This window comes from Mesocricetus auratus, unplaced genomic scaffold (assembly GCF_017639785.1).
Source record: "Mesocricetus auratus isolate SY011 unplaced genomic scaffold, BCM_Maur_2.0 Super-Scaffold_6730, whole genome shotgun sequence".
Taxonomy (NCBI): domain Eukaryota; kingdom Metazoa; phylum Chordata; class Mammalia; order Rodentia; family Cricetidae; genus Mesocricetus; species Mesocricetus auratus.
In genome coordinates, this window is record NW_024429184.1 from 102,662,895 (window position 1) to 102,951,252 (window position 288,358).

Sequence of the window (288,358 nt, forward strand, 5' to 3'; positions counted from 1 at the left end):
AGAGCAAAGCATTTTGGTCTCAGGCAGTAATCATGAAATGTTTTGAAGATGGGTCAGATTTTATTTGTGGTCATTAAGGAATTCAGGAGTAAAGATAAAAGGGTCTTCACTTCTCCAAGAGTGAGGATATAGCTTAAGCCACACCTCTGAATTCTTATCTCTCTCCTGTACTCATCTATCAAGGCCATCTATGTGCTTATCAGACCTGTTCCAGGAAAAACATCAAAAAGCAGGAGCAATCATGAGTCCTTGCAGGGACCAGAGACATGGGCATGACCTTTCAAAGCAGCACGGAGCAGCAGTAGCTGTGTCTATGCTCACGTTGCTGGAGAGTAAGGGCTAAAGATTAAAGACTTCGTGTTGCCAGGAAAACACGACCAGTTACCGTTTAAGAAGAGATAAATGTCTTTCCCCACCCCCGGGTCTTTATCCTGATGTCCTTGGCAACCAAGTGGACGCAGAATTGCTTGGTAGTCATTTTGTGATGTGAAGGGGCTGAAGGGGAAACCATGTTGCTGAGAATTTAAAGGGTTATTTATTTGCATTATCAGCCAGGTTCTCACAGGCTATCTGTCTGCCTTATTGGAATTCTAACTTTCAAAAACCCTGGAGTACTGAGGAGCAGGAGAATGGGCTGGCAGCAGAGGTGCTGACATGGGGTATGGACAGAGGGATGACTGGACACATCATTATCAGCTTTTGAAGCTTCATGTCAGTCTCAAGTCATTTTACAGAAACAAGGGATATTTCTCTCACTTTTTATGGATAATGTTGCTTTTCTGTAGTGGAGACTGTTGGGTTCCATGCATGCCAAGAAAACGAGCTGCCACTGATCCAATTCCTGCTCTCTTCATACTTTTATGTTAGTGACTGGGTCTGCTAAGTTGCCCAGGGTTGCCTTGAACTTGCAATTCTTCTGCCTCGCCTGTCAAGTAGCTGGAATTAGGACCTGTACCACAAAGCCTGGACATGGACTAGAGTAATTCAGCAGCCACCTTGCCCTCTTGATATGGAAAGAACTGTGTAGCGGTGTGCATAGGTTTGTTTCAGCTCCTGTTTTGGGTGGAGATGGATCCCTGGAGTCTCAGAGTCCTTCCTCTTTACCCTGGCCTGTGGAGGAACCTTCTTACAGAGAAAGATGTGTGATACATCCCTGGGCATTGGTGACAACTCAGCTTGCCCCTACTCAAGTATGCTCTGCAACCCTTCTTGGAAGAGCTGAGGCCAAGTCTTGCCCCTCTGGCACGGGAAATGTGAGGAATAGAAAGTGCTAGGAAGACCACGTGTTGGAGGACTCACAGGAAGACGCAGACTGTCCAGCATCTGTGTAGTCACATCAGGTGAAGGTTAATCTGGAGGTTCGCTGGCTGCTGTGGAACATTGTGAGGTAATCAATACATCTGTTTAAAGAAACAAAGTGCATAGAGCATACTAGCTATTGGGAGTGTAAAGTTTAATATGGAGCATCACAGGTTCCATGCCAAATGCAGATTCAAACTACATGAGTTCTTTAAGTTGTATTGTCTTTGGGTCTAGATCATTTTGGTGTGTGATGCTTTTTGCTTGTTTTCAAGTTTAATTTTTATAATAAGGTTAAAAAATGAACTAAAACAACATGAAGTGGATGAAGTGATTCAGCCCGTAAAAATGCTAGCCACCAAGAGAAGATGCTAGCCACCAAGGGAAGATGCTAGCTAGCCACCACGCCTGCCTGAGTTCTGTCTTTGGTGCCCACATGGTAAGAGGACAGAGCTGACTCTAATACATGGTGTCCTCTTACTTTCATACACACACCATGGCACATGCATATGTGCATAACACACACACACACACACACACACACACTCTCTCACACACACCTTTTAATGCAATTGAAAAAGCTAAAAATATACTCGGTGTTTTCAGTTTGATAAATGCAGTATAGCCAGTTCTAGCTGTTTGACAAGCAAAGCTAACAGATGATCTGGAAAGCAATGTTTTAAAATTGATCTTGGTTTCAGGTTTTCCCACATTTCTATTGTTCCATTCAGATCCTCCTAGTGGCCTCTGAGGAAGGCTCATTTTTATCTCACGTTCATACCTGTTTGATACTGTTGCCTTCTCAGCAATCTCAGGTTAGCAGAAGGCATTTTGTTGGTGCTCATTTAGCAGCAAAATTATTTGGAATGTATATTTCTTATTAGTCTAAAATTCAGGGTTTTTTCTTCCCACTTGGTGTTATTGGTTGTATTTGTTTTATTTTTCTTCTTAAACTACATTTTATTAGATTGTTAATAGTTTTCACACTTTACTGCTTTTGTTTCTTGATTTGAAAACAACAAACCGCATCTACTTTTGTTTAGTAACCCCTATTTTTTGGGGGGGGATTCAAGACAGGATTTCTCTGTGGCTTTGGAAGCTGTCCTGGAACTCACTCTGTAGACCAGGCTGACCTCGAGCTTACAGAGATCCACCTGCCTCTGCCTCCTGAGTGCTGGGATTAAAGGCATGTGTTACCAACACCTGGCCAGTAATCCCTATTTTAAAAATATTCATGTTTATATTTTCATGTCACCATATATAGTTATTCAACTTCTTCCTAAAGATACCATGAGATTTATCAAGTAAAATACCAACAACAACTAGGTGTAGAGACATGGGCCTGTAGTTCCAGCTGCTTGGAAGGCTGAGGCAGTATGATCACTTGCTAGTGCCAAGTAATGAGACTTTCATTTTGGAAAACAACAACTGCTCCCCACAACCCCATCAAACAACCTCAGACAAGATGTTCTTTTCAGAGGCTATTGGTGTCTCTCCACAAACTGATGATAAGGCCTTATTGCTGAAGAAGACAAGACTTACATATCACATTAGACATGGAGAAGTTGAGTTGGAGCCTACCTAGGGTTTTCATCTACTGACTAGTGTTCATGATACTGAGAGGTAAACAGGAGAGAAAGGTAAACACAAACCTAGCTACAAACCCTTTGATCTACAGTGGTGACCCATCTTCGTGAAATGCTCATACAACAGCGGCACAAACGTTGTGGAAGTAACCAACCACCGTATATTTGGATTTAAGGCCCGCTCCTTAGAGGATGGAACCCATGTCTGACATAGCTCAGGTGATCAAGAACCTGAGATTAAATAGGCCTTGGTCCTAGAGGAAAACCAAATACTACTTGTTCTGGTTAAGGAACATGCCAATGAAATGAGTCCTATCGGCAGCCAGCTATACCTACAGGTCAATGTCTTGCTCAGTCATCATCATCAGAGGAGCTTCCTCCTGCAGTAGGTGGAACCTAACACAGAGAGCCACATCTGGACAATGTGTAGAGTGAAGGACTTCAAAACAACCTCAGTCCTAAATAAGATGCCTTTATCCAACCCTACCCCTCCAGGCTCAGGAAACTGCAAAAGTGGAGACAGAAAGATTTTAAGCCAGAGAGGATGGAAAACACTAAGAAAACTGTGTCTTCCAGACACAACAGGACTGATGCACATAGGAATTCACAGAGACTGTGGCAGCTTGCACAGGGCCTGTACAGGTTCAAGCTAGTTCAGGTCGGTCCCAGGACTAAGGGGACCTGGATGTGAGCTCTCCATCTTTACTCCAGAAGCCATATTCAATTGACAGCTGCTCACAAAGGGAGAATTAGTCTCCTCCGATTGAGTTTCACTGGATACACAAACCACACTCAAGGGAGGTTCTATCCTTAGCAGTAGATAGATGGTCAACACAAAATGAACTCAGTGGCATTTCTGGAGATGTTTTGTTTCATAATGCTTTGTTTGGGTACTTTTTAGTCTTAATAGTCTTTTGTTTATTTGTGTGGTTTCCAGCTGTGTGCTTCTATGCGTGGGCATGTGTGTATGGCTGTGTGTGTTTGTTTCTCGTACTTTTTCTCTCCGCCCCCACCCCATTTGCTTCACTTTATTTTGGTTTGTTTGATTATTATCTTGTTTTCTTTTCTGTCCATTTGTTTTGCTTTGTTTGGAGACAGGGTTTCTTTGTGTAGCCTTGGCTGTCCTGTAGACCAGGCTGGCCTTGAATTCACAGATCTCCTTCTGCCTCTACCTCCTGAGTACTGGGATTAAAGGTGTGGGCTACCACTGCCCAACTAGCTTGTATTCTAAAGAGAGAGAGGTTGGTAGGTTTCGAGGACCTGGGAGGAGTCTGGGGAGGGGAAACCATGATCAGAATATACTTTTTTATTTTCAATTAAAAAAAGAAAAAATATGCTAGTCTAAAGTTTAGTTTTACTTTTTATATATATCCCCAAATCAGTTTTGACTTAGCAGTTAGTCATTTTCTCCACTCCTGTAGAGAGCCATGCAGCCATCTTGACTTGAAAGTAGCTTAATTTTTTCTTATAGACTTTTCAACATCTGACCTGAATAGGACTAAATAAGGTTCTTAAGTGGTGTTATCAGCAGGTGAATGGGAAAATACTCTAAATTATACACACACACACACACACACACACACACACAATGGCAGAGAACCTAGTATTTTAAGCTTAATTTATTTGTTTACAGGGAACATCCTTGCCTTTTCACCAATTTCTAGAAGCACAAAATCAGGAAAACATGGCATCAGAAAGCAAAGAGTTAATTTTGTAATGTTATGTAGGCATGCAGATGAAGGTATCAGGAACAAAACAGTACTTAGTCTACAAGAAGTTCCTTTTCCTTAAACTTTTTCAAAGAGACAGAAAGTTGTTCCTTAATTAAGAGTCAAATTTCTAAACCACTACTAATTAAGCAGATGCTATTGAGAAAGATGGTAGCTCCCCATGCATTGATTCACACAAGGCAATGGCCATTATCACGCCAATTCAAACCTTCTGGGAGGGCAGAGCACAGACCCTGAACTTAAATAAGATTCAGAGTTATTCTAAAAATGGTGTGAGTCAATATTTAATCAATCAGAACAAATCTGTTTTTGTATAAAAATTTAAACACACACAATGAACACCTTGAGACACTTCTGGAATATATAAGGCAGAGAATTAGGAAACAAACACTGTCTTGGCTGGTGAGTAAAGCCCTCCGTTGTTGTGGGCTGCGGCATAGCAGCACAGTGTAGACACAGTGTGATAGGGCCATAGATCACGGTAATAACATTTGCAATAAACAATAACAGAACAAAGCCAACATCTATAAGAATCCCGGGAGGAATTTACGTTATCCATAATTTTTCTTTACATTTGAGAAGCTATGGCAGGAAAGGCCATTACATTCAATGGCACCAATTAATTTCTGAAACTTTTAATGACATCTTTCTGAGTAAAAACCTCACATAATGCCCTGAGCACATGATGGATAGCAGCTTACGTTTGATTTGTACTGGATTCCTGATTTTTTTTCTTTTAGTATTTTTAAAGAGTCCCTCTGCAGCCAATCAAGCAATCAACATGAAATACTCAGGTTCTCTCTTGAAAATACAAGAAAACAGGAAAGACAACGTGGTCTCCTTTACTAGCTAACAGACGATTGGTGATGTTATTTAAGGAGTTTTCGGGATGATGGATTACAGAGATTTTTATTCCAAGAGAAAATGACAGCCAGAGAAAACCATTTAATGCTTGTTCTAGTCGGGTGTCAGAGTCTCGCCCTTCCTTTAAATATAGGTTTGTGCTTCATAATTTTCCTTCATTGACTTTTCTAGACTTTACCAAAGAAAATGATTTCTCTCTATCATAGAAAATACCTCCAGTTGGTGATGTCAATGGAAAGATTTAAATTGAACAAGCAGGACCACACAACAGCTCACATGTCTCGGCAGGAGAGTGGGAAATGAAGCCTTGATCAGCAGGGGGTTTGGTCACAGCACCCTTTCTTTAACCATGTAAGTTCTAGTCAAAATGTGCTTGAGTAGTTTGCAAAACAGACTGCTGTAACCTAAAGCCCGCAACACAGAGACTTATTCTTACTTCTGAATGCCTGACCTTTGTGTGGCTTTCTTTTAGCAGCCTTTCTAACTTAAATTATCCCGTTTCTCTTCTACGTTTTGTCTCTGGGCTTTTTGCCTTTCTTTATTCTGTATCTCTTTCTTCCCTTCTTACTCCATGACTTCCTCCTTTCCTTCTCCTTTTCTCTCACCTCTTTTTTCCCCTTTAGATTTCTCCTTTTATTTATTCTCTTTGCCCACCAGCCCTACCCGTTTCTCTCTCCTGCCTAGCTATAGGCCGTTCAGTTCTTCATAAGCCCAATCAGGTGTTTTAGACAGGCAAAGTAACACAGCTTCACAGAGTTAAACAAATGCAACATTAAAAAAATGTAACACACTCATGTATCATTAAGCAAATATTCCACAGCATAAATGAATGTAACACATCTTAAACTAAGATTCCACAACAGTAAACCATACCTAAGACTCCACAACAGTAAACCAACATCTTGGTTCCCTGAAAGGAACACAAAGGGAAGGGAGGGTGAACTCTTTGCCTTAAGAACTAGAATAGAATTAACGGAGCTCAGCAGCAGAGAGCATGCCCAAGGTGTGTGCAATGCCATGGGCATCTTAAAATACCAAAGATGTGTTCTTCCTTGCAATGTATGTTTTCATTTACAAAATAGTACTGGAAAAAATTATGAAATAAAAATTAAAAATACCCTTCATATTTTAACATTTAACTAATACTCTTTCTTAAGAAATATTTATTATTCTTTTTGGCAAAGGTGATTATTTTATTTTCAAGAAAAGCCGCTGTTGTTTGCAGAGGTTGAATTGGAGATAACTGCTTTTCTGCCCCATGGCAGTACTTACCAGCAGATAAATTAATGTACTCTTTCTAGCCCAGCAAAGGAATGTATCAGAGATTTCATAATTAGACACTCCACGGAGCCAGAATCTTTTCCTCTTGTGAGGTGCAATGTCTGCTTTGGTTATTTTTATTTGAAAATAAATAGCTAAGTCTTTATTTTTGTAATACTCTCTCTGATCGATCCAAAGGCAGCAGGAATGAAATATTTGTTCTTTCTGCTCCTTTACAGTTAGTTTTTCTTTAATTACAGGAAACTCTCATTATAAATATGTTCTGTAGTATCAGGCAGCAATGGCTATTGGATGCTGAGCCTACATGCCAAATTAATTTTCATCTTTACAGCTCCTACCTTGTAAAATGTTCCAACTTTTCCCATATCCATTTAGAGATCCATCAATGGGCAAACTGCATAAGCCTAGATAATACCAAGCAACGAATTTAAGATATTGAAGTCTGTCAGTGCTCATTTCATGCATACACACACAGCATCTTGAGATGAACACTTGATTAGTCACTACTGTAAGTCTCATATAGCTATTCCACAAAGATGCATCAGGAAGCTGTGACCTGGATCCAGGTGACATATTATGCTGCTCTGAGGCAAAGGGCCAGATGATATGGTCCTTGCCCCAAAGGGTTTTACCATTGAATACGGGCACTATATGGATAGAATTTAGTATGCTAGCTTTGCAGAATTTTGTGATTGGAATGGTTCTGTAGCAATTTTGCCCCAGTATTGCCAAGAAATGTGTCTTCTTATGAATCCCTGTCTCCTGTGGTGTCTCATAGTTAGTGTCAGCACCCAACTTGACAGGGTGCAGAGTTATCTGAGTAGGTCTCAGCAGGAGGATTGCCTTGATTAGAATTGGACTGTGCCATTCCTAAGCAGATGAGCCCAAGAACAAGTCAGTAGGTAGGGTTCCTCATGGTTTCTACTTCAAGTTTCTGCCCCAACTTTCCTCAGTGATAGGATGACTGGAGGCTGGAATATGACTACTTTCACCCAACTTTCCTCAGTGATAGGATGACTGGAGGCTGGAATATGACTACTTTCACCCAACTTTCCTCAGTGATAGGATGACTGGAGGCTGGAATATGACTACTTTCCTCAGTGACAGACTGTGGGCTGGAAGATGAAACAAATCCTCTTCTCCCCAAGTTGCTTTGCTCAGTGGCATTTATTATTATGGCATCAGAAAGTAAACTGGGACATGATGTAAGAACAAAGACCATCAACCCCCAAGAGCTTTCTGCCTGCACTAACATGGTGTTACTACTCCACCGTCTCCAACAGCATAACTATCATTTCAAGGGTCATTAGTCCAGATCAATAACTGGAATTTCCAAAAGACCCTCCCATCCTGATGAAAACTAGCGGTAGGAATTGGTCTCTGAGACTCTGAGCCCTTGTCTCAATGTGCTTGTGTTTCCACATACCCGAAACTGCCCTGTTGTCATCCTCACTTGGTCCTGCGCATGTCTCTGCTTGGAAAGATCAACCTTAAATCGTATCTTTCCTCTCTCTCAAGTCTAGAATTTACAATAGTCAAGAGGGGAAAACAAAACACCCAATTCCCAAGCCCAGCTGTCCATTAATGGAAGAATGAATAAATAAAATATGGTACACCCATCTGAGAAATACTATCCATTCACAAAAAGGAATGAAATACCAATGCATGTTATAACATGTATGAATCCAAAACATGTTACACTAAGTGGAAAAAATCATATAAAGGATTGTGTACTATGTACTTCCATTTATAATAAATGTCCAGAATAGTTAATTCCATAGGTACAGGAAACAGTAGTTACCAGGGGCTTAAGTCAGGAATGGTAGGAAAATGAAGAGTGAATGTGTAATACTTACGGTGTTTCACTTGAGAACAGTGCAAATGCTTTGGAATTAAGATTGATGACATGGTTGGTAGTTAAGGGTGCTTGTGGCCAGGCCTGTTGACCTGAGTTCCACATGTTGGAAGAAGAGAGTCAAAGCCCACAACATGTCCTCTGACCTCTACATACATGTCACACATGACACACGCATCGGTACATTCAATAAATTAATACAGTACAAAATAAAATGTTTGGGGATTAAGTGGAATTAATGACTACACAACCTTGCAAATATACCAAATGCTACTGAATTATATACTATGCATATTTTTAAAATCTTTTTTTTAAAGACAGGGTTTCCCTGCGTAGATTTGGAGCCTGTCCTGGCACTCGCTCTGTAGACCAGACTGGCCTGGAACTTACAGAGATCTGCCTGTCTTTGCCTTCCGAGTGCTGGGATTAAAGGTATTTGCTTCCATGCCCAGTCTAAATTTTTTCTTTATTGGACATGAGTTCCCTCTCAACTTAGAAGAAATGGTTAGGAAATCTGTAGACCTGATACACATTTTTACCTTAATATGTGATGAGATGCTGTTCTAACAGTTCTGGGCAGCTAATGTTCAACATGTGTGACTTAAATCAGAGACCATCAATAAATCTGGGACTTTGAAAATAGTCACCATCTGTAGAGAGCTGCGAAGTGCCACACCCTTAAGATGGTGCTGGCTTCTGCCTTCTGCTAACCCGACAGCAGGTGCTCTCTATGATAAACAACACCTGTATTTGGTTAAGGCTGGATATCAGGCTTGCTTCCGCGTGCGTGGACCTATCTGCATGTTCCACGTGGCATACTGGGGTTGGATGCCCAAGGGCTTTTAAGCTTGGGTTGGGGGTTCCCTGGCGCTCCCCGGGAGAAGATTGTTCAAGGTTCCTGAATAAACTGCTTAAAGAAGAGTCTGGGCATTGTGTCTTCCTTTCTGGTCGAGGCAGGCGCGACAACCATCTCCTTGGTTGTCAGCCTCAGTGACTTTGGAAACTGGATCTCAATGCGTTGTCTTCTCCTGTGAGTAGAGGTTTCCTTTTGCTAGCGTGTGTCACCCTTGGGTTTCCACATCCATGTCCCAGCAGTCTCTTCCCTGTTGCTGATCTAATGCTCCCTTACTGTTGTACCACAACCTCTGTGTAGCTTGCCCTGCATTCCTCTCCTATAATCTTCTCTTTCTTTCTGACCTACAACCTTAAAAAAATGCAGTATTTATTTGTATGCAGTCTCTGCTTATCTGTATAATACGTTTCTTGAAAGGTAAGTTTATACATCGAAAGCACAAAGACTGCCTCAAGTCACCTCAGATAAGGAGGTTTCTGCAGGTGAGCAACACCAGGGAGAATGAGGGGAGGGCTAGTGCAAATAAGTCCCTTCCTGCCTCAGTTGTGAACATCATTTGGCTTCTGCTTGTCTGCCTTCTCCTCACGGACACCCATTCCAACATTTCCCCCATGCCTTTTTCCATTTGATCAAAGCATGACAGGCCCTGCAAGGGATTCCTGGAGCAAAAGTAGTGGGAAGATGCCTAGCCCTCTGCATTACTGCTGCCGGCTCCTCTCTACATCGCAAAGTAACTCAGATCTATCTACACAGGTACTAAGTCTCCGGGCGATTTGCACTAAGTGTGCATCTGCTTTGTTCAAAGACAACTGTTTTATCCTCGAGTCCGGCTCTGTAGATTTATCTTCCACAATTACAGGGCTTTGATCAGCTCGGAATAGGTGATGTCATGCGGTATGTAGCCGCCCTTTTCTGTGCACTTCCCTTATCAGGATACATGTCTGTTGATTTGTGGGAAGCTGGCTGTTTTTCGTTCCTGACAAACTCCAGTGATTAAAATGTAGTGGCTTGCTCTTGTTCCCCTGATAAAGGTGACAGCTGCAGAGTTTGCAGTGATGGTGGATATCGTCCATGCAGATTGCTTTTTAATGAAAGCAATATATTATCTACCTAGAGACCCCAAAGCCTTACCTTGTTAATGTATTTTAGCCTGGCACCGCATTTATCTATAAATTAGTTGCATTAAACACACTCCTTACTATTTCTCCAGCCTTTAAAGAGTTTTTCTAGGGAGAGGATTTTGCTTTCTTCCTTCCTTTTAATAGTTGCACTCAATAACAGTCACACCAGTATTTTAAAGTATAGCTTTGCATAAAACACAGCCAGGAGGAAATATATTAGAGATCCTCTGGAGCTAAGATCTTGATAGTCCTTTGCCGCACTGAGCCATTAAAGGAATAGCAAAAGGCAGACATGGTCAGGGGGCCAGCTTCTCTGCACTGTTTTGTGAGGTTGGCAGTAATATTAAAAAGCAAAACCCATTGAAGGCTATGGCTAACTACATCAAAAGACAAAACTGACTTACACATGTGTTTGTGTCAGAGGCTGTGAAAACTTAAAGTATATTTAAAGTTTAGGCTGTAAAGCTTTTAACTGTGAGGAACAGAAAATTGCTCTATGCATATGCTAAAAAGGACCTGCTGTCACTTGAAGCCCCCTAGCAATGTGTTGATAACTTTGCATCTCACACAGGACATATACAATGGTGTCATAACTATGTTAGGCGCTCACTATTCTTCTGGGAGTGACTGGCATCTCTTGTCCTCCAGGAGGACTCCACAGTGAGGCACCAACTCCACACTGTGGTTTTGCAAATAACTACAGCACTGAAACCTCGTAATGACCCACAAACCAAAACTGGAAACAAATAACTATTTGGTGAATGTGTTTTCTCTGACCTAAGCCCAATATTAAACTTCTTACAGAACAATAAATCAAATCCATTAAAGACAAAAAAAGCCCAGTGAACCAGTCTGAACTAAACCCAAAGCTACATATTTTCTCAAACAACTGAACTGTAACAAAACCAAAACATCAAAATATTTTCCAGACTGAATCGATATGTCATTTGTTTCCAGGCTCTCAAGCCCTGTTTTCTATTTCAGGATTATTGTTGAGTGTTAACCATCACATTAAAGAGGAAGCAGGGAAAGGAAGCAAAAGCCATGTTTAGTACCTTGGATAAGTGTTAAAAAAAAGGCAACCCCCCCCAAAATGCAGTAAATTATTTGAAAAATACCCTTTAGAATGCACACAGTTATTTAAAGAGATGGCATAATATAATCTATTAGAAAGAAGGAAATCTCAGTATATCATGCTTTAATTCACATAAAAGATGCAACTACTGGGAATGACTGAGAAGACATGGAGTCCAGGTCCCAGCGCTACCAAACATGTGAGTTATATTAAACATGAATGCAACTTATAATGTGGATTCCAGAGAATCACTCAGTCTCAGAATTCTTGTTTGATAGTTGTTTTTTCTTGAGTATGAATGATAGTGAATAGTGAATAGAAAGATTGGGGATGACCTTTAAATAAGACAAAACAAAATTCAGAACCTTGATGTTTCAGGCACCCCAGACAGATTAAGGTTTTTGATGGTTCTAAAAAAGTAATTAGCCGGGCGTTGGCGCACGCCTTTAATCCCAGCACTCGGGAGGCAGAGGTAGGCGGATCTCTGAGTTCGAGGCCAGGCTGGACCGACAGTCTCAAAAACAATACAGAGAAACCCTGTCTCGTAAAAAAAAACAAAACAAAACAAAAAAGTAATTCGACCAAACTAGATTCCCTCAATATAGGTGACAATGATGCAGCTGAGACAATATATGAGGACACTGGCAGTGGGTCCAAGACCTAACACTAATGCACAAACTGACTTAGTGGAGCCCATTCTCTATGGAGAGATACCATGTTCAGCCTAGACACAGGGTTGTGGGGGTGGAGAGGTGCCTTGGTCCAGCCTCAACGAGAGGATGGAACAGACTTAGTGGACTTCTTAGAGGAGGCCTTACCCTCTCTGAGGAGCAAATGGAGATGGGAGGAGTGGGGAGGTGGGGGGGGAGAACTAGGATTGGAATGTAAAAAGTAAATGAATAAAAAAGTAATTCATACTCCCAATACATACATTTTCATAAATCTTTTGTGGTGTAGATATAGGAATATACCTTTGAAATATATTAGCACTTTAATCTGTTATCATATATATATATACATATATATGTGTATGTGTGTGTATGTATGTATGTATGTCCATACATGAGCACATTTATCTAAGGGAATCAAGTTTGTCATTGATGGCATTATCTTTAGGGAAAAGATAAAAAGTCACAAGGGCTTCAGTCCACGAATTTTTTTTTTTTTTTTTTGGTTTTTACGAGACAGGGTTTCTCTGTATTGTTTCGGAGGCTATCAGTCCAGCCCGGCCTCGAACTCACAGAGATCCGCCTGCCTCTGCCTCCCGAGTGCTGGGATTAAAGGCGTGTGCCACCACTGCCCGGCCCAGTCCACGAAATTTTTAAAAGAATCATAAAACAAAAACCACCATATTATTTCTTAGCAGAAGGTGAGAAAGTAGATGTTGATATGTATTTGACACTTGTAAAATAATAAAATTTCCCCAGATTCTGGACATGGCAAGCAGTAGTCCTGAATGGGTGATCTACCCACAACGAGTATGTAAATCCAAGGCTGCAGATGGTAGCAGCTAATCACCACCATTCTTCTTCTTAGGACTCGGCCTGCAGTAGCCATGAGATTAGGTTCTACCAACGGAGGAATGTGAGCAGGAGTGATGCATGCCTCTCTCACTGACACCTGTCTAACCCACTTTGGTTCCTGGTTGTCCTGGAAGCTGGGTTTCATGATGGCGAAAACATAATAAAGGGTGGACCTTTGAGTCCCCAAATCATCATTTGAAGGAAAGCCCCCTGAGAGTTTCTGTGAGCATGGCCATGCTCTGTTCTGCCAACTATAATGCCATCTACTGAGTGTTACCTTAACATGCAATCCATGTATGTCTGAGACAGGGTCTCACTACAGAATCAAGGATGGGCTTGAACTCATTGTGTAGACCAGGCTGTCTTCAAACTTGCAATCTTTCTGCCTCAGTCTCTCAAGTTATGGGTATACAGGTTTTGTTACCATCCCTGGTCACTTTCTTTTTAATAATAGGAAAATTGGTTCACAGTTTAAATACCCCAAAAAGCCACAGTGACTATTTCTGCCATGGTAGAGGCCATGGATGGTTTGAATTTCCGTGTACTGCCAGAGGCACTCTTCATTTTCTGCCACATGTGCATGTAACATCTGCAACTAATGTATAGAAATTAATAATTTTGATGTTATGGAAATTAGATCAAAGGCATGTAATTTGATGATGTGCAGTGCTGTGTTGATGATACCCAGAAACAGTGAAAACTGTGGGAAGAATACTTCATACTCATAAAATCTGAAAGGTAGTAGGGAAAAAATGATCTTTTCTCTTTCTCCTCTGAGCTTAACTTGGTTTTATCTGATATAAAAGGGGTGATTTTGTGTGATTTAAGGAATATAGAAGGTCAACTCCTGTGTGTAGCCTCCTAAAAGGGCTTTGTGTGTGTACTCATTAGGGCTCACATCTAGATATAGCTAAGAAGATGACTGCAGCGTGAACGAATCTCCAACCTGCCTAAAAGTCCTGCTGCATCATTGCCCAATTTGCCTGAAAATATAAAGAACCAACTATCACCCAAGAGCTAATCCAAGCACAGACAAATGTTAGCTTTCTTTTATGTTTGCTAAATTTTATTTTAGGCTTAACTATATAGTTGATATCACTTTTTAGGGTGGCCTTTATATATATCATGCAATCAGCTTTAAGTTGTTTACTTTATTAAAGCTAGGTGAATATTGCCCTGTGTTCAAACTGTGCCTGTGATCTTAGTTTACTTGTATGTCTCCAACTTAATGGGAAGGTGTCCTCTTTCCCTGTGTTCTGTCTGAAGTTCATGGGATGCTGAACACACATAGTTAATAGGTTGTGTCCCAACACAGTTACGTCTTTTCAGAGATATGGGTTGCACTGTCTGATGACTGGGGCTCTTGGATCTGAGATTAGCTCACATAAACTAAAAAAATCAGCTTAGTATTTCATGGATCCTGGAAAAAGTCGAAAGATTACTGACTCAGGAACAAAGAACTTTGTTCCTTACAGCATCAGGAGCATGTTTGCGTCAGTTGTCCTCTCTTTCATGCTTCATGAGGACCATGTGATAGGCCCAGATAGATGGGAGGATGTGTCTTGTGTCTGGAGAACATAGACTTAGGAAATCTCTTTCATAGCAAACAGGAAGCAAGCCTACATTCCCTGGTAACAGACATTGTCACATCTCTCAATGCTGCCACATCTAAGATCCTGAGAAACATTTGTGTAGGACAACATTTAGGGTCTTGCAGCCTTGGTGCACTACATTGTTAAGAACAATGCCTTGGTCAGGAGGGGGTGGTGCATGCCTTTAATCCCAGCCCTCACTCTGGAGTCAGAAGCCTGTGGGTTTCTGGTTCGAGGCCAGCCTGGTTTATAAAAGCAAGTTCCAGGCTAGCCAGGGCCATGCAGAGAAACTATGTCTTGAAAGACCAAAAATAAAACTCAATAGTGACCATGATAATAAAGGACAGTGTTTCTTGAGAATACTGCAGGCAAAGTAACTAAGAAAAATAAGGAAACAGTTACAGAAACAAGCTCTCGCCACTCTGCACGGAAAGGGAAGAGTTACCGGAGGCTCAGAGGATGCCCTCAATCCCTGGGGTGTGAAGTGAAGCTCGGAGGAGCCATCGGTATACGTACATTTAACGGAAGTGAGTGGAATTAGTGAAGAAGTTGACAAACGAATACGCGTAGTCTATAAGCCCGGGACTAAGAAAGAAAAAAAAAAGGACAGAGGTGTGAACAGCCTGATGTGAAGAGTTTCAGGCCACAGCCATCAGTGGAATTGCATTTCTGAGCACCCTGTGGCAGAGGGGACTTAGATTTTACAAGCCCGGAGTGTCTTGTAACATGTGGGCAGTAAGGCCCATAAACACTGTGACACTTTCACACCAACAGGTTCTAACATTTAAAGACTTAGTTAATGGACCCCGTGAAAGCTTGGCTCTTAATTCTTACTGAGAATAAATTGTGTCGAAAATGCTCTGACCCGGTTTTTATTTGGTAAATTAGTAGCTGGGCATGTGTTAATATGCTAAGAAATATTAACAGTGAAAAGGGTCTTTGCGGAGAAAGCAGAAACAAAAACTAAAACTTGCTCGATTTTTTTTCTAGTGATTACATGTGCCAAAACTAGGGGAGCCTTGACCGCTCTCCCTGAGCAAGCATGACACCCCTGCTTTGCACACCTCCAACCTACTGGGTTTCTCTCCTCTTCCTACTTTTACCATCCCAGTTTCGGGGGTATCCAGATAGCTGATTGACCAAAATGACCTTCCGAGGCAAGAGAAGAGATTGCCTCCAACTGTAGATTACCAGAAAACAAAGATTATCAGAGATCTAAATAAAAGCGAGCAACAGCAAAGATTCCTAGTAAATCATAGAGCGCAGTGGAATGAGATAGCACTGTCCATATACAATTACGCTGTTTGGCTCCCACGACAGCCTTTAAATGTGACATGTTATTTGACATGTTTGCAATTAGGGCTTAGGAAAAAAAATCAATTTTTTTCTATTCCACTTAAAGTAAAAAATGTACTGTTTTCCAATGTAATGCACCTTTTTAAAAATTCAAGACAGAGAAAAAAAGTACCAGCAGAACAAACATATCACAGCGGTGTTATGAAGATAGACATTTTAAGTCCAATTTTATTAGATTTTGTGAAAGGGCGGAATTCAGGAGTAATTACCAGCATGCTGTATTTACTTTCACATCATTATCCTGAGTCATGCTGCCCCAGACTGTGAATGGGCAACATGTTGGCAGAAGTAGGCAACCTGAGAAATCCTTTGGGAATCGTCCCAGGAAGGATAGGCTCCTTTCTTCCTAATCTGGAGAAGCAGGGAAGACCAGAGGAGGGAGTGCTCCGCCCCTAACCTCCTGCCCTCCTTCAGTGCCTTTCACAAACTGCCCCCGATTAGTATATACTGGATAAAGACAAATGCCCAAAGGTCAGATTCTCAACTGAATAAATGCTTTTCGTTTTTGTCATCTTTCCCTTTCCATACCTTCTTATTGCTTCTTAGATCCATTAAAAACCTGTAGTAAACTGGCCTGTGGTGGTGGCGCATGCCTTTAATCCCAGCACTTGAGAGGCGGAGGCAAGCAGATCTCTGAGTTCCAGGCCAACCAGGTCCACAGAGCTAGTTCCAGGATAGGCTCCAAAGCTACATAGAGAAAACCTGCCTCGAAAAACAAAACAAAACAAAAATACCCATAGTAGATATTTGACTACTTTTTCTCTGCTAAGAAGACATTCTGACCTTACTATATTTGCCCCAACCACACTTATAAGCGGTACGTTATAGAATAGTAACAGCAAAAGACTTGGCATCAATGGAGAAGTCTCTGGACTTCAGGCACTATTCCCAGTGACTTCTGAATTGTCTCAGCTGACCTCACGGTGACCCAGTAGTAGCCAATTTTCAAGACTAAGGGATTCCCGACAAGTCCCAAGTAAACCATTATAGTTCTTCTGTCTTTCAGATTATAACTTAGTTGTTACAAGGGGCTTGCTATTCATCTCAGGCTGGCCTGCCATTCCAGATCTTCCAGCCCTGGCCTCCTCGGGGTCTTGTTACCACAGTACTGAAACCCACGAACTAAACTTTGCAATAATTCCAAAGCCTGCTGGCCTTGATCTTCCGAACTGTGAATATGTTGCCAATAGGGCAAAAACGACTTTGCAAATGTTACCGGGATGGGAACATCATTCTGTATTGTTTAGCGGGTGCAGGTGCAAAGGTCTCTGAGAGCTTGACAAGCATGTCAGAGTAAGAGAGATTGGGGGACAGAAGGAGCGGGGCTCTTGGTAGGCATTCAGGTGACGACGGAGAAGCAATAAATGCATACATGTTCCTTAGCGTCTGGAAGAAGTATAGCCTCTTTGATCTGAGGCCAGTGAAATTCATTTTGAATTCTTGACCACCAGAACGACAATGGATGTGTGTTGCTTTAAGCCAGTACTTGTTGGTAATTTATTTCAGCAGCTTCGGTAGTAAATTTGAGACCAAATCTTGCTATCTTAAGTGTTATCATTGGCCTGAAGAACTACCAAGTTTGCGATGGTCAATTTTAATTGACAACTTGACCCGGACTAGAATACCTGGGGAAGGAATTACTCAACCAAGGCTGGCCTGAGGGTGTGTGGGGGGGGATGGTCTTGATTATGTTAATTGATACGGGAAAACCCAGCCAAGAAGTAGGTGGCATCTGACCCTGGATCTGGGTCCATGGTTGGATGAAAGATGATCTGAATGGTACTCATTCTCTCTGCTCTTGACTATAGATGTGGGCCCATGCTGCTTTAACTCCCTGCCCCTTGGTTCCCCACATAGATGCACTGGGTCCTGGGGGTGAAAGCTAATGTGAACCTCTCCTCCTCTAACTTGCTTTTGTCAGAGCATTTTTGTCACAGCATCAGGGAAAGAAACTAAGGCAGGCTCCCAAGGAGGAGGCCTGAGGAATCAGGAGGGCTTCTTGGGAGGAAGTCAATCTGACAGACGTCAGGGTCAGGTGAGGAAGTCATCCTGACAGACGTCAGGGTCAGGTGGAGGGAGAGACGCCCAGAAGGCTGCACTCACTGCTGACTGACGGCAGCTTCACACTCGCATTCAGTAGGTTTGAACCACCCTTGCGTTGATGATTGATTCGGGACACAGAAGTCAGAAAGCTGCCACACTCACAGCTGCAGTTACCACACACCAGACCAGGATGGAGATGAGTCAGCCATGGAGGCTCCTATGGAATCCTGTACAGCCTCACATCCCCGGCACCCGCATGTGACAGAGTTGGTATGTGGCACAATGGGATGGCCAGCCAAGGAGTGTCAACGGAGACTTGATTGTGGCTCGGTCACAGCTAAAGGTTGATTACCTGTATGCTTGATCTCAGAATTTGTAAGTCTATTAACACTGTGTGACTCAGAAACTCCATCCTATTTTGGGCTGTGACTCCTTTGGGGTCAGTCACAAATCTATATACTGTCTGGTGTGTGTGTGTGTGTGTGTGTGTGTGTGTGTGTGTGTGTGTGTGTAGTGTATGTATTTTCTGAAGAGAGGAGCCATTGTAGGATTTGATTCCTGGGGAGAGAGAATAAAAAACATTCGCCTTTTGTGTGGTTTTTGAGTATATCATCTGTCTAATTTTAACCTGTAAAATAGGAATAAGTGTTTTTTTTTAAAGGAGAGCATACTTCATTGTTTTGTGAGGACCAAGAAATACTAGGATAGCCATAAACAATTTTTTTACACCCATGGATCTTCATCGTCATGGTACAGAAAGTTGCCTTCATTTCTGGTGAGGCCTGTGGACTAGAACCATTTTAGATACTCCATTTAATAGTATCACTCCCAGCTCATGCCTATAATCCCAGCACTTGGAAGGCTGAAGCAGGACGATTGCCATGACTTCAAGGCTAGACTGGACTATATGGTTCCATGCCAGCCTGGGGTACAGAGTGAGACTCCCTGTATTCCCCCGCCCAACACAAGACATGGTTTCTCTGTGTAGTTCTGGCTGTCCTGGGGAACTCACTCTGCAGACAAGGCTAGCCTGGATCTCAGATCTACCTGCCTCTGCCTCTGAGTGCTGGAATTAAAGGTGTTCATCACCACGGCCTGCTGAGACCTTGTCTTAAGGAACTTAAAAAAATAAGTAGCAGAAACTTAGGAAAGAAATCATTGTTCCCTATAGTGAAGCCTCTGGAGAAACAGAATAAAAATCACCAGGGGTGGGAGATGGGGGTGAGTAGGTGGTGAACAGGGGTGGGTGGGGGTGGGTTAGGTGGGTATAGTTCTTATTAAGCTTCCTTAGACAATTTCCATGAACACAAAGATTCAGCAGGTTGACAGAACGGAATTCTCTATAAAAATCCGAATTTCAGATAAATTCTGAAAAAGGTTCTCTCTATATCCGATATGTATGTGTAATTACTATGTGCCAATCAAAAGTTATGTTTGAGTATGTAGGTGTATATGATATTGGGGGCTTGAACCCAAGGCTTGTGTGTTAGGTAAGCATTATATCAACGGACAATATCCTCAGCCTTTCCATAAACATGTTAGAAAAATTCAATTAAAACTCAGTTTATGAAACAGTGCATAGAGTGTGATCTCATCTAATTAATACTTGTATTTGAGTCCATGTTTATATACACGTACTCACCATGGGGGAGGAGGGAGGCAGGAGAGAAAAAATGATGGGCACATGTAGTATCTCCACATGGTTGGCATATGAAGACTTCCTCCCTCCCTCCCTCCCTCCCTCCCTCCCTCCCTCCCTCCCTCCCTCCCTCCCTCCCTCTTCCTTCTTTCCTTTCTCTTTCTTTCTTCCTTTCTCTCTCTCCTTCCTTCATTTCCTCCTACTCCTTCTCTCTCTCTGTCTCTCTCTCTCTCATGCTCTCTCTCTCTCATTTTTTTTAAAGAATGAGGCTCATGTAGCCTAGGCTGGCCTTTAACTTGCTATGCTGCAGAGAAAGACCTTGAATTTCTGCTCCTTCTGCCTCCACCTTCCAAGTGCTAAGATTACTGGCATGCTCTGCCCTGCTCAGTTGATGTGGTTCTAGGGATCAAACCCAAGGCTCCTTGCACAGTGGGCTAACACTCTACCAACCGAACTTCATCTTCAGTACAACTAAGATGTTTATTCTATTTTAATTCTCATGATTGTCATTTTCATTATACATTTTAATTACTATAATACAAAATATTTGAGACCTCTTGTCTTTCCATTTCTTCTAACAATAGTTAAATATTTTTCTATGCATCACATATAAAGTGTAGTTGAAGCTCATTGGAGAAAAACATAGTGTATCCTCCCTTTGTTCTACTGAACAATGACCTAACAGTTTCCTGGGGTTTCCTCCGTAAAGTGTCCTATATCTCTCTAGTAACAGCAAGCCTGGTAAATGTTGGTGGCCCGCATTGATCTTGGAGGTTTTCTTTGCTGCGGGAGTGGAGGAGAATTGAAATGTGCCTTCCCCATGACTACCTTCCCCTTGCTATTTTTAGCAATCTTTTGTTCATCCTGGGGAACCAAGACATGACTTTCCTATTTCACCACCATGCCTTTGTCAAGGAGCTTTCAAGTTAAAGAGGCAGGAGTGAAGTTTAAGAGCTTACAAAAGCTTTTCCTTTTTTTCCTGCAGGTCCCCAGATGGTTAATTCATAAAAGATGAAAATTCGTACACTCGCCCTGAAGATGTGCTCTGCTTTTCTGGTCCATGAAAAGCACTGTGGTCAGCACCACAAGAAGAAATTAAATACTCTTGAGAAGAGAGAGAGAACGTAAGATTTTATTTAGTTTGGATTCTTTTTGAATGATTTCCTTGTTTCCACGAATCCTGTGGATTTTTTCTCATTGTAGAAAGATGAGATAAAATAAAACGAAGTTGGGGAAGAGAAACACTTGAGTCACCATGGATGGTCTTGGGAGAAATCAGCGAGGGAAACGGGAAGCCTTTTAAAAAGGAAGGCTTGTGGTCTCTTGGGCCCTTGGCAGAAAAGTGCCATTCTCGGGGCACACAAAAAATTTCCTCCAGCTGCCTTCTCAAGTCAGGCTGCCAGCCACACCATAGCATGCAAAGACACAGTATGCAGATTTTACTACAGAACTGTGGGCGTTTATTCAGTTGATAGCATATTGTATGACTTAGGCATGGCGGGCACTAAGGAATCAATGATATAGATCTCACAAAGGTCCCTCTGGCGGAGAAGAAGGGGTTGACAGAATCAGCTCACGTGATAGTCGAGCTTCCTGCCCAGTTCCACGTTGTGTGTAATTTAATTCCCACAAATCAACCATAATCTGAAAACAACACAAGATGAGCAATAACCGAGTATAAGAGAAAGTAAGGGAAATGGGGGGAAGCCCACTTGCTTATCTGGGTGGTGGGAGGGATGGACCAAGTGTCTCAGGACAGAGAACTTTGATGAGCTGGAGGGGGTAGTGGGTGGAGGGGAGTGGAAGGGTCCTATAGCAGCTGTAGGGCCCAGGCTACAGGAGAGAGTCAGGAGCCTAACTTTTTTACTAGAGCTGAGGTTCTGGGGATAAAAGGATAGGGCAGGGGCCAAATGTGCTACAGGACCAAGTAGGCAACATTAGGTAAGACATGAAGTGTCCTTGGTGATGGCCGTGTGCAGCAGTGCAGGGCAGGGTTCTATGTTGCCTCTCAAACAGCTGAAGATAATCAGATCCCTGATGATGATGGTGATGTCCATACAGTAATGACATTGTTCACTAAGGTACAGTTAAGGAAAGGGGGGATTTAGGGACAGGAATAATGATGGTTTGGGTTTGAGTATCCAGAGTTTCAGATTTCTCGTGGATCCATACTTTCCAGAGATGGTTCCAGCTATTATCTTGGATCCCAAATGCTCCTTTTCACCATGTGACCTTGATACATTTTGTAATGGAGAGATAAGGGGGTTCTGTGTTCTTCTGACTTGAGCCTGGTAGACCTTTATCACTGCCATGACCAATAGATTATAAGGGAATTTCTTTTCTGTCTTCCAAGTGGAATAGAGTTCTATATACTATGCCCTAGTATCCTGGGATGCTGGCTTTCAGACAGCCTTGCTGTGAGGGACAAAAAACAGACTCATGGAGAGAAATATGGAGAGGTCCAATGGAAGTCTAGCTCATAGACTAGTTGAGATCCCAGGCAAAAGGAATGTCAGCCATCATATATACAAACAAATATACAGATGACTTCATGTCACCATGTCACATGACTGTAGTATCCTCCTGGAGTTCTAAACCCTTCTCTTGGTTGTGGGCTCGCCGAAGTGCAGACCTGTGATCTGCAAGCCTGTGCTGCTGAGCTGTGGAGTCATTTGCCAAGTAGCAGCAGGACCTGAAACAGAAAGAGGCAAATGAGAGCCTCCCTGAACACTACAAAGCAGATCGGGTGAGCATTTGGGTTGGGGTTGTGGAGTAGATGCTAATTGATCCCGCAGAGAGATGCTTTTGTGGTCAGGGATGGACTTTTACCCAAGGAGCTTCTAGAAGAAAAGAACGGTGCAGAAGTAATAAAAAACAAGGCAGAAGTAGCTTAAGGTAGATGAGGTTGAGTTGGCAGGCTTGAGTCATGGGAAGGAACACTGGGCCAGCTGCTGCTGGCCTTCAGCTCACGGACCTGTCGGTGTAGTCATAAGAGCCGCTACTGCGGGATGCCCAGGGATGTGTGGAACTCCTTTCCCACTTCCTAGATTCCCATCGTGGAGATGGCGGAGGCAGGTGTACAGAGAGAAGTGGAGACTGCTGCAAATCTATGCAGGGCCTGTCACAGCATCCCGAACATAGATTTCATTAAGAACTCAGGAGCAAAGGGGAAACAGAGAATGAGGGAGTGGGAATGAACGACAAATACAAAAGTTAAAAACGAAACACAGCCCAGGACTCTCCAATGAAAGAAGAGGGGCGGAACAGAAGTCAAGGCAGGCAAAGAAACTCGGGCGGCTTTGAAGTCCAACAATCTGGAGTCCAAATTCCCAACTCAGTCTTGTGTTTCCACTGGGCACCACTGTTCCAGGATTCCATTTACTAGACTGCCAGTCAAGGATAACAGGCTAGGCAAGAGGGTAGGAAGAGTTGAGAGGAAGGTATTGGGGGATGGGTGGCACCAAGAATGGAGGGCCGAGTGGGAAGCCAGGCATGCTGTGGTGAGGCTGTCTGTGCTCTGAGAGACACTGTGCACATCACGGAGAAAGAGCTAGAGTACACAGAAGTACTGGGAGGGCAGATATTTCTAGAAAACCATCTGCCAGACTTCATTCACAAGTCCTTGAGGTAACTGAAGTAACGTTGTTCTTTTCCCATCCTAGAAGGAGACATCTTTGCAGAAAGCTGGTTGTAACAGGATTCTGAAAGAAGCAGGGCCTCTCTTCCCAGAAGGGGGGAAGCTGCAAAGAGAGGTTCACAGCAGCTCGTCTGACCTGGGGGCTTCCAAGCCAGTTGGTGCCTCCTTCTGGCGTCTTCTTACCCTGAGGGAGCCCCAGGCTTCAAACATAGGGAAGGCCAGTCTATCTCCCTGTCTTATTGGACTATTTCCATGGACAAGTTATAGTCCAAAAGACAGAACCATTAAAACCCAGTGTGCTTCATCTTTCTAAAATCCAGATTTGTTTTATCCAATTTTTTAGGTCCCTGTGTATGTGTTTGAGTACAAGTACCCTTGGAGGCTAAGAGGCGCCAGAGCTGGAGATTTCAGAAACAGCAGGCTCTTGGATATGAGTGCTGGGAGCCAAGCCCGGGTTCTCTAGAGGAGCAGCCAGCACCCTTGACCTCGGAGCCATCTCTCCAGCCCCATGTGCTAGACCTTTAAGAAAGTTCAGTGAGGCAGAGGGAGGTGATCCGAGCTGGATGTAAACCCCAGTCGTATGTCTTTTCAGCAGAGCGAATTCTGAACCTAAGCCTGAATTTCCAACACGAATAGAGTGGTAAAAAAGTGTACTAACCACCCTGCAGATTTTTTAGGAAGGCTGTATGAGATCAACAAAAGACAGCGTATGGCTGAATTTACTGGCCCGGAGGCTGTGCAAACGGCTGTACAAATGTGACTACCCACGAGAGTTTATTGTCTCTAAGGCACAGATAAGACAACTGACTTCTAAAGAGATTACAGAATTTCCCCTGAGCCGACACAGGTCTTAGATGTGCTGCAGAAGCAGGACTTGAACTCAAGACGTGCTAGTAGCTCGAAACTTATTTTTAAAAAAGTAGCACATCCCTTAATATGATAGACTCTAACCTTATTGGTAAGGGTCAGAGCTGGGCTTAAATGAAGTCTCCTCTTTCTGAGTGGAGCTTGTGTTAGGGTCTTGGCCTTCTAGAATCAAATCTTTCTCCAGGAAGCCCAGATCGCCAGGCTGTGAATGAGCACATGTGCGTGTCACTAGCGCCCTCTACTGGCCCTTTTGAGAAGTGACAGGGCCGCCTGATAATTCACTCTATCCCATTTACATAACCCTCGCCTTTGTTTTTTTGTGAAACAGACACTTTTGTCAGTTTTATTCATATTTTTAGTCTTTTATTTACATTTTATTAGAAAGTCATTCTAAGTATTTGGAAACCCGTGACTCTGTCTAGTGGGGTTAAACCCACGTCTTACCGTTTTGTTTGTTGTTTTTTCTGATTCTCCCTAGGGTTCTAGCACATTCTTCCGGTCCCCAGGTCCACCCCTACCCTGCCCCAAGGTCATTCAAAATCATTGAATAGGGAACTGCCTTCTCTGGCCAGGAAGAGAGCAGGGTCTCACATGCCGGTCCTTTCCCGTGGGAGCCACTTGCCTTGATGTCGTTGCGAGGATGGAGGAGAACCAACCCGAGCATCCAATGCTGCATCTGACTCCAACCCAGGCTGTGCTCCTATGTGCACCAAGCTGCTTGGCAAAGCTTCTGACCCACAGTGTCCAAAACTACCTGACGGCAAAAGCCCCCGTTAAAATCCTCCCGCTTGAAGCACAGCTGTCGAATTAAATGCTACACCGTGAGTGTTAATTGGCTCCATGGGTAAAAGCGCTTTCTGGGCGAGCTTGGGCACGTGGCTGCAAGTCTGAACACCTACGTGAGAAGAAAAAGACTGACTTTCACCCAAAGGTTATCCTTTGACCTCCTCTCACATGCCTTGTTACCTCTGTTCGCACACATGCATCATACATGCAGTAATAAAAATAATTGGATACTACGTTGATTGCAGTTTTCACAATAACTCTTCCCCTCTTCTCTGTTCTCCTCCTAGTGTAGAGAGACTGCAAATTCACAATAGATAACATCACAATGGTTTGCTTACTGGTTTAAATGTATCCGGGAGTCAAAAAATAGTTTCTAGAAAAAATGTTTAGAAATAACTTTGAAAGAGAAACAAATCCAGAAATCAAACAAGTTGGTGTGACCTGCATATATGCTGAGTCTCTCTCTCTCTCTCTCTCTCTCTCTCTCTCTCTCTCTCTCTCTCTCTCACACACACACACACACGTCTGTTTGAGAAAGTCTGGTCTTGAGCTCTAGCCCTTCCTGCCTTGGCCTCATTAAGTGCAGGGTTGACAGGGATGAGCTGTCATGCCCATCCCATCACTAAGATTCGAAGTGAATACTGATATATCTGAAGAGGAAACACGCTGGTGGCCACATGGCTGTCCCCATGGAGGTTTAGACAGACAGTACCTATAGGTGAATTGCACGGGGCCACTGTTCCCAGCTCCACCACAAGCTCTACAAATGTCTAGAGAGTTGGAATTGGCAGGCATTTGGAGAGGGGCATTTTCACTGGGCATTTCATACTCTGTGTCAGTGGCTGACCCTCGATGATGCTGAGGTGTAAGTACTGAACCCTGATGATGCTGTGGTGTGTCTACCCCTGTATCAGTGATGGGCCTTGATGATGCTGTGGTGTGTCTACCCCTGTATCAGTGATGGGCCTTGATGATGCTGTGGTGTGTCTACCCCTGTATCAGTGATGGGCCCTGATGATGCTGTGGTGTGTCTACCCCTGTATCAGTGATGGGCCCTGATGATGCTGTGGTGTGTCTACCCAGTAAGAGTGATGGGCCTTGATGATGCTGTGGTGTGTCTACCCCTGTATCAGTGATGGGCCTTGATGATGCTGTGGTGTGTCTACCCCTGTATCAGTGATGGGCCCTGATGATGCTCAGGTGTGTCTACCCCTGTATCAGTGATGGGCCCTGATGATGCTCAGGTGTGTCTACCCCTGTATCAGTGATGGGCCTTGATGATGCTGTGGTGTGTCTACCCCTGTATCAGTGATGGGCCCTGATGATGCTGTGGTGTGTCTACCCCTGTATCAGTGATGGGCCCTGATGATGCTGTGGTGTGTCTACCCCTGTATCAGTGATGGGCCTTGATGATGCTGTGGTGTGTCTACCCCTGTATCAGTGATGGGCCCTGATGATGCTGTGGTGTGTCTACCCCTGTATCAGTGATGGGCCCTGATGATGCTGTGGTGTGTCTACCCCTGTATCAGTGATGGGCCTTGATGATGCTGTGGTGTGTCTACCCCTGTATCAGTGATGGGCCCTGATGATGCTGTGGTGTGTCTACCCAGTAAGAGTGATGGGCCTTGATGATGCTGTGGTGTGTCTACCCCTGTATCAGTGATGGGCCTTGATGATGCTGTGGTGTGTCTACCCCTGTATCAGTGATGGGCCCTGATGATGCTCAGGTGTGTCTACCCCTGTATCAGTGATGGGCCCTGATGATGCTGAGGTATTTTAGCTTCTCCTGGTGTGAGGGCAAACATGTTATTTTTACCATCTGCCCCACAGTCCTCCAGCAGTTAGCAAACAGTCCTTCATTTTTCAAATGTGAGAAAATCCCCCCAAGCTCTTCCCTGGTAGCCTACTTCCTGTAAAGGAGAGAGGATTGTGGGACAGGGAGGCAAGGGACTCAATCACAGCGCTGACAGGATCTGTCAATAGCAGCCTGGAGGTGCTTTTCTGTCTCATTTGGGTGGCATTTTCACAGTAGGGACTGGATGGCAAAGTCTTAGTGATGTGTGCAATTGGACAGGAGTCCCAGCTACTCCCTCCCTTCAGACCGACTGTTTTGTATAATCATTCCATTTGAAGAGGTCAGTCAATTAAGTGCACGGAATAAGACTGCCCTGGGCTGCAATTACCCACCAGCCACCTGCCTTTGAAGCGATCTGAGGCCATGCTTCCTTCTTTGCATTCTTCAAGTCTGAGATAGGAATAAGAGCTCTACCCCCAGCACTCTTCGAGTCACAGAGTTTGTGTGTGGAGGAAGAGCGGCCAGCAACTCACTCCTGCATCTGAGAGTAGCTGAACGGCTCTAAGTTGCCAGGGCCTGACCCACATTCCAGAACCTCATCAGAAACTAAACACACAGCCCCCAGCTCCCAGTGAGTTTGATTGCAGTTGAGGAAGGCTATGGATAAACTACGGAGCCGCGAAGGAAACTGAGGCAGAGTGAAGCTGGGCATTGATAGTGGTGCTGCCTTTAACAGAGAAAGAGCAGTCTCTATCTCTCCCTCTTTCTGTCTCTCAATGTGTCTCTGTCTCTTTCCCCACCCCTTGCCATTTCTGTGAGAATGTCGTTTGGGAAGACACTAGAATGAACCGGGAAAGTAGAGTAAGTGCCAGGCATGGAGACAGGCGCTGGCTTGGGGCTTGGGACAGGGCAGCGTGGCCGCTGTGGTGGTGTTAGAAGGACAACAGGAAGCAGATTGCTGCCTGCGTGTGGGAAGCCAGGGAAGAGCAGCGGGGCTCATTGGCTCCTTTCCATCGTCCCGCATTGGCACACTCATCGAAGGTAAGAGTGTTCAGTACGGTCTTCAGGACCGTTTGTTTTCCTTTGTGAACACCCTTTGACCCATCATCAGCTCCAAGGGATTTCCCAGCCTGCTGAGAGCTGGTACTTGGGATGCCTGGCTTGGAGAAGAAAATTGAACTTGACCCCAGCTCCCACTCAGTCTGCCGTTTCTATCAGTGATAGTGAGTGTTGTTAACATTTGGGTTTTGTTATTTAAAATTTTTAAATTTAATTTTTATTTTATCTATGTGGTTGTTTTGTCTGTGTGCATGCCTGTGTAACATGTATGTGCTTGGTGTCCTCAGAGGCCAGAAGAGGGTGTCAGGTCTCCTGGAACTGGAGTCCCAGACAGTTGTGAGCTACCATGCGGGTGCTGGAAATCGAACCCGGGTCCTTGTAAGAGCAGTCTTAACCACCAAGCCATCTTTTCAGGCTCTAGTTTTTGCTGTTATTTTAAAAGAACTTCTTAACAATAGACATTACTGTCCAGAAGGTTTTATCTCTGTACCTTAGGGGGAAAATCCCCAATTAGCCTTGGTGGAAAATAGCCTAGATTGTTTGCATGTGGGCCCAGTATGAAAGCTGTGTTGGACTTTTCCAGGAAAAGAACCGCAGCTGGTGATAGCGCCTCCCTCCGGGACACAGAGGCCGGTGCTTTAGTTTCAAACTTGAGAAACAGCACCAGGCAGAATGTCTTCCTGCAAGCGCAAGTCTTGTATATCAAGAGCACATCTGCTTTAACAGAGGAATGAAGCCATAGGACCATCATGTACTAGAGGCAGAATCCTGACCAGAAGGATGCTAAGCTGTGCCTGAACTTTTAATTTGTCCAACCCATAATAATATTTGTTTTTTTCTTTTTACATGTTATCGATTGTTTGTGGGGTGTGGCCCATGCCACCACACACATGTGGGGGTCAGATCAACTAGCAGGAGTTAGCTCTCTCCTTCTACCACATGGGAAGAACTCAGGTTGTCGGGCTTAGCGGCAGACCCTACTGTCAGCTGAGCCATCTCGCCAGCCCCAAACTTGTGTCTCAAAGTTGCTTTTGGGATAGTTTATGACCTAGTAATCGAGAACTAATAGGTAGACATAGATGATGTGTTTTTATTTTAGTTCTTCTTCAATAGTTGGACCAAACCCCAAAAGATCCAGGTTGTTGTAGCATAGAAACTGGGAAACAAGTAAACATTCAAAGCCATTTTGTTAAATAAGTGCATTTATTATTGTTACTTTTAATAGAAATGGGGCCTAATGTAGCCCAGGTTGGCCTTACAGTTTCTCTAAAGATGAGGGTGACTTGAATTCCTAATGCCCGAGCATTCATTACGCTGTACTGGGATTCATCTGTGCACCCCTGTGGTTTTGAGGGCTCCGTTGTGCTAAACAACCACTCTGCCCACTGAGTCACAGCCCCACCCCTCAAAGTGTTTGGAGCCGACACAATAGAACAATGCCTTCAGAGTTGTTTCCACCTTTCTACACTGCTCTGACATGCACTAGCAGCACATCTGAAGCCGGTTCTCCACTCTGTTCACGCTGCTGTGCGTGGGTGCTGGCTGCGGTGCGGAGGGTGGGAGGTGCTGGGACTCAGTCCAGCCTCCAGGAGCTAGCAGTCCACTCACAGGTGGCACCACCTGCTGTGTCACTGCCAGCTTGTGCTGTGACACTGCTTCACAGGTCTGACAAAACAGGAAGCTCCCCTCCCCCCCCCAAGGAACGTTCCTACAGGTTAGGTGAAATGTATAATGTGGGAGTATTGGTATTTGTTCTCCTAAAAGAGCCATTTAAGCAGCATGATAAGTCATGAATCAGGCCTGGAAAATGGATCCGAGGCCAAACCAGGCCTGAGAAGTTATCTTTCTTATTTATCTGAAAGATTCCACCAGGTACAGAGGAGTATAGATGTCGTTTAAGATTGTAGACCTAAGCAATTATGCAGGACTACAGAGATGGGATGGCTTTTTCCCATGGAGGCACTTGCCCACTGGCAAACCAGAAAATATCCTCTGGAACAGAGCCAGCCGCAAAGCAAATCGCTGTGTTTATGGAGGCAAGAGGGTCTTGGATAAACACATAAATAAAGTAAGAATAAGGAGCACTCGCGTAATCATGAGTGCTTTCCACCGGAGGAGAACCAGAGAAATGCAAATTCTACTTACTTGACTCTCAGTGAGCTCTGTATCGCTAATGCTTGCTGAACAAAGAGTCGGGAAGTAAATAAGACTAGAATTAAACTAGATGTGCTGGTGAGGACGTCTCTAAAACTTCCTTTCGGAGTCATAAAGTTAGTCTGGAAAACCAGCGTATGCAATAAATATGCTTGTTGTTAGTTGGGGGCTTAGACTGTATGCGTCACACACTGTGTAACCCAGACTGAGAATTCCTTCTCTCAGAAGGTCCCGTGGCCTCCACAGTGCACTTTCCATGACTCGTGCGTGGGCGCCTGCTCTCCTGGATTGTCTTAATGGGCAGACTGAGGGCCATGGCTGCAGCACATCAAGTTCCCAACGGGCTCGTGTGGCTGAATGCTTTGTCTCATCATTTGGGAGGTTTGGCCTGACTGGATGACATAAATTGGAGATCTTTGGTAGTATATTATGCCAACTCCTTTCTCTCACACTGTTTTCCTTGCTGGTAAGCTGGCCGTGGGGCGACCGACTGCCTCACTCTCTTGGTGATGTGAACAGAGCCATCGAGCTGTCACTCTTTTGGGAATCCCTTTTGAAAAGCGAGCCCCCAAAGCTTCTTCCTCCCTCAAGTTGCATCTGTCAGGGATTTTGCCACAATGAAAAGCAAGCAAGTTAATACACTGAGTTCGATTGTGCATAGGCAGCCAATTCACCTCAACAGGAATTAGCTAGAGACCAGTAAGTGTTTCAGGCTTAATAAAAGCTACATCTATTTACAACAGGGCATGTTCAGGCTAACCAACACCTTACTGTTTTAGGAAACTGATGTCCAGAATGTCATATTAAAAGTGTGTATTAACCACAAAAAAGAACCTTGTAGAGTTAGGGGAGCCAGCTGAAGTTCTAACTGTTTCTTCTTGCAATTCCTATACTCCATCATTTAACATGAAAGACGTCATCCCAGGTCCTGTTTACATAGGGGTGCCAGGGGTCAACTTCATGGGGGTGTTGAGAACCAAATAGAGCAACAGCGAAGGATCTTAGAATTTGCAATGTAATATTAAAGAGGACTGTCTAGTTAGGAGAAAATTTAAAAATATTGATACCATATCCTAATTCCATTTTTTTATTAAACCATTCACCGACTCGTAACCTTGGTCATGTAACTTAAGCTTTTGCTTCCTTATCTGCTCAGTGGGATAATACTATAACGTGGGTAACGGTGCTGTTGTGATGACCAAGTTAGGGTTATGAAAATGTTTAGAAATAGAAACATTTGTTCAATAAAGCTTGAGTAGTAAAGTGTCTCTAAAGATCCAGATAATTGTGAGATAAAACAACGGAAGAGCAGCGAGATGGCTCAGTAGGTAAAGGTGTTGGGCACGCAAGCCCAGCAACCTGAGTTCAATCCCCAGAAGCCACATCAAGGTGGAAGGAACGGATGGAGGCCTCTGGCACCCACAAGTGCATGGTGGCATGTGTACACCCACAGGCACATTAAACAAACAATTTAAACAGCAATGCCACGAGACTCTGTGGAAACCACAGCTCCCCATCTTTGAGGATGGTGAGCTTCCTTTCTGCAGGTGTTTTAACCTTGTGTACCCTGTGCTTGAATTTGATAGCGAAGGGCCAGCAAAGGACTCTCTTCAAATGTTGTCCACTGTGGCCACAGACAATGTGCCACTGGTCAAAGTTCAAGTCCTGAGCGACAGAACAAAAATATGGCTCTCATTCTCTCTTGAAATTTTACCTGTGCCATATTTTCAGTGAGCATTGGGTTTGCAAATATTTATTCCATCAAATTGGGTGACAATTGTTTAGGACTCCTATGTATTCTTCCAGGGTCCTTGTAACTCTGGTAGCGCCACACAGAAGAGGTGAAGTCACAGACACCTTTAGTGTTAACCGCACTGCCAACTTGGATTTGCGCGGTTCACTGATGCCTACAGAAGGCCCATCTTTCTGGTTCCAGCCACACCTCTATCTTTATCTTCAGATATCTTCCAACCACCAAATGTGTACAAAAGATAACTTGATCGCCAAAGGTTTTGGAACATGCTTCAAGGCTGCCAACTATGCTTATATGCAACTCTATGTCCCACTATGGAGTCAACACCAGCCAATCATCTGTTCAGAGAAAAGAGATCTGGAGCCACCCTTGCAACTGTAAATACAGGTCCTTCTGTTAGACACAATTCAAGTTTCTCAAAGGCTTAAAGCCATTTTATCAAGACTGAGCATATTAAGATGACTTGAGTACCCTGTAGCCTGTCAACTCATCTCCACAGGTGGCCTGTCTCTTAAGATGGGGCCTGGCACTGGTTAAGGGTAGTAAGAGGATGTGATCTTTCTCTTCTGGACACAGTTGAGATTAGACGTTGTACTTGGGCTAGGCTGGGCTAGGCTTAGCTAGAGAAGACTGGACACGGAACACAATGACAACCTTGAGTTCAAAGGGCATGCAGGTGTGCTGGAGAAGGTGCTTTCTTTCCGTTTAAGACTAAGTGAGGCAGATGGGACAGTGGGTTGGGAGTGGGGCTGGGGGAGCACATGTGCAGAGCGGCAGGAGAGCATGAGAACTTACCAAGTGAGTAGAAGTGCAAGCATCGAGGGTGCTGTGAGTTGTCAGCGTCTCGTTCTTACACCACACCTTCTAGAACCTGATGATGCTCCTGTCCTCCGCCACGTGAAAGATCACTGAGCCTGTCCCACGTAGTGTCTTCTTCCTTCACAGCACATGTGGAGTAGGCTTCTGCTGGTTTTAACCGGCTGGCCTCTGACTAGGATGAGGGGGGGCAAAAAGGTGTGAGTGTGTGAGTTCAGTCTGCAGTGACTCTGTACTCTTTATTGTGAGGTTGGACTAGGGTCTTCTTGGGAGGGCTAGTCATGTCAGGTGGGCTAGGCAGCCACTGGCCTTTCTTCCCCAGGGTAGGTCCTGTGGGAGCACAAATCTATCACCTGTTAATGAATTCCTTAGGCACCACAGGAGATGTCTGCATGAACGAAATCAAGTTCTTCCTCTCTAGGAGCTTGGTGCCTAACCCTTTAATCTTATCTATGGCTCAAGAGCAGGCTATGATTTCATGATTTAAAAATACTTTTCCTTTCCACTGTGCAGCAAGTGTTATAATAAGAAACCTTAAGAAGGTTTAACACCCAGATATTAATCAGTTCTTTAAAAAGCAAATGTGATGTTTTGAGTATAGCTTTGTGCATTTATTATACACAATATTTCAATGTTTAAAATTTCAATGTAAAATTCTAGGGCGAAATTCATATGAATTGATCATATATGACTCAGAAGTTTTATATATATATGTGTGTGTGTGTAATATATATGTGTGTGTGTAACATATATATATATATATATATATATATGTGTGTGTGTGTGTGTGTGTGTGTGTACACACCCACACATATGGCATTACTTTCGTGTTTCCGAGAAGGATTGAAGGCTCTGACATGGAAGATATGTGTATTCTCTCTGTCACTCCTTTTGTCTGCCATTGCTCCCCAGACTTCAGGTGTGGGGCTGTGCACAGAGGGGACAATCACCTCATAATTCTCTTTGTTTTCCTTTTCTCTCACACTGCTGAAATTGGACACGGGGCCTTCCACGTGTGAAATAAGTGCTCCGCCGCTGAGCTCCAGCCTATAATTTGTTTGGAAGGGTTTCTCTTTGAACTACATGCTCCGGCAAGGCAGCTCCTTCCACAAGCCTCAGCAAGAAGCATGGGGGTAAGAAGGGGAGGGGCATGAGGAGAGGGAGGACCAAGGACAAGGAGCAGCAGAGGATGTCACACTGAAGCAAAGGGTCCTGCAGAACAGAACCGTGACAGCCTGCGATGTCTCAAGCTCTGTCTCCCTCTGGTGACCATTCTTGCCGTCTCTGGTCTCCCGGAGGTCCAGCCCTGCTTCTCTGAGAAGCTGATGCCTCCACTGATCCCTGTCCCCACTTCCCACTTGAGGACTCTAATGCAAGCCATAGCAGAATACTATTACTGGCACATGGTTCTAGAGTGTGGCCGCCTGACTTGGAATGCAAAAAAGCAAAATAAGAATAGAATATGCGTGTAATCAGAGCTGCTAACTGTTTTTTTTGAGCATTATAAATAATGGGTAGGGATTTATGAAAACACCCCTACAATGTTCTTCTAGGCTGTCAACCTGCCCCAATGCCCTATGAAATACTCTTCCATCCCTTGCCCATCCAAAACCAGAGTCACAACACAAGCACACACACAAACCTAATTAGCAGGTAACATTGAGAGAGCGTTTCAGGGAAACAGACCCCAGGAGCACATATGAAGGAACTCTTGGGGGAAGGTAGGGAGGGTCACAGGAAGAGGCTGCCTCTAGATCTGTGGTAAGGCCAGTTAGAGGAAAGACACTGGGTTTCATCTGCTCCAGACCAAGAGACCTATTGGGAATGATGTATCATATATCTGCTATCCAGCCTTCTCAAGGGTGCACTTCCTGGGAAAGCAGGGGAGTTGTGGGTAGTATTAGAGAGATTAAGCAAACAATGGACTGGTCCTTTTGTTAGCTGGAGAAAAGGGGACATGGGAGAGGAGAGCTTCCTGGAGAGGTAGGGTGTCTCCAGGGATCCAATGGGACAACAATTAGCAACCAAACAGGGGCATTGCCAGGGAACACTGCAGGATTGGGTGCCACTTTCCACCTTGATTGCCTGGCGTGCCACTTAAGTTCCCAAGGACCTGGATGGAACCCCATCATACCGGAAAATGTTGATGATGGTGCGGAGCTGTCAAGAGCGTAATTGCCAGCCAATGTACTTAAAAAGCAATGGAAAATACAGCCCACACCAGGAGCTCGAGAAGTGTGTGTGGGGAGACCCTGGACCGTACTCAGTAGTAACAGTACTGTTTTGTCATCTAAGGCTGAAGGAGCACATCCAGGTTTCAAAAAACTGACACTTATTAAAATAAAAACGCTGTCCTCTAATGGAGGGAGAGATTTTTGCTTCAGGAGGATTGACCTACTGCTGTAATGAAGACCCTCCCTTAAATTCAGCCATGGAAGGATGCAGCAGCTGAGGTGGAGCTATGTCAAGAATGCAAGGCAGCAGCATCCTCCTCAGAGTCTGCAGGGGATGTTGCAGGAGAAAAACACAGACAGCGGCCTGCAACTGAGAGCTTAGTCACACAAGGAGTGCTGGGCTACCATGCATTCCAGAACAGGGGTTAGTCTATGACGTTCTTGTTATATGGATGTCTAAAATTAGATATGGTTAGGTCTTGAGACACTCTCTCCCACTCAGGTGGACCCCACTTGCTGAAGGGAGAGGCCCACCCATTCCAGAGGCAGGATGCTCCCACTATTTCCTATGTTGGGGGCAATTCTGTTCATTTAGGTATATGCATGGGTTTTCACGAGCATCCACAGGGAGCTTCTGAATGTGAGCAAAAGGAACCCAGGCCCTCATGACAGCCTGTGACAAATCCAGGGGCTTTGCTTTGTCCCATGCTCCGTGCAGAATGGGAAGGGATGCTGCTAACTCCTGACTCAGAAGGGACAGCCACATGCTTGCTCAAGCGTGTTAGCTGTCTTTTTTTAGTTCCACCTCATGAAATATAAGGGTTCTCCAGTTATCTCTAGCCCAGGGAAAAATCCAAAGTGTTCAAAGAGGAAAACGAAGCAAAACAAACAAACAAACAAACAAAAAAAACAAAACCAAAAAGCTTCAAATGGAATAAAAGAAAAATCCATTTCAGGGGCTCTGCTGATAAAGACATCACCTACAATTTCCCCAGAAGAGGTTTTGCAAAGGCTTCAAATTTTTAAAATCACTTAACATTTTATAGTTAGACTCCCACAAATTTCACATCTGCTATGGATTTTCTTACTAATTGGAAATGCTGTTGCTGGAGGAATTGTTAGATATTTGCAGGGTACCAATGAGGGCATAATTAGAAGGCAGGATGTATACTAACAAGACTGATAAAACAGTGATTACAGCAGCAGAAGACTCCCTCATGGTTGTTGGAGCTGATTCTATTAGAGTCTTGTGTGGGTGGTGTTGGCACTCCACAGTCTTCAGAGTGAAGACGTGTCCCCAAACCCATCACAGAACATTATAACCACTTAATTCACCTGATTTGGGATACAATCAGGTGAGACCCCATGGCACCTCTGCCACCATACAGCTGTATGTTACAATATTGATAGATGGCAGGTTTTAACAGGCCTGTCCTTTGTGACACCTCCGTCTTGGCAGATCTCATGGGGAGGAAGACAGGGGCCAAGCTTTCAGTTGCCTGGCCCAGCTGTAGTTTTCAAAATCATTGCTCAGATTTGCCCATATTATCATACTTACAGTCTGCTATCCCAGTCTGGGACAGGGGATTCTCTACATGGCTGAGACATATCAATTTGCCATAGAATGTGAGGTCTAAGGTATTTCAACTGCCCGTGAGATAGTAGCTCATTTATTGATGAAACAAAGCTTTTACTGAAAGCCAGGCCTTTTAGAGGATGTGTGTAGTTATTAACATTAAGTTCCCGGGAAGGCTGTGAAGCCAGAGCCCCAGCCCTTGCCATCAGAAGATGCTGTAGCTACTGAAGTCCTGTACTCACACCTATGGAATCCATAGATCACGTGGTTACAATCCATTTATAGAAGGAAACTCTCATGTATACCCAGTCAGAAGCCATCACTGGCATATGACACCAGCCTCTTGTGAATACAATAGCCATCATTTCTCTTGAAGAGCATCTGCCCACTCTCACCCGGACCACAATATGGCCATATGAACCTTTACAGAGACATGGTTAGAGACCCTGAACCTTCCTCCTGCCTTTTGGCATTGGTTAACTTAGGATAGATAGATGTATTTGTACAGCGCTGGCCAGTGAGTTCTCAACAATTCACTAGGGTCTGCTTAGTCACAACAGAAGAGCTGGGCCAGTAAGTATCCCCTACATCAAGCCACTCCTTGCAAGTCAATGTCCACAAAGGTGACAGTTGTAGTGGCATCTCATCTTGCCAGTGAATTTGTGTTAGTGGCCACACCCCTTTGGGTGTGGCTTCGGGTGCAGACCTGACCTGAAGGTGGAGAAGCTGAGGGTGGGCTCTCTCTCTCTCTCTCTCTCTCTCTCTCTCTCTCTCTCTCTCTCTCTCTCTCTCTCTCTCTCTCTCTCTGTTTGTCTCTGTCTCTGTCTCTGTCTCTCTCTCTCTGGTCGCAGATTGAATCGGAAGGGCAGAGACTGCATCTTCTGGAGCAGGAAGGCTGTGGTGGTTCTTTACTATTATTGTGTAATTGTTCCCCAATAAAACACCCATCTTGGATCTAGTGAACTCATTAATACCCGTCTTCAGACAGTGGCAACACAGATACATGCAGACATTGGCCAGTTAGATGGCAAAAGCTGCTATACAAAGCAGCCATCATTGTTTTAGACACACAGTAACATGGACCAGGCAATGCCAGGCCTTTATGATCTGTTCAAGAGGACCCAAAAACATGCTGTTGTGCAGGAAATTGCTCATTTTGAAAACCTCAAAGAGCTTTACCTCAAACAAAACAACACACAATACACATACACACATACACACCACAACACACATATATACACACAACACATACACACCCACACATACATACACAATACAACACATACCACACACACACTACATTCTTACTACATGTATTTTACAAGCAGCTTAGACTGACTCTGGCATAGGCTGGTCATTCTATTCTCAAGAGACATAAACAGAAAATGCTAAGAAAATGTAGAAACGAATGATTGGCCTGACCTGAGTGACAGAAGACCACAAGGGGGCTCAGGGCACTGCAATCCTGCATCACACTAAGGGTGTGATCTCTGGACTCTTTATTACTTTAAAAAAATCTTTCAAAAGCTGATGCCTTTTTAGAAATGTTTTAAATTGTAGATATAGTCTGATAATACTTGGCCATATTAGGTCCATATGTCCCTTGAAAACTGTTCCTGGCTCCTCATGCATGTTATCTTATGATGCAATGTGTTATGAGAGGGGTAAACAAATACCTCAGGCAAATCATCTTTGAAGACTCAGGAATTCTAACACACAGGACCATTTTAAAAACCTAGCAGTGATACTCTGCTCGAAGAACATTTAATCTCCGAAGAGATATCTACAGCTGAAGGCCCCGAGGACCTGGGAGGGCCGCAGTTACCGTGAACTCCTGTAGGAAATAAGATTTAATGACACTGCAAAGATAAAGTCCTTAAAAAAGCCATTTACACTTTTAAAAGATTCATTTACTTGAGAAAAAGAGATATATGTATGTGTGTATAGCAAACTGATACACACACACACATATATATATACATGCACATAAACATATATGCACATAGAACATCTGACAATGAAAGAGGCACGAGTAAGATGTAATAATGACAGTTGCATGTATATGTATATGCAATAAGCAGAGCTATTAATAATAAAATACATCAAGAATCTCAATTTATAAATCCCTATCTTTATGACTCATAATTGTTTACTTTTTAAATTTTCACTTTTTATTGCTTTGAGTGTGTGTGTGTGTGTGTGTGTGTGTGTGTGTGTGTGTGTGTGTGTGTGAGTGCAGAAGTCCCTGGAGGTCCTCAGGGTCTGGAATTACAACCGCTTGTGAGCCAACCAACTGGACACCTGCTTTTTCCTTTAAAGCTATATTCATCTATAATACTGCTATAGAGATTCTAACTTTGACCAGATAAAGTTAAAACTAAGGTGGATTCACTACTGAGTGTGCAGTTGTCTTAGAGCTGAGCTCTTGGAACCTCAGCTCAGCCCAAATCTAAAGGCCAACGCTCCATGTCCGAAGGTCTAGGAAAACTGCAGGTGTAAACCAGTCTGGGGCTCAAAGCCAGAGAACCCAGGAGCCTTAGGCTGAGTCCTGTTCTGATGTCCATGGAAGCTGAGTCCTGTTCTGATGTCCATGGAAACAGAACTGGGCCCCAGCTCTTAGAGCCGACCTGGTTTCCATGTCTATTTGTTCTTTCCAGGTTTCTGCTGAATGGATGGTGTTTTCTACCTCAAGAATGGCTCGTTCTCGCTTAGTCCACCAGAAGCCGGTATTGACCAACTCTAAAAATACTGTCACAGACCACAAAACAATGTTCTCCTGGATTCTGGGTATCCATTGCACTTAATGTGGTGTAACAAACCAGTTCACCTAATTAACCTAACGAACTGCTTCCCAGACTCAGCTCTCTGCTGTCTTACATACCCTGTCATACCTCCAATGGAAGTTCCAGGTTTTCAGATTTGGGCTTTCACAATTTCAAAATTAGGGATTTTAAGATTTCAGGAATTCAGACTTTTGTCTTTCTGGATTGCAACATTGGGGATTGTGGCATCCAGGATGGGGTTCTGAGGAATATGGTAGACACTGGATTTATACACATCAAAATTCACCCTGTTTATTTTACAGTTCTGTGACTTGATGAGTGCATAGCCTTGTGTAATAACCTCTGAGGCTTTGTTTTGACAGTAGTCATAAAATACAACATGAGCCTCAAACCTGGGCTGATGGATTGTTTCAGATTAGTCTATATGCGCAGCCATATCAACTCCTGTGATGTACTAGGCTCTGGGAATGTGACGGGGCAGACACGGCCCCGGCCTGAAAGGAGCTCGCTGTTTAATAGAGAGGTCAGAGACCCAAAAGTGCGGGTGCTGTATAGTAAGTGTGGCAAAGGACATCTGGACATGCAGCATAGTCATTTATTTGTTTCACTAATACAACCGGATCCCCATCCACCTGTCAGTGTAGCCTACTGCTGGGTGTCAGACAGGAAGGGTGAGTTTGTGCAAGAGAAGGACAGAGATCCAGGAGGCCATAAAGGAGCACCCACTGTGTGTGTGTGTGAGTGTGCACATGTGTGTATGTGTGTGCGTGTGTGTGTGCGTGCGTGTGTGCGCACACACGTGTGTTTGTGTATGTGTGTGCACAGTGTTCGTGTGTATGCGCACATGTGCACATGTGTGTTATATGTGCATATACATGCAGCAGCAAAAGACAGGCTTAGAAAGGGACCAGAGTTCTTAAATCCCTTCTGTGACTCTTCCAGCCTGGCCCAGGTCTGCAAGGGGTTGCCAGAGGAGGAGTTAAGAGATTGCTTCGTGGATTGATTTATGACTGCTTAATGATGGAGAAAATGTGTGAGAGTGCATCTCACAAAACCCCACCAACCCCCCTGAAAAGCTTCTGTTTTTCATGCTCCAATCAGGCAAAGAAAAATGTCTGTCTAGCCGACAAGGAGTCTATGCTGACACCCATCCATGTGGCAGCCGCGCCAGGAAGGCCATTTATTAGTAAAGGGAGGACAGAGAGCAGGCCTGGGTGTCTGGTACCAGCTTCCCCACCCAAGCCCTGCTGGCCCAGCTCCAGGTGCCGACAGCCAGAGGTTGGGCAGTGATGAAGTAGACACTGGCGGGCATTCCCAGCCAGCAGCAGTGCTATTGAGATAAGCAGGCTGGGTGGCTGCCCGTGTCCCCCTCTCTGTTTCCAGGCAGGCAGACTATGGCAGCCAGAGAAAGAGACTCCTGGACCAGAATGCCTGCTTTTGTTCAGAATCGTTGGCCAGACTCTCTGTATCCTTGGTTGTGCTTGGTTTTTTTTTCAGGGCTAGCAAAGAAGAGGACGTTGATAGAAACAATCGGATATCTGGTGGCTCACCCTCCCCACTACAAATTGTGGAGCTCTCCCTCTCTAGCCAGGTAGTTGTATTTGGTTCTTTTACCTCCACGGTCTCTTCTGTTTCTCTATGCATTTTAAATGAAGGAGGGATGCGCAGAGTCAGCTTAGCATTGGAAAGCCTATTTGGGCCCCAGCACTAAGGGCCTTTGTGGCCTCTAGCACTGCAAGGTCTTCAAGGGCGTCCCTAATTTACCCACTAGGTACCAGCAGTGCTCCCACAGATGTAACCATCAGGGACCGTGTGAACTTGGCCAAATGCCCCCTAGAGAGCAAAGCTGCCAATGGTGGATGGACAGCTATTATTAATTAAGTAATTAATTCATCCACTCAGTGGTGCTGGGCTTAAACCCCAGGGCTTTGTAAGTGCTAGACAGTCACTCTGCCACAGAGCTATGAATATCCGAAATCCTCAGACCTGGGTTCTCATCTCACTTTGAAACGTATTTTATTTCTCATTTGTTTGTTTTTCGAGACAGGGGTTCTCTGTGATTTTGGATGCTGTCTTGGAACTAGCTCTTGTAGACCAGGCTGGCCTCGAACTCACAGAGATCCACCTGCCTCTGCCTCCCAAGTGCTGGGACTAAAGGCATGTGGCACTGCCCGGCTTTTTAATTACTCTTCCTCTGACCTAATTTCTTTACCCATAACACATTTTCTAAGGGGCAGGAATTTCTGATACATAAGCATAAAGCCCCAGTACAGGCACTGAGGTGTTCATATGTTCCCCTAGTCACTGCAGAGGTGGAGACAAGCTGATCCCTGGACTTACTTAGCAAATGCATGCTCTCCAAGTTCAGTGAGAGACTGCCTCAAAGAATAAGGTGGAGAACGGCAGAGAGAGACACTTGACATTGATGTTTGGCCTCCACACACAAGCACACATATGGGCAGATGCTGACACAAACATGTGTGTACACTACACACATACACACACGCACACACACAGAGATGTAAATGTTTTCTATGGTTGTACACAAGCACGCGCACACATACACACACACACTTGGGGAAAGTGATGGTTCATTCCTGCTTGTGGCATTCTGCCCAAATGGAACTGTTAGTACTGCTGCAGTACTGGATAAGCTTTACTTCTGTAATTTCCAGGTTCTGGGGACAGAGTGGCTTGAGAATGGTGGTGGGGCTGGCAGAAGTTCCTTGGCTCTGTAGCCTGCCACGTAAGGGAGCTTAGCTTGGTTACATCACTTAAGGGCATAGTGTTGGGCCTCTGTCCCTGAAAGCTACTGTTCTCCCCATTCCTGAAGAATGGATCAGATGCCCCAGGAGGAGCAGGGGGAGGCCCTGAGGTTTGAACTTTAGTCTTTTCTCTTATGAGTAAGTGGATCACTCATGATCTTAATTCTTCAGACTTCCCAGCCAGGACTTAGAGTGACTCCGTACTGATTTAACAGAAAGGTTTTTTTTTAATGGTTTGAAAGGGGGGGTGTCATTTTTTAAAGAGATGCAATTTTGTTTGATGATTTTAAATTATTTATTTTACATCCCTCCCTTCTCTCCTCTCCCCCCTCCCCCACCTCTCCTCTTCCCTCTCAATCCAGGAGATGTAATTTTGGAAAGACAACATTTTTAAGGTCATTTAGAGTTGTCAGTCGGGGTTTAAAGGATGTCTGGTCTTTGTGTCCATCTGCCACATCCACGCCCCAGGTTCACTTCCTGAGAATGTCACACTGAAATGTGTTCGTCGAGTAGTTAGCCTTCTGTTTATGCCTTACAGGAGTGGAAAACAGGAGGCACGGGAAGAAGAGGCACACTTTGAAGTGTGAAGCTGTGCTGGGGACACAGCTCGATGGTTAAGAGCTCTCACTGTCCTTGAACAGGACCAGGGTTCCCTGACCCAGCATTCACATAGTGGCTCATCACCACGTGTGTCACTCTCGTGCCAGGGGCTCTGACGCCTTCTTCCAAGGACAAAATACATGCACACTGTACACCTACATATGTTCAGGTAAAACACTCCCAATCATTGAATGAATCTTTTAAGAAAGGAGTCTAGAGTGACATGCCACTCCTTCCTCCTATGCTCCTCCCCATCCTGCCACACCCTCCTCACCTGTCCTTTCTTCTCCTAGTCCTCCTTTTCTTAGGATCTGCTATTCATGGTATTTCAGAGGGAAGATGAAGAAGCAGAGGAAGGGTGAGAGAGTCAACTTTTCCATTTCTTGGGGATGAGCCACCTGTGAGATTGAAGTGCACACTTCGGTTTTGTAAAAAGCTGGGTGAATGTTTCGATTTTGGGGTAGGATAAATGTTCAGGGCCTAGGAGCCAAACCATAAAGATGGACCTACATCCAGACAGGAGGGAATGTAGAAGAGAGCTGCGAGGATCCAGTTAAGAAATTAACTGACGTTAGATTAAATTAGAAATTAAATTGGGGGGGGGCTGAAGAGATAGCTCAGAGGTTAAGAGCACTAACTATTCTTGCATAGGTCCTGAGTTCAAGTCCCAGCAACCACATGGTGGCTCACAACCACGTATAATGGAATCTCGTGTTCTCTTCTGGCATGTAGGCACACATGCAAACAGAACACTGTATGCATAATAAATAATTATTTAATAAATAAATAAAATTAAAAAGGAAATTATATCAGTGCTCACGTAGACTAGGTTGTCAATACTTTTCAGGAGAAAGAGGAGTGGAAGGAAGGATTCTACAGGGGAGTAAATGCTGCAATAAGAACATAAGAGGCAAAGATGACTCCTCAGGAATTTAGAGGATCTCCCAGGCATGGCTGAGTCAGAGGAAACTCCTGGGGTAAATATGGAGAGACATGTGCAGTGTCGAGTTGAGTAGAAACAGAGACCTCAATCCAGCCAATATTTAAGGACTTCTAAGAGACAGGCACTCAGGGGACAGCATTCCATTGAACACAACCTCTTGAATTGCTAGAATTTTTCTCAGCTCCTTAAGCTCTCGAGATAGTGCAGGAAACAAAACTCAGTGCTTAGTGTCTTAACCAACGTATTTTTAGAATGTGGGAGCATAAAGCGTGCCTGTGTGATGGGTGTTCTAAGTCTGTAAGACTCACAGAGGAAGAAACACAGCTGCCTTCTACATGGAAACAGGAAAGAAGCTTGCCCTATTCACGCCCCTAAGCCTGGCCACGACTCTCAAATATTCTTTGATCTCTCCAGGCAGGCATGTAGTAAGTCCATGTTTGGTTCCTAATGGTACCCACTTTGGACTCAATATTCAATTTCAAATCCCTAAACAAGACTTTCCCATATGAGAGTGAGCATATCCAGCTCTATGTCTATCATTTATCAGTCAGCGGTGCCATTGATTCTTGCCCAAATACGGTCTTGAGGTCACCTGATCCGTTCATTTATACCTAAGGCTGGAAAGTCTAGCTTAGGACCATCTGGGGAAAGGGCATCATAGAAGGCCTAGACCTAGACTATGAGGCTTGAAAAAGGTAAATAATTGCTCTTCCTTCAGACTGAACCTCCTTTGGTTTTGTTAACCCATGTTTTTAAAACATGTCTGTTGCTTTCTTAATGCTAAAAAATAAGATAAAGTACATGTAAAGTATGAAGTCACATTTTTCTTTTTTATGTCTTTGTGATTGTCTATGAATTTTCCTTTCCTGGACTAATTTATTGGGAAGCATGGTGAAGTATCTGTAGATAGTAAAATAATTGATTAGCCAAATGTTCTCAGTAAATAATCCTTTCTTTGGAATCAGGAAACTATAACTGTCACTGACTGTCCGCTGGTTTCAACATTTGTACACGTGTTTGGGGTGCCATGATTTATATAATTCTCCTTGAGCTGTCTACTTTGTCAAAAGAGGGGTCCATTTATACTTTAGCAGTGTGATCTGTGTACTGTGTTCTGGATAGTAGAGAAGGGAGCAGGCGTCACCCTTCAAACTTATTACATACAGCTGGCAGCCACTGGACCACCGGGATGGCAAGTCTGACCACTGGCTCTGAAGGAGCCAGGGGCATCCATCTGGGGCTCTTCTTTCATCATTATGTAATGACTCACTGTACAGAGCTTGACCTTGAGGGACTAAATGTCTTAAAAACTTTCCTGTGGAGGGGAAAAGCACCCTGACAAAGGCAACTTAGGGAAGGGTGGGTTCATGTTGGCTCATAGTTCAAGGGCACCATTGTCATAGCAGCGTAGTCAAGGCAGTAGGAGCACTGGTCATATTGTATCCACAGACAGGAAGCAAATGAGGAATACTTTATATTTTTCATTTTATATTTAAATTAGAAACAAACTTGTTTCACATGTCAGTCCCAGCTCCCTCTCCCTCCCCTCCTCTCCTGCCCCCTGCAACAGCCCCCCCAATCCCTACTCCATTCCCCAGGGAGGGTGAGGCTCTCCATGGGGGATGTCCAGAGTCCACCATTTTGTTCAGAGCAGGACCTAGGCCATCCCCCAAGTGTCCAGGTTGAGAGAGCATCCCAAAGTCCTTTTGTGTGCCAGGGATAAATACTGATCTACTACTCCAAGCCGCATAGACTGACTAGGACTCTTCACTGACACCCACATTCAGGGGGTCTGGATCAGTCCCATGCTGGCCTCTCAGCCATCAATCTGGGGTCCAAGATCTCCCCACAAGTGAGGAATTTTTGTTCTCAGCTAGCTTCCTTCCTTCCTCTCTCTCTCTCTCTCTCTCTCTCTCTCTCTCTCTCTCTCTCCTGAAGTTCTGAACTTAAGCCTAAGAAAGGGTGCAGCCTGTTTAGTGTGGGTCTTCTCACCTCATCCAGTTAGCACAATTCTTCCCATGTACACCCAGAGGCTAAACTAATCCAAAGAATCCCTCATAGGGGTTGTGACGCATATCTCCCAGGTAATTACAGATTCTGTCAGGCTGACAATGGACACTAACCGTCAACTGAACATCTAGAAGCTTCTCTGTGCAGATATAAAATATAACCTTGAATATACAATTAGTAGAAGTAGTTAGGAGCAGGATAGAGATAATGCATCCCATTTGGATGCTATGATGTCATTCATGGTTTAAATATTCCAGTTAAATCTTCCAGTGTGCCATTTTGCTTTCATAGCTTCATTAGTAACCACATCCCTTCTGGGATTCCTTGTTCCTCTCTCATGAATCCTGCTGCTACGATGTGGCCTTTGACTATGCATGATAAGTGGGTCTCTGTGGGTGTGGATCCACTATGACTTCAGAAATAAGGACATATTCAGTTATCTTCAGCAGTCTCCTGTGTGATGGGCTGGGGGGAGGGCACATTACCTCTTAGTTTTGGAGATTCAGTTGTCCCTCCACTCCCTTCAAGGTCATGCTTCTCTATGTTCTCTGTCCTGGACATCTTGATCATGATGTCCCTGTCTGTGCCTCTGCTTCCCTCTCTCTCCCACTCTGTGTCAACTTCAGAGGGTTCCATGATTTTCCTTAAAGACCTCGTATTTTTTTTTGGAATACAACTTCCAGAATTTCACCTTCTTCTTTCTCTCCTTTTATGAACATGCATGCTTGGCAACCTACCTCTAGAAGTCTTTCGTAGTTACTACTTTAAGTCTTTCTGACCTCCCTGAATCTTTTTGTTTCCGTCCTTTAGCACTCTTGGATGTTGTAGTCCTTCTTTGTGTATTTGGGTCAATTACTCTATTTACTTAGTGTGTAAACTCACCTAGGGTGGGATTTTCATGTTTTAACATTGTCATAGTTGTATTATTTTATCTCTAGAGTTCAAAAAAGGAAATTCAGAGACCACCTGAAGAACTACAGCTTAAGTAACAATTGGAGCCCAGAGACCTTTCAAATCCACATTGAGAGAAATCCATGGCGACCTACTCAGAGTGGGACAAGAAGGGAGATTGGCTTTCATGGGTCAGTCTCTTGTTCCTTCTAATTCCTAGCATGTAGTCCAGGTTTGATCATATGTATTTTGCATACATAGTTTAATATGTGAAATTAAGAGTTTGGACTATTCTCTCCCCAACACCATCCTAGTTCTAAACCTCGAAACATAAAAAATCCTTAAAAAAATGTCACTCATGTGGTAAAACAGAAAAGTGCCCTTTTAGAATTCCTCTGAGCTCTTAGGCTAGGAAGAATGCCGCTGTCATCTTGCTGAAAGGGGAGGCTTAGGGTAGTAACAGGCCTGACACTGCTTTCTCCTTTTGCTACAGAGAATTGGGAAGACATAAAGAACCAGAGTGCATCACTCGCAGCAACTGCACTGAATCCTGGCAGACATGTGCTCTGCTTTCCCGAGTGACCCCGGAGAATTAGCAGCCATCGCCAGGGCCCCAGCAAGGCTTGTGAGAAGGTCAGCCTTGCGCCCTGCATTCCAAACCACCCTGTTCTTTCTGAGTCCGCTTTTTACCCCATTTATTGTTCTCTAGATATTGAGTTTTCTCCAGCTGCCGTTTGCCTTCTAACCCCCCTCCCTTCCCTGCCTGCTCTACTGCACACAGAGATTTGCCTCACTTCTTCACTGAATTAACGCTGCAGTTCTATGAGTTCCCACATGCCGTGACTGATGAAACGCATCTTAAGCAATGAATAAGGCCCGAGGAATATTTGCAGTTTGGAAAAGTGGCCTAATGTCTGACCTGATCTTCGAGGACCTGCACTATGTAGACAGGATTGCAACCTCCTGTGTGTACGAAGTCCCCTTGGTAAGCTAGGGATTGCTAAACAAAGCCTTGCTTCAGTGGAGGTCACATGTAAGAAGTCGTGGCCCTCTCTACGTGACAAGAGCCTCGTGTACATCCTGAAGTCATGGTTTTGGAGGTATAATTGTTGACAATTTTCTAATCTGACCAAGTAGCAAATGATGGCTTTCAGACAAAGGGATTTCCTAACCACTGTGATTTTTGTGGTCTTACAGCACAGACTGCAGAAAATGCACGTTGTGACTTAACACAATAGTTAAGCAGTAAGAATTCCTTCGTCATCCTGACCAAGAATCAGAGAAGAGTCCCTCCTTAATTTGCCCTTAGAGAATTTTATCCATAATCCCAGGTTTCTGGGGCGAGTCAGAGCGTCCACTCCTCTGAGGAGCACTGAGAGTGAGTGGAACGGATTCCAGTGCGCATGTCACCTTTCCTGGAGCGGCCTGGGATTAGCAAAGGAGTGGCCCTAGACAGAGGTTGGACATTCTGTCTGTTTGTCTCAGAGCCATCACAATTAGAGAATAATGATAGGAGTGACATCATTTGTCTCTTGAGCTGCTGAACTTTGACAAATGGTTGTTATTAAAGAAGCGAAGCCAGGGTCCAATGACAGTCTCAGACACAAGGGGGCGTTGGGCTTCAGTACACAGCCTCTCTTGCAGCAGCAACTACAGATCTGGTGCCCAGGATTTGCCTTTCAGTTTCCTAGTGAAGTCTCCTGAAGAATATGGTTTTAAAATGTTGCTTAAATTTGCAAATTTAATCTTTTATTGTTACGGCATTGTGGGTCCTATCTACAACAAATCTCTGCTTATATCCAAAGTCACAATTCCCTTTTTTCACAAACACAGGGGTCTATTTCTGGACTCTATTACTTGGTCACAGCTCTGTATCATACTGATTTGCGTTACTAATGTTTTCCTCAACTTTTCCCAGCAATGTTTTGTTGTTTTTCAGTGTATAAATATTATACATATTTTTGTTAAATGTGCTTCTGAATTTTTTGTTTTGAGATACAACTGGAAAATGTATTAGAATTTCATTTCTAGTTATTTATTGCTAGTATATAGAGAGACAATTCATTTTTGAAATTAATCTTCCTGAGGACCTGAAAAGGTTCTAGTGTACTGTAGTTTTTTAAAAGTATTTGCTTTATGTAAGCAGTCTGTGAGTGAAGACTATATATATTTTCCCATCTCCATGTCTTTTGTTGCCTTTTCCTGCTTTACTGTGTTGGCTGGAATATTCATTGTAATCTTAGAGTTATGAGCATTCTTGCTACAAATGATAACCTCAGGAAAGGTAAGGAGTCCTTTGTCTTCACACAGGACAGTAACTTCAGGCTCCTCTAGATGTCTCTTTTATGTTAAGAACATTCTCCTAGCTTTCAGGAAAGGCCAGGACAAATTTAAAAAAAGAATGGAACATGGGAAAGCCCTGGGACACCATGAAATTCTAAATCTTTGAATTACTAGCTTTTTTAAGAAAGAGAAGAATATCACACCTAAGGCACAGAAAATATACTCAATAAAATCTTAGAAGAAAATCCCCAAATCTAGAGGAAAGGCTCTCCAGCTTGTTGCAAGAATCCTATAGATCATGGAATAGAATGAGAAAATAACATTCCTTGACACATTATGTTTAAACACTAAAAACACAGAGGAAAGAAAGTCTATTGGAAGCTGCAAGAGAGAAGGGTCAGGTCATTCATAGAGGTAAATGTACTAGAATAGCATCTACTTACTCAACAAAAATTTTTAGAGCTAAAGATTTATCTCAAGTTCTGAAAGTCCACAGCTGCCATTCCAACCTATTATATAAAGCAAAGCTATGTATTAAAACTTGAGAGAAGAAATAAAGTATTTTCATGATAAAAATAAACTAAATGAATTTATGACCACTAACCCAGCTCTGAAGAGGATAATACGTCTGAAGAGAAGAATAAACACCAAGATGTCACAAGAGTAAATAAGCAATACTAGGATGATTAGTCCAAAGAGGTCAAAGAAAACACTACAAAATCAATAAAATGATAGGAGCTGGGGATTGGTGGCACATGTCATTAATCCCAGCACTCGGGAGGCAGAGGCAGGTGGATCTCTGTGAGTTTGACCATAGTCTGGTCTACAGAGTGAGTGCCAGGACAATCTCCAAAACCCTGTCTCGAAAAACCAAAATAAAATGATAGGAGTCAACACATCTTTCAATAACAACATAAACATTTATGATTTCAACTCCACAATACAAAGACAGATTGGTGGACTGGATTTGGAAATAGGTTCCATCTTTGCATTCCCTCCAAGAAGCATACCTCAACCAACAAAGAGATACCATTTTAGGGCAAATGGATCAATGACTTTAGCCTAAAACTTTATACCCTAGAGTTTGTAGAGGAAAAAGTTGAGAGAATGCTATCACTTATGGGTAGAGGTAGGGACTTTTTGAATGAGATTCTGATAGTACAGGAAACAAGTCCAACAGTCAATGGGTAAGAGCTTATGTAACTTCAAAGCTTATGCAATGCAAAAGCAACTGCTTTGCAAATGAGGGACGGCACACTGAATGGGAAAAAGTCTTTGCCAGCTATTCATCAGACAGAAGATCAGTGTCTAGGACTCATGAGCTACACATTAAAAAAAATAAACAAGCCATTTAAAAACTGCTGTGGAAGGGAAGAAAAAATTCAAAAGAAGAAATACAGAAAACATTTTAAAAAGTGCTGGACAACTTTAGCCACCAGGGAAATGCAAATAAAAACTGCTTTAAGATTCCGTCTCACCCTAGTGAGAATGGCTATCACCAGGAATAAAAATGCGGTGAATGAGGTGAAAGGGGAACTCACTAGACACTGTTGGTGGGCGTGGAAACCAGTTTGGACGGTTTCTCAAAAAGGACAACAAAAACCCAAAGCAAACCAAACAATCAAAAATAAACAAAAACAACCCTCAACAAACAAACAAACAAATAACCCCTCAAAAACCTAGAAAAGAACTGACATATGATCCAGCTGTGCCCCTCCTGGGCATGTACCCAAAATTCTTTATGTCTTACTACAGAGATATGTACATTCTTGTTCATTGTTGCTCCATCTGTAACACCTTGGACATAGAATCAACACAGATGTCCATCAACTAATGAACTGATAAAACAATGCAGTACATATACACAATGGGACATTAGTCAGCTATAAAGACAAAGGAAATCATGAAACTTTTAGGTAAATGGATGGAACTGGAAAAAATTATACTGATCCTTATACTGAATCAGGCAAATAATGCCCAGAAATACAAATGCTATATTTTTTTCTCCCATATGTGGATCCTAGTATAAATCTTTCATTTTGCGTATTAAGCATAAGTGGAAGCCAGGAAGCTAGAAAGGGGTTGTGATAATTTGAATGTAATAAGTTATGAACTTCCATAAGTTCAGTGTGGGTGGCACTACTAGGAGGTATGGCTTTGTTGGAGTGGGTGTGACTTTTTGGAGGAAGTTTGTCATTGTGGAGGTTTCAAGTTATATATATTGTGCTATATATATTATGCTCAAGTCGGGCCCAGTATCTCAGTTCACTTCCTTTTGTCTTCAGATCAAGATGCAAGGACTCTCAGCTCCTGCTCCAGCAGCACGTTTGCCTACACACACCCGTGTCACACCATGATGATAATAGACTGAACCTTTAAAAACGTAAGCCACCCGAGTTAAATGTTTTTCCTTTATACATGGTCATGGTGTCTCTTTACGGCAAGACGGGGTCTTTTTCAGGGACACCTTAAAGTAGTAGGGATTGCAGATAGATAAAAACAAAAGTAGAGAAGCAGAACACTGGGATGAGAAAGGTTTAAGAAGGGATGGTTTCAGAAAACCAACACTGTAACACGGATGATAAAGGACCCAGAGACATACTGGGGTTCAAGCCTCTAGCCGAAGATCAGACTGGCAAAGCAGCCAAGCCAGTAGATCTTACCTCTACCTCAGGCTAAAAGGACTGATCCTGTCTCCAGGAGCTCTCCTCAAGCCTCAGACTGCTGCCTGTCATCGGTGTGACTGGAGAATGAATGCTAGCTCTGAGACCCTGTTCCTGTCTTAACTACCTCTCGTGAGTCCTAGGATTAAAGGTGTGAGCTCTGTTTCTCTTTTAGTCTGATTCACTCTCATATAGTCCTGGGTGGCCTTGAACTCAGAGAGATTCATCATCTGCCTTTGTCTCCTGAGTCCTGGGATTAAAGGTGTGTGCCACCACTGCCTGGCTTCTATGGCTAGCTAGTGTGATTGCTTTGCTATTTTGATCTCCAGTGACTTTAATAAATCATAAACAATATCACCACACAAGGCGTGGATCAGAGGGTTAACCCAAAGGAAGAGAGTACAAAAAGCCCACGGCAGGGTGGGCCTGCTTACATCAGTTAGCAATCAAACTCAGTGCCTCCGTACAGAGGCCCACAGACTAATCTGACCCAGATAAGTTTTCAGATGAGACTTCTCTTCCCAGGTGACTCTAGGTTATGTTGACAGTGAACATTAGCTAGGACATGTGGATACCATTTGCGTTGCTCATACCAGCCATTATCCCCCTCTTGCTCTCCTTCCCTCCCTCTAGTCCATCTCCCCACCTAAAAGTCCCCTTCCTGGTCTTCTCCACCACATACATTTAAATCTAGATCTTGTAAATGACAGAAAAAATGGCATTTTTTTCTGAGTCTGATTTATTTTGCTTAGTATGGATAATCTCCATTTTCCCCACTTTTCTGCAAAGGACACAACTCAATGTCACAACTTCGTTCTTCAGGGTTGACTAAAACACCACTGTGTGTGCATACACATGTGTGCATTTGTATACTATAACTTCTTTGTACATCCCTCTGTTGATGGACATAGGCTAGTTCTAGCTCTTGGCTACTGTGAGCTGTACATCAGTAAACATGGAAGCAGAGGCATTGCTGTTGGATGCTGACTTAGACGCCATTGGGAGATCAAGCAGCAACAGTCTAGCCAGCAGCATACCAATGCTCTTTGGTTAACGTGCCCTGTTCTGGTCAACATCTAAAGAGATGTTACAGCCATTCTGACTTTGGGTGAAATGTTGCTGCTTTTTTTTTCTCAGCAGCAAGAGTATGGAATCAGCATAGACATCCATCAACAGATAAATGAATAATGATACGTGGCAAATACCCACAATGCATGAATAATGACACATGGCAAATACCCACTATGCAATTTTTTAAGATGCAAAGAAAAATGAAATTACTTGTAGGAAAATGCATAGGACTAGAAAAATGTTATTGTAAGCGAGATAAACCAGGATAGTAAAGATGGATGCTGTGAATGCTTGCTCAAATGCAGATCCCAGCCTCTAACTGTTAAATGTGCATATCTAGGTGGGAGAAATATGGGCCAAGGCCAGGAAACCAGAAAGGGGCCTGTGTAACTGGTGTTGAATGTTTTAGTTCTTTGTTTGGATTCTAGATATAATCCCCTGAAAGATGTATAGCTGGCAAATGTTTTCTCTCATTCCATAGGCTGTCACTTCACTCGTTTCCTTTGTGGGGCAGAAACTTTTTATTTCCATGCAATCCCATTTGTCAGTTCTTGCTATTATTTGCCATTTCCAGTTTTCAAAGGATTTGTGCCTTTCTTTTTAGGTGTTGTCTTCGTAGAATTGGTCATTTATATTTTCATTATCCTTTCCAGTGGCTGCAGAGCACATAGATGAAATGATTACTTTGTCTTTTTTAACTCTTTCCTGCTTTTGTTTTTGGTTTTTAATGCTGGGGGCTGAACTCAGAGCCACTTGTATGCAAGGCCTGCACTCTGTCAACTGAGCTAATCCCTGGCTCTCTGCTTTCTTTCTTTCTGTTTTTTTTAATCTTTCAGTCTAGGGTTTATCACTTGTCTAAATCTCAAGTAGGTGACTTTTCTTTCTATTGTCCTTTCTCTACTGTTTGCTTTATTTTTTGTTGACTTCATCTCTTATCGTTACTATGTTACTGGGGTCAGGGACTGGGCCATGTTTCCATGTTCTTCGCCTCTTCCTTAGTCAAGGAACTGAAACAAAGGCTCATACAGATTTGCAAAAATGTGGGGTGATTTTATTCAATTCAAAGTAATAGAGTAGATCAGGTACACTGTGAAGGGTGACAGGTGACAGCAGGTCACAGGAGTGTGGGTACTCATGGGGCTTCAATAATTAGAGTGAGGTTTTATCCTTCTTTCTTTCTTTAAAACTGAAAATAGTTTTTTTTCATACACTATACTATTATCATGGTTTCTTCTCCCTCATCTCCCCTCAGATTCCCCCCCACACCTCTCTACCCACCCAACTCTAAGCCTTCTTTCTCTCTTTCCTTAGAAAAGAAACAGGAAAACAGAGAAAAAGAAAAAATAGGTTAAATACCGCCCTCATAACAACCACAAAAAGCACAAGGAACACACACATGACAGAATGAAAACCTGCAACAACACAAAATCAGAAACCACAATATATATGCAAAAGGCCAGTAAAGTTTAAAAAACAAAAGAACCCAAATAAAGCATTATGAGACCAAACCAACCTAAACTAAACCAACCAACCAACCAGCGAAACAAACAAAAAACCTCCCCGAAACCTGCCGAGTTTGTTTTGTGTTGACCATCTACTGCTGGGAATAGGGCCTACCCTTGAGTGAGGTTTATATTTCCAGTGAAACTCCATTGGAGAGAACTAATTTTCCTTTTGTGAGGTTTTCTGTTGTGGATATCTTCGGAGTTAGGGGTGGCAGATTATGTCTACATACCCACCTTAGTGTGTAGCATTTTTTATGGGGATCAAGAAAAGTTTGGTTGCTAAGGGATGTAGCATGGGTGGTTCTCTATTTTGACTGACAGGCTTTTAAGTTATGTGACTTTCCCTTCCCATAATGTGTTTTGATTTTAATCATATGTATTTCCAGTCATCCGTAAGCAGGAGATGATGTCTTGGTTCATTTTTTTTCTACCTGGCAAAAGGTAGAGTTGCCTGGGAAGAGGAACCTTAATTGAAAATGCGTCCATCGTATTACCTATATAGGCAAGTGTATAGGGCATATTCTTGATTAATGATTGATGTGGGAGAGTCCAGGCACTGTGGGGGATGCCCCCCCTGGGCAGGTGGTCCTGGGCTGTATGAGAAAGCAGGCTGAAAAGCCACGGGGAACAAAGCAGTAAGTAGTGTTTCTCCACTGTCTCTGCTTCTGTTCCTACCTCCAGGTTCTGTCATGACCTGCTTTCATGACGAACTGGAAACTGTAAGTTGAATAAGCATTCTGTTTCTCAAGTTCACTTTGGTCACGGTTGTTTATCATAGCGTACAAAGCAAACTAAGACAGATGGTAAATAGGGGTTTTTTACTCCTAGCTTTCTTTGGTCTTTTAGGGGCCCACCACCCAACTTCCTTCCTTCCTTCCTTCCTTCCTTCCTTCCTTCCTTCCTTCCTTCCTCCTTTCTTCCTTTCTTTCTGAGACAGGTTTTCTCTGTGAAGCCCTAATTGTCCTGAAACTAGCTCTGTAGACCAGGCTGGTCTCAAATTCACAAAGATCAGCTTGCTTCTGCCTTCCAAGTGTTGGGATTAAAGGTGTGAGCCATCACTTCTGGGCAGCTTATTCTTTCTTATGATTTCCTGTCCTCAGCATGGCTTGTTTCCTGCCAGGTTTTCTTAAATCATTCCATCTATCCTTTGCCTCTGGGCTTTCACCTTTCCATATACCCTTCTTTACTTCTTACTCCATGGCTTCTGTGTAGCTGGGTGACTGACCCCTGGAGTCTTCCTCTCCTCTCTTCTTTCCCTCCTCCCTCTTCACTTTTTCACCTTCAATTTATTCTCTCTGCCTGCCAGCCCCACCTATCCCTTTCCTACCTAGCTATTGGCCATTCTGCTCTCTATTAGACCAATCAGGTGTTTTAGACAGGCAAAGTAACACAGCTTCACAGAGTTAAACAGATGCAACATAAAAGAATGCAACACATCTTTGCATCATTAAACAAATATTTCACAGCATAAACAAATGTAACATAACTTTAGCAAATATTCCACAGCAGGGGTTTCTCCTTAAACCTTTGCATAGAGGGACCTAAAAACCAGTGTAGGTGGCCTATATCCTTCCTAATTATATTGGGAACATGTTTGAATGGCAGCTGTCCAAGTTTGATTGTCATCACATGTAGAGAAACTCATTCCATTGTTGGAATAGTGCGGTATGCCTCTCAGTGCAGGTAGGGGTCCTAAGTTACTTGACATATTGTTCAGAGTCAGGTAAGTATGTACAGTGAGTGCAGGTAAGTCTCAGGCTGCCAAGTGCATTATTTAACAAGGAGTGTGCACATAGCCCAAGGCAATTCCAGGTTGCTAAACTAGTCCCCCGACCAGCCTCAATCACACCCTTGATCCTATTTATTTAGGGTTCATTCCCCTCTGGAAAATACCATTCTCTCAAGAAAGCTTGTAAAGTGTTAGCATTTCCTCTTTTCTAGTGGAAAAAAGAAAGCATCTTCAACAAATGGTGCTGGCATAACTGGGTACTGGTATGCAGAAGACTGCAGATAGATCCATGTTTATCGCCTTGCACAAAACTTAAGTCCAAATGGATCAAAGATCTCAACATACATCCAGCCACACTGAAACTTTTAGAAGAGAAAGTGGGAGATACTCTTCAACGAGTTGGTACAGGACACCACTTCCTAAACATAACACCAGTGGCACAGGCACTGAGATCGACAATTAACAAATGGGACCTTCTGAAACTAAAAAGCTTCTGTAAGGCAAAGGACACAGTCAAAAATACAAAAAGGCAGGCCACAGAATGGGAAAAGATATTCACTAACCCTACATCTGACAGAGGGCTAATCTCCAAAATTTATAAAGAACTCAAGAAACAAGTCTCCAAAACACCAAAGGATTCACTAGAAAGGTGGGGTACAGAGCTAAATAGAGAATTCTCAGTAGAGGAGGCTAAAATGGCCAAGAGACACTTAAGAAAATGCTCAACATCCTTAGCCATCAGGGAAATGCAAATCAAAACAACTCTGAGATACCATCTTACTCCTATCAGAATGGCTAGAATCAATAACACCGAAGACAATTTATGCTGGAGAGGATGTGGAGAGAGAGGAACACTCCTCCACTGCTGGTGGGAATGCCGACTCATACAGCCTCTTTGGAAATCAGTATGGAGATTCCTCAGGAAAATGGGAATTAATCTACCACTAGACCCAGCAATTCCACTCTTAGGCATTTATCCAAATGAGGCAGGTTCATACAACAAGGGCATCTGCTCCACTATGTTCATAGCAGCATTGTTTGTAATAGCCAGAACCTGGAAGCAACCTAGATGCCCCTCAACTGAAGAGTGGATAGAGAAAATGTGGTACATTTACACAATGGAGTATTACTCAGCAGAAAAAAACAATGGAATCTTGAAATTCGCAGGGAAATGGATAGCACTGGAAGAAACCATCCTGAGTGAGGTAACCCAGTCGCAAAAAGACAAACATGGTGTTTATTGATCCAGCATTATTTGTAATAGCCAGTGACAGAGAGAGAGGAGTGATGAGCAAATTGGCAAAGAATGGGCTGGCAAAACCAGCAGAGACAGCTGATCTGAACAGGGGAGTGCTCTTGGACCCCAGACCGACAGTGGGGAGGCCAGCATGGGACTGATCTGGACCCCCCAAATGTGAGTGTCAGTGAGAAGGCCTGGGCAACCTATGGGGCCCTGAGCTGTGGATCAGTGTCTATCCCTGGTATACAGTCTTCGTGTGCCTATAGCACAAAGAGAGATGCTCTCTCAGCCTGGACTCTTAGGGGAGTGCCTGGACCCTACCCAGAGTAAAATGACAGACTCTAGATATCCCCTATGTGGAAGGATTTGGCAATAGGGTGGGAGGGGGGGGGGAAGGGGAGTGCGGGAGGATGGGAGGGAGAGGGAACTGGGATTGACATGTAAAACAAGCTATGTAAAATTAAAATAAAAAATGATAAAAAAAAAGAAAATGGAAAGATAATCGACTTGCCCTTGGATGGAGCCTTCTTGTTTGCTATGGAATAATTTTCCGCAGTATCATTTTTAGTGTGTGTAGAGACCATACAAAATGGACCCAAAACAAGTTCTAATTGCTGCATAACTTAGTTATTTCCAATGTTTTGTGTGAAGATTGGTTTCAGTATATTAATCTGCTATAATCAAAGACATTGTGTGTGTGTGTGTGTGTGTGTGTGTGTATGAGGAGTGAATTGGTAAATGTATTTTTCCATTTCACCCTGACTTTTTTTTTCTTGGCCTGAGCGTATATATTTCCCATAGTTAACTACATTTATTTACTTGAAAAAAATTGCCATTTTATTTCCTTGAAATATTTTTATTTGTTGGTGGATGGTTTTTGCAGTATATTGTATTGAATATTCATACAGAATCAGATACAAGTCCAAATATTTGTTTGAATATTTTTAGCACTCTTACCCCCATCAAACTGCCTGGCCTGTGAACCATGTAAATGGATAGGCATGGGTATCTGACTTTCATATTAACAAATATTAAACAATTTGGGAGGGGATTGCCCATGGCACTCTGCTGTTATGTCAGAGTCGGGCAACCTTGGGCTGGTATTACAACAATGACAGAGATGGGGTGGTTTCTTGAGTTCCGAGAAGTCATTTGCCATTCTGCTGTGGTTCTAATTCACCCAGTGTCTTTGTGTGAAAATACAGCCTGCTTTTCCAGACGTTCAAGTCACAATACTTGGAGGATAGAACCTATTGATGAACGGTTCCAGTTAATACTTGAAGCCCCTAGCTTGTTTTCCCAAACCCTGGGGCAATGGTTTCTACATACAGGCACTATAACATCCCAGGGCTGTGAATGATCTTTTATGACTCTTTTCCTTTCCCTCTCTTGTAAACCGTAGATTCCACTAGGATTCCTTTTTCTGAGAGGGAAGTTGACTGTTTTGAGAACTCATGATCTGTTTTTACAAACATTAGTTTCTCTAGTCAAACCTTTATTATCCTAAGACTATGGTAATAGCATCATCCACACATCCCAGGTATTATTCTGGTCTTAGTTTTGATGGTAAACTTGGTGTGTACTGGGAAAGCACTCTAACATTGTTCTACCTCCCAGCCTAAACTTCACTAGTTAAAAAATGTTTTTAGATTTAATTCTTTTATGTGCATGTGTATTTTGCGTGTATGTAGGTGCACCATACCCAGTGTCCACAGAGATCATAATAGAGCATTGCATTTCTCAGAACTAGAGTTACAAATTGTTGTGAGTCATCCTGTGTGTGCTGGGAACTGAGTCTGGGTCCTCTCCAAGAGCAACAAATGCTCTTAACCTCTGAGCCATCTCTCCAACCCCACTTCTGCTAGTTGTTTGTCTTGGATCATTAAACATACATGTTGGAATCAAACTGTTAATACAGGATGCTTACCATCTCTTCTTCCTTCTCCCCACCTAAAGAAGAATCCCCTAATTAACCAGATCAAATTCCTGATTCTGTACTGTAAATGGAAGAGATGCTTTTATACTAGGAAGGACATGCGGTCCATCAGCATCCTGAAGTGATACAGGTTGAGAAAAGAACCATGAGCTGAGAGAAGTCATGGGAAGTGAGAATTGAAATGCTTACTCCTATTGGCAGTGAATGGGGCCAGAGGTGGAAGACGAAATGCTTTAGATAAATATTGCTATGGGGTTTTACTTTGAATCTCTTCTATTATTCCTAAGAAACTCATGTAAAGGATCTGAGTTGCTTGAGAATCTTGGTTGTCTAAGAGAAGGGACTACAAACTTGATATGCAACTGAACATTGTCTGTCCTAGATTTACACAGGTTCCAGAGGCCTGTGGACAGGGAAACTTGACCACGTCCATCTTGGTTGTGTACTTACTGGACACCTGTTTAAACAGATTTTAAGTTGTTTCTCCTATCCTAGGGTTTTGGTGTGCACCCTCATCACAAAAATCCAAGATGTGGGCAACTGAGACACACATTTCTTCCCCATTTTCATTTCATTTCTCATCCTGTGGTTTTTCTAAGGTGCGGAGCCTGTCCATGTAAAGCATCCTACTGCTTCTGGCTCGGGGATTTGATTTCTTAAACACATCCCAGGTCAACCAGAGTGTTAGAGTTTATTACTTTTCAAAAACCAAACTCCTGCCAAGTGAAAGGAGAGAAGGGCATGTTTAGACGAAAGTGTGTGATCTTCAGATCCTGTAGTTTGTTGACGTTTTATTGCTTGATGCAATTTCTCCTACCCTTCAGGGCATTTTGCTTAATGGTTTCCCAAGAACAGGATGAGGAGGCTTCAAAGCAAGCCCAGGTTTCAGCAACAATGCTCTTATTACAGTTTATATGAGTCACATGTCCCAACCCTTGTATAAATCTAAAATTTTTCCCATAAACACTTTTGCCCAGAAAATATAGTGAGCTCTGTTAACAAGCCATATTAGATATCAAGCACTAACATGGAAATAAACCAGGTAAATCCCACAGGATAGATCTTTGTGGGGGACAGAGGGAGGAGATGGAAGCCTAAACTAGATTTTAGCGGTGCAGTGTAAAAGTCATTCAACAGTGTCTGTCTATAGTGGTGGACAACACTAATGTTGAATGTGAACTCATTAACAGCAGACTGCCTCAAAGAGATGCCTTTAAACATTGAATTATTATAAATACACCAAAAGAGAGATGTATAATCCTAAGGAGTTTGTCCTTCATGATTACCTACCTCATGGGTCAAAGCGAATATGAGCCATTTATTAGCTTTAAAGTGGTTTTCACATCGCTGAGCCACATATATATCAATAAAACATGACTTTATGAGTGAAATATATTTTAGTTCTTTTTATGGTTAAAAGACAAAGTGCCAACTCTTACACTTACAGAGTTATTCAATCCCTTCTTTTACTATTTTCAGCTTCTAGAATGGACTCCTCCTGAATCCTTCTACATTTGTGCGGGATTGAAGACTTGCCACGGCCCAGTGAGTCAGTCTACACAGAAAAATTTCTTGGAGTGCAGGCCCACGGAAATGATGAGGCCTGGAGAAAGATCTGCCTGGCATTCATGGTTGCAATAATTGAAAAGTGTTAGTGAGAAGAAAAAGAAGAAAAGAAGGAGGAGGAGGAAGAGGAGGAGGAGAGAGGTGGGGGAGAAAATGGAGGGAGGAGAGGGGAGAGGGGAGAAGAGAGAGAGGCAGGAGAGAGAAGAGAGAAGAGGAGAGAAATCTCATTGTCTGGAGGTTTAACAAGCAAAGACCATGAGTTCTGCCTGGAACAGTGTTCAAGTCCTAACTGCAGAAGAGTGTTGGGAGGCTGCTGATCTCCAAGCCCCTGCACAAGCCCCTGCCCTGCCCACTCTTTCCCATGTGTTTATTACTGAAAAGCAGAAGAGAGGGCGGGCTTGGCCTTGCAACAAGGTCTGAGAGCAAGCACTGCTCACTGCTAATGGTTTTGGTTTTGAACAGGGCTGGCTTCAAAGTCTGTCGTCAACCCAGCCTGGAACATGTAGGGATTGTGGGGTCTGCACATGAGTTTGGGAAAGTGCTAATTATGTTTTTGAACCTCCATCTGACAGCCATTCTGCAATTCTCATTGCACAACAGAATTTTCAGCCCTGGTGTTTGTAAGTTTCTTTTCTTTTGTGGGCTTGGAGACAGACCTCAATGTTATTGTAACTTAGTTTCCTCCAGGCCAGCTTTACTTAATTGGGTAGCCAATCAAGGAACCTCGTTACTGAACATTTTTGTATAGTGCAGGCCATGTGCTCCTCAGAGCTGTGGAATGTCTGGAAAACAAAAGAAGTTTGGGGGAGGAAGCTTGGCCTTTTAAATGGCTCTGGAAGGAGGCTAAAAGATATCAAATAAAGTAACTATTTTTAAATGTCCATTGGGTCAAAATAGATTGCAGCAAATAGTCTGATAGTTAGAGGCACTGTCTTTCCTGCTGGTGGCGGGCTTTAAGTCTGGGGAAGAGCGGTGGCCAGGTCTTCACTGGGAAGGCTGCCCTCACACACAGAGCAGAAGGGTGAACTTCCTGTCCTCTTCTGGTCCCGGCAGCCAGGGATGATTGCTTTCAGCTGGGACACTTTCCATACTCCGGTGCTTGTTTGGAACCCAGCACCATCTCATGCTTGCTCCGAGATGACTGCAGACCCAGACAAGCACAGCACTTGGCACCCGAGATTCCGGGACGCTTGTCATACAAGACTCAGATACATGGTTCCTTTTACAGGTATTAGGAATTGCTATGACAGAAAAAAAAAATCCTGTACACGGGTTGGCAAAGGCAGCTGCCATCAACAGCATAAGAGCTGGAACCTTCTGAGACTTTTAGCATTAATCTTCTATGCCTGGCATTTTAAGAAAGGTTTTTAATTTTGGGTACGCATGCTTGTGAATGTGGTTGTCTCTAGAGGCCAGGTGATAGCTTTGGATTTCTTGGAGCTGGACTTACAAGCGACTGTGAAGGCTCTGATGTGGTGCTGGGACCCGAACTTAGTCCTCTACAAGAGCAGTGACTGCCCTTACCTGAGGGGCCATCTTTCCGATCCTGCTTGTAACAGATTTTTTAACAACTGAAGTGTGATTATTTTCCTAAAGGACATTTCTTTCAACAAAGATAAATGTTAATAGTAGATGTTAGAAGCAACAGGGATGAAAAGTGATTTGCTCTGTGTTCTTTATATTAAATTAGCATAGACACGGTGAATGGTGACGGGAAGGCGAAATCCGAGGGGCATGAAAGGAAGAATTGTGCGTCTTTCACAGAATAGCGAGGGTGTTTGCATAAAGCTGTCAGTTGGAGGCATGTCTCCTCTGCTTCTTACTGAGAGTTGACCCTTCGAACTCGGGTCATGTACATGCTGCCCGTGTCATAAGGTGACTTTCCGCAATCATATGCCACCTCTCCCACCTCAACTGAGTCTCTTACTCTCCTGCTAAGTTAAGATCTGGCCCTTAATCTTGGAATTTATGGGGCATTAAGGAATAGAACATAACTCAAGTTGGGGAAGGAAATAAAGTCTTTCTGTATGTTATAGGGGTCATATGTAGTTGTACTGAATTAACTTTCACTATGAGGCCTGTGCCCCAACCAACCCCCTCCATCTACAGAACCGTAGTCACCAGCACTAAGGGCCTCCTACCCGCCTAGCAGGGGAGGAGAGAAAGAAGAGAGAAGGGCAAAGCCCAAGCCTAGTGCTTAGGGGCCTGGTCCCGAGGATAAGGTGTGAGGGAGCAAGAAGGCTACAGAAGCCAGGTCATCAGCTCAGGGCGTCTGAGAAGCCATAAGGCGGGGAGATGTGGAGGAGATTTCCCGGGAGACATAGGGAGGTGAAGGGAGGCAGAGAACTCCCAGCAGTGTGAGAGAGGAACAGGGCCACTGTGGAGGAAGAGCCTCTGTGTATGCAGCACAGCTGGGGAAAGTTTCCCCGGGGTGGGCCGAATCCCAGGTCTCCCTTTAGAAGAGACCCCAGGTGGGAAGGCATTGACTAGCTTCTGTGCTCAGCCACTGAAGAGTGGTCTTGGGAGGAAAGACAGAAGTGAAAGTTTCGCTCACAGTAGGGTCTTTCCTAAAGCATACTGCGTGAGAAAATCAAAGCCATGGAAGGAGGAATGCCCTATGCCCAGGTCACAGTGAAAACGCTCAGGATTTAAGACTCTGTCCCTGTATTTGAGTCACAGCTAGGAGACAAAGTGAATAGCACAAGAAACTCTGTTCTGAGGTTTTGCTACCTGTCTGTGGGTGGGAGAACATGGATTGATCAAGAGAGGGCTGATTGAAAGTTCTGACGTTTATGTGAGTTTTGACAATCTCCTGGTAATGGGGTCTTGCTGTGCACAGGTAACACCGTGTGCGTATCTGTATTCCACCTTGATCGTAGCAAGCGCAAGAGGCCTTGGGATCTCACAGATCTCAATGTACTTGTCTGCCTCTATTAAATTCGAACCTTAAAGTTGCGTGACTGTATCCAGGTGTGGAGGCACACAGCTTTCATCCCAGCACTAGGAGGCAGAGGCAGGTAGATCTCTGAGTTTGAGTCCAGTTTGGGCTATAGAGTGAGTTTCAGGACTGCCAGGACTATAGAGAAACCCTGTCTCAGAAAAAACAAACAAACAAACATAAAACACAAACAAAGAAGCAAACATGTGTCTGTTTCAACCAAATCCAAGTTTCTCCCTCTTTTAAACACCAACCCTCCCATCCCCACATCTTCTATTATTTCCCGATTCATACTTATACATATTTGTATGTGAGTTCTCTCATCCTTGATGGACAATAAGCAAATCAATGGCAACAATTATCTTACATTTTGAATGAATATTGATTTGAACAAAATATGGGTTTTATCATCAGAAATAAAAAAAGCAGGCTTAGCTAGGTAAGGTACTGTTGGGACATTTATATTTATGCCACTCCGCATGTTTTAGAAGGTTTGGAGACACAGAATTCACAGATGCATTTTATTCATCAAGAAAGGGTGAGAAGTTAAGAACAAAGGAGGGTGATGGGATTGGGGAAATGGGTATTCTAGAAAAATCTAGGCTAAAGATTGCTACTTAGATTGAGTGCAAACTTCACCTTTGACCTTTTCCTGGCAGGCAAGAGGAAAAGGAAAGCAAGCCATATAAGGCTCTTACTAGCTAATAAAAAGCACCAGGCTAGTTTTTCTATGGAGACAGACTTCCCCCCTAGTACTAACTCTAAGAGGAATTTATTTTATGACCCCTTATGGAGATATTGGCTTTTAAAAACATATGATGTTTTCAATAAGTCTTATAAAAATATATGGAAACATTTTTCTATATGGTAACTTCTTATATTGATTTTTGATAAATGCTATAGTGTAGAGGTGATATGTTTTTGGAGACCCAGGATGTAATTCAACCATCAGCAATGAAATGAGGTTGATGGGTTACATCTGGGATCATAGCCTAGGGATAGATGCTAGGGATGGTGTGTTTCAATAATCATGACCACAGGCTACTATATTAAGTGTCAATTTGGCCTCATTACCAGGCAAATGAAATTGTAGTCAAATAGAATGTAACTTGGTTTGAATTTCTTTAAAAATTTGTCTGAACAGTTATGTTCTAGCATACATATTTTGGCCCTGAGTCTACATGATGGTAGAATTGTCTAAATTCCATATATTAGAACTGATTATAATATGTATTAAGGGAAATAAACTACTCTGGGGGAAGTAAAATTGTTCTTAAAGCCATTTAACATACCATTTGGGCTGAACATCAACTAGAATCAAACACATTTTTTTGTATAAGTCTAGGACATGTTGACATGCTATCACAGATTGTATATCACGGTAAGAAGACATGATCTCAAGATTAGTTGCAAGGAGTTTGTTTCAGATGACTCTTAAGATCATTACCCACAGAGGGATAGGAAGAAGGAATTGGCTGGGAAGACGGGCCAAACACATGATTTCCTTTGGAACTGAGATGGCCTTTGGGAGTTGTCTAGAGCTGGGTGAAGGACTGGGCCTGTGTACTTTCCACTGAGCTGTCATGGGATTTCTAAGGAGATAAATGTGTCCAAAGAGAGCCTCCTCATCCAAGAGTGACCCCTGAAGAAGCATAACACCTAAGAGCTCTGGGCCAGCAGTACTGCCTGCTGGCATCTGGGGAATATGCCCTTATATCAGAGTATTATAGTATGGGATTTTACTTGTATTATTTTCCACATGAGCTAGCAAAACTGACTTTAATTCTGGAACACAAACAACATTTCCATGACCTGGGAGTAAACAGAAAGAAAAAAATATTATTGCTTTGGTCTAGTGGTCTGATGAATATTCCATTCTGTTCACGGAAAACATCAACTAGAGCTTGGGTAGATATTCCCTCCCTCTCTCCCTCCCTCCCTTCCTCCCTCCCTCCCTCCCTCTATCCTTCTCTCCCTCCCTCCCTCCCTCCTTCCCTCCCTTCCTCCCTCCCTCCCTTTCTTCTTTCCTCCTTCCTTCCTCTCTCTTCCTTTTCTTTAAAAAAGATTTATACTATCCTGTCATTGGCCATACTGAGCTGCCACTTGTTCTACGAGTATCTGGAAGTCTAAAATAATTTTCATGACCTTAGACTCTGATGTTAATTTCTGGAACTTTTTTGTTTGAGTGTCTACGTCATAGTGTTGGTTAAATCACTGTGTTGAATTGATAATCATGTAGTGCTTACTTACCTAATATTCTTGACAAGAAGGGAACATCTTATTTTTCACTACAAACCTGCACATTTCTGCTTCCTAGAATTCCTTTGCTGAAAGTAGCAGGATACAAGATTGACTAAAAAAAAATTAGTAGCCCTACTATATACAGGCGATAAGTGGGCTGACAAAGAAATTAGAGAAACATCATCCTTTTTACAATTGCCACAAATAACATGAAATATCTTGGGGTAACGCTAACCAAACAAGTGAAAGACCTGTATGTAATGTGCATTCTTCCTGCCAGCATCAGTCCCAAATGAACATGAAGGATGCTATATTAATTATGAAGCTGTTGGCTGTTTGCTATGATTTCTTAATGGCTAGCTCTGACTTAATTATTAACCCATAATTTCTAATATATATTTTGTATGATATTATCTTACCGAGAATGCCAGACTTCGCCCTCTCATCCTGGGATCACATGGCTACCCTCTACCCTTGACTACATTTCCCAGAATCCTCCTCAACTCATATTCCGACCTATCTTGCTTCCCTATTGGCCAACAGTGCTTTATTTGTCAACCAATCAGACAAACATATACACAGAAGGACTTCCCCCATCATCTCCTCTTTTCTGTCTAAATAAAAAGAAATGTTTTAACTTTAACATAGTAAAATATATAACAAGAACTATAAGCAAGTTATAAAAATATTAAGCAAGAACTATAAATACAATATTTGGTCCATTAACATTTAGCAAGATTTAAAGAAAATATCTATCCTATCTTTGTGAGTCTAAAGTCTTATATGTAGTTTATCTTTAATCATAACTAAGGAAAACTATAGCTATCTGTCTTCAACTCCATCAAAGACCACAGAAGGATAATATATAAATACTAGAACTGACAGAGACATCTCGCTGCCTGGACAGTCACCTGAAGTTCCTCTGTAACGTTGGGGCATCCATCTTCAGCCCATAGGCCACAGTGTGTCTGGAACACTTCTCAGCAAAGCAGGAAATTTCAAACTGTCCACCTGCATTGGCAGTTTGTCAGTCATTTTTCTGTGTCCTGCAGAATGTCTTACAGACTCTTCCATGAATCATGTACCCTTTAGTACTGTTCATCTTGTTTTGTAAGTTTAGCAGTCACTTTCCTGTGGATCCTGTATGTCCAGCTTATACAGCAACAGTCAAACAGTCCAAACAAGAGAAGTTTCTTGCCCAAATGGCTAATCTTGCCATGTTGAAAGCAAACTCCATAATGAGTTTCTTAGATGCCCATCTTCCTCTCTGATGTAGATTGGTGCTACCGGGAGTAGTTGTGTCTCACTATCATGAAAAAAACCTAAGCCATTTAAATGCCATATATTCTGTAGGTCTTTGAAAGGTTTGAAGAATATCTGTCTATCTCAAATACATCTCTGTATATCTAGAAAACCTAACCTAACTATAAGTTCTATTACAGGTGATTATATACAATCTGTATTTAATTATGTATTACATTTTAAAAGATCAGTATAAACACAATACTTAAGCAAGAGAAGAAATATGCACATCACAAAATTGACCTTAAATTTGTATCAATAAATGAAAATCAATACCAGTACAAAGTATTCATTTCTATATCATATTCCCCTTTTTCTCTTTAGAATGAGATTGACTGTGATCATTACCATTTACAAGCAACCCTATTTAAATGAAAGAAAAATTTTATAAACAATATTTGGGAATTTGGGTGTTGTTCATTCCAAACTGCTTCATGCTGGTTGGGGGCACTATTCATACTATGGAGATCATGACAAAACACAGAAAGCTGGCTAAGTCCTTGTTTTTTGCAGTTTGCATGGCTGCATCATCTCAGCTTTTTTAGATGCTGAATTGCCTGGGTCACTGCTTCAGGGGGTCTTGCTTCATCAAACCCCACTAGTATGGAAGGAATCCATAGCTTCACCTTTTCTGTGGAAACACAGAAAACTCTTTTCCTAAGTAACCTGTCCTTATATTTAAATTTAGAAGTCAAAGCATTTTTAAAATATATAAGTTGCATTAATTCAGCAGCATTTATAATCAAGTGTCTTTTAACAGTTTTTGTTCCTTCTTTAGCAATTGAACAATGAAAAGACAACATAAAAGCATCCAGCATCCAGACTCTCTGTGTATTTTCCACCTTTACGTGGCTTTTTAAATTTACCTATTTATTATTATTACTCTATTTCTTTTACTCTTATTTAGTTTTTCTCTGAGACAGGGTTTCTCTGTGGAAATTCACCTGCCTCTGCCTCTGCCTCTGGAGTGCTGGGATTAAAGGCTTGTGCCACCACACCCAGCCTTTATCGTGTTTTCCAAGCCTATGTATATTTTTAAAAAATACTATAAGCCTTTTAGAGGTTTTACTTCATCTGAATCTGACTTTACTGTAAATCTTTATGTTTTTCTGGCCCCCTGTCTGTTATGTACTAAACAACATTGCTAAAATCAAAGCGGCAGCTGTTTTAACTGCTGTCTTTCTAGGATGGCAGGCATAGGGTTACCCCATCACTGGCCACGCAAGTCTCTGCTTGTCTCAAGAAAAACAGAGCCCACCTGAGAAAATGCTGCTACCAAGAAGCCTTGCTTCTCTCTGTTCTTCTGTTTCTAAAATCCCTTTTAAGCTTTTGCCATTCTACGTGGAAATTCATGCTACTTGTTGTGGGTGCCATATGTAAGTGTATTCGTTTCCATCAGCTGCCTGGGTCCCGCCACTGTCTCAAGGATGCAGCCTCATATGTCCTCTGTTCCTGGGATTTCATGGCATCTCCCTACTCTTGACTACATTTCCCAGAATCCTCCTCGACTCCTAGTCCCACCTATCTTGCTTCCCTATTGGCCAGCAGTGCTTTATCAGCCAGTCAGACAAACATACACAGAAGGACATCCCCCATCACCTGTATAGCAAGAACTTTGAGTCTTTAAAGAAAGAAATTAAAGAAGATACAGAAAATGGATAGATCTCCCATGCTCTTGGATAGGTAGGGCTGACATAGTAAAAATGGCAAAAATCTTTCCAAAAACAATCAATAGAGTCAATGCAATCCCCATTAAAATACCAGCACAATTCTTCACAGACCTTGAAAGAACAATACTCAAGTAACTATATATGGGAAAACAAAAGACCCAGGATAGCTAAAACAATCCTGTACAATAAAGGAACTTCTGGAGGCATAACCATCCCTGACTTCAACCTCTATTGTAGAGCTATAGTCCTGAAACAGCTTGGTATTGGAACAAAAATAGACAGGTAGATCAATCAATGGAATCGAATTGAAACTGTGATATTAACCCACACACCTACGAACACCTGATTTTTGACAAAGAACCTAAAATTATACAATGACAAAAAGAAAGCATCTTCAACAAATGGTGCTGGCATAACTGGATGCTGGCATGTAGAAGAATGCGGATAGATCCATGTCTATCACCATGCACAAACTTAAGTGCAAATGAATCAATGACATCAACATAAATCCTGTCACACTGAACCTCTTAGAAGAGAAAGTGGTTGGACCTTTGGTGTTTTGGAGACTTGCTTCTTGAGTTTTGTAAATTTTGGAGATCAGGCCTCTGTCAGATGTGGGGTTAGTGACTATCTTTTCCCAATCTGTGGGTTGCCTTTTTGTCTTGCTGTGTCCTTTGCCTTACAGAAGCTTCTCAGTTTCAGGAGGTTCCATTTATTAATTGTCGATCTTAGTGTCTGTGCTACTGGAGTTACGTTCAGGAAGCTGTCTCCTGTACCAATTCGTTCAAGGGTACCTCCCAGGAAATGTAAATCAAAACAAACCTGAGATACCACCTTACTCCTCCTGTCAGAATGGCTAAAATCAAAAATTCCTAAGACAGTTTATGCTGGAGAGGATATGGAGAAAGGGGAACACTCCTCCACTGCTGGTGGGAGTACAAACTTGTACAGCTACTTTGGAAATCAATATGGAGATTCCTTAGGAAAATGGGAATCAGTCTACCATGAGACCCAGCAATTCCACTCTTAGGCATATACCCAAAAGATGCACATTCATACAACAAGGATGTCTGTTCCACTATGTTCATAGTAGCATTATTTGTGATAGCCAGGACCTATATGCCCTTCAACTGAAGAGTGGATAGAGAAAATGTGGTACATTTATGCAATGGAATACTATTCACTAGAAAAAAACAATGGAATCTTGAAATTTAGAGGCAAATGGATGGCACCAGAAGAAACCAACCTGAGTGAGGTAACCCAGTCACAAAAGGAGAAACATGGTATGTACTCACTCATATATGGATTTTAGACATGAATCAGGGGAGTGCCAGCATATAATCCCACTGCCAGAGAGTCTGGGAAACAGAACCATTATCCATTGACTGATGGAAGCAGAGGCAGACACCCACAGCTAAACACTGAACTGAACTCCTGGAATCCAGTGACAGGGAAAACTGATGAGCAAAGGGGTTAAGACTGGGCTGGTTTAACCCACAGAAACAGTTGACCTGAACAAGGGGGAGCTCTTGGACCTCAGATTGATGGCTGTGTGGAAAGCATGGGACTGATTCAGACCCCCTGAATGTGGGTACCAGTGAGGAGGCCTAGATAATCTATAGGGCCTTGGATAGTATTTATCTCTGGCATACAAGTGGACTTTGGTTGCCCATCCCACAATGAGGGATGCTCTCTCAGTATGGAATCTTGGGAGAAGGCCTAGGCCCTGCCCTGGATGAAATGACAGACTCCATAGAGGGCCACTGTCCCTGAGGATCAGAGTGGAGATTGGGTGGAGGACTGAGGGACATGGTGGGGGATTTGGAGGAGGAGGGGAGGGAGAAGAAACTGGGATTGACATGTGAAGCAAGCTTTTTTCTAACATAAAAAAGGAAGAAAAAAAGACAAATACTCAGGAGCAGAATTATAGTCAAGAAAATAAAAAGAGAGAAAGTGGGAATTACCCTTGAACAAATTGATACAGGAGACTGCTTCCTGAACACAACACCAGTACAACAGACACTGAGATTGACAATTAATAAATGGGACCTCCTGAAACTAAGATGCTTCTTAAAGGCAAAGGACACAGTCAACAAGACAAAACATCAGCCCACAGAATGCAAAAAAATATTCACTAAACCCACATCTGACACAATGGAGTACTACTTAGAAGAAAAAAAGCAAAAAAGAAACAGCTGACCTGAGCAAGTGGGAGTTCACAGACTCCAGACTGACAGCTGGGGTCCTGCAGAAGAACGAGCCGAGCCCTCTGAACATGGGTATCAGTTGGGAGGTTTGGGCAGTCTAAGGGGCCACTGATAGTGGAACCAGTATTTATCCCTAGTATAGGAATGGACTTTGGGAGCCCATTCCACATAGAGGGATACTCTCTCAGCCTAGACACATGGGGGAGGGCCTAGGCCCTGCTCCAAATGATATGACGGACTTTCAAGATCCCCCATGGAAGACCTCAACCTCCCTGGGGAGCAGAAAAGGAATGAGATAGGGGTCTGGTGATGGGCAGGGTAGGAGGGGAGGGAGAGGGAACTGGAATTGACTTGTAAAACAAGTTTGCTTCTAAATTAAATAATAAAAAAGTAATAAAATCTTGCTACAAGATAACTGGCTTTTTGGAGCCCATTCCCTGTGAGTCATATTCTTTCAGCCTAGATACAGGAGGAGGGCCTAGGCCCTGCCCCAAATAATGTGGGAGACTTTGATGATTCACCATGGGAGTCCTCATCCTCTCTGAGGAGTTGATGGGGAGATGGTAGAGGGGAATGGGAGTACAGGAGGGAGAGGGAACTGGGATTGGTATGTAAAATGATTTTTATTTTAAACAAAAATTAATAAAAAATAAAGTAATGTATTTGAGTGTCAAGTTAGCAAGTGTTAGGTTATTGTGATTAACCACATTTTGTTGACTTGATGGAATATAAAATCACCTGGGATACTACCTTCTGGGATCACCTATGAGGGATTATCTCAATTTGGTTAATTACTATGGGGCTATTTGTCTACTGTGGATGACATATTTCCCTGGGTTGTGATACTGGACTGAATACACAAAGTTAGCACACTAACATTTACTACTATTTGCTTCCTGGTTGTATATAGTACAACCAACTCCTTCAAGCTCCAACTGTCTTGATTTCCCTGACCTGCCTGGGTCTCACTTCACTGTGTGAGCCAAGTTCTTCCTCAAGTTCTCTTTGTCAGGGGGTTTTACCTCGGCAATAAGACTAAGATAAAGGGTTTCAAGGTCTTGTGAACAGAGGGCAGGGAAGAATCAAACAAAAAAGTTTGGGAGATGACCTTAAAGAGAGTTGAGAGGGAGTAAAGAAGGGAAAAGAAGTTGGAGAATGAGAGACAGGAGGGCGAGGAAGAGCCAGAAGAACTCAACGAGGAAAGGAGATGCAGCGTCTATAAAGTGATGCTGAAATGCTGTTAAGATGAATAGATTTACTGGTTCAGTAGAAGACAGGAATCAGCTCCATAAGGAGTCATAGAAAACTATGCAGTGGTTAATGGCAGAAGTCATAAAAGCAGCCCAGCCCATCTGCTGCTGAGAGTCACAAGCAGTAGACAGGATGACCTTCATTTTATGGGGAAACAGGACTGCCTGCTGCGATGAATTCCTTATGCTCACTTAGCCTTATCAGTGTAACATAAACTCGTAGAAAGGCATGAAAGAATAAGCATTTAGCCCACTTGTATCAAAGAGGTTCTGAGGGGTTTAAGCACATTTTCATAATTATCTTTTTCTGTTATGCATCACCCCTTGTTATAGTTACTTTTTTGTGTTTGCTTTTTGAAATGGCATCTCACTGTGTGTGGCCTTGAACTTGTGATTGTCCAGCTTCTGTCTTTGGAATGCTAGGATTACAGGCCATGAATGTGTCTTCATGCCTAGCTTGTCTTTTTACTTTGAGGGGGAAAATTCCTAAACTATTAGGGTGGGGGTGGAGCTCAGTGGTAGAGAGCACTAGAGTAGCACAGGCAGTGTCTCTGAGTTCCGTCATAGACATCCCCCTGCCCCCCCCACCTCAAAATTTCATTTGAAGATAGCCTTGAGAGTTTTATACCCACTACCAAACCCCTGATAAACACCTGGAACGTTCTCATTAGGAGTGAGGTCTTGACACAGTTTAACACGAGTAAGCAACAGGAATTCAATCTGTTGAGTGTGGTGAGAGTTTAGTGCCCTATTATTGTTTCAGAGAAACATTCTTAATTTGATGTGTTGAACTTTGGCAATACAGGTCCCTTTGGAGACATAAAAGAAGCCAATCTTTACAAGATGCTGACAGATGCTGTGACTGTATTTTTTCCCCCCTGTGGAGCCAAGTTTCTTACTCTGCTGCATGCCATTAGGCATGTTGATAGAGCTTTGCTCATTTTACTAGCCCAGTGGGAAGGGGGAAGTTGGGGCAGGAGCCCCAAAGCTTTGCTAACTAAAAGGAACCACACTTTCTCCCGCTCTCTTTCTTTAAGATGCACACGTGTCTCAATTCCTAGAGAAAAATTTTCATTTTGTATATGTTGCATGAAACTTTGTGATGAAGAAAAGTATTTGCTAATTTCAAGCCTCTCTAATTTATATGTTTCCTAAGGAATTGGGGCAGTAAAGACAAGTCCATGTATGACAAGGGCCAGCATTTTTAGTGATCAGATGCCATTAACTAGGGAATGTGTGGGTTTCGGCCAGCTCATGAGAATCTGCTCAACCCTCCTGATTTACTCCTCCTGTTGCTGCTCTGCCATACTCATTATCCTGGGATCTAAATGTTACCTTTACAAAGTTGGATCACAGAGGTTTCTCGGTCGAAGTTCATTCACTCAAACTCTTGACATTTTCTTAATGTTTTGCCTGCATGTATATCTGTGCACCATGTGCATGCCTGGTGCGGGCAGAGGTCAGAAGAGGGCATCAGATCCCTTGGACTGGAGTTATACATGATTATGAGTCTGTTGAGAACTGAACCCTTGTTTTCTGTAAGAGCAGTAAGTATTCTTAACTGCTGGGGCATCTCTACAGCCCCTCTTTGCTATGTTTAATTATTCTCTGTATTGCAACCCTTCACCTCCTATATTTAAAAACAGTTTCAGAAGCAAATTGGAACTTCTTGGGGACAAAGAGAACACTTTTTGGCTCTCCATTCTTGCAGGCCATATTATGGGCCAAGAGCCACATGTTACTTTATTATGTGGCTCCCGTGGTCTCATCTGCATCAGACAGGACACAGGAAGGCACATTTCATATGCACTTATCTAGTGTTCTCTGTTAGAATATCTAGCAATAGTACAAAGCAGGAAAATAGGGCCTAAGTGGTGAAGTCCTCAAACCAGGCATAGGCAATCTTGTTTGAATACAAGGCACCATGAGAAATGACACCAGGCTATGCAGTAGCAGCCACTTGCGGGACCCAAGTGAGGATACATCAAACTCACTGAAACTTATAGATGTGTTGCAATGTAGACTGCTGGGAGGAACCTTCCTTCCTTCCTTCCTTCCTTCCTTCCTTCCTTCCTTCCTTCCTTCCTCCCTCCCTCCCTCCCTCCCTCCCTCCCTCCCTCCCTCCCTTCCTTCCTCCCTTCCTTCCTTCCTTCCTTCCTTCCTTCTTCCTCCTCCTCTTCTCCTTCTCCTTCATTTTTTGGAGACAGAGTTTCTCTATGTAGCCTTAGCTGTACTGGAATTCACTCTGTAGACCAGGCTGGCCTCTAATTCACAGATGTCTGCCTTCCTGTTTACCAAGTGCTGGGATTAAAGGCATGTACCACAATTGCCCAGCCAGCAACCTTCTTTTGAACTGTGTATATAGGTTGTTCTTACCATTTTCCAATTCCCAAGAGGGCAACGTTGCTTGTCCAAGACCAAAGTGCCATCCATGGCTTTGCCCCAGGAAGATAACATAGCATAAGATTGAAGGATAGTACAGCAAGGATAAGGAACAAGTTTTTTTCCAGTGCCTCATCTGCTATTAACTAGTGGTATAAACTTTGGACACAGAACTTAACTGTCTTCAAAGTTGCATTTCTAATCTATAAAACAGGAATTGTGATATCACCACATAGTGACTGATACATAAAAGACACTCAAATATTAACTCCTATGTGTCCTTGTATTTCATTAAATCAAGTTGGCTCACATTTGCAAGCCTAATTTTCAAATTCAGACATTTGACCTGCTTTGTGTACATGGCACGCAGTGACCCACATTAGATGGCAGGGACATTGAAAAGAAGTCATGATAGCAGTATTTGTGCTACTCCTTCCTGCTGGTAAGAAGACAGTCTGTTCTTAAGCAACAACCTGACAGTGTCTCATAGGCCACGGCAACACTTTGAGAATAAAACTCTTGTAGTTTCAACAGAAATGTACTTTTCCACCATAAGGTGGACCTTCCTGTAAGTCATTGCTTATGGGGAGTAAAAGGGTTATGTCAACAATAAAGCTGTTATGAACTTAGGCTCCACATTGTCTCCCACAGGGATTAGACAAGCCTCATGATGTGTTGGAGGCAGAAAACAGTGACTCAAGAAAGGACTAAATCTTTAGTTGTTATTAGTGTTTTCCCATGTCAACACTGTGTTTAAGAAGGCAGAAAGACGGCTTGCTCTGCATATACTTGTCTGATCTTTCTGTGCTTAATGAAGTATAGAATGTTTTATTTGACCCCCACTCCAGGAAATGAGATAAACAGGCCAGTTTGTTCTTGATATCAAGTGTCAGCAATTAAAATACTTCCAGAGCCTTTTAAAAATCAGGACATCACAGATTTAATAGGAAGTTGAGGCCCCATGCTCAGACGTGGCTATTAACAATGTTTAAGTTTCTTTATTAAAAAAAGTAGAAATGACAGAAGAACACTCTTGACAGACAATTATAGCAGTGACCTAGCCTTGCTGAGCTGAGCCAAAGCTGCCCTTGCTACGGAGGAAGGAAATGTCAATCAACACTAGCAAATCCTCATGCAATTGACAAAACACCAACGGTGTCAGAGCCTGGTGGATGTGCTTTGAGAAGGTTGAAGCAACCAAACATCAAATGCTTCAATGCGCACATTGCCAAATCATGTTTTCAAATAGCATCTTAAGAAACAAATCAATTCTATATACAGATAGGGTCCGAAGTGCATCTTATAGCAAGTCTCGGGTTATAAATTTAAGGCATCCAGATATCCTGCTCTGCTGGTGAGGTGCTGCTTACGTGGTCTTATTGCCACAGTGGATCATCTCCAGGAACTCCCGATGGTGGCCGGAGGGCATGCATAGGACTAATCAAAAGATATATCTATAAGAAGAGTTCCTTTGACTCTGGCTCAGCAATGTGCTTTCTGCTGTAGGTTTTCTTCGTGTTTCGATTGATGTCATTATGCCTAAGTAGAAGAGAAACCACAGGCCAAAATTAGATAAAACTATGGTCAAGTTACAAGACGATGCTGCTAAAAATCTCACCAAAAATGGAAATTATCCATCCCCAAACCATCCCGAAGAGCACTTCATTCCAGAAGGCACATTATTTGCTTTTCACATAAGCTGCTGTTTAAATGTAATGAAAGCAGTCGTCATGTTAAAAAATGCACACTTACTGAACACATTTGAATTTGACTCCAGGAGTAATCTCTTAGCCACACTGGTTGGAGCCCAGACACTCTATAGTCAAGGGGATTTTATGGGAGACAAACATGATAGCATGTATAGTGTTACTGGTTGAATGGAAGCAAGAGTGGTTTTTGTTTGTTTGTTTGTTTATAGTTTCCTTACAGGGAATCATTGGTGACAATTTGAATTCCACAGAAAGCTAGAGTCTTTAAGGGATGATTTCTGAGTGGCATGTTGAATAGGTGAATATGCGGGAAATAGAAAACTCAGGAGAGTGAGTTCTGTTTCCTGCTCTCTACTAGGTCTGTGGAAGACAATACAAAGGGACAGACATACTTTTATAAGTGAGTTTTTCCTCTGGATAAGATACATCCATCTTTATGTGGTATTAGATGAATCCGGTTTAAAAGCTTCCAGAGAGGAGCTAGCCTTTGTCCCTGGGAAAGCCTGTGCCCTACTTAGTTCTTACTGTTGCTCCACAAGATACAGTCACATGCTTCTGGTGGTGGTTCCAACACTTGGATGTAGGACAAGCCCAACAGTGTGGCTTTATGACCTCAAAACCATGCTTGCTGCTTGGCTACTGGTATGGCTTGGACATGGTTGGAGTGTGTCTTCCAAGGACTCATGTGTGTAAACTTGAAAGCAACTATGGAACTTATAGGAGGAAATCTTGGGGGTCCCCCTGATTGAGTCCTTGTGGATTTGTAAGAAGAGACAGTCAGGGGACATAGTTCAATGGTAGAGTGTTTGGCTAGAATGCATATAGCCCTGGGTTCAATATCCAACCCTCAGAGGAAAAAAAAGGAGAGAGAGAGAGAGAGAGAGAGAGAGAGAGAGAGAGAGAGAGAGAGAGAGAGAGAGAGAGAGAGAGAGAGAGAGATAGGGGAGGGGAAGTAGGGAGAGGCTAAAATAAGACTTACTGTTAGTATGAACTCTCGAGCCAGACTGTTCAAATTCAAATCTTGGCTCCACAATTTATAACCATCATTACTGTGTAATCTTGGGCAAGATGCATAATCATCTATGTCTTTTTCCAGTGTGTAAAATGTGGATAATAATAGTATCTGTCATATATATCATTGTGAAGATTAAAAGAGCAGAGATGTGTAAAGCGTCTGGAATATCTGCTGGCTATTTTAAGTGCACTCATAATTTTATCATGTATAACGGGGTGCCAGTAGACAATAGGGAAACTGACCATTTCTATGAACATTGTGTTTAGAAATACAGAATGCTGAAGAAAATTTGAGAGAGACAGACACAGTGGGTTCAGAAGAATCTGGATAGTGGATGGAGTGGGGAGAGCAAGAGACAGGCTATTTGATTGATTAATTTTGTTCTTGGACAACTTCATACATGTATATAGCACATTGGCATCACCCTCTCCCCCAATTCTCTCTTCTCTACCTCCTTGCATCATGTCCGCCCCCCCCCATCTCTACCAGTTCCTCTCTGAGATTCACGGCCCTTGCTTTTGTTTTGTGAGCCATTTAATTTGAAGAGGACCATTGTGGTGCTAGCATTAGATTGGAGGAAGTGACTGAAGAGGTTACAACAGGAACTACCAGTAGGTACACATCTGAAGACAGAGATTCCTTCTTAAATCTATCAGCAAATGGTTCCATAGAAAGGTGTGGGGTCCCCTCAGCCCTTCCTCCATATATGCCTGGCCATTAAACAGCCATTTTTTGTTATTATTACCCATATGTATTTATATAATTTTGGTGAAAATTCAATTAAATAAGTTAAAAGTTTAGCTCTAGGTTGACGACACTATAGTTCACACTTTGAAAGGGCATCTTTGCTTTGAGATAGGGGCTGTTGTTTTGAACACCCTCAAGAGGATCCTCTTTCCACAGGGAAAACCTAGTTTGATTCCAGAAAGCCAAGTCCAAACCAAATAAAGTGCTGATTTGAGACATTTAATATGATAATAACCAAGTCTTCCCTGAATCCTTCAATTATTCAATCTTCAATTGCCAGAATTAAAAAGAACAAACGTGGGCCATTCTGGCACAAATCATTCAGATAATTGGTGTGCCTTGATTTCACTCTTGGATATGAAATCACATTCTGAGTGACCACAATGAAAACGGAGGACGGCCTTCTATTTAAATGACTGGTTTTCAAGTGCTCCAGGGGGCTGAATCATCTAGGCACACACTGTATTTCCACAGCACGTGGCGATCCCACAGAAACTTATGGGATCAATGTGGCATGGCCTACAGCCTGCCACACATTCTCCCTGCTAACCAAAAGAAGAGCTTACTAAGTGTGCCTTCTCTTACAGTCTTAATTGTAGTCTATCTACACCGTTTATCTACTGGAAGGTGGAACTGTGGTTCAAAGTTAAATGTATACTTTAATACTCATATTGAAGCTTACTGCAAAAGGGGTATATAGGATCCAAATGTATCCTTAGAGCACAATGACACCTCTTCCCCCATAGGATAATAGAGTCAAGATTTTGTTCTGCTTTCTTTTCCTCTTTCTTCCTACTTTTCTTCTGTTAGGTTCCTTTTCTTTTCAAATATTTATGAAGCCTCTTCCATGTGCCAGACACTGGGAATACAAGGGTTCTCTCTAGGGTCACTGCTTTTATGAGCTCTGGTATTAGTTTCTATTCTGATCCTGTCTGAGTTCAGAGACCATGCCTTACTTTGGAGGAAATGTATCTTTTGTGTATGGGAGTGCACATGTGGTTACATGTTTACATAAGTACAACCATGAATGCAGGTATGCATGCTTACACGTGTACACATGTGTGTGGAGGCCAGAGAATACCCTCAAGTGTTGTTCCTCAAGAGACATCTAACTACTTTCCTGAACTTGAGGTCTCTCATTGGTTTGGGATCCACTGATTTTGATTGTCTGGTCAGCTATGGAACAGGGTTGAGTCTGCCTGTCTGTTAACTCAGCACTGGGAGTATAAGCCCACCACTATGACTGCCATTTTATGTGTGTTCTAGTCTCAAGTCTTCATGTCTACCCAGGAGGTACTTAACTGATTGAGCTATTTTCCTGGTTTCCCAAATATGTGCCTTTTTGACAAAGATGTTGAAAATAGAGGCATGACTTTATCAGCTAGGAATGATGGCACATGCCTTTAATCCCAGCACTTAGGAGTCAGAGGCAGGTGGATCTCTGCATCCTAGGCCAGCCTTCTCTACAAAGAGAGTTCCAGGCCAATCAGACCTACACAGAGACGCCTGTCTTGGAAAAAAAGTTCTTTTTATTGGACTGCTTTATCCAGCCTTGACATGAGGGTTTGTGCCTCGTCTTGTAACTTCTTATGCCACATTTGGTGGGTATCCCTGGGAGGCCTGCTCTATTTGAATGGAAACAGAGAAGTGGATCTGGGAGGAGGAGAGGTCATGGGAGGGGCTAGGAGGAGTGGATGGAGGGAAAACTTTTGTCAGTTGTTTGGGATGTAATGTATTTGAGGAGATGTAGCCCAGACAAGGTTTATCTATGCTGATTTCAGTCAACCTATCTATGTCTAAAATTCAGCCTTTCAGAGAGGCTATGGGTAGGTCTGTTCTCATAATATCCAAAGATGTCCTTAGTAATAGCAGACTTATGGTATAGATATGATACTGGAAGACACATGTCTTCTTTAGTCTTAATTAACAACTGGAACCTTCAGGAGTGGGAAAAAGAGAGAAGAGGGAGAAAGGGCTTTTGTCTTGGGATTTCTAACTGTCATTAAGTTGGGTCAGCATGCTAAAGAATGCATCCTGGTGGGGTAGTTTTGGTTTCCAAGGAAGATTTCTCCTTTCTCCCCTATGAGCAACAGCAGGTGAGTGACATCACCCCAGCTCTGGGCCAAAAAGATGATTCTCTTTGAAGCACGATTGGGAACCTTGAAATCTTTGCAAAATGTGTGACCTTAGCTTTTGGCTCTGGATACATAATTCTTAATGTGGCTAATTCATGGGTATATATAGCATTCTAAGAAATTTGACTTCTCCATGTATTTTTTAAAGGAGTTCCTTTGATGCTAGTGCTAGGATTAGGGTATTAACCCTGCAGGAGACAGTGCCATGTGGTCAGAGAGGTACTACCTGGAGGTAGCCAACGTCTGTAACAAGCTACCTCAGGCAGACCTGAACTGGCAAATAAGTCATTGACATTTTAAGATCAGTGCTTGCAAATATTCCCCTGGAGTTGTAAAAACTCCAAGTCAAATTATCCTCTGTAAGAAAATAGGAAAGAAGAATCTGTTCCCTGTAAACCAAGTTGTCTTCTGGAGTTGACAAGCTAGAAGGCTGTTCAGAGTGAAAAGGCTGAGGCTGATTTCAAAGACCATTGAAATCCAGACTCTTTGCTATTCTCCCTGTGATCAATTTAGAAAACTAAGAAGCCATCAGAAGCCTTGTATAGAGCTGAAAAACAGTCTTTTAAATGCTGTATTTATTATTCCTACTTTTCTTTTTTCTTTCTCTTTCCTTCCTTCCTTTCTCTTTCCTTCTTTTTTATTTCTTCTCTCTCTCTCACTGCTTCTTTCCTTCCTTCCTTCCTTCCTTCCTTCCTTCCTTCCTTCCTTCCTTCCTTCCTTCCTTCCTTCCTTCCTTCCTTCCTTTTTCTATTTTGAAACATGGTTTCTCTGTGTAGCCCTGGCTATCTTGGAACTTTCTCTGTAGACCAGGCTGGCTTAAACTCAAGGAATCCACCTGTCTCTGCCTCCCAAGTGCTGTGATTAAAGGTATGTGCCACCACTAACCAACTCCCTACTTTTACCAAGAAAAGTAGAAACTAAAATGCTTAGAAACTAGGTTGTGATTCCAGAGGCTTGGAGCTGAGAAACTGTCTCATATCTGATAACAAGAGGCTTAGTAGCAGGGAGCTGTCAACATCGTCACCCTCCACTATTTCAAGAAGCTATTTGATCTTATACCAAGTTCTTTGGTCAGGATTTGAAGTCACCATTGATCAGTGATTGCACTCAGGTAAATGCTGCAGGCACCAGGTAGAGTTAATTATGTATTGTCCATTTGAACATTTCATTTTAGCCTCAATTCCTCTGAGGGATCTTTATTTCAAGTAGAGCGACATTCTTGGTTCGTCCGTGGAGAGGGCCAGGCTTGTGCTACCTGTGTGCATGTGATGCAGAGAGACTAGAAAGAGTTATTCTCTCCAGTATGAAAAACAAACAAACTAGACTTCTTTTTAATGGAAACCCACACTAAACTAAAACCACAGTAAAGTAAATATGAGGATATAGGGCAGTGAGAGAAAGAGATTTGGGTGCTTATTTAATGCACTGACTATATATTGTTTGGGTTTCCTAAATATTTGGTATTGAATTCAAACCTTGTCTGTGCGTAAGGCCAGCGAATCTGCTAGCTTAATAACTGAGTATTTGGAAGGACAGCTCCTTAAGTGCAGCAGGCAAGTGCTCTGCTCTCTCATACATCCAAGTGGTCCTGTAACCTCATTCTGTGCTCTGAAGTTTTGTAATCCTATTACACTAAAATGCCCAGCTTTATTCCTTTCCTTGTAAGAAGACAGGGTGAACTATCTCTGGCAGGAAAAGTCTGTTGCGACGCTAATTATCTTGTTTCTAGTTGCTGTAGGAGCCTGGAAGAAATGAGAGGCATTTCCCTTTCTGCTCCCAGGGAGTTTGCCAAGTCTTTGTGCTTCCTTGTCTCAGGGACAAAAGCAGAGTTTTTCAGGTACCAAGAAGACATATCTAACCACAGACAGACACAGGAGAAGGCGTAATAGGAAACTGGGAACAGAAGTGGGATAGTGCCGATGTTCGCAAGGACAAAGAGCTTTCCCCTGTCACTTTCCCATCTCTAACATTGGCAATGAGCAGGGGCCTCTGTCACAGGATGACCGGAAGAAGTCCTGACTCTGCATTTAGACTACCTGCCTGTAGTTGGCTGGTCACTAGTGACCATTAAGAGTCTAAGGTTGCTTCTTCCATGCACTGAATTCATGAGACCATTGATGATATCCCCTAACATGACTAATATTTGTTTTCCATCCAGACAGGATACAGACATAAGCAGACTAAATCAGATCTAGAGAGAGCAAAAAAAATCTTCTGGAAAATTTGAACTGTAATCTGTATGTATAGTAAACACATTCTTTTGGGGGATTTTGGAGGAATGCTGAAATGTTTGAAAACCAAGAGTTTGCTTTTAAAATGGGTTTTGAGGTTAAACACTTCTCAAAAGGCACTGGCCACATTAACTTAGGCTATTTCCCCGTGACTCCGCCCACTTCCTGCCAGGTCTGCAAACACATGCTGCACCTCAGAAGGATTTTGCCAAGAAGGAATCCCAGTCACTGGCTATAGGCTCCTCTTTCTTACATAGTCCATGCATTTGGACTTGAACATGTTGCTACAGGAAAGACCCTTATTTTATCGGTGGCCCTTCATCGGAATGGCTTCTGGACTGGAAGTGGTTCTATGCTAAGCGAGAGAGCTTCTGCAGAGGCAGAGACATGCTTCTCCTGAGATTAAGACAGTGAGATGAAAGGCTGAAGCCTCAGATCATACTTCAACTTTTCTTATTTCTAGTGGGCAGCCGACCCCTTCTACCCACGACTGAACCTAATTTCTGTACGTACTTGGCACCAAGCTCCCTTAAAATGCAAACTGAAGGTCCAAAGTAAAATGGGAAACGCAGTGAGTTTTTGCATAGAGTAGATGCTCCTGACTGACGCTAGGATAAAGCTCCTCCAATAACTACCAGCTACCTTTCCAGGACCTACTTGCCACCTGACCCATATCTCTTTGGTGGGGGGAGATTTGCAAGTTTCTTGCTTCTTGGTGTTTATCCCTTGCTTGAAAGTGTTGCAGATGCATCATTTCAAAGCTCATGCAACTCCAAGCAAAGGCATGGCAGTGCCTCACGGTGCACCGCATGCCACATACCGTGCAGAGTCACGCAGATGCTCTTCAACCAGTGTGTTAGAGGGAAGATGGATACAGCTGCTGTACATCTCCTAGAGAAGTGCAATTAAGAGTTATCTGAAAACATGCAACAAGCTCATCCCATGCACAGGTCCCAGTTAATGCAAGGCATGCAGGACATATTAGAGGGCAGGTTCTTGGGAAACCGTGGAAATGATTTTAGTGTTATTGTTGATCCTGAGACTCTATTAAGTTATTTAGAAAAAATTAAGCTTTAAGTTTTCAATGCAAAAAGTCTGGTGGCTTAGCTGGGGTGTGCCCTTTCTAGATGAAACAAATACATGGTAAAGTCTTTCATAGTAATGGAGTTGGTAGATGATTTAAAAGTCAGTGATGAGGTCTTTGAAGAGATATTAACTAAAAGTGGATTTGGTATCACAGTAAGAAATATAGACCATTCTTAAGACTGTGTTGTAATAGGAATTTAACAACCCAATGAAGAAAAATGTTACGTTTCGGACACTACTAGGAGGTTTAGTAAATGCAATAGTGAGTGATCCGAGGCATTCCTTCCACAGGGAGGTTTTTACATGTTGGCTGCTATACTGTTTTTGGTGGCTTGACAAGCACAGAGCATGCAGAAATCATTGCCTAAAAAGTTGTTCCTATCTCTTCTTCACGGGACGTGAATTACAGATGGGTTTCCAAGAAATGCTGTTATAAATGACTTCACAGTGCATCCTACCATCTCCTATACTGGCAGGCACTTCAGTCTCTCCAGTATCTAATCAGCATTTAGGGGTCTGTATAGCATCATGCCATGTGGCAGTCCCTGGGCGGGGGTGGGGTGGAGGGGTGATTCATTTCAAAGGTCATTTGAACTGAGTAGTTTAGAAACGTGGTTCCTGTTTATGTGCCATTAAGCTGGGCTTGGGAGTACCCGGCCCACAAGAACAAACTCTTCCCAAGGCAGAATCAGTGCCAACAAAGGACTGATTTTATGCTGACTGGTGGTTTCATCTTGTACAGGCGCCTCCTAGCTTACAACTCCTAAAGTCCAGAGCACAAGAAAAAGGGATCAGATCTAACCTGTGATTTTTTTTTTACCCACTTCTCTCTGCATTCTTTAAAGGAAGTGCAAGGGTATGTATTTTAGCTGAGCACATTTCGTTACAAAATGTATGGATTTCTGAATTCTGGGGTGACCCTCTCAACATGGCACAAGGGTTTAACCCAGGCTTTAACAATAACACAATCAATGAAAAGTAATACAAACACAGTCTCCAAATAACACTCACTGCCTTATTCTTTCCTTTGCTGGCAGAACCTGCAGGGGTTCCCTTGGTATCTGGTGTCTTCCTTCCAAGCGATGTCAAGGGCAATGTGCAGGTCTTCAGCTGGTTGGCTGGCTGGTAGTTATTATTATTGTTTTGATTGCCACTTAGAGTCTCCATGATGGATCGGAAGGTTCCAAAAGGCCTTTTCATTTGTTCCCCTGGTTCACTAGTCCTCTGGGGAGCCCTGCCCCTGTCTTTGTCTTTTTCTCCATTTAGTTCAAGGCTAGTTTGCTCCACTTGCACAACAGGCTCCTCAAAGGTAACTCTGAGTTTTGAGTTTTGGGATGTCCGGCGCTTGGATGATGGAGACTTGAGGGCACTCTTGGGGCTTGTGGCAACTTTCTGGGCAGTGGAGCTGTCAGGACTGGACTGACTGGGGTCTGCTGGAGGCTGGGTTGGAGAAGTCTTCCCTAAGCTTGGACAATGGGAGTCCAAGTCTGGTTCACTGCTCTCCGAAGTAGGAGATGGGCTGTGCCCATCCAGGGATTTGGAGGCCTTCGTACTGAAAGGAAATCTGCGTCCTGTTGCCAGGGAGTGTTTCTTTATCATTAGGTGTAAGCTTTCTGCGCTGTCCATATTCTCCACACTTTCCACAATGGGCTGTGGCCTGGGCCTGTCTGCTTTTCTCACTGGAGTATTTTTGGGGTCTTCCGAGTTGTTTGAATCTGTATCAGACTCGCTCAATGATCGCTGCATCAGCTGCCTCAGCCTGGCTAGCTTCAGCTCCCTCTTCTCTAGAGGTATCTTTTTTGAATTCCTAGAGGATGCCTGAGCATCCTGGAATTCCAATGACAGCTTTTCCTGGGTACAGACATTCTCTGAGATTTCTTTCCCCAGTAACTGGCGTAGAATTTTATCTGAGTCTTCGTCTTTTCCTTTGGTTCTAGCCCTGCTGGATGCTGATAAGCTTCCAAGAACTTGAATTCCCTCCTGGACTCCTGGTTTGCTCTTGCCTGTAGCCTCATCATCTGCATCTAGAATTTTCCACTGGGACTTTCTAGAAGCTGGTGAGGAGGGTGAACTGGAAGGAAGATGAAGGGAATGTGAGACGATTTTTCTCCTGCACTAAATGCAGCCATAAGTCCTTGCACAACTTTTAGTATGACTAACAATTTATGGAAAACACGATTGGAGTTACTCAATGGTTTTTTTAGAACAATTAGCAAAGACTCCATTCTATCAGCTGTAGCCAGAGCATAACACACCCACACCTTCATGGCCACAAAATTTATTTGTCTGTTTTATTGTTTACCCACCGCTTGGTATGAATTTCCTCACTTCTACTTTCAACAGTATATCGAAGCTATGTGTCCTTATTCTCATTTCACAGGTCAGGCAACAAGAGAGGACATGACTTGTTCCCAGTTGTGTCATAAAGAAATAGAAAATCTGGGGACTACTTCAAGTCCTGTGACCTAGACACAGACTTTTCATTGTGATACATTTGTAAGAGTGAAATGTTCTTTGTTGCCATTTTCTTGCAGAACACTAAGTGGGATACTAGAGGAAGGATTTAAAGATTTCAAATACCTAACAATTCAAATACCAGCATGACTACTATTTACCTGGGTGAGGAAGGGAGTGATTTGCCCTCTGATTTTTGGGCTTCTAGAAGTTGTTGGAGTTGGCTCTGCAATGTGACACGCTCCACTGTTTGCCTGCAGGAAACAACCAAAGAACACAATGTTTGATGCATGGTCACTGTCAAAACTAGAGGGAGAAGAATCTTCATGAAAAGGTAGTAAACAGAAATCCATTCAAAAGCCTTAAAAAGTGTCTGGTCTTCATTCCTATGGTTCAGAAAGTTTTCCAAGGAGGCCATCAAAGGCATTAAAACAGACATTTATTGTTCATGGTGATGGCAAATTGTGAGGAAACCAACAGCTTACCAGGGAGAGTGAAGGAATTCCAATGGCAACTATTAAAGCAATATTACTTGAGTACTGAATACTTATGGATATATGAAAAACTTGTTTAATATTTGTATGTGTGCATTATATTCTACTGGTGTCAAGTGAAAAAGAATATTAAAAAACACTATGTGTGACACGGTCTCCTTTGTGTGTGTTTGTGTATATGTGTGTGCACGTGGAGACCAGAAGTTGATGTTAAATGTCTTCCTAAGTTGCTCTCCACCTTAGGATTTGAGATAGGGTATCTCAATTGAACTTGGAGCTCATGGTCCAGCTACCATGGCTGGACCGCAAGATTCAGGGACCATCCTGTCTAAGCCTCACAACACTGGGATTATGCGTGTGAGCTGCTAAGCCAGTGTGGGGCCTGTGCCACAAGCAAGTCTAATGTATTGGGCAAAAGCCTGGAGATTAAAATGAAAGACAAGACGTCCGGCTGTTTGTGCTAAGAGAATGTGTGTGTGTGTGTGTGTGTGTGTGTGTGAGTGTGTGTGTGTGTGTGTGTGTTTTCTTTTTATGAGACTGGGTCTCACCCTGTAGCCTTGGGTGGCCTGGGGCTCACCATTTAGACTGGGCTGGTCTTGAACTCATAGAGCTCCTTCTACTTCAGCCTTCCAACTGCTGGGATTAAAGCAAATTGACTCTTACTCTACACAGGTATGAGAAGCATTTATTGAACACACTAAGCAGTATTAATATAGTCCCCCGAGAATGTCTATCCTTGTCCAAATTCCCAGAAGGCATAAATATGTCACATTATATTGCAAAAGGGAAGTGACATTGTTTACAGCTGATGTTAAAACAGGAAGGTTCACATGAGTTTCTGGGATGGCCTATCCTACTCATTCAAGCCGTTCACAGTGGGGAAGAGGTCAGAAGTATGGGAAGGACTTGACCTTGCTGCTGATTTCATATACACAGAAAGGAGATTATGGGTTATAGGATGCAGCTGAGGGTGACCCCACCTACCAGTCAAAGGCTAGCAGGAACCTACTCATCCAAATGTAAGAAGCTGGTTCTATACCAACAGGAAGGAGCAGAACACTCACCCTACAGCTTGTGTTCTAGGAAACTGGACTGTCAACACCTAGATCTTAGCATGACAAGATCCCTGCTGGCATCCTAGCTTATAAAAATATAAGGCAATCTTGTCCTATGTTGTCACTAATTTTGTGATAGTTTGTTATAAACAACAGGAAATTTATATGGTTAGCATCAAAATGGTAGCATCTCTCATGAGCCAGGGCATAGAACTAATTGGAGGGTTGTAAGTATTCTTACAATGGCTACCTTATCTTAGGTGTGGACTAGAAGAAGCCTGGCATTCTTGCAGGGCTCTGCTGCATATACTCAACAACTATGCTTGTCTAAAAGTACCTCTGTGAAGTCAGAGCCTGATAACATCTTCTGCAAGTTACAAGTATTTTTTTCTCAGACGCCATCAGCATTATTTCTAGTCATTCACCTCTAAAAACAAGCTAAGTCTGCAGCCTTATTTCATCTCACCTATTCTGCCAAACTTACTGATTCAAATTTAGTCATGGGGCTGGACAGATGGCTTAGAGGGGTTTGATCCCAGCACCCACCCTGGGAACTTGTAGCTTCAGTTAGGGGACCCAGGTCCTCTTCTGGTCTCCATGATGACCTGCACACACCTGTATGCACCTGTGTGCTGTGTGCTGTGCACCCTCAGAGGTCACAAGAGTGTATCAGATCCCTTGAACCACATGATGTAGATGCTGGGAATGTTCCTCTGTAAGAGCATCATGTGCTTTTAACTACTGAACCATCTCTCCAGCCTCAGACAACAGTAATTTATCAACTCACAGTTTGGAAGGCCTAAGTTGCCTGAGATAATGTTATCAGCCATGTTGGTTCCTTCTGAGGGCCATGATGGTGTCTACCCCATGCCTGTCTCCCAGGGCCAGTTTTTACTGGTAAACTCTGGTTTCACGGCTTGTGGATATTTCCCCATGAACCCTGCCTTCATGTTTGCATGACATAGCCTCTGTGTATACCCCGCTCCATTATTTATACGGATTCGACTCACCCTTATGACCCCACTGGGACTCGATATCTTGTGTGAATATCTGTTTTCCAACTTAGGCTACACTGAAATATTAGCGTTTTTGTACCTTCCTGGTGAGACAGAATTCTATTCAAATACTTAGGCTTACTAACGGGGACATCAGCAGAGCTGAGGTTTGCCATTTTTAGACATTAGCACTGACTATAAAGGAGCTGGGAACAATATTCCAAGAAGAAGAAGCACTCAAGGCTCTCAGTCCCCAGAGCTCACAGTGGGCAAAGCTCAGGTGTTTTCAAGCTTTGGAAATGATGTCCCTCCCTTCCCCTGTTATTAGGTCCCACACATAAAGGACATAGAGCTCTGTGGCTGCTTCATGGGACTTCTCCATACACTTCTCCGTTTGCTCACTTCACGGAAGCACATAATCCACAAGAGATCAGTGCCCACAAGAGCACCTCACATATTTTATCTTGTCACTGGATGCATTTGTTTTCCTTACTAAACTCCGGTAGAGGACGGGAGAGATGACTCAGTGGTTAAAAGCACGGGCTGCTCTTCCAAAGGACCCTGGTTTGGTTTCCAGAACCCACAAGGTGGCTCACAACTGTCTGCAACTCTAGTTCCAGGAGATCTGATGACGACATATTCTAGCCTCTATGGGCAACAGGCACACACATAGTGCACAGAAAAACATTCAAGCACACAACATTAAAATATTTTTTAAAAAGTAGAGTAGATTCATCACCCACTATATTATATTGTACTGTACTATAGTATAAATGTTTATATTATAAATACCGCTATTAAATGTATATGAATATACATATATATTTTAAAAATAAGATTTTAGATTTGTCTTCTAAAATTCAGTTTAATGCTCAATGGTTTTTGTCCCTCTAATCTGTCGAATGTTTCGGAATCCTGATTCTAATTACCATGAAAACACCCCCAATAAGGCAGCCGTTGTGTGATCTGTAAGATTTCTAAGGACTGAGGTTGGTTCCTTAACAGTAACTCCTTAATTATTTCTAGACTGCCTCCCACCCCATCTTCTTCAAGTACTTATGTTGTGGTCACCTTCCAGAAAAGCTTCTCTGACACCCGATAGGCAATGTGTCCCAGCTTAGTAATCCACCAAGTTTGCTTTAAGAACTGGCTTTAAGAAGTGACATTTATATTCTGAAAGCTAATTATAACCCAGCTTCATTTCTTCCCAACAAATTTCTGCTGGTGGGTATTAAGACACTTACACCTGTAATTCCCAAAGACATACTTTTCCTTGTCGAGAAAACCGAAAGTGGAGCCCTTTCTAGCCTTCAGTCTCTCACACTCTCCATGATTTCCTGCATGAAGGACGACAGGACAGAAAGGATGCTGCCCAAGCCCTGCTATGACACATGTCTGTGGTGACAGGAACACAGACAAATGCTCCCTCTCAACAATGACTGGGATCCCAGGTGGTGAGCTTGCTCTGCACTCCATTGCTTAATACCGTTTGCCTCTTTAAAGCTGTTAAGTTAAGCATGAACACAGCTTGAGAGCATCTTAGGATGGAGGAAGAAAAGATGAGAATGCCCAGACTCCCTTCATAACTAGGGAGCTCTCCAAAGCCCTTGACTGAATTCTAAGCACAACAAATACAGGCAGACTTTGTTCCCTAAGAATCAAGTGGCTACTTACTCCTTGAGCTGCTTGGTCAGTTTTACCACTTGTGAGGCCAGTGACATGCAGGTCTCCACTACCACTAGGTACCTCGAGCACAGGGTATGCCCATGCCGTTCAGCACTCTGGGAGGGCTTTTCCCCAGCGTGGTTCTGCATAGTGACATTTGCTCCATACTCCACCAGGGTCTGCCAGAAAATACAAAAACATGTCATTGTATCAGGACTTTCTTTTTATTAAACAGATTGTGTGTGTGTGTGTGTATGTGTGCACACGCACACATGTGCGTGTGTCTACAGAGGTCAGAAGAGGACATCAAATTCCCTAGAGCTGGAGTTATAGATGGTTCTGAGTTGGTTGGTATGGATACTGGGAACCAAGAACAGCAAGTACTCTTAATGGCTGAACGATCTCTTTAGTCCCAGGACTTCCTTCTAAACATTGCTTTTAAAAGGTAGAATTTTCCCAAAATCAATTATCAAAGTCCATGGCGTTGGGTGGGAAATATCAGTTCAGAGAAAAGTGTTGCTAGTGATCTTCCTAGTTGATGGTAGAGGCTCCCCTGTGGAGTCAACAATGACAGGACCAAACTGATATTACTACATTCTTCCCCACATGTAGTCTACAGTGGGAGGTCCACCAATGCCCCCATTCTCTTCATGAGATGGGCAGTGCAGAGTTTGTGGGTTTTGTCATTTTGATGGTTGGGGTTCAAAAGAAAGCATTCTTAAAGATAGAGGTGCTGTGGGATGTGGAGATTGGAATTGTCTGCTTGTTCTTATTCTCTTGGGAAGCTGGCTTTGGGATAGATACCACTTGCTAAATTCTTGCCAGGTCTTCTTGGTCCAGAATAAAATAACTGTAAAGGTATAGTATAGTGGCCTGGAGACACTCTTAGGCAACTCATTTGGACCATGGCAAAGATGCCAATTGAGTAGACTTAGTAGCGGAGAACTCGGTGTGAACTTGTCCCTTTCCCGAGGGAGGCTGTTCTCTAAGTAGTGAGTGGCAGGTACACCATATATGGAAGGACGGGCAGGGTAAAGGAGGCAAAGCTGGAGCCAGATCTCTCATGTCAAGTACCAATGTAGATACTCCAGAGGAGTATACTCCTCTATACTTGGAGGTTACCATAGCAACAACACTGAATAAAGCCAGATGAAGAGGTGATGAAGCAATGACTTCCAAGGAGACCATGGCATTTCCCAGCTCAGTAAGAGAACATGTGAATTTCTTTATACCTTCTCTTTGTTTTTGACAGTGCAGCTGGAATGAGGGTGGGTAGGAACCCACAAGGTGTGTTGAATGCCAATCATGCCTCATTGTGAGTCCCTCATCTATTCTTGGAGTGTGGAGAAGAACGGCAATGCTTGAATCAGACCTAATTTTGAGGTTTAAAACTGTTAATAGGCAAATAGTTAATAGGCAAAGCAAATTGAGAAATTATGGCATTTGGCCAATGTATCATGAATAGAGGAGAGGAAGACTTGACAGAGCATGGCTGAAATCAGTGACCTAAAAACATGAAAATGGTTTCATAGTAATACTGTGATGTTGTTAGAGTCTGAAAGGAAGCTGTCAGATGAATATTAATAACCTGATGTTCCATGACATATTCTTTGATGACATGATGATACTGAACACTTCAGCCAAAATAGGTAGTAATGACTTGGCCCCCACCCCACACACAAATAGTGCGTGTGTTTAATGTCATGACCTGCTAGACTTACAGGTCATTAACGAGCTTCATTTTCCTCTTAGTTTATGATTTCTCACTATGAAAGGTCAGCTTTCCATGAGGCCACTTCCTCCCCTCTCTCTGGGTATCACAGAGACCCTTGTCAGCAAGAATCTCTGAGAAACTTAGTAGAAACACACACTTGACTCAGATCCCTGCAGTTTGCCCTCGGTCCTCCTCCCCCAACCCCCTTCTCAACCTATAAGGCCCCTACTTGCTCCCATCCTTCATTGTTACATTTTTTTAAAAAATCTTGCACACAGTGGATAGTTTTCCAAGTTTCCATGGTGCCTTGTGCCAAAAACATCGTTTGTGTGAAGCAGAGTGACGAATTCCCTGGGAGGACAGACTACTCTCCACATAGCAAAAAGAAAGTATCTAAATGTAAGTAGAAATAGTAATGCCTGGGTTTCTTCAGGCGTTAGTCACAATTAGCTTATGGAATGTTTGCCTCAGGACTATTAAGCATTGTTTCTTCTAATGAAAAGATCCATCTTGTTAAAAATTTTTATCCAGTTGTCTTTCTTACATATAAAAACAACACCATTCTTTTAATAATTTTGCATATGTTGTTAAGAAATTTGGCTTTCTCTCCATGATACAATTTCTTACACATCGCTCCTTTCTGGGTTGGTATCCTAAATTAGGAGACAAACAATTGCCAACCTCAATGAGCCGCATCCAGCTACACTGACTATTTCTTCTTAAGTTAGCTCTCCAAAGAGCAGATGTGTGAGCACAGGTCCTCTAGAGAGTTTCCTGGTATTCTCTGCATTTTTGCTTTTATTATACGCTTAACTTTTATATTCATGGTTTTGGCATACATTCTTATGTGATTTTTAGAGCAGCAGCAGACTCTCACTGCCCAGTGTTCTCTGTCTCAGACGTAGTCTTCCCTTCCCATAGAGACCTTTTACCCACCAAGTGCTCACCTTGTGACTTGGACCAGTGACCACAATTCTCTCTCTTCTCCTGTGGCTCTGCTTAATAATCTTTAACTATCATGTGCACAAAGAACGTAGGTTGATCTCAAGACATGCTGGGTGACAAGTAGTGTGAGGCTACTTGAAGCTGTTGGGTGAAACCTTGGCCAGTCAAAACTGAGCCTGGTCTGCTGAAGGCCCAAGGGGATCTGTGTCTTTTGAATGCATTTGTGAAGTTAAAATCCTACCACAAAGAAAGGAAACCACAGGGCTCCTACTATCCAGCTTGCTGCTCCTACTGTAGAGTATGAAAGATGATTTTATGATTTTATGTTCATTTTCCTAATGAACATCCTTCCTTCCTTCCATTGTTCCTTCCTGTCTTCCTTCCTTCCCTCCATTACCCTTGTTTTGTTTCTCAAGATATCCCTCCCAACTGTGAAGCAGCAAGCTGTGTACCTGTATGCATCCAAGGTAGCCATGCTGTGAAGCCACATGAACGGCGCTGTTGCCCTCCTGGTCCACTTCATCCAGGGAAATGCCTTGTTCTTGCATGAACTGAAGAAGCCACAGGAGAATCTTCTCCTACACACACACAAGAGCACTTGGAATTAGCGGACTATCGTACAGAGAAGTCGAATACAAAGAAACAGCATTGCAACTCACTAGCAGTATGTAAGATCAAATATTGTTTATCCTATCAAAAGAATATTATCATTCAGTATACACTGTGGGTCTGACTGTAACACTAAAGAGTATCACATAGAGGATTTGAAGGTGGGAAGTTTCCTTGGAAGTGTTCTTGCTACTTATGCTACAGAAGGGGGGGAAAGAGTTTACAGAGAGTCTCTGTCCTCATGGTCACACAGCTACACAGATCTGAAGTTGGAACCCGGAGGCATGTCTTTTGATTTTAAGTCTCTTAAGGTTACATTTTCAATTCTGTTAAACTGCTTGTAGGCTTCAAGCCAATTATCCCAAAGCCTTTGGCTACCGACACAACTCAACTTACATTCATATTCTTAAACCATGGCCTCCTAATCCTGAACATCCTGCAGTCCATAGATAACCTTGCTGAGACAAAGCAGGAACTTCTTGTCTTTGTCTCTGACCAAATGCTTTAAATGCAGTATTTAAAAAGTACTATTCTTATTGTTTTCATGTTAAAGGAAAGGGACCAAATGCAAAAAGAGACCAAATCTTTCCAAAGCAAAGTCAGAGAGCAGTCAAGATGTTTCACTGTGATCTGTTTGCAGTTTACCCAGTGAATGTTTTGTGGTATTTTCATGCCATGGCTTTTGGAGAAAGCAAGGAGATGGGATTTCACTGTTTTAAAATAGAAGAATTAAATATAAAGTTAAAAAAACGAGAGTGGTAAAAACAACAGCGTGGAGCTTAGTGGGTGGAATGTGACATTTAAGAAGATGATCGTGTGTTTGAAATAGCCTGAACTTCTTCCTTCCTAACCTTTTAAAGGGTTTTTCCCCCTCTGGTTATTTGTTCAGGATGGCCATGAACTGTTTTTGGATTAAATTTGCCTTCATCTTCATAACATGCCAGCCAATCTGCTAAGGGAATGTTGGATCCAAACAGCTAACTCTTTTAATGTTTTTCTCTTTGCTGGTGAATAGGGCACTGTTTACAAAGGTATCTGACACATGGGGACAGGCAGAATATTTGTGCCACACTCTCTCCAAACGAGCAAACTGAAGTAAGATTCCCTCAAAAGCAAAATGAGGAAAATGGAACAGATTCCTATAACCGAGCCAGAATGTACCTGGGAGAGCAGGATGAATGCTAGCTGCAGATGTATATGGACCTTGTAGAGAGTCAAAGGAGGTCTTCATGGGTCCCCAGAAAACTAGGTGAGGCTGAGCCTGGAGACTCGGGTTGAGAATTAGAAATTGGAGAAGGAAGTCTAGATAGGCTTAACTCTCTTCTTCAAAGACCAGTTTACAGAAAAATAGAGCTGATGTTGGGACCAGAATGGGTAATGTTTTCATGTGCTCTAGACAATAAAATTGGGTACTTTGCCTTTCCTAGTTAAGTAGGGGTATTGGATTTCTTTTGCTTGAAAACAGGTTATTGTGTTGTACAGCTTAGTTCTTTTAAAATTTTAGAGGAGACTAGAGAGATGGCTCATGGTGACTACTGCTTTTGCAGATCCAAGTTAGGTTCCCAGTGCCCATACTGAATGGTTCACAATGACCTGTATCTCAACCTCCAGGAAACAACCTCTTCTTGTTTCCCTGGGCATTTGAGTTCTCATGTGCATATCCCCTCATACGCATACACAGAATAAATCTTTAAAACTTCTCAATGGACTGGGCCTTGGATGGCAGGGGCAGGTGTATATGAATTTAAGGCCAATCTGATCTACATAGCAAGTTCCATAATAGCCAGGGATACCTAGAGAGATCCTATCTCCAAAATCAAAATGGAAATAAAAACCCAAAAGCAACAGCAAAAACAAAAGCAAAGTTTCAATGAATAATGTCAGGATTAAACATATTATCAACTGCCATGCAGTCACTGGCTAAGACTTAAGGGAACTCTACGAGAGATGGCTGCAGTGTCTCTCCAGATGAGAAAGATGGCCCACCAAACACAGAACAGAACCTCTTCAATAGGTCACTTTCAAGCTTAGGACAACGTGATTTGTTCCATGATAATAAGCCATGGATTTTTAAAACTATATATTGGAAGAGATTTGGGGGGGAAATCATCCAACTCAACCTTGTTTTATAAATCATAAAACTGTAACTGCCTTAGTTAGAGTTACTGTTGCTGAGATGAAGCTGCATGACCAAAAGCAAGTTGGGGAAGAAAGGGTTTATTTGCCTTACACTTCATAACATCATTGAGGAAGTCAGGGCAGGAACCCAGGACAGAAGCTGATACAGAAGCCATGGAAGAGTGCTGCTTACTGACTTGCTTTTCATGGCTTGCTCAGCCTGCTTTCTTATAGAACTCAGACCACCAGTCCAGGGATGGCCCCATCCACAATAGGCTGAGCCTTCCCCCATAAACCACTAATTAAGAAAATGCCCTATTGCTGGATCTTTTGTAGACATTTTCTCAATTGAGGTTCCCTCCTCTCATATGACATGAGCTTATGTCAAGTTGACATAAAACCAGCCTAGGACAGTGAGGAATGCTGCCTTGTTTCTACCAGCTTCCTTTAGCAAGTAAAGTTCAAGAGAGCTCAAGATATTCATAATGTCCTATTTGCAAAATATATTATCATGGAAATTTTCATATTTTTTCAGACCCAACTGAATGTTCTAGTGGCTGTATTTATTCCATCTGTACAGAAACACACTTTACTAAAATCATAGTGTTTTGACTTTTAGTAATGGGGTTGTCGGCAGTAGGACATCACATTTCTTTTTTAGTCTAAGAGTTATCCTAGAAATGTGGAAATGTGGAGAAAACTTGGCAAGGGGCCAGGTAATCTGGGGGAACAAAACACATGAGGGCTCTGTGAGAAAAGAAAGTTGCCCTGGCTCCTGAGTATTCTGAGCCAATATCACATGAACTGTTCTGATAACTACCCATCTTTTCTTGTAGTGACTGTTGCAGACCTTACCTAAGATTCACACAGGGCAGAAACACTTTTACTGACTCAGAACTGTGTTTTGCCTGTTTTACACTTTTTCAGTACATTTCTTTCATATGAAACTGTATAAAAGACCATGAGAATGGAACGAGAAGTGTTGAGGAAAGAGAAGGAAGTCAGAGCGTCAACGTGTCACCTGTGACACAGAGTGGAAAAGAGGGTACTGGGGCAAATTCACTTAAGGGTAGGATGAAGTGTGGGAGAGAAGAGGTGGGAAAAGAAGTAACAAAAATAAAATTTGTTTGAAAAAGGCACCTTAATAAAACCTAATTGATAAAGATCAATAGAAATTAAAAATACACATATAACGCTAAGAAGAAAAGGCAATTGGCCTACTTACTCATATTTCGTAAAGAAATAAAATCTTTCTCAATGGACTGCATAAGTGATCTTCTGATTACATGCATTTAGGATTTCAAGATAGATGGCTAGTTTCCCTTATTTTCACGTGAGATCGTTAACACTCATTATCAGAGAAATTAAGCTCTCATTCTGGGGTGCATAGAGATGCAGAGTCCTAGAATGAAATGGTAACTTATTTGACAAGTTAATTAAAACATAAGCAGAAGAGAATGACCACTTATCCAACTAAGAAGACCCTCATGGATAAAAATATGCATTAGATACATATTTAATGATGTCTTCCTTCCCTCCTAGTCGTTTAAGGCATTTAGATTCTCTCTCTGTCCCATCTGTGCACGCGTGCGTGCGTGCACACGTGTGTGTGTGTGTGTGTGTGTGTGTGTGTGTGTGCTGTTGTTCTTCCTTTCATTGCAGGAGGAAATGTTGAAGGAGAGATGCAATGGCTGATTTTCATTTTTGGCAAATATTGCTTTCAGAGAACATTCTAAGCAGTTGCGTGGGTAGAGAAACTTGTCTCTACTGTTTCTATTTTGAAGAATAACTCTCCAATATAAAGCCTGTCCATCCATTCATCAATCCACTCACACATCCATGTATCTATCCGGCTTATATCTATGGACCCAGAGCTTCTCTCATATACTGATTTACTCTTCTGAAGATTTTTGTGGCCTTTGGATAACCTGCTTCAGCATTGTAACTTAAGTGTTCCCAAAGGCAACACAAGCTCCTGAACGAGGCAATTAATACATGCAATTTATAAGATTTGCTGAACAAAGTCTAACAAAAGTTTAATTGAAATATATGTCATAGTTTTATTGCTGGTATTAATAAAATATACAGTTTGTGGTACAACCAGAAAGAGTCAGCTTTGTCTGAAACAATAGATAATCAAACCTAATACAACATCAATTTAGAGATTCATCCCATTTACCAAGATGTTAAAAATGTAAAAAAAAAACTGGTCACCAATACTTTTACATCACTTATTGTAAGATAAATGTAGGATACAGAGATGTCAAAATGCTGGGGGGAAAGATGCATGAAACAATTAAGTATATCAATGACAAAATAATTTCTTGGTAAGTTTGTCTTATGCTTTACTTAAAGTAAGGCAAGTAGATAAAATACACTGATAGCAATAAAATCAACCAATTGGAAGATTTGCCATAGCAACCAACGTTTGTCTAGTTCATGCATTGGGCTGAGCAATGTACTTGTCCTCATTCAGTATTCAGAAAAACCAAGAGGAACGTTCTCTTCTCATGTCTAACAGATAAGGACACAGAGGCACAGGACACTCTCTCTTTTCTCTTCTCTTTTCTTGTTTTGAATTCTATTTTTTCTTCTTTCTACAGGCACACATTTGTGCAAAGCCATCGAGCTGGGACTTGGTAGGATCAAATCCCAGACACCTGGCACTAGGGTTCAGTTATCTTTGTGACTGTTTTCTATCTTCTGGGCTCAAATCTTCTGACAGGCATGCACCTATAGAGCCTTTAGGTTTAGTGTAAATGCTGGTTAGCTGTCAGTCTGTAGGCTGTGGAGCTAGTTACCTTTTCAGGATCACTACTTGGAGTGTAGATTGATGTTTGTGCTAATCAGGTTTTTCTGCCAGCAGTGGTAGTAGAAAACCCATCTGTAACCGCAGGTTTGGGAAGGCTAAAATGTGAGGATCCCAAGTTCTCTGTTAGCCTATGCTACATAGCAAGTCTCTATCAGCGAACAAAAGCAAAACATAACATAAACAAAACACAAATAGATTTCTCTACTTTTCTTTCATCTCTAACAATAACACTTTCAGACTGTTTACTTCTTTCTGCCCCATGACTATGAAACAATAGTCAATGAAACAAAGTCCAGGAAAGAATCCTCCTCTGGTTAAAGTGAGTCACAGAACAACAGAGCATGTAAAAACATTCCCCTCATCATCATGCCCTTTGCTGCCAATGACCATTCACAGGAAACTATGAGCCTGTTCTAGCTTCAAACAGAATCTTTTAAAAATGTCAAACCTTTGCAGGACCAGAATTTAAAATTAAGGCTAGACACAAGTGTCCAGAGTTATGAAGGTAAGTTGTTTCTGTAGAATGTTCTGACTAAATGTCCCATGAAAGACTAAAAAAAAACCCAGAGGAATTACAAATTCAATGTCTTACATCACACAGCCCCCTAGCCAAGCATCAAGGCAAGATAGGGTGGCAACTCCCACAGCAGTTGCAGGCAGAATAGCTTCTGGGAGAGCCAGGATATTGCCTGAATCTTCATATTTGAATAAGATGCCCAAGCCACACAGACAATGGCTTTGAGTCAGCACAGTTCTGTTACAATTGTTTGGCCAGCAGCTTTCCTATTGGGGAGGCAGAGCAGGCCTGTGCAAGGACACCCCAGGCCCGCTCCTCAGCTCCCCACAAGGCTCTCACCTTCATGCTCCCTGTAGCTAGTTCTGCGAGGTATAGCCGGGCAGTAAAATAATTGTACCCTCTGAGACTTCAAGTGTCAGCATGAAGAAAATCAATTCCTATCATCCAAAGATCTCTCACTCCAGGAGTCCACTGAAACTGCTGGCTACCCTATGGTACTGGAGTCTTGAAGGTAATTTTTACAAGAAGAAGAACACAAATTGGGAGTCAGCTGGAGCCTGTTCTTTACGGATCTACAGGAGGGTAGAGAGCAAGGAGAGGAAGCAGGGAGCAATTGTCTTTGGTCGGTGTGATCCTTTCCAGGGGTATTTACTGAGGACAAAACTCAGAATGCACTCTAGTGCCTGCCTGGGAGAGAGTCTTGCATGTGCTGAGTCCATAAGAAAACTGCTCAGTAACAGTCTTTCTTGTGGAAATATTAGCCTTGTAACGGTTCCAAGTTTAGTGGCTCTGCAGGTTAGCTGTTACATAAAGTGGCTGTGGCGAATGGAGGATGACACCGCACAGAATTGGTGGATCAAATGTGCTTCTATATTTTCCATGGGGAGGGGGGGACAGACTGTTCTCTGGAGGGTGCTATTGGATCCTCCTTCAAATCTGCCTTTTATGTCATGGAAATGCATCTCATCCCAGAACAGCCTCAGGATGAATGCCCAGTGTGAAGCTAATGTTTGACAAGTCTCTTCAGGTAGGTCACCAGATTCCACGTTTTCCTAGATTTCAGCTCAGTAAGCCACAGCTCACACAGCTGTCCCAAAGGGGGCACTTCCTTTGTTCTATTCCAACAGCTTAAGACTCCGGAGAAACACGCTGTGAGACATGAATAAAGAAACTGGCATCTAACTGATATTTCCTTCAAGAACGCTGATGCCCAGAGCCTCAGAACAGGCCTGCTAGGCCTGCTCCCTTTCTTTCCTGGAGTCAACAGATACCACAAAGACCCAATGAGGCTTTGAATGAACTAGTGAAATTAGAAATGCAAAGCCATCGATCATGTAGTTTAATAAATTTGCTCAATACCCAAAATGACTTTATGGAGATTAGCAGTGGTCAAATACTTGAGAAAAATTTAAAACCATCTATTCTCCTTTCCAGTAAAAGTACAATAATAACACATTCTTAACAAATGTGTAACAATTGCCATTGGTTATTTTTATGACAGAGGGTTGGACTGGGAAGCAAAGTGCAAAACAAAGGTGTAATTCTAATATTTTAAACATAGGGACGTATTCAAACTTTTAATGTTCTTCCTACCCCCCTTTTTAAATTCCATGCATTTATACCATTTTTCATTTCAATGGCCTGTGAGAGATACTCCAACTATCACAAAGTATTGTTAAGTGAAATAAAAGAAAGTCACCTTCTATCAATGACATAATAACCTGTATAAACCATCTGTACAGATAGGGACAAAGCAACTCAGCCCCCTTAGACACAGGACCTGAGTGGAAATCCAGTCTTTGCTCTTAATAGCCACAAGACAACGTATAAGCCATTTACTTAACTTTCCTTCTTCAGTTTCTTTGTTTATAGGATAAACAAGATCTTACAGATAATTTACATAAAATCCAGTGGCATGGAACTTGCCACACAAAGGAAACGTGTGCAAATGTGTGTGTCAGCACATGTGCTTTATCTTTTTTATTTATCTTAGTTTATGCATGTATTATATAAGTTGAAGTTGCTTTGGTAAAGAATAAACTTTCAGCTAGTATGATTTACTACTAAAGAAAAGCCAACCCAGGCATGATTGCATACACTTATAATCCCAACACTTAGGAGGCAGAGGCAGGAAGATCATTGAATCCTGCCTGCAGTGAGTTTCAGGACAGTCTAGATGGCATAGAGACCTTATCTCAAAAGCCAACAAGAGCACAAGAATGGTAGAAAGACTATGGGAATGTTCCCTAGCCTTTTGAGCAATGTGATTGGCACGCTGAAGAAATAAGCACAGTCTCTTATTGGCAGTACCACAATTTACTGCCCCTGGAAAAATCTACAAAGCCAAGGTGGGGGGGGGGTGCTGAGTAGATACACGAGAAGCAATTTTCTCTGCAACAAAGTCAATTAAATCTATTTTGATGCTATACTGACTTCCTTATTCTTTTTAAGCTTGAGATTGGCGTTTTGTGGTTTCAGCACCTTTAAAAGATAATTTATAACCATCACCCTCAATGGGTGGTATACATGAGATCTGTGTGCATCAGCTAAGAAAGTTGAGATTTTTCTAAGGTAGAAATTAAGTTTTTGAGTTTATTATCAGTATGTGTGTGCATGCACTTGTGGGCCAGAAGACAGCTTTGTGGATCCAGCCCTCTCCTTCCACTATACATTATATTATCAACACTTTCCCATGTAATTCTACTATATAAATATAACTTCACTATTCATTTAAAATCTTGCCTTGAGATATCTATGTTTCTTAAATCATTTCTTCATTAAACTGTTACAATAAATATCATTGTTCATAAAATCTTTCGATTTGTTTATGATGTCGTGTTTAGATTTTGATGATCTAAGAAGAAAAAATATGTAGACATGTAGGAGAAGGTACTCAAGACTCCATACCTGCCCATAGCAACCTGCATAATGAATGAGGCTTGGGAAATCCTTGGAACAACTCAATTCTGCGATGGCTTCCGTCTCACTCACCATCCAGCGTACACACTCCAGCTGACCATTCTAGATTTTAAGACGACAAAGAGAAAGAAATTCAAGATTACTAGGTCTAGCAAATATCACAAAGATTCTAATTTTACCATGGGAAGATAGATGAATGTGGGCTTTTGTATCAGGCTTGTATTTACTTGGAATATAAACGTAAGACCTGTCACAATCACGCTTTGTGGTTCAACTCTAAGTCAGCGGCAGACTTTCTACTTGCATATGACTTTGTGATTCTAATCAGTTATTTTAAAGTTATTCTGTTGGGCTTTGTGGTAGAGTTCCCACCTAGTGTGTGCAAGTTTTAACCCTAGCACTGTAAACAAATGAATGGATAGATGAAATTACTCTATTAGGTTTTAATTTACATACTGTAAAATATATAAAGTATTATTATTTTTGAATATATATGAATTGAAGTTAGAAAATACATATATTGCTCTCTCTCTCTCTCTCTATATATATATATATACATAAAATTCTAACTACAATGAAAATATCTATCTATCTATCTACCTACCTACCTATCTATCTATCACTCTAACTCCAATCAAATTCAACACTCCTGAAAGTTTCTAGCATCCCATGGCTTTTATCCTTTTTGTTTTGCCTCTGAGTAAAATAAACTCAGACAAGCTGAGCATGTTGCTTTTTTCACTTAGTACAATACTCAGAGTTATCCAAGCTACTGCAAATATTCTTTAATATTTTTATTTTTAAAATTAAAAATATGATTACAACTTTTTGGAAATACGCTTTTATTTCTTTTAGATGGATACCTAGAATTAAACTTTTTTTCCTTTTTCCTTCCTCCCTTCCTCCTTCTCTTTCTCTCGTTTCTCTTCTTTTTTTCTCTCTTTCTTTCTTTTCCTTCTTTCTTTCCTTCCTTCTTCAAGGTCTCTCTATTTGTAGTCCTGGATCTCATTATGTAAATCAGGATGGTCTCAAACTCAGAGATATTCCTACCTCCCAAGTGCTGAGATTAAAAGCAGCACCACCATGCCCAGTTCTAGAATTTGGAAGATTATGTTAGGTGTATGTTTGACCTCATGAAAAGTTGTCAAACTGTTTTCTAATGTGATAAATTACTTCATGTTACCACGAACAACAGAAGAACATTCTAGTTGCTTTGCACCCAGGGTGAACACATAATACTGCCAGAAATCAGTACCTATCACCTAAAAATGTACTTTGTTTAGAGATTTATTTGTTTTTATGTATATGGATGTTTTGTCTGCATGTATGTCTGTGAACTATGTGCATGCCTGGTGTTCCTGGAAGTCAGAAGAAGGCATCAGATCTTCTGGAACTGGAGTTACAGTTACAGACAGCTGTGAGCTGCCATGTGGGTGCTGGAAATCAAACCCAGGTCCTCTGGAAGAGCAGCCAGTGCTCTTAATCTCTGAGCCATCTCTCCAGGCCTCTTCACTTATAGTTTACCAGATAGAGCAACTATTTTTCAAATAAAACACTATTATATTTTCATGAAAAATTAACAAATTTATATTTGAAATAACAACTCTCATTAAGTAACCAGGTTAAACATTTTAATTAGCAGAGCAGTCATAGCGCAAAAGGTGACAATGCTATTATCAAAGAATTATTTGCTATTTGTAAGTGATAAAACGATGCTATGAAAGTCTGAAACAGCTATAGTTTGCACATTTTTAGGAAACTAAAAATGATCCCCAGCTATGATGAAGGAGGGCAGTGAAGTGAGAGGTGACAAAAATGTCACCTGGGGTTGTATAAAAACTTGTTTTACAAAGTCAAATATGGCTCTCGTGCCTTTGAATTTAAAATTCTTTCTCATCTGTAGTCATCACTGGGCTTTTACTCTCAGCACTGTGAGGGTTTCAGAACATAAACAAGACATGGAAATAGTTAAAATGGGAAGGTCTCTTTACTTTTCACAGAAAGTTGAAGTGGCAAATCCTGTGATTAACTTCCAGACAGACTCTGAGATGGATGGAAGTCCTCCACCCACAGTTACTGTGCTCCAGGGTATGCAGCCATCTTGCCTGTACAGCATCACAGCAGGGATGAAGGGAGACTTAGCACAGGCTTGGTGACCAAAGCACTCACTACATCCTACTCTCCCAGATTTTCTTAGAGACTCCCTCGAGACAAGGGGCCCTTAATTGCCTTTCTAGTTTGTATACTGTGGGGTGGGTTGTGAGCACAGAAAGGGTCTCAAGGAGCCAGGGAGGGGCAAATGGGCAGCATCTAATAGGATTATTTTCTCTTTAGAATCTTAACCTGTCAAGAAGAAAATGTCTGTTCCCAGAGGAAGACAGGATAGGGAAGCTCTTCTTCTTTCATTTCTATTTGAATAGCAGAATTCCAAGTCAAGAACACACACACACACACACACACACACACACACACACCTTGTCTCTTACACACATGCACTCACAAATACATGCACACTCTTCCACACACACATGTACACACACACCACACACATACACATTCTCATACTCACAAACAGACATGCTATTCCATCCTTAGAGGTACAGGGATATACTGTATGACTGTGCATAGTATAAAGGTCCCCTAAAAATCATTATTACACTCAGGAACAAACAACTATGCTACTGGTTTATCTGTTTATAATACTAGGCCGATTTTCATTCTTTTAGCCTGTATTCTGTCTTAAGACAAAGAGTTAACTGCAAAACAGGATGCTGTGTTATGCTGGTGGTACCCACATGCATTTCACGTTTACCATCTCCTAACTGCATTAAGGCCACAGCACAGACACATACCATGTTTATGTAAATATTCTCTGTGGTATTTGTACAAGGACAAAGTCTTGGAAAAACACATCTCAGACTGTGTTTTCATCATTGCGCCTTGGCATGAACAGGTAATGTGGTCTGGCTGCATGGGGCTGTTGTCTTTGGGGGGTCTGTCTGGCATCCTGGCTTCTGCCTAGGTTTGGGTAATGCACATTAGCAGCAGGAGACCAGGAGAAGAGAGATAGTCTGAGGTCCCTTCTGTTCTTGGCTCTTGATCTGTGGTACTGCCATTGGTCAGGCCCCTCTCTCCACTAGTCACAGGTCAAAGTCAGCCATGCCTCTCAGCTAGGCACAGTCTCTCAGGCTCTCCTGACCACTCTTTCTCCAGGCTCCAGGCTTCAGTGACTGATCTCTGGCTGCTGCCCCATTTTAATGTTTACATTCTCTCTCAATGAAGAAGAAAACGGGACCATCTTGATCACACAAGGAGCAAGACAGTTTGTATAAGTTACTATTTACAAAGAACACAGAAATATGACGCCATGTCTGTAGCTTCCATAGGAGAGACACCTCCTCTCCTCTTTCTCTCTTTCTGGCTAGTCTAACCACATTGAAGGGTGATTTTCTTTTTACCTTTTCATAAAACCAAATTTAGCTTTATAGATTTGTTCTACTGTTGTTATATTCTCTGATGCATTTATCTCCGATTTAAGTCCTGCTGTTTCCTTTCTGTTGTTTGCTTTGAATTGGGCTCGTCTTACTTCTGCAGTTCCTGAGGTGTCTCTCTGAAACTTTCCTCCCTGCCCACCTCCTTCACATGCCTCCCTCTGAGTGCAGCTATAGATCCTTCCTGTGAAGACAGTGGTTTGTGCATTTTTCCTTCTCTGTCATCTGCAATCACTTTCGATTTCCTTCCATTTCTGTCCTACAACCTGTTTTAGGGTGGACTGTTTCTCATACTTGTAAATATCCCACGTTTCCTTCTGTTGTTGGTTTCTAATTGCATTTTATAATGGATGAAGTATGTAAGAGTATGTTTCAATCCTTCACAATTTATTGGGTTTGTTAATATAACCCCATATAGGCTGTATCCTAGGAAATGTTTTTCTGTGCCCTTAGCAAATAGGTATATTTGAGGGTTGTGGGCGGCAGTTCTTGTAGATATATTTTAGGTCTGGTGAATCAAAGGGCGTGGCATTTAAACAATAAAACGTATCAAAGAACAGAAGGAAATATTACTTCACTTTCCTGAGTTTTGAAACCAAAATAACTTGCTTTGAATGCAAGTAACAGGGACACAAATCAATAAAAGAAATTATAAAGTTCCAGCAGGATACTTTTGCCTCTCCATGTCTCTGGGCTTAGAGTTAGTTGAGTGGTTTTTTTGTTTGTTTGTCTTTTTTTTTTTTAAAAACTGTCTATAAGGGAATGTGTGACATCATGTTATCAAAAAAAGAATGTCTGAAAGGGTATGTGTGATGTCATGTTATCACCAGATCAACACTATGCCTTTGGGCCTAATCAGAATGACCAAAGGAGAAGTTAACAAAACAAAAAAGGAATTTGGTTTACTTCATTCTGAGTTAGTTTGGGTCCTAAAATAATTCCTTCTGCCAATTCTATTTTAGAAAACAGGCTGTGTTAGAAATCAGACCTTCTAGAATTCTTTCTTTGCAGTGACTTTGTTTAGCTATCTCCAAAGGGCACAAACTCCCTAGCAGTCATTCTTGAGTCTCCTGGAAAACCCTCAATAAAGGCTCTCATGTAATGTAATGAGAACAATTATTTATTATTCTCTGTTTAAGGAGTCTGAGAATAAGGAAATAATGTTCTCCATTTTGTCTCTGAATGCTTTCTGTCAGCTGAGGCACACTCCGCAAGAAACTTGGATCACTTGTCCCAAGTATGTTTGTCTTTAGTGACAGGCAGCAGGGCTCTCAGCGATGATTTATTTTTTTAAGTTTTACTTATTCACGTGTATGTCATATATGCGCCATGCATGCTGATGCCCTTGGAGGACAGCAGAGGGCATTAGATTCACTGGAACAGAAGTTATAGTGAGCTATGAGCCACCAAGTGGGTGATTAAAAGCCCACATTAGTTTTAGAAACTCCTTTGATAGCACACCTTGATATAATTCTCCTTGCTTTTTATTCCCACATTACGAAAAATTGACACAGTTTCTGAGAGTTCCAGGTGTGGGTAAGAACCCAAATTGCAATCACCATGAATAACAGAACTCTCAGCCCTGCAGGGGGTCATCTTCTTTCTTTGTGGGTTGATTTGGAAATTATCCTTAATGGATAATAAGCTGGAGTGCCATTAAAATCTCAGGGTGGTAGTGTCTGAAGTGATTAACTTCTACATACAACACACCCATTTGCTGTTTTGCTTCATACATCACTTTCTCCTCTCCCCCTTCTAATAGAAATGTTAAGAAATGGAGATCACAAGAAATCTTAAGAAATGGAGATCAAATCCAAAGACAAAGCCTGGGACGGCTCAGCCCTCAAGAGGTCACCTTGATGGCCAGGCCGGCTGGAGTCAGCTGCTCTGCGTTCCTTTCATTGAGGCAGTCTTCCCCCATCAGAGACGTGAGGTGCTGTAGACACTCTGCATGCCCCTTGGAGGCAGCCACATGTAACAGATTGTTTCCGTTCTCATCGTGAATTTTGTCCAGATTGTCTGCTGCTAGGTGTGGCTGTACAGAGAGAAGAAGGCTTCAGTCAGTAAGTCAAAACAGAACGCTATGGAGGGTCTTGTTTGGAACGGAAGAAGGAACAGCTCACGAGGGCCCTGGTGGCATTGCAAGGCTCTGGTTAGTTAGAGTCCCTTGCTATTTGTCTTACTTGCTTTAAAACAGTGGTTTTAGACCAGTGGTTCTCAACCTGTGGGTCATGGCCCCTTTGGGGATTGAATGACCCTTTTACAAAGCATGGTCTAAGACCACCAGAAAACAAAGATATTTACATTACAATTTATAACAGTAGCAAAATCACAGTTATGAATAACAATGAAAATCACTTTATGGTTGGGGGTCACCACAACATGAGGAACTGAATCAAGGGGGCCCAGCATTAGGAAGGTTGAGAACCTCTGCTTTAGAACACGTGCTCTCAAGGGACAGATGGTTTCATGAAAAAGGGTCATGGGGCTAGGACCAATGAGCTGCGAAGATTTCCAGTTGGATTTTTAGGCCCCCAAGGTGACACTGATGGCAAGCAACAGCTTCTCTGTCTCCAACACCACAACGCTAAGTCCTCGAGGGCTATGCTTTATTGACTGTTGTAGGTTTGTTGAATGAATGAAGTACTTGTTTTAGGGGTCTGACTTGTCAGGTTCGCTCCCTCTGTATTTTACCTCAAGGCTGTGGCTACTAGAGCTTTCACAGGAGCCTCCAGGCATGCCAGAGACTCCCAGAGGTATCTGGGCTATCTGGAGGAAACTTGATTCTTTGGCTGGCTTTTTGTTGTTGTTGTTTTTCTGTTTCTAGTGAAATTCAGTCCTCACAGAGTGAAGTTTTGATAGAATACTTTGGGTAAACTGAGTGGTGTTAGCATTTGCACCTTCTGATTATGTGGGACAAAGGAAAAGAATGAACCAAAGGGAATAAGCAGGAAAAATGGAAAAGACATTTTCAAGAGAAAAAAAGTTGGCGGCTTCATTTGGTAACATCGTTCAATCATATTGTCCTGTTTGCGATAACAGTCCCAATATGTTACAGTTTATCTGTTCATGCTTAACGTTTTGGGGAATCATGATGCTGCGACCAACGCAGTGAGTTTCCTGGATGAGACTTTAACTATCCTCGGAGTATGAGCCCAGGGTTGCTACTGTTTGACCAGTGTCTGGAAACTAGAAAAGAACAGTGCAGCAGATGGAATGCTGTTTCAGCTGAGCTTTCTCAATAGATATTCCTTATAGCAAGTAACTCTGTGTCTTTGGTGACATGCTGGAGCGAAGCAAAAGCCTGTATGTGTCAGAGAACAATCAAACTCGAGGGGAAGCTGTATCTGCAAATGTTTTCCAACCCCCGGGCCCAACTCTTCTGAATAATGATCAGGGTGAAACAGAGAACTCTCTGTTCACAGATCTGGCAGGTCCGCCATCAGCAAAAAACTGACATCCCCACAGAAATAGAGGGAGAGCATGGGGAACCATTTGAACAGCAAAGAAAAAAAAGGCATTACAACTAACTCATCTGGAAAACAGTGCAGGGCTCTTTGTTTTGTTTTCCTTTTAGATTAAGCCTCGTTCCTCCAAGCTGAGGTCAGACCATGTTAAACTGCACTAACAGTCTTCTGGAGCCATTGGTGTCCCCTGAATTAACCCCCTAACCTTAGCATTTAAAACTCTCGCCTCAACTTAAAGCAACAAGAATTTGGGAAGAAACAAAACAAAGGGAGTGAATATGAAGAAAACATATTGTAGTTCTCAAAGAACTAATAATAATAATAAAAAACTTCACAGAAAGACGTGAAACAAACAGTCATCCTGTTGTAAGATGGAGTCTGAAGACAGACAGACAGACACAATACTCACCAAGAGTGATATCTGGCCTTCTTTCACAATGTTCACTATGCTTCTTACTTTCTTCAGGTACTCGCTCCTTTCTTCCGTGCCTTGGGCGCTGCTCCAGTTCACTCCGTTGACCTGGTCCTCTGCTTTGGCCCGTGCTGCTGAGGACGGCAGGTGGAAGGTCCTGAGCTTGCAGTCCGGCCCGGTCTTCTCGAGTTTTCGACTATGGGGGTCACTAAAGGCCTTGTTTAGGAAGTCTTTACCGTGGTTTTCTGACTCGTATCCAGGGACACATTTACCCAGGGCAGGGCGGTTCTCAGAGTCTTCTGTGGAGAGCTTGTGCTGGTCCCGGAGGGCTGTCGATGCTTTCCTTAAGTGAGGGCTTTTCACAGGAGAAAGAACACAAAACGGAGTCATGTTGGCTGTGGAGTTCTCAGTGCTTCCTGGAGGGCAGGCTTTACCAGAAAGGCCGTTGATGGTTGTACATAAGCCCAAAATCCTTTTTTCAGAAGTCACCTTGGTGAGCGGGGCCAGCTGTTGGCTGGATTTAATGTAAGGCACATCCAGAATTTCGTCCATGTCAAGGTCATAATGCTCCAGCTCGCCCAGTGCCTGGCCGGGCTCAGAGCCCTTACCTGGCAGCCCCCTGACTCCATCTTCAGGGCTGAGTTCCTCGGGCTGGGGACCCTGGTCAGTCTCCTCCCCTTTCTGGTATTCTACCGTACTGTTCTTTTGGTCATCATTTTCATTGTTTTCCAGAGTCTCTGGCTGATGTTTCAGCGGAGAAACACGCTTCACTGGGCGGAACTTACTGTATACATCAGCGATTCCAGTGGGCTTTTGTGGGTTTGTAATGAGAGTTGAGACACCACAATTCCAGCTAGAGCTAGAAACTGTTAAAAAATAGTAGAGGAGACTATTAAATTAGAATCTGAATACAATTTGACCACGTAGGTAGACATGGCTCACTTCCGTTATGTTCACAGTAGGCCCTGGTGTAAGGGGATAAAGCACGAGGGGACATATATTCATAAAACTAATGCTTCGTACTTACCACTGCAAGGAAGAGAAAGATGAGATAGTCGTGATGTAATGACCCAGAACTAACTGAAGTAGCAAAAGTGAAAAAAGCAAAAAGTTAAATAAACCCTGACAGATAGTTTATGGCTTGGTGTCTCTGGTACTATTTACATGATTGTCACCACCCTAAAACAAGAACAAAACAGGGATGGGTTTCCAAACTAAGCAGTGAACAATGGTATATGTACACACATACACATGCATAATTATGTGCTAGCCTGTACACATCTCTAATGTTTAAGAAATTCGTGCGAATCATCTACAAACTCAAATTGTGACCTACTATGTGATGTGATAGTTTTCCATTTTATGGTTAGGGACAGCAACGAAAAGCATAAAGTGGTCAGGCACTTGTCTGTCCACGGGAGGCAGGCCATGGTTGAGTCAACCCATTCTATACTAAGCATCTTAGACAACCATCATTCAGGGCCATCTACTGGTGCTTCTCAAACTATGACACAATGTAACACATTTCCATTTGACAACAGAACATGCTCTTTAGAGTAACGCTGCCCTCCGTGTTGGGAAAGGCAGAAACAAGGGCAAGGGAAGGCAGGAAAACCTGATAGGGAAGGCAGAGTACTACTCAAACTTGTTTTTTTCCAATTTATCTCATTTTTGTGCAGTTAAAATAAAGACTGCATGGTAGCCTATAGTCAGCAGGTTGAGATGGACAGTGAGGCAGTCAGACACATTTGGAGATACAAGATAACAACCACAATCTCTTCTAATAAGCCTGAATACAATCAAGATGCTGGTAGCATGTCTCAGAGTGGGCTGATGAAGCTACAGCCCTTTCCCTACTTTGAGACACTCCTCTGCTACAAAAGGCAGATGACCCAGCACTCTTGCAGACTAGCAGGCTACCTTACGGCTTTCTAGTCTTCCTTAGTTTCTACCATCCTTCATAAGGCAGACAAAGCTTCCTTCCAACTATCCTCTATCCTATGAAACAAGTGCACTTGGGAAGGGTTTCATCCCAGAGTAAGCAAATCTACCTGTCTTTGCTATTGGGCGCAGCCAAAGGGTGAGAGACCCTGTGACAGCAGGAGAGCTCAGGTTTGTAACTTTTATAATAGCCTTGGCAGTTCTTACAGTTAAAGAGTTCCCCACATTTGGGTTACTAGTCATTGTTTATTCTCAGATGTGTCCTAAAAGCTTCTGAAATCTATGGGGAGAGGATTGGTTTCTTCTCAGTGAGCAACATAAAGCAAGGGGTACCCAGGAGAAGGAAGGCATCTAGATGGCCTCCTGCCTCTCTTGCCTACACCGTTTCGTCTAGAGCTCTGAGTCATACTCAAAGCTTGGCCCGGAGCAGACAATTAACAGACACGAGTATGTGAACTTGAATCTCACTTTGCACAACTCATTCGATCTTTTAACATGCATAAAGTGAATCCTTCTGAGGGATTTGCAGCTTCATTTCACAGGGGGACTTAAGTTCCTGTACTAAACCCAAAGGAGTGATAATTGCCAGGAAAAGCTAGATTCTTTAAAGTCATTTATGAAATGTCAATGTGTAAAGGCAAAGGCCAATTATTCCAATCAGTTCCCTGTAAGTGTAAAAATTTTCTTTTATATGTTCTTTTCTTTCTAAAAATGCAAAACTATAAAAAGTTGTCATTTGCCAGAAATTTCTGCCAAGCCATTTTCTCTGCCTTAAGAACACACAGTACCCGTTTCACATAAAATAGGGAGATAGAACATGGAACTTATAAGGGGGTAAATAGGCATTTGATTTTACTAACTTTCCCCAAATCTATAAATAGTTTTGAGAAAACCTATTCATAGACATTCTGAGACACATGCTATGGTATCTGGTGATATTTTGTCAGTTTACCTTAATTTCTTCGGAGATCTGAAAAACTGTGAATCTTAGAATGTATTAAAAATATTTAAAGCCACATGACTTAGTGGGTCAAAGCAACAAGTGTCCTTTACTGATATATTTATGTATTATATAAGGTCACAGGTTCAAAGGGTCATTCTTTTATGGTGGCTTTATTTACATGTGAACTTTTTTTCAAAGTGATACAGGGAAATGGGTACCATATGTTTCCCAGCTGTTTTGTTCTGACAGGAGCCATTAGGAGTGCTCTATGTAAATGAATTCTGTCTGTGTTTTATGAAAACACTTCTTTCCACAGAAAGGTCTAGAAACTGAAGAAGGAGCGTCAACATTTGGAAATGTTGTCTTTTTCCTCATTCAAACCTATGGCTGTTTTGTGGGCTTAGGATGAAATCTGTACCTTCTAGACTGTCTTGATTGCCAAGGGGGAAAAATCTGCTTTTTTTTGTTGCTCAAATTTGTTGCCATGTCACATTTTTGGATGGGGAGAAATGCAACAAACAAAAAGACAAACATTCATTTATTTCTCCTAAGCTGGGAAAATGCACAGCATAAGAAAAAGATTATTAATGTCAGGCAGACTTTCCATTTCAATTCTTTAAGAGTACCACCAAATTCTCTTTATTGCTGCTTTGCTTCGGCATCATCATAACATTCTAGTCATCCTTGGAAAGAAATTTCACACTGACTACAGCTACCGGGAGATTTCTGAGGCTAGATTTCTTCTCTAGAGATTATGCACAAATTCTTGACACATGAACATAATTTAAGTCCTTGAAAATTTTTTCCTTGGTCTTTATGAGTCCTATGAAAACAATATCTGTGCCTAATTTAGCTCTCTATCCTTCAAACTCCCAGCAGATTGCTTACCTAAGGAGGTTCTTAATGATGTTTTGCTTTTCGGTGCATTCACCTTTAACACCTTAGGATAGTAAATATGTTTAGTGTGCCTTCAATTTGTCTACCTGATGAAGTCACAACATTTAAAAACCATCAGTACTGAGGTGGACGTTTACGATGCTGGTTTATAGGTAAAACAGTCTCCTATCATCTAGCTGGCATTTGGGATGTTTTGAGCGCTAGCAAGGAAATTTCAGTTACCACACAACCGTCAAAAGCCAGCCATGTTCCCGACAAGCAGTTATGCGGATCTAGAGTATGCAAAGTTCTCTGAATGGCAATGCATCTGGATCCAGGGACCTGACTGTCTGTTTCCACTCTTCCTCACTACCTCTTGATCCTGTCTTGAACCACAGTGTCATTTATATAGTCTCTTAAGTCATTCACTTCAGGCGTTGTCTGTCCCTCTATTCTCTTGGTCCCTGCACTGGTCAGACACAAGTTTGTGGCTTTATCCCAAATACCTCTTGAATCTGGACCCTTTTCTGTACCCTCACTGTACTAACTTGTTATACTGGAATCCTTTCCCATAACCATCACACATTGGTTTTCTGTCTCCCACTGGGCTGTCTCTCTTTCTAGTCCAATTAATCCCTCTTTGGGTAAGATTGACTTTGCCACCCATTAGCTCCCAAACCTTAGTTGTCCCACGCTTCCTAAAATGACATTGCTTCAGGTATGGGATGCATATGCCCACTGTGTCAGACACATCCAAGGACCCATGGTAAACACACCTCATTTACAGTGTGAGAAAACGATTCAGTGTTCAGTCTTCTTCTTTCTCCTCATTTGTTTAGGGAGTCTTAGCTTGGGGCTAGGATTTAATCCCTCCCCAAATTTTAGAATATCCTTTAATAAATTGTGGGTTTCAGGGTCAGTGGCTTTCATAAGCAATGAATTAACTGTAGTGTTTTATGTTGCATCACATTTCAACGATGACCTAGAATTCATTTCAAGTATACCGGTTTTCTATTCACAGCATGACAGTTTCTTTTAAAAAAACAAGTATACTTAAAAGTAAAGTGTTGTAGAAATATGTTATAGAAATAATAGCATACATTATATATATCTAAAATAAAAACAAAGGAATTTTTGGGTATAACACATGATGTATAATACCACTTAAGTTATAAAGGTGTGTGAACACTTGTTTTGTTTGTTTGTCTCTAACAAACTTCTGCAGTGTTTCTTTTGTTCACTTTATGATTTACCTTCTTTTTTCAGCATTCATGATTCCCAAACCCCTGCTGTTCTCTTCTCTGTTGCTCAGTCCGATCTTTCTGGATATGCTATGGCCATCTATCATGGTTCTTATCTTTGGACCTGTTCTGCCTTTCCTACAAACCCCTTATTGTCTCTGCCTGAGACTCACACTCAGCACACACGAATCATCCAGTGTTGCCCTGTTGAGCTGCTTCTTCTGACTCTCCCAGGAAACAGCTGCTCTGTGCTTCTCAGTCCCCTGGAGATACATGAACATGCCTGCAGCAGGCCTGAAAGTAACACACCAACCCCGCTTTTCCCGAGGGTGCCTCGAGAAGACACTTCTGCCTGTAACCAGCTTATTGTCTAACAAAGATCCTCAAAGACAATGGGTTTCTGTGACCCAGTCTTTCCATGAGTGAGTAAAGGGAATACATTAAACCAAATATACAAAATATAATAAATATTTAAGTTTTGCTACAATGTGTCCATTTTGGGGGGCTAAACTGAGGCAAGAATTTAAAAGATACTATGTTGTTCAAGTGGCTTGGGCAGTTAGAAGGCTAGCTGCATAGAGGAGTATAAGTATCCTCTTAAGGAGTTCTTGCTAGGTGGTGGCGGCACATGCCTTTAATCCCAACACTTGGGAGATAGAGACAGGTGGATCTCTGAGTTCGAGGTCAAGTGCGGCGGCACATGCCCTTAATCCCAACACTTGGGAGATAGAGACAGGTGGATCTCTGAGTTCGAGGTCAGTCTAGTCTACACAGTGAGTTTCAGGACAGCAAGGGCAACACAGAGAAACCCTGTCTCAAAAAACCCAAAAAGAAAAAAGAGTTCTTTTTAAATTTCCTCATCTGGAAAATAACAAGGTCAGACAATATCATTGCTAAGATCTGACCCTCTGTAAATACCTCTGATGATGTAGAATGTCTACAAATAACAGGGTTCTTGATTCTGACTCACAATGAAACACTATAATTCCTTTGGATTCATGCATTTTACCAGATCCTCACAAATTTATAATTACGAGGCTGAGACTATTGCTGACACATAATTCTCTGGCTTTTAGGCTTGATAAATTGTTTTCTTTAAGAAGATAATGGACCGTTTGCTGTTGCCATGGTAGACCCAACTTTTAAGACTAAACATCAATATTGGCTCCTAAAATGCCCATTTATTTTACTTCTAAATATGGAGATCTGTGTGCATATTAGAAATTAGGATGAGACAGTGAGAAGAGAAAGAAAGGATTATGTCAAGTTAAATGGTTTCTACTTTCTGTGAGAAACAAACTGGTCAGTTTAATTTCTTTAAGCATACATAACACACTACACATCCATAGCAGCCTACATCGAGAAATACACCCTACATGTCCTCCAGCAATCTATCTCCTTTATTTTAACTATTTTTTAAAATGTGGGGTATCATGTAGTCCAGACTGTCCTTGAACTTGCTATGTAACCAAGGATAACTGTATGCTTCTGATCCTCCTGCTTTTACTTCTTGAATGTTGAAATGATAAGTCACCAAAAGTGTTTAGTTTATGCAGTGCTGTAGACCAAACTTAAGTCTGGGCACACACTAGACAACATATTTCTAGCCCCCTCAATGCTAGAGTCCTGAGTTTTGTTACTATTGGTCAAATGAAATCTGTAGTGAACCTATGGAGCACCAACACCTTGGGGTCTCTAAGAAGTGATGGCAAGTGGCTTCTGTCCCCTCGTGGTAACGGGAAGAAGGGTACGCATCTGAGTCTGAATAGAAACTATAATGAGGGTGACCATTTGCACTGTCCCACAGGTTAGTCTGCAACCTGATCTAAGGAGTGGCTGAGTGAATTCTGGCTTTGGAGAACTGTGTCAGAACATTGTGCTGGGAAGAGTGATGTGTGTAAATGGAACACAAGCTTCTGGAATGTTCCTATGGGCTTGCTGGCTCATCTCTTTCACTGATACCACAGGCCCTTTATTGAGGGTATCCTGAGGTTGAAGGGGAAACACGCATGACTTCATTCTTACAGACATCCCACTCATTGATCTACCCACATGCTGTGAGGAAAATGTCATCGATTTGGGTCTTAAGCCTCTTGTCTTTAAAAGGCCACCGGTACCAAGCAGCTGTTATTGAACATGTCAGGTTCACATTTTATTGCTCCCAGCTCTGCCCGTAGCTATGCAGGCTCGCTCAGATAACTCAGCAGCCGATCTCTGCCTGTTTCTTTGTTCAGTGAAAACTCACTGAAATATTCAAGCCCTATAAACCTGGAGAGAAAAGATAGATCTTCACCGAAGAGGTGTAGCCTGTCATGAAGTCAGACTCAGTGTTTGGACAAGTTTAAATCCTTAGGTTTCAAAAGTACAGTTTACACAGAATGGCAATTGGTAGGTCTGAAGAAAAAAACATGCTTTCAGAGCTATTCTGTCATGCAAAAAGTATTCTGGCCTTCACTGTGACATTAGCAAAACCTTGCGAGTGGATTAAGTTTGTGTTCATTCCAGGACCATTTACTAGGTTCCTTCTCTCCCCTCCTCCCTTCTCTTTCCCCCTGTGGAATTGTACAGAGGAACACAGGGAAAGGCCAATGAAAAGACTCTTCAAGCTGAGACACTTGGAAAAAGACAGCTTGGGAGTAGTAGCCCAAACGTGCTTTCTGATGTGGAAGGCACACACTAACCTCTTCTGGCTGAAGGTGGCGATGTTCTACAGCACCAATCTACTGCCAAGGACAAAGCACCTTTGTAACAGAGTAGAACAAGAGGCAAGGGCAGGCAGAAAGAGAATGGGGTAAGGTGTATTGTTTGTGTGTTTGTGTGTGTGGTGTGTTCGGAAAATATATACTTCCTACTTACTGTCTCCTCAAATGCCAGATTACTTTTAAGTGTGGCGTGTATATCCTCATTTAGGAATTAGCTATGTCAGTACATATGTCATAGACATTAGTATAACAAGTGAAAGGAGATGAAAATGTGTTTCCTGGACTTCACAAAACAGTATCTTCACTGGGATTTCTCTCTGCTTAACACTTGGAAATTGCCAATACATCCACATCAGTTTCTGCATTTATGAGCATAGAAGAATACATGGTTTCATCAGAGATTTTTCATAACAGGCCTCGAAGATGGATGGGCAACTTTTATGAATTCTCACTTGAAAACAAATGAGAACCCAGGGAAGTTTAAGTATTTTGTGGGAAATCATGTAGCATTCTGATTTCTCAATCAGGAAGAAGGTTGCCTGACTCCAACTTTCCATAGCATCAGAGGACCACTCTGTCAAAGCTAAAGCTACTCCCGAAACAGGAAATTCGCCATCTCTCTATTTGGGTCAAATGTTGGTCATGGAATCCCAGCAACCAGTGGAAAGGCATGGAGGGAACCACTTCGACCTCTCTGTAACTAGAATCCCAACATGAGCTCTTCCTCAATCTGGCCACCCCTAGAGTATCAAACTACAGTTTGGGGACAAAGTTAGGGAAATAGCTCTTAATAATATCTTTTCTAAATGACAGTTGGACAGATTTTCTCCACCTTGTGTATAATTGGCAGTGTCAAACATAAATTTGGATTTATGTGATCACTGAGAATCCTGGCTAAAGCTGTTAATCTCTTTTGAATATAATCAAGAGATGCAAGAACATGACAAAGGATATTCAGTCCTGTTAAAGTAGTTGGTGACAGGCAGATCGTTAAGGCCTTCTTACCAGACCTATCTATTCAGTAAGCATCTGCTAAATGCCTTCTATCCATACAATTCTCTTTTCCCCACAGGGGAGAATGAAATACATACAAACTTGTCTAGACAATAATGCAAGAGCACACATGAAAGAAAATGCAATGAAAGTCAAAGTGCTTTTTATGGAAATAAGCCAGCATGAGGGTATAGGACAGCTGAGAAACCCCATCTGGGAGATACTAGTTAAATCCAAGGAGGAGAAAATGGCAAGTATATGTGAGTTAGGGGAAGTAAGAGATGAGGGGTATTTTGTGACAATCAGCAGAGATGCTGACAGATTCTCTACCTCTCATTGCTGAAGCAGAGAGAGCCAAGGTGAAGGGTTGGAGATGAAGGCAAGGATGGCTATTTGGGGCCAATACACTTGTCCATTTCATAAGGGCACTAATTCCATTCATGAGGGCTCCACCCTCATGACCTAATGGCCTCCCTGAGATTCCACCTATAGGTAATATCATCTTGGGAATTTCTAGTATGCAAATTTTATAGGAGAACAAATATTCATTCTAACTTACTGGCATGTCTAACTCTTTGACACACAATAACTGTTCACTTTTAAAAGCATCACACAATCTCCCTCACCAGGCTTTAAGTAAGTCGATGATTTTCCGTTGATTTGCATTTGTAGCTATCATCCATTGTATGCAGCCCAGCTGGACACTCCTGGGATCCCAGAGACATGGAATGAAGTAGGGCATGAGTGAGCAAGAAAATATAATTCCACCTGCAGCAACACAGTGGATTGTCTGGTGAGCCAAGAGCTATTTGATGAGGTGCATGTTCAGTGTGTGTGTGTGTGTGTGTGTGTGTGTGTGTGTGTGTGTGAGAGAGAGAGAGAGAGAGAGACAGAGAGACAGAGACAGAGACAGAGAGAGAGAGAGAGATTGAAACACGTTGTAGAGGAGCCAAGAATTCCTCTTGAAATTCAATGATTCAGCTAATGCAGATACTGAGTGGACTGTTCAAAAGGACATGGTAGGGTTAGGGTTGCAGTTAGATAGATCTGAAACCATCTGAGCAATTAAGGAGACCTAGAGGGAGAAAGGAGATAGGGTGGTCCTATTGAGTATTTAACTCCACTTGACTGTGAGTGGTCACACAAAGAAAGAACTTGTAAAGGACAAATAAGGGGCTATTAATGAGTTAGGAAGGAAATCAGGAGGGAGTTAGTAGTGGCCAATAAGCTCAAACACTTCCACAAGTCTACGAAAGATGGGAAGAACATAAAAGTATCAATGGATTGTATGATATAAACGTGGTGGTGTTCTCTAGTGAGGCAACTCATACTGTAGATGCTTAGGGCAATGGAAGTAGAGACCTAGAGCGGTGTTTTTCATAACTATTTAAAGCAGGCTGATGTCAAGGACCATTGGGACTGTGGAATGTGTTCAAGGCCATCTTATACAACTTAGACTTGGTCTCAAAATATAAAGGAATAGGAGGGATGGCAATAAAACTCAGCGGTAGATTAAGCACCTGCCATTGCAAGGCTGTACACTCAGTCCTCAGCACTACTACCTACTATCCCCACAATTACATATACAAGAAGAAAAGGAGAAGAAAGAAAGAATCCTTAGACATTTCAAGAGGAGAAAAAGTATAGGGAGCTAGGACATAATACAGTTTGTTGTGGGAGGTGATGGTACAATCCAGACCTTCATTGTCTCTTCTAGAAGCCCTGGTTGTAAAACACTTAACAACAGGTAGTTGACGGCACATGTCTAAATGATAATAGTTTTAAGATATTGAGATAAACAAAGCATCATGAGATTAACCCATCTGTCTATTCTCTGAGGATACTAGAAAAAGTAAGGTTATATATGTGGCTCATTATATATTTCTACTAGATATTACTGTTCTAGGGGGCCTTTGGAGGAGAAAGGAAGGGCAGTACCTATGAAGGATCCTGACACACTGAATGACTGATGTGGCTGGAAAATCAAAGGCAGAGGGAGTGGCACTAGTGAAGATTGCTGGGCCAGTAGCAAGTTCCTCTTGGTTTCTCATGGCTATAGAAAAATTTCCCATTGAATAGCTTCATGATCATCTTTAGAAACCATTACCTGAATTTTAAGCTTGGAGAGACACGACAGATCATGAATTTTTGAGGAGGCTGTTGTGCTTCGTTAAGGACAATAGGTTGGATTCCAAGTGACTTAGGTCCAAGTTTCTTAAATTTGAATGTGCATAAATAAATAGCCTGGGAGAAAGCTTGTAAACTGTAGGCTGGGGTGAGGCTTGAGACTGCACAGACTCAGGATGAGTGATCCTGTACCACACTGATGGAGTGAGGCTTGAGAGCCTGCACAGACTCAGGACCAGTGATGCTGCAAGCACTTGTGTTGGTCTTGTATTTCACAGATGAGAGGGGTCTAGCTGAGCAGATGCCACAGAGGGGTGGCTATCAACAATGACACCTTGGCAGACGATCCTTCAACTATGGGATTCTAGGATTCTATTACTTGACTACGTCTTAGATGACTGGATCTTTCTCCCCTCCCCCTTGCTTTCTCAGGAAGGGAAGCTTCAGAATTTTGTGTACCTATGTACTAACATCAGGAATGGTTCCTCCTTAGAAGGAAGTCTCTGCAGGGCCATACTCCTTTAAGAGGCTTTGCTCACCTGCGTGGTTTGTCTGTTTGTGCTTCAGTCTGTGTCCATGCCCACCCCCCTCCCCCACGCCTGTCTGGAGATTTCCTCTGCCCTTTGGATTTCTTGTCCTTCCTTGCTGTTTATTTCCCTGCCCTCATTTTTACCAAGAGCTTTCTCTAATGAGTAGTAGATAGGTGTTTCTTAGACTCCAATAAAAATAAACTAAGCAATGTGGTCAGTGGCGGCAGCTCCACTTTTACAGGAGCATCCTATGGCATACTCACAACGTTGGCAGGCATGGAAACTCTGCAGCAATGAAAGACTGTCTTTATATTACAACTGCAGACACAAGAAGAGTCTCAGGAAAAAAAACTTGAAAAAATACAATTGTTTCAGAGGCAAGCATGATGATAGTTTTATTTAATTTTCTGTTTTAAAATAACAGATTATATCACATTTAGAATTATACTATTGATAAAGATAAAAATAAGTTTTTTTATATTTTGTTGTTGTTGTTTTTAATAAGAGTCTCACTGTGAAGCCAAGGGTGACTGAACTCATGATCCTCCTACCTCAGACTGGGATTATAAACATGCAACATCATATCAGGCTAAAACAATTGTCTGAGACAAAGAACATTCTCATCTGGGTATGAAGTTTCACTGTTGTTAAATAAACTGAGATTTTAAAAAATTATATTTTTAGCTGTGTCATATTGAAGTGTCCATTTTCCATTTTTTTTGGTTTTTGAGGCAGGGTTTCTCTGTATTGCTTTGGGGACTGTCCTGGAACTCTCTTTGAAGACCAGGCTGGCCTTGAACTCACAGAGATCCGTCTGCCTCTGCCTCCCAAGTGCTGGGACTAAAAGCGTGCGCACCGCCCGGCTCATTTTCCATATTTTTGAGATTTATTTTTATTATTAAAATTATGTGTATGCCTGTGTGTCTGTGGTAGCGTGTATGCATAAGAGCAATGTTGCCCACAGAAGCCAGAAGAAGCTGGTGTCACAGGCCATTTTGAGCAGCCTAAGGTGTATGGGTGCTGGACGTGTGAGCTCAGGTCCTTTGCAAGAGCAATCCTTGCTCTTAACCATGGAGCCATTGCTCCAGTCCTCAAAGTGATAATTTTTTTTCTTTGACTGAGAGTTTGGAAAATTTGTTTCCTTATTCTTTGGAGTTCATTTTATGTTACATCATGGGAAATGGATTAACCTACATGCTTTTTTTAAAACTTTACTGAAACTGCCAAGCTAACTTTCACTTTCATGTTTGTAGCATAAACCTTAATACAAATTGAAACCAGGAGGTTTATATATTTAGCAACATTAATTATGTCACAGCAATGTCTACAGGACCCATTTGATGCCAATTTATTATTTTCGGTGATGGCTAAAAATCCTTGTAAATCTTCAAACAGCATGTAAGTGTTTGTTTTCATAGCTTCAGGATTTGTCACAAAGTTTGCAGGAACAGGGCCTAAAAATACAGCAAATTTACAATACTTTTAAATATATACAAATGTGATTTTATAAGAAACCAGGTCTTGGAAAGAATGGTCTCTTTTATTCAATGTCATACAAGCAATGATTCGTATTATTTAAGTATTGAGAGTATTTCAGAATCTATTTTCAGAGCTATTAGAGGGCATGTTTATGGCTGCTGCACAACTGAGATTTCTAACCTGAGTGAATTTCAGTTCCCAGATGCAAAGCAGAATTATTGCTTATTTGCCTTCCTGCACAAGAGAAGTGTACAGTGAGACGAGCAGATACATATTTTGAAAGAATCATAGGACTTTTATAGCATCATGAATTTGAAACAAATGTGCATTTGAATATCTAATTAGCTTTTAAAAGAAAAACCTCCAAGCCAATGAAATCGGATATTTTACTTGAATACCATATGTTGTATAATGCATTCTACCCTTATGTGAAGATAGCCAATAGAGTGAACATTCACTGTCTTGGATTCACAGATATTGGGCAGGGCATGCCTGCAAACGTTTCACAGATTACTTTCTTTGTTAGATGTGAACATTTCACACACAACTTCCCCTGCAGCTAATCCTCACCCTACACTACTTGATACACATGTTCCTTGAACTGAATCATCCCTCAGTTGACTCTTATTCATGGGGGTCCTTGAGACGAAGGATCTGGTTTCCAATCCACTCGTTGACTCAAGAATTTTGGGAAAATTATTATCTGCAGGCTTGCTTCCTCATCAAGACAACGGGTGTAACAATGGTACTCCCTCAGAATTGTTTTGTGGAGAAGAGAAGTGTTTACATAAGATTTGCTGCACTGCCTGGAATGAAGAATTCCTCAGGAGTAACTCAAGGGTCAGGAGTGCCTTGGCATGACTCAAGTACACCATGAGCAGAACCTGGTCTCAGGCTTCCCACTCTTTGTTAATTTGTCTCCTTCTTACCTCAGGCATATCTCCAAAATTCCTTCACACAGCCTTCTTTTTAAAATCTTTCTAGTCATTGTATAGTGTAATTGATGAGTGATAGCTAAAAATATTATTCTTGTTAGGAAAAAATAGAGGTCAGTAAGAATCAAGCCCTTTAGCTAAGGGAAGGGCACTCCTCAGGGTTGACTCCCAGGCTGTGATGAGCTGGTAGAAGGTGCTAGAACACAGATCAGGGCCTCTGACAACACTGTGGCAATTGCCACTCAAGCAGCCCACAATGGAAGCTGGCACAGGTGTAGGGCTGAAGGGAGGTGAGCCTTGGGCTACATGTCTGCCCAGTGCCTTAAGGGTTATATCCAAGGCTACCTTTATACCTGTCACCACAGAACACCTAGAAAACAGGCAGAAAGGGCAGACCCTCTATGAAGGAAACAAAGGCACATGTTAAGTCACAGGAGCCATTGCATGGGACTGACAGCCTCAGGGTAGACTATGGAGAGATTTCAGATTTAGCTACAGATGTTGCATTTCAAGAAGGCTGCTTAGAAGGTGTTGTCATCCTGAGTAGAACAATATGGGTGTCCAGGAGGCACTTGGAACCCTGGAGGGAAATATGAACCCTGGGTGGCCACATAGTAGCCCATTCCACATACTGAGTAGTTCTCTTTCCCAGAAGGTATGTGCCCTACTTCTCTAAGGCTCCAAGAAAGGAGCAGGTGAGAATTCAAGGGATACTGAGTTGGACAGAATAACAAAATTCATGTCATCAGAATGTGTGCTCTGTTACTGAAGTGATCAACAGGATGGCTGACACTTTGGTTGGGACAAAAAAATATTCTTGAAAATCTGATTGACTTTAGACTGTCTGAATTATTTTTAAACTTCTGAACATTTTTGTACCTGTAAATAATTAATGTTTTTTCATTACAAATAAATTTATATTACACTTGTGAAACTAAAACAATACCTAACTAATTTAGTCGCTATCACAGATGTTGATAATTTAACCTATTCATTTTTGTTTGTGCTTCCCGTTTGTTTTATCCTGGATGGTTTTTAAGGACCCCAGTCTCTCCAAGAGTTGTGATTGTATGGACTGTGGATTTTCAGATACAGGGTCAACATTCCTGACCTAGAAATCTAAGAACAAGGCCATTGAAAAATCCCAAATGCTTAGGGCACTGACATGATGTCTAACAAGTTTTAGATTTTAAAGCATTTCAAGTTTGGGACTTTTAGCATGGAGGGCACATAGCCAGTTAACCTTTATAAGATGGGCAGTCTCAAGAGGTTACATATTTCCCATCACTAGAGTCACGAGCTACAGGCTGGCTGAAAAACAAATAAACAAAATCCTGAAATATCGAGAACTCCAAACTGAAACCCATCTGGTCTCAGGTGATTAGAGTGATGGCCAGTCTGTGATAGAATTTTACAAAAGCTGAACCATGCTGGCAGTGATTTCTACTGCACGAAGGAAACCAAGTTTGCAGGAACATCTGGCCATGCCATCTCCCAACCTCCTTTACTGCTATTCTTTAGTTTGATAACTATTAAGAAGTCACAATGTTTTTCTTTACTTCATTATAATTGCTAAGTTTGTTCCTAGATCAAGGAAACAGGCGCTGCTCATTCTTTTGTTTTCAGTTCCCTTTGCTGGCTTTCACATGGCCGGGCCACTCTGAGAGTCCGTGAGGCTTCACCTCAGTTGTCAAGTTGATGAGATTTAGAATAATCTGGAAACATCTCTGGCTATGTCTGTGAGGGAGTTTCCACGTTGGGTTAATTGAGGTGGGGAGACTCATTGTAAATGCAGTGGCATCACTCCATGGGCTGAGGTCTTGGAATGAATGGAAATGGGAATGAAAGCTTCCCACCCACAGTCATCCCCCTCTACTTCCTGATGACAAACACCACGTGACCAGCGGCCTCACGTTCCTGCTGTCATGGCTTCCCTGTCATCTGGAGACCCAAAGTACTCCACGCCCCCCCAAGGTTGCTTTTGTTACAGAAATAGGAAAAATAATGAACACGATCCCTGTGGTCCTAAACATTTCCTCCTTAAGCCCCACAAATAGTTCTATCACAGCAGTTCTCAACCTTCCTAATGCTGTGACCCTTTAATAAGTTCCTCCTGTTGTGCTGACCCTAACCTTGAAATTATTTTGTTGCTATTTCCTCACTGTAATTTTGCTACTGTTATATATCGTAATGTAAATATTTGTGGAGATAGAGATTTGCCAAAGCGGTTTTGACCTACAGGTTGAGAGACTATCACGTGGGCTCATGTTGCCTTATTGTTCTGGAATGTTCTTTCCTTCTTGTATGTTTGCATGTCCTCTGACTGTCACCCCATCCAGATGCGAGCTCAGTGAGCACAGGAACTTTTGTTTCCCGTGTTCTCCATGCTTGGATCAGAGAACTCTCCACACACAGTTGTTGACTGAATAAATGCAAGAGCAAATGGGAATATCTGTTGAAGGACTTCACCACAGGAAGACATATGTGAGCATTTGACAGTCTCCCCAAGTCTCTGGACTCTTACTTGAACCCCAGTCTTTGGATGCTGGGGCTTTGTCTGTTCATTCTTGCAGTGTGCCCTCTGTGTATAGTTTCCTTAAAGAGATAAATTCTTCAAAGGCCTAGAGCCAAAGATGCCCTGCCTATCTCAGCAGAAACTCAGGTCTTTTTAAAAATAACATCTGTACGCATTCTATGAAAATTTTACATATTTATACAATTTATTTCAATTATTCCCTCTACTACTCCCCCGATGCAGTTTACCCCATCTCCCTCCCAAGCAAATGAAAACTTTTATTTAAAGCTAACTTCTGGGATGTTTCTGATCCACACTCACATATTACCAACACACACCCATATACAGAAGAGAGAGAGAGAGAGAGAGAGAGAGAGAGAGAGAGAGAGAGAGAGATTAATTTTCTTATTCTTCTGAGTAAAAAGTCAAAGCCAAACAAATAATCCATGGGGGAAAGTTAGTAACTTTTCTAAGCCCTTTCAGTTAGAAATTCAGAATTCTATCTAGTAGCTGTATAGAAAGATATCTCTTTTTCTTTTTAAAGATCATGTGCATAATTTAAGGATTATCTTAAGTCTCCTGCCAAGCATGTTTCTCAAGCCTGGTGTTAGTATGTGGAGAGGTTCAGTTTGCCTAGGTTAACGTTGATGCCTTTGAGTAATTATCTAGAACAAAGTAATGCATGAACTCCATTTCATAGTTTAGTATCATTCCCATCGATACACTTCTTATTTTCCTTTTTGCCCATCGAAGAGAGAAAAGCAGAGGGATTTAATTTGATTTACAGGGGGAAAAACAACCCTAAATGTACTTTTTTCAGTCGGGGGATGGGGCAAGGAGACAAGGCCAGGCAGCTGGTTTCCATCTATCCGCCATAATTCTCTGTTTAGTTTACACTATTAAACTCCAGCGCTGTGCTTTCATCTTAACTGTTATAGTATGCCTTATTGCAGATTCTAGCATGTCGCATCCTGATAGGGTTTCAGACTTTGGCAAAGCACCATCCCTCACGTTGGTCGTTGCCATATGGGTAGTAAATGCATCCAGCATTTTTTCCCTGGCGCCTTCATCATTATCTTTTGCCACCACTGCTTTCTTGGGTTTTCAGAAAATCTCTGTGGATTAGATGGTTTGAAGGTATCAACAGGATCTATGTTGACCTGTACACAGCCAGGTCCCAGTTAAGACCTCCTAGTCCTGTAGATGACCTTACATCTATTTGTTGGAGGTGGCAGGGAGGTAGTGTAGGAGAGACCACAAAGAGAAAAGAGCCGAATACAAGAGCAACTGAGGCCAGGGAAACTGGAGCACTAACCCTGATGAATGAGGAGGGGTGAGGAGTCTGACCTACCTGATCTGTCTTCGTTTTGTGAATCACATCTTCTGCACAGTTCTGGGATGGTCTTGAGAGATGTGACTGAATACTGAATGGGAAGACAGAGGGAGAAGTGTTAAACAGATATTTAAAATACATTCACTCAACTCATTCAGAAAAAAAAGACAAATACAAGGAATAAAGCTGGAGTACAACAGGCACATTCAGGAAGTGGACCCCATTGTGATCTGACAGCATCCTAAGCTCTACCAGTGAGCATCTCAGCCTGGTGGCTCTTGTTAAGATGTATCCAACAACTATTCTGTCTATCATCTTTTCAAACTGAAATATAGTCAGAATTATTGAACCTTGAATAGTTCCAGGAGCTAACTACAAGTGTGAAAAGTCTAGTGGATGAGCACTAGGCTACCTCAACATCCAGGGTAAAAGAGTCATGTCTGTCCTGGTGTGGACCACACTACATAAAATCCTAAAGCTGGGGAGATGGCTCAGTGGTCAATAGCACTTACTGCTCCTGCAGAGAAGACTGGTTTGGTTCCTAGAATCCTCATGGTGGGTCACTGCTATCTGTAGCTTCAATTCCAGGGATCCAACACCCTTTTTGTCTCTGCAGATACCAGGCACTCCTGTGCAGTGCACACACATATCTACCACTCATACACATAAAATATAATAAATATATTTTTGTATTAGGTCCCACCAGTTACTGCGTGCTACAGATTTTACTGTGCCTCCATGGCAAATACTGAGATCATGTCATTAAGCAAGAGGAACATCGGTGTGTTTGAAAGCTCTTCTCTTCTTTAGATTAGTTTGGAAGGAAAGCCAGCCTCTTTCCGTCTCCGTCATAGCATCAAGTTCAGGGATGGCTATCAAGATAACAAATTATGACACTGGAGGCACAAAAACACATGTAAAATCAATAGCTATGATTTATGGGGTCTACATTTGATACTCATCAATTTGTCTTGAGAGAAGGATGTGTTCAAACAAAACAAATAGAATAAATAGAATAGAATGAAGCCTTTAATCAAAGGTAAGTCAAAGACTATCTTCAGTCATTCTCACACTGTAATCCATAAAACCCAATTTTCTCAAAATGTTTCACTCTGTATCTCTAAGAACAACAGGCACATCTCATGAATTACCTCTCCACTGCAAAATCTGAGGCAACTGAGAAAAAAAATAGTGTAATCTAAAAGAAAAACGACCAGGGGAAACCCATTAGTATTATTCTAGCGTCACAAGTGAGGATTGTATAATTAGAATGCATTTTTCAATGCAAAGGTACTTTAGTTGGCATGATGTTGATAGATAGACCTCCAGGGCTCCCACAGCATTTCAGCAAAGCAAGACAGAAGGAGTAGGCACTTGCCGCTATTGTCAGTTTGCACATCACAAACAAATTAAGTTTGCAGTATTTCCAAATGAAAAATGAAGTCTCAGAAGACTAATTAGAGAAATTATTCTTACCTGTCTGATGCAATAGCATCCTGTTTATATTGGCCATTCATCAGAGACTACAGGTGTTCCAGCAAACACGTGACACACAGGTGGAGGGAGAGGAGGCCTCTTCAACCAGAATTGAGCCTCAAGATTACGTTTCCTTCTATAGTGTGTGTGTGTGTGTGTGTGTGTGTGTGTGTGTGTGTGTGTGTGTGTGTGTGTGTGTTTGTCCAGGTTGTGGGGGAGCCAGGAGTAATTTAGATGGAGAAGCTTCATCTCGGAAGTAACTAGGTACCTCATGTTCCTGATCAAGTACGAGTTCTCTAAGGAATCTGGTAGCTTTCTGGGACCAGCTGGTACAGGTTATATAATTACACAGTCTATAATTCAATTAAAATTAGGCCTTTGTTTTGGTTGCTGTACTCCATGACACCCCCTTTGGCCAAGTCTCACCATTTCTCCTGCTCCCCTCCCTACCGTCTCTCTCTCACTCTCTTTTTTCCTCCCCTCCCCTCCCCTCTGTTCCCTTTCTTCCTCTTTGGCTTTTCCCCCAAGACAGCATTTTAGAAAAGAGAAAATTGATTATTTATAACTATGGGCAATGATACAGCAGGGATTTCTCATTGGGCTTACATGATACATATGTAATTAAAACAGGTGAACCCCACTGTCTTCATCCCAGACCTATTCACATGAACCCTCACCTGAAAGCCAGACTCACTACTTACTGGGATCTGAGTTTTATTAGCTGCCGGTCCAACTCTTCCTGTTTGACTACAAAGGTCCACAGTAGGCAGAGTGGTTAAGTTTGCTGAGGTTCAAACTCTAACAGCACAGGTTGCTTGGCTGGTGTCTAGGCAGAGTATCACAGAAGAATCTGGACATGGGGGCACACACCCATAATCTTAGCACTTGGGTGCGCAGGGGAAGGCTATCTCTGAGTTCAAGGCCAGCCTAGTCTATATATCAAGTTCCAAGCCAGTCAGGGTGACAGACTGACCGAGACCCTGCCTCAAAACAAAACAAAACAAACACAAACACAAAACAAAACAAACACAAAACACAACAAAACAACAAAACCCCAAAGAAACCAAGCAAGCAACTGACCAACAATCAAGACCAAGACAAAACAAAACAGGGTGACATACAGACTGTGGCTTTGTCCATGGTGAAAAACGATGTTTCTTTTGTGAAGGCATATAATTTGAATTCTTCGCATCACAACTACTAAGAAATAATGACCCTAAAGAAAAAGTCATATGCTACTTCTGAGAATAGAAATAAAAAGCACAGCAAGCTAAGAAAAGAAGTATCAGCTAGAAAATTGCATTTTGTGGGAATTTTTAGGGTGCATGTAAGGTCACATTTAGTTGTGACACTGTCTATGCATTTTACAAGTCCAGATTTAACACAATAGAGTGATCTAAAGATGGTTACATTGTGATTGGAAGAAATGCATAGGAAACGTGTTTCATAAAAGCAACATACATATGTATTTTCATACTTGCAAATTTGAGAAAGAGCTCATGACCCAGGATGTCTCTTACAAGAATACAGTGTGCTGCCATCTGGGAGTTGGAATGGAAGGCTTCCCAGACCATTGTCACAATTCATAGGACAGATGGCCCTTTATAAGGAACTGTCAGATGGCTAACCTACTTCATTCAAAGGACGATTACTAGTCGTAACTCCTGCTGCTTTGGACTGACCAAACCAAGATCAATGCATCCTCCACCTGCTTACCCTCCACCCAAACTGTGTAGCCTGTTCTCCTGATTCTGTTACCCTTGATACAACAGAGTGCTTTCAGTTACTCGAGAGGCATTGCTTTTCCTGATACTATTTTGTCCTAACATCTTCCTCGTCTTGAATCCTTCTAATGGTCATTGGCTGTAAAAACAACCTCTTGGATAAAAACTTTACTACTACTCTGTTTTAAGAGCTCCTGGTAAGGCTGACCATTTCCCCCAACTGTTTCAATGTTTCTATAGAAACGAAGTTTATTTTCTCTATTCCTTTTAATCTGTGAGTGCTCCTTGTCTGCAATGATTTCCTCCAACCATGCAGTGCCATTGTCCCAAAACCTAAGCTTGTACTCTGCCTTCTCCACGAAGCCCCAGGGCAGTTCTTAGCAATGTTTCTCTTTTATGCCCTTAGTAAATGTCTGCAGTGTTGTGGGCTTGACTTTTTCCTCTGTTTAACTATCAACTCCCATATGCAGAGAAGGGAAAGGACATTATCTTTGACTTGTATGCACATAGGGGCCAATTAACTCCCTGAAACACCAACATATACACACACTGCACTAAATCCTGGGCACAATACTGTAGATTTTCAAAAGTTTAAAAGCCTTAAAGTTTAGGCAATTAGTAGGAATTTCCTCTGAGCCTTCACACTGGCATTATAACTCATCAGTTTTTTATAGTTCAAATTTGGCTTGAGTATGTCTCTGTTTCAAGCCCTTCAGCGCTCTTCAGGGTGTATAGGACAGACCGTGTGCCTTAGTGTGGCCTATGATCAGTCTCGTCACTTGCTCTCCTTCAGTTCTCTTTGCGGTAACGAGAAATTTCTTATAGTTCCTTTATCTACTGTTTTGCCTGTGTCTTTATGTTATGAATGTTGCTCTGTCTACTCAGAATGCCATTGCCCCCGTTTCAACAGGAAAATTTCCTTTAATCCTTTCAGCCCTGCCTGGGTATCACCTCTGTAATGCCTTCGGTGACTCTCCCAGATAGAAGGAATGTCAGCATTCAAAGTGTGCCATCTGGACCAGTGGCATCAATGCCTTCCATGAATTCCTTGGACTTGGGATTCTTGGGAGCCACCTTAGAGCTACTGAGACACTGAGACAATTCTGGCACATAGCAGGACTTATGAAGTCTCATTTTAATCATTCACATGGCATCCTGACTCCACACTAATGCGAATGTTTTCATTGATTCTTTAGGTAGTAGAAAACATTTTACTTACCTAAAATATTAGACACTTATTGAACTGTATTAAATGAACTCATTTAAGTAGCCCATGACTTTAGCAGCCATGGTAACAGTTTATATTTATACAAAAGCAATCTCAGAAAAATCTACAATTATAAATCTCACATTACAATCACAGAACATTCAAAAGAATAAAATCCCCACTCCATCAACTGCTGGCAGTTGCCCTTTTGTACAAAGGACACAGGCTTGGAATCAGAAGGTCTGGACTTACACCATGGCTCTCATGTTTATTATCTCTATGGTTCTGAACAAATCAATTGTTTCCTCCCTCTGGGGCTTGGTTTCTTTATCTGCAAACCACGGGTACCTATATGAGGTAATGAAGGTGGAGTTGTCTTGCAAACTGATCAGTGCTTGTCTCTAGTCTCTAACCTGTCTTCTGTGAGTGTGCCACAGACTTTCCTTCCTCATCTTCATTCCTGCCAGGACTAGAGAGGACCAAGAATGAGCTGGGACTGGAAATGAAAAGGAAGATGCCTTAGTCTACCTCTGTACCTTATGTGAGTCCTCATAACTATTTCCTCACTCAAGAGAGTTTGCAGATGAGGATGGACACGGAACATTTGCTTCCAAACTACAGACTGAATTTTTATGCCAGAGAACTATAACATATACATATATATGCATATATGTGTGTTTATGTATACATACATATACATATACATACATACATACATACATACATACATACATACATACATATGGTCATAGCAGTTTTATCCCCTTGCCATGTAAGACAGTCTGAACATGCATGAGACTCAGACTGACAGAACATGACTCCTACATTGGACTATTGGAATCTCTGACCATCCAGGACTGACAAATGTTCAGGGCTGGCAGACATTGGCATTTAGTCCTGCAAACTAGCTGGGGCCCGTTGGGTGAACAAGCAGACATTGTTCAAGTGGGAATGAGGCACAGAAAATGAAGAACATCATCCCAAGCACCTTTGCAAGCAAGAGAGTCTTAAATGACTGAGGTTCTATTATGTTCCCAAAGGAAAAAGAAAATGAGCCATCCATTCAAATAACGATCACAATATTTATGGATTCTGCAAGCTTCCCAGAATTCAGGCAGGTACTTCATGATAGAACCACAACCTTCTACACAAGCAAAACTGCCTGTAAAAGCAGACACATAGCTAAAGAGATTTTCTGAGCTTAAGACATTTTCCTAAAATCTTGATCTCTACAAAGGCCTGTTTTCCCATGGGAAGCACATGACTCGACACAATCTTGAGGATGAGGCACAGATGGTCCATTCCCGTGTTACCAGCCCACTGCGGCTGTTTCTCAGGGCCCTTGACCACCAGGATCGTCTTCCTTCTTCTCAGTCATTCTCTCCACACAGGCTCTCTCCGCAAATCTTACAGCATGAACAAGCGTCCCCATCACCTCAGGATGCTCTCCTTCCCTCAATGGGCACCAGCCTTCTTGCTCTTATGCTCATCTGTCACCCCCGTAGCAAGACTTGCCTTTGCTCTTGCCTCTGTTTGCCTCTAACCTCTTCACTTCCTCTTCTAGCTGCAGGGTGTGATGCTCAGTATGGCCACCGAAGAGTTGTAAGTGAAAAATTCTACGGATACTGAACTTTACAATGACCTGTTTCTTGGGTTTGTTATTTTGTTTTAATTCCTAAACTCATGACCTCTCTTCAGTCTTTCTTGTTTTTGTTTTCGTTTTGTTTCTTTATGTCTAAAAACTTCTTTCCAGTTTCTTTTGCAGAAGCCTTACTTTTCCTCCTGCCACATAGGGCACACTTCTGTACAGTCCTTTCTAGGGACATTCTGCTTTTTCAACACTGCATGTCATCAGGAGACTTAACAGATACCTCAGTTGCTGCTACTACCCCTCCACAGAATCATAAAGGTGGCCCACATCTTACTGTATCTGTCCCACTCTCTCTAATTACAACTCATTCTACTAACTAGGATCCATTAATAAGAATTACTGCAGTCAATTCTATTCTCACATGCACATGGCTTTTATCATGGTTTCTTGTTTTTATTATATTTGTCAAGACTTGAAAAAAGAAACAGAATTGTTTCATGCCTTTATTGCTAGTTACTGTTTGTGGCTGATATGAGAAAGCTCAGCAGCTCTTTTTGATCATTTTTAAAAGTACAGCAGAAATTGTTGTATTATAATACTAATGTAATTGATGCAATGTGTGGTTGGGCAGCATGTGATGGTCTGCGCTGGCAAAGGGAATGTGATAACAATGCTGAAAGACCTCCTGTTGCTGGTGGTTTTTCTTGTCCCCCAAAGTCTCACTGCTGCTTCCAGCCCCAAATGAACACACAAAGACTTATATTAATTATAAAACTGTTGGTCGATGGCTAGGGCTTCTTATTGGCTAGCTCTGTCTTAATTATTAACCCATTTCTATTAATCTAAGTTTTTCCACGTGGTCTTATCTTACCGCAGGAGGGTCCGGACCTCTTGCTCCTTTGTGGTCTACATGACGACTGTTCTGGAGGGTTCCCTCTGCCTACCTTTCCCAGAATTTTCCTCATCTCCTAGTCTCACCTATCTTCCTGCCTTATTGGCCAGTGTTTTATTCATTAACCAATAAGAGAAACATATATACAGAAGGACACCCCCCACCAACCTCTTTCTATGGTGAGGACTGGAAATGGAGGGTAATGACCTAAGAGAACTGGAATTAAGTCCAAGGATGACCACAAGGTCCAGAAGAAGTCATCTTCAATGCAGATGTAGGTTCTGGAGCCAGACTGCTCACATCATATCCTGACTTCAATGTTTTGTTGGTAATCTTAGCTCTCTAATCTCATTGGTAAAGACAGGGTGATTACAGTACAGAGTACTGTGTGAAGACTCTGAGAGTTTACTGTAGAGCATGGGAGTCCTGTCTAATGTACAGTAAGCATTCAAGAAATGCTGAGTACCATTATTATTTATATCTAGAGCATCAAAAAACACTAAAAAGTTAAGCCTGAATAATAATAACTACTGAAAAATTATAAATGATGAAATGATTAAAAGAAACATTTATCCTGCAGCTGGGTAGCTGGCCAGCTGTGGACCTTGTCCAACATCAGTGCTTGTCTAGCTTCAACGATGAGCCAAGAGTCAATCAACACCAAGATACACAGACTGCCAGGAACAGTGATTGGTACTGAAACATGACTTCACATGAAGTTAACCTGACATTTCACAGTTATAATAAATATGCTACATTCTATGAAATGTAGTAACTTACTTGCTGTTGTACACTCCCCGAGAGCACAGATTAAGTTTACACTATTTTCCCAGACCTGTAACTGTGTCTGGAACACTGCTGATGTTTAATAAACACTTGCTGACTAGTTGGCAAAATAGTTAGCTATGAGCAAGTAGTTTGTATAAATAAGTTATGTAGTCAGTCTAATAAATACTATGGCTATTCAGCAAGAAAAGGACTCCACAGGCTAAGTTCAGAATCTGAGAAGGCAAATTGGAAGTCAGTCTGGTGGTTGCTCTTTCTTCTTGGAAATCACTCTCTGCCTAAGGTTCCTCTCTTCTGGGAGGATTTGGTCCAAGATGGAGAAAGGGAGCTTAGTTCCAGTTTTGAGGTCCGAAACATAGAACACATCATTTCTGGATTAGATTCCTAGTCTATTTCTTGAGAGGTACTTAGAAAACAATGAAATACAGGGCATTTGGTTTTGAAATAAGGAATATGTTTTTAATTCCATGCATGGGACTAAAGATGAGGAATACGAGGCAATTTGGACTCAAATGTAGGACTCAGCAAATAAAACACTGCAAAAAAATGTAGTAGTATTTTGATTGCTGCTGCTGAAGCTACATCACACTGACTGGCACCAAGGGAGGTTTAAATATAGACAAGAACAGGGTGACTTCTAGGAAGGACACAGCTATTGGGAACAATGAAGCAGGAGCGGGGCAACCATTGTCCACATGAAGGTCCTGGTTACCTTCTAGGGAAACTTTAGATGTAGCAAGAGTAAGGGTTTTGCTTGGTTCCCTTTTAGCTGGTTTTATTTATTTATAAAGGAAACCAAGTCCCTCACTGCCAAGAAGCAATTTGTGACCACTCCAGTGCCAAATGGGTATGGTGGCACATAAGGTGACTGATTTAGAGGTATAAAGAGGGGCTTCCGTTCAACTAAGTTTCTCAGAAGGTCACAGTCCCCTTCTGAGCCAAACAGCTCCATAACCCTGATCCTGCCACATTCTGGCTGTAACCCTGCAAAAGTCACAGTACCTCTGCAGGTCTCAATTTTGTCATCTGTAAAACAGGATGAAAGCAGAACTTGCCCTTTCCAGCTTTGTGAGGTCTGAGCAAGATAACTGACATAAAAGATTTCAGCTGTGTGTGTGACATGGCCTCTGTCTGACAGCCAGTGGCTGTGTGTGACATGCTTCACGTATCTGCTGTTCAACCTCAGCTTTATTTATTCAGTCCTGGATAAGAGACCATTTTTGTGAAAAAAAAATTGGCTTTGCTTAATAAAATAAATATAGCATGGTTCCTAAGAGCCCCCGAGGGTTTTGTGTTTGCTTTGATGATAGGGGAGCCTGGTTCTCACACGAGGACTCTGTAGACCCATTTGCCATGAGAGGAAGGTTTGTGTGTGCCCTCTCTCACAGGCATCCAGCTCGTGCCTAACACTCTGCCCTCAGACAGCAAGGTTACAGGGGCAAAAAGTCTAAACTTTGCATTTGACAGAGGAAGCCCATTATTTTCAAGTCTGGAGAACTTCAAAATAAGTTGGTTGCCTTCTGTGTTTTGTCTCATTAGATAAAGACAGAAAGTTCTTGTTGTTTTTCTATACAAATATACAGCTTGTGTTTTAATTAAAACAAGAATCAGTTCCCTGACCAGAGGGAAAAACCATGAAATACAAAGCCCCAACTACGTAATTGGGCTATAGTCAGAGGGTAAGGAGGGGAGTTTTAAACCCCAGCATGAGTCTTGTAAACATCTTTCCCAAATGCTGCCTGGACTCCCCACCACCTTCCCCTGCCACTTCATCAGGAAAGAGGCAAAAAGGGAGGGCAGAGATAGAGGTCTGTCTGGGCAATCCAAAAAAATAAAACTATGTTCATGGGAAACTTCATTTCTCTTTATGCTAGTGAGTTGGCACTTGGGAAACATGTTCCTTTCTGAGTCTCAACATTGGAATCATTCTCATTTAGCAACCTCGACGGCCAATGTTCCTAGTTTACCCAAACAGGCTGAGAACACTTAATTTCACTATTTATGAGTATGTCTTCACTTTTTTCGCTATGCAATCATTAAATACCAACAGTCAAACTCTGTCATGTTTAGGGCATTAAACTTCTATCACACTGAGTTATGATAAAATAATCTAGTGCTGGAGAGGTTTAAATAGAGCTTCTTCAGTTTCAAGGGGGGGTTACAATAGACTTGGACTCCTCACCCTCCATACTGCCAATATTTTGGGATGGATTTCTGGTCTCTACCCAACAGAGCCAGTAGCACCTTCCCAGTATGACAATGAAAACTCTGATATTGCCAAATCATCATGGATGGGAAACATGGTCAGACCCACAGAAATGGCTCTGCTTCATCTTGACTTAAGGTCAGAGAGTTCAAAACTATCCTTATTCTTAGCAAGAGTAAAGTCATAATACCTAAAGGTCTAAGGTGTGGCTACTGTAGGATGTTTGGTCTTTGTCTTATCTAAATAACAAGGGACTTGGTCTGAGATATAGTTACTCTTAACCCTTAAGGCCATATGATGAGAAATTTAGTCTAAGGTGTGGTTACCAAATGTTTGAGAATTAAAGAAGAAGGTCTGCTTCTTCCTTGTATCTTGATAAAGAAGTCTTTTGCCATATTCCCCTTTTTGGCTGGAGTATTTAAGAATGTTGAAGAATAAACTTGGGGCATCTAGTATTCACTGGCTTGCCCTCCCGATGCTATTCTGTGTCTCTGTCTTTTCCCACCGTGTTTCAATCCACTTGCCCCCTCTCAGGTTCAAACAGGGGATAATACAGACTGGCTCCAAAAAGTGGGGTTACCAAAGACGGGCTACTACAAAACAGGGACAGAAAAATTGTCATTGGTGTGAAGTATTACAATAAACTATATCCATCTGGGAGAAGCAGGAACGAGCTACAGCAAAACTGAGTATTCTGGAAGCAGTGTGCTCCAGGCTAACAGGGAAATCCCTGGTAAGATATAAGATCTCAATGCTTTAGTGTCCTCATCTGTCAAAAGGAAGATGGTTACAGTAACTTCTCTGTAGGATCAGTGTAAGGATGAAACATGCTGCCTGGCCCATAGGAAATAATTAGTGTTAGCCATGATTGTTTCATCAATGCTATACAATTCAAACCTGGCTTAAGTTTTAATGCAGGCTGAAGATCCACATTAGAGTCCACATAAAGGGGAACTTTTAGGGAAGGTACATTCTTACTGATGGAAATCTGAATTTATGGTTCAGAGTGGTCAAGTTAAAGAGGCTCAACCATTGCATAATCCTGTAACTCAGTTTGCTAAACAGCTTCAGTTATTGCTTAATACATTTTATCTTTCAAGCAGAGCTTCCTAATTCATCAAAATTATGGGCTGCTGCCAGCTGATTCTTCTGTAAATACAACTGCTCTGTTGTACTTAAAAGAAAATCTTGACACCATGCCTGGTCTTTTCCCTCGAGTTCTTTCTCCACTATTGGTCAGATAAATATTATTGTATTATTCGTTGAAACAATAACAAAAGCTACTATTTTAAAGAATAACTTACTGTGTGCCAAGCTAAGTGTTTCACATATATTATCATTTCACCCAAACTTTACAACAATTTTTAAAGTAAGATGAGTATTTCAGGGAAGTGAAATTAATGTGCTCCAAATCATCCAGTCAATGAAGGGCAGAAGAAGCTAGGAGCCGGGGCTGGCTGTCTTCAGAGCCTGTTCTTGTAAAACACAACCTGACCGGTTGTGTAATGCCTGCCTCAGAGTTTGAGGCAGGAGATCATAAACTCAAGGCCAGCCCGGGCTACGTAGTGACACCCTTGTCTAACAAAACCAAGAGTTGGGGATACAATTCAGTGGTAGAACACATGCCTAGAATGTGTGATTCAGTAGGTTTTGTCCCCGGCATTTCAAATAGAAAAATGAATAAACAACTGTTTGAAACAAAACAAAAAAATCAACTCTCAAACTACAACTTTTCGGTCAAGCCTCAATAGCGACCACCACCAAACTCTTAATTATCAGTCTTTCTTTCTACATCTTGCAACTTCCCAGCAGATCTTCATACTATCTTTCACTTTCCTGGCTTTCATTCAAATCCAAATGTCTTGACAGGCAGAGACACAAATCAACCACATTCTGAACAGGTCCTCCAAGTCAAGCACGGTGACTGATCGACAGACACGCATAGTGGAAAAGAGGACTCTCACTTCACTTTTGTCCCAATAAAGACCAGTAAAAATTAACCAGAAGCTGAAGCGGGCTGAATAACAAAGGGATATTATTTTTCTAGCTCAAGAACAGAATGATCCAGAGTTGTATGAAGGAGGTGATTTATCCTATCTACACGTATAATCCAACTGTCATGTACAGTCTGCCTGTTACTGTATGTACAGTAAGGGGTATGGCACAGGAATACACTTCCAGCCAAATGCACGTCTAAGTCATCCCCCTGTCTGGGGGCAACATCCAGTGGTGACCCAAAACTCCAGGCCCTGAGAAGTCAAAGAAAATGGGGTTGGAAGCTCTGAGCTTCTGGGGCGATAGTGCTAACATGCTGGGTATCAGAACTGACTGTGTGGAATGGAATACATCACATGCAACTCTAGGCAAGCCGCATGTAGACAATTTCCCCAGAAGCTTTAGTGAATGGAGAAGAAGCAGGACGTGAGTGTTAGGGGGAACTGAAGGACTCATCAGTCCACATTGCTCTGGAATGACAGAACCACCACGTACGTCAGGTGATGTGGTATTCGTCAGCACATGACTGGTCAATATTCCCAAGTGTCCAATCTGTTTTGATGCTTCCAATGATTGGAAAAGTTCTCTTTATGTTATTTATTTTTGTTTGGTGTGTGTGTGTATGTGTGTGTGTGTGTATGTGTGTGTGTGTGTGCGCGCGCGCGCACGTGTGCATGTGCTCACAAGTGTCATGTCCATGGAGGCTAAAAGAGGGTGTTGGATGCTCTGGAGCTGGAGTGAAAAGTGGTTGGTTAACGGCCTGACATGGATGCTGGCTGCTGAGCTCAGATCCTCTGGAAGCACAGAGCTTGTGCTTAATTGCTTAGCCATCTCTAGCCCCCTCCCTTTATTTTTCATCACCTAAATGTCAAGTTGGCTTCAGTCTATGTTCCTGTGACCTTGAGAGAATGCCGGTTGTGATACAGACATAGAAGGAAACTGGGAATGAACATGTAAAATTATGGACTTGTGCTGGGGGCTTTACACACAGACTCATCTGCAATTTTAAAAGAGCCTTGGAACACATTAGGGATGGAATGCTAAGCAAGGCTGAATGCCTTGCACCCTCACTCCCAGCTCGTACACAATTTGGCATCATTCCTTCTCAAGCCCAGAGAGCCCCAGCCCCAAACCACACTGTGTTTCTTACACAGTTTGTTTTCAGTTCAGAAATGTAGTTGGGAGAGTCGTGGAAATAGAGATTTTACAAATACAGACAATACAAAGAAAGCAGCTCATAAGCTTGAAGGCTGAACACTGTGTAAACATGGCTTGTAGGTAGCAATACTTACAGAAATGTCATCACTAAAGTCAATTTCATCCAAATCAAGGTATTCAGGGGCTTCCATTATTCTTCTTTGTACATTTTGAGCAAGGTCAAATACTTATAATTTCCTGGATAAGGCATAAACAGAGAAGAAAGGCCAAAGGTTAGTTATTTATAACTAAAACTATTATCCCTATTTGAATAAATAAAACCAGAAAAGGTAATTGGATAATAGCGTTGCCCTGGGGCACATTTCCTGCTCACAAGCCAGGTTTTCCAAAGGCCAGGAGCACAGCTCTTCAGTCCTCAGCTCCACTCCCCAGGGAGCACCCATAATCCTTTGCTTTACTTGATTTGCACTTATCTTCTCCTGGGTCAGAGTTTTCCCCTATGATAAATGTTAGCTTTCAAGGAAGCCCATACTCTGCCCTCACCATACCTGGGTGAACGTTTGAGCTTTGTGGGAAGACAATCTCCTGGAACTGTTAGGGAAACTGTGTTCAGGTATTTTCTGTGGGCATATCCTTGGCTGCTGTGTGTGGAGCAATGAATACTTCATCTCCACAGTAATCACACAGGTACAAGACAGATACCAACTAATCAAAAGTAAGGGCTAGTTTAGAATCTGTGGCGTGAATCTCAAATCTAACAAGAGAGGCGAGGGAGACACGGAAGGAGGTGGGGCTTGTCTCGATTTGAATTGAGTTATTGCAATGCCCTCTGCCTTAAGCAGCGCTGGCTGACAGCATCAGAGTGACCCGACGCAGGCAACCAGAATGTCCTCCGTCAGCACTTGCCTCAGGGATGCCTGTGGCAATCCTTTAAATCTGTCAGGGTAAGAGACATCACTTCCCACTTCATTTTTCCATCACTTATCTTCATCACCACTGGCAGTGACAGTGGTACCCACATATGTCAAGAACAGAAACAGAGATCTCCCGGTGGCGCCTTGGAGTGCAATTATCCTCTGTCAGCTCTCAGATACTGAAAAGAGATTCTGTTCCTGCAGTGTGTCCTTCTTATTACACAAATTGTCTTAGGTATCCACATGTGAGTATCGTAAACAGTTCCTGTCTTGCTCTTTGGATCATGTCATGAAGATGTGTCTTACTGAATACAAAGATTACTGGACAGTGAAAGTGCATCCAGGCAGATGAAAATGAGCTTCTTCACGCAGACCAAGAGTCTAAGCAGGCTTTTAAATTTATGTTACCGAGACAGGGTCACGCTATGTAGCCCTGGCTAGCCTGGAACTACGTAAACCAAATTGGTCTCTAACATTAAGTGATTCTCCTGCCTCTGCCTCCAAAGATTTCAAGCATGTGCCATCATTTCTGGATAGCTGGATTGTTTTCTTGAAAGGACATTGTAATTCTAAGCACATCCTTTTTAAGGATTTTGATCCATTCTCCTTTTTAAGTCATGAAAATGGTGTAACTCTGTTACAGAAAAAGAAATCATACCTCAAACCTATGGCCTAATTTAATTTTCTATGTTTCCTCTTCCCTTCCCTCATACATGTATCATGTAAGACTTAATTATAATACAGAGCCATCCAAGAACAGATGAGGGTGTTGTTTCAAACTCAAATGAAATGATCTATTTAAACATATGGATAAAGTGCTTCTGAAATCACAATTTCAAAGAAAAAGTGCGTTTGCAAAAAATAAAACTTAAAACCAGACATTTTACTACTGATTAAAAAATATCTAAAGAGTTCGGAAGCCACGTGCTTAGACATGAAAGCTCATTACTTTCCCTGCGATCCTCACAGAGCTTTTCAGAGGAAAACACACATCCTTGTATTTGCAAATGACTCACATTGACTTTTTCTTGCACACATTCACAGGTTCAGAGACTGTGGGTTTCAACTCATCATCCAATAGCCTTTCTTCTAGCTCCCATTTTTCCCAAGTCTGCACCTCTAGGATGAACTATAGATCCACAGGCCAGTTCCATGGCTTCAGTGCTGACACTATGTGTTGTGACCAGTTACAACCAGCAGCAACTAGCGCCCTAATTCCTTTTTTGGATGGACTATATCTATTGTGATTTAAATGACATAAAATGATCCATGTCTGTGGCCAGGGAAGGAGAATGAAATTAGGTAAGAGGGTGGTTTTTATGTTTATCATAATTGTACCACTTTATAATATAAACAGACACTTCAGGATAGGACAGTAATAGACCAGGATTGCAGAGAATGCAGAAATGATGAAAGGAACACACTAGAACTGGGAAGGAAGTGGATCTTTAAATGCACAGAAATACAAGACTAAATACAAATTGCTGATGAATATGCCTCAGGCAACCTGATTAACAAGTGGCCATTGAATCCATTTTTTTTTTTGGTGTTCTGACAGTAGAAAGGGCAATGCTCCTTTAAAAGTAGCCATGCTAGCAGAACATATCTAGAAGATAATATGGACCACCACATCAAAGCGGATATAAACACCTTTTATTTGCTCTTGGAGGGTAGGGATGGGATTTTCTTTTCCTTTCTTTTTAACTTCTTATTAATTCTTTGTGATTTCACACCATACATCCCGATCCCGTTCATCTCCTTGTCCCTTCACTCTGCCCTGTATCCCTGCAACAACCTCACCCCCCCCCAAGAAAACACAATACAATGAAATTTAAAGGAAAAAACCCTTCTCATTGTGGAAGCTGTAGTGTGACACAGGGAGTCACACAGTGTGCCCCTCAGCTCATAAATCCTTGTATATGACTGGTCATTGCAACAAGCCATGGGTCGGAGGTCTTTGGTTTCTGCTGGGCCCTCACCGGTAGTTGAGCATACTGTTGTTGCCTTATATCATGGAGATCCTGCAGCTTTGGATCTGCAGGATGGGGCCCTTTATGTGCTCCAGCAGACCATATATGGGGTGAATTTAGGGCTGGCCAACGCATAGCCCTGGTTCTAGGGTTGGGTGGTAGCTGGGTTGGTCAGCCTGCCAGCTCTCCCTCTGGATGACATTTTCTTGACTCTACCGGCCAAAAGACAAGAAGACCCTGCACCTGGAACATTCCTTTGCTTCTTACAAAGCCATCTCTTTAAGAATGCTTATTCTATCTGTGACCTGGTTCCCTTTGTGCGGTTTCAATGTTTTTCTCTTTCTAGGGGTCACTTTGGGTGTATTTATATTGTCACTTGTAATGTGTGGAAATCCCCACAGTCTATCAGTCCTGGTCACATTGCCAGGTGTTTCATTTCAGTTGTCCCTGTGGTCATTATTGGATCTCTCGCCTTCTAATGCGCATTTCCACTGGGCACCAGCATCACCTTTCGAGACATGGGGTTGGGGGTGGTGAGATCTGTCTAGGCGGCTGCTTCAAATGATGATACAAGATAAGCAAGTGAGCTGGACTCTAGTTGATTTTTCTTTCCTACTCTTTAGCCCCACCCACCCACCCAGAGACCCCTTTCCCAACTGATGACATATTTATTCTCTTACAGAAAGTCCAGAACAACATGGAGCTCATCTGGGAAACCCATGAGCCAAGGCCAAGTCTATCCCACAGGTGGGACTTGTTTGATCCTAGTATTGTTTTTAAAAGGTGGGGGAACCCAAAACAAAACCCAGCAACACACGAGTTGCCAATTTCTAGACTATGGGTGATTTCACATGAAATTTTTGTTTTGGACTTTGCTTAAAAACAAACCCTAAAGTCTTGGCTTGGCTATCATGACTGGTTGCAGCCGAGCGGCAAATGCTCACAGTCTCATCCACCTAGGCTGCTGTGCTCAGTTCGGGTGGGCCTGAAAGGCATTCACTTTTGGAGTCTAGAAGACACACCGCAGAAAGGAGTGCAGTTTTGAACGGTAAGTGACACCACTACTCTCCTACCCTTTAGTGGCTGTCTCCTGCCGAGACTGTTGAGTTCATTTGTATTCTAAGATGGAATTTGTTGTATTAAGATCATTTGAAAGTCATACCACAACAGTAATAATTTCTTTTTAATTTAACAAATAAACTACTGGCGTGTCACAATTTTTGTTTCACTGTCTCCAGGATTAGGGAAAGAGAAACCCTCACAAACATAATAAAATGTTACAAGGTCCGGATTATGTTTCCTTTCCTTTACAACCGGAGGATAGAAGGGGTCTCGCTTTCTTATGACTGGTCTGGGTTTACATGGTGTGAGTAATGGCAAGGCAGGAAGCCATGCCAAGTACTAGCCCAGAAAGAGACCAGAGCCTTCCTCCCTCTGGCCCAGAGGAGCAGCTTTGCTGCAATCTGACTGCCCCCTACTCAGTCTGACAAGATTGTGCTTCTCCCTAAGTGAAATATATGTTTCAGGTATTCAGAAAGAGCAGTTAAGCTTCAATTCTTTACATGAGATTTCAGTTACTGTAATTCATATTTAGACCCTTGGGGTCACGGTGGTTCTCAACCCGTGGGTCATGACCCCCTTGACAAAACTCTATCTCCCAAAATATTTACATTACAATTCATAACAGTAGCAAACTTACAGTTAGGAAGTAGCAACACAATAATCGTGTGGCTAGAGTTTGGGCGGGGGGTGGGGTCACCACAACATGAGGAACTGTATTAAAGGGTTGCAGCATTAGGAAGATTGAGAACCACAACTTTAGGATCTCAGGGCTTCACGACTTATAAGTCTATATAATGCCAGGCATTATCATCCCCAACACTGCAAGCTACTGTCAAGGTCCTAGGGGCTTTTGTTTGTATTGAAGCCCGCTTTTCATCCACAACGCATGCACATCTCTGAAGATATGGCCCCTTTAGTGGAGCTTATCTTTTTAGTGAACCAAAGATAGTCCAGTTCAGACTGCACGGATCTCTTTTTTTTTTTTTTTTACGAGACAGGTTTGGAGGCTGTCCTGGAACTCGCTCTGTAGACCAGGCTGGCCTGGAACTCACAGAGAACCACCTGCCTCTGCCTCCCGAGTGCTCGGATTAAAGGCGTGCGCCTCCAACGCCTGGCTGCATGGATCTTTGTATCTCTCTCCACTGTATTGTTATTTGTGTAAGCAGGTCTGTGGCACATTTGAAAAGAAATCTTTCTGAAGTTTAGGAGAGCAGATGCAAGTTGGGACTGAGAGGGGAGACAGGAAATAACTTGAATGGCTTAACTTTCCCAGTTGGGTATAAAAATTGATAGAAGAAGGGAAATATTCAGATATGGGAGATACAGCCAGGTAGTCAAGGCTTGAGTGCTTTCCAAAAGCTGTGGGGATGTCTAGGACACCCATCTTCTTTGGGTGAGTTCAAGGAACTGGAAGAAACTTTACGTAAACTCCAAACTGAGGCTTGGCATTTGAAGTACGCAATGGAGTTCTGTTGGACTCTGCTGCCTCTCAGAGAGTACCGTTAGCTGAAAAAACTCCATGGGTGCTACAGGGTCTGTCAATGCTTTGTCACTTTCTCATGAGGTCACTTCAGTTATGGCTCCACTACTTCCATAAGCTGAGAAGGAACTCAAGATTATCAAAGAGCTGATGTGATGATAAAAAGCAGGCAAGCCATTAGAAACAGTACCCCCCTCCTTGTTTCATGATTTGGGGAGGTACTTTCATTGGTGTATGTGTGTGACTTGCAGTCAGACTCTGAAAAAGTCATTCCAAATGAGGACTTGCAAAAATCTGGCGGGTAATGGCAACATCAGTGGAAAAAAAACTTGGAGTGGCCAACAGAATCTCTTTGAGTAACTGCACTCGTGGTAATACACACATTCTGGTGTGCTTGGCTCATAAAAGGTACATTGATTTCTGACTACACTCACACATCACATAAATTGCTCTACCAAAATTCTTTTGAAAATGTATTGCCTCACTTCATTTAGAAGGAGTTAGTATGGAGTCACTCTGAAGGGTGGAATTACACACATTTCTTCTTTCCTGTCAAGGGCTCTATTCCTACTTTCACTCATGTATATTATGAGGCCGGGTAATTAAAAATAAGCTGGGCCTGTCAACATGCCGGAGCAGAGTCTGCTCAGCGGTGAGGTAAGTACAGTTGATTTGCACGGAGGCTCACTTCTTCACCCTGTAATCCACTAACACTCGGAAAAGATCACCACTCCCCATACCCCGCCAAATTTACACTCAGATACATTTTCAAATTGCAAGCCTTCATACAGACACTGGGTTTACTTTGTTCACTATACGAGCTGAAAAAATATTGCAAGCGAAGACCTGGAAGGCTTGGGTAGAAATGTCCCCCGTTGGCTTTGTGGCTTGGCTGGCAAGGAGGCAACTGACTCCAAATGTTGGATTCAGTTTCTTTTTCACTCTTTGATTCAGCAGTGGCCAGAAGCATGGCAGTTACTGAATGCCTACTCTTGAAGCAGATAAATGATAGAGGCAAGACATTTCTACGAGAGAGAGACAGTGCAAGGAGTGCCAAGAATCACATATGAGGAACAGAGGGAACACACAAGCCTGTGGACTCTCCAGTCTGAATATACGTGCTAGATAAGACCACATGCTCATCGTCTACGTGGAACATGCTGTTCAAGAGGAAGTAAGCAAGAAAACAAACCATTTCCGTCTAATGTGATACTTGCTATGATGAATGAATACACACACACTAGAGTCTAGACCCAGACCCTGGAGATAGAAAGTCTGCCTGGTACAAATGAGGATTAGTCAAGGATAAGAGAGCCCTGCTGGAGGACGAAGTGCTCGAGTCATAATTGTGTGGGCAAAGGCTTGCAAATGAGAGCTCAGACAGGGAATTTCCAAGAGAGGGTGAATTTCTCACTTCCCATTGTAGTTTTTCTTTTAGAAAGAGGTTTGAAGGGTGAGGACCAGCCCTGAGTGATAGACAGGAGTGGCCATGGGAGTATTTCCAAAGCCAGTGTGTTTCCAGAATATCAAGTTTTCTCGCATGTTTGGAAAACTACAGCTGAGTATTTTGATAGCAAACAAAAGACATCCATGTAATAGATTAAGGGTGCTTGCAGGGGAGAGGATACTGTACACTACTCAGAAAAATATGGGAAGAAAACTGTCCTACTGGGATCTTATACCAGGTTAGATTTTGTGTTAGTGTGTGTGTGTGTGTGTGTGTGTGTGTGCGTGCGCTCATGTGTGCATGCTCTGTGCTTGTGCATGTATACAGAGGCTAGAGGAAGACATCAGGTGTCCTGCTCAATCACTCCCCACTTTATTCCCTTGAGACAGGGTCTCTCACAGAGCTGGTAGCTAAGCTGGCAGCCAGAAAATCTCAGGGATCCTTCTATCTCCATGCTCCATAGCACTGTATTACATCACAACACCCCTCATTTTACATGGGGACTGAGGTTTACACTTCTGAAATAAGATTTCTTATCTGCTAAGCCATCTCCTGAGCCTTCAGGGTGATGTGTTTTTACATATATTCTCTGTTCACTTTGTCTTCTAAAGAACCCTACAGACAAACATCTTCATAATTTCCATTATGGAAATAAAGAAGCAAGGGTTTGGAAAGGTTATGTAATGCCTCACAGACACACAGTCAAAAATATGGATTTTAAGCCAAGTACAGCCCCCTGTTAAGTTCTTGCCAAAACAGCAACAGTAAAGCAACCCCACATCTGTTTCAAACACTTTCTTGTTTTCAAATCACCTTCAATATGTTTAATGTGACTTTATTTTCGATAGTTCTGTGAGGAAAGGAGACATTGTAAATTATAATTTACATTCATGCACTTGCAATTTTATAGATGACAAAACTCAGGAACATAATGGCTAAAGTTATGCATCATGAAGGAGAGAGAAGGGCAGCTGACACCAGTCACGTTCTGTCAGGTTCTTAACTGTCTCGGGCTGCCCTGAAAATGGGGTATGCTTTGATCAGAGCCCCACAGCATAGTTACACCCCTGGATTGTATTTCTCTGAGTGTCCTGGAACCTAACACCAATCGAGTTGCTTGTCTTTCCTATAGAACCTAAATAGAAAGCCAACATGATCATCATTGTCATAGAGAAGTACAGAAATCTCTGTTGGACACACCTTACCAACTAGTATGTAAGACAGCATATACTATCATCAGTTTGCTTGTTCAATAATCTAGTTTCATCTTTAAGAAAAAGTGAGATTTATGATAATTATTCCTTTTACAATCGGTGTAATTAGAAAATTCATGGCTCACAAAAATAAAAGTTTTGTTAATGACACTGAGAATATTAGGATGAATTTACTTAGCCTACAGAACAAAACTCAAACTTAAGTCTAACATTAAGTGCTATAATCATTCACACCAGAGCCACGGATACATTTGCTAATGAGGCCGCCTGGAAATCATTGTTTCCCATTACCAATGAATTGTTATTTTATCACATAACTAAGATCTATTGGTTTTACGATGCATGACTATTCTATATTATGTCTTGCTGAAAAGGCAATTAAGACTACTGTACTAGTGATTTCTGAAACCAAATATTAAGAATCAGCTAACTTACACTAAAGCATTAGGGATGGGAAAGACCTTAGTTTTAATCTTGGGGGAGATACATATATTTACATGACACATCTTCCACATCTGTATTATATGTGTGTAGGTGATTTAAGATGATTATGAGACGCAAAATACCTTTTGAAAGATGGAAAGTATCCATGTTCACAGCAGCTGCCCCACGGAAGGTAAAAATAAATACAGACCCACAGCAAAAGAAAAGTATGCTGTGGTCAGTTCCTGGTGTCATTTCTAATGGGATACCATATAGGTTGGGATGAACCAAGACAGAATAAGGAAGGTAAGATAGTTTGTGGTTGAACAACTCCTCTATTCAGCAGAAGTAAGGGAATGTTTGCCTCAGACAAGAAAAACAACCATACAGAATGCTTTTCCCTCTTTCAAAAATTTAAAGTCCAGTAGGTTAGGAACATTTGATTTGACTTGCTGAACATGACTTAGAGGGAGCTTCTGAGATGCTAGGTTCAGAAAGGACTTGGTGTTTAATGAAATGACATGCTGAATGGGCTAGAGTTGGATAGAGTGCTTTGTCTGATCAAGTCAGGCAAGGAACTGACTAGCTGGAAGTATGATGGGTCCCCTGAGAGAAGAGTTTAGAATCCTGTGTTGGCCACAGTAAAAGATCCTGTGTAGTTGGAGACAACGTCGGGAAACATTTCCAAGGCTATACAAAATCCTCCCAACAGTCCTGATCCAGTTTTACCCACCAATACATGCAATATTAACAGTGTATGTCAACTTTCCCTTATCCTCATTCATGCTGTTTGAATTCCAACAAGAATTTGATGGGGCTATATAACTTTTCAGAAGAGAAAAGCATTAAGATGAAAATAATTTGAAGAGAGAACTATGGTATATTCAGTAAGCACAAGATTCTTCTTCATAGATGAAACTAACCAACTACACAAGGACAACACTATAATCTAATGAGGCCAAATCCAGATGAAAATGTCTGGGAAGAAAAAAGAGGCATTGCTAGCACTGGGAAGTTGAGCTGGGCCTAAGCCAGTCATGTTTTACACTGGTTTCCGGACACAAGTGCAGAATGATCTGGAAACTGGATCTTTAGATACTACAGGAAATGATCCAAATCCAAGTTTCAAATTGTTTGCACACCTGAAGGTTCATGCTTTATCCCTAATTTTGCAAAAATGACAATTTCTACAGTGGATTTATTCGCTTGGCAATTATTGTTGACAATGTATGGAACACAGATGGCAAGCCTGATTGCTGTTTTAGAGGGAAGCAAGACATGGAAGCAACACACACAAGGAGCACTGAAGACGACATCTTGAGTCAGTTATTTTGGCTTTATTCTGATCTTTTGTGGGGATTAAACTCTGGAGCAACCCTGGGCTAGTGGTTCTCAAGCTGCGCCATGCATGAAAATCACCCAGAAGGTTCATTAAAACATCACTGCCTCCAACCCGGACTTTCTGATTCCACAGGTCTGAAGTCAGGCCCCAGAATCTGCATTGCTAACAAGCTCCTGTATCATACTGTTTCTTCTGGTCCCAGAACCATATTTGAGAACCACTACTTAAGATCAATGGCTATTCCTAGCTTTGGCTACATCTGCTTTGAATTAAAAGATGGCGACCTCTTCCCCACATCCTCCATCTCTCCAGATGTTAACTTCATTATACAGGATCCATGCCTGGTGCCCTCTGATTAAGCTGCCTCGGTGGACTCAACTAAGCATTTCCCATGAAGACCACCCGGAAGTCTCAGAAGGGCTGAAGTCAGAATTTTTTTTAATTCTTTGTGTCAAGTAAAGGACACACAATGGTGCAAAACATAACAGAACTGTGGCTTTGCTTTCCTTGAAATTTACTTTCTCTGCAAAACTCCCTAGCAACTGAGATATTGTAAGTCTCTTATGTAAATGATATCCAGATTTATAATTTCGACAGTCTTTTAAGAGCAAAAATCTCAATTTCATGAGATCCATTCACTACAGCAGAATAATCTCTAGGTATATTTCTACTTCAAGAAAGTGGAAAAAAAAGAATTATTTGTACTGCTTTGTACACAAATTTATGCATGGATATTTAAAATAATTATTTACTGTAACCTAAGAGCTTAAGCAGCTACAAATGACTAGCTACAAAAAATAAAAATAAAAACCTGGTCATATAATTTTAATTAGAATTATAACATGCTTTCAAAATTGAATTCAAGTCTAGGAAGCAAATAATTATAAGGATTTTAATAATTTCTTGTCATTTGTGAATATACCAACTTAATGACCAAAGGCAGAAAGAAAAAAAATTGTCTGTAAACTCAATGCTCTTTCTTTTCTGAAGAAAAAAGTAGTTGTATATGTTTATGTAATTAAGCAAGGAGAATGAGCTATATGTCAAGAGCAACCAAATATCCATACATTATACACACTCGGGGAATATGACAAAGCAGATATTAATACTTCAATTCAATACTTTTTATCTATATGTATTTTACTAAAGACCTAGGGCAGGGGCAATGAATAAAATCTGCTCCCACCTTACATGAGATACTATGATGAAAATTGAAAACACTGAGCATCACACACCTACCTGATGCATTGCCAGTATTTGGGAGGCCTGGGGGAAAGACAGGAAAAAACATAGCATCTTGAAGAATTTGCTTAGGAAGTGTTGGCCTCAGTTTCAGTAACATTGCTCTTTTAAATACGACACATTGCACAGACTAAACACTTAACAGGATGCCCACACTGAGATCATTTACAGAGTGATGCTCATTGGCTTTCTCTTTTAATGTAGAAATTCTACATTTAAAAAACAAAACAGTGGTATCCTAAGTCAGCAGTTCTCAACCTATGGGTCGAGACCCCCACAGGGGTCGCATAGCAGATATCCTGCATATAAGATATGTACATTATGATTCATAACAGTAGCAAAATTACAGTTGTGAAGTAGCAACCAAATAACTTTATGGTAGGGGGTCACCACAACATGAGGAACTGTATTAAAGGATCACAGCATCAGTAGGTTGAGGACCACTGTCCCAAATAATAAATGTCATGATGGCTGTTTTTCTTCAGTTTACAAACAACTTAGTATTCTTGTTTCTCCTTGCAAAGTTTCTCTCAGAAATTAATTTCTAGAGCTGTCAATTTTCTAGCCATCTTTTCAGAAACTGTTCTTTGAAACACCCCCCACCCAGTGACAGGAGCTTTGTAGAGCTTCACTTGAGTTCATTTGCTCAGTCGTTAAGCATATGGAGACAGAATGACATCTGCAGGCTGTGGTATGGACTTTTCCTGTTTGACTCCACAGAAGGACACCAACTTCATTTTGTAATTAACCAACATAAGCAAGAAAGGACTAAGAGCAGAGAAGCCAGTGGAGAGAGCTGTGAGAACAGCTGGAATAAAGACACAGGCTGCCAAGTCCTTCAAGAAACAGACTAAGACAAAGTGAGAAACCCAAAGTGGAGTGATCAGCAACATCAACAAGATACTGAACTTGGCCCCTCGAAGGACCTCAGTTTCTGAATCATCATCTCCAATCCAGATGTCACCATATGTCATCTTTTTCTTCTCTAGGAGGAGGAGAGCCATCCAGAAACAGACAAATACCAAGACAGCTAAAGGAAGAATATCAATCAAAACTAAAAATATTTTCCCGTAGTAGAGCTCTACCTGTTCATTTCCAAAGTCAGTCAAGCAATCCATGTAAATTCTGTTAGTAGACATGGAGACTGTATCATTTCCAGAATTCGGGTGTTCTAGTTTTCTAGTATATACCAACACTGGGATATACACTGCCACACCCACCACCCAAAGTGCAGAAATCCCCTTCAAGGAGTACTTCTGTTGGTTCAGGTTTGCAGGCCCGCTCAAGGGGTAGACAATTTTGTAAAGCTTCCGGAGGTAGAACAAAGCAAAGAGTAACATGAACCAGATGGCCAGGGTCGTTGTCAGGGCTGCAGTGAAGTGCAGAACTTTGCAGCCAACTGAATCCAACAAGATACCAGAAGAGTAAACGATCTTGAGGACGTTCACCACCAGGTTTTTAATAAGGTGGACAAACACCAGGCTGATAATGAGAAGAAAGGATGTCTGCAGGCCCCCAGTGATGCACTTGCTTGTAGAATAAAATAAACATGTGTTTCCTACTAAGCTCACAAGGATGAGAACAGCACAGGCGATGATCTCGAACAGGTCTGCAGAGGGCCTCATGGTAGATGCTGAACTGCGACTGCAAATTGCTTCTCTGCAACTCTGTTCATTAGGCTTACAGACTGTTTAAGAGGTCTTTACTGACACCAGATGAGACTTTCCCTACCCCTACTAGGTTGACAAAATCCTGCCCTGGTACACTGTCACTGTTCCAACATTGTCTGTGACAGAATTCTGCTTGCTTCAGTGACCAGCTGTTGAAAACAGAGCGGCTTCCCAGGAGAATTGTGTTTTATCCTCCCCAGGGACTTTTAACAGTGACAAGAGAGGCACAGGTATCACCATGTAATTAAAAGTTCTCAGAAATGTATTTATAGTGTTGTCATACCTAAGTGTGTCATTCCTTTATAGGTATGATCAGTGTCCAATAATCATAGAGAGGAGAATGAATTGATGCCAGTGAAGGAAGGAAAGATAGCAGGAGGTTGAATTCATCACACTTCATGCACGAAAATGAAAAAGAACAAACAACAAGGCAGATTACAAAATAACAAAGTGACAAACTAAGGATGGGAGGAATAGCATGAGAGTGATCACACAAGAACACACAGTGTTGTAACCTCTCTACCATTTGTTCATCTTTTGAAAGCGGGAACACAACACTTGTTGTGATGACCTCACGGGACACAAGAAGAGATGGTGAAAAAAAACATGCTGGTGAAGAGAGCAGGGAAGGGAAATGGAAAGAAACCAGAGAGAAGCAATTGAAGCGCAAGGAGGGAGACAAATAAACATGGGATTTGTCCTCACAGCCAAGTCTCCCAAATAGTTAACCATTGGGCAGCAATCAGTGGGACTTTCTCTCCCAGAGCACAAGGGATGGGATGACTTCTCTCCTAGAGATTATAGGAGAGCATGAAGCAAGGGCAAGAGCATGACACGTAAACGTCTACCTGCCATTAATATACATTTTAGATGAATTATTGTTTTGCACCTGTGTCACAATGATGCATTCTGGTGTTTGACTACAGTCATGTGTCATTTACCAGAGGAAGCATGTTCTGAGAAATGCTGTTAGGTGGTTTTGTCACTGTGAACGCACGATAGAGTAATTGCACAGACTGAGACAGATGTGATGGGATCCCTCCTTGAGCAAAACTGTCATGCTGGGTTGTACAGCTGTACTTTACCTGTTCTGAAATTGTCTGTGGGTCCTGTCATCAATCATCCTACCCTGTACCTTCAAAACACGTGCTACTGCCTGATCAAGTGTGGTACATTGGACCTGGCTGGTACAGCCTTGAGCACTTGTGCTCATGTCTTCTTAAAATGAAGCTCAGTGACTTCTTGATGAGAGATCACAGTCAGCTAATATATATATATATATATTATAATTTTAATAATAAATATGATATAAAGCTAGATGATATCACAAATTGAGGTTTTTTTAAAATAGTCTCTTTTCAGCTTTTTTTTTTAAGTATAACTTTGGCCAAACTAGAAATTACAGATTACAGAGGTAGGAAATTAGCTGATACCTTATCTATCTAGTGGTAAAGCCAGTATTTGACCTCTCCCAGTCTTTTCCTCAAGGGTATGAGAAACTCCTAGTGTTCATGTGATAAGAAGTTATTGACAGTACAGGCAGGTGGGAAGTCTGGGCCCCACAATCCATGGGAATGGAAGGGAGGCTGGAAGTTGACACTTTCCTATTAACTCCATTTTCTTTAATAGGTTGCTAAAATAACAGAGAACATATGGTTTACAGTCAATTTTATTTCCTTAGAAACCTTAGTCAGTGTAAAGTACAAGCATCTACCTTATTTCTGATGATCATAGCAATATAAGTAATAATACCTATAATGTTTATGCATTATTATAAACTATAAATTAACTTCCCACCAACTTAAACAAGATATACTGTCTTGCATTGCAAACATAATATGATTTAACCAGTAACATCAATCTCATTTCAGGAATGAGGAAATAGAAGAACAGAGAGCAAGTTCAGAGCTATCAACTGAAATGATGGAAATCTAGTGTGATGGTTTGAAGTCTTTCATCCTCCACAGTGGCTTATGTGTTGAAGACTTTGTCCCTAGATGCTGGTGCTAAGAAGAGGTAACTGGGAGAGACTGGGAAGAAGGCTCAGTTGGTAAAGTGCTTCCCACACAAGCATGAGGACCTCAGTTTGATCTCCAATACCCACAGAAAAAGCCTGGCATGGTGGTACAAGCTCAGAGTCCCAGCACTGGGTCCCTAGGGCTCATTGTCCAGTCAGTCCAGCCTGCTCAGCAAGCTCCTGGCCATAGTAAGAGACTCTATTTAACATCAGGGTTGATGGATCCTCAAGAATGACTCTTGAAGTTGGCCTTTGGCGTCTACATGTATACACACACATTTGTCTGTGCACCTGAACCTTCACGAACGCAGGAACATACACCCACCTTCACAGACATCATCAAGGGATGATCCATTGATGAGTTCATGGCAGAATGGGGAGATTATGCGGGTAGAGCCTTTGACATTTTACTTAAGTAAAAATGTCCTCCATTTAAGTTGTGTTCTCAGTTGGTCTAGCAGTGAAAAGCTGACTAACACAGCCTGGTATGATTGTTTCTCAATGCTTCTCCACACACACTGACAAACTGGAGATCTTCTGTTGACTACTCTCTGCATCTCCTAATTGATTTACAATTGTTCCATCCAACAGATGAAGCCTATAAATGTACTTATTTGGGGGAGAGTTTGATTTACACAAGTCACACAGATACTGAATGGCAATTCATATTTTCCTTTCTCTTTCACTATTACTAGGTATGAATGTTTACACGTCTGAACCTCATGAAGAACTTCGTGCATTCTGTACATCAGTCTAGGATCCCTTACTTGAATTAAGAATAAAAAGGCTATATCCAACAATCATGAGTCCCCACAGTGGCAATGTCTAAGCATAGGCATAATGATAAGTCAACCATGCTCCCGTGGAAGGCCTCATATCTAAGAATATTTTGGATAGCAAAAGTTATCATAAGTGGGGAAAATGGGACACAGAGTTTGATAGGAAAGGAAGGGAGTGGATGAGGGAACAGTTGGAGGAATAAAATCAAGACATGTATAAGAACAAAATATTTGGAGAGAGCAGGCAGGATGGTTCAGTGGGTAAAGTCACTTGCTGCTAAGCCTGATGACCTGAGTTCAGTCCCTAGGACCCACACAATGGAACCAGCAAGCTGCCCTTTTGACTTCAGCATGCTCACCACAAAAGTCTTTTACTGCTTCAAAGGACCTTGGGGCTCCTCTTTAGAAGACTGATGTTTGTTTACGTGGCATGGGGGGGCTAAAATGAAGCACACACACACACACACACACTATATGCATATGTATATATATTTATATGTATAATTTGTCAAATTAAAAAGTATTTAGATAGAGATCCATGTGGGAGGTATTAGTTTTAATCCCCAGCCAGAGACTAGAAATCTGAAGCTTAGAAAAGCTATGCCAACTTGCCCTAACTAGCAGAGGCATCATTAAACTCTGAGCCACTTTGGCTGGTTTTGGTAGGGGAAAAGAAGAGGGCAACAGAGTTGACTGAGTTGGGATATAGTTACTGGGGAACCTGGGTGACAACCAGCGATCTCCAAGGACCACACCCATGGGTTTCTTTAGCAGAAAGCCCTTTCTCAAGAGCATGCATATGTCCTGGAGCAACACCGCATCCTCTACCAAGGAAGGCAATTGTGGTTCCTATAAGGGGGAAATGAAAAAAACTAATTTGAAAACCAAATACTGGTTCTGCCAATCTAACTTCACTGAGGTCACTTGAGAACCAAGGAGTTCAAAGGTACTCTATGGCTTCCATTTATGTTGGCATCGGATTTAACAGAAAGGGAACTAAGCGGGAATTTATATGGCCCAGGCTGTGTTCCAAATCTCAAACTGCTAAAAGTTATTTAGATTTTTGCTTCAGTTCACAATCACATGGAGAGCGGTTCTGACACAAACGCTTTCCGTGTGGCTTAAGGCAGTCTCCGTTTCCTCAGAGGCACATGTGGACTTCTAAAGACTTTTGCCTGAAAATTAAAAAAAAATATATATATATCCCGGCTCTTAACTAGAGACTGCTGTTCACTTCTGTGTCACTGGGGTGGGAGGAGCTAAAACACAGCATGCTGCCTTCATTTGAGCATTATATCCTCACAGCAGTGCTAAGACAAACTTCCCAGGCTGAGGGAAGGGCTTCTACTCCTTTAAACTGAGTATATTATGTAAATAAACGTCTTCTAAGGTGACACCCGAGAAACCGGATTCCTGATCTGGGTCTGTATGGCGACACTGATCTCTATTGATGAGACCACGGATGGAGTTAGACAGAGTAAGAAGCCTCTGAGCAGAGACAGGCTACTTTTGCAGGGTCCTTCATTAAAGAAAGATGCCACTCCAAAATGACTCAGAATCTTTGACCACGTAGCCAGTGGCTGCCCACAGTTATTTTTAATTCTCTGGAAGAGTGTGATTGTGTGACTAGCCAGGGTAGGACTAAACTGCCTAGCCCCCAAATTAGAAGTGAATGGAGAAGGACTTCAGTTTAGATGGGGCCAGAACAATTAAATGGTAATTGCCTTTTAGATACACTAATGTTGCTAATTATATTACTGTGCTAAGTGCTGGGAAAATGTGGATAAGAGCTCCAGGCTACTCTGGTGGGAGAAGGGAGTAAGATTTATTAAGCCCAGCAAGGATACTGATCCTTCAGATACATCATTATCTTCTGAAATCCTTACAATAACCCTACAAGGTATTAGCTTCACCTAGGCTAAGTGACCCTGATCAGTTTCACTTGGTTTGGGACTGAGTCAGATCTGCGTGGCTCTAAGAGCAGTGGGCTGGCAAGACCTTGAGTAGAAAGAGAAATTGCTGACTTCTGGATATACTAGATTCAGTAACCAGGGATGGAAACATGGTAGCAGGGAAAGATGAGAGAATCTGAGAAACAGACCATGATGAAAACATCTCTAAGCAAGAGGACCCCAGAAGTGGAAAGTTAGAGTCCCAGACAGCAGAGCTTTGTAGGCACAATCTGGGTCAGACCCATCAGAACACAAGAGGACCAGAGGGGAGGAGTTCCCCACAGAAGCAGTTGATCTCATGAGCTCATCTCCTCCCATGAACACTTTGTAGTGGGGTTGGGGCTTAGGGGGTTGGGGAGTGGGGATGGGGTCTCCAGACCCCTGAGATTGCAAGCCATGGTGAGCTAGTAAGTAAAGTGGACGGAGTCGTTTTATATACCTGGATCTTTCTAAGCCAATCTATTAGACTGGGAGTCTGTCAAAGGACTGCCCTCACAATCTAAACACGGAAGACCCGGGGTAAACTGTATAGACTAAAACACTGGCTCATTCCTGCTTGCTTTGTTTCTTAGTTTCCTTATGGGACTTTCTCAGTGACACTACAGCATAAACAGACACAAGTGTGTGCACTTGTTTATATACCCAACTCATATTTACGTGTGAATGTATTTTTGTAGTGCATGTTCACACACACACACGGAGAAAGGTGTGACATGATCCTGGAAGTCAAACCGCACTCAGAAACTAACAGGAATGTGGAAGTCTTCTAAGGGACTGCTCCTTCTTGATAGTGCTGCCTCCCAAAAACCACGTTCAGAGCCACAGAAGGACTTTGCATTTACAATGGGAAGGTTCTTCTTGGGCTCTTTATGAGAGACCAGAGTTCCAAATACTGTCTTTGAGCATAAACTCAGTGTCTGAATGCTTCCAGGGGCTGTGATGATTAGTTTTCAATGCCAGTTTGACATTTCACCAGGGGACACACCTCTGAGCATGTCTGAGGGATTTTCTAGATAGAGCTCATTGAGGTAGAACTATTTGTCTTAATGTGGACAGCACCATTCCATGGACTGGTGCCCTAAACTTAATGAGGAGGAAGAATCATGCAGAACATGTGTCTGCATTTTTTTCTGCTTCCTGACTCTGGAAGCAATGTGATCCGCTGCCCCATACCCCTGTCACATCCCTTCCTTACCATGACAGACTATATCCTGTAGAGCTATAAGGCTTGAACTATGAACATTTCAAAATGGCAAACAAACTGAATGAAACTAACCCAAAGCCAGAGGAAGGCAACAGAAATTTTATTAATTTAAATTTAATTTCAGTGTGTGTGTGTGTGTGTGTGTGTGTGTAACAGAGAGAGAGAGAGAGAGAGAGAGAGAGAGAGAGAGAGAGAGAGAGAGAGAGAGAGAGAGAGAGAGAGAGAGGATGGCTCTCAGTATCCATTCTCCTATGCTACCTTGTGGGAGGCAAGGATTGAACTCAGGTTGTCAGTTCTGTACATAAGTGCCTCTAACTCACTGACCTATTTCACTAGCCTGGCAACAGGAACACTGCATTTTTCCTTTCTCCTTGATACTTAAATCTTATTGGATTCTCAAATTAAACATGTTTGTTTGATTTGAGTTCAACACCCATTTTCCCTTCAAGATGTAACTCCCCCAAGACAAGTTTGGAACAGATAACCAAGCTCAACCAGATCCCTTGTTAGTTGTATTCATTCATACCAGGCCTTAGGAAAAGAATCTCTGCCATTTCCAAACCGAGTTGTGTTCCATGGAGAAATGGCAGCTGGTGGGAGTGGCAAGAGGACATGCAGGTGACACTACCTGCATTGACATTGAGTCAGAGAGAGAAATAAGGGCAGCCATGGTACTTAGCATCTCAGTTTAATGCTTAAAGCATAGAATCTTTCCTTCTTGGCTGCATTTGTTGTCTAAGGCTCACACCCTTACCAGTCTTTTCAGAGACAGGACTAGGTATGTTTAGAGTGGAATAATTATAGACACCTTCCAGAACTTCCAAGGTGAAGCAAGCCAGAACACATGCTGTTTCCCCATTTAACCAGTCTGTGCGTCATTGTTATCACTGTATCACTTTGAAGGGGGCATTGCCAAGGCCACTGGGTGTGGTTCATGTGCAGTTCAGGCTCACTGGATGCTCTGGTTCATTCCATCAAGCCCCAACTGAGTTCTTGGCTCATTCCATCCTTGTTATCTGGTGAAATGTAGATATTTTTCCAGCTCTCTCTTCCCCGAGTTAATCTGATTCTGAACTTGGTAACTATTGTACATTCCTTTGAGTTCCCTGACTGGAAGCATTCCCTTTCAACTGATAAGCCTTAAATTTCCCTTTCTAATCCGCAGCAATGCTACTCAAGTCAGTGCTGTAGTTCCTGTAAAAGGCTCCGAGTTTAACAGAGTGGAAACACAGCTTGTCATCATTATTCTTCCCACTTAATGGCTGTCATCAAAGCCTCAAGACTGGTAGGTTTCCAGGTTACCCTGTGCTGAGCCATGCCGAAAACCTTTGTAGTGCTAGTCTCTTTGTACCTCAGTGGGCGACAGCATCTACATTTATCTCCTATTCTTGTCAGATTTCTACTCCATCACCCATCCTTCCCAAGCATTTAAGAGACAGAGACTCAGTGTCCTCACCTAAGAAACAGGAACTCGGAGTACTATGAGGATTCTCGGAGGGTACAATGAGATAACACAGGGAAAGTCTTTACAATACTGGCTGGGGCAAGGGCCCAGGGGATGTTATTACTATTGTTACTGTTCTCGTTGGATTATATGGTCCATCTCAATTAGATACATAAAAGGACTCAATCATTCAGATCAGTGATGATTAGGGAATGACGATTTTCAGTGGGAATTCAGACTACTCACATACAACCCCCTCCTTTTTATTCTTAAATAAGTCCAGTCCCCAAGAGTAGAATGTTAACAAGATCACGTTAATGGCCATTATTACTAGCTGAGGTTTCCAAATTAATTTTTTTCTTAAATTACATTTATTTAGCCAGTTTCTACATGGTTAACTTTGATTTTGCTAATGCATGCATAAATGATCTCTCTCCCCACCTCTTTCTGCTGTCACTAGAAACTAATGAGGTAGAGGTAGCAGATCAAATGATGCTGATGAAGGAAGTACTCTGAAAAGCCAAGGGGACAGGAAGAGCAAACATTCTGAAAAAGAATCACACTGGGGACCTCTAGGACACAATGATGTTGGAATTTTAGTTACCAAACTTCCCACAGTTTCAAGGTCACAATAGGACACAAAAGGCACCAGAACATGAAAATATCCATCCCTACTTACAGTAGCATCTCTCTGTATCCACTATTTTTATTTGGGTTCTTGTTTGATTTTAATCTCCACCTTGGTTAGACAAGCAAATAGTATCCAGGTCAGCAGTGACAAGGAAATGAGACATTTTCAGCTGGAGTAAATCAACATCTTTGGAGCCTCACTGATAGGGGAGAATTCAAACCATTCTTTAGTGCAAAACAAATAAAGTTTGGGTAGGGTGGAAGGGAAAACTCAAAGCTTGCCAAAGAGTCAGGATTCATGAAGCCGGAGAATGTGATTCTGAGTAACTGAAACACACCGCAGGGCATTCAAAAATATCTAAAGATTCAGTACAGAAATCTGTACATGAAGAGAGAGGGGAAGCTTCATGGACAAATGATCTGACTCCCAAAGAGCAAAGATTGGTCAAGCTGATGAAATCCAAGGATGTAAGCTTTATTTAAGCCAAACTGACTCTGCCGTTAATCTACGTAAAGTAAAACCAAGTAAGGATGTTCCATAATATGATGTATAATTCTGTATAGAGAACTGTCATCTAGTTTATTCCAAAGATTTGATGCAAATTTTATTAAATTATTTTTATAATTACAAGGCGCTCTCTTTCAAGACAGTTCCAGTTAGTTGTTTGCCTTATTTATTTGCACATTAATTTTTACTCTTATTTCTAAAAGAACAGTTCCATGTTATATATTAGCTTCATTTCCCCCCCCCCTCTGGTCTTCTGTATTTATCTCTTGATTATCTGTGGTCCATATAGCCATAGTTTGGCTTGAGTATATTTACAGACACTACAAAAATAAAACTTAAGTGCCAAACGAATATAGCACACCCCCTCCGAAAGCATCCCTTTCATATCCAACTACTGTTCTCAGCTAGAGAATGTCCAGAAGCTAAAGAGATATTAGAACACTACCACATGGCAAGTGGTTTGCCTGCCTGGCTTCTAAACCACACTGTCCTGCTTTTCTATTTTGGTACAATCATGCCCCTTTTAAACATAATAACGGAGGCATACTGTAACATTCATTAATTATCAGGACAATAACTGGCAGTTAAAGAGTTACAGTCCACATGAGAAATGAGCCCAATAGGATAATACATGTAGTCCTGGATGCTGGAGTTAGTGAGAACCAGTCATCCTCAGCTCACTAACACAACTCTATCCACTTGCTGTTCTGGAACCAGGAGGTGTAGCCCTCAGGCGGGAGAGCCCCAGCCCCACCTGCCTGTAGGGATTCTGCTCAGCTGGGACTGCTGTGGGCATCCAAAGCATATGCAAGCATTCTTACAAACGCACTTGTTTGAGGATGCTTTCAGAAGAAACGTCACTAAGCATTCTGTTTCAATGAGCCAAATGCAATTCTCACACCAGAATGAAAAACAGAGTAGTGGAGAATGGTTTCAGGTACTCTGTGGAACATTTTTTTCCTCCTTGTGTATGGAAAATACCCTGTATCAAACCAAACATGGATATCACACCTGACTGCTGAAAGGTTTTGAAAATCCAACAGATTCTTAGGGCTCCCCTTTGTTCGGGACAAAAGGAACCCTTGTTTTGTGAGGCTTTCTCTCTTGCGAAGATGAAGGTGTTACTATTTGTGAATAGCTATACATGTCCAGGAATAAAATATTCCTTTCAAATCCTGCAGATACTTAGGCTGATTATCACTGAGCTTTGTGTGTGTGTGTGTGTGTGTGTGTGTGTGTGTGTGTGTGTGTATCTAGTGTGCACATGCATGTGTACATGTATGTACAGGCTTCAGATATCTTTCTCAATAGGTCTCTATCTATTGTGTTGTGACAGCGTCTCTCACTGAGCTAAGAGTGCAACCATTCATCTAGGCTAATGAGCCATTGAGCGTCAAAGTTCCATCTGTGTCCACCTTCCCAAGGCGTAATCAACATACTGCACAGCCACACTCATCTTGTATAGGTGCTGAGCACTGAACTCAGGTCCTCATGATTGCACAGTGAGCACTTCGCTGAATGAGCTATTACCCCTGCCCCCATCAGGGAGCTTTTACAGGCCAATTAGACTTTGCCCTTTCCAATTAAAAAGAAAATTAATACAAGTTACTGATAACTATTATATTTCTCTCATAATTTCTGATTAAGTGAAAACAACTCATCAAGGTTTCCAGAGAAAGGCATAATGGACCTTCAAATTACAGTTATGTTATTTAAGGTCTAAAATTTCATGTTTCTCATGAAAATATAATATTGGATAAGAAACCTGCTCAATAATTTAAGTGCCTTAACATTATTTTGATAGTTCAGATCCAATAAATTTCTAGCACTTAGATTTCACAGCATGATTGAATGCATTATTTGGGGCTTAAATAATGTTCTTTTCCTTAAAACCAAATTGCAAATTAGTATCCTTGAAACTATTATTTGAAAATAATTTTCACATCTATCTTCATTAATTTTTTATCTAAACAATTTTACATGAAGAGTTGTTCTTTTTAAAATCTCACATGAAGTTGCAATTGCTTCAGATAAATTTTCAAACATTAAGTTACAAGAAACTATTAAAAAATCAAACTTATTTTTTGAGATCTACTTGATCTGTTTCCAGAAAGGCACAAATTCTTGACTTTGGATTACTTATTTCTTCTAATGTATATCCAGAAGTTTCTCTGAGTTCAAAAGTTCAAGGGTATTAGTTCTGAAGCATGCCAGAGGGCAAGCGCTGTTTTCAATCAACACTCAGCAACAAGCCCCACGCAGCAGCAGATCCCACCAGCTCACCATGGTACAAGATGCTGCAAGCTCATGAACTGTAAAAGGCACTTTTAAAATGTATGATTAAGAAATTGAGAGAACCTGGAGAGCTGGAAGGAAACCTGGGAGGAATCCAGGGATATGATCAAAATGCATTGTGTGAAATTCTCAAAGAATTAATAAACCATTTTAAAGTATGATTTTTTTCTCAAGGCAAATGCAGAAAAATGGTATTAATAATGCACAGGAAAAGCATTCCATATTCCTTGGTGGACGCCAGCAAAAAATACATATATTACAGAGATAAAGAGAGGAAAAAAAATGGTCTGTCAGGCTAAACAGAGACTTGGAGGAAAATGTACCTTTATCCTAGATGTGATTTTAAGAGTTTATCTGGAAGATGTAGTCCTCCTCCCAGCACAAAGCTCTAAGAAGGCTAGGTGAAATGTGACATTAGGTGAGATTTCTTGTGCAATGATTAAATATTCTCTAAGCTTCCTGTTACATACTGAAAAGCAAAATTTTAATTTCTCTAATCCTGAATTATAGCCTCCTTAATGACCTGGAAAGACTGAAGGCAGATATGAGGGTAAGAGCTCCTGAAAACTATGAGGTCCCCATCCTTTCATACATGCTTAACACGATACAGCATCAGCTGAGCGTGTTGGATGTGGCCATTGGGCTCTCAGTAGTACGCAAGCCAAATGAACTCTTTGTCCTAGGATCTCATTTCTGTGAAGCTTAACATAGCTTATTGTTTTATGGAAATACCCTGTTCTATCCAATATAGTGGCAACTGGCTATGTGTAACTACTGAGCACTTGGAGGTGTGGGTTAGCAGCCTAGGAAATGAACTTGCATCTAGTTCGGTTTTAATCCATTACCTTTCAGTTCCATATTGTGACCCACGGCTGCCAATCTTGAGCAGCACAGTAGTGGTAGATTAGTCAGACAACGGTAAGTACATAAAACCTTTTCAGGCTCATGAAATGAGGGTGGGGGTATATGGGAGGATGGGGGAGAAGTTGTGTCCATTTAAACAGGGTCAGTCAAAAGAGGCATTCTTACAAGAGATGTAATTCACAACAAAGAACAAGGAATGTAAAAATACAGGGGAAGAAGTTTCCAGGCAGAGGCCACTGGAAAGGCCAAAGTCCTGAGGTGGGAGTGAGCTCAGCGGAGCGAGAAGGACATGACACAAGACAGAGGGAGGGTCTGGGGGAAGTGTCAGAGAGGAAAGCTGATGTATGAGTCTTCAGGGCCCCATGTAACAAAGGATTGGGGATATACTAGGAAGTATAGGAGCCAGGAGAATGATTTTCAGGGAAAGAGTGCTGAGATGGCTTACCCTGAATAATAGCCCCGAGAGAGAGGTAGAAGACCAAAGTGAAAGAGAGGAAGGGAAGAAACAATGGACAGTTAAAAGGGTACCACTCTGGTCCAGGCCTGATGCTCCAGTTACTTTGCAGAACAGTAATGTGGTTCAATTATGAATGTATCATGGCAATGCACGCTGTGCACATATTTGCTTGTGAGGAAGAATGTAGCTCTGCCCCCGCCCCCAGCCAGGTAACTAGGGAGATATTGGCCTTGGAATCAAGAAAAGAAAAAAGTGTCCAAAGTCCTGGAAGTGTTCAAAGCAGAAAATCCCTTAGAAAAATGTGTGTGTGTGAGCACATGCTTGTGTGCATGTGTGTGTTGTGTGCATGTGAACACAATGATAAGTGTTCCCACTTTCCTTAGTCTGATCCAAAGGAATTGCTTCAACATTAAGCATACGTCTGTCATGACTCTTAACAAACTTATTGTAGTTACTTTCTCGTTGCTGTGACACAAACACTGTAACTGGCAACTTACAGAAGGAAAGGTTTACTTCCAGCTTATGCTTCCAGAGGGGTGAGAGTCCATTAGTACCACGGCAGGGCTGGGTGGCAGCAGGCAGGCTGGCTGGTATGGTGACTGGAGCTGGCAGCTGAGGGCTGAGGGCTGAGGGCTCACCTCTCACAACCACAAACAGGAGGCATCCAAAGTGTGCATCTGAGTGACAGACTTCCTCCAGGAAGGCCACACCTCCTAAGCATCCCCAAACAGCCACAAACTGGGGACCAAGTACTAAATTGCCTGGACTATGGGGGACATCTCATTCAAGCCATCCCACAAAGGAAAGCCAGCCATGCTTGCAACACTTATGAGATACTTCAGAATAGTGCTAAACACCATCTACATGATCTACACATACGTCAGTGGCATCAACCCTCAAAGTGCTTTTGTATATCGTAAGCTAAGACATGCAGCAACAGGAGAGCTGGGTTGCAACCTCAACCTTTTTCACTGTAAGCGTTGTTTCTTTGTTTTTAAACCCTGGATTCAACAAAGTAGTTCCTAACTTGCTCACTGGTAGAAAAGCTACCCAGGACTTCACACGTGCTATGGTGTCATTATGTGTATGCATTTAACTTGAAATAACCTTGTGGAGGAAGGAAAAACAAGGCCAGTGACATAATACAGAATGCTCTGTTTATCATCCCCCTCAGAGTCTAGTAATGAACCTGGGCGACAAACAGCAAGATAACTGTTTATCTCCCTGTTTGATTCCTATTTATTTCATGGTATGGGGTTGTTCCCATGCTGGGGGCTTTCCTGGCATTTAATGTATTTCTCACTGCAATATCGTCCTACCTCATCAGATACTAAAGACAGTGATTTTCCAATTTTACAGGAAATCCTGGCAGCTTTGAGTTTATGTTAAGGTGGATTTTATGGGCAATTTAATAGGCTTTCAAGGGTCATTTTGGCTAGACATAATTGTTGCCTCATACACTGAGTTTATGATGTTATAGCACCATAAGGTGGTGTCTCAATGTGTACCAATAGTGGGAGTTGCTTCAGCATGACTCCAAGGAAAAAATCAGAGGATCATATATGGCTTCATTTCAGTCTAGAAGGATTTGTATATAAAGCTATCTCATAAGGTTTTTCTTGGGTGGGAGAATCATCTTATATGTGAAAGATATTTACACAAGAAAAAGGAAACACACACATTTCTGAGGGGCTTTAACATTTTGTTTAGATCCTTGAGGCAATGTTTTAAATTTCAGTTCGGGTTTCTTAATCTTTGTTTATACAACCTATGGACAAGAAAGGGATGTTTTTGCATGGAATTTGCTTACCTCTCTAAAAATGCCTGTAAAATGAAGCTAAGCTCTTGAACAAAGAGCCACACATGCTCTCACACATGAACCGCTTGCTACTTAAAAATCATGTGACCTCAAAGCCTAAACATCCTCTTGGAACATAAAGCCAGAATTTATATCTTGGCACTTGCAGATTTAGGAATGATGCCTAGAAAAACAAACATGTTTTCTTTAATCACTCCTCAAGGAAAAGAAACACAACTGGAGATTAATATTGTTTGTTTAAAAATGCAATCAAAAAACAAGGTTCCTCCAAAGCTACAGAGAAACCCTGTCTCATAAAAAACAAAACAAAACCAAAAAAAACCAACCAAACAAAAACAGGGTCCCTATAGGGAGGAGGCCTAAATTTGCACTGTGCTTTAGTAAATTAAAAAGTATAAAAGTAAATAAAAGGCCACTTAATGGGCTTTAGAGGGGTTGTTTCATTTACTGTTTTTGATTAGTTGGTTTTTTTCTGCTAATGTTGAAACTCCTACCAGGCTGATCACTGAAAATATCATATAACTCGAGTCACTTAATAGTAGTATGATTACTTCACTGTAAAGCTGCTCCAAGACAATCAGCTCAGTCAGGGCAACTTTCCTTTCAATTGCATTTGTTGAAAAGTTTCATAAACATCTCAGGCCAGTTAATTCTTTCCATGGGCTTCAAGCCTCATTGACATGCAGATGAGAGTCCTATCAAATGACAAGCCTGACAGCCAAATGAAGTGAATGAGCCTACCCACCCAGAAATGAAGGCACTCTTGCGCTCCAGCCCAGTGGAACCCTGACAAGAGTTCCCCGTGTTCTTATCCAAGCCCTCTTGCAAGGCCAGGGTGTCGTCTCATAAAGCACCTTAGAGGATGCTCAATTCTCTGAACACGCTTCCCTGAATCCTGGAAATATGAAACAAGAGATGTGCATACTCTGCCTTAATGAAAATGAAATACGTGGTTTTCTGAACTAATAGTCACGCGAATTAAGAAATGCAACAGACAGGTCATGTAAAAGGGTCAGTTTGAAAACCTGAATCCCACACTCCATGAACTCAGGGTCTGGCTGGATTAGTCTGGCTACCAATATATCCCCACATCTTGTGCCAAGCCTGGAGCCTGGGCATGTTGAATGTCATGTGTCGTATCATAGTAAGCACAGTCAACAAGCAGCTGTGAAATTGTCTGCTAATCACAGCTTCCAGGCAGCGCTGAGCTCTGAAATGACGTGCTTGCCACAGACCCATGGTTTTCGTGATGACTTGCCTCTGTGCTACCTCTCATGAGTCCTGCTTTACCGAAGCAGCTGTCTATTTCCCTCCTCAATTTTAAGCGTTAGGTTAAGCACTTTGCTGTAAAGTATATGTGATGATTGCACAACTTAATGAGCTTTTATAAACTGAAACCACCCCCTTCTTGTCCTGTTTCAGCCACTATCTCCCCTTGCCTGCATGTCATGAAGGTGACCACATCTGGAAACACAGTCTAGCAGGAGGGTTTGCGTTGTTACCTCTATATGATGGAATCAGGAAGGATGTTCTCTGTGCCTCTTGTTCTCTTTCTCAATGTTCAGGAGACTCATTTACACTCTTTTGTTCACTGTTGACTACTTTTACCTCTAAAATCCTACTGATGTGAATTCACAGCTCACTAAATAAGGGGGGGAAACCACTTCTGAAAACATCCAAGGTCATGGAATCAGTCACACTAGTAAATAGAACACAGACAGAGATCTTGGCAAGAGCCTGTTTTGTTATGGGTACAATAGGATTTCCTATGAAGGCATCACTCTCTATCTAAATGGGATGGTAAGTGAAAGCTGCTGGTTCCAGAAGATTCTAAAGTTCCCAAGAGTTTCTGGTTTAAATGATGCATTTGGCTAGAAGTATGGCATGTCAATTGTAGAAAACCAAAACCTTATATGCAAAAAAAGGTGATTTCAGGTACTCTGTACCATCTGCATGAAAATAAAGTATTTGTTAAGTAAACAAATGCAAGGAACCTAAAGCTGTCTTCTCATGTTATGCCATTTCCTTATACAACTTATGATTTCCCCCAGTTTTGTAATGATGAGGGTTAAAAGGAATGGTTCTTTTCTATAAGGTTCGAAGTCAAAAGTTGAAAACAGTCAACAACAACAAACCCAAACACCTTTGTAGTAAAGGTCCCGTCTTGCCATTTTTAAACATAAATATTTTAAACATGATTTCTATTGAGGATTCCTAATGCAGGAATCTTGTGCTCGCTATTTGTCCTTTAGCATGAGATGCAGAAAACATGGTAGCCAGAGTAGAGAACTTAGCTAAAGAAATGAATATTTAACTCCACTGATGAATAGTTAACTCCAATAGAAACTGCAACTTGTCTATGGCCACTTGTTAATGGAGGTTTGGTAAGAACATATAGTTTTGAAATTTATTGGGAGCTTTTGAAAGACCAAAATGGAGACCATTATGCAGCAGTGGTGGGACTTCTTTGCATGACAATACAGAAGCGATAATAGTAGGAACTGACTTTGTGGAAGGGGCTGGCTGAAATTTGACCAAAGGAGCAGAGACAGAAAGATAAATGACCTGCAATGAAATACCACATTGACCAATTTAATGCAGATGAGAAAATATCCTTTAAAAACATTGAGTTGTCCAAGAATTGGAAAACTGCACTTGACTGACCAAGTAAGTCAGACTCATTGCTTTCCCAGCAGCTAGGAGATGAGAAGTTAACAGAGCTATAAGAGGCCCTGTGGGGTGTGTGTGTGTGTGTGTGTGTGTGTGTGTGTGTGTGTGTGTGTGTGTGTGTGTGTGTATGATCAAAGCACTCTTCTGCTTTGGAAGACAAGAGGTCACCATTGCCTAGGAGCATCTCCTTCTGAGCAAGGCTATCATCTGGTGTGCTGGGTTACAGCTGCTGCACTGTATACAAACTCATTTGGTTTAGGTTAGAGTTGGCCAGATTTGCTATGCAGCCAGCCTTCCCCCATGAGGTCAGCACAAACATCCCGGTTTACAGCTGGAAGCAGACAGACAGAAGATGTTGCATGCTGCTGATTACTGCCTTTTGTTGCGGCCTGTCTGGGTCTTCATGACATTAAAAGAAAAAAAAAAGCTGCTCACTGGCTAGAGTATTCAACCACTACAGAAGAAAAAAAACATGGTTTTAATCCATCGTTAGCCTCAATTTTTCTCTACAATCAAATAAGCAGAGAGAGAGAGATGTAAAATGAGGAGATACAAAATGACAAACTGGAATTTAGAGAAGTGTTGAAAGAGACAGAGAGGTAACACATGGATTTGAGAGCGAATACAGACTAAATACAAACGGGTTGCAGGTCTACAACCAGAGTAAAATGTGATGTCCTAGACACATCGGATATTTCTCACAGTGCTCTATACAACTAAATAAAGTTAGCGCACTCTGTCTAGACTACCTGGGGTGTCTTAGCAACTACCTGGTGTTTGGCGCCCTGGCTTCTATACCTTCCTTTTAGACAGACCTTGGTGCCCCTCCATGCCTTCTGTTTACTTACCTCTCCCTCCTTTTTGTCTGGTTTTGCTGTGAAGCAGCCTACAGGGAATTCAGAGCTACCCCTCTCATGATTTCACTACGGTGACCATCCTACAATAATTCCCCCTTACAAGCAAGGATGCTGGGCAAGAAGCTGTGGGTCAGAGTCTGAGTTAAAGATCAGAGAAATGGTTTAGCAGACTTTCCCAGTAATCATAACAAAAACAAATGGCAAAACCATCAAGCAAACCACGCACGCACACACACATACACACACACAAACACACACACAAACACACACACTACCAAATACTACAAATGTATTATCTTACTTAAGAAAAGTTCTCTTCCTTATCAATGAAGATACAGTATGCTGTATTTGAAAGTTAATTTATGTAAGGGAAAGCATAATAAATGTTCGACATACAAAAAAGGTAGATCAAGGTATAAACCAACCATATGTCTTTTATTGCAAAGCTAAATGCTAGCAGGTTTAACACCATATAGATGTACTACTGTCTGTGGTACCTATTAACTGTCTGGGAAGGCAATTAAAGATGGTTTCTTTTACATTCTTTTGCACAGGTTCTGATTAGATGTCCTGAACCTGAGTCTTTTTGACTCTTTGAGGGCTCTTCAGATATTAATTATTGTCCAGGATCCAGAATCACTATACTAAATAAATTTTGTGGAAAGAAATAAGTGAAGGAGTTTAAAATATAGGAGACAAGTGAGGCATATTCTATCTATAATTAATGGTGAGACAACGTCAGAGTGGTGGCATTGCTCTATGGGTTTTTCTTATTAGAGGATAATTGGTAACAGAAATGGGTCAGTAGACCTCTGAACTGTTATGCAAGGAAAGGTCTCACTGGGATATTATTGTCAGTCAGTTCGTTAGGCATTTTATCACAAGAAACAAAGCTAAGACTCTAAATGTAGGGCCAGAGTCAAGGACTGAACCAAGTGCTGTCTTTTCCAGGAAAAAATGGTACAATAGGCCAGCTGAATCTAGAGCTATCACTGCAGACATACTCAAAACGTCACCAGTTTCCCTAACCTGCTTGTTCTGGATTAATTCTCCTGTGAAACATCTACCTATGACCTGATCCATGTCTGTCCCTCCCTCACCCCCCTTGCAGTTGTTCAACTGATCCAACTCTGCTGACTCCTATTTGTGGGTACATTCACATGTGATTCAGGCTGTTTTTCTACTTCTCTGAATTAAAAATTCTTGTGATAAATTTGTTCTAGGCTGACACAGATTCTGTATTTGGCATTGCTTTCTGGAGCATTAAATTGCTGCAACTCTCATATAATATCCCCAAATCGATGAATGAAAATAGAAATTTTAGAATATGGCTACTTTTTTTCCTATTCCTTTTATTTACTTATTGTAGATAAATAATGAATAAGGGCACGTGTGTGGAAGTCAGAGCACAGCTTTTGAGAATCGGTTCTCTTTCTCCACCAGGTGGGACCTAGGTTTGCACTCAACTTGGGGGGTTGAGCTACAAGTACCTTAACCTGCTGAGCCATCTTGCTGTCCTAAGTACCCCTACTGTGAAGTAGGATCTGATGGTTCATGCCTGTTGGTCCCAATTGTCTTGGGGGTAGGAGCACCTCAAGGTCAAGGCCAGCCTGAGTAACTTAGTGAGACCTTGTTTCAAAATAAAAGATAGCTAAAGCTATAGTTCATTGCTACAGTGCTTGCTTAGTTTTCGGGAGGGCCTAGAACTGACTGATCACTAGTATGGGAGTCATGGGTGCGGGCACTACTGTTATCAGTAAACGTTACACCCCTCCTAATGGTAGCTCACTTTGTAAGTCAACTGCTATAAGGAGGATGCCTATTTCATATCACTTATTCAGCATCCTCACAGCAGTCAGGTAGAGTGGAAGACGCCTTTTATTTCAGCACTTGGAAGGCAGAGGTAGGTGGATCTCTTGAGTTCAAGGCCTACATCATGTCTTCTAGGCCAGGCAGAGCTACATAGTGAAATCCTGTCTCAAGAAAAAACAATCTAGGTAATAAATACTAGCAACTGCCAAGACCCTAGACCACAATGTCCTACAAATTGCTACTGATATATGGATTGTTTTTCCTGGAACGAGCAAAGACCTCTTATCAAATATAAAGGTATCTATTTAATAAGTAGTTGCTTTTTTGTTCTCTCTTTTTTTTCTAGGTTCTCTTTTTTAAGTAACATAGAAAATGTCAAGGAGTTAACTTTCAAGTTGTGCCTCAACTGTTAAGATACTTAAGAGTGAAAGATAAAACACCCAGTCATTTGAACAGAATTTAAACATAGTCATGGCATTTTTAGACATTAAATACCACTGCTGGTTGACGAGGTGACAATAAAATATCTATATAGTCTACCAACCACATGCTTGATAATGTTTAATATTCAGAGGCTTGGAGGGAGCTGGGAAATACAAAACATGTCTACTCCTGGTGTAATAAAAATATCACCAAAGCATGTGTCAGAAGGAATGCTCCTTAAATTCGGCTTTCTCTTCTTTAAAGGGCTTCCAGTTCTATTTTAGATGAAAAAACACAAGGTATTTCTTTGTTCTACAGTACTCTATAAATAAGATGAACAGAGCCATTGGAATGGGGTGCTCATTGTTTTCATGTGCCATGCTGAATACATTAATTTCACTTAAAATGTAAATAATTTCTGGAAATCAAAATTTTAATGAGAAAAGAAATGAAGGAAATCATCTGGACCCCTATGTGGAGGTACCAGAACTTTCCAACTGCTTGGAGAATCAGAGCATCACATTCTCGAAGGCTATGCTTGAAGTATTAGCATACTACACACACACACACACATACACACACACACACACACACACACACACACACACACTCCTCTCTCCTCTGTCTCTCTCTTGTTACATTATATGAAGTGATAGGGCTGTATTTGTATATTTAGGAATCTCTCTCTCTCTCTCTCTCTCTCTCTCTCTCTCTCTCTCTCTCTCTCTCTCTCTCTCTCTCTCTCTCTCTCTCTCTCTCTCTCTCTCTCATTACCTTTGTACTCTGACCTCAAGCACAGAAGCCTGTCAAGACAGGGAAAAATATCACTCCCCAAAATACTCTCACAAACGGTCAAAGAAAGTAGAACTTGTAGGCAGATGTTCTTTGTGGTAAAGATGTTACAATGGCCACTTTATCCCAGCAAGCTTTGAAAATCATTTCTCACACAGACTGTCCAAAAAGCTGTAACATATTATGGATGACAAAGAATTCATAGTCTGTCTTTCAAACAGTTTGTGGGGAAAATGAAAAAAAGCAAATAGCATTGACTTCTGGAAGGTTCCATCAAAGTGCATGCTTTTCTTCTTCAGCTCAGTAATGCAGTGGCTTATCTCTAATGTAATGACCAAAATTAGCTCACATCTGGGAATCGTTCTTGCAAAGCTTGCCTCAAACTCTGTTTTAATTATTTGGTAATACAGCTAATGTGACTGAAAGGAGCCTTACACATTCCAGCGACAACCGCTTCTATTATATCCATAATTACATTCATATTATTAGTGTCTCATAACCTCACAGTTCAAATATCTCAGTAGTCAAAATTATTACTTTTATGTGGCTACTAAAAGGCTTTAAAAATTGACTTCTTGGCTTTACACTGCTGTGAACGGGAAATGTCAAAAGACATGCAAATAGGGCATTTCAATCATACTTTCATTTACCCGAATTCCAATATGTCATTACAAATGAATGTGAGAGTCCCATTATTCAATGATTAGAGGGAAGACATGCTCCAAGTGTCTACTGGTTTGGCTGCCTAGATCATCTCTAATTTTACAGCTCTAAAGCTTTAGTTTATGAATCTATCCTCTGCAATAGACATGAAGTAATTGAATTTATTGGTCAAACTGCCATTAGTGAGCAAGGGAGAATTTATTTTTGATGGTGGAAACATCATCAGCTATTTGAGACAAGCTCTATTCCCTCATCTCTAACATTTGGACCATACTTTTAACCTCGTTTAATGATGGTAATATACTTAGAAAATTTAAAACCACATACGGCAAACCAGGGAGAGAGGAATTCATCTTCGAGTTATATCCCTGAGAGGTTGAATTCTGGAGAACATGAAAACATTGCTAGCCAAATCATCCCAAGTAAGCATTCTGCTTTGTGCAAAAGTTGCCGAACTATGATATCCTTGAAAGTCTCACTCTTCCGAGATAATGTGCCTATGGGCTCCACTGGATCATCTTTAGGAAAAATGCTATCAGAGAGCATGTTTTCCTAAAGAGTGCAGGAGCAGGACATGTCCATCTTCAGAGTCACAGCATCTGCTATGATTCTTTGCACAGAATGAAAGTGTGACCTGTGTACCGATGAAATAAACGATCATGCTGTTCACTGGAATTTTGGGGGATAGCACCCTCTTACTATTTACCCTCTTTGTTTGCTCTCACCTATATGTACTCACCCTATCATCATTGTGAAGATATACATAAGTGTCCTCACTGTCAGTGTTGAGTAATTTTAGAATCTACGAAGGCTATGATAGCCTTGTATTATATACAACATGAAGATGGGCGCAGAGATGGCAGACTGAGTTTCAAGAAAAGTTCTATCGCCAGTGCACTCTTGGACTGGGGAAGTCAACTCCACTCCAAGACACAGAAGGGAAGAAGCAAAACAACATGGAGTGGTGCTTTTGTAACTGGTTCATAACAAGCAAGTGCCAGCTCCACCACTACACAGCCATGCCAACTCTCTGGGGATTTACATATATTCCAGGAGAAGTTCATGGAAAGGAAAAACAGCCAAGCAAAGAAAGAAAAGTCAGTACTCTAATTACTTTGATCTTATGTTTAAAAGTCAGAAATATTAGGTTCTTTTTTCTCCCCTCTTCCTTCTTCGCTCTCTTGTTTCCCCTCTTTTTTCTCTCTTTGTTTGGAAAGGTAAGTTCTCATTATGTAAACATTAATTTCTTTAAGGGTTAAATAGACATAATTTAAAAACATAAGTAAAATTCTAATCAACTAGGAATTATAAATTGATAATTGACTTTTGAGGTGGGGAATTACATAGCCTTTCATTAATGGCACCTGTGAATTCTGCCATCTACCCACAGCCATGCTGGGTCCTTTTATCATATAAAATTTTAATGTTTTTCATTACATAACTTGAAGAGGTTGCATTCATTACCTTGTCAACACATAGGTCCATAATTCCTCAAGACCCAAGTACATTTAATGTTTACAGTGTTTCTACCCAAACATTTCCAGGCCTAACAACTAAACCAAAGATTTCTGTTTTCCATCTTAATGTTAGATTTTTTTAGCCAAAGACAATTATTTCCATTAAAGGAGTATATGTGCAGACACTTAAATAATTTTGAGCAATCCAGTGAGCTCAAGAAATGTAAATACAAAATAGGACAACAAATATAAAGAAAAAATCTTTAAGCTCTGGATGGATAAATTGCTGCTTGAAATTAAGAACTCTCAGTTGTTGGTTCTGATACTCCAAACAGAATTCAAAAGAATGCTGCACCTGACTGTCTATACCAGTGAAAGAACCTAATGATATGCTTCTGCTCTGTGATAAACCTGCAATGTCTAATTGCATAAGAAATGTTGGGATTTTCCTATGTCTTTTCCCTGCATCCAACATTTGGCCTTTCCTTACTTCCTTACAGCTCAGTGCTCTCTGTCCTCTGAAGTTATTGTATACTTGACATGAAAAATAGGCTCTAGAAAAACTAATCACATAAAATGAGGAGAAAGCTAAATCTCAATTACAGAATAATTAATTATAAAAGCATTAGGTAGAATGACCATACTGGCTGCTAGGCTTCTTCAGTTAGAATCCTCTCAACAATTTATTTGCTGCTACATTTGTGATCTTTAATATCCCCACTCTTTGCTTTTTCACAGCAAGTGTCTGTAAATAATTGACTCATTTAGTCAACAATTACTCCTAGTTCGAAGATTACGTGCCAGGCATTGATCTATACTCTGGGGTTAAAGCACAGAGCAGTATAAAAACATCCCGCTCTCTTGAAATATGTAGAGGAAGGGGAGGATATATAAAATTAAACACATGATTTCAGGTACAGATAGGGATGGTGCAGGCAAATACAGCTGAATGGGGATGCAGGGGTACTTGCAGCTTTGCATAGAGTGGTTGAGGAAGATCTGGAAAAATGAAAGTTGAGTTGAAGTACATGGGAAGAATATAATAAAGACCCCCCAATTTAGTTGGCTATCAACAGAGCTGGTATTTTTATCTATGTATGGTTTCTCATCTAGGTTTAAGAACTATAGAACAGGCGTTCTTAAACTGGATGGTTTTGCCTGTAAGGGACACTGGGACACTTAATTGTTCCACATGGAAAGAGGTTACTAATCATCTGTAACAGGAAGCCAGAAACTGCTAAATTAAATGCCCAGGGAAGGCCCCCTCAAGTAACCTATTCAGACTCAGTAAAACCAAGGCTGAGAATGCTGGCAGAGATTAGAGAGTGAGTGGCCGTTCCCCAAAAGCCCCTGTACCTAAGAGAACATAAGCAAAACACCATCATCTGTTTAGCATCTGGACAGAGCACTGATGATTTATTTACGAAACATTCTTAGTGATCCATTAAAGCAAGATATAATTACAAATGTACATTACTTCAGTTTAAAAACATTGTTTCATATTTTACAAAGCCATATTGCCATTGCCTCAAATATTCAGTATCAAAAGTTCATGTTGATTTGAACAATCTCCAAGTTATTGAGTTTTAAATAATGTTCTAACTAGAAATGATGGGCTGCCACGTGGACTAGAGGTTTTAGATAGGATCATTGGGGAGGAAAAACAGCAAGGCTAAAGGAGAGCACCAACAAATAACTTCACCAGCGAAAGTTCAGTTCCAGAGGCAAACATTTACCCATAAAGAAGTGGAAGGAGGGAAGGCAAACGGCAAAACAGCTAGTCGATTTGGTTGGAGAGCTAAGTACCTAAGTCTGAATATTAAGCTGTTGTTTTCATCATGTCCCTGGAAATCTGCTTGGCATGAGGATGTCTATGATTTTAACTCATTGAACATGTTTGCTAAAACTATTTTAAGATGCCATCTGTCCTAGCATCTCTTCCAATACAAGTGTAGTCATATGTTCAAGGGGAAGGGAAGAAAAAAAATCTATATGGTGTTTCTTAAGGCAAATGTGAAGATGGCAGTTCATATGCATTTGCAGATAGCCTGTACAATCCATTGCTAAGATAGGAACAGTGTGGCTTAAACATTCTGCCACTGAAAAGAGCAATGCCCGCTTATCACAGTCACTATACAAACAAGTGACAGGAAAAAGGACATTCATGCTATGGAATGCCTTATCCATCCTTGTAAGTGTGGCGGACAGCTTAGGGGACTCCAAGATGTGTTACAATTCATTTATACAATACCAAAGACAAGGTCTTTAAACTCTCTCTAGACTCTCGAGACATTTCTTTACCTGTAAGTTAAATTTTTTTTATCTTAAAGTCAAATCCCAGGCCTTCCATAAGCATTGAACGAAATGTTGTCTGTAAGGGTCTACACTTTACTAGGCCCATGAAGACTCAACCATGATGGACAGCTATGAGCAGCTGTGATACGCAGCGTGCAGATTGAAATGATCCTATGAAATTTTGGTGCAGTGCCTCATAACCAATGCCCAGAATCACAGAGGAAGAAATGACATATCTCTGCTTATAGGAAGCTCCTGGAAACCTGCAATTGTCCCCTTTGGTTATGATCCCCAAGCACCTGAAGAATGGGATCTATGGTTTCCAACAAGATCAGCAGAGCAGTTGCTGGTTCCACTTTCCCATTGCTCAGAATGACCTTTCAACCTAAGTACCTGGGTAAGAGAGTGGTGACAGGACACTGAGGAAAGAGAAGGTGAGGAGGAGAGGAGACACCAGAACACTGTAACCCTGGGTCTATCTCCGGTGATGACCGGCAGTTGGCAGCCTTGTCAGCGTGAAAAACGCACAGCTGATAAACAGCTAAAGCCACAGCATCCCAGCATCACTGTCCTCAGTAGTGTGAGTTCAACTCTCCTAGAGAGGAGGAGCTTGAAGACAAAAATCCCATTTGGCTTTATGTTCCTACAGACACTGTATTTAAGGGTTTTTTTCCCATTCCTTTCCTTCTGATTCTGTGATGTAACTGAGAAGAAGATTTGTAAGAGATAAGAGATTGTGTAAGACGATACACTCAGGATGGGTTTTTTTATTTAATTTCTGGCTGTACCCACTTACACCCCCAAGAATATTCTCCCAGGGCTAGATCTCAGAGGCTGGAAAATGTCCAAAGTGAAGAGCATTTCCAGCCAAAGCTGGGACATGAAAGCTTTTAATGCTACTTGGAACAGCAGAGAGGCCATGGCTTTAAGACATGATCAGAGCTTGGAGAATCTCATTTTTTCAAGGAAGAGAAATAAGGGAGTCAGGATGCTCACTGCGAACATAGGCAGACCGCATTTGGAACCTAGGCTTGAGTCAATTGCCAGAGGATCAAACCTGAGTCTTTAAATGGGTTTTTCTTCTTACCCAAATGGAAGCCAAAGTTTTGCGTTTGGTAAAAGCAACATTAAGCCTAGAAATGAATATTACCGTTAGTAATGTTGATGTTTTATATTTGAAGAATGCAGTTCTGGGTTTTATTTAGTGGCCAGAAAGCACTAATGACTCAAGCAGGTAGCTCATTCAACTGAGCACGGTGCTTTCCTCTGACAGCTGAAAGCAACTTACATTTTAAAACTGTTGCTGAGGCCAGGGAATTGAGAGTGTGCAAGCTGTAAGCTCTGTATACTTCTCTTTCAACACTTTGTCGTTTTAAAGAGAGAAAAGGTGCTGATTATCCTCCCTGGTTAGCCAAGATGTAAAGTATAAGTTCCTGGCACTGGAGGGTCCAACTTTAAATATGTCCGTCCTCATAGTCAAGCGTGTTCCTAAGGGTGAAGGCAAGGAAGTGGAGAACACCAGAGGCACAGTCTGAGACATTTTTCTTCCCTTTAGGTCTATGACCACTTGATGCAATTTATGAATGCCTAATCCCTGTTTAAGCTTAAATTCTAAAGCACTTGAGGTAATTTATGAAAGCTCCCATGTAAGCAGCCTAGAGATCAGCTTCATAAACAGGTACTACGTGCCATCAGCAAGTGCCTAATAAATTTGTCTAGACACAGGTGATGAGGTAGTAAATTTTCCTTTAATCTCCCATGGAAATTGCTGTAAAGCCATGTGCTTCCTTTGACTAATTCGAAAGAAGTGTTCACATGGTTTAACAAAAGGGGTCAATGAAATAATTATTCATCGGTGAGGAAACAAAGTTAACTATCAGTATTGACAAACCTTGAGCAAAAGGAGGTCAGATGGGCCTTTCTAAGTTACTTTCATGGCTGCACTGAAAACCAAAACATTTGTGTGCTTTGAGGTATCAAGAGATTTCGATGGTCTTTGACCTAGAAATTCCTGGTATTGTTGATGAGAGACAGAAACTGGTCAGGGGAAAGAGGGAGGTCATTTTGTCACTCATTTTCATTTTTTTCCTCCATTCTCATCTACTGCCCAATAATTCTTGCCAGGTAAATTAGTGTAAGTGAGGGGAAACCATGACGACGCTGTGTGCTAACATGCACAGCCAGAGAGAACTACCACACAGCAGAATGTCCTTTACATTTGGCTCCTTAGTATTTAAAGTGCTTGGATTGCATCTTGATCCCTCCTCCTCTATTAGAGGTTCCAGAGGCAGAGCAAAATTCCCATGTTCTCTCCTGAACAACCCAAATGAAATTCAACACATGGAAAAAACACCTCATGAGCAACAGGGAGAAAAACTCTCTTTACAGTTTCCAACTCCAAGCAGGTTTCACACAGTATTTTTTTTTCTGAACTGCTTGCAAGGCCAAGTTATGGCTCCTGATTAGTATAACACATTTTGCTCTTTAAAAGAGAAAAGGAATGGTAGCCAGTATTCCATTTTTCATAGATTATTATATTGTCTTTGAGCTGAGTCGAGTCTGAAATTAATAAAATTAACCTGTTTGGCTATACTCATCAATTTTCCATTCTCATTCATCGTTTTGCTTGGCCCCTGAAGACAGGCTTGGCCAGGAAGGAAACCTATGTTCAGTGGCCTCATTCATTGTTAATTCACAGACTTCTGTTCTAGAAGCTCGGTATCAACTAAATGTGAAAACAACTTGAGAAATCACAAGAGACCCCTCACAGCTGAACAGCTTGCGTTTCACACAAACAGCACTTATATTTCTATTTAAAATGTTATAAAAACATAGTGAGGCCATCAGACAGATAAATGATCAGATAAAAGTTGACCACAGAGGTTGAGTCAAGACAGGAAATCTCATACTGAGATATAAATGGGAAGGAGGAAATCCACTGTTCAATTTTGAGTCAATCAATAATAAAAGTCAATATGCCAAACAAAACAAGACTCCAACTGCCTGCTAGTTCTGCCTGAACAGAATACACAACATTGCTTGAAAAGTGGACAGTCGCTGCATTTCTCACACTGGAAGAAGACAGCCTATCAGAAGTGGTTTTGATTCTGTTTGGAAGATTCTGTTAAGACTATTAATTCTTTTACTTGGCATCCCATGTATGTAAAAGAGAAAACAGCCAAGACTCCAGGTTCTCATTGACTTAGATGAACTGTGAAGCCTGAGACCTTTGGGTAATATACTTTCCAACTAAGGAAGTGACTTTGCCTATTCAGTGTTCTGAAAGTCAAGGGATTTTGTCAAAACTTCTCTCTTTCTCTCTCCCTCCCTCTCTCTAAAACTAGAAGACACAGAGAAATTGGTACTACATTTTCAAGCTGCCACAAACTCAACTGCCTCCTTTGCTTTATCAATCTGTCCAAGAGGAATGCTCAAATGCCTCTCCTGGAACACATCCCTTCCCAAACTCTGTACACATCCAGCTTTGGAATGCCTACCTTATTATCAAAGGCCAGTGTGAATTCTGCAGTGAGCTATCATGTTCTCCATATGAGCATCCTTCCAATACTCTGGCCAACAGACTGACAAATGAAGCGTCCTTCAGACAGCAAACCTGAAAGTCCATACCTCAGTGTGCATATATGAAGTCACATGAGTGCTGCATTTCTGATTTCATACAGAACCCAAAGGCAGTCTTAAATTTGTTATTATTTATAATTCTTTATAAATTGTCATGGCCAGCATAACATATGGGTGCCTAAATATGCAATAATGGTGTTGTTGTACTATAACCATTTTTGTACCCAGAATAATAAAACAAAATTATCAGTTTCTGCTGTGCCAGAACCAATTTAGAGTCCTTTGGGTTGTTCCTGATAAGCATTTTAAAGATGTCTGACTTAGGACTGTTGATGAACACACATGGAAGCACATGTTCATGATGCATTGACATCCCCATGTCCGTAGATACCTAAATGCCTTTGCCTGTATTTCAAAAAGCAAGCATCATCTGTTTTTCATACTAAATTCCCACATGATTTATAATGCATGGTTATAAGATTTATGGTGAACACTGCATCACGCAGAAACAACTGCCTTTTCCAACTGCTCTCTAAATCCTCCATAATTTAATGATTGAACTGAACCAAAGACGTGAATGAAGTAAGAGCTGCTTAAAAAGAGGTAAGAATATTCCAGATTGAAAGTGTGTTGCTTAATTTTTTTAATCCATCAAGAGGTATGTGACTGAAAGCATGGCCATCCTCCTTACTTCTGTTTTTAACTATGGAAGATGATGTATGTGAATACCTGACAAACATCTGTCTCTTGGGTTACCCGAGTTCAGCAGCACTCTATTAAAACAAACAAAGCAACAACAGAACCTTGTCTCCTTTAATTGTGGCATCAAAAACAAACCAGAGGAAACCAACTGTCACGGAGCAATGAGAGTGTTGTTATCATTTGTAACAGGATTCAACTGTGAGGATCAGTCAACCATAGTCTCAGAAAAAAAATATACATAACTCAGACTTTCTGTGAAATGAGAAGCCCTCAGGAAGTTATTTAAATTGACCTGAGGTTTAAATTCACTTCAAAATTCATTTTAGTCACATAGTTAAAGTGTATGTGCTCTCTTTTTTTCTTAATGGATCTTCTTTCTGCTGGTCCCAGAATGTCATCATCATAAATTAAAGAATGATAATTAGGCTCAAATAATGAATGGCTTGTTTCTGTATTTGTATGTGTATATGCATATATGTTCCTGTGTTTTAGTTTGTTTCTACTTATATGATGAAACACCTCAGCTATCAGTAATTTGGGAAATAAAGGGTTTATTTCAGTTTGAAGCTTGTAATTCACTTCAAAGGGAAGGCAGAGCAGGAACTCAAGCATGTTAGGAATTGATGCAGAGGCCATGGAGGAGTACTGCGCTTACTGGCTTGCTCCCCATGGCTCGCTCAGAATGCCTTCTTGTACCACCAGGGATCAACAGCCCAGAGTTAGCATCACCCGAAGTGGACTAGGTCCTCTCACGTCAATTATTAATCAACAGAGTTGGAGTTATTATTAACCAATTATCAATCAGTTTTTAACCCCACAGACTTGATGAAGTTTCTCTTCATAGATGATTCTAGATTGTGTTAAGGTGACAAAAAAATAACCAGCATATGTTTGTCCTTTCCCCCATGTTCAACAAATGGGAGTCAAGTATGGGAGCTGCAATCTGTAGATACACACTCAATTCTGACTTCTACATTATGCGTCTTCAATTCCCTTAGTTGTTACTAAGTTCACTGCTAAGTTCGTCTACTGAATGCACTGCAGAAGGACAGGGCAGAAGCCAGGCCACAGGATTGCTCACTTCCTTTTTTCCTCTTTTCCGATTCCTTCGCTTCTTTCTCCTTCTTCGGACCTCATTTCCCTGGATAGCACTCCCTGGCCTGGGACTCAGCGTCCCTTTGCCACCACATCCTTCATATACCACCACACCAGGCATCCAGAACAGTCTGTTTTTATAAGATGCCAGGCCATGGTCAGCAAGAAGTCCTGCTAAAGTAAAAATAAAGTACTTCCTTTTTTCTTCCCAATAGAAGTTTGTGGCGAGGTCCAAAGATACACGCTCAGTTTAAACATCAAATGCCTGAGATCTGCGATGACAACCCGCTGGCTAAGAAAGCACTGTCACAACTATCAAAGCACAAAGCTCGTGGCTGGATTTCAAAGTCCAGAGCTAACAGCATAGGATATGACTGAGTAAAGAAAGGGCTTTGATTTGGGTAGAGTTGGCCTGACATCATGATTATACCATTAAATGGCTGATCTCGTCTGATGCTCACCTATTAGTGGAATGGAGATGAGCACACCTTCCTTGCAAGGGTGCTCCAAACATTAGAGGATATAACATATGGAAAAATGGCCCACCCTACCTATCACTCAGGCGTATGTGCATACACACACAAACACATTCACACACACACACACACACACACACACACACACACGTGCACATGTCTTCTTGCTAATCAGTGTATGTTATTTCTTTTCTATACGGCAAAAGGCTTATCAAAACATTTTTTCTCCTAAATTCACTTTCTTTGCAAAAAGATGGGTTCTGTGATAACACTTTCTAAGAATTAAATGCTAACTATAAACTATAGTGATTATAGTTATGACACAGGACACTGCTGTATGCTTTTCAAACTTAACTTCCCCTGGCTCCTGGGAAGAATTCTGCCCAGTGTCCAAAGCTGTCACTTTCTCATAGCCTTTGTGGTCTCCATGAGTTTGCTGAGGTCTTAGGTGGAACTCTATCAAAGTTCAGCTTCTCTGGACTTCTCTACCTCCTGCCTTTAATCCAGAGGTGTTGACTTGGAGTACTACCCAATGTACTTCCTGCTGGAGGTCTGTTTCCTAAGAATCTGATATGTATCCGTGATGGCCCAGAGGGACCCTTGCCAAATGTGTGTGGCCAGGCTTACTGTACCATCACAACTAAGGTACCCTCTACTTCCTTCTGATGCTGAAGTGTCCGCTTACTCTATAACCACACAGAGGTACTTCAGGTGAAAATGAGAAAAAAAATAATTTAGATGAATGGTCGTTTTGTTTTTGAGATTTGGAAAACTGAGTGGTTATTCAAACAATGCAGTGATTTTGACACTACAAGTAGGCATAGGAAGAGGCTTTGTTCTTTGGGTCATCGGCGTCTGTTCCTTTCAGACTTCTCCAAGGAACTAAGCCCATACCTCCAGGATCGCTATCACTTTTGTGCCAGGGAACAAGATTGAAGGAATAACCCACATCAAACCCAGCAGTTTCTCCATGCATATAGTATATAGATGTGACAACTATTTTACTTGATATTTAAGCTATTGCAACGATTCACGATTTCACATTCCCTATTAAGATAATTTTCAATTGCAGAACAGAAATAATAGAAGCAATCATTCAAATGCAAGTCTCCAAAGTGGGCTTTGCTATTGAAATTCTTTCTCTAATCCCGCTGTTTTCCCTCCCCCAACGTCTGCACCTCATGTTCACTGACCTGGGCACCATCTCTTTCTTAGCACCCTTCTTCTCCTGGGAATCTCTTGAGTTACTCAGGTAGAAACTCAGAAGAAGGAGCTAGTTGCCAACTCATCTTTTGTGTAATGCAGCACTAAATTCTTAAAAACTTCTGCTATCGTAAAATGTATTCAACAGAGGCAATTGAGAACGCCGTCACTGGGGCACATGGCTTTCACCAAGGCTTCCTCCTTCTCTCCTTCCTCTTCTCTGTAGAGATGCTAATCATCTCACTTCACTGAGCAATTGTAAAGACAAAATTAGTTGACCTATGCAGAGTGACATGGAAAAGTGCATTAGGTCTAGAGTTGGGTAAGGGTTAGCTACTATTCACTGTTGACTCCATTTTCAGTTTTGTTTGATGCTTCTTAGGACCCCAGTGGGGAGTTCATGCCTGCCCTGATCCGCCTCTGGGATGCTGTGTGACTATCCGCTGGATAGTCACTACTCTCCTTCCTATGTTCCATCTTCCATGCTTATCTACTCTTTAATAAAAAAATTAGTATTTTTATTGTATATGTGTTTATATGGTGGAGGACGGGGGGTGGGAGAGCAGAGAGTCATGCTACAGAATACATGTGGATGTCAGAGGACAATTTTGTATAGTTCATTTTCTCCTTCTACCTTTATGTGGGTCTGGGTATTGAAATTGGATCTTCTTACATAAGAAGCACCTATACCAAATGATCCCTCTTGCCCTGATCCATACTGATTGACTCTTGCTTATGACTTTTACTTTCTCCAGGCCTACCACAGTGTGTGTATGTCCTGTCTGCACATTTTTTCATGACTTACTGTCTTCTATCTCCAATTGTGGCCCAATAACACCAACACCCAAAATGTTATAAACCTTGGTGGTAAACTACAACTTGTAACCTTCAAGGCACATGAAACAGGACTGTTTTGCTATGAAATGGGGCACCTGGTCTCTATTGATTATATAGTCTGCACTTTGCTCCATTTGACATACTAGCCCTAGTGGTCATAACTCTCTACCAAGTAGATTAGGGAGAAAGTATTTATCTTGTTAGTTGAGCAGATTCACCGTGACAGCTTAAGCACTTATAGAAAATGCAAGATCAAATGGAAGAAAATATATGGTTGAAATTAAATATAAACTTGTGTAAAGAGCACAATGCTTTTCTGTAAATGAGGTATGATGGCTGCCATCTAATGCTTTTGGGGTTACCTCATGAAATGTCATCAGCAAGAACACTGGTTCTGGCTTAAGTTTCTGAGTTTTTTCAAGGCTGTATCAGAGAGAAAGAACAGTCTCCCACTTCTCAATCAGCTACTGTGTGTTGGCTATGCAAGGCGAGCAGTAAAACCCTAGTGGGAGTCAATAAACGGAGAGATAGGACTCAGAAAATACCCAACCAACAAATAGGTTCCGTAATAATGTGACATTTTTATGGTCACATTTTTTAACCATAACAGCATTTGAATGGTATGCATTATAGTATTTCAATTTAGTCATTTATCTAGAAATGAGTTTTATCTTGGCTCATAAATAAACAGTGACAGTTGAGCAATTTGAAAAGCTCAGCTTCACGGTTTGCTGTGAAGCCCATTTTACAATTACAGAAACATGTGCCTTTTTGCGCTGTGTTGCTTAGTCATTGATTTATGACACCTATCTTGGTGCTGACCTCACTCTGTGAACTACACAAAGTTTATCCAAGCTCAGCTATTTTATTCTTACTTCTAATCTTAATGGGTTATTTTCTCCACAGTGGCCGTGTCTATCTAACAAATAGGTAAGGGGGAAAGTAGCCACCCTTTAGTTTACCACTTTAGTTCACACTACTTAGTGTCTCAATGTGGCGGGGCAGAAATAAGGGAGGCATTTTCCCTAACAGCCTGATTTGCTTTTCCACAAAGCCTTGGATTTCCGGGCCCCTACCAATTGCTGCATGCTTCCTCCTTTCCCCAGTTCACGCTCAGCGTTCAGCAGGCTCCCTCAGCCAGATTAAGGGAAAGAAATTGAAAGGGACATAGGATGGTTTCTCTCTGGTTCTATCTTGCCTGCCATCAAATGGTGACTTGTGGATGCTTGTGATATCACTCCTAACCTCTCCCAACGTCCTGCTGCAGATCTGGATCTCAACACATAAATTAAGAAACACTGGAGATGGCTTTATGGCACAGCACTTAATTTGAGGGAAACTGATGTCTTGCTCAAGGTCCAAGGAGATGAGATAAGTGTAGATCCTGACATCTGCCCTCACCTGTGTCCACACATTATAGACTTGGCATGTGCTATAAGGTTTGTGCTCTGGGGTTGCTGCCAATGGCTTGCTTCATTACAGATGTGGATTTTCTTCTCTGTGTTTCGTTATTTCTGTTGTTTTAGAAGGTGGGGATCAATATGCATTTACTCCACCACTTCAAAATAGAAGTCACCATAAAAAATTTTTAGGGTATAAAACAAGGCTGATTATTGAATAACAATTCAAAGCTGTAGAATACAAAACGATATATCCAGATTACACATTGCTATGATATCAAGTAAACAAACCGAGAAAGCACGCCAAGATGGTAAATATCTGTCTTCAAACAGAAGAGCGGTTATTCAACTGATATATCTTTGCATTTTCTATTTTGGATTATTTATGTGCAAGTATTGCATTACAAGAAACAGCAAGCAATGTCTACAAAAACACTCAGATGGCAGCACAACCTCTTTAAGATACTGTCCCACACAATGACTTTCTTGTGATGGTCAGTGTCAGAATCTAAAATCATCTGTGAGACAGGCCTCTGACCATGCTTGTGGTGGATTACTGTGAATACATTAGTCGATGTGGGAAGACACATAGTAATTGTGGACAGGACCATTCCCTAGGCGAGGATCCCAGACTGTGTAAACAAGATAGAGAGCTTGAGCACCAGTGTTCATACTCTTGGACTGAGGATGCAGAATAGCTCTTCAAACCCCTTTTGCCTTGGCTCTCCCATTATGCTGAACTGTACCTATGACAAACCCTTCTCACTGAAGTTGCTGCTGCCAGAGTATTTTATCCCAGCAACAGAAGGAGACCTATCTGCAAGCTGACTCATTCAAAATATGTTTGCTGAACGTCTGCTGTGGGCCATAGACTGTGCAAATGTTCATAAAGACAGCATCAGACAATGAATAGTCTTGGGTAAGACATGCAGTAGACAAACAGTGGAACTTGGGGTCTTAACTTGGGGTAAGTATCATGACAGAAAAACAATGCAAGGTGAATGTTTTGAGAGTGAGTGTGTGTTGAGAGGAGGAACCACATCTGTTGAATCTAAGAAAGAAAAGAAACTTTTTTAAGTCAAGAGTTTTAGTGGGTTAATATTACAGGTACAGATCATGAATTCCGTGATTTGTTAGGCAATGCTATGGTTTGAACTTTGTGTCCCATTAAATACATATGTTAAAGTCCAAACATCCATAAGATAGTGTTACCAGGTGAGCATCTTTGAGAGCGGATTGGGTAGGAGAGATTACTCTCCTTGTTCGGAGGGCTCCCTTATGACTTTCTGCCACATGAGGACTCACTGAGAAAGCAGCATCTAGAAACCAGAATGTGGCTCCTCAGTAGATACTGAATCTGGTGACCTCTTGATTTTGGGTTTCCCAGCCTCTGGGAGTATAAGAATTTCTTTCAGTTAGTTAAAAGGTACCCAGCTTTTCATATTTTGTTATATAGCAGCTTAAACATACTAATACAGGTACTCTGGCTCCAGGGTCCTCAAGTTCAACCATTATTCTTTCCTAACAATGGACTGGTAAAGCATTCCACTTGTGATATTGTGCTGGAAACTGAATGCTGAGAACTGGAGAGATAGTCTTCCTCAGGGAAGAGCAAACCAACTGTCTATCCAATATTAAATGATCAGCCCTGAAAACATACCTATGAGTAAAATTACATAGACAGAGCAGGTTATATTTATGTATTGATGAAAATATATGCATATATGTTTACATTTGTGAAAACAATTGCCAAAACAGAGGCCAATTTAGGCTTAAAATCCATGTGATATCTCTGTCTCTATATTTGTTTTTTTGTTTTTCAGGCTGTGGTCATATAATCCTCTTCCATACATGTTATCAGATAGCCCTTCTAATTCTAAAAGCTTGTTGCATCAAAATATCACTGACTTTGTAATTTGAATAAAGTAAGTTCCTCGGTGAGTTCTAGAGAGCATGTGCCAGGATCTCTATGCATCATCAGGCACACATGTACCTGTCACGCAACATCACTAGGAAATTCTAGTTGATTTCTCTATTACCTTTACCCCACTATATGTCTAAATAATGAATTATTTCACTAACATACTATTGTAAAAATTCATTATCAGACAGACCTCAATACCCAATCTTCAATTTTTCTTTGCCATGTGACTTTTAAATACTATCATCTTGTTTTAATGTCTTAAAAGGGATAATGTATGTGAATAAATTAGCACACCACCTGGTTTGTAACAATTGCTTAGGAAATGATATTGCTTGTGCCACAGCTACATGCCAGACGTGAAAGCAAGCAGGAGGAATACAGCAGCTGTGACTGAGCATGATGTCTGGCATTGATGCGTCTCTGGGCAAAAATAACCTACTAAACACAGAGAGGTGAGGGCAGGAGAAATGAGTTGTCAGGGTACGAAGACTGGGAATGAACAACAAGAAAAAAATACCCAGGGGACTAGCAGTCTCTGGGAATTTAGGGAGACTGAAGTCATTCAGCCGTCATAATGAAGATTAAGAGATAGGTCAGGGGTTCCATGAAGTTGAATGCATAGACGGGACCAAAATCTTAAGGATTTATATGTCATACTAAGGATTTTGGGTTTTTAATCCAAACCTAGTGAAGACTTAATACACATTTACTAGCAAAATCTTGGAAGAAATCACTTTTAGGAATAGCGCAAGAATAGACCCAAAAGCAGTAGAACTAAGAAGTTGCTGCAGTGTTAATCACAAAAAGGGTAGGTTCCATTCCTAGTAGTAGATGGCCAAGGCAAAACAAAACAAATCCAATGCTATTTTTGTAGACTTTTTGTGTCATATTTCTTTGTTTCAGCATTTTTTTTTGTCGTAGAAGTTCTTTGCTTGTATATTGTGGTTCCCAACTTAGTGGTTGTTTTGGTGTGTGTGTGTGTGTGTGTGTGTGTGTGAGAGAGAGAGAGAGAGAGAGAGAGAGAGAGAGATGTATACACATATACATATATATATATACATATAGAGATTCTTGTGATTTTCTTTTTAGCTTGTTTTTATCTCTTTAGAAAGAAAGGGCATGGAATTGATGGGTGGGAAGAGGGAAGGTAAAAAGGATCTGAGAGGAATTAAAGGAGGAGAAAATCATGATCAGAATATATTATCTGCAAAAATTTCAATTAAAAAGAGAGAGAAAGAAAATTGCTACAATAATCAGAAGAAAAGATGATGGCAACCGTAATAATGACAATATAAATGAGGACAGGAGATAGACAAATATTGTGAGTAACTTAAAAATCTATAAAAGCAAGACATGCTGAGTCTCTGCAGGCTAGGAGATGGAGGATGGTGGAGAGTAGGCAACATAACAGACAATTTCCTTGAAAGTTGGTACCATTCACTAGCTGGGAAGTTGGGACAAAGCCAAGATTTTTGAAAGAAAGGAGATTAGTATTCTTGAGGGCACAAACTTTGTGAGAGACCCACCCTCCAATGTTATTTTTCTTTTTAAAAAGAGAACATGAGAACTTAGATGGTGAAAAGACAAAGGTTTGCTAATCCAGGACTATAAATAAAAAACGTGGATATTACCGGGAGAGGTGACAGGTTGAACCTTGAGAACGGACGGCACAGTCTACTCAAGATTATATACCAATATCATTCAGTGAACATGGTGCTAAAACCCCTTCATCCTCAGTGGGAAATAGATCAAGATTTGGTTCCAGCCATCCTTTGAACATTATTGCCTTCCACTCCCACACCGTATGCCTTAGCATGAAATGACATCAAAATATGATTTCCAGGTTCTGTCTTACTCTAATGTTCCCCCTGAATTTCCTGTCTAGTGAACACTTACTCAACTCAACCCTTAACTCTAAATGAAATATCTTGCCACATGGGAAGCCTTTGGCAATCTGATCATCTTCATTTGCATTGTAGGTAGGTTAATCGTTCACTCCTCTTTCAAACTACAGCACTAGGTCCCTGTCCTTACCATCACAGGCAGTTTCCTTTACTGGATAGAATATTCCTAGGAGGGAAAAATAGCATCCATGCCAGAAAAGGTACTAAACTATGTGTTCACAGAACAAGCGCATGAAGTAGTGAACCTCCCTCTGCTAACAATCACCAATGACACCACTTTAACAACTCCTGACAACTATTGGGAACACAGGGAAGGTTCTTAGCTATGAGGTAATATTTTCAGTATAATCTATAAAAACTTTCACTATGTTCTTAGACTACATGTACTTTGTCAGTACAACTGATTTGAAAACAGTATAATTATTTATAGAAATTCCTAGGAATATACTACCTTCTTAGTGAAAATGTGACTATCTCATTGAAGGCAAAAAATAAAAGGGGGAAATTGAAACGGGAGTGAAAGGCAGCAGCGGAGAACAGGAATGGACAAGGAGACACTAGAGCAGTGGTTCTCAATCCGTGGTCACAAGCCTCTATCTCCAAAACTATTTACATTGCAATTCATAACAGTAGCAAAATTACAGTTATGAAGCAGCAATGAAATAATTTTATGGTTGGGGGTCACCACGACACGAGGAATTGTATTAAAGGGTCGCAGCATTAGGAAGGTGGAGAACCATTGCATTAGAGAATTACACTATGACATCTCAGGAGAGGGCCATTTGGCCTGGGAGTGCAGTTCAACGGAGCAATTGCCTATCATTTGTAGGACCCTGGTCCCTGGTTTGATTACCAGAACTGAAAATGAAGATAATAAATATCTACTTGAGAAAGCTAATGTTTGCCTAGTTTTGAATAGAGAAAAACACATTCTTTAAGAAGAGAGGGAGAAAGAAGGACTCCCACCTGAAAAAGGTCTTAAAGAGAATACTGATGGGAAAGAAAAAGAAAAACATGACCCCAGTGTTCCAAATGACAGTACTTCATCCTGGAAACATCAGGTCATTTGGCAATGGGTTATTTGCTTCTGCCTGCTCAGCTTCTTCCTCAGGAGGGGTGATATATAAATACTTATTTGGAAGGACATCAAAAGAACTTTCAGTTTGGCTCTGCTTACTTGGAAAAGAAACATTTCTGAAACTCCTTCCCTTCTACATTATTAGAGGGAATATGTGGGCATTCCCCCCTCCCAAGACACTGAAAGATACATTCATATGGTCTGAAATTTTTAATAACCTTTAATAACACTTATTATTTAATGGAAAGAAAGAGGGTTATGGCTTTTTCTTCAGAAAATTTTCTAATTCTCAGTCTTAACAAACAGTTAGATGGGCATGAGTTTGTGTGACATAATGATAAAAATCACAAAACAACTTGTTTTGGAGAGCTTAAGAACAAGCCCTTTAACGCAGAAGCCAAAGATATACCAAGCACTTTGACAGAAACTACCAAGAGGATAGAAATGTGAAGTGCTTTTAATTCCTGACCTTATGGTAATTAACCCCACGATGCTGAAGTGTTCATGATTCAATCCTATTGCTATCTAGTTGTCACAACTGTGGTTTATTACTTTAGACATTCCCAGTTATATCTTGTAGATTTTGTTTTAATTTACTAAAATATTTTGAAATCAGTGTTCTCTTCCAAATATGTTGTGACCATGTTCCCTGTACTGAGAAGCAGGCTAAACCCCTTTCTTCACTTTTTAGTTCTGCCATGGGAGCGTTGTATGACCTTGGCTCTTGATGGTTTTCTTTTTTCTCTTTTTCCTTTTTGTTCACTTCTAACATTTACAAAATAATGTTTTCCTTTTAATCTTTGAAGGACTTAAATAATGCAGTAGCAATATTGCATACCCAGTTCATTACTTAGTGATAGAAGTTGGTTTCGCAGTGTAGCTGAGTAGCGGAGCCCAGCAGTGTAAGGCCATGGGTTCAATCCTCAGTACTTGAGACAGTATAGAGCACTGAGTCCCTAAGACTTCAAGGAGCATTCACCAAGTTACAGTGTCTGGAGTGAGGCACGGACGCACAGGCCAGAGAGAGCCCTAGAGAGATGGCTGCAGTCACCAGCTGGGACCAACAGGGAGGTGGTTTGGCAATGGGAAGCTCAGGGAATAAACTCAAAGTCTCTGCACTTGCTTGCGAATCTCCAGCTGGTCTTTCTGATTAGTGGAAACCCAACCAGAAGCAAGAGACTAAAAGAGCCTGTCAGTAAAATGCTTTAGCACACACAGCGATTGGAGAAAAAGGAATGGATCTCATATCACCATTTTCATTTAAACCCAACCACTAAAACTCACCAACATTTGTGAGCTTGAAAAAGGAAGAAACTACCAAAATAATGAAAAGTTTAGTAATCACACACCTCATAGGCATATAGCTAATCCAGCCTGTCTATATTCAACACACGCTCAGAAACAATGTGACATCTACCACCCTGTCCACCATTATTATCCAATGGCGTTCATAGTCCTCTGTTTGGGAGGATAATGGAAATAATCAGAGTTAATGCTTTAAAGTCATTTTTAATCCACATGTCAGTTTTTATTATCTTAGTTTTCTGCCTCATTCTTGTCAAAGCTCCAAATTCTCACCTAACATCCAGAGTTCTAGAAAAGCCAGCTTCAAGACCTTATGGTTTCATTACCTTTTTGACTGTCTACCATAAACAGTGGCCACCTACCTTCCACTACATGGCATTTTAGCTTATGAATTTCACAGGACCTTTACGTAGATGCTCTGAGTATAAATACGTGATTTTCTTTTGTAAATTAAAGCCCCTAACTTTGGTTAATTGCATTGGATGTAGCCTCAGGTCTTAGATTATAAACACATCCACTTTTCAAGACATGTTGAAAGGTTCACTTCTCCAGCCAACACACACTGATCATGTAATACCCACCAGACGCTGGGCTAGATACTTTTACAGGCTGAGAAATCGGTTCTTACCAAAATTAACATTTGGCTTTCTACAGCAATGAGTCAGTAATTATCCCAAAGGTGGGTAAAACTGTGTTCTAGTAACAATCCTAGGGGCAGCTAAGGATATTTGCTGGCATGCACTTGAGATCCTGTGCCCTGGAAGCCAGTGGTAGCCCCTTTCCTAATTCTATCCAGCTTGTTCTGAGTTGTGGGTAAAACTGTGTTCTAATAACAGTCCTAGAGATAGCTAAGGACATTTGCTGTCATGCAATCATGATCCTGTCTCCTGGCAGCCACTGGCAGCCCCTTCCCTAATTCTATCCATCTTGTTCTGAGGTTGGATACAGTATGGGATCTCATAATGGACCTAAGTCCTCTCAATTCTGATCCATGAGGCACCCAGTCACGTGTTCTGCTGGCTCTCCCTCTTGGGAAGGCCCCCTGCTTTGAAATACCAGGCCCTGCACACAGCAGCCTGCCTCAAATAGATCAAATAGGAATTTGTCCCTGCAGGGTTATTTTCTTTTTTTAATTCTCTTAATTTGAGCTTGGGAGGACACTTTTTAATGCCTGGTCCTGACTGAAATAGCACATAGCAATCTCTTGTTCTCAGAGTGAAGGCAAGCGGGCTGGTGTAGCGTCTCCCTCTCATGCTGTGCACATGTCAGCTTCACATCAAGAAAAACAAACAAACAAACAAAATCACTTCTTATACAATGCATGCATCATAACAGTGAGGTTTGCCAAAGGGGTTAGAAAAAAAAACCAGTAGAACTGGTTTTATACACACACGTTTTAATGATTTTGGAAAACTGTCAACCTAGATCAAAAAAATTAAATAATTTGTCAGTTTCCCACTAAGGCCAAAATGCAAAGCCTGGTGATAATTAAATTTCAAGAAACTTTCTATTTTATTGATAATCTCAACAAATAGGAAACTTTATTTCACTGAAACCCCTAACCCTTCAGAATGCTCATCCATGCAGGGTTTTTGGGGGGCACTTTCACAGATAGCCACTGAGTGGGTACACATAACCAAGTACCCATTGCAAATGATGGCTTGAAAACACAGGTTTCTGAGCATGAAGCATGCTTAGGGACATTGTGGAAATGAGGAGCAGTGAAGAATCCCCCAACAGGGAGAGCCCAACCCCCCTTCTCAGCAAATCAATGTGGAACTTGCGAAGATCTCAGCTCTATTTCTTAGCAACACTAGTAAACATTGTACTACATCCAGTACCCAAGATTTTCACCATGTTAATCTGTGAGTCCTCGATTCAATTAAAGATTAGACTTCTCAATTGTAGTTTTAGTACACAGCAGGGTTGCTAAATTATGATTATCAGAGGCTAAGTGTGCTTGCATCAGCACAAACTCCAGGAATGAAAATGAATCATTTATTTCCATCTTGCTATGACTGCTCTTCTCCGAGGCGCTGTTCTCTGCGTTCATGGGCTTTGGAGTTCATTGGAATTCTATGGTTAACACACAGCTTGGAGACCTCATTTATGAAAATTCCTTTAAACCTTTCACCACTTTGACAAATCCAGTCCAAGTTCACTGAGCCAATTCAAAAGTAGCTCTCAGCCTTTTTATAGGTTTTCAATTACACCAGCACAGCACCCCAGAGCCAGAGTGTTTGAAGAAGTGTATGTGAGTTGCAGAGAGACATGGATTCTTTTTTTTTTAAGAGACTCAGATGAAAGCAGAATTCTCCAAATTGGAGTCAGTGGATGGAAGCTTTGTCTATCCTGAACTGTCTGTGTCAGTAAGACACGGACATCAGATAACTTAAACATGGCTAATGTTTAGTTATTTACCATATGGCATATGTGATGATTTTTCTAGCTTTTAGGAATTTACTTTGCAAAAATAAATATTGGCATATTACTTCACGCTCCAGTTGCCCTACATAGAGCTTTCTTTACTTAAATTGCTCCAAATGTTGTCTGAATTCATTAATCTTCCTGGTATACAGTATGGAACAGCAAAATCTACTTTCCCTGTGTGAATTTGGGAACATTATTTCAATCAGGTTAAGGGGTTCTTTAGGGTGAATGTTGCGGAGTATTTGTTTACATGTAAAGATGTGTCTTTGCCAAGGTGCCTTCTGATTGGTTCAATAGAGAGCTGAATGGCCAAAAACAAGGCAGGAAGTGGTTAGGTGGGACTTCCAGGAACAGAGAGGGCACTGGGAAGAAGAAGACTGGAGTCACCAGCCAGGCCAAAAGAAAATAGGAGGTGCAAGATAAAATTAGGATAATTTCATGTGCCAGATGTAGATTCATATAAATGGGTTGATTTAAATTATAAGAGCTAGCTGAGACAAGCTTAAGCTAAAGGCCAAGCTTTCATAATTAACATTGTGTGTGTGTGTGTGTGTTACATGTACCACAACCCTCATGTACCACAGACTAAAGTCTCACCTGTGTAGAGGTCAGAGCCTAATTTACAGGAGTCGGTTCTCTCATTTAACCATGTGGGAAATGGAGACAGAACTGAAGTCATTAGCTTTGGCAGCAGGCATCTTTATCCATCAAGTCATTCTGCTGGCCTTCAAGGTATTCCCCTTTATTAGTATTGACAATGTATTTCATTTTTAATTGTGTGTGCGTGCGAGGGAGAGACAGAGACAGAGACAGAGAGAGAGTTGAGTGTCTCTAGAGGCCAGCAGAGGGTGTTGGATCCCCTGGACGTGGAGTAACAGAAGGTTGTGAGCTGCTGGGTGTGGGTACTGGGAACTCCACTGGGTCTTCTGCAAGCGCAGTATGCGCTTTTTAACAGCTGAGCCATCTCTCTAGCCCCTTGACCACTCTTTAAATGGGCTTTAGGCAATCGTATTCTTTCCCCTGTTTTCAAGTGTTTATACTACTTAGATGAAACACTGATATCTTCTTCCATTTTCAAACGTTGATTTTTTTTTACAAATGTGATTAGTATGGTTTATGAGAGTAGTGATCCTTTAGATGTGGTTGAATGGACTGTTTTAAGTGACATTTATCATTGAGGATAAAGCAGACTTGCAAAAACATGCTTTTAACCATTTAGAAGCACTTGCAGAAATTTAAATACTGCATACGCAAAGGCAATTGTACTCAGGATGTAAATCTCCTATTTTCTCAGGGGGAGGGGAGCTAACTGGAAATCCCTGGAAAACAGCTCATGTTGACTCTCACCGCTCTCTGCTGCAGCTTGCTTTTTCCTAGGGTATTAATGCTCTGTATGTCAACGGCCTCTGTAAGAGGTCTGTCTAGTGGATGACTCTTTGGGTTTGGCCTGTCCTCCTGTTTGTTTTCTTATCCGGGAAAGAGTATTATGGTTTAACATAATAGTGTTCTTTCTTGGCATTACAGAACCAAATGGAAAGATCAGCAATAAAAGCGTAGGCTCAGTACACAGTAGTGCAACCTCACACTTGCTCCTACTAGCTATGGAGGCTTTCAGTCATTCAGTGTGACCCAAATAGGGCTCTGTGACTCTGGACAGAGCTGGGAGGTGGAAGCTAGAGGCTGTGAATGTGGTATGCTAAGTGTGGAAAGGCAAGCCTCCACATGACAAACGCTTCAGTTCCTAGGGTTGCAAATACCCCCTCCTTCATTCATTCGTCACCTACTGAGTGACCATTGCATACTATAGCAGGGATGCTATAGTTACATTCATTACATAATATAGCAGCAATACTATAGTTGCATTACATTCCCATGCTGTAGAATGACGAAGATGGATGGCGAAGTTTCATTCCTTACTGTCTAACCTGGTCTGGGGAGCATACAAAGCCATGGACACCTCCTGTCCAGGCAAAGGCTGAGGTTTAAACTAAGTGCTGACTGAGTCATCTGAAGAAAACTTGATGAACCTGGTGTCCAAGTCTGTATTCCGATTTGGGGCTACTAGCCACAAGTAACTGGCAAGCATTGGAAACTTGGCTTGCCTGGGTTAAGTATAAAATGCACATCAAATTTCAATAACTTAGAGTGCAAAAATAAAAAGAACGTAAGCTACCTGGCTAATGATTTAGAACACGTGGAAATGTTAAGGCTTTAGATGAACCAGGTTAAGGAAAACACATTATTAAATCAGTGTCTCTTGTTTGTTTTTACTTATAGCATGCCTACTAGGAAATGTGAAACCACTTACTTGTTTTGCATTCATGGGATTTTACCATTCTGTCTGTAAAGGGAAATTCTAAGGAGGTTCTGGGAGGCTGTCTCAGGAACAAGCCAGCAATGGGGAGAAGTAACCATGGCATAAAGAAGAGACTCAGAGAGACTAGCAATGTCATTGCATTCTGAGATTTTTGTCTTCTGCATTCTTTTGTAGCAAAGGGAACCAGAGAAGAAAATCCAAGATAATAACATCTCCAGTAAATTAAGAGCAGCTTGTGGTTTAAAGGGAGCAGTTCTCTACTGGGGGCCATACCAACTGGTTAGCCCCATCTCACCCCATCTGAGGTTAATTCATTTGGTCACTCTGGCAAAGAGGAGACTGAGATCAACTCCTCTGCCTGCATGCCCCACCCCTAACCTATTTCTGTAAACAGCATCTCTGGAGGCTACAGTGACTTGTGACTATAATTCTGAAGCTATAATAACAGAGAAACTTTGATAGAAAATTCTTTATGCTTTTGCTTTCATGAACCCTAACACTCACTTAAGTAGCTGAGCCCCTCTTGGATAGGCCCAAGTACCTCAAGTTCAGGATCGGAATCTGTCTGCTCACTTCTGTGAGCATAGCTCGGAGGACAAAGACTAACTAACCTACAGCAGACCTCCATTAATATCTTCAGATGGAGAACCAGTGGTAATGTTTGTGGTTGAGTGTCTGCTGGGCTAGAATTTTCAACATGTGAATTATGCCTGGTAGCAAGAGTAACCACTGAGATGATCAATCCAGGAAAGCTGTCTCTAATGATGCTAAATACCCACTGTGTGAGAAACAGACAACAAAGTAGAGTGAGCTGAGACCTTTTAAAGCCTAGAGTGCTACCTGAGTCTGCACTGGGGTCTTTGGAAGAGGCTTCTGCAGTAGAAGCAGCCACTTAACCAACTTTGCACAGGGATAGTAAAGGCTGGGAGGCGGGTGTCACTTTGCACCGCTCAGCTTTGACTGTATGGTAGGATACATGCATACAGAGGCATTCCGAAGTAGTGGCAGCACACATATGATTCTGTCTTTAATTCCATTTTACCACGTGATATCTGGAGATCTTATGCTCCTTTCATTCACCTCATTTACCATGGCTTAAAACAGTTTATGATGCAGGTATTAGAGAATCAGGTTACTATAAAACACTTTCCAAAGAACACTGGGAAGCAGCAAATACTACATAAATGGTTACATGTGATATCTGGTAAGCACTCAACTATCATTTTCTGGATCAGCTTTAAAACTTTCTAAATAACGTACAGGGTTTATGGTGTCAGGGAAATCAATGGGAAGTAGTAGTGTACATGTATGTTTGCACATCCTTTTGTTTTGTTTTTGTTTTTCCCCGAAGACTCTTACAAGAACCTTAGGTTAAAAGTCATTGAGTTCTGTGGTTTGGAGTGTCTGCAGAGTGTTTGTGAATGTAGAGGGTAAATGTGAATGGCACTCAGAACCAAGTCGGCCCCAGAAAGCAAAGTACTAGGAGCAACAAGCCCTCAGGAAAGGACTGGCATTTCCAAAGTACAAGTCATTGTAATCTGAGATGCGGTGATGGAACCATTCCTTCTGGATATCTTTTCCATTAGCCAACTCGTCAGTGGCTGGGGTGGATGTACTAGGATGTTCAAACCCTTTTAAAAGGGTTTATTGTATTTATGTGTATGGTGGTATGCACATAGTGTGACTGCCATTGCCTGTGGAGGTCAGAAAGGGGCAGTGAATACCCTGGAGCTGGGATTACAGTTGTAATGCACCCAATATGGGTGCTGGGAGCTGAACTAGGGTCCCCTGAAAGAGCATTAAGCTCTTATTGTAAGGACTCAGGTATTATTCTGGCCTGGACCTGTCTGTCACCTGGCAGAATGCACTCAGGCAGTACCCTGGTCAGCTCAGGTGCAAAGGACCCCTTAAAAAGAAAGACCTCTGCCCACTTTCACTCTAGTTTCCGCTGTTCCTCCGGGGCAGACAGGACTTTTGCTTTCTCCCTCTTCTCTTCTGTCCTCTTTCTGTCTCTTACCTCTTTTCTCTTTCCTGCTGTGGAATCTGCCAAAGTCTGCCGTGAGCTTTATTCCTAACACTTGTAATCACTGGCCATCTCTCCAGCGCCACATTTTACTCCGCAGGTGCAGTCATTTAAGCTTAAAACAGCACTGAGATGTGTAATGAAATGGGAGATTCCAGCCCAAGCTTGCTTTGATTAGTCAGGCACCCAGGCAAGTTCTCCTGCAACTTGGCCATCACTAGGAAGACATTTGCATGGAAACACAGCACTGCAACTCTCTGTCTTTGTTTCCTTGCAAGAAACAGAATACTTCATTCATGGGTCTGCTGTGAGAATTAAGTAACAAAGTCATCACAAGGCATCTAGAAAGCACCCGGTGCCGAGCACCGTGGGCCTCACAGGTGTAGCCACTAGCTACACTCCTTTGTGATAGGAGGGAGGATTCTTCTGAGCTCCAACCAAGCCATAGGTATTACCCCAGCAATTTAATTTGGATTGCTTCATTTTCAGGCTCCATCTTAATGCAGTCATTAGGGACCAATTAAAAGCCAATCATGAAAAAAAAAACCTTTTGATAAACTATCAGAACAGTAACTTCAAAGAGAACCTGACTTCATGTCTAATATTCAGAGCGACAAATGTGAGAGTCAAGTTAAAGGAAGCTGGATAAACCCTAACAGAAAATAACCTTTAAAAAGAAATCTCTGAAAATGAAACACTCAGGACACTCGTGGTGTGAACAGCACTAGGCTAAGCAGAGGCGACCATGAGAACTAGACAGCACAGGCTTGTTCTCAGTTATCTGTCTAGGGGGGAGACCGGTGTGCATACACAAGGTGAAGTGTGATTCAAAGGACAGACAGAAGTGTGGTTCAAGGGACAGACAGAAGTGTGGCTCAAGGGACAGACAGAAGGGGGCACACATCAAAGGGGTCTTGAGAAGAAAACATTGGGGTTGAGTCTGGAAAGATGATAAATGTTCAATGGGTCAAGAAGGATGCAATAATATCTCCTCCCCCCCCCCAGGCAACAGCTCGTGTAAAAGCCATTAAGTACCTTAAAGTGATACAAGTCAGCCAGCACAAACACCTTAACTTCTCCTCTCTGGCACACTCAGGAGCAGGCAGAGGCCGTATCACAAGACTTTGGGACTCATGGGCCGCAGCCTGGGCTTCTCCCCAGGACAGTGACAAGGTTGTGAATGGCTCTAGTTACACCATGACTTGGTTGCATTTCCCTCTCTAGAAAGAGAACTTCTGGCTGTGGAGAGGACAGACTAGAACAGGAGACTCGAGGCATCCTCTTCAGGTGACTCGTAAAGTGAAACACAGATGGTCTCTAAGGAAAAATAAAAATTCGAAATTGTGGCAGGAGGCTCCTGTGAGTGACTAAGGGACCAGGGAAATGAAGAAGTTAGATCTAGTTCTGAGCTTTGGGGCTTAGGGATGTAGTGAGCGCGCATGGTTTCCATAAAAGACAGATGGAATAGATATCCGCTACGTGTACTTCTACAGTACCGATTGACTCTTCTTTTTGTTTTTTGTTTGTTTGTTTGTTTTTTCGAGACAGGGTTCCTCTGTGTATCATTGAAGCCTGTCCTGGAACTAACTCAGTAGACCAGGCTAGCCTCCAACTCACAGAGATCCACCTGCCTCTGTCTCCTGAGTGCTTAGACTAAAGGTGTGTACCACTACCACCCAGCCTGGTATTTTCTTTTTAAGTCAGTCTTAGTGTCACACAAGTCAGGGACTTAGACCTGGATCTCTCGAATGTCTCATTACCCTGTGTCCCTTCCCACTTGAGTAGGTGTAGACTGTCACTTGGTTTCTATCACTTGCAAAAAAGCATGATCCCTAACAATTCCTATTTCAAAAAAGGAAAAGCTATTTTTAATGAGTGATGGGTTAGAAAAAAAACCCAACAACTTATATTACTGTGACAGGAATGCCTCGAAACATTTCAGTCCACAAAAGGCACTTAGGGATTTTATAGCCAACTCTACCCTGAATAATGAAAAGCCAGACCAGACTGTTTCAGAAAATGTTACTGCACCAGATAATGGCACGTTCACTCATTCAATTAACATTTATTGAGTATCTTCAGGGTTCTTAGGCTTGGGCAATAAAACAAGAAAATACTATGAAAGTATACGCTGGGGTTTAAGCTGGTCCATCCGTAGCTCGTCCACAGAGCACAGCTGTATGTGCTGTTTCCACTAATTACTTGAAGTCACTGAGGGCAGGTGTTCTGTCTGGCCCAACAGCTGCATTTGATGGTAAGGACACCACCTGAATTTCAGTCTGGCTATCTGTAAATGAGGCGGGTGAAGCAGCAATTTGAATATGTTTTCAGGAGAAAGACAGAACATGTTTAGAATTCCATTCCTTTCTAGTAAAATGTCGGCTAACATTTGTGAAGGAATCCAGATGAGGTATTGTGCAAGCCCACGTTTCCTTTCTTTGCTTTCCATGAGAAAACCTGACTGCTCCATGAATTTAACTTTTAATAATGCACCAATGGCTCACTGTAAATATGCCTCACTTGTTGCTTCCTGCCTACTTCCGGTGGCCAAGCCCAAATCAATTGTCAGGTGTTCTTCTGCAGTGGGCATCTGTTCATTGCGCCACCCGTGACTAGCCGCACTGCTAGTGTCAATGTTCCTGAGCATGCACTTATCTTCTCCCTATTGCCTGTGACCTTGGGGAGGCTGCAAAGCAGTGTTTCTGGTTCAGGAGCATGCATGATATCCCAGCTAGGCCAAAGGGGTCTGCTATGCCACATCCTAGGCCAGAGATGGGCTCCTTTCTCCAGACATCTAGAATAGCTGTCTCCATCACAAACAAGGGCTTCCTGACTTCCTTGTAACCTCTTAAGGCAACCTGGAATGTTGGTTTTTCTGATGCTTTACCCAAAGACACTTGGCTATCCACAGTAGTTCAGTGAAATACAAACACAAGCAACAGCTATCACTCGTAGCAGACTAGCTTAGGAAGTACTTTTGTCTTCATGCTGGGACTGCATTTGGCTCCCTGCCTCAAATAAATCACCTATAGATTCTTCATTTCTCCTAAGAGCTTAGTCCTTCTTTCTATCACTTAAGCCTTTTTACATCTCAGGGTGATTTTGACCCTGTGCTCTCACTATCCCTATTATCAGTCACCTAACCCTAAACCTGGAGTGTCCTGGATAGACCCCTTGCTTCTCATTTTGCATAAACTCCCCCCTTCCCCCCCTGCCAGCCACGTCTTGCTGATTCTGCCATCAGTGCCATACACCCCAAAGTCTGCCACCATCAGATAGGAGTACATTCTTTATCACTATTTCACCATCCTTATGAGACAATGAAGCAGTGGGCAATTCTCACCTTCATGCTGTGTGCACCATAAGTGAGCAAGCTTTATGTTTCTGTTTCACGAGTTGTTCCTTAGCAGAATGCTCCTTCTCAAATCAGGTATTCGCACATGCTCACTTGGCTCATAGGTTTATTTATTTATTTTTTTGAAGCTATGATTTTTTTTTGTAGTTCCTTCCCAGTTCAGGCGTTGTCTTTTCTAAACCCCTCACATCTGGGGTGAACTTTGAGTTTGATAAACCAGTGGGAGAATAGCTAACGTGACATGAACAGGTACTCAACACTGTTTCTGCCCTGGTGGCGGCTCATTTGCTCCTTTCACTGCTCTCTGAGTACTGTTTGGGTGCTGTGTTTGGGACCCTGGGCAGACCGTTGAAGAAAGGGAGGCTCATGTCCCAGTCTACCCATGCATGCACGTTGATAATAGCCTAACAACAGGCAGACAAGTGGTCAAGGCTATCCAAGACCCATGCTCATCCTCCCAGCTGACTGATGACATCATCTACAGGAACCCAAACTGGACTGGCAGAACTGCTGGCCGACAGAACCAAGAGCTTTATAGCAGTTGTTTTAAGTAACTAAACCATAGTGTCAATGGGTAACTAACTGATAAAGATCTCTAAATAGATAAGAATGCTTTCCTCATATTTCTTCACAGTTTTTATTTAGTTTCCGGGCACTCAATTCTAATATGTCTTGTTTCGTGTTCTGCATCATGATTTAAAATTTTAGGTATCTTATTCTCTGCTTTTAATTTCCTTATGAGGAGAATGTCTGTGTGTGAGTGTGTGTGTGTGTGTATCTGTATCTGTGTCAGTGTCATCTATGTGATTTGTTTCATGGTTTTTGGCATCTCTGTGAATACATGTGATGCATGTGCAAATGCTGGCAGAGACCAGAAGAGGGCACTGAACCCTTGGGAGCTGGAGTGAAAGAAATTGTGAGTCACCTAGCAAGGGTGCTGAGAACAGTACTCAGTGCTGTTAGCTCTTGATCCATCTCTCTGACCCCTGCATCTTATACTTTTATATTCTACATAGAGCCCAAATGAATATACGATAACTAAGAGTCAACCAGGACTTTTGCAGGGTCCAGGCATCAACGAACAATTACTCTTTTTGGTCATCAATTTTATTTTGATTCAGATTTTTTTTGAGACAAGTTCTGATTGTGAAGCCCTAGCTGGCATGGAAATCACTATGTATCACAGGTGACCTTTGACCTTGTAGTTATCCTCCTGGCCCGACCTCTCAAGTGTTGGAATTACAAATATACATCACCATGTCCAGCTATGATCATTCATTTTTAAAGGCTTAATGAAAGAAATTTTCAACCATAAAATAAAAGTCTATTATCTAATCAGGAAATAATGCATAATATATAGGTAAGAATCCAAATTATGTGCTCATTTCAGGAAATTTTACTTTGTTAGTAAATTTGCATATCAAGGAGCAAAAGTAAATAAGTATATACAGGTTCATGCTGTACAGAAGCAACTATTTGATTTTCATCATATATTATTTGCCTCCAAAGACACATATTTCTCCTATGGGATTTGCATCTGTAACCTGAAACATTGCCAAAATGTAGGCTTTTACTCCAAGAGTGTCACTGATCCTCTTGTGGCTCTTCAATTAAGATTTTGCATTTAAAAGAGAAAGTCCCCTGTGTTGCTTCTAATGATGCACCTGCTACTTGGGAGATTTCTTCTTTTCTAAGAAACAACTTAAATCTGGCAAGAAACATGGCTTTGGGCTTTCTCTGATAATATCAAAGAACATTTGTGTGTTTTAGATGCTTCTTGTGCGATTCCCTCCTCCTAGGCGCAGTGAAGTTCCTCCAAGTCCTTCCAAAGCAACAGCACTCGCAGATTTTTTTGGCTTCTACTCTCTATTTCCACTGTACACCTGCACTGCACAGCTGTCTGGACTCAGCAAAGCTGTGACATGGCGCACAAAAATCCACTCGCTTTAGTCACTTCCTTCCAGATGTGGACAAACAGAACACGTCCCATTAACAAATGTAGTTATCATCTCAGATACTTCAGACTCTTAAGCTCCCTTCCTGAAATGCTCAGGGACAATAAGGGCCGTGATCAAATTGATAAAAGCGCTCTTGCAAACCTTCATCTGACTGCATTACTGCCATTGGCGACGCTCTAATGACCCTTAAGAGAGACACCTTCATCTCCTTTCTGATTCTAGACCTGGGAACGCATGTGTATTTGATTATGGGCAATCCTCAGCTAATACTCCCTTAGAAAGACACTTCTGTGATCAGTCCCAAAAATGTCATGCGTTTTCCCCCTATTAGTCATAAGGGCAGTTTACAGGTGTCTCCCTGCACTTTGCTGTGCAGAAAGTAATTTAGTATCAAGGCACATCAGAATCAGCCTATAGTCATCGCCTCCCAGGTGTGTTCACATTAGCATACTGCCTTCCCACATCCTGCTCTCTGGACTTTTAAATTTTTCACTATGTACAAATGAAATACAGATTGGAACCTATTCCCAACTGAGATGTCTGCTTCATAATGAGAAATAGGATTTTGCCTGCTTGCAGACTCAGCACCGAAATGATGCCTGGCCATAATGTGTTTAGAGTTGACACCTTGGAGAACTGACATCTGCACAAATGTAATCCTCATAAACCTCCCCAGATAGCCCTTATTTCATTTTGCAAACTGTACCCTGGCAGGGCTCCACAGCACGTGGTGTGTGGTGAGACTGTCCTGCGGCGGTTCTTTCTTCTTAGGGGCCCTTTGATAGACACTTGTCAGTAACAACCAAGAGGAGTGGGGCCGCACCTCCGGCCAGTGAAAAAAAAGGGGGGCAGGGCACGGAGAGCAATGCTTCCTTAATTAACTTTCCCAAGGAAAGCAATGTTCCCACAGGAAAAAACAACACGTTTCCACCCTCCTAGCGGCCCATTGGAAATGAGCAACAATGCAGTTGCCTTTTTGTCTCCTGAAGACTTTCTTTGCTGCAAGCAGTAGCTTGTTCCTCAAAGAATGCTAGTATTTCCTGTGGAAACTGTATGGCTGCCAGAACTGGCTCGGAATATTCCCCCTTTTCTTTTAGTAAAAATGAAATAAACAAAACGTGACATTTGACAATAGCCAACATTGGCTTCATCCCCACTTACCACCTGCAGACGAAAGTCGCCGCCACGGGAGAGGGTCGAGAAAGAAACCTTCCCTATGACATGGACAAGCCCGGGACGCCGGACAGCGCCTGGAGGAGGAGCCGAGGCTGGACGGGGCAGTCTGGGTGTCGCGGGGCTGATGGGCCAGGGTCTCCCCTCGGGCAGCGACACCACTCGGAATCCCCTTCCCGTTTGTTATTGTTCTAGTTACTAGTGTGGCTATCACTATGCCTTCGCTCCTCCTTGAGAGCTCCTAGGAGCCTCGGCACAGCCCATCCCCGCCTCCGGGACCATCCGAGGTAGCTGCAAGCGTAAAGCCGGCGCAAGGGCCAATGAAAAGAACAATCCCCTGCACCGGAGCCGAGGACCGCGAGGCGGGAGCGACTTGAGTCCCCCGGGGTATAGCCGCCTGGCTTACTACAGCGGATCTACCCCCAGAGGCTCTCGGCAGCGGCACCGCGCGGCCCGGGGCAGAAGGGACCCGAGGCACAAAGGGGGGCCCGGGACCGGGGAACCCTCAGGGTGTCTCCCGGGTGCAAAGTTGCACGGGCTCATCCGCGGCCGCCGGCGTCCCTCTCCTCCCCGCGGCGCCCGCAGGGGACCTGGACTCACCGGAGCACAGAAGGGCGGGCGGCGGGAGGCATGGACCGACAGACGGCGAGAGTGGCGGGCGCAGGAGACCCGGCGGGCGGCGGAGGCGCTGCCGCGGCCCCGCTACGTCACAATGCGGCCGGGCGGCCGGCGCCGCTCCCCGGGCCCCCCAACGGGCGCGCGCGGGCGGGTCACCCGGAGCGGCGGGGCGCAGAGCCCAGGGACGCAACCACCACCGACCGACGGTGACCGTCCCCCTGTGTCCCGGCCCGGCCCACGCCCCTCGCCTGCAGCCGCCTTCCCGGCTGTCCCCGGCCGGCGAACCTGCTGCCTCTGCTTACCTCGCGCTTTCACCTCCGCCGCCTTGGCTCTTCCCCCAGCCTCTCTCCTCTCCTCTCCTCCTACTTTTGGCCCCCTGCTTCCACTTTCTCCCCCGCCTCCCTTCTGGCTTCGCTGTCCACCCCCTCCACCACCACCCTCTGCTTCCCCCCTCTCTTTCTTCATTGGAAATGAAATCTCCCCTCACCGCGATCCATGAATCAACCGCTGCCACCTCATTGGTCCCCAAACCATTCCAGGGTTCCAGCATAAAACCGGGAAAAGATAGTCTAGGAGAAAAGGAAGGTGGACACGGTCCTGGGAAACTGTTGTGTCTGAGAAGCGTTTTGGCAGTGTTGAGCCTTGGCACGCGTCTTCAAGCCCCAACCTTCCACTCTCCAAGTCTCGCCCACCCTGGAGGACTTCGCCAAGGAATAAAGGGGCAGGACTGGGGGCGTTTTACCCAGAATGTTCTGTGCTCCTAAGGGGTGGTGCTAGAGATTTTGGTCTGAAATGACAGTTGGTTAATTCAGCAATGTTTTAATGTACCCAGGACCCTGTGATTATAGTAACTTTACTCCTAGCATCCCTTATGGTGGGGGCGGCAGGGACGCGGCTGGATGAGGCATAGGTGATGCTGGCAGAGGTGGGTGACTGCCTTTTTCCGATTTCCGAAACAAAATCCGGGGAGAGTGGAAGCGTTGATAGCAACATTGGCTCTCTGTTGCTCCTTGGAAACCTTTCAATGGTTTTGGACAGATCTCTGTTCCAGGCGAGGGACAAGATTTGGAGACTGTCTGAGCAAAGCCAGTGACTACACTCCTGTTCCAGGTTATAAGCTGCTTGCTTGAGTTGGTCCTGAGGAATGTGCAAGTTCTGGTCAGTTTAGGGTCGTCTTGGCCCCCGATCAGCCAGTACTAAAGGATGGGAGTGGCTCTGAGCTCCTGGGAAATCAAGCACTACCTGGGTGCTGACAATGGAATGCCTGGCAGACTATCACTGAAAACACACTGCTGGTAAGAAGGAAGGACCTGGTGGTTTAAAAACTAGGTTGCCCTGAGTAATTAGATTGCTGTAAGCCATTCCCGTGGGATCTATAAAGTGATTTTTAGGACTAAGGATAATCAGGGCAATTCTTGTCCTGCACCCAACTGGAATCCTACCAGGAAATCCTACCATAAATGAAGGTCTCCTGGAGAAATGACAGCCTTGAATGGTATGGTAGAAGACGGCTCATGTTCCTTAATTCCATTTCCTACACAAAGACTAAATTTCTTGCCCAGGTTTTGACTTAAACAAGCACATATCATGCAGTTTTGCCATTGTTTATAGCTTATAACGTACAAGTACATGCATGGAAAATGGCTTCCCAATTTTAAAAATACACGTTATCCCCGGGTAGAAAATATGAAATCAGATGACATCATATTCCACTAAAAATACTTTAAAATATTGGGTTTAATTTTCTCACATCTGTTTAAAATAAAGCTTCTTTTTTTCCTGGTGTAGTCTGAGAAAAGTACTTCTCGATTCTATACAGTAGATATGGATGGGATTGGTGAATTTTTTTCTGATTTGATGGTAAACAGTAGAAATGCTGATTCCTGCCCTCCTGAAGGCACTGAATCCCTTTCCTGAAAAAAAATCAGATCAGAATTTATTGAAATCAATTATTAGACTTATAAGTAGATATTGCTTCTAGCTACCCCAACCATTCTGTAATTCTAGCACTGAGCCAAATGTTTACACGAGTCAAAAGGGAGAAACTGGATTTTGTTGTATGTACAGAAAATGGATTGCCTGGGGTGAAGAGGTTTCTCTGGCCACAGCAACCAGCATGCCACACTGCAAGGCAGAAACCTTTGTGATATGTCTTCAGCTATTTCCCCTACTTTTCAAGTTCTTTTGTTACTTTTTTTTCCTGTTCCCAACATGTTTTTGATTACATATTCACCATTGTTTCCATGTGATTATTTTTACGCTGTGATTTAAATCTAGGCTTGTATACACTTTCCCACATAGACTGTGTGTTTGCTTTTGTTTGGACTGTTTGTTGGTTTGCTTCTCCTATACAAATCCTTGCCAAATCCAAACCACAAATTGATACACCAAAGTGTGGCAGAAATGAAGTAGTTCAGTTCAAACAGCTGCTGGATTTCGGATCGGATGGCAGGAATGCCAGCTTCCTCCTCATAACGTTGGCGCCCCTCCCCCAACTAACCAGCTGATGCTTAGTCTTTCTAACTGCTGGTTACTAACTTCCGGAGATCTCTGGTAGTCCGTTTCCTGATAAAGCTGACCCTCTGCTGTGTGTGGAACCAAGAGTGCCACAGCAAGCCACCGTGAACAGACCATTTACCTTCTTCACTTACCTCTACCTATGCCTGCCATGGCATTGCTTGTGCTCCGTTTAGTGCTCACACACTTTGCTTCGGCACGTTTCGTATCCCTACCATTCAACTGTCAGTTCCCCGTAGCAATGGCAGCAAGCTCTTATTACTTACATTTGGAACCTCAGCACTGAGCACGTTTTTATACTCAGAGTTAGCTACTGAAAATAATTAGTGAAGAAGTGTATTTCACTGTAGGTCATCTGCCAAAGAGCTGCCACATAACTGGTCGTTCAATTGTTACAATTAAACATCTGTCTCCTCTATCCTGTTGCCCGATTTCCATAATATATCTTTATTGGTCTATGAGGATCGGACAAAACTACCGCAGCTCAGCTCGTGATCAAACAGAATAGTGTTTTCTATTTTTAAGTGCAAATTTTATTAATAAAACATTCAGCATTGCAGTAAAGCCTTTTTTGAGTGAGTGAATCTGGCTCATTGAAGAGAGGTCTATTTGAGGTCCTCTGTGATTTCTGCTTGGGGATTATAATTTGGTTGCATTGGGCTACTTTTTTATTCTGGAGCCAAGTTTGCTTCATTTGTTTGGCTCTCAGCATGTTTGGTCCTGAATTATTTACATCAGGAGTCTGATGGTACATCTTAAGCAAATGTGTATGCCTATCAGTCAAGACAGATAGTGCTGTGGTAAAGAAAAGCCACACAAATCGCCACCCTGAACCTCCATAGATTAATAAGAATGTATTTCTTGTTCTCATTGTACTGCAGTTTCAGGTCAGCTGTGTCTTTTGTTTCACAATTGACATTGGTTACTCCAACAGGGCAAAGCAATCTCTAGTATGTTACACTAATGACAAATCTCAGACGCTTCTGGCCACAACTCACTGAACACCCCTAGGTGTGTGTGTCTCTACCAAATGCCAAGTGGATAAAGGATAACACAGTCCTGCAGCACCAACACTTAAATAACACTGCAACGAATTATGAACGCATGGCACATGATGTCAGTGTAAGCCTTGAGGAAGAACTTCAAAATACATTCTGTAGTTATGTTCATTACTGAAGTAGCTACTGAGGCAAAAGTTGTGTGATAAAATATCCTGATACAAGCAGGAAGCAGAAAGTGATAATGAACGTGCTCCATTAGGTGTCCCCAACCCCTACCCCTGTGTGTATGGCTGTGAATTCCTATACAAAGGCCAGAGGAGTTCACTGGATGCATTTATCTATTTCCCCTACCATTATTTTGTGAGACCAAGGCCTTTTCACTGAATTTTTTTTTTTTGTTTTTTTGAGACAGGGTTTCTCTGTGGCTTTGGAGGCTGTCCTGGAACTAGCTCTTGTAGACCAGGCTGGCCTCGAACTCACAGAGATCCGCCTGCCTCTGCCTCCCGAGTGCTGGGATTAAAGGCGTGCGCCACCAACGCCCGGCTCTTTTCACTGAAATTTAACTTCACTGTTTTGTCTAGATGGATGGCCAGAAAGACCCATGATCTGTCTCTGTGCCCCAAAACATTGGGTCTACAGACACACGTGTTAATGCCTAGTTTTTTGTATGAGTCCTGGGAGGATTTGAAATCAGGTCTTTTTTTCTTTAGCAGCAAATGCTAATCCTTTCTATCTCCCCAAAGTCCATCACCATTTACAATTCAAGACCCAAGCCCAGCAAATGGTGCTGTCCACTTGTAGTAGGGTCTTTCCACCCCAATAACCTGATTAACAAAAACCTCCACAGTAATGCCTAGAGGCTAAATAATCCCTCACCCTGTCTGGAGACTCCTCCTTGGTAATTCCCAAGTCTATCAAGTTGACAGTAAATACTGTCCATCACAAAGCCATACCTTAACAATGAAATCCATCACTAAACCATTACTTTTCACTCCTTGCTCCCAAAGTCTCCTCTCCATTCCATAATGCAAGAATGTATTCAATCCAGTTTCAAATATCCCCCTAGCCCAATAGTTCCAATACTGTTTAAGAGCTTCAGTCTCATCTGAGACTGAAGACAAACCTTTTAACTGTGGGCTCATATAAAATAAAAAGCTACATATTTTCAATATATAATGCCACTATAATAATATATAATAAATGTCACTATTCCAAAGGAGAAGGACTAGAGTCCAGAAAGGAATGATAAGACCAAAGCAAGACAATCTCTGCAGCCTATAGTCGTATAACCTCTCTCTTATGCAGGTTCCATACTATGCTTGCAGCTATCCTCAGAGCTGCCCAAGGAATCTCTAATATCCTAGGATCTCCATTGTAACTTAGACTCCACCTTCAGTTTTACACAATAGGTTCTTAGGGCATCTTTGAAAGGGACTCCAACCCTGTTGCACACTGTCTGACTTCAACTGCTCTCTCAAATTCTGGAGCAGGAGGCTGAAGAGGTGGCTCAGAGGTTAAGATCACTGACTGCTCTTCCAGAGGACCTGGGTTCAATTCCCAACACCCATATGGTGGCTCAGAACTATTTGAAACTCTAGTTGTAGGGGACCTGACAAAATCAAAAAGACATAAATGCAGGCAAAACACCAATGTACATAAAGTTAATAAATTATTTTTAAAAAAATTCTGGGACAGGCCTCTATTACCCTATTAATCTGGGATCTTCCTTGTCTGTAAAACCTGTATCATGTAGACAATTCTGCTGCCAGATGTAACTTGGCTTCATTGAACCACAGCTGTATTGACCCCTGGGAAATACTTCCCTGTTCAGTTGTCTTTTTGAAGCAGGGAACTCCCACATTTTAGGCTTTTTTTTCTCTCAAATGAATTTGTATCTTCATAAGGTGGAGCCTCTAATGGGCTGAATTTTGTTTTCGGAACAGTTTTCCTATTGTTCAAGTGCAACACAGAATGTTTCCCTTCAGTGGTGCTAATCTCTTTAACTATTTCAGATGCTTTCTCAGCAATTTCCTCTGCCAGACAAATAAGTCCATTACATTTAAATTCAACTTCATTTGAGTTATCAGGATATGGCAGAATGAAACCAGATTCTTGGCCAAAATATCCCAAAGATGGCTCTCCTTCCTCTTGTATTGTACACAGCTTGGTCCTGGGAAACTGACTGGAGCAATTCAGGAATGAAGAAGTGCCATGTTGCCGAAGAAATGACAAACACACATAGAGAACAGCTGGAGTAGGATGTGGTAAACTGTGACTAAGCTGGTGCGGGGAGCCTACTACACAACTTGGAGACTCAGCAAGGAGGAGAGGCCAGCTGGTCTCAGTGAGATGTCTCTGTGGAGACCAGTCTCAAGTTGCAAAGATCTGGGAAGAGGAAGCTGTGGTCCATAGTTTCTACATACATGGATCAAGTGATTGCAAATACTCCTACTTTGCACCCCTTTGAGTCTCACCCAGGGCAGGCTTTGGCATTTCCATCTGTCTGAAGAATTGGGGTCCTTGACATGGTTGTGCTCATCTCACCTACAAACATTCACTGAGGACTTCATCTGATCCCCACATCTTCCAGTCCTTCACCTGTGAACTCCCATGAGACAGGCCTCCATTATCTGTCTCTCCCGCATCTTCCAAGTCCCCATCAGAACGGTCCCTTAGGCTCTGCTTGCAGCAGTCAAGGGATTTTTCTAGCCCAAAGCTCCAAACTCATCCATATCCCTCCTACAAACCAGTTCCAATGGCTTAGTAAGAGCCACATGGTCAAGTTCATGACAGCAATGGCCCCAAGTACCAATTTTCTTCATTTCTTTCCCTACAGCTGTCCTAAAATACCTTGACAAAAAAAAAAAAAACCGATCTTTCTAAAGGAAGTCTGGCTAGGAGGGTCTGGAAGCAGCTGCTTACACTGTAGCCCTAGTCAGTAAACTGACAACGGTGACTGGCTGACCGAAGATGCTCTGCTAACTTTCTCCTTTCTAGACAATTGAGAACCGAAACCCAGAAAACGGTGTCACTTGCTTTTAGTGTGTGTCTCCCTACCTCAACTTATCTAGTCAACATAAACCTTCACAGGTGTGCCTGGAGGCTTGTCCTCAGTGTGAGCCAGATCACATCAAGTTGACAATTATAGCAACCACCACACTGAGGAAGGATGGATGAAACCCAAATCTGGAAGTTTAGTTGCATTGTAATAGGGAATCATCAATAGAAAGGTTTGATGGAATTTTATAGACTGTTAATCTGATTCTCTTGGATTATCTTATGACTACAATTATTCATATGACTCTGTTTTATCTGATCATATAAAGTGGGGTTTTTTGGGGGGCTGGGGGTAATATTTTTAAATAGAGGCAATTAAACCTTGCAACATTAAATTAGATAGATTAAAGACAGCTTGAGACAAAGAGAATATCCACAAGAGATTGAAGTTAATTTATAGTAGTTTGGAGTTCCATGAGGCCCAGTTGACATCTCTCTTTTTTCAAGGTTCCCACAAACACTGGTTATCTTTAGCGGGTTGCTTAGTCTTTTGAAAGGATAAAATGTTTCTCAGGGTAGCTCACACTTGGCTCTCATTGAAAGATTCCCCTTGGATACATTTATCCACTGATGCCTCCCAAGATTGGCACTGACAATGGCAAAATCTACTAGAGCCACGTCCTAGAAATATCAGTGGCTGGGAAATCCCAATTTCACCTACCTTTGGGTGCAACCTCTGCCTACATGACTTAGCCGGAAATCTCAGGCCACTCTTTTCTCATGACTCCTACTGTTGTCACAGATAGCTAGCTCTTTACTAATCTGTAAAAAGGAAAAACACAGACTTGTTTTGTTGCCAGAATGTTCTGACAAGTTAAGATATAGATCTTCCTGCTTCCCATTTTTGTTCCCTAAATGATTAGCTGAATTTAAAGAGATTTGTCTCTCTGAATCTTTTAAGACGAAGATAAACTTTTCCTCTTCAGCTAAACCAATCTAAGTTGCATCTGGTTGCATAATTATCCCAAATGAAAATCGTCCCACCCATAACTTATCTTTTCCGTATATAAACATTCCAGTTATACAGAAACACTGATATTCAGGTTTGGGGACATTCTTACTGCAAAACCTGAATAAAATCAATTCTACATGTCTGATTTTTGTCTCTAACATGATCCTTCTCCCTTTGAGTTAACTGATTCCTCTTCTATTATAGTCACTCATGTGAACTGACACTATTTTACTATAAAATAGTTCTAAGCACATTTACAAGTAAAGAACATTCTACAACAATTTAACATGAAATTTAAAAATTCTTGAAATTACAAAGCTTTATTATTTAACATTCTCTTCATTTTTTTATATTGGTGAAACAAATAACCCTCCTACATCATAATATTTGGATTTAACTGCTGTCCACTTGCACTATACCTGTTCTAACATGACATGTATATAATAACGTAATTATTATTAAATACCAGACAGATTCTTGATACACGTTGGGATTAATACTATTTTCCACCAGCTTCCAAATTAGTAGTCTGCCTGCAGGGTTACACTGCTTTACATAGGATAGATAAATGTTGTCCAAGATGCAGGCCCAGGGTAGAAGTTTCATCAATGCAGACCTCACAGACGAAGGATTACTTGAAAGAGCCACAGAAAGAAGATAAAGCGGAGGGGAGAAAAAAGGAGAGAGATTATGGGGGGTGAGAGGAAGGGAGGGAGGGAAAGGGGCAAGGGAGGTGGGGTAGATGTATCTTCAGAGGCAGCACCTAGGCCCATGTGTGTGAAAGCAAACTTTATCTGGGGCAATCTCACCCTGACTGGGGATTTCCATCTGCCTGAGTAGGGGAAGAAAAGTGGGAAAGTTCACTTAAGATGGAAAACTTGGGCCTGGGAAGTCTTAGGAAATTCTTATTCTGTAAAAACTGAGTACTCTTTAGGAAGGGTCTGTTTAGATGCTAGGGATTTCTCTAAGGGGAAATTTTAGAACTTGGAATTAATTTGACCTTTTTTTTCTCTTTGAAGAATGCAGGTCGTCTGAATGTGGTGAATTCATGTGAGAAGGGATACAAGTCACTCAGCACTTTCACACACATCGTGGTTGCAGGCTGTGAAATCTCGACAAGCATTCCTCTGATAACTATGTACTCACCTGCATATACACTACCAGCAACTACAGAGGGTGTTTTTTTCTCATCTAGATAACAACGTTATGTCAGCTTGTAATTCCCACTTTATATAGTATTGTAATATATATCCACCTCCGGAGAATTTGCTTTCTTTATAAGCGATTTGCCCTCACCTGTAATACCTTCAGGATAAGCAGGTGTGTTTGAATGTCATCAATAGGCTTGCAGTTCATGCAGGTGGCAATGAAATGAAAGGGGTAGGAGATTTAGATCTTATGGGGATTAAAACTATAACCGACTTTGGTCTCTGTCTTTATCCTTAAGCAGCTTTTGTGGGTTAATAGAAGCAATTTCCCCCTTGAGTGAGCCAGGCAAAGGCATTAGAGTTGGCTACTTCTAAGCAGCTGCAGATAGATCAGCGTATGGAATGTGTAGTTTTAATCCTCACCACTCCAATCCAGAAGAAATCCAGTTTCCAAACAGTTCTGGTGAACAAAGGCTGGTTCTGGAGCAAAGTGAGGTGCTCAGACTTTTAGGCATCCCTATCTTGTGTTTTACTTCTGTAGCTTTTGGTACCTAAGTTCTTGGTTCGAGAACAGATGGTCCTCTTTAGAAGAAGGCCAGGGAATGCTAAATCCATATTAAAACAGGTGATGGCAGATTTTCAAAAAAGGTTTTCTTATAAATGAAGGTGGATTTTTTAAAAAGGTACCTTGTGGGAATAGAGAAAGAGGTGTATGTCATAAAATTCAAAGTCCAGAAGAGCCCTATAATTTAGAGGTTAAACTTACTAACCCAAGTGTTACATTTTCTGAATTTAAACCTCAACTTTGGTTTTCATTGTCTTCAATACTATTGAATCTGAAAAGACCTTATTCTCCTCGACTACAAAATAAGATGTTCACAGACTTTTCTTCAAAAGAGCATGAGATTTAAATAACCTAATATTCTGTAATTATTGAAAAAATGTACAATTAAGATATTTAAAATGTTTGTTTAGTAAATAACTACAAAGCCTTTGGCTTCTGGGTGAATCTACTGGCAATAAAGCTGTTATTTCAGGAAGCCTAACAGGCTACAGGTCTCTGTTCTCTGTTTGCATTGTGGCAATACTAAGTAGAATCAGAACTTTTTCTTTTTTTAAGATTTATTTTTTATTATTTTGTGTGTGTGTGTGTGTGTGTGTGTGCGCGCGCGTGCACGTCTTTTCGGGTTCTGCTATGTCCAGAAGTGGGCATCAGATGCCTTATCAGGGACTGGAATGACAGTCTCCTGGGAGCCACCCTGTCTTGCATGGGTGCTGGCCACTGAACTAGGTCCTCTGCAAGTGCTGCCGAGTCATCTCTCTAGTCCCAGTATTATGTCTTAAACCCCATCCCATTATAGTTCACCTTGGCTTTTCTTGGTTGGTTGGTTGTCTTGAGTCAGGATCTCACTATACAGCCCTGCTTGGCTCAAACTTCTGATGTTCTTGCCTCAGCTTCCTGGTTGTAGTGATTACAAAACAGAATTACAGTACGCCACCACGTGTGACTACACCTTGGACTAATCTGTGGTGTGTGTATATAGACATCCACTACCCTTTCAGTATAGCCATTTAGATTATGTGCAGTGCTGTTTAGAAAACCTTTTGGGTTCATGTTTAAATGTTGCTGTGGGCTTCCTGGCAGTTCAAGACTTTAATAAATTCAGATCTTCTTGTTTGATATTTAGCTTCAGTTTGCAAACAGCATTTAGCATTCTACTCAGGCTTCTGATGTCAGAACAGATGAGAAGGAAGAATTCTCAAGAATGAAGTGTCTTTAATAAGAGAAGTATCGTCAGCATTCTTAACTTTAGGGCAAGAATGTATCACAATTTTGATATGTTTTCCATTAATGTGGTATAATTGGAAAAACATGATCCATGGGAAAATATAAAATACTTTGTTATGCATTTATTCAGCAAATATTTCTGGGCTCCTGCAGTGTGCCAGGTACATGGGTACATGCTGATCGTTTAGAAAGCATGAAGGTGAATGACACAAAACAGTAGGTCGCTCACCCATAGTGAATGAAAAGTGTATTCCAGTCGCCCCAAGCACTATAAAGACAGCAAAAGGGTAGCTGACAGGAAAATGAAAAGGGGATCTGGAGGGTGAGCAATGTTTGTCGGTTTTTCAGAATGCGGACTGAACAGTGTAAATGTACGGTGTCCAGGCACAGTGTGAGTGAACAGTGTGAATGGTGAATGTAGGCTCAGTCCATTTGGAGGAAGCAGCTTGAGTTCCCGAGCAGTCACCCGCCACCCACTCACAAGACAGAACAGCGTTCAGAGTTATGCTCAAATCACCCAGTGATTTAGGAGGGCCTCGGACTGGCATACATATGTCTAAAACCCACACTCAGTATCTCCACCACTACTCATTGTAGAGCTGGCAAACATGAGTGGAAATGCAAAGCTTCTGAATGGATACCTATGCTATCCGAGTCTACAGAGAGGGCAAACTCCCAAGGGGCCTCGCCCGGTGTGAGGATAAAATAAAGGCTGTGCACTAGATAGCACTGAGACCAGAAAACAGATCTCGGAGCCAGCTGGGGAGCAGAAAACTGTGAAGGCAAGACCAAGTCTTTGAGGGGTCACCAATAATCAGGTAGGTACTTTGATAGGGTATTATCTGAACTTGGAATCATGACAGAAAAATCTAAAATGTTTTCCTGTTAGCGTGCCCCACCTTCTATAATCTATCATGCCTTGGAAGTGGCTTTTGACAACTGTGCTTACAGACTAGGAGGAAAGACTTTGGAGTTATGGTACAGATTGGAGGACACAGAATTTTCAAAAATGGAATCAACCATATTTTTCACAACACCCAGCACTGCTCAGAAGTATCACTTAGAAGCAGGCAAAGTCCACAGTGGAAATTTCTAGTGTACCCACAGGGTGCTTCGAGGGCCACGCATTCTCTACCATACCTCCTGCTTATATAGCCATGGAGCACGTGAAAGTCTACACTGAGATGTGTACAAACCCAATAAGCATACTGAAGTTCAAAAAATGAAGAAATTATCATCACTAGTTCATATCTATCAATTTATCTTTACTTTTTCCTTTCTATCTATATTTGTATATATATATGATTAAATAAGACATTCAAGCTAATTTCACTTATTATTTGTTTTGAAATACAGCTACCAAAACCCCTAAAGTCATATATATCATTTGCCCTGTGTTTCTGTTAAGCAGCGGTATCCCTAGGAAACGTGTTAAGTCATCTCTGCCTAAACATCCACCCCAAACCACCCTGTCAAAATGGACAGCAGCGTTGTCACAGGGGAAATGAGTGGTTAGCCTGTTCCAGGTCTATAGGGAGAGTAACAGATGAATGTGACTGCTACCCACATTGAAAAAAAATGACGCTTGGTGGAAAAATGCATCAATACATGTCATCAGGAAATTACTGATGTGTTCTGTGAAGGCTCCAGCAGGGGAACTGGGAGTCTTAAAAACAGCAAAATGAAACCGTTCCCTCCTGTTGCCCAGTGACAGAGAGTGGCAGAATATATTGACCTTTGGATGTGTTGTGCTTTCTCAAATTGAAGGATGTGCATGGGTATCTATTATTCTACAGCTGTAACCAGTCTCTCTTCCTCTTTCTCCTTCTGCCTCCAAAACAAACGACCAGAAAAGAAGTCTTTGCAGTCCTTAGATTAAGCATCCTGTTGCCCTGCTCAGCCTCCATGCCAATAGCCTCACTCTGGTAGACTACAGAATGTGTTAATGGGATTTGATGAGAATTGGACTCAGAAAAACTATTACATCTCCAACAGTTGGCTGAAGAAAAATCTTTTCCCTTGAAAAGATCTGAATAAATACTTGCTCTTAGCAAACGAACACTTCATGCTTCAAAGTGACCAGACGGCGCACTCACTGACTGATCCCCTGGCTTCCCTTATTTTGGGATGGTTACAAAAGCCGGTTTTGGAAAGTTTCTGTTTGGCGCTAACACTTGGCAGAGGAGCCGAGTGTCCTCTGCTCTTCCTTGAGTTAGTTATAACACTGGTTGTCATCTCGAGTATCCGGAACACCTGCTGTTCCAAGGACTGCTGGCTCAGGAAAAGAAACATAAGTTATTCTTTATGAAATAACTCACCAGCTCAAGAGTTTTAAAAAAAAAACTGTATCTGAAACAGTGCATTTTCTTTCCTCATAATCAAATATGGTATTTTAAGAAGCCAGAGATTTCCATTTCCCCCAAATTTCCTTTCCAGTGATAAATCACTGAGAAACAAGTGACAGGTCCCTTGGACGAGCCGAAGGAAAGAGCGTGCTTTCGTTCATAACTCGGTACACGGCAGAAGAATGACACAGGCAGCTGGGGCTCGCGGCCCAGGGAGGAATCCGAAAAGCAATTATGAAAACGTAAGACAGGAAAACCTTAAGAAATGTAGAACTCGCTTGGTCTCTGAGTGCAGTACCGGACAGCGCAGTCGCAAGCTCTGCTCCAGCTGCTTTCCTTCCTCGAGCGGGTACAGCTCTCATCCGGGGTCTCCTTGCTCTTCCGTTGTATTTCTTGATTACTTGACATGCCTCTTCCACCACAAAGATGAGCACATAGATAAGCAAGGCGTGCCGATCGGAGTCTCATCCTCAGGAGCACCGTGATTTCCTGGGGTTGGAGGAATGCTGGGTAGGAAGGGAGCTATTTCCTGCTCTCTTAGGTTTGTGAGCTCATAAGGTGATGAAAGACTATGGCAGCTGTGGTTTCCATCTTTGCTACCTTGAGGGGACAGACTTGTTTAAAATAAAATCAATAGAGAGAAAAATGTGCTGAGAAGTGGAAAAAGAAAGATGGTCCTGGTGATGAAAAAACAAAACAAAACAAAAAAACCAAAAAACTGAAGTCCCTGGCTTTCTTACTTTCATAATCACAGTTTCCACCGACTTCTCTTTTTGGCATAAGCCAGTTTGAGTTGGGTTTCTGCCTCTTGTAATCAAAAGACTCATGACTAATGCACGATCCTTGATTGCAAGGAAAAACTGTGTAACAAAAGGAAAAGAAACCAGGAATGGTGATGCAAGCTTGCAATTCTAGCACTCTGGAGGCAAGGAGGGTCACCGCAAACTGGAGGCCAGCCTGAACGCCATAGTGAGTTCCAAGCCAGTGAGTGCTATAGCATGGAACCTGGTCTCAAAAATACGAGGATTGGGAAAGATGAAGAAGAGGAGGAGGAAATAGAGAACAAAAATGAGAGAAATAGAATGCATTTTTTTCTCTTCCTTTCTATTAAGGCAGGACTTCTACCCAGATCACATACAGAGTTTCCTTTTTAGAGACACCTGAGCCTTAAAAATTTAGCCAGAAGTGGTCTTGGACTTGCCATGTATCTTGAACTGACTTTGAACACACTATCTTCCTGGCATGCATCTCCATTTTAATTTATCCACTAGTATTGGGTAACAGCAAGATAACTGCAATAAAATCAACTAAGCCTAGACTGAGCGTGGCTGGACAAATCTGTAATCCCAGCATCCAGGAAGCAGAGGGAGAATAACTGCTGCCAGTTCAAGGCCAGCCTGTTCTATGTAGCAATTTCCTAGCCCACAAGATCCTGTCTCATAAAGCAAATGGACAACCAAGCAAGTGCTCCAAACCAAACAGAAGCAATTAAAAATCTTGCTTGAAAATGCAAACTTTTGAGCTTTGTCTCTCAACTCTTCCCATTTGGTTTCCTGTCTTTCTCCTTTATTTCTGTTGTCTCATGATTTCTTTTTAGAAATAAAAATAATAGTTTTTTAAATATTTATTTATATGTTTATATTGAATACTTTTTTATTTTTTAAAACTTCATCTGTGCATGTATGTATGTATGTACAACTTAGGGCATTTAAAGCACATTTTTTTCACATTAAAGTTTATAGATCCAGCTCATTTTATTTAACAGCTAATTAATGTTTTGGTGTATTCAGGAATTTGGTTTGCCTCTAGTTTTCTTGTTTGTTTGTTTGTTTTTTGACCTGGACTTTTACTATTAGAAATAGAGCTTTACACACAGAGGGTGAGAACTCAATCATTTCAGTCCTTACACTATATTCTTTACACGCTTCCTCTTAAAAGTATTGTGGTACTTCTATTAGCGGTGCAAAAGCCTCCTAGTCACAAACTATAGAGCAATGAAAACTGACTATTGCACATGCCTTCATACATATATTGGGCCAAGCAAGGCAGTGTGACACAAGCAAAGGAGTCTGACCCCAGGGGAGTGAGTTCACACTCATACCCACACATGCTCAGCTGCCTTGCCTGGTGTGTGTGTGTGTGTGAGAGAGAGAGAGAGAGAGAGAGAGAGAGAGAGAGAGAGAGAGAGAGAGAGAGAGAGAGATTTAAGTCATGCCTGGGGCTTAAGGGTCTTGGCAGAGGACGGACTTCTTACCCTATATCAATGTCATTTTCATTGTCAGCTGCTGCCAATTACCACGTGAGACAGTTGGTAAAACAGTTTTTCACCTTCAGGCAGATGTCTTGTGTCCATTTGTCTGGATCAAGAGGCTTACAAACATCTCTAATTCTGAATTCTGTTGGTGTGTTTGAGTCCTGGCAGACTGACAATACAATCGCCGTTCTTGAATCAGCCCAGCGGACAGGAATCATTTATTTTACCTTCTTCGGGGATCCCTTTCTGGGGGAACTTCTAGAATTCAATACATGTTCAGTTCCTTCATGCTTGTTTTGGGATCATCATTAAACCCACAGACTGTACTAATGGCTGGATATAACACTTAAGGTTGCTGAAGCCTGACCCAATTACTTGCAATATTTTCCTCTACCTTCCTTGGGCAAGGAAACCCTTCCCACCGTGTCTTGTCGTTAGGCTGACTTTTCTCTGGTGTTTTTATGCCCACCTGCAGTAGGATCAAATGCACTCACTGGTGTCTCCCCACTTGTCCCTTCTCCTTGTGGGTACAGATGACCTGATGGATGGCAGCATAGTGTGCAGTGGCTTGCCTGTGACCACAGAGAGACAGCAGGAGGCACCTTCTTCTCAGTGTTATTGCCTCCTTAGGTCTTATAGACCACAAGGAAACAACACGAGGCAATTATGTAACGAAATCTCCAGTTGTGGCAGATAACTGGCTGAAACATACTAGCCAATTAAAACAGCAAGTCACAACCCAGCTGACAAGAAGAGAGACTTAAGGTAGATTCCCTTTCTAAAAAGAAACTCAGGAGAAGCCTGCAAGCCAGTCTGTGACTGCTGTTTGCTTTGGCTATCATAAGTGAGTTATAGATGGCTATATCTAAAGCAAGTCCCTTTGCAACTGAAGGCCAGGCATTGCCTGTGTGAGATTGTGGGTAAGCAATGCTTATTAGGAACCAACCATCTCACCTCATCAGCTACTCTCCGCTACTTAAAGTAGTCCCTCACTTCTCTTTCCTCCAGGAAGACAACCCCATTTATTTTTTCTCTTACCCTGAGCTGAACTGTCCAGGACCCTACTCTTCATACTGAGTCTTAGATCTGGGATTAACACCATTTCTAGGGCATCCAAAGTTCATCCACATCCAGGATTTACCACCAAAACACCCTTAGCCTTTGTCCCACCTCTCTGCCTCTAGTAGGATGTGGCATGCAGTTTCTTAGTCCCTAGAAGAGATGGTCACCAGTGACACATTCCTTGAGTACATTGTACAGCCAGAAGCTCCTGCATCTGCTTGGGACTTCCTTTATGGCAGGGAAAAAAAAAGTGAAATTTTCAAGCCCCTTCTCCGGGAAGTACTTGGTGACAGGGGTGTTTTTAAAAACCTCTCAAAGCACATTAGAGGCCACTCCCTGTCTTGCTGACTTCGGCCTGGCTTTCTGCCATTCTGACAGGAAACTTGTCTGGAGGACTACAGATCAGCAGTCATCATGGTGCAGCAAAACTCCTGCCTCTTCCCCACAGCAGACCGAGAGAGCTCTGCCAGGAAGCATGCTCTAGCTGGAGACAGCCCCGAGATGCTCAGGAGTCAGGGAGTGAAAGACCTTGTTGGAAATGTGCAGATTTCAGCAGTGAGTTTTTCCCACACTTTGTCTCACTTTCTCCATGGCTAATCTGCTCTTGTTTGCAATTGAGACAAAGTACAGCAATGGCTTTCCTAGGAGTTCAACCAGAGAGCTCAGGTCAAAATGTGATTAAGAAGAGCAAGCCCTGCTCCAAACAGACTTTCTGATGCCACTTTCCTTGTCTCAAGCACCTAGTTTTAGATGCTTTCAAATCTCCCATTTCAAAATTGTGTTCATTTCCCTCTCTAAATAGTAGCTAGCTGATGGTTCTTCAGTCAGATTTGAAACAGCCTCTGAAACTCTAGTCCTTGAAGTAATTTTCAGTTAGGATAACAGACAGAAGAAAGTAATCTATGGTCCTAATAAAGAACATGGCATCCTGATACTTGCTAAACATTAACATTCTTTCAGAATGGAAGAAAAGAAATGGTAATGCTTCCTTAAGTTCAGTGGGTATTTAGTTCTCCGGCTAGTTCTTCCAGTCCCCTTTCCTGTCCTTTATATGGTGATTAGAAACAGCTAATTAGTGTCCTGGAGTACATTTCCTGGCTGTTCCAACTCTTCTGGATGAGTTTCTGTCTAAGTACACTGATTTCTTATTTTTCCATAAATAAAGGACCAATTTACATAGCTTTAGTACCACATAAGCAAAATTTATAGATACAACATTAGTTGATTTTATACCTAACAGAGTGGTGATTTGAAGGATTAAAGAATAATTGAAGACTTTGTTTTACCTCTTATGAATCAGCTAGAAAGGGCAAACAGACTTATTTTTCATGCACTAAAGATGTGTTTACTAATCACTTTCAAAGGGGAGTGACACCACACTGGGAAACTTCGCATATCAAGACAGAGAGATTGCACTTATAAATTCCCTAATCAGGGATCTTAATGTTGGCGGCTGGACATTAGGAACAAGCTAATTGGCAATATAAGCAAGACCTTGGGTGGGAAGGAGATTTTCAAATCAATAGAGTAAACAATTGGCTGACACAGGACAGATAAGAGCAATGTGTTTCTATACAACCGTCTGAGAGCTGAATTGCCCCGTTGCTCTCAGCCTAAGAGGACGAACATATAATGTGAAGTGTCAGGTGGTGGGGTGGGACTCCAGGGCTTTCAGGTTTTCATCGAGGGATGAGGGACGTAATCAAGGCTCCATCCAAATCCTCCATAGGTCTAAATTTATCTTCCCTCCCTTCTCCTTAAACCACGTGTAAAGGCAATAAAGATGCCCACCATTTCATCATTTTGAAGCTAGGGATTAGGAAGGAGGTGGTGGGATTACTTGCAAAGGTTTTTTTTTTATGTCCTGTGGCCTGGGATTATTTGGGGCTATGAAAATAGAACTCCTTCCCTCCCTTCACCCTGGCCTAAAACGTGTCCCCCACGCTGTGATGTATTTAAGTTACCAGTGCTGTGTGTCTGTAGAATTCTAGCACACACAGCACTTCAGCTAGTGGTGATTTTGGCGAATAGAAAAGAAAAGGTTTTTTTGTTTGTTTGTTTTTGATCTGCTATGTGTCCCTCACCACCACCCCAGGGACACTGCTTACCTTTGGATATGCTTAGAAGGTGTCCTACACACAGAAAGCAGAGGAACCCCTAGCATTGTACAATGAACTAACCTGAGTGTTGTTCAGTGAATTGAGTGGTGTGAAAGGAGTAGGCCAAATAGGCAAAGGAACTCTGGGAAAGAAATCAGAAAATCTGGGGAAGGCTGTAGAGACTGGATTATGGTGTGATTTATTTATACAGTAAATGGATCAGCTCCAGAGGTCTGGTTCCTGGAAGGTAACTCCAAGCCTTCATTTCAAATATTTTTCCACAATACACGTCTTCCAGTTGAACATCAGGATGGCTCAGACCTGTTCCCATAGTGCCTGTTTTGAGACAAACCTACCCAGAAAGGAGACCCCGAGTCCCTGAGCAGAGGGAAATCAAGAAACTGCAGCCCTGGCAGTCTGGGAATTTCCTCTTCGCTTTCTTTCATTTCTGCAGGAAAAGCTAGAGTTGGTTCTTCTGACCCAAGAGCACAGTCCAAGACTTGAGCACTGTACTGAAGTAATGCAAATTATGTGTGCATGTAAAATGTCTCCATTCTGTACGACTGAGGAATTAGATGGATAAATCAGTGTTTTAGCTTTATATAGGCATTGCTTTTCTTTCTAGAATGATATTTCAGGGCCACTTTCATCTTTTGTTCTTCGCGTGTAGAACTGCCTAGACTCTGGAAACACAGGCTAATCAGAAAGAAAAATTGTTGAACAATAAAGGCAAAGAACTAAGAATCAAACTGAGGTTAAAGACTTGTATCCCTTTAGCCCCACGGGGAGCCTCTCCCAGTCCTGATAAAGGAAACAAGTCTTTTGTTAATTTTAACTTTGTGAAAGGAATTAAGGTAATGGTTGGGTATCTGATTTAAAATATTTTGCATGTAAAAGAGCCAAGTTACAGAAGGACTGTAATCAGCGCCAGGAATCACGTGACACTGAAAAGAGCAGACATTTCAGAGTGCGGATGTTTTCCTGGTGAGATGATAAGCAGTCAGGCCTGCAGAACTCCTGTTCATCCCCACACCCCAGAACCAGGGACTCCTTCTCTGGAATTCATCTGTTCATTAGAGTGTCACCCCAGCCTCACTACCCTAAAACTGACACAAAGGGGGCTCAGTGGGAATGGTGACGAACCCTTCTTGGGGTTCATCGGCATGGAATAGAGAGATCCATAAACTGAAAACAAATCTGCCATGTTTTTGGATAAAATATTGGGTGGCTCAAAAAACAAAACAAACAAGCAAATAAAACCGGTGCCTTTAGAACAGGCAACACATCTGGTGAGAGGATTTTGCAAGCCAAGAAATCTGGAAAACTATGTCAGGAGTTTGTCTCCAAAAGTACCAGCATATAATTTGAAGGGCCAAGCCTGTTTTCAAGCACAAGGAAAACATACAGGATCAAGAAAATGTCTTAGACGCTGTCATCTTTGATCCTGCGGATGTCTGCTGCAGTGTAGATGTAGAGATGATAGTCAGCTTTCTGTACATGCTGCATAGAATGTGTAAGTAGGAGCCTGTGAGGAAACACAAGACTTGAGGTTGGATGTTCAAGTCCTGGCCAGGAACGCATTTATGTAAAACGACTGTGTTGTGCAGCAGCTGCAGTCAATGCTGCAGCGTCAACTGGCGGTGCATCTTTCAGGGCTTCCTAAAATGTTCCAGCTGGCCTGGCTCCCAGTTGACACAATAGGAAGAGGGGCGTGTGTGTGTGTGTGTGTGTGTGTGTGTGTGTGTGTGTGTGTGTGTGTGTGTGTGTATGTGTGTGTGTGTGTGTGTAGACAGTCTCAGTGAGCTATGATAGGTCAATTGAAGGACAACTTGAGGACTTCACTGTTTACACTGACAGAGTGAAACCCACAGAAGAAAACCAGAGCTCAATACAATAGGACTAAGGCTTGACCATCAACATGTGCCCACACTCTCCAGACTTCCTTTCCGGCATTACTGTACTTACTGCACTCTTCCCTTTAACAGAGAATGGCCACAGAGCAAGCTTGGCAGATGAGGGCTGAGGACGGATGGCCACCGCAGACCAACCGTCACATCGCCCCACTTTCCGAGGTGACTGTGTCTAGAATGTGCTGTGTGAGCAGACGTAGGCCTGAGGCCCTCTGTAATTTCAGATCTGCACAGAGTTTGCAGTTGCCATCTGCACCTGGCCTCCGGGTCACGTAAGGAGCGCTCTTTACTGCATATGTTGGCAGATCATGTTCCCTTAGACTTTCTGAACAGTCCTGACATTACCCCAGTGATATATGGCCTAGGTCATGGGTCTACTTGACCAAAACACATTTTGCCAAGCCAAATATTTCTGTCAGTACAAAATAAACATGCTTGCCAAAAACTACAAACCCACAGTTCCAATCTGTTAACACTTATAAAAGACAAAGATACGTTCAGAACAACCAGCTTCCTTTAATTCTTCAGTCTCCCATGTAACTTTGCTGCTTTTTCAAAACATCTTTCAATCATACGTGCACATCAAGGGAAGTAGGAAAAAACCTAATTGCCAGGGAAAAGTTACCAAACTGATCTCAGAGAACAATTTTCAAGCCCCCTGCCTGAGTGATGTCTCCAGTGTGAATAGTTCATAATTTGAAATCAGGGCTTTAAGTTTTACTAGACAAAACTCAAACACCAAAATTCTCATATTTTGAAACAGTTTCAACTCATATGTTTAAATAATTATAACTATGTCTATTTAGAGAAACACAGGACCCCATGTTTCCACATTAAGCATTATGCAAGGAGGAAAATTCTAATTTCATGGGGTGATGTATATCAGAGGCTAGTTTATTCAGGTGAGAGAATTAGACCATTACAAGAAGGAAAGCTGTGATGGTATGTGGTGTTGGACATTACCACAACCACTCATGAGCCACGGTGTGTGTGTGTGTGTGAGTGTGAGTGTGTGTGAGTGTGTGTGTGTGAGTGTGTGTGTGAGTGTGTGTGTGTGTTTAGTAGAAAGTTTAGAGGTTTTGTTTGTATGGTTTATTCAAAGCCTTTACATCAGAGTAGAGGGTGAGTTTCATGAAACAACATAGCAATTAAGTTTCTCTGTGAAGATGTGGGATGTCTCCCAAGATGCTCAATTCTTCAGTCTTGTGATTAGAAGAATTTACTCTCTGATCATCTAGTGGTTAGGATTTTTTTAAATTTAAATTAGAAACAAGCTTGTTTTACATGTCAATCCCAGTTCCCTCTCCCTCTCCTCCTCCCCTGCCTCCCACCAAGCTCCTATCCCATCCCCTTTCTGCTCACCAGGGGGGGTAAGGTCTTCTATGGGGGATCTTCAAAGTCTGTCATATCCTTTGGAGCAGGGCCTAGGCCCTCCCCTGTGAGTCTAGGCTGAGAGAGTATCCCTCTATGTGGAATGGACTCCCAAAGTCCACTCATATACTAGGGATAAATACTGACCCATTACTAGAGGTCCCATAGATTGCCCAGGCCTCCTAACTGACACCCACATCTGGATCAGTCCTATGATGGTTTCCCAGCTATCAGTCTGAGGTTCATGAGCTCCACCTTGTTCAGGTCAGCTGTTTCTGTGGGTTTCTCCAGTCTGGTCTTGACCTCTTTGCTCATCACTCCTTCTCTGCAACTGGATTCCAGGAGTTCAGCTCAGTGTTTAGCTGTGGATATCTGCTTCTACTTCCATCAGCTACTGGATGAAGGCTCTAGGATGGCATATAATGTAGTCATCAATCTTATTATTGGGGAAGGAAATTTAAGATAGCCTCTTCACTATTGCTTAAATTGTTAGTTAGGGTCATCCTTGTAGATCTCTGGACATTTCCCTAGTTCCAAATTTCTCTTTAAACCTATAATGACTCCTTCTAATAAGGTATCTATTTTCTTGCTCTCCTCTATTCTTCCCCGATTCAATCTTCCTGCTCCCTCATGTCCTCCCCTCCCCTCCTCCTCTCCTCTTCTTTTTCTCTTAACTCCCTCTCCATTTTCCCTATGCTCCCAATTAGCTCAGGAGATCTTGTTCCTTTTCCCTTCTCTGGGAGACCATGTATGTCTCTCTTAGGGTCCTCCTTGTTTCCTAGCTTCTCTGGTGGTACGGATTGTAGGTTGGTACTCCTATCTCTAAAATCCATATAGGAGTGAGTACATGCCATGTTTGTTTTTTTGTGACTGAGTTACATCACTCAGGATGGTTTCTTCTAGTTCCATCCATTTTTGCCTGCAAATTTCAAGATTCCATTGTTTTTTTGTTTGTTTTTCCCTGCTGAGTAGTTGAGTAGTACTCCATTGTGTAAATGTACCACATTTTCTCTACCCATTCTTTAGTTGAGGAGCATCTAGGTTGCTTCCAGGTTTTGGTGTGTGTGTGTGTGTGTGTGTGTGTGTGTGTGTGTGTGTGTGCGTGTGTGTAAAATAACTCCTAAGCCTTCTATCTGTGTGGGTGTTTGAAATACAGCACATCAGGCTAAGTAAAAAGCATTGTTTGTACCTTTTAAAGACAGGGTGTCATTGTAATCCAGGCTAGTCTAAAACTCTATGTAGTCCTTGAACATTTGGTCTTCCTGGTAACACCTTCCCGATACTGGTGTCCTTTGTGTGCATTAACGTGTCCAGCTTCTTTTTCTGGTTTTCAATGTGTGAGGACAAATAGGTCTGTTGTATCAGTTCATACTGTCTCTGAGGAATCAGACTAGAAGAGTAAGGTTGGATAAGGCAGTTCTTCGTGTTTGCCTTTTAAGTTCTTATTACATGTTGTTTACTTATGTCATTAATTAATACTATTGGAGGTGGGGAATGATAAAGGGTAATGATTTCAGTGTCTAAGAAAATTTCAAATTCCATCCTTCCATTTCACGAACTAATTGATAACTACTATGATTGTTATTTTGGCAACATTCACAAACCTAATAGCATGCACACTACAATTGTAGGGCTCATTAAATGTAATCTGGCTACTTTTTATGAAGATAAAAATCATTATCCAGTTAACAGAAGTGTCTTTAGAGTTCCAAGAAAATTTAAGAATAGTTTTCCAATAGTTCATATATTGTGTGTACAGCTTCCTTTATTAACTCATTCTGTCCTCCTGTGTCCAACACACACACACACACACACACACACACTCCCACAAACCAAATCCCTGTGAGGATTTGCTGGACATGAATTTATGAATTTCCTTCAACTTCCTGTCTGGTGAGACTCAAGCTGAGGAATAATTTAAGTGCTTTTGTATATCATGATTCCTCTGAAGAGCTTTTAATAATGGCTAGAATTTTTCCATTTGTATATCAGTTAATTTTGAAAGTCCTTAAAAAATTCACCTTATGCTTTCATGTCCAGATTCTGGAGGATGAGGGAAATAGAAAGCTTAGAGTTTACCTGGCATTGAAACAATACCCAGTGTCTCATATCACAGGGATGTGGGGAAGGACAGCCCCTTTCTGACACTGTACTGTAATGAAGAACATTAGGTTTTCTTTTTTCTTTCTTTTCTTTTCTTTTTCTTTAGCGACCACCTCTGAATCCCAAATTACCATCCTACTCCAGTGTTGTCCTCTCTACACTCAAGTCCCATAGACATTTATTCTTTGGTGATCTCCCAATTGCTACCCCTTTGTCATGTTTCTCTTACTGCATCTTTATTGTTAATGAAAGTAACACAAATACTGACTGAGATCCTTTAGATATTACATATATATATATATCTTTAATTCCTATAAAGTTCACTTTATATGCTATATAAGAACTAGGCACCAATAATTTACTAAGGTTAAAGAGCCTTCTTTGGGAGATAGTCACTGACCTGTCACTGTGAATTCAAGCAAGTATGATGGGACAAGTTGAACAATGAGATAAAGGATGTTATCAACCTGAGTGACCTTGGTCATCTGTACTAGTTGGTTTTCTATTGCTGTGATAAAACAATAATTAAAACCAATTTGAGGAGGAAAGGGTTTAATTGGTTTACATTTCCCACAGTCATCACTGAGGGAAGTCAGGGCAGGCACTCAAGCAGGACACTAGAGGCAGGAGTTGAAGCAGACATCACAAGAGTCCTACTTACTGGTGTGCTCTCCATGACTCTTATACTCAGGATCTCTGGCCCAGGGGTGGTGCCACCCAAATGGACTGAGCCTGCCCACATCAATTGTTTATGAAGACAATACTCTACAGACTTTTCTATGGTTCAACTTGATGGATATATTTTCTCAATTATCTCTCTTTCCAGGTGACTCTAGCTTGTGTCAAGTTGACCAAACTAACTAGCACAACAGCCCTTTCAATTTCAGAGATCCGGGGCCCCTGTTCTCTCCCAGCCCTTCATCGTCTCTGTTTGTTTAAGCCCATCCTATTCAACTACCATGCTCTCAGTGAAGACTTCCTGTTTTTCCTGGGTCAAGAAGATATTCATTCTGAAAGCCTACTGCCCTTTTTTGTATCAACTATACTTTAGGATTTAAAGCTTTCTATATATGAGGGTTTTTGTGGTGTGCTACTTTAAGTCTGTTTGAGACTAGAACCTTATTTACCTTCTGCTTTATGGACATATCATAAACTCAATAAATAGTCATTGATTAAATAAAGAAAAATACTAGACTATACTCATGGCATAGCAGATATGGAATCAAGATAGGAAGGACAAAGAATCCTGTAGAGGTCACAGATCCTCTAGCTGCAGCGAAGGCCCTCACAGATCCAGCCACATCTTCTGTCTTAATTCATTTACAATTTTTCCCAAGAGTCAAGAGTTCCCCTCATTGTCAACCCTTCCTGAGACAAAGCATTTTCAGGAAACAAACCCAAAGTGGAGATGGGCTGTAGATAGACCTGCCTCTTTTCCAGATAACTAGGTTCATTGTTTTTCCAGAGTCCCCTTATCCATCAAAGGTCTTGGAACTTTTTTTCCAATAGCTTCAGGAAGAAACTGAAGAAAATATAATGTCTCTAAGTCTAATTGGGTAGTGTCAGATGACCTTGGGCCCGTTTCTTTAAGGCCAGTGCCTTTCCCCTCCTCATTCGTTCCAAGTGTATTGTCACTTTTCTGATGTGTTGTCACCATGACCAAAAACAACTCATAGAAGGAAGAGTTTATTTTGGCTTATGGCTCCAGAATTCATAATGTCAAGAAAGATATGGCAGCAGACAGCTGGAGCAAGAGGCTGGCCCGTTACATTTCACCTCACAGGAAGCCAAGATAGCATAGTGAAAATGGGGCAAGGCTATAAATTCTCAAAGCCCAACCCTAGTAATGTATTTCCTCCAGCACATTCTAAAGGCTCCATCACTTCTCCAAACTGGGGATCAATTGTTCAAATACATGAGTCTATGGGGGACACTTCACATTCAAGCCACAATAGTAAGGGACTTTGAAAAGGGCCACTCTGAAAAGTCAGTTCATGCACTAGGGATAAATACTGGTTCCACTGCCAGCGGCCACATAGACTGCCCAAGCCCCCCAACTGACGCCCATATTCAGGGGTACTAGTTTGGTCGTATGCAAGTTCCCCAGCTGTCAGTCTGGAGTCAGTGAGCTCCCACTTGCTCAGGTCAGCTGCTTCTGTGGGCTTCCCCAGTATGGTCTTTTGGAGCCCATTCCCTATGGAGGGATACCTTGCTCAACCTAGATACAGCCAGGAGGTCCTCAAATGATGTGACAGACTTTGATGATTCCCCATAGGAAGCCTCACCCTCTCTGAGGAGTGGATGGGGGGTTAACATGGGGAGATGGTGAGAGGGAGGGATGGAGGGAGAGGAAAGTGGAATTGGTATATAAAATAAGATCGTTTTTTATAATAATTGAAAGAAAAAATATATGTATAATGCCAAAAACAGAGTGACTCTGCTCCCCCTTGAATGTCCCTCAAGCCTTTTATTCCACCCCACTGTTCTGTCCTTCTTTCTAACTGACCCTTTGTCTGAAAGCTGATGTGCTTCCCTCTGCTCTTGTACCCAGTTCTTCTTAAACATCTAGTGCTATGGCCCCAGCTTCTGATCATCGACTCTAGTTCTAAGCTGTACTTTCACAATTAATTTCTTTGCACAGAAGCAAGATTCTTCTCTTTGCATCATAAAATTAATCCAATTAGCAACAGTGGTTTAAAGTGCTATCTTCAGAGAATAAAACTCATTAATAAGTGTGAGTCTTGATAACAGAAGAAACATGGTGTAAATCCATGCTTTAGAGGATTAAGACAGAAATAATGCTTCATTAGTATTTTGTATGGAAAGCCCGAGATGTGCTCACATTAGTGTTTGGGGGTTCTCATACTTTGCCCTGTTTCCTATAAGATTTGAATAGACAATTGCATCTTCTGTCTGGTTTTCAATATTTCATAATTATAAATAAATTATGTATAAGTATTACTCAATATCTTGTAAAAATAGAAGAATTCTCTCTTGTCTTTTCCTAAGATAATTTGACTTCTTTGTCTTCTTAGTCTCCGCAAAATCTTAATCAATTAGAAAACAGAAAAAGAAAGAAGTAATAATTTTTGTATTAAGCTTTTAACTTTGAGTAATTAGAGATTTGCCTGCTCTTTTTAAAAATCATATAGAAAGTGTGTTTTTCTTTTGTGTTAGTCAATTTCCATTGCTATAACTACGTGAGCAATACAGTTTAAGGAGAGGATGGATTTTGGTTTTAAAGGTTTCTTTCCATCACGGTGAGGGGGGGAGTAAAACAGCTTGCTTGATGAAGGTCATGAAGCAGATAGGAAGAATGTCTAGGATTCATAGTTATGTTCCTTTCATTTTGTATTTTGTCTAGGCCTTCAGCCTATGGGATGTCTTTACCCACATTTAGAGTAGGCTTCCTCCCATTAATCAATCCTCTCTGGAAATGTCCAAAGACACATACATAGATATGCTGTATTAATTTCCTAGATTTTTTCAATCCCATCTATTTGAGAAAGGCAATTAAACATAGCACCCTTTACTTGGTTTCCTTAAATGACAACATCTTCAAAACTATAGTATAATAACTGCATGTTCATATTGGTACAGACAAGATACAGAGTAGTTCCATCATCACAAGGATACATCTCTCTTTACTTTTTTATTTTTTTGTCCTGGGGATCAAATCCAGTGTCTTACTGATGCTAGGCAAGCTCTATGCTGCTGATCTGTAGCACTAGTCCTCTGCTGACTTTTTTTTTATATACATATATCCCAATCCAACCATACTGATAACCTATTCTCTGTACCTACAATTCCAAAATTTTAAAAATGCCATGTAAATGAAGTACTATGACATACATCCTTTTAATGTTGACTTTTTCATTCATCATGGTACCCCGAGATCCACTCAAGTTGTCATGAATTTCCTTTGGTTTTTAAGTAGTATACTATGATATGGATGAACCTGTTTGTTTCACCATCCACCTGTTAAAGGACATGCAGTTGTTTTCAATTTCAGGCTATTATGAATAAAACATGTTATTGGTTTCTTTGTCCTCCGAATTTTCATTTCTCTGGGGTTGCCCAAGCATGCAATTGCTGTGTCATATGGTGGTTGCATGCTTAATTTTATAAGAAAATACTAAATTCTTTCCTATAGTGTGGTGTTTCCATGTTTTTATTCCCATCAGCAATGTACGAGTGATTCAGTGTTTCTTTTCTGTATTCTTGCCAACCTTTGGCAGTATTGCTATGTTTTTTTAACTTTAGTCATTTGAATAGGCATGTAATGATATCTTACTATAGCTATAATTTCCACCTAATTAATGGCTAGGTATATTTTTCACATGCTTATTTATTAACTTTATATCTTTTGGTAAAACGTATATTTATTAAGTTTAGGACATAACATTGTGGTATAGTCCTTGCTTGGTATGTGTGAGCTCCTGAGTTTGATTTCAACTCTGCAAGTGCAAACAACAAAACACCTGTGTTCACATCCTCTTGAATCATATTGTTGATCTTGGAATGTTCTTAATATATTCTACATACTGGTCCTTGGCCAGAAGGTGGTTTGAAAGTGTCTCTTCTTCCTTCCTTCCTTCCTTCCTTCCTTCCTTCCTTCCTTCCTTCCTTCCTTCCTTCCTTCCTTCCTCCCTCTCTTCCTCCCTCCCTTCCTCCCTCCCTCCCTCTGTCTCTTTCTCATAAGCTGATATGCTGAATCTTGCAACAAATCTTCAAAAGACAAATTTTAAAACATTGATCTAGTCCAATTTGTTAATTTTCTGTGTTTTATAAATTTTTATTTTGTTGTCAAGTCTAAGAACTAAGATCTCAAAACTTTATTTGAATTTTTTCCTCAAAGTTTTAAAGTTTCATGTGTTTGCAATAAGTCTGGGACCCATTTTGACTTAATTTGTCTCTTGGATGTAATGGTCTAAAGCTTATTTTTTATTCCACGGATCTCCCACCCTAGAAGTTAAAAAGCTGATTTCTTCCATTGAATTACTTTGTCTCTCTGTCAAATACCAGGTGTGCACATCTTATGTGTTTATTGATGGGCTTTCTGTGAAGTGCTACTGTTCAATTAAATTGTGTTGTGGCTGGACTTTATCTCACAGTAGTCCTGAATATTGGATAGAGTAATTCTTTTTGCCTTATTACCTTTTGAAGATTGTTTAGCTATGTTAAGAACTGGTGCCTTCCCCCAGAAATACCAGGATATGTTTGTCTTGTTTCTTCTTATAAAATAAAGCAAAACAAACTTAGATGAGATTAAAGAGAAAACCATTACTGGAATTTTCACAAGATGGTACGAAGCTTACAGATGAACTTGGAGGAATGGGTATTTTTCTCATGTTGGCCTTCCAACTCATGAATACAGGCATTCCTGTTTGCTTAGGTCCTCAGTTTCTTCCATCAGCATCGTGAAGTTCTTAGCACATAGCTAGTACGCACAACTCCATGAAGTTAATGCCTATTTAATCTTATTTGGGAGAACTGATGATGGTAATGAGATTTTTAACCTTGGTTTCTGAATAGTCTTTCTTTGATTACAGAATATGATAGGTGTCTCTGTGCTGATCCCACCTTTACCGTACTGCTAGACTTACGCATCACCCTTAAGACTGCTTCCTGGAGATTCCTTAGGGGTTTCTACACAAAGATGCCATCTGTGGTAGGAATTGTTTTGTTTATTGCATTCTAGATGGACATAGACTTAATTTTCTTCTTCCTTTTCTTTGTTTTACTGAAATGGCTGCACTTCAGATACTGTGTTGATCAAAAGTGGTAAGAATGTAATCCTGGTTATTTTACCATTAAACATGATATTGACTAGAGGTGGTCTCTAGGCATATTTTTTTCTATCAAATTGAAGGACTGTCTCCTTTATTGCTAGATTACTAACTGTAATGGTTAATCTTCATAATCAACCTGACAGGACCTGGAATCACCATAGAAACACGAGCAGAATTAAAAGAAGAAACAAGCCAGACATGAGTATTCATCTTTCTCTATTTTCTGACTGTGGATGCAGTGTAACCAGCTGCCTCATTTCTTGCTGCCATGCTTTACCTACTATCGAAAGGTTGCATTCCCTTGAACTGTAAACCAAAATAATCCATCTCCTTACATCTTGGCAGGTATTTGACTTCACCAATGAGAAAAGTAATACACCAAGGGTTTCTACTATAACTAGATATTCAGTTTTGTCAACTACTTTTTATGCACCTATTTATGATATCTTTTTTTCTTTATCCTGGGTATGTGATGGATTATATTGGTTTTTCTTTGTAGAACTGATTCTGTATACATACAGCAAACACCATGTGGCCATATTGTATGTGTTTATCTAATAACCATTATTGTGGGAAAATGCCTTTGACTTGTGATTTCAGAGGTTTCAGTCCATATTTGTTTGGTTTCGTTGATTTTGAACTCCTGGAAAGGCAAATATGGCCAGGAGTGTGTGGTAGAGGAAAGCTATTCACTGCAGATGAGAACCAAAATGAAAGAAAGATGAGTCTGGGCCCCAATATCTCTTGCAAAGGCACACTGTCAATGATCTAACTTCCCTATGATGCTTTTCGTCTAACAGTGACTTCCGAACAGTGCTACCAATCAGGGACCAAGCCTTTAATAAGGACCTTCGGGAGTTATTTCATATCTAAGCTATAGGAGCTATATACTTAGTTTTGCTTGTTACTGGATTTAGTTTGTTAACATTGTGTTGGGTTTGAATTTTTCCCCACTGAAGTTCATGGGTGGCACTGGCCTGCAGATCTGTGTTGCTTCGTTATCTCTCCCGATCCTATTGCAATGCTAACAGTGCCCCTAGACAGAGAGACAGAAAGCCTGCTTTCCTCTGTTTTCTTGTAGAGCATGCATAAAATGGTTTGAACCCATTTGTGCCTAGACTTTTTTTTCAGGAGATTTCAAATTATTAATTCAATTCCATGTTCAGGGGGCTCATGTCCATCTTGGCTCAGTCCGGGAAGGTGGATTTTCAAGCCCATTTCTTCTGAGTTGTCAACTTTATGAGCATTAAAAATTGTTTGCAATATTCTTGTCCTGTTCCTCTGTTGTTTTCAGGCTGTATGATGACGGCCTCTATTTTAGTCCTGATATTAGGGAAGTCTGTTTTTATTTTTCCTTGTCTTACTAGAGATTCATCAATTCTATTGATTTTTTTTCAGAGAACCAGCCTTTTGTCCCATTGATTTTCTTCTGCTGTTTCCTTGCTTCCAATTTCATTGTTTAATGCTCTTATGTTTATTATTTCTTTCCTTTGGCTCTACTGTGTTAAAAGATCATTTTTCAACATTTATATTTGCCTTTTAGGAGGTGTTTGTTTATGTTTGTTTGGCACAATAATTCACCAACATAGTCTAAACTTTTTTAAATACATAGTTTATGTTTAGCTGTATATGATGCCAAAAAAATTAGATACAAAATGAGAATTACTTCATTGATACATAATAAATTAAAAACCTACTTAAAATGCCACATAAAGTAAGTCTGTGCCTTTTAAGTATTCATTCTCAACCAAAAAAGTTACAACTCAGAACAATAACAACAAAAAAATTGAAACACACCTCTGAATCACTACATTTACCTACGTTGAGAGCTAGAAACATTTTATAAGGAGGCTTTCTTCCAAGGAGGCACAAAGATCCTTCAACCAGAATGCAAACTGGAGAGAAATGAATTACCCACACAGGAAAGAGGGGATCTTTTAGCTGAAACACAGTTGGAAAATTTGGGTAGAGGTCATACACGAGTGAGGACGAAAGGCAGAAATGCTTGAATCAGAGAAAGATTGCTCCCCAAAGAGGATCACACTGCCAAAAAGAGCTGGGGTTTGCAGCAGAATTATGGTAAAAATAAATGTAGAGAGCAAAGAAGACCTTCCTTTGAAAATATTTATGTTTTTTAAGGAGGTAAAGAACATTGGGAGTAAAATACTCACTAGGTAATCATTAGTTTCTTAGTTCAATTTAGTTCAGTTCTACCTTGTTGCAGCTTGCAATCTAGCTAGTTAATGATGTTTGTTGGTTCGCTTTAAAGTACATTACACTTAGTTTGGATGTTCAGCTATTACTTGGTATTTTATTTACTTAAAAGAAACAACAACTTGAAAAAATTATCCTTTGAAGTTATATAAACCCTCAAAGTTTAGACAATGTATCTGTGTTAACAATTAGTCCCCAAGACTAAATATTGGGTGGGAAGTGCGTACTCACTGTCTGTGTCTGCTGCACTACAAAAGCAGCCAGTGAGCAATTCTATAGTTCAGTTTTCAAGGTAACTCCAGATGTTAGCATGGACCATGTCTCTGAAGATGCCCTGTCTGCTTCTATTTTGATTTCTCTTCTTCCTTAATTTCTACAAATGTAAGACTTATTTAGTGTTTTGTCTTCAGGCTCTTCCTCTTCCTCTTAAATCCCATTTCCCAGTCTAGAATTTCAGAAGTTCCCTCTACCCATCCCCTTGAAAATCTGTCCAGTTCTGGTGTGTCTGCTTTCTGGTCCCCTCCTCTTATTAGGTCATTTTCCCTTCCAGAATCTTCTGACTGCTGTGTAAACAGATTCTTCTAATCACGGATACACTACTTCACTTTCCTTTTGCCTTCCTAAGTAGACGTGCTGGCAGAAGTTAAGTTTCCATGACATCAGCTTTCCTAGTCTCTATCACAGAAAAGTGCTTGATACTAAGTGATGTTGAATAGAATGCTATCTGGGAATACCAAAAGTCATTTAATGACTTTTCATTAAAGTGGTTTAAATAACATCAAATTATTCAACATTTCAGGTAGTCTTTTAAAAGTAGGTTAAGCTCAGAATGATTCATATGTTTTTATGACATAGGTTCAGAGCTACCAGCCAGACTTCTTAACAAATGAACAAAATCCTAAGAAAGAAATTAAGTCTTTCGCTTAACAGAAAACATAAAAGGTATCAAGCACTGTTATCCAGAATACTTAAAGATTGATTCAAACCTATTAATTCAATAAAAACCATCTTATTTTTAAAATGGACAGACATAGGAATAGATACCCAACAAATAAATACACAGATATCAAATAAACATATGTCATGAGGAAAATGCAGATTAAAACAAGATGCCACTTTACAGCTATTAGAGCTGCAAAAATGCAGAACACTGACAACACTGAATGTTGGCAAGGATAGCAAGCAAAAGGAATTTTTGTTCATTGCAAGTGGGAATGCAAAATGGAACCCTTATTTTAGAATATGTTTGGCAGAATTTCTTCTTTCTTTCATTTTTTCCCCACAAAAGTAAACATAGTCTCGTCTTACAATCTACCACTCATGTCCTTTGGTATTTATCCAAATGGGTTAGAAACTTATGTTCTCACAAAATTCTGTGTCCAGATATTTACAGCAGCTTCGTTCATGACTGCCAAAACTTAAAAGCAAGATATCCAGCAGTAGATGAATGAATAAACTGCGATATAGCCAAACAATGGAATACTCAGCAGCAAAGAGAAATGAGCTAGGAAGTGATTTGAATACATGGAGGAACCTTAAAGGCACGTTACAAAAGAAAGGAATATGAAAAGAGTGCAGTGTATACTGTTTGATGCTAATGGCAGGATGTTTTAGACAAGATGGTTATGAACACAATGAATACATCATTGACTACTAGGTTAGGAAGAAGAAAAAAGGATGAAGAACTTTTTTTTTCATTTTGGTTTTTCAAAACAGGGTTTCTCTGCATTGTTTTGGAGTCTGTCCTGGAACTTGCTTAGTAGACCAGGCTGGTCTTGAACTCACAAAGATCCACCTGCCTCTGAACCTTGAGTGCTGGGATTAAAGGTGTGAGCCACCAAAGCCCGGCAGGATGAAAAACTTTTATTTTTCTTTTTTTAAATGGAAAATGAAATTTCTCTTGTTAGTGTGGTGGAGGGTATGTGTCACTATGAATTTGTTGACTTACAATCACATATTAATGTAAGATGTGGCATATAAGTGGATAAGAATGAGTCAGTGCAGGCTCATCAATTATGACAAAAGGACAATGCTGGTGAGGAGTGTGGACAGTGGGGACAGATGGGAAATTGAGGCTGAGGATCAGATTATTGATGACAAATCTTTGCGTCGTCTCATTTTCTCTGTAAACCTAAAACTGATCTTCAAAAGGTCAACTTCAGAAGGAAAATCTCCCCCGAAATAGTTTTTAGTATAAATACTTAAAAGTCAGCCGTACTGTATAACATAACACAAGACCTTGGAATTGATGCCGTGTCATTGGACCACCTTCAAAAAATTAATGGAAATGTGCTGGAAACTTTGAAGCTCAGTCCATTCCTTCATATAAAAAAATCTGTGAGTGTGTGTGTGTGTGTGTGTGTGTGTGTGTGTGTTTACACATTCCTGAGGTGGAAAACCAGCAATGAAGCTATGCCCAAGGATAGCCAGCTGCTTTCCTTACCTCAATGACATTCACATTGGTGTCATTGGGTTATGATATATCCCTTGAAGATTCATATACTGAAGTTTGATCCTCAATGCAGTACTGTCCAGAAGTATGATTTTAAGAGGTTATTGGGTCACAAGGGCTCTAATTAAATGAATTGACAAACTCTTACATAGATATGAGAAGACATAGCTTAATTAAAATATGTTGATCCTGGAAGAATATATTTCTACCTTCTCCTCTCTTCTCTTCTCTTCTCTTCTCTTCTCTTCTCTTCTCTTCTCTTTCTCTCTCTCTCTCTCTCTCTCTCTCTCTCTCTCTCTCTCCTTCCCTCCCTCTCTCCATCTCCCTCCCTCCTCCATCCTCTCTCTCTTTCCCTTTCCCTCCCCTCCCTCCCTTCTCCTCCCTCTCTCCCTTCTCACTTTCCCTCTCTCTGCAACCTTGCTACCCTCCCTAACTACCATGAGCAGTCTCCTTGATCTCATATTTCTGCCACCAAGATATTCTTCCTTGCCTTAAGCCCAAAGCCACAGACCTACCTGACCTTTGACTGAAACCCATGAAACCATGACCCAAAAATAAAGCTTCACTCTTTTAAGTTGTTACACTAGATATTCTTCTGTTGCTGTGATAAGACCATGACTAAGGCAACTTATAGAAGAAAGAATTTATTTGGGCTTATGGTTTCCCAGAACTTAGAGTCCTGCATAGCTGTGGGAACAGAATGCAGGGACTGTGTATCGTTTTCTAAGTATGAAACAGAGAGAAGGCACTTGAGGAGGTGTGAGTATTTAAACTCCCAAAACTGCCACCAATGACACACTTCTCTCAACAAGACCAAGTATTTCATAAACCTCTCTTAATTGTGCCACAAACTGGGGACCAAATGTTCATGGGGCCTGTGGGTAGAATTCTCATTCAAACCACTATAGTTGTCTTATGTATCTTGTCACAGCAACAAAAAGCTGACTAATCATGAGTTCTTTAGCATTGGGCACTTAATGAATAGCAGATTTTTATTGATATAATGAAAGGGTTAGACAAATTCAGAGGCATTGGTGGTATGGCCCCTGGGACTTGCAACATTAGCATCAAATAGGACATATTGGAAATGAAGACTCTTTTAATTGAAAAACAATCTCTCAGAGAGAGTCCAAGAATGTGACTACTATATACTCTAGATATGATATTATTGGTGTAGTGTTTTGAATTTTATTCTCTTTTCTCTATTTTCTTCCATGAGCAAACCTTCCTCTTCCATCCTCCATGATCCCCTTCTTCTTTTTGAAACATGGTCGGACTGTATAGGCCAAACTGGCCTTGAACTTGTAATCTTCTGGTCTCTGTCTCACAGTTGTGAGAGATTTCTTTGTCCCACCTGGTCTTGCAGCTACCTTGCCCAAGATAAGTACATCAAGATGTACATTAATTATGAAATTTTTGACCAATGGCTTGGGCTTCTTATTGGCTAGCTCTGTCTTAATTATTAACCCATTTCTATAAATCTATGTATTGCCACGAGGTTGTGGTTTACCCAGTAATGTTCTGGTATATTGTTAGTCCTTTGGCAGCATAGCTACTCTCTGTGGTGGGTCCCTCTACCTACCTTTCCCAGAATTTTCTTCATCTCATAGTCTGATAGCCCTGCCTATCCTTCCTGTCGAACCACTAGCCAAACTGTGTTTTATTCATCAACCAATAAGAGAAACATATATACAGAAGGACATCCCCCATCAGAGGAGCATCAGATAATCTCTAAAGACCCCTGGACATGAAGAGTCTATTTTCACTTGGAAAAATTCTATCTTAATGATATTGCAAATATATACATATAAGTGTGTATAAGTGTAAGTGTGTGTGCTCTTGAAATCAGGTACTTACTTTAAATAATTAACTGGCATCCTTTTCCTTCTCAGGTCATATCTTTACTTATTTAAAATATTATACATTTCAAAATACGAAATTATATTCATATACAACTATAAAAATATTTCTATGGCACAGTTTTCTACTGGTTATTTTCAAGTAACAAAAGCAGAACTCTTGCACACAAAGGGAAGAAGTGATTTGAAAATTATTGTAGAGAAAGCATCTCTGATCCTCCCATTAAAGGATGAAGATTTCAATCTTATAAAGTAGCTTCCCTCCCTTTTGTAATTGGCAGACCACATGTATTTAAGTGCTAGGTGTCTAGTTACGGCTGTTTTCACTGCCACAGTCCCCACTGAATACCACCAATGATTCTTTGATCCTATAAGGAAACCTGGAAAAGGCAATGTAAACATTAATTTGGCTATATCATCAATGGAGATTCCATTAGCACACACTGAATTGTCGATCCGGAGACAGCTAACAGGATTCAGTAAGAAAACGTGAATGTGATACCTAGGATGCAACTCAAGCAGAATGACAGAATTTACTTTCATTTGGAAAATATGTCCAGAATAATATAGTTAGGCACTAATTTAACCCCTACTTTTATAATAAGTTAATTCACAAGATAAGAATCCAGATGTTAAAATGCTGAAAGGGAGACACTGTAGATACAGAATCCAATATTCTACATATTACCAGACTGTTGATGTTGTTGGGGGAAACAAGCACATTCCGCAGTTGTGACTGTGTGAGGCCATGTTTACATTCCCTCCATGAAGAAAGAGCCACAGCACAGCTCCAGGGGGCTTCTCCCCATAATCTGACTGTAGCTCTTTCCAAGCATAACAGAGGGGGGATGATGCATTTGCATGCCTTGCTATAATGTACTTTTAACTATTTTATGTCTGTATAGAAACCCTGCTAGCTGTATGTGCTGTCAGTTGTTGCTGCTGCACGGTCTCTGTGTAACCCCTGAGGTAGGGGCCTCAGCCCAGTCATGTATTTTGCTTTTCTCCTAAAGTCCTTCATTTGGAGCTCTATTTTGTAAATAGAACAATTCTATGAACACTCTGGGCCAGAGTTTGAAAGGAGGAATAGTGTTCATTGCTGTGCTGGTCAGCTGGGTCAACCTGAAGTAGAGTCATCTGGGAAGAGGGGATCTCAACTCAGGAATTGCCTGGATCAAGACGGCCTCTGGGCTTATCTGTGGAGCATTTTCTTGATTTCTGGCTGACTCAGCGGTGCCTACCCAACTGTGGGGAGTGTCACACCTGAACAAGTGGACGGTATAAGAAAAGTAGCTGAACAAGCCACAGAGAGAGGAATTCTTCATGGCCTCTGCTTCAGTTGCTGGGTCCAGGTTCCCGCCTTGAGTTGCTGTCCCGTCTCCCCGCAGTGATGAGTTGTGAGATAAAGAGTTGTGAGATAAAATAAATTGTTTCTTCCTTGAGTTGGTTTTGGTCAGTGTTTTATCACCAGAGAGGAAACCAAACTAGAACAATTGTTACCAAGGCAAATTGCTTTCTCTCTCTTGACTTTCAGACAACACGTTACTGGCTTTGCACATAAATTAAAGAAATACTTTAAAAATTAAAAAAAACACCACCACCAACAAAAAACCCAAAAGCAAAACCCTTTTAAATCCTGATCTAAAGGGGCCAACTCAGCAGGATTTTTACTATCTGTAAGGTGTTTATCTCTCTGCCATTCTGCCCCCTCAAAGGTGGATGTGTAAATTACAGAGTCATCTTGTGTGAAGGATGAGGATTGTGGTACAGGCAGGGTGATGACAAGGAGAGCTGCTGATGTTGACTGTGGTCAAGAAGCTGAGATGCACCCATCCCAAAGTATTCACCCCCAAAGAATGCCTGAAGCACAAGAGGGTCAGAAGAATTAGAGATCGGGATCTTAGGGTAAAAGGAGTGTCAAGGAGGAAGAAATGGGGAGATGGAAGAAGAAATAGAGATTTGTTTACTGAGACTATGATAGCGTCACCTGAGACAGCTGTCCCCCTGCCCCAAGTGGAGGGCAACATCTATGCTCAAGTGCATCACCAGCATTGGTAGAGATAGCTGAGATGCAGGACCAGTCTCCCCACTTACTGTTTTCCTAGAATAGAACTCATTTCAAGGTGGAATTTCTCTGCTGCGGTACTTTGAAGCTGCTACTCAGTCAGCAGGAGGATTGCACTCTAGTTTGGTCACTTTGCAATCAGGCTACAAAAAAATCCCAGCATCCCGGTGACTGCTTCTTTCCCATTAGTCTTTCCACAGTGGACTTTCAGTTACCACTGGATGCTCACTCACACCAGGGCTCCCCAGTGAGGATTCCCACCGTTGTGACCTGAAGATGTCCTTAAACCTTGCTCACACCCTCGTGTTTTTCTTTTTAAATTGACTGACCAGTTAAAAACAAGCCTTTTTACGTATTTACCTGACAAACGATGATAGGTGGTGGTGCTTTTACTTATACGGTGAGCATGAGGAACACAATTAGCCTTGTGCTTTCTAGATGACATATGGGGACTGTCTTCTTCTAATATTTACTTTTAAGATGTAGGCCTACTGGGAAATTGGGAAAGAAATGTTCAAATATTTCATTAGTTTTACTTATGATGTCATAAAATTTAATTTACTTCTGTTTAACCTGTGCATAAAGTTATAGCATGTATTTATTAGGCTTCTAATGATGTTTGGGTTGCATATAAGTTTTTAGAAAACAATGAGGTTTGTAATTAGTGTCTTGTGATATTATCAAATTTCTTTCCCAATGTAAATATTTCATTTCTATTTTTTCCAGAAAAAGTTTTTAAAAATAAATATAATACAGTATCTCTTACCCAATGTGATAAGGAATAAATACTTTATCAATGAAGCATACCTTCTGCCTTTTCTTGTTTTACTTCCTTACGGGCTCTAAGGTAATATCACTACTTACCTTTTTAAAAGATTTATTTTATGTATGAGTATTTTATCTGCATGCATGTACCACATGTATGCTTCATGCACATGATAGCCAGAAGAAGATCCCTTGAAACCAGAGTTATAGGCTATTGTGAGCTGCCATGGGGGTGCTGGGAATGAAACCCAGGTCTTCTGCAAGAATAGCCAGTGCTCGGTCTAGTGGTAGATTAATTCCCATTTTCCTGAGGAATCTCCATACTGATTTCCAAAGAGGCTGTATGAGTCGGCATTCCCACCAGCAGTGGAGGAGTGTTCCTCTCTCTCCACATCCTCTCCAGCATAAATTGTCTTCGGTGTTTTTGATTCTAGCCATTCTGACAGGAGTAAGATGGTATCTCAGAGTTGTTTTGATTTGCATTTCCCTGATGGCTAAGGATGTTGAGCACTTTCTTAAGTGTCTCTTGGCCATTTTAGCCTCCTCTACTGAGAATTCTCTATTTAGCTCTGTACCCCACCTTTCAAGTGGATCCTTTGGTGTTTTGGAGACTTGTTTCTTGAGCTCTTTGTAAATTTTGGAGATTAGCCCTCTGTCAGATGTAGGGTTAGTGAATATCTTTTCCCATTCTGTGGCCTGCCTTTTTGTCTTTTTGATTGTGTCCTTTGCCTTACAGAAGCTTTTTAGTTTCAGAAGGTCCCATTTGTTAATTGTTGATCTCAGTGCCTGTGCCACTGGTGTTATGTTTAGGAAGTGGTCTCCTGTACCAACTCGTTGAAGAGTATCTCCCACTTTCTCTTCTAAAAGTTTCAGTGTGGCTGGATGTATGTTGAGATCTTTGATCCATTTGGACTTAAGTTTTGTACAAGGCGATAAACATGGATCTATCTGCAGTCTTCTGCATACCATTACCCAGTTATGCCAGCACCATTTGTTGAAGATGCTTTCTTTTTTCCACTGTACAGTTTTAGCTTCTTTGTCAAAAATCAGGTGTTCATAGGTGTGTGGGTTAAAATTAGGGCTACTATCACTAGACCCAGCAATTCCACTCTTAGGCATTTATCCAAATGAGGCAGGTTCATACAACAAGGGCATCTGCTCCACTATGTTCATAGCAGCATTGTTTGTAATAGCCAGAACCTGGAAGCAACCTAGATGCCCCTCAACTGAAGAGTGGATAGAGAAAATGTGGTACATTTACACAATGGAGTATTACTCAGCAGAAAAAAACAATGGAATCTTGAAATTCACAGGGAAATGGATAGCACTGGAAGAAACCATCCTGAGTGAGGTAATCCAGTCGCAAAAAGACAAACATGGTATGTACTCACTCATATATGGATTTTAAATATGGATCAGGATAGTGCCAGTCTGCACTTCCACAGATAGAGAGTCTGGGAAACAGGAAAGAACCTAAAAGATATGCATATATGCATAGTACCCAAGAGAAGAGGATGGAGACAAGATCCTCTGAATGGATGGGGAACACGGCGAGGGGGGGGGTAGTGGGACCTGGGAAGTATAGAGGGGTAAAGAGGAAGGGAGTTGGTCATGGGGGAACAGGAAGTTGAGGGGGTGGGGGTAAAATAGGGGGAAGAGGGAATCATAGGATCGAAGACAGATCAGGCACCAGAGTGACCTCGAGTGATCTAAAGGTATAACATCAATTGGCAAGCTAAGCAATAGTGGAAGGACCACCTCGAATGCCCATTCCTGATAATGAACTTGATGTCTATAACCATCCGGGAGCCTTCATCCTGTGACTGATGGAAGCAGAGGCAAACACACAACTAAGCACTGAACTGAACCCAAGGAACCCAGTGACAGAGAGAGAGGAGTGATGAGCAAATTGGCAAAGAATGGGCTGGCAAAACCAGCAGAGACAGCTGATCTGAACAGGGGAGTGCTCTTAGACCCCAGACCGACAGTGGGGAGGCCAGAATGGGACTGATCTGGACCCCCCAAATGTGAGTGTCAGTGAGAAGGCCTGGGCAACCTATGGGGCCCTGAGCTGTGGATCAGTGTCTATCCCTGGTATACAATCTGTCTTCGTGTGCCTATAGCACAAAGAGAGATGCTCTCTCAGCCTGGACTCTTAGGGGAGTGCCTTGACCCTACCAAGTGTAAAATGATAGACTCTAGATATCCCCTATGTGGAAGGATTTGGCAATAGGGTGGGAGGGAGGGAGGGTGGAAGGGGAGTGCGGGAGGAGGGGAGGGAGAGGGAACTGGGATTGACATGTAAAACAAGCTATTTAAAATTAAAAAAAAAAAGAATAGCCAGTGCTCTTAACCACTGAGCCAATGCTCCAGCCCATGATAAAATCGTAAGGGATAAATACGCACAAAAGGCAATTTTCCAGACAATGATATACAAATTTGCATATCTAGTTTTCACATTATTAAGGGGCATATAATTCTTTATCCCTTGACATTTTCCCTTCTAATGTATCTGATTTGCCTTTTTTTTCCTTTTCAGCTTCCCCTAATGCTGGGAGCAGAAACTGTCCCCTGAGGTCCAGTGTTAGGAGACCCACAGAATCAGATCTATGGTATTCGCGACTGTAGCTCTTAGCTCCTGTCTTTGTTCTATCTCTACAAAATCCCAGAGTCCCTACCCCAAAGGAAAACACCATTTCCACACCAGCAGCTTCTGTGTCTGGCTGCTCCAATCATTTAGCTTGGCTCCTTAGGCTCCAGTTGGGTGTTAATTCTGTGCAGGCAGTGGGTAGTTCTAGGGGCAGCAGCCCGAGCTCTTGAGTGACAATGGCAGGGCTGACAAACTAAGATGACTTTTATGCTAGGCCTTGACTACATCAGTCATGGACATGGCAGTCAGTGTAATCTTCCACTGTTAGCAGCAGTGAGCACCAGCTGGAGAGGAACAGCTCTTTAGAGCCCTTTAGACTTGACAGTTTCCCACAGCTCTTGCAGCAAGTGAGGACTGCAGCCTTTTGTCTTTGGATCTTCCAGTCTTCTGTCTTCAGCCTTGCATCTCTAATTCTTCTGTATTTCCACTGTTCTTCATCATTTCAGCTAACTTTTCTCCCATCTCTGGAGCTCTTCAGTGCACCTCCTGCTTCTATTGTCCCTAACATTGCTGTCCCCACTGCTCTCCCGACCACCCACACTGCTGCTGCCAGTTACAGTGGCTGCTGACATCTCTTCTAGTGTCACTAGTTCATTTCACTCTTTTCATGATAAAAAGCCACATTAGTCTAGAAAAGGCCATGTGTGACAAGTCTTGTATTTTGTTGAACGTTGCAATACAGGAAAGTATCCCCAGGTGACAGGAAAGCTGTGCAGAAGCCCATTTATATATCCAGAAAAGAGTGGTGTGGGTATGACATGCACATTTGGAGTTGCAGTGATGTGGGTATGACATGCACATTTGGAGTTGCATCTTGCACCAATCATAGCACACCTTCCAGTTATACCACTCACAAACTTTCCTATAAGAATCAATCAGGAATTTCTTTTGTTTTCCATATATATATATTGGTTTTTACGAGACAGTGCTTCTCTGTATTGTTTTGGAGGCTGTCGGTCCAGCCCAGCCTCGCACTCTCAGAGATTCACCTGCCTCTGCCTCCTGAGTGCTGGGATTAAAGGCATGTGCCACCACTGTCCATCTGGTTTGCTGCTTTTTAAACTCTTATCAGCATTGATTGTATAATGCACTGTATAAGGCAGTGCATATCATGTAAACCCATGGCAGGAACATTAGGATACAGGGCAATCCTCACCCTTCACTCCCTGAAATGAATGGGCATTGGGGTTCAGGAACAGTCCCCAGTTTTCCCCAGCCCCCAGCTGCTGGCCCAGCAGGCTTCAAATATCTATGTGGACAAGTGATTAGAGAAAGTGAGAAAATAAGAGTAAAAGGGGTTTGGGTGCAGGGAGGCAAGAGTTTATTGTTAGGGTTCAGAGTCATGAGGGACACTTGTCTTCATGAAATCATACTCTAATAAATCCTCATCCAGTACTGAGCACGAAGTTCATGTGAGCCACTGACGCGGTGCTTTGGAACTTGGGAGATTAAATAAATGTAGGGCATCAGTATCAGACTGAATATTTTTGTTCTTGCTGATCAGTCCTAAGGAGCTAGAGAGACAGTTGAGTGGGTGAAATACTTGCACAAAAGCATGAGGACCAGAGTTTGCGTGGGTATAGTGGCTGACTGTAATCAGAAGGCAGGGACAGTGATCCCTGGCCAAGCTGGCTAGCCAGACTAGCTCTGTATTCCATTCCATTGAGTTACCTAGCCTCAGTGAGTAAGGTGGAGAGTGACTCAGGAAAGGTGGAGAGTGACTGAGGAGGACTCTGGTGTCTGCCTCGGTCCTCCACATATACACAGGCATGTTCATACACATGGAAACATACCCACAAACACACACTTGGACTACATAACATAGACACATCCAACATGAATTGCCATTATAAAATAAAATAATTTACCTTTTAATTTTATTTTAATTAATTAATTTTATTCCTTCTTGAATAGATGACATGAACACAGGATATCAGTGGGGAGTATCCACAAAGGCATTTTTTTGACATTAGAGAATAATCATTATTTATTTGAAAATTTAAACTTATTGTATTTACTCTCATTATTATTGTGCCTGTGAGTGTAGGTGAGCATGTGGAGATCAGGGAACAACTTTCGGGAGAGGTCCTCCTTGGCAAGGGCTTTTATTCACTGGCACAAGAAGAACCGTTCCAAAGAAATGGGATGATCCTGGAGAAGAAGAAAATTACAGAAGATGTATGTGTGTGGGGGTACTTGTGTTTATTTTTTTTGTGTATTTGTGTATCTTTATTCATTTATTCACTTGTCATTATTTTCCAATTCCACTGATTGACATTTTTGGGGTGCAGGAGAACAAAGCTAAGCACCCCACGGTCTGCTCTCTCTGAGTTTACTATCTCTGAGGAAAGTGTGAGAAACTGGAGAGCCTCACATAAGGCAGGGGAGCAGGTTGGGAAGCTCCAACAGAGGCTGGCCAGAGACCTGAGCCCACGTCCCCCAAGTGCACTGCAAGCAACTCCACAGAGGCTGGAGAGTTAGGAACAGATCACTTGTCTGGCCCAGAACTGGTCAAGGACAAGGTAGGCGGGGTGGGGCAAGTGGCTGGAGGGCTTTGTCTGTCCATAGCTTTCCATCCAAAGCTGAGTACCCTGTGTGGATGGGGAGGATGGAGCAGTAAGGGACTGACAGGACAGCAGCTTAGTCATTGTTGTACCTGCTTTGTAGACCAGGCTGGCCTTGAATTCACTATTCTTCTGCAAGAGCCCACTGAGTACTAGGATTGTCGGACTGTCCAGATTGATGGAAACCTTCCTTATTGATAGGCTTATATTGTTTTCAGGGTTTTGTTGTCATGGATGGTGTGTGACATCTCAGTAAGAAGGCTGGTAAAAAATGTGACAGGAAACAGATAGAGAGGGATCATGGGAGAGTCAGAAGTACTGATTTAGATAGGAACAAGAAAGGCTGGCAACGCTGGTGTGGGGTGAGCTCGACACCACACATCCTCGCAGAACCCCCAGGCAGTGAGAACAGGCCACAGGGCCAACCAAGTGCATTCCATCTTGCAGACAAGGTTAAAAACAATAAGAGCCAGACTGCCATGGGGAGCACAAGGTGGGACACCTGCTTCTGGTGGGACAAGTTATGAAGAAATATCATACTATCAAATAACACATTAATATATTTGCCTGGCAAAGGTTCAGTATTTGCTGAGTGCTATTTATATTTAATTCAATCAAACACATACAGGAACATTATTTTCTGTTTGTTTTTACTTAAATTTTTGTTTTGTTTTGTTTTTTGAGACAGGGTTTCTCTGTGTAGCCCTTGCTGTCTTAGAACTTGCTTTGTAGACCAGGCTGGCCTTGAATTCAGAGACCTGTGTTGTGGAATATTATTTTAACTGGGCAAAAATAAATGTGTTACATTTGTTTACACTGCCTTTGTTTAATTATATAAATATAATTAATAATAAATGCTGCATTTGTTTCATCTTGCCTGCCTAAGGCACCTGATTGGTCTAATAAAGAGCTGAATGGTCAATAGCTAGGCAATAGAGGGATATGCAGGGCTGTCAGGCAATGAGAGTAAGTAGAAGGAGAAATCTAGGCTCCATTTGAGAGAAAAGGGAGGAGAGAGAAAGAGAGAGAGAGAGAGAGAGCAGACAGACAGACAGACAGACAGACAGACAGACACCTAGGGCCAAAAGCCAGTCAGACAGGAGAAACAGTGAAAGTAAGATATATAAAATGAAGGAAAGGTAAAAAGCCCTGAGGCGAAACATTGATGAGGAGAAACAGATTAGGTTATAAGAGCTAGCAAGAAACAAGCAGAAACTAAGACAAAGCATTCATAACTAATAACAAGTCTCTGTGTCATGATTTGGGAGCTGGTTGGTGGCCCAAAAGAAAGCCTGCTACAGTCCTGCCTGCCTGCCTCTGCCTCCTGAGTGCTGTTTTAAAAGTGTGTGCCATTACTGGCATTGCTGTTTATTTTTAGATGCACTTTAGAGCAAACATAAGAGAAAGACTATTTGTTAAATTACAGGTGTGTGTGTGTGTGTGTGTGCGTGCGTGTGTGTGTGTGTGTGTGTGTGTGTGTGTGTGTGTGTGTGTGTGCGCGCGTTGCATACAGCAATCAGTTCTCTTCTACAGTGTAGGTCCTGGAGATCAAACTCAGGTGTTGGGCTTGGTGGGCTTTGAGCACTGAACCATCTAGTGGGCCCTAAAGCTGTGTCTTTACACTGCACCAGGAGATGTACAGGAGAGAAAACAAGCAGATGAAAAGCAAAACCAGAAAGCTGATGAAAATGGAAGCTAGCAGAGACTGTGAGAGGCCTCAGATTCAGCCAAACAAAAAACAAAGCAGGCAGAAATCTCCTTCATAAAATGCACTGAATCTGTAAAGACATGAAAAACAAGTCTGAACGTAGATTTCCTCAAACATCCTTATGTCATTAAGGCCCTTGATGCCTGAGGTAGCATTGTTCCTGGATACCTTTATACTACACCATCAATAGTCCCAATGAAACTGTATGTTTAACCAAATTTTAGAAATCTTGGTAGAATTTTGAGACTCTTAAGTAATGTCAGTAGAACAGAAATATGGAAATCGGTGACACAGTGAACCTTTTATAGAATTGGTCATGGTGTATGGCTACATGACACCCTCTTGAAATTCTTTTAAGGAACAGATCCTGATTTACATATATATGTATATATATATTATATATGTATATACAGATTTACCATAAAACAGCAATAAATGTGCTGAGGAAAGAACAAATTTAATAATACTGAGATTGTGAGGTCCATCAACCTGTTAGATACACTGTCTTCAAATGAAAATTCCCACACCTTGAAATAAAGAACAGGAGACAAATCAGCCAGGGGAGCTCGTGGGAGCAAAGGCTGTCACAGCGGGACTAAATGGTGGTAATTTAAAGTCTTAGATGATGCTTATGCTTCCTGAACACACACTCTCATTTCTGCAAATGTATTTTAAGGAAATTATCATTGACACACTTAAACTTTATTTATTTAGTTGTTTTGCTTTTGTTTTTGTTTTTTGAGACAGGGCTTCTCTGTATATCCCTGGCTGTCCTAGAACTTACCAGGCTGACGGCAAAATCAGAGATCCACCTGCATCTGCCTCCCAGTGCTAGGATTAAACACATGCACCACCCCTGTCCAGCTTGATGCACTTAAAGTTTTAGTAATAAGTATGATAAGGGGGACATTTATCATTTTTTAAGTATATATAACAGAAAGAAATGATGGAATAAATGATAGCACTCCCACATAATGAAATACTAAAGAGCTACAAACAGAAAATGATAAGATGTGTCCCTAAGATTTCTAAGACTTTGATTTGTAACAGCACATTTCCCCTTCCCTGTGACATAGGTGACTGCTTTTTTCTGTCCATAGCAGAGGATATGAAAAGGGGGGTTCAGTGCCTTGTTTAGTAACTAGAAGAACCAGTAATTTAACCAAATAGCCCACCCCTGCCTTGCCTTCCTATACACTGCAACTAAAACTATCATGTAACAGAACTGACCAAATTTATTTAGAGTGGCTTACAGGCTGTGGTGCGACAGTGGATATCTCCCAACAGAAGGCCAGGGGCAATCAGTTCGTGAGACCTGATGTCTCAGGGGTCCCAATCTGGTGCCGGAATCCTGGAGAACTGCTAGTGTTCAGGCTGTGCTGGAATCCCAAAAAAGTGGGTTCTAATACACCTGAGGGAATGCCCCAGCAACAGGATGGGTGAACTTACCAGTGAGAATGAGACAAGCAGGCAAAGAGTGAAAGCTTCCTTTTCCCGTGTCCTTTTACATGGGCTGTCACCAGAAGGTGTGGCCCAGATTTGAGCTAGATCTTCCCACCTCAAATGGTCCATCAAAGAAAATCCCTCACAGGTGTGCCCAGCTGCTTGGGTTTTAGTGGATTTCAGTTGGAGTCAAGTTGACGAGCAGTATTAGCCATCACAATAATAAAAGATCCACAGTGCAGTAAGTATGCAGAAGGAGCAGGCAGGACTAAAGCCATTTTGCTAAAACCATGTATGTGTGCAGAATGACAGTAAGAACCAAGAAAGAGAGTTTGTCCTCTGCATCTTTGAGTGTTGCTTCCTTGCAGTCAACCAAAGAACTGTAGACCATTTTAAAAACCTATATCTATAATGAACATACATAGACTTTCTTTTTATCATCCCTAAACAATTCAGAACAACTATTTACAAAGCATTGGCATCATGTCCGAAGTTACAGGTCCCCTGGAGATGACTTCATGTGCACAGGAGGCCGAGCATGGCTGTGAGCAAGGGGTTTACATGTTACATGGGAGACAAGCGTCAGCAGACTGTCTAGGCATCATGGGGGCTTGGAACTGGACACCGAGATGTCAGGAACACTGTGTTTTCTCTGAGTATTTTTTTATTTAACTTTTTACACATGTCACTTCAGTTCCCTCTCCCACCCCTCCTCCCTCGCCCTCCAATCCTCCCAACCCATCACCCCCTTCCACCCGGCCTCAGCTCCCCAGGGAGGGCAAGGGCCCTCCTGCAACAGTTGTGGCCAAGTAGTCAAGGTTGCAGTGCTCCTTATAGCTGTGATCTGGTTTCCTCCAGGTATTCATGATGCCTTCAAAATCAGTAGGCTGCCATAATGACAGCCCATCTTCTCACCAGCAGAGACTGTGCTGTCTGTCTGAAGGAGTAGAGTCAAATAGCCAAGTCTCCCAATGGCTTAACCTATCTGAAAGAAAATGAAACATATATGGGTGCTTAATATTAAACATCTGTTATTATCATTAACACACTAACTACTCAACTCCTAGCTGAATGACTTTGGGAGAGCTCAGCTATTCTATCTGCCTCATGGATAAACAAAAAATAGATTCCCTTTTCTCATCATGACCATTCACTTCTCTGATTGGGCGCTGGTGATGGTGGATGGCAGAGTATAGCTTGGTGAGACTTCCAGAGTTAGGTAGGCCTCAGCCCTATGACTGCTAATAACATCTTCATCAGTTATGTCTGAAAACAAAGACAAATTCCAAACCTTATACTGTTGCTTGTCTACTCTGTTCTTTCTCAGATGTCTGTCTATGTGACCTTATAAACAGGTTGATAAACACATATGGCTTACACGTACCATTACCAGGCATTTAGCAACTAGCTATAATCAGATTGTTTTTGTGGTCATTTTCTTCTCAATACTTTGGCTAGTCCTTTGCCACATGATGTCTGTGGTCCAGCAATGTAATTTGGTGAGGATTAGATAATTTCCATTTTCTTCTTTTAATTATGTGTACCTCCAGACTCTCTCTCCCCACAGCTATGATTTATATACAAATAGATAAAATGCAGACAACATCTCATTTGTTTTTCTTCTCTTTTTTTTTTACAAATTTGAATTATTAATTTTAGAGAAAATTTCATGCGTTCATATTGGGAGCTCAGTGTTTGCAAATTGTGTAATTATGATATATTTTAAATAAGTATTTATTATTATGGAACTATTCATACGTTCTAAAATGTCACATTTTTCTACTTAAATTTTTGCTTGTACACAGAAAAGACTACAAAAAATATGACTTGATTAGGCTTCACTCAGTATCAAACAATTGTATTTAAGTTCTTGAAGAACTTAAAAATTACTGATGCTGTTTTAATTCTCACTCCACTTTCTTAGATGTAAGGTAAAATATAATAAATCCTATTTTAATAGTTTGAAACTTTTCAGCTATTCTGTTTTGAGCCTAGAGGTTCCATAACTCTGTAATGTTTTATTATATTCCATATGAAAATAATGACTCTCAATGGGGTAGAATTGAGAGTCCAGAAATAAATCAAAACTTATATAGTCAGCTAATTGTTGACAAGAGGTACCAAAAAGACATAATAGGGAAAGGATGCTTTCTTGGCACATTGCTGTTGGGAAAACAGGGAGTCCAAATGGAGAAGAGTAAAGCTGACTCTTCTGCTCACACGGTGCACAGAACTCAGTTCCAGAAGGACTAAAAGCCTAAGATAGGGACCTGAACATGTAAAACTAAGAGAAAACACAGAGGAACAGTTAGTTAACATTGGCCCTCGCAACAATTCTTTGGTGTTCACATCCAAAGTGCAAGCAGCAAAAGCAATGTCAAGCTGAAAGTCTTCGCATAGCAAAGAAAACACTCAATAAAATGAAAAGGCAGTCAGCAGACTTGGGGCGAGTATGTGCTTAGGAATTAATCTCCAAAATCTGTAAGGAGCACTCAGAACTCCATGGTAAGATGATCTTCTAAAAATAATATTTAAATGAGCAAAGACTCTGAGTAAAAATTTTGCCAAGTAAGGCATAAAAATAGCGAGCAGACCCAGAAGGTGCACAACGTCCCACTCATCAGAAAATACAAAACAAAACCCAGATGAGTGTCCACTGGGTCAGTGTGGCTATTACTGGATAATATCTGTGAAAACCAAGTGGTACAGCCACTGTGGCAAACAGATGGGATGTTCTTAAAGGAGTTCAAAACATGGATGTGATGGTGGCCTGGCTGCCTGTGCACCCCTTATGAAGCTGTTTCTATTGCTGGAGAGGACAGACTTCATGATATAGAGGGACCAGTGCTTGGTCAAGAGAATTCTGAGTAGCTACACTCAACCTGTTAGAACCTCCCAAGAAACTGTTTAGAGTTTAAAACAATACTAGTATAGAGAGCTTGGTGTTCTTCTGCTTATACACCCAAACAGCACGCAGTCACTACCTGGCAGAGTTCCTCTGTAATGTTCCCTTCCTAATCTTTAGGTATTATTCACAATTGCCAAGATGTGGAAACAATGTGAATACCCATCACCAGATGAAAGGGTAAGGAAATACGTGTATACTGGAATAGAAGTAATCCTAAAAGAGAAAGAGATTCTGTCATTTGAGGCCATATGGATGACTCTGGAATACATTACATGAGTAAAATAAATCAGACCCAGAAAGAAAACTACTACAGGATCTCGTGTGTGAACTATTACAAAAGTCAAAGGCACAGAAACAGAGCAGAACAATGGGTCCCAGAGGCAGGTCCATGGCAGTATGGGGCAGCTCATACTTCTGAATCATCCATAGTCCTGCAGTCCATGAAGGTGCATCAATTTCGTGTCACAGGGCCCCGTTCCTTGGCATCTGACAAGTTCAGTATGAAATTAATTATAAAGCCACTCCCTGTCAGTATGAGAACGGGGGAATGTATTCAGTTTTGCGAAGAGCATAAGGCCTCCACCCTTTCTCCCTTCCCATGCTGCTGGCTGTGTGCCTCTTATTCTCCAGTGCTCATTTCAAGAGTCACCTCCATGAAAAAGATTGCCCTAGCCCTCCCTGCTTTATTCCCTATCCCACCAGTGTTTTCTTAAACATTCTAACCAATGTATTAATGTTTACAAGAGTACATAAGGCAAAACTGGGTGTCTCGATAGATATCTATTATTATGTCATTATTAACCCCAGTGGGGCCAGAAGCAGGACACTTGCAAAGGCTCTAGAGAGGATACTCATGTGTCTTCTTCTGCCTCAAAGGCAGTCACAATCCTGGCATCTGTACCGTACCCTAATTTGCACAGTTTTTAATCCTCTGGAATGGTGTGTGCTTTGAGGGTCTGACTTTCTTGTTTCATTTATTACTGTGATGCTCCATGTGGCTCATTCATTTCCTTTGCTGAGCAACTACAACAGTTTTCATTATATACATATACTGTAGTATAATGATTATTATTATAATTAATGAAAAATGTTTCCAATTTCAGACTATTACAAGTAATCCTGCTAACAAACACTTTTGTTCCTGTGTTTCAATACACAATATGAATACATATGCATTTCTCTGGAGGTACATATCTAGGAATGAATTACTAACTTGTAGAATAAGAATTTTCATATTTAATATGCACGGCACACAACCTTTCCAAATGGTCAAATTATTCCAAGCTTCCATTGAACTCTGGGAGTCCCATACCCATGCCAACACCCAATAATGAACATTCAAAGTCAAAGCCACTATAGAGGGTTTGTTTTGCAATTCATTGAGGTATTGACTTGCCTTGTCATAATGACTAATAAATCTTAGTCTATTTTCATGTTGATCTTCCATTGGATTCTCTTTGATGAAGAGAATGCTCAAGTATTTTGGCCATTTTCCTTGTATGTTACCTGTTTTTTCTCCCTAATTTGTAAAGGATCTTTACAGATTTTGAATATGAATCCTTGGAAGACACATATATTGCAAACATCTGCTACATTCTGGCTAATGTTTCATTATCATATTTTGATAACTAGAATTTGATTCCGTTTATAAATATTTACTTTATGGTTGGTATTTCTATGTTTTGTTTAAAAAGTATATATTTATTCTTCAAGATACATTCTTGTTCAGTCTTCTAGAAATATTCATACTTAAATGTACAGCACACCTGGAGTTGATGCTTCGATTTGATATGAGATGAAAATAAAATTTTCCTTACTCACAGTTGTTATCATGATTGAAAATGGGTGCTCTTTCTCCAGTTCCGAGCAATGCCATGTTTGTTATAAATCGAAGGTCTGTTTGGATGTGGGCTTGTTTTCAACTCCTCTGCAATGTTTCCTTGGTTTCTTTCTCCATTTTTTCCAACACCATATTATTTTAGTAACTGTAGAATTATGATGCATCTTGATATCTACTCATAAATTTTCCATCCTTGATCTTCTGCAAGGCTCCTCTGTCTTTTCATGTTTCCATATACATTTTAGACAGCTTCTTTGTTTTCAAATGTGTGTACACACACACACACACACACACACACACACACACACAGAGAGAGAGAGAAATATATATATAGAGAGAGTTGACTATTTTTAAATTCTAAACCTGACTAGAGCATTAGGATAATAAAAATACAGCCTCACTCACAAACACATTTTTAAAAATGGCAGTAATATTAGAGACCTCATTATAGTCATCAGATTTATGTTTAAAAACCTTATTCCTGAAGACCAGATTTCATAGTAGCAGAAGGTGCTATGCAATCTGCCTAGAGAAGGAAACACCCAACAGTCTTACTCACTTGTGATGCCTATGAGCCACAGACAATAATTAGTATGGCAAGATTTCTAAAAGTGCAAAAATGGCACTCCTATCTTGGTGGTAACCAACAGCTCTCTAATTGGATTTAAGACCCACTTAACAGGAGAGAAATCATGCCAAATACTGTAAACTTTGCTAGCTACCAAGAATAGTGATATCACTGATCTTGGAGGAAAATCTACTGTTGCTACTTTACTCAACTAGTAAATTTATGGTAAACTGTAACTCCTAACTTCATTCTAAATCCTTAACTTTTTACCCGTTAGTAAGTATAGCTCTCACCCCTCCTCAAAGACTTCTCTTTGAAGCAGACCTAGACCCCCTGTTGTGTGCCTTCCTGGGGGAGGCACTACATGTATCTACTTACTCCAGTTAGGGAGTCCACAACAGACCAAAGTACGGATACCACCAAAGTTCAATTTGATGAACCGATGACTTTTATTAGGGTTACTTACAGGAATGTGAGTGAGGCATTACTTACATGAGCAAAAGTAGCTCAAAGAGCTGCATCGACAAAGCCCACCCCAGTATGGGTGGCATGGGGACCTATACTACACTGCACAGCCTGTGGAAAACTCAACAGGATAGTGTCTTTCTAAGTAGTTCTGGTTTTAAACGGCTTCCAGGCAGCTCAGCTGGTCTCGGCTTCTTCCAGGCAGCTTTGGCTTCTGAAACTCTTCTTTGCACCTTGGCTCCTCTGAGAGTCTTTGCAGCTTGGCTTATCTGCGAGAGACTCTCAATCACATACTGAGGGTTTAAGCAAATCTGATCCGTTTCAGGGACTTCCTGAAGCTATTTTTAGTTTGTTTACCTCCCTTCTTAAGGAGCTTCCCTGCAGGGAGGCAATGTTTCAGTCTCCAAGGAAACTGTTGCACAACATCCTCACAGAAAACCACAGCTGTTTAAAATCAGTGCACAAGTGGTCATAGGTACCCAGCTCCAGCTGAAACATCTGCAGCATAACCCCAACACCCCAGTTCAGGGAATAATGCACAAAAGGGGTCAGAAGGATTGTAAGGTCCAGAGGACCAGGAAGCCTTCTGTGAGATGTGTCCCCTAAAAATGACTGGCAAATTTTACTCATGATACCTCAATAACACGGATTCCTAAACAACGACAAAACCAGTAGACACATTAATATGAGAGGAGCAAATCTGACAGGGCCCTAACCATAGACAAAGAACTACAGACAACTGAAGGATGTCGGCAGAGGGAGAATGAATTTTTCCAAGAGGTGACCACCTGCCCAGTTAATTACTCAATAGTGGGTGGTCAGCCCTGAAATCAAATATGTAAAAGCACACCTTTAATCCCAGCACTTGGGAGGCAGAGGCAGGTGGATCTCTATGAGGCCAGTCTGGTCCACAAAGAAGTACTCAGACAGCCAGGGCTGTTACACAGATAAACCCTATCTCCAAAACCAAACCAAACAAACAACAACAACAAAACAAAAAGAAAGAAAGAAAGAAAGAAAGAAAGAAAGAAAGAAAGAAAGAAAGGAAGGAAGGCAATACCAAACAGACTCAGCAGGTTATGTTTATGAGTTTAAAAGCTATATATGTATAGAACAATAATAATTAAACTAAAAGAGGCCATGGATTTCAGTGAGTGGAGCTGTGCTGGGTGGAAGGGGCGAGAACTGTTGTAATTTTATTTTAATTTTAAAAAATGTCAAAAATGTCTCTAACTGATGCTCATGCATGGCAAACTACTTAGCATCCCTCTGCTTCTAGTCGGTATTTTGTAACCCACTTGTTCTAGTTTTGAGGGTAAATGAAATAATTTTTATAAAACTCCAGTAAGAGTAGCTCACTGGAGGCAATGGAAGCTGGGTATTATTGTTGTTCTTCAACAATAGCACCCTTTCATTTAACTTCCTTCAACAATTCATTATTATGTGTCTATTTCCCTTGTGGCATCATGAGCTCTGTGTGGGTACCACCCTTGGATTGGACTAAGGTCAACAGCAGTCCATCCCTACAGGATGCATGCTTTAGTGACGGATCATGCATATCCTAAATAGCAAAATGTTAGATTTATTGAGGAACACATGGTGCCAGACCGTCTACTTCGCATATGCGCACAATAACTTACCGCCCCATCAGTGACTAAGCCTTTATATGCTTTATTCATGCTTTTTGCCCTCTGTCCTCAGAACAAGTTGACTACACTTCAGGGGGTGAAGGTTTGTTGGCTATGTGCCTGTTCATCTCAGAAGGAAAAGCCTCTCTGAAATGAAGAAAGAGTTTTAGGCTGATGTAGAAGATGGAGGAAGCAGTGCTATGGGGTGGCTGACAAACAGACCTATCTTCGTTTTTGATGATGTGATTAAACATTCCAATAAAAGCAACCCAAGGAGAAAGGATCCACTGTAGCCTACTATTCCAGCACACAGTCATAGCAAGGACATTCAAGCAGCAGAAACTCAACAGTTCTGGTCACATCAGAATCACAGAGAAATGACTGAGGGCATGCGGAATTCTCACTCAGACTTCTCTAATTCATTACAGTCGATGGCCCCAAACTAAGGAATGATGTTGCCACCTTTAGCCCTGGTTTTCACATATCAATAAAGGCAATCAAAACATCCTCCCCATACATGAGTGAGTACATACCATTTTTGTCTTTCTGTGACTGGGTTACCTCTCTTAGGATGGTTTCTTCTAGTCCCATCCATTTGTCTGCAAATTTCAAGATTCCATTGTCTTTTTTTTTTTTGCTACTGAGTAGTACTCCATTGTGTAAATGTACCACATTTTCCGTATCCATTCTTGAGGGACATCTAGGTTGCTTCCAGGTTCTGGCTATTACAAATAATGCTGCTATGAACATAGTTGGAAAACATGTCCTTGTTGTATGAATGCACATCCTTCGAGTATATACCTAAGAATGAAATTACTGGATCTTGAGGTAGACTGGTTCCCATTTTCCAGAGAAACCGCAATACTAGTTTCCAAAGTAGCTGTACAAGTTTGCATTCCCACCAGCAATGGTTAAAAGGATTATCAGCTTACAATTCACACCTCCAGGGAAGCTAGGAAACAAGGAAGTCCATAAGAGAGACATACACACTCCCCCAGTATATCAGAAAGGGACAAGAACCCCTGAACAAATGAGAGTATGGGGGAGGGGGGATGGAGGTAGGAGAAAGAGGGGAGAAGAGGAGGGAGGAGGAGATGAGGGATCAGGAAGGTTGAGTCCAGGGAAGAATAGAGGAGAGCAAGAAAAGAGACACATCAATAAAGGGAGCCACTATAGGTTTAAAGAGAAATCTGGCACTAAGGAATTGTACAGAGATCCACAAAGAAGACCCCAACTAGGATCATAAGCAGTAGTGGAGGGGCTACCTTAAATGCCTGTCCCCTATAACGAAAAGGGCGACTTCCTTAAATGCCATCCTAGAGCCTTCATCCAGTAGCTGAAGAAAGCAGAAGCAGAAACCCACAGCTAAGCACTGAGGCATACTCCTGAAATCCAGTTTCAGAGAGGGAGAAGTGATGAACAAAGGGGTCGAGACAACGCTGGGAAAACTCACAGAAACACCTGACCTGTGCAACTGGGAATTCATGGACCCCAGTCTGACAGCTGGGGAACCAATATAGGACCAAACCAGGCCCCCTGAACATGGGTGTCAGTTGGGAGCACTGGACAGTGTAACCAGGATGTATCCCTAGTGCACAAATGGACTTTGGGAACCCATTTCCCATGGTGGGATACTCTCTTAGCCTAGACACACAGGAGAGGGCCTAGGCCCTGCCCCATATGACTTGACAAATTTTAATGATCCCTCCTGGAAGGCCTCACCCTCCCTGAAGAGTGGATGGGAGGATGGGATGGGGTTGTTGTTGGGGGCATGTGATTGATATGTAAAATAAGATTGTTTTTAATTTAAATAAAATGTTTATATATATTTTAAAAAAGCATCCTCCCCCCCAAGCCCAACCTGATCCAGAAAGTTCTTTATTGAGACTATTTTCACAGATGGTTCTATATTTTTTGAACCCATGTCTCCAGTGATCTGATAGTCACATTCATTTTCTATAATAGTTGATGGATACACTATAGTGTTAAACAATTCTCCCAATATCTATAATTACAGAAATAATACATAGGGAATGTGCTACTAATCTTTATGTTGGCAATAAAAAAGCCTTAATGGTATAAACGTAAAAGGGTTTTATTTTATAAATGTATTTAATGACATTTCATTGTCTTCGAATTTTAAACATCTTCAACTTCACTTAAATAAAATTTGCTTTTAAAAATTAATTTATGAGCCAGGTGTGGCGGTACATGACTTTAATTCTAGCACTTGGGAGGCAGAGGCAGACAGGATCTCTGAGTTTAAGGACAGTCTGGTCTACAGAGCAAATTCCAGGGTAGCCAGGGCTACACAGAGAATTCTTATCTTAACAGTAATAGTAATTGATTGGGCTATAGAGATAGGTCAGTATGTAGAGTGTTTGCCACCCAGGCATGAGGGCCTGAACTCAATTCTAGAACTCATGCTTTATGTTTGTTTTGTTTTTAAAGCCCAGTGTGGTGGCACACGCTTGTGGCACCAGTGCCAGAGAAACCCAGACAGATGCACAGCTGGTCCACCTCATCAGCCAGCCTACCTCCATTGAGCATCAGGTTCAGGAAATCAGCTTGTTTAAAAAGAAAGGGTGAATATCTCCTGAGAAACTGCACTTGACATCTTCTGGACATCACATGCACACACACATACATTGTAGGCATTTTGGGTGGATTGGGTGGGACAGGTATTCTGGCACTCAGGAGTCACAGAATACTGAGTGTTACACAGCTCAGATGGAAAGGTATCCTGGAGCTCGGGAGCCAAGGACTACTACAGGTCGCAGTAAGCATAGCAGCTTACAGCCTTGCCTCAGGGAAAGGCTTCCCCAGTATATCGGCTCTGCTCTGGCAGGACAGCGTCTTCCAGCTGGGGATGTTTGCCCAGTGTAGCAGTTTTGGTCCTGCAGGAGAAGGGTTCCCGGGTGAAATTGCTATAGTTCAGGTCTGCTCTCCGGAAAGTAGAGAGCCCAATGTAGCAACTCCACTCGGGAGGGGAAGGTTTCTGGGACAAAAGTGTTACAGCCCTGCTTGCTCTGCTCTCTCTGCTCTGCCCAGGTCATCTCTGCTCCACCGCAAAGGAAGGTCTTCACCCAAAGCTCATCGAAGGGGGTTAATGGGAGGGAAGAATCCAGGAGAGTGGCTGCCCTCTGCCAGAGCCGGGTAGTGTGAACAGCCACAAGCTGAACAGCCACAGGCTTTATATAGGGCTTCCAGGGTGGGGATTGGTCAGATTTCAATGCTGAGCTCACATTGGCTAGAGCTCCTGCTCAAGGACTGGGTAGTTTTCTGAATAGGATTAGGGTCAGATTTGGCTCTGGTTTCAGGGCTAAAGTGTGTTTCTTTCTCTGGTCCTTTTTAGCCTTTTGGCTCTAATTTTTAGGGTCAGGGTGTATTTCTTTCACTGGCTCTGATTCCAGGGACAAAGTGTGTTTCTTTGGCACTGGTTTCAGGGTCAGGGTACATTTCTTTGGTTCTGGTTGCAGCGACAAAGTATTTCTTTGGCTCTGCTCAGGGTGTGTTTCTTTGGCTGCCCCTTTCCCTACACATAGGCGCATGAACATATGTGTACCAACATGAATGCTCATGCTCACAAACGGATTTATAGAAGTCAAGCACAATGGTCCATGCCTACAATTATGGCACTTGGGAGGCTGAGACAGGACAATAGCCGTGAATTAGAGACAGGTCTGAGTTATATGGTGAGTTTCAGTTCATCCTAGACTACAGAGGGGGAACCCTGACCCAAAACACCTATGCAAACAAAGCAGACAAGTTAAGCTATAGCTTCTAAATGCTTAAACATATAGTATAAGGACTTTCATTTATACTCTTGACAGGACCTGGCAAAAGGGAGATGGGTCTATTAATAAATTCAAAGACCAGGTTCCATTCACTAGCGACCCAGTCCGTAAATAACAGTCAGGAAACTTGTCCCTACAAATGCTCAGTCCCTATACTCTCCCTGTGAAGTGGAACACTGCAATGTTGTCGAGTACTTCTGAGCCGATAAGCCTTTGGCCATCCTGAAATTATACTTTCAGATGTGATGACGATGAGGGTCTGTATGCTCCGGCTTCGAGTAGAGCCACTGCAGGCACCGACATGCTGCCAAATGCTTGCTTCTCCCTTCGTAACCACTTCCTTCCCCCACTGCACTGGCGATCCTTCCCAACCCATCTCCTGGGACGATCGGATTCGACAGAGCCGGAAACCTGGTAGAAAGGTTAATGCGATCGGATCTCAAACCTGGAAAGGCTTAAATTCGAGGGTTTAGTTGCTAATTTTAGTCCCAGGGTAGCATATTCACAAAGTATACTATGCCTCTGTTTAAATAATCTTCCTTAATGATGATGGAAAGGAAAAGAAATTAGTTTAAAGATGTACTGGAGACAGACAATAGTTTTGTCGTCAACCTTTTGGTTTGTGCTTATGCCGGTTTAACTTGTACAAACATGGCCACACGACACTCCCAGCTTAGGGGGAAAAGACCAACACAATTTTAAATTTATCACAAGATGTAAAAAGTGTGATATAGACCTCCCACCGAGTTCCTCTGGATTAGTTTAAACCATCTCTGCCCTTAAGTCGTGGCATTTCTCTTAAAATTATCTTTTTTTTTTATTCCACAGTCCTTCACCCAGAAAAAAGAATAGAATGACAATACTACTAATCAATTTGGTTTTAAGCATCTCGCTGTGTTTTAGGGCTTAAGACAAGATTTTTTTGCTCAGGTTGAGCGTGTTACTGGCATCCAGGCAGATGGAACAGCGCTCATTTGTAGATCTGTTTCCCTTATTTAGTTACACTCCTCCAAGCACATGACTCCAAACCAGATCCTTTCTTTTCTGAAGGATGTTAGCATCCTCTGCGGGACTTCCTCTCTCAAATGTCTGCACTCGAGGGTTGTAATGACCTTTCTGTTTTTCAACACAGCACCTTGTGCTATGCAAGAAGGACCCGCAAAGCCAATAAGAAAAACAATTGGATCTCTGTTTATCAACTCGAGCCCTTTGAGTCTTATTCTCATCTGCATTTTGCCACTTAAGGCAAAATCAAGGACTCGCAGCTGGCTTGTATTTATCTCTTGCCTGCCAAATGGCACTCTGTGCTATTGCTCCACAGACCAGTACCACAAAATGAGTTTAAGTTATGATGATTTGATGACTTTATTTGGTTCTTTACTATTTCCAAGGCTTCACTTTTCATCCATAAAATTAAAAATAAAAGTGAAAGTTGTATTTGTTTTCTTAATTGAACTTTTGCTTAATTAGATTGGCTTTTACAGGCAGCACTCAGAGGCATAACCTTGGGCTTATCAGCATCCTAGGGGACTCTCTGTCTTCAGTCCTGCAGCGGATGGCTGTGGTTTGCACTTTCGTTGTTGTTTTGTAAATATATGTCTCTTACTGTTCTTTGGAAAGTGGCCATTGTTAACATGGGGGTTCTTTGTTACTTCCAAGTTTATGGTGACCAGATGCTCTAGAATAAATGCTTATTCAAAACTTACTGATTGCTTTTTCTGCTATAGCTAAAGATTTATGTCTAGAAATCAGTGAGCTTAAAAATAGTGTTCTTAAAAATTCTTTAAAAGTCACATGTATGTCTAAGAGTTCCCCTCTTGTCCATGCCCCCCTCTCTATCTCTGTGTGTGAGTGTGTGTGTGTGTGTGTGTGTGTGTGTGTGTGTGTGTGTGTAAAATGCTACAGGCATCAACTCTATAGTGCCTGCAGATTCTCCAATATTCTCACAGGAAACTAATGTGCCACTAAACTGCTTTAAACAAACAGAAGACAGTGGAAGAAAACTGACAAGTCACAGGAGGATAGTGTGATGTGATGGTTTGTGTCTGTCAAATCTACCCAACTAGACTCACCTGGGATAAGGAATCTCAGTTGAGGAATTGCCTCTATCAGAAACAAACTACAGTGGTAAAGGATAATGGTTAGACTAATACATTAGACAGCTGTCAATACTCACAGTCAAGTCAATGTTCAATATCAAACACACGTTAGGTCAGTATTTCACAGTAAAATGTTGTTTACAATGTATACCCATTTATAAAGAAGAAATTTTGATTTCCAAAACTTAATGAATCTGCCAGACGCAGTTTATTGTAGGATGTTGTGATGCTCTCCATCAATTGCGCTGGCTACTTTTGATTGGCAACCTGCTGGATTAAGAAAATCTCTAGGGCATTAGTGACATTCACCCGTGGGATATCGATGAGGGCATTACCGGAGAGGATTGACTGAGGACCTGTGGCCAGCACCATCCCAGAACCTGGTATCCTTGGCTGAATAAAAAGTAGAAAAAGGAGACAGCATGCTGTACACCAGCATCCATCCCTTTCTACCTCTGAGTGCGGATTAAATGCATTCAGATACCTTATGGTCCTGCAACCATGCCTCTTAACCATGATAGAGTCTATCTCTTCAAGTTCTGAACCAAGAAAATCTTTCATCTCCTTCCTTGATTTGCTTTTATTGGGTCATGTGTCATAGAAGTTTTTAGTAAGTATTTTCTACTGATACCTCACTGTCTTCTTTGTGAGTGCCGGTAGTGTTCATCGGAACAGGCTAGCAAGTCAGGGTGGCAAAAATACCTAGCCAGTGACTGCCTTCAGGAGCCAAAGTCAGAACTGGTAGTTGTAGAAACTGAGTACAGTTTAGGGCTCCATTCATACGTGGTCCAAATATAAAGTGACCTGAGCATGTAGTCAGGATAGCAACAAGAGCTCAAGGGAGACAGCATCTTGTCAGACAGGTCACAGTCACAGAAAGGCGACACTCAAGGTTAGTGTGAGAGTTGTACTAAATAAAAATGAAATCAGAGTTAACACTTTGTAATTGCTAGAGTCATTTAAAGCTTGCTCTCAGAGGAAACTAAAAGAAGGGTACTCAAATAATGAAATATGAATAACAATTATGGAAAGATAGTAACAGAAGCAGAGAGGGGGTTTGCAGAAAAAAAGGTGAAAATATGAAAGAGGAATGTCTCTGTCTCCTTTCTTCCCTCACCCCCACCCGCCCCACTCCCCACTTCTCTTGAACAAAGCAAAGTCTTGCTCATAACCTTGGTTTCCAAATTCCACTTAGATTAGTATAACCAAGTACATCTGGCAGTGGGCCTGGAGTTACCGAGGGCATGTGAAGCTTAAAAATGTAAAAATCACTTAGAATATTTGTAACACAAAATGAATTCAGTATTCAGCCACCAAAAAAGGCCTTCAGATATTATCAGTGTTGAAAACTAAGATCAGGCTGTCTGCCGCTGAAGTTCACATGGACCCACAAGGAAAATGAGCCACCACTTTGCTTAAGAGGCAATCTAAGTTTTAAGAAACTATTTCCCTAGGGATCCTCACTTCTCTGCTTTCTCAGTGGTAGGATTATAGGTCTGTGCTATTGAACCTGGCTTTGTTTCCCTCATGCTGAGGGTCAAGCATTTACCAGCCAAGTCATCTGCCCAGCGTTCTCCTCAAAGAGAAGTTACCAGCACTCTGCTTTTGCCTACAAACCCTACTGGTGACAACAAGATATCTTAAGGGTTTTGTTGCTATGATAAAACACCCCCTGGCCAAAAGCAACTTGAGGAAAGGGTTTAATCCTCTGTTTACACTTCCATATCACAGTCCATAATTGAAGGGCAGGAATGCAAGGCAGGAACTCATGGTAAGAACCTGAAGATAGGAACTGAAGCAGAGACCATGGAGAAGCACTGCCTACTGGCTTGCTCCCTATGGCTCGCTCAGCCTAATTATACAGCTCAGAAACACCCGCACAATGGTGGCGCCACACACAGAGGGCTGGATCCTTCCACATTGATTACCAATTGAGAAAAGGCCCCACAAGCTTGCCTACACGCCAACCATATGAAGGTATTTTTCTCTGTTAAGGTTCCCTCTTTTCAGGTGACCCTAGGATGTGTGAAGTTGATGTAAACACTAGTGATCACATAGGGTAAAAGCCTATGACTCAAGGTTGCACCTAATTAAATCTCAAACAGTAAGGGATTTTCCACAGAATGATAGTGTAATGAAAAGACAGATTGATGGGGTTTTGATTTCAGAATGACAAAATTGTTTTTGAGGTAGTAAGAAAACATGCTTTTTTCCCCCCGTATGGGATAGAATAAGAACAAATTTTGAACTTCATTGTGGAGGAGAAACTTGATGTTTTTACCTTTAAAAAGAATGGTAATATAGAATTAAATTTTGTAGATTTTGTTTTACTTAGGCCTAAAAAGAAAAAAAACCAAAAGCATATATAAATAAACCTGGAAGGGTTGAAAATATATGTCAATATTCCTATTTTAATAAGAATATATAAAGCATCCATGACTGATAGGAATATACTACCTGAATCATTGCTCTTCAAAGAATGGGCCATCAAATTACAGCACTAAAATCTCCTGGGAACTTGTGAGAAATGATGAAACTTGGGGACTTAACCAAGACAGAGTAGATGAGAATCTAAAGAATCTGAATCTTAACAGGTCCCTAGGTGACTCACATGCAAATGAAGATGTTCTTGGATACATTCACCAATGCCAACATAAATTAGACTGGGGAAACCACCTTTTTTTTCCCACCAACCACATACAAACTTTCCTTCAAAGCACGAATTGTTTGCACAGTAAATATAACTTCAAAAGCAAACCTTCTGGAACTGTCCCATGTCCCTGCATTTCTACATTTCTGTCTCTGTAATGCTGCTGGGAGCAGAGGCCTCATCCTGCACAGGTCCTTGGCCTATGATTTTGGAAATCTGGAGAATGGCTATGGAAAGACAACAGTAAGAAACAATGCTGAACAGTCCCTAGAAAAAAAAGATGTGAGTGACAGACTTTGATGATCCCTCATGGAAGGCCTCACCCTCCCTGGGGAGTGGAAGGGAGATGGGATGGGGAATCGGTGGGAGACATGGGAGGATGGGACGGAGAGGTAACTGGGATTGATATGTAAAATAAGTTTGTTTCTAATTTAAAGAAAAAATGATATGAAAGATAAGGAAAAACACAAAAGAAAAGTAGCATAGAAAGGAGAACAAATTCTTGCATGTTTTACTTTATTTATATGAAAACAGATCTGCTAAATATAAAAAGTGTTATTATTTATAAATAAATGGTAGTCTATCAGACAAGACCCCAAGATAAAAATCCAACAACAGTATTACCAAAACACTGTCATGCCAGGTTGCATGGAAGGATGTTCAAGTTTTGACAGCTATGGATGAATCAACTCTGGAACACGAGTGCAGGATTTTTTTTTATTTGAAAATGTGTTCTTCTCTCTTTGGTGAACACTAAGGAGTAGCATTTCTTGGTTGAATGGTGAGGAAATGTTTGCTTTTGTAAAAAAAGGAAATTGGAAAGACAGCTTCCAAAGTGTCTGTTTCATTTCGTGTTCCTATCAGAAATAGCTGAGATCTTCTGCTTATTCCAGTGTTTGATTCAGCTACATGACTGTTTTTGGGGGTAATGCAAACAAATGTGCACTCTCCCCAGGTAGTAGGTCATTGATGACAGACCAGAACCAACAATTGGATTGCAGTTGCTTTCAGGAGCGTAGATAAGGGGATACTTACAGGACTACAGATCACTCAAAGGCAGAGGCCACCTGGCTTATTGTTAATTTTTCCCTAGGAACGTGAGCTACATAAATCTTGGCACATTTGTCCTTGAGTGGCCAGGACAGACTCTTCTTTTCTGCTTTTCCTATTTTCTGTTCCCCTAACTGCTTTAGTATTTTATGAACCCGACTCACACACCAGTCTAAATCATTCAGATCTACCTACATCATAAAGACCATGTCCCACCATAGGGCTTAGGAAAACCACTAAATCCCCAATGCTGTGTGAATTAACTATCTTAAACTTCCTTGTGCTCAACCTGCCTGACCCAGTGAACTGGAAATCAAATGCTACCTCACTCCCTCTCACTTCTCTCAACAATGCCTATCTTCTCTCTGTTTAGTCTTCCAGTTCTTGATATTCATGGGGACTACAGCAGTGAAAGTCAAGTCTACACAAGGGCCTCATTTCTACTGGATTGCTGCAGATGATTGCAGCCTTTGTCACAAGGAGGGACGGGTAGTTACATCACTCAGCTTCTCCCCTTCTCCTGGCATGTACACTGATCCCATGGATCCCTGAGTTCCACTGCCTCCAGAACCAAGCCATGGGAAGCTATTTCATTGCATTTAATGTCTTCCTCAATTCCAGTATTTCTGATGCAGAGCATCCCTAATTATCATAGTTTTCTTCACTAGACCATCATTAAGGCCATCAACCTCACGCTGAATCATGGATTTCTCCTGTCTCTGCATTAAAAGTTGGACTAGAGAGCTATCTAATGTTGCTTGTACCTTACCCTCTGCCTCTTCATTGTCCAAATCTCCCCCTGCAGTCTTAGAAACGGATCTTTAGCACAAATGTAACTTGTACTCTATCCTTTGTATCCTGCCAGCTGTAAAAATGGCAAGCCAATACCTCCATTTCATTCTCTCTCATTTCTGCTTTTCCTGCCAAACTGAGGTTAATGCAGAGGACAACATCCACATGTCCCTTTCCTGCTGAAATTCCTCTCTTATACATACATACATACACGCACACACACATACATGCATACACATTCTTTCTCAGCAGAGTTTAGCCTCAGTTACATATCTTACCATCCACAACAAAGTCATGTAACAGCTGTTGTGGCTGCTTACAATCCCATCTTACATGGGATGCGATATAGTTGCTAGTCCATTGCCATTTTGATGTTGTCCCTATATTTATGAAGCAGATCCCATACAACTCTGGAAGTTTCCAGAGAGACATTTGTCTTTATGGGTCTGTTTTGTTTTACCTAAGCATAATGCCCTTCAGTTTCACTCATGTTGTGACAAATGTGAAGATGCTATTTTTCTTTATTGCTAATAATGACAGCATCACACAATCTCACACACACACACATGCGCGCGCATGCACACACACATACACACAGAGACAGAGAGAGAGAGAGAGAGAGAGAGAGAGAGAGAGAGAGAGAGAGAGAGAGAGAGAGAGAGAGAGAGAGAGAGAGAGAGAGAGAGAGAGAGAGAGAGAGAGACTGGATGCTTATTTCCAGATCTTGGCAGCTGTGGATGCCTGGGAACTGCAGACAGCTTTAAGAAAATGATGTTTATATTTTCTGGGGTTAAAGACCCAAAAGAAAGCATATAGTTTTGATTTCCTTAGAAACCTTCATAATTTCCCTATGATGATTGTACCAGTCTGCATTTCTACTCATTGTGGACACAAACTCTCTTTTCTCCACTTCCTGGCCAGCATTTATGTTTTGATTTTAGGAAATGGCCACTCTAATCGGTGTCATGTGGTAGCTCCCAGCAATTCCACTTTGCATTTACCTAAGGATTAATGATAAGTAAATTTCAATGCCTGTTGGCAATTGTTACTTTGTTTCACTGAAGAAATTCTCTTTTGCTCATTTATAACTAGATAATTCTTTACAGTCATGCTAGTTCTCATGTCTGTTGGACATTGACTGTTTATTAAACATATAGATTACAAGTATTTTTCCCAGCCTGAGGCTACAATTTCATTTCATTGATCATTTACTTTGCCATGCAGAAGTTTTATAGTGGGAGCCAGTTCCATTAGTATATTTTTGGTGTTATATACAAACATATCATGGCCAAGGCCAACATTTAAAAGGCTTTTCCCAGTGTTCTCTTCTAAGAGTTTTATTCTTTCTGATCTTATATTCAGGTCTTTAATTCACTTTTAAGTTTGTATATAAAGATTCAATTTCATTATTTTTTCACGAGGCTATCCAATTTTCTCAGTACTATTTATTGAAAAAGTTAACCTTTTCTCATTGTGTACTTTCCAAAAAGAGTTGTACCTATAAACTTGTATTTATTTTGGGGATCTCTGTTCTCTTCTAGCAGCTCCTATGTTTTTATGCAAGCACTCAATGCTTTTGCTTATTATTTTACATTGTGGTTTTAATACAGTGTGTGTAATGTAATGTCTCCAACTTTTCTTCCCTTTAGAGTAACTTTTGCTACTCAGGGTCATCTCTGGTTCCATAAAATTTCACATTTTTTTCTTTCTGTTTCTGTGAGGCATGCTATTTAGGATTTTTATTGAGACTAATATATATTATGTAATGTATATAATACAGTATTTATATATATATAAAACTATATACATGCATCTATATGATTATGTACCATGAATATTTTAACACTCTGATCCATGAACATGGAATGGCTTTCTACTTATTTGTGTCTTCTTTAATATTTTTATATGTTTCAGTGTTTCCTGTATTTCACATTCTTGATTAACTTTATCCTTAAGTAATTTATTTTGATGCTGTTGTAAATGCAGTGGTCATTGCTTTGACTAGACATGCAATCCTGAATTCAATTTTCAGATCTAATAGCTTCTGCTACTGTTGGTTTTTGGCAAAGTTTTTAGAGTTCTGTTCATCAAAGATGATGTTATCTGTATTGAAGGATTTTATTTCTTTCTTTTAAAGATTTTCACCTCTTGTTTCATTTTCTCCTTTAACTACTTTTGACAGCATTCATTGATGGAAGGAGGTAGAAGTCACCTAATTCTTATGCCAGCTCTATGATTTGAGCTGTGAGCTTTTCATAAATGTCTTTATTATGTTGAAGAAATTTCCTTTCATGTCTAAACTAAATAAACTAGTAAGGAGTTTTACAAAGAAAGACATTGAACTATGAAAATGCTTTTTTGCACAGCTACTTCTTCTTTTTTTTGTCATTCAGTCTATTAGTGTGTTCTTTCATACTGACTTGTGCATATTAAACCAGCCTTGCATGCCAAGGATAAATCCCACTTGGTCATGAGGTGTGGATAATAAACATATTATTTGACTTAACTTGCTACTGCTTTTATTTTTCCATTAACACTTGCCACACAAATTAGCTGTAGGTTTACTCTTCCTCAAGTCTTTGTTTAGGCATCAAGGTACTATAGAATGTATTTGGAATTGTTCTTTTTTTTTAGAAAGACCTTAAGAAATATTGATATGTATTCTTCTAATGGTTGCTAGATTTCAGCTGTGATGCCATCTGCTCCTGTCCTTTCATTTCAATTACTCTCCAATCTCTCTGTTCTTTAGTAATTTGTTCAGGTTTTGTTTCTTCTTGACTCAATCAAACCTTTTTTCTAAAAGCAACTATTTCTTTCAGGTTACCTAATATCAGCATGGAATCATTCATAGTAATCCACCTTGATCCTTTTATTTCATAATTTGCTCACTTTCATCTTTTACTTTTTAGTGTCCTTGTTTTTTGAAGATTAACCAAGGCCTTGTACTTTTAATTTACTTAAAGAATTCCTCACTCCTTTTATGCTTCTCTTATTCTCCATTTGATTTCTCTTTTGATTATCAATCTTCCTTTCTTCAGGAAATCTTGGGTTTGTTTTGTTCTATTAGTTCCTTGACCCAAACTGTTAGACTAATTATTTCGAATCTTTCTTTAATGTAGTCATTTATTACTATAAACATGTCTTAGAATTGGTTCTGTTATGTGCTTAAGTTTTAGGATGTGTGTCACTGCCATTTGTCACGATATTTTTATATTTTCTTTTGGCTCATTGTTTATATAGGGGCATCTTTTATAATTACTACACTCTATTAATCATTCCACATCTTGACTAAACAACTTTAAAGTAGAAAACATTTATTTTAGCTCACAGTTTTGAGTTCACTGTGAGGAGAAGAGTATGGCACCTCACTGTGAGGAGAAGAGATGGATGAGCCCTGGTTTTGTTTTTCCTACTTCTTATTCCATTTGGAACTTGCAGCCTATCACACTCTGGGGAAGTCTTCCTTCCTTAGTTAGTTCTGTGGAGAAACAGACACACCTGGAAGGATGCATCTCTAATTGCCTAATCTCTCAATTATGATTAAACATTGTATACATATCTATACATATCTGTGGATAATACAAAATTCCTAATGATATTGATGTCTAGTTTCATGTCATTGTGGTCTGTGATAATGCTACGAGTGATTTCAATCCTTTTGAATTTGTTAAGGTTTGCTTTATGACTTAATAAATAGTCTATCCTAGACAGTTTTCCTTGTGTGCTAGAGAAAGATGTTCATTTTACTGTGAGTGGAGACAATACTCTATCAACCTGTCAGGTTCATTTGGTATGAACTGAAATTTCTATAGTATTTTCTATCTGGATTATCTAGCCATTTGAGTGGTAGGTATTAGATATTTAAATCACTTACTTTTTATTGTATCACTATGCGCCTCTGCCTTTATATTTGTTAGTATCTATTATGTACTGAAGTGCTCTAGCTTGGCTATCTATATACTTATGAATTTTCCTTGCTATCATTAAATAATAATATTTTGACATCTTCTTCTGCTTTTCTTATGTGTGTGGCAAGCTAAAAAAAAAAACGAGAAAGAAACCAGATTCCCTGAAGCTGCAGTTACAGAGAGTTTTAAGCCACCTGGCATGGGTGTTGGGAACTGAACTCAGGTCCTCTCCCAAGAGCATTACATACTCTTAACTGCTGAGACATCTTTCTAGCCCCCAAATAATGATCTTTGATTTTTGTAACATTTTTAAGTTTCAGGCCTGTCTCACAAGACACAGGCATAGCCACCCCAGTCTCTTTCCGCCTTCATGGACACTGTTCTTCCAACCTTTCATTTTTTCCCTGCATATGTCCATAAGTCATAAGTGGCTGTTTTGTAGCTTATAGTTGGGCCTCGATTTGATTTTAATCCATTAAGATACTCTTTATACCTTAAGTTCAGAATTTAACACAGCTATAGTCTTGATGATGGATGCACAAAATCTCAGCACTGTTTCTGCTGTTCTGTTGTTGCTCTGCAGCTTGCTTCTTTCCTGGTTGCTGTGTTGTCTGTGGTTGCTCTGCAACTTAAGTGGTTGCTGTGTTGTGTGCTTGTGGGGCTGACTTGATTGGCAGCAATGCTGCTTTCCTTCTTTTCTCTACCATTTGCACATCTGTTGTACCTTTTGCTTTGTGCTTTTATTGCTGGTTATACCTTTTTCTCTGTGCTTTTAGGCTGATAATAAGTCTGCTTCTGTTTCATACGAACGTCTAGAACTGTATTACCCCAACATAATTTGAGTTTATGCTGACAACAATCTTACATATTTGCATCGAACATTTTTTTTAACAGATCAGTGTGACTTTAGTTGTTTTTGACCGTCTGAGCTATCACCTCCACGCCAGTAATATATGTAAATTATGTCCTAGAATTATAGTTTAGGTAGTCTTTCAACACTTTGATGAATACTCAAAAGAAATAATACAAAAGGAGAGAAGGTTTATTTATGCCTCGTGGCTTTTGGCCAAATATGTTAGATTCATTGCTATAGCCCTCGGGTGAGGCCAAATATCATAGTGGTTAGACTGTTCACCTCAGAACCGCAAGCAGCCACAAAGAAATCTTGCCAGGATCCGTGTGTGTGTGTGTGTGTGTGTGTGTGTGTGTGTGGCCTACTTCTTTCAATTGTTCCTCACCTTTCACAGTTAGAGCATATGCTAGCCATCTGTTCAGATCTTTGAATCCATTAAGGGATTAGTAAGTTGTTAAGGACAGCGCTCTCATGATTAAACACTTCTCAAGAGCCTCAGCTCTAAGCACGGCTTACAATACATAAGCCTTCTCGACACAAGTGTTGTGGGTGGACACATCAAATGCAAGCTGTCATAGCTGCATTAGGGTTTTCTGGATTTAGCTATGCGCTTAACTCTACTTACCATATCTATCTATAATTGTATATATTTTAACGACAATAGCTAACACCCTTAGAAACTCCCTAAGCATCTACTATAAGGCATGTCTAGTTGTAATAAATTCCTTTAACTTTTGTGTGAAAAGTTTTAAAAGTCTTTCTCTTCCATTTATGAAAGGCTGATTTGCAGGTTATCGAATTTTCTAATTGGTAATCCCCCTCTTCCCCTCCAACAGTACTTTCGATGTAGTGTCTCATTCTCTTTCTATCTTCAAGATTTCTGCTAAGAAATCTGTAAGTAGAATTTTGCTTATTATTTGACAGTTTTCAACTGATACTTTCAGAATTATTGGTATTAGCTTAGAGGTTTTATTTCAATTGCTGTTGTTTGAATTTTTGCTTGTTTTTTTTTTTAAGACTGGATCATATAGTGTAGCCCAGGATGTCTTGGAACTCAGTATGTAATCTAGGATGGTCTTCAACTTATGTCAACGCACTTGCTTCTGTATGCTATATTTATAGGCAAAGGCCACTACACCCAGCTATCTGACCTTTCCAAATTTAATTGCAATGTATCTCAAAAAGGACCTTTTAAAACAGAATCTACTTGACAACTTAGGGACTTTGTGGATCTAGTTGCCCACATCTCTCCTAAGTCTTGGGAACATTTAAGAAATTATTTCAAAGCTGTCTTCACAACTTTTCAATTCCCTTTTCATTTAACTTAATCATATCAAAAGGTGTGTCTTCAAATTCACAAATTATGTGTTATACTTTATCTAGACTTTTGGTAGAGTTCTATAACTTCTTTATTTCATTCACTTATTGATTCATCAACTCTATTATTCCTGTTTGGTTCTTACAACTATGCTTTTATTTCATTTCTATTGTAGGTGGTTATTTTCCTAATTCACAGCATTATCTATTTTTATTCTCTTGTATCTCACTGCATTTCTTTAAAACCATATTTTGAGTTCTTTCAGGTAATTTGTAAATTGCATGCTTTGTGGTTAGTTACTGGAGTTTTTGAGCTCCTTTGTTGGATTCACAATTCCTGGCTTTTTCACATTTCTTTTGCCCTTGTGTTGCCTGTGCATCTAGTAATCAGTCACTTCTTCCAAACTTTATAAAATGACCATTGTAGAGGAACCCTTCTACCGACACCCCAGTTGAGCAGGGTGTAATGGATCCTCACTCAGAGGAGGGAAGAAAGAGGAAATGCTTTCCTGGGTTCAGCAGTTACACTATTTCTTCCAGTGCGTTCCTTTACTTGTTTTGGTTGAAAGGTTGTTATTTACTGTGCATTGGGGGTGGGGGCCATGTGGAAGCTTCTAATTGGTTGTCTTGTCCACCTGCACTACTTAATGGAAATTTATGTTTAAAATACCGTCATTTCTGTTATGTTTGAGAAATTAAGGGACTCTGGCCTTATTTCCTCACAAAACACTTAAAAGTTTTTGTTTCTAAAAGCTTGCTTTCATTTCCCTTACTTTAGACTAGGTAGCATAGTTACACCCCTTAATTTGGTTATATAATGATTTTATCCTTCAAAATCTAACCAAGGGGACTAGCAATCCATAGTAATTTACTGCCTCTGACACTGACGATACTGGAACAAAGAGAGTATAACTAGGGAATGAATAAAAGACCAACAGACAGATGAACAGAAAAGCTGGCATCTGGAGTGCTGGGCTTGCTGACAGAGAAGTCTTAGCACACTGAAGCCTCAGCACATTTATTATACAGATTTAAGTAGGGAGTTGTGGTTTACTACATGTACATGAGCAAGGAGTAGGGTTATTACATTACAGATAAACAAAGAAGTGAGTTTTATGGTCTGCAAATAGATCAAGAAGACAGGCTTAGCTAATTTTGATAGAAGCTGGCCATAAACATCCAGAGAGGATGCTAGCTATGGTGGGCATTTTCTTCACTCACTAACAACCTTTAGACTCGAGAGGAAGACTTGACTTAGATATCCTTATGGACTTCACCTCCTGGGTGAGAGGATCCTTTGTTATTTTCTCACGGATCTGAGAATGGGGTCCTCTCCATGCCCATGCCCATGCCCATGTCAGCCATATACATTCATTCAGGACTTCTCTGCTCCTATGATAATTGTCCAAGGACATAAAATTTAAGGTTTGCAATTCTACAGACCACTGTATTTCTTCATCTTGTAAGACAACAGTGAGAATTCATTGAGGTTCTCAAAAACCAAAGCAGCATTGTGAAATTATATAGCTGTGCCACTCTGGAAAAAGGATTCCTAGTCAACATAACACTGAGATGCCTGCTAGTCACTTTTACCTCTACGTTATTCACAACAGTCAAGTAATAGAATCAACCTAGGTGTACACCATCAGAGGGAAGAGGTAAAGAAATGTAGTAGAGATGCACAATAGAGATTAACTGAGATATGAAGAATAGCAAAATTATGTCCTGTAGGGAAAGATCTATGTACCCGTAGCGCTGACCATGCCCATTCATAGATCTCTCCTTACAATGTCCTTTGCAGGAAAATGAATGGGACTGTAGATCACTGAGTGAGCATAACAAGACAGGTTATACTGCATACTGTCTCTCACATGTGGAGCCTAGGTTGTACACAGAGACATCTAAGTTCACACATTACATGGAAGTACAGGAATAGAATGGAAACTATTTGGGAAGAGGAAGTAGAATTGACTAGTAAAAGAGAAGTGAAGGAAAGGGCTGATCAACAGGAACAAAGCATATGTCTATGTGTGGATGTGTCAGATGTGATCTATCATTTTCTGAAATGAATATATGCTGATTTGTAAAACCTGAAAACGACTAAAATGTAAGAACCACTTGTTGGTCTACCTCATACTCTTTGGGGATTTCAGCTATTCGTACTTAGGTCTTTTAATTCTTTCTTCATTAAACATAAAGGAAAGAACACATATGGCCAGTCTAGTTCTTATATAAGTGGTTGATCTCCACTTCGAGAGTGGAGATCTATCAGTATTGACCAAGCAAGTAACTTCATTCCTTTCTTAGTTTTTCAGTGATAACATTCCTTTTGACATTGTATTAAAAATTAGCCCATGGCAAGGAAACGAAGAGCAAGAAGGGGAATGGAATAGTTTTCCCTCCCATAGCTTCCATTCTCATCTAGTCCCAAAACACCAAAATGAATTATGAGAATCACACATTTTCTCTGTAAGTTTGCCTTTTGTCTCCCCAGAACTCTCTTTCTCTCTGACGCCCACTGTGTGTATATGTGTGTGGGGGACTGGGGAGTATGGTGTGCAAAGATGGTCCTTAATCATGCACAGAAACTTTTGGAAATGAACTGTTTAACATCCCTTCTCTAACACAGTCACCATGCCACTCTCCTGTACTGAATTTTGGACAGTGAACCTCCATAATACCTAGTTAGCCAAAGCCTGCCGACTAGAAGAATCTCCTGTTCTAAAACCTTTTTTAGGGTGGTGTTAAAGAGATTTTCATGGCAACATGGAAGATTAATACTTTGGTTTTCCTCTCAGTTTTGGAAACAGAAAGGATTGTTTTTAATTTTTGTCTGTTAATGTTAAACTGTATTAAGTATATATACATATATTATATATAGCATTAGAACTCTTTTGGATCTGATTATGATTTGGATTCAGAAAATTCATAATTCCCAAATGAAGAATATATCAAAATACTCAATGCCTTCCAAAGCAGCATTAATCAGATTCCTGTGTGTGAATAGTTTTTGGCTTTGCTAGGAAACTTACTTTTATCCCATCTTTTAAAATTTAAGCTGTACAATTTAAGAATCATTTTTTTATCAGTTAGGGTCTTTGCAACAGACAGCATAGCACATTCAAATTGGCTAGTTTGACCACTGGTTAAAGAAAGAGAATATTTACAAAGGTGTGGACAGGATGTGGAGGAACACAATGACAGTGCACAGGGATTCTCTCCATCCCAGGGAAGAAAGGGCGCGGTTCCTGGAACTGAGAGAGTTGAATAAGAAACCTCAATCTTCAGCGAAGGTGAATGACTGTTTGTAGGAAACAGAGAAGAGAAAATGAAAGGAGCAGTGTTCTGACCTTATGCTCCAGCTGGGCCAGCCTCACCAGGCCTCAGAGCTCAGGGGAGCCAGGGAATACTGACTGTAAGAGGACTTGCTATGAATGGGACAGCTGGAAGGATCAAGCATGTTCGTGACAAATCAATGAATGTTTATTCAATGACGATTTTTGAAGAATCTGTCATTTCTAAAAGTTCACTATATGCATGAACTGGACCCAGGGAGACTTTACCCATAAACTACAACCCTGAGTTGGATAAAACATGAAATGTGAATAAGTTGAAGATTGCTGTAATATGTTTCAACATTGGCTTAATCACATTTGAATGTGTCATTTCTTATCCTTGGCAATCAGAGGTATCTATCAGAATGGTGATGACAGTCATTTGCTTTTGTCACTGATTATTGCAATTATAAAAAGTAGTGCACGTGAAAATATTCTGGGAACTATAATACACTTCAATTTTAATTTTCTTTGAAAAAAATCTGAAGCTATGACTTTTTCAATGGCTTTACAAATCAAATACTTTTTACTTAAAAGAGAAATACGGTTGTCAAGGTCATTTGCTCATTTGATTGTTTACAAAGTTGTGTCTTATGGAAGAAATCAAATGCTCAGAATATACTCAAAAACTTTCTCTAGGGAATTTACAATTTCTTTCATCAGATTAAGCACATCTTAAAGATTATACTGTATATAAAGACACTGCTCGGTTTATTAATTGCAGGTACTTACCTCCAGAAAGTCTAGCCAAATCTGATGATCTGGCTGTATCTAAGGAAGTAAAAATGTAGTGCAACAGATGCAGAATTAAGGATATTTGGGTACTTCCAGCTCTCACATTCTATATCTCTGAGCTAGTTATGAAAAATCCTGGAAGGTATTCCGGTGATACCTTGGGACATGTACTCAAGGGATAGAACAATGCAAAAGGATTACAGCTTAGGAGATTTTAACACAGCACTCTCAAAAATGCAAGTGGTTAGAAAACTGGCATGGATTTGTGGACCTAATAAAGTACTTGAGAAAGTAGGCATGAATCTGCAAAAGAAAAAAATTCTCAAGCATATGACTCACTCACAATAATAAACTATTCAGTTAAAAAATAAACTCATCATAAATTCCATAAATCAGAAAACATAATTTTATATCCTCCAGCTAAAATTCAGTCAATTAAAATTTTTTAAAAATCCTCATGGAAAAACAAAGAAAGCAAGATCAAGAAAAGGTAACCAGTTCACTTGAAAATGAAAAACTTGAAGATAATAAAAAAAGCCAGACTTCATTAGTTTTTAATAAAGCAAAAACTAAATATAAATGAATTAACCAATATGTTAGTAAAAAAAAAAAAGGAAAAACACAGGTCCAAGAAAAAGAAGAGAGGACTCAAGATTTAGGATTAGAAATTAAGTAAGTCCCACAACCCTGGCAGAAGCCCACTGTTCTACTAGAGACCATGATGGTTCACAACTCTAGGGAAGACCCTGCCATAGATATCCAACGTTTCCTCAGAGGCTACCAGCTTCCCAACATCACCCCTTCTCCTTATCTCTATATTTGGGCCCATAGCTCCAACAGAAGTCCATTGCTCTACTGGAAGCCACACTGGTACCTGGTATCTGTCTTGCAGAGTCTAAGAGACCACAGATGCCAGTCCAGTCTACTATGCTCAGAAAAACTTTCAATCACCATGGATGGAGAAAACAAGATATTCCATGACAAAGTCAAATTTAAATATCTAACTACAAATCCAGCCCTAGAGATGGTACTAGAGGAAAACTTCATCCCAAGAAGGCTAACTACACCTATCATACACCTATTATAACAGGAAATAATAATCTCACACCAGCATGCATATGAATACACACACACACTGCCACCACCACCACCAACAACAAAATAACATAAATTAACATAATTGGTCATTAATATCTCTCAATTGAAATGGACCCAATTCCCCCAAATAAAAAGACACATGCTAACAGAATAGATGTGAAAATCGGATACATTGTTTTGATGCATTCAAGAAACACACTCAACATCAAAAATAGATGTTACCTCAGAGTAAACAGTTAGAAAAAGACTATTTTTATGCAAATGGACCCAACAAGAAAACTGACACAGTCATTCTAATATCTAACCAAATAAACCTACAACCAAAATTAAAGAGATGATGAACACTTCATATTCATCAAAGGAAAAGTCCACCAAGATGGCATCTCAATTCTGAACATCTTGCCCCAAACGCAAGGTTACTCACATCTGTAAAAAGTTATCCACATCTGTAAAAGAAACATTACTAAAGTTTTAATCACACATCAAACTTCACACATTAATAGTGGTAGACTTCAGTACTCCACTCTCACTTATGGATGGATCATCCAGACAAAAAACTAAACAGAACAATAAAGTAGCTGACAGACCTTATGACTCAAATGGACCTAACAGATATCTACAGAACATTTCCCCTGAACACAAGAGAATATACCTCATTCTCAACACCTCACAGAATTTTGTCAAAAAATTGACTATACACTCAGTCAAAAAGCAGGTCTCAAGAAATGCAAGAAAATTGAAATAACCCCCTGTATCCCATCAGACCACCACAAATTAAAGCTATATTTCAACAACAGAAGAAAGTCTGCAAACTTATGAAAACTGAACAATTCTCTGCTGAATGACCACTACGTTAAGACAAAAATAAAGAAGTTAAAGACTTCCTAGAATTCAATGAAAATGAATCTACAACATACCCAAACTTAGGAGACCATGAAGAAAGTTCACAGCACTAAGTGCCTCCATAAAAAATTAGAAAAATCTCATGTCAGTACACCTTAAAGAAGCAAACACCCAAGAGGAGTAGATGGCAGGAAAGAATCAAACTGAGGGCTGAAATCAATAAAATAGAAGCAAAGAGAACAACACAACAAAGAATCAGTGAAGCAAAGATTTGGTTCTTTGACAAAAATCAACAAGATAGGCAAACTCTTAACCAAATTTGCAAAATAAGAATCAAAACTGTTGACATAACAACAGACTCCCAGGAAATCCAAAGAATCATTAAGTAATACTTTAAAAACCAGTACTCCACAAAATAGGAAAAAAATCTAAAATAAATCGACAAATTTCTTGATAGATACCACTTACCAAAGTTAAATCAAGATCAGGTGAACAATTTAAGTAGTCCTATAACCCCTATGGAAATAAAAGTAATCATTAAGTCTCCCAACCAAAAAAAAAGTAAAAAGCCCAGAGACAGACAACTTTAGCTCAGAATTCTATCAGACTTTCAAACAGCTAATCAGGGGGCTAATTTCTACAAACTGGAGAAATTAGACATCAACAAACTAAATTATTCAATTTAAAAATGGAGTACACTGGTACAGGAGACCACTTCCTGAAGATAACACCAGTGGCACAAACACTGATATCAACAATTAACAAATGGGACCTCCTGAAACTAAAAAGCTTCTGTAAGGCAAAGGACACAGTCAACAAGACAAAGAGGCAGTCCACAGAATGGGAAAAAATATTCACTAATACCACATCTGACAGAGGTCTGATTTCCAAAATTTACAAAGAACTCAAGAAGCAAGTCTCCAAAACACCAAAGCATCCAATTAAAAGGTGGGGTACAAAACGAAATAGAGAATTCTCAATAGAGGAGGCTAAAATAGCCAAGAGACACTTAAGAAAGTGCTCAACATCCTTAGCCATCAGGGAAATGCAAATCAAAACAACCATGAGATACCATCTTACTCCTGTCAGAAACACCAAAGACAATTTATGCTGGAGAAGATGTGGAGAGAGAGGAACACTCCTCCACTGTTGGTGGGAGTGCCAACTCGTACAGCCACTTTGGAAATCAGCATGGAGATTCCTCAGGAAAATGGGAATCAATCTGCCACAAGACCTAGCAATTCCACTCTTAGGCATATACCCAAATGAGGCAAATTCATACAACAAGGGCATCTGCTCCACTTTGTTCATAACAGCATTATTTGTAATAGCCAGAACCTGGAAGCAACCTAGATGCCCCTCATCTGAAGAGTGGATAGATGAAATGTGGTACATTTACACAATGGAGTATTACTCAGCAGAAAAAAAAACAATGGAATCTTGAAATTCGAAGGTAAGTGAATAGCACTGGAAGAAACCATCCTGAGTGAGGTAGCCCAGTCACAAAAAGACAAACATGGTATGTACTCACTCATATATGGATTTTAGGCATTGATCAGGATAATGCCTGTCTGCACTTCCACTGATAGAGAGTCTGGGAAACAGGAAAGAACCTAAAAGATATGCATAGTACCCAAGAGAAGAGGAATGAGGCAAGATCCTCTGAACAGATGGGGAACACGGCGAGGGGTGGGGGGAGTGGGAGCTGGGAAGAAGAGAGGGGGAGAAGAGGAAGCATGAGTAGGTCATGGGGGAACAGGAAGGTTCAGTTGGGGGGCAGAACAGGGGGAAGAGGGAATCATAGGTTAGAAGACAGATCAGGCACCAATGTGACCTCTAGTGATCTAAAGGGATGACACCAATTGGCAAGCTAAGCAATAGTGGAGAGACCACCTCGAATGCCCATTCCTGATAATGAACTTGATGTCTATAACCATCCGGGAGCCTTCATCCAGTGACCGATGGAAGCAGAGGCAAACACCCACAGTTAAGCACTGAACTGAACCGAAGGAACCCAGTGACACAGAGAGAGGAGCGATGAGCAAATTGTCAAAGAATGTGCTGGCAAAACCAGCAGAGACAGCTGATCTGAACAGGGGAGAGCTCTTGGACCCCAGACCGACAGCGGGGAGGCCAGCATGGGACTGATCCGGACCCCCCAAATGAGTGTCAGTGAGGAGGCCTGGGCAATTTATGGGGCCCTGAGCAGTGGATCAGTGTTTATCCCTGGAGTACAAACAGACATCATGTGCCCATTGCACAAAGAGGGATGCTCTCTCAGCCTGGACTCTTAGGGGGAGTGCCTGGACCCTACCCTGAGTGAAATGACAGACTCTAGATATCCCCTATGTAGAAGGAATTGGCAATAGGGTGGGAGGCTAGGGGGATGGGGGGTGAGGGAGGAGGGGAGGGAGAGGGAACTGGGATTGACATGTAAAACAAGCTATTTAAAATTAAAATAAAAAATAAAAATGGAGTACACAGACCAATAAACATAAAAATTGTATGCAGTCACTTGTATGTGGATATTAGCTGTAAAGGATAACCATGCTACAATTCACAGACCCAGAGAGGCTACATAACAAGGGGGATACTTGGATCTCACTAGGAAGGGGAAATAGAAGAGATTTCGTGGGTGGACTGAGGATGGTGTCAGGAGAGTACTTAAATAGTCAACTGGAAAAGGGGAGCATTTTGGGGTCATGTAAAAATCTGGTGCAAGGGAAACTTCCAGGAATCTACAAGGATCACCCTCGCTAAGACTCCTAGCAATTGTGGATATGTAGCCTTGATTGGAAATCTCTTGAGACCAGATAAGACTTCCAGTGGGGGGATTTGAACACCAGCCCAGGCACATAGACTTCCACCTACAGTCTGTCCTGCCTACGGGACATGCTGGGCTTAGGGGTGGCACAGAGATCCTGGGAGTGGCCAACAAACGACTGGTACAGTCTGTGACCCATGCCACAAGAGTAAGCCCACCCCTGACACTGCCTGGAGCATAGAGGCTGGATGGCCCAGAAAATGAGGATAGAACCAAACATGGCTGGAAGAAAAAAATGTCAATGTAATGATGCCTAATGATATTCTGCAGTACTCAAAGATTTGTGCGTAGCGCAATAATCATCAGAGAGGCTTCATTCAGCAGCTGGTGGACACAGATGCAGAGATCCACAGTTAAACATTAGGCTGAGCTCAGGAAATCCTGCTGAAGAGAAGGAAGGAAGGATTATAAAAGCCAGATATCACAAGAAAACCCACAGAATCAACTAACCTGGGCTCACAGGGGCTCACAGAGACTGAACTGACAACCAGAGAGCCTGCATGGGACTGACCTAGGCACTCTGCACATAGGTAAGAGTTGTGTAGCTTGGTCTTCTTGTAAGATTCTTAACAGAAGAAGCAGGACCTGACTCTGACTCCTTTTCCTGTTTTGGGGACTCTTTTCCTCCTACCGGGTTGCCCTGTCCAGTCTTGTTATGAGGGGTCGTGCTTAGTTTGGTTGATATTGATGGAAGGCCTTGCCCTTTTCTGAAGGGAAAGGAAGAGGAGTAGATGGGGGTTGAGGGTTAGCAGAGGGACTGTATGGAAAGGAGGGAGGGGAAACTGTGGTTGGGGCATAACATATGAGAAAAGAATAAATAAAAATAAATATAAAAAAATTAAAAATTAACTAGATCATAAAACTCAGTAGAATATAAAATCAGATGTGGCCTCTTGGGAATACTTTCTGATTGGTATAAAAGATTTTGGAGGCTATTTATAAACAAAATGTCAGTCACTTTTAGTAGGTGAGTAAAACCCATAAGGCATGTGTTTGCAGAGACACAAACCCTGGTCCGTTCAGATCTCAGTGCTGTCAAAGATCACAATGGACAAGATATGAATAAAAAATGGACAGGATGTTAGTACCCTAGAGGACTTCTACTCAGAGGCTAACCCTGGTGAAAATAGTTAATGTTAAGAAAAAAGAACTATTTCTTGAAGGTGTTTTCTATTTTTCATTGTATAAATGAATTCTTTGTCAAAAATCAGGTGTTTGTGGGTGTGTGGGTTAATATCTGGATCTTCAATTTGATTCCATTGGTCTACCTGTCTAGTTTTGTGTCAATAGCAAGCTGTTTTCAGGACTATAGCTCTATAATATTAGAGCTTGAAGTCAGGGATTATAATGCTTCTGGAAGTTCCTTGTTTTGGCTATACTGGATTTTTTTGTTTTTCCACATAAATTTGAGTATTGTTCGTTCAAGGTCTGTGAAGAATTGTGCTGGTATGTTGATAGGGATTTCATTGAATCTGTAGATTGCTTTTGGTAAGATTGGCATTTTTACTATGTTAATCCTAGCAGGTTGGTGGTGGCGCATGCCTTTAATTCCAGCACTATGTTGATCCTAGCTATCCAAGAGCATGGGAAATCTTTCCATTTTCTGGTATCTTCTTTAATTTCTTTCTTTAAAGACTCTACAGATCTTTTCCTTGTTTGGGTATCATTACCCCAAGATATTTTATGTTGTTTGTGACTATTGTAAAGGGTGCTGTTTTTCTGATTCTTTCTCAGCCCATTTATCATCTGATTATAAATAGGCTACTGATTTTTTTGAGTTAATCTTGTATCCTGCCACTT

At 41.5% G+C, this 288,358-nt stretch overlaps 2 protein-coding genes across 5 annotated transcripts; both read right to left on the reverse strand.

Moving 5' to 3' along the window:
* Positions 1-75,324: 75,324 nt before the first annotated feature.
* Positions 75,325-207,347, reverse strand: LOC101826352 (synuclein alpha interacting protein). Of its 4 annotated transcripts, none has more exons than XM_040741820.1 (12): positions 207,216-207,347; positions 139,784-139,886; positions 126,633-126,705; positions 108,997-109,865; positions 106,976-107,155; positions 101,618-101,731; positions 93,107-93,232; positions 90,005-90,174; positions 85,948-86,040; positions 84,344-85,403; positions 83,067-83,137; positions 75,325-75,948 (listed from the first exon to the last, which is right to left on the reverse strand). In XM_040741820.1, the coding sequence occupies exons 2-12, from the start codon at positions 139,838-139,840 to the stop codon at positions 75,864-75,866; spliced, it is 2,898 nt and encodes a 965-aa protein (XP_040597754.1). In that variant the 5' UTR covers positions 139,841-139,886; positions 207,216-207,347; the 3' UTR covers positions 75,325-75,863. The 4 variants fall into 4 exon arrangements, with proteins under 4 accessions (XP_040597754.1, XP_040597753.1, XP_040597755.1 ...); XM_040741819.1 differs by lacking the exon at positions 207,216-207,347 and adding an exon at positions 206,711-206,779; XM_040741821.1 differs by lacking the exon at positions 207,216-207,347 and adding an exon at positions 206,099-206,355.
* LOC121138869 (neuropeptide Y receptor type 1-like) lies at positions 151,397-152,368 on the reverse strand. The gene has a single exon (XM_040741823.1). The coding sequence runs from the start codon at positions 152,366-152,368 to the stop codon at positions 151,397-151,399; it is 972 nt and encodes a 323-aa protein (XP_040597757.1).
* Positions 207,348-288,358: the final 81,011 nt, after the last annotated feature.

What these genes read in the sequence shown, in the direction of transcription:
- LOC101826352 (XM_040741820.1), bottom strand. Translation starts at nt 139,840, where the DNA reads ATGGAAGCCCCTGAATACCTTGATTTGGATGAAATTGACTTTAGTGAT. An exon ending in ATGCAGGTTGCTATGGGCAG is followed by an intron (nt 93,233 to 101,617) that starts GTATGGAGTCTT and finishes GTGTGTGTGTAG; the next exon opens with GAGAAGATTCTCCTGTGGCT. An exon ending in CTGACCAAGCAGCTCAAGGA is followed by an intron (nt 86,041 to 90,004) that starts GTAAGTAGCCAC and finishes TGTTTCCTGCAG; the next exon opens with GCAAACAGTGGAGCGTGTCA.
- LOC121138869 (XM_040741823.1), bottom strand. Translation starts at nt 152,368, where the DNA reads ATGAGGCCCTCTGCAGACCTGTTCGAGATCATCGCCTGTGCTGTTCTC.